Source organism: Mesocricetus auratus, unplaced genomic scaffold (genome assembly GCF_017639785.1).
Source record: "Mesocricetus auratus isolate SY011 unplaced genomic scaffold, BCM_Maur_2.0 Super-Scaffold_100010, whole genome shotgun sequence".
Taxonomy (NCBI): domain Eukaryota; kingdom Metazoa; phylum Chordata; class Mammalia; order Rodentia; family Cricetidae; genus Mesocricetus; species Mesocricetus auratus.
This window is the reverse complement of record NW_024429194.1, coordinates 68,194,507-68,482,864: the sequence shown is the minus strand read 5'-3', so window position 1 is coordinate 68,482,864 and position 288,358 is coordinate 68,194,507. Positions and strand designations below refer to the sequence as shown.

At 44.4% G+C, this 288,358-nt stretch overlaps 2 protein-coding genes and 1 long non-coding RNA gene across 6 annotated transcripts; 2 read left to right on the top strand and 1 right to left on the bottom strand.

Moving 5' to 3' along the window:
• Nucleotides 1-124,016: 124,016 nt before the first annotated feature.
• Amigo2 (adhesion molecule with Ig like domain 2) lies at nucleotides 124,017-126,964 on the bottom strand. Of its 3 annotated transcripts, none has more exons than XM_040753900.1 (2): nucleotides 126,529-126,964; nucleotides 124,017-126,320 (listed from the first exon to the last, which is right to left on the bottom strand). In XM_040753900.1, the coding sequence occupies exon 2, from the start codon at nucleotides 126,261-126,263 to the stop codon at nucleotides 124,704-124,706; it is 1,560 nt and encodes a 519-aa protein (XP_040609834.1). In that variant the 5' UTR covers nucleotides 126,264-126,320; nucleotides 126,529-126,964; the 3' UTR covers nucleotides 124,017-124,703. The 3 variants fall into 3 exon arrangements, with proteins under 3 accessions (XP_040609834.1, XP_005067206.1, XP_012966755.1); XM_005067149.4 differs by having other exon boundaries at nucleotides 126,658-126,964; XM_013111301.3 differs by having other exon boundaries at nucleotides 126,690-126,964.
• An 11,031-nt stretch (nucleotides 126,965-137,995) lies between these two features.
• Nucleotides 137,996-264,921, top strand: LOC121142894. 2 transcript variants are annotated; one of them, XR_005880022.1, is made up of 6 exons: nucleotides 137,999-138,572; nucleotides 139,078-139,164; nucleotides 156,549-156,622; nucleotides 159,627-159,694; nucleotides 236,339-236,486; nucleotides 263,945-264,921. It is a non-coding gene; the product is annotated as an uncharacterized LOC121142894 (long non-coding RNA). The 2 variants fall into 2 exon arrangements; XR_005880023.1 differs by lacking the exons at nucleotides 236,339-236,486; nucleotides 263,945-264,921 and adding an exon at nucleotides 160,714-162,905 and having other exon boundaries at nucleotides 137,996-138,572.
• Nucleotides 237,909-259,619, top strand: Pced1b (PC-esterase domain containing 1B). Its single transcript, XM_040753901.1, is given in 4 exon segments — nucleotides 237,909-237,933; nucleotides 257,971-258,613; nucleotides 258,615-258,932; nucleotides 258,934-259,619. Coding segments are annotated over 3 exon segments (1,299 nt in total). The 5' UTR covers nucleotides 237,909-237,933; nucleotides 257,971-258,028; the 3' UTR covers nucleotides 259,330-259,619.
• Nucleotides 264,922-288,358: the final 23,437 nt, after the last annotated feature.

The following is a 288,358-nucleotide window of genomic DNA, read 5'->3' as shown; positions in this document are numbered from 1 at the left end:
CTGACTGAAAGGAGTCCTTAGCTTTTTCGCAAGAAAGAATGAGGGCATGTTCACTTTTTGCCTGGCCTTCTCTCTGCAACAAAGATGTAATAGGAGAATATTGTCAGGAGGTGAGAGTAGGGGGGAAATCCAGAGATAGCATGGTTCTCAGTGAGAGGGAAGACACTCAGCCACAGGCCTGAGCAGTGCTAGATGAAGGCAACCTGAGGCTGGGTGGGAGGAAAGGAATGCCAGATTCCAAATGGAATGCTCGTGTCAGGTTACCCAGGTACAGGAGTGGACTCTGAGTCCAGGTGTCAGCCTTTTGAAGACCAAGGTGGTCGGCTCCAACTCAGACAATTCCTGAAACAGACTAGAGTTTAGAGGAGTCATGTTATTAAAACTTAATATGTTTATATAAGAAAATGTAATTCACAAATTCTTATTTCTTAAATTTTTTTCCTTGGGGGAACTATTATGCCATTTAAAAATTTTGTCACAGATCATTTTAATTTCTTTTTTATGGTATGTTACTTTTTTGAGAGGAAGGACTTTTTAAAATGCATAGCAGTAAAACTTACTTGCTATACATCATGATAATTGCATGATTTGCTTTAGTTTTAAACAGAAGAGAAAAAATTCTGGTTATATAAACCCTTTACCCTGGAAATGAAAAAGTCACTAAAATTTTCTAAGTGGTTCAGTTTAACAAGCATATTTAGTGGCTAGTGTGTTTAGTCCTATTGTACTAAGGGGTCAATAGAGTTAAAAAGAGTAGGCAATTTTCACAATTCTTCAAAGGAATAACACATGGCTTCTTTGGCAATGCAAATGTGATTCTTGCTACTTTAATACACACAAAATTGAATTTACATATCTGTAACAAAAACTAGAAGAAAACCAGCTTCATATGTTTGTTCATTCATTACTCAGGCATCCTTTGCCTACACATTGGTGAATGGAACCTTGCCTTCAGGGTATCTCTCCTCCTGTACCAGGGAAAAGAGTGGCGTTTATCTTTAGTAATTACAAAGACTTTGTCTTCTGCCTTCTCTTTGTGCAGAATATTGTTTTTATTTCTGATTGTGATTTATAATTATATTTGTATTTATTATACTTATAATTCTAATTATGGTTTCTCCTCCCTCATCTCCTCCCCACCTCTCTACACAAGCAACTCCACTCCTGCTTTCTCTCTCTCTTTAGAAAATCAACAGGCAAAAAATTAATTAATTAACTAAAAGAAAAAAAGCAGGAAAAAACATAATACAGACAAAACAAAACCCATAAAAACACAAAATTAGAAGCCATAATATACAAGGAAAAGACCAATAATTTTAAAATACCCAAAGAAAGTATTATAAGACAAAAAAAATTCTCCAAAACTACCATTAAGTTGGTCTTGTGTTGGCCATCTGCTTACTGGGCATGGGGACTGCCCTTAAGTGGGTTTGTATGCCCAGTGAGACTCCACTAAAGAAAACCAATTTTTACTTTTTGTAAGTAGATGTCAGTTTGAGATAGCGTCTTGATTAGTGATAGGAATTCATGTCACCTTTCCACTCTCACCACAAGGACCCTGTCTGGCTTGAACCTGTACAGTGTCAGTCCTGTTGTGTTTCTTCTGCAGTTTCCTGAGCCCTGAGGGGGGCAGGTTGTTGATTAAGACATCATATTTAGGACCGAGTGTTCCAAGGTGTCTCATTCTCTGTACATTGTTCATTTGTAAGTCTCTGTTTAGTTCCCATCTACTGCAGGAGGAATCTTCTCTGGTAATGGCCAAGTGACATAAGACACGGTTTTATGGGTATAGTAGAATATCATTAGGAGTCATTTTATTGCTATATCTGGGTTCCCCTAGGTCTATGGCCTATCTAGTTTCAGGTTCTTGGCCTCTAGAGTAATGTCAAACATGGGTTCCTTAAGTCCAGTCAAATACTTGCTCTAGAATAGCATGAAGGCAGGCCACCAATGTAAATTGCAGGGTTTATAGCAGGGTTGGTGGTTACCTTTTTCTCCTCTGGAAGTGTGCATGGTACCTTCCAGTACCATGAACACTAGGCAAAAGGGTGAAGGCTTTTAGATCAGTGGTTCTCAACCTTCCTAATACTGCAGTCCTTTAATATAGTTCCTCATATTGTGGTGACCCCCAACCATAAAATTATTTTTGTTGCTACATCATAACTATAATTTTGCTACTGTTATGAATCATAATGTAAATATCTAATATGCATGATATCTGATATGTGACCCTTGTAAAAAGGTAGCTCGACCCTCAAAAGGGTCTCAACCTACAGGTTGAGAATTGCTGCTTTATTCACCAGCTAGAATTCTCCGTGTTTAATGAGATATATAAGCGTTGTCTTCAGTAACAGGGTGTCACCATCAGATTGTAGAGAGCAACCAATAGCCTTGTCAATTATCTGAGTTGTTTGGGAACTTCCATTGGGTCCCTTTGGCCAACAACTCGATTAGATGTAACCCATTCCTGGCACTGGAGGTTTTGCTTTGTAACAAAAGATATCTAGTTGGAGCTTTGTCTCACTGTTTATCTGATGACTCCACTTATATTTTTCATATTTTAAATAGTTTCTACTGTATTAGATCTTCATATGACCCCTCAAATAGCCCTTAGTGTTAGCTGGTCCTCCTTGTATTTCCTCCTGTTCTCTATTTAATCATCCTATTCCAGTCCTGCCCTGTCTCTTCATAACTACAGATTCTATTTCTCCTTCCTTTCTTTCTCCACTCCCTGCAGTCACTTACTTTATACCTAATCTCTGTGGTTATATAGATCATAGCATGACTATTGAAGACTTGAAAGTTAATGTCCATGTAATAAGCAACTATATATCTTATTTGTCTTTTTGGGTCAGGATGATATTTTTCTAGCTCCAATAATAAATATACTATGATTTTGGATTTTAATTTTAATTTCATAATTTTGGTTGTTTAAACAACTGAACAATATTCCATTGGGTAAGTGTAATACATTTTCATTATTCATCCTTCTGTTGAGAGACATCCAGGCTGTTTCCAAGTTCTGACTACTCTGAATAGACCAGCAATGAACATGGTTGGGCAAGTATCACTGTAATAGGATATAGAGCCCTTTGGGTATATGCCCATGAGTGGTATAGCTCAATATTGAGGTAAATATATTCCCAGATTCCTGAGAAACCACCACACTGGTTTCCATAGTGGATGTACAAATTTACACTTCCACCACCAACTGATATGAGTGTTTCCCTTACTTCACATCCTTGTCAGCATGAACAGTCATTTGTGTTATTGATCCTGGTTGTTCTGACTGGTGTAAGATGACATCTCAAAGTAATTTTGATTAGAATTTCCCTGATGACAAAGGATGTTGAACATTTCTTTAAGTGTTTCTCAGTCATTTGTGTTTCATCTTTTGAGAACTCTGTTTAGTTCTGTGCCCATTTTTTAACTGGATTGTTCCTTCATTTCCAATTCTTTAAGTTTTTTATGTATTTTAGACATTAACCTTCTATTAGATATGTAATTGGTAAAGATATTTTCCCATTCTGTAGCTTGCTGGTTTCAGTTTCAAGAGGTCCTATATATTAATTGTTGCTCTTAGTACCTGTGCTATCGGTATTTTAAGCAGAAAGTCTTTTCCTGTGCTGATGAGTTCAAGGTTATTCTCTAATTTCTCTTCTGTTAGGTCCAGTGTATCTGGTTTTATGTTGAGGTCCTTGACCCATGTGGAGTTGAGTTTTGTTCAGGGTAAACAAAAATGGATCTATTAGAATTTTTCTATATTCTGACATCCACTGTGATGACCAGAACCATTTTTTTCAAGATGCTGTCTTTTTTTCCAGTGTGTATTTCTGGCTTCTTTATTTTTTTAAAAAAACAATCAGGTGTCCATAGGTGCTTGGATTTGCATGCTGTTTTTATTACTATAGTTCTGCAGTATAACCTAAAATTGGGGATGGTGAGACCTCCAGCAGTTCTTTTATTATTCAGGATTGTCTTAGATATCCTGGGGTTTTGTGTTTCCATATGAAGCTGAAAATAATTCTTTTAATCTCTGTAAAGAATTATGCTGCACTTGTGATGGGGATGGCATTGAATCTGTAGATTGCTTTTGGTAAGATGGCAATTTTCACTATATTAATCCTACTGACCCAAGAGCTTGGGAAATCATTCCATCTTCTGATGTTTCTTCAACTTCTTTCTTCAATGTCTTAATGTTTTTATATACAGTATTCCATGTGCTTGGTAAGAGTTGCCATATAATATTTTATTCTTTGAGACTATTTTGAAAGGAGTTCTTTACCTGATTTGTTTCTCTGTTTGTGTCATTTGTATATAAGGCTTCTGATTTTTGGGTGTTAATTTTGTATCTTGCTAATTTGCTGAAACTTTTTATCAGCTGTGGAAAGTTTCTTGGTGGAGTTTTAAGGGTTTATTGTATATAAAAGTCATATTGTATATAAAAGTCATATCATATTCAAATAAAGATATGAATAAGCTGGGCAGTGGTGGTGCACACCTTTAATCCCAGCACTCAGGAGGCAGAAAGCAGGCAGATCTCTGATTTTGAGGTCAGCCTGGTCTACAGAGTGGTTCAGGACAGCCAGGGATACATAGAGAAACCCTGTCTCAAAAACAGTAACAACAACAAAAAGATATTTATATCTCCTGATCTCCTTCAGATATCTTATTGTTGTAGCTAAGACTTCAAGTACTATTTTGAATAGGTATTATCTTGTTACTGATTTTAGTGGGAATGCTTTGAGTTTCTCTCCATTTAGACTGATGCTGTACATTGCCTTATTATGTTGAGGTATGTCCCTTATATCCCTAATCTTTCCAAGACTTTTATCATGAAGATATGTTGGATTTTGTCAAAGGCCTTTTCTATATCTAATGAGATGATCATGTGGTATTTTTCTTTCAGTCTGTTTATATGGTGGGTTACCTTTACTGATTTATGCATATTGAATCATACCTGTATCTCTGGAAAAAAAGCAAATGATCATAGTGGATAATAGTTGATGTGTTTTGTGTTTGGTTTGTAAGTATTTTATTGAGAATTTTTGCCTCAATGTTCATAAAAGATATCGGTCTGTAATTTCCTTTATTCATTGAATCTTTGTGTGGGTTAGGTACCAAGATAAATATGGCCTTGTAAAAAGAATAAAGCAATGTTCTTTCCATTTTCATTTTGTGGAATAATTTGAGGAGTAATGGTGTTAGTTCTTCTTTGAAGGTCTGGTAGAATTCTGAGCTGAATCCATCTGGCCCTAGACTATTTAGTTGGGACACATTTAATTGCAGCTTTTATTTTACTAAAGTTTGTATGCCTGTTTAGGTTGCTTATCTGATCTTGATTTAATGTTTGGTAGTATGTATGTATGTATCAAGAAGTATATTCATTTCTTTTAGGTTTTTCAGTTTTGTGGAGTATGGATTTTTAGAGTATGTCCTATGATTCTTTGGTGTCTGTTGATGTCTCCTTTACACCTCTAATTTTATTAATTTAGGTCTTCTCTCTCAATTTTTTAGTAATATTGACTAAAAGTTCATCAGTCTTATTTATTTTCTCAAAAAGAACCAATGAATTTTCTAAATGAAGAACCAACTCTTCATTTCATTGATTCTTTGAAATTTTTTGTTTGTCTCCTTCCATTTCATTGACTTCAGTTTTGAGTTGTATTTTTTTTTGCCGTTTATTCATTTTGAGTGTCATTTCTTCCTTTTATCCTAGAGCTTTGAATTTTGAGTTGATGCTGGAATGAGTTGTTTTGAGGCTACTGGGTCAAAAGCAAAAGTTGAGGGGATCACAAGAATACGGCAGACTGAATGTTTGTACACTCTGAAATTCATATGTCAAAATCCTAATCCTCATGGTGTGGACATTAGACAATTCGAAAGTTGAAAGGTCATGAGAGCAATGCCCTCTAGATGGGACAAATGGTCTATTTGAGATGCCTGGGAGCTAGCGTACCCTTTCCACCAACGCAGGGCAGTGAAAGCATATTTATCTAAGAAGTAAGCCCTCACCAGACACTGAATATGTCTGCATCCTGACCTTGAACTTTATAGCCTCTAGAACTTTGAGAAATAAATGTCTCTTGTTCATAATTCACATAGTTATGGATTATTTTGTTATAGCAGACCAAATTAATGAACTATCCAAATAACTTCTTCAGAAGTCACAGAACACACAGACAGGGTTTCTCTATTTCCCTGGCTGTCTTAAAACTCTCTATTTAGACTGGGCCTCACAGAGATCTACCTACACCCAAGTACTGGGATAAAAGGTGTGCACTTCCTCACCAAGTGGATGGAGGGTTTTTATGTGTATGGATATAAATCCATGCTCAGATAGGCAATCAGGAATCACACACACACACACACACCATTTTCTTCTTTATTGATATTTTCATAGATTATTTTCCAAAATAACATTTGGTCTCCTCAAGGACCTATGATAAAAGAATAAACTTAAACAACAAGCCAGGCGGTGGTGGCATACACCTTTAATTCCAGCACTTGGGAGGCAGAGGCAAATGGATATCTGAGTTTGGGGCCACCCTGGTCTACAAATCAAGTTTCAGGACAGAGGAACCCTATCTCAAAAACAAAAGCTTAAGAGAGGACCAACATTGACAAGAAGTTTTAAAATATATCTGAAATGTTTAAAAGGCTGGAAGCTGAATGATATTAAAAAAATGAGGAAGAGAGAATTACTCCACCTATGGACAGAACCAGAGACCTGCCTTGTGTATGTTGCATAACTAGTCTAGGAAGTAGTCCATATTCCCTGTTCATGTCTCTGCCTCCATGGACAAATATATGGAAATGCAACTGTGGTGGTTTGAGTAGGAATGGTCCCCATGGACTCATGTGTTTGAATGTTTGGCCTATATGGAGTAGTACTATTAGGAGGTATGGACTTGGAGTTGATGTGCTGTTGAAGGAAGTGTGTCATTGTGGAGGCAGGCTTTGAAGTCTCATATGCTCAAGCTACACCCAGTGTAGGACACAGTCTACTTCCTATTGCCTGTGGATCAAGATGCAGAACTCTCAGTTACCTCTCCAGCGCTATGTCTGCCTGCATGCTGCCATGCTTCCCACCATGATGATAATGGACTAAACCTCTGAAACTGTAAACCACCCAATTAAATATTTTCCTTTATAAGAGTTGCCATGGTCATGGTGTCTCTTCACAGCAATAGAAACCCTAACCAAGACAGCAACTCATTGTAGGTTGAAGTAAAGAGTAAGACCTTGCAAAGCTGACTCGAAAGGAATAATGAGAAGGTGTCTCTGAGAGGTAGCATTTCAAAATGTTCAGCTGTGTGAAGAAGAGAATATGGATGATGGGTTTCTATTGTGGTGCTAAGAAGGGCTCTACCGACAAGATGGGCTGGAAGGTCTTTAAATGACAAGGAAGCAAGCCGTGTCAGGGAGCTTCCTCCTCAAGGTTCCTACTTCTAGATTTCCCTTCCTTGAGTGCTTTGACTAACTAATCATGCTATTTTTTTCTAAATTTCAGATCAAAATACACTGTATTCCGGTTATACCTCTAACTGGGTACTTATTGAAAAAATTTCTCTTTACATTTCTACCTCTGAAAATCTCAGCAGCCTTCGGTTCACATTAGTACCATCTTCTTATGCTCTCAGTGAGATCAAGACTTGAGATCTCACTAGTTTCTCTTTCACTCCTGTGACATAATAGGTCTGTGGGAATGTCATGGCTTTCCCTGACACCATGGGTCCTCGCCATCCACTTCCTCACTTCCGGCTCACCACATTCTGGCTGCATGAGCATGCCAGTGGGAACACTGTTTGGAAGTATGACCACTTCATTGCTCCTCATTGCTAATTTAGAAAATACTTCTCATATCTTCCCCTATGTCAGACCTCAGGATAGACTCTTGAGACCATGGACTTGGCCTTCAGCATTCCCTACTGTTGACCTTCACAGCAAGTCAAGTTCTCAGCTTTTCTCTGATCACATGGTGTCTTCTCAGGCTGTGATTTAGGGATTCCTCCACTTTTCTGACCAGAAATGTATGATTTCTTCCCGTAAATGTTCAGCCTTTCTTATTCCCCCACTCTGCCTGCCCCATGTGGGTGAGATCATCCACACCCACATGTCTAGTCTCTCTCTCTGTGTCTCTCTCTCTCTCTGTGTCTCTCTCTGTCTTTGTCTCTGTCTCTCTCTCTCTCTCAAGTGCACATATCTCTCCTGAGTGTCCCAGACCTCCTCCTAAAGACATCACCACCACAATCTAAATGTATCACCACACTGAGTCTCAATTTATTAGAGAATAGCAGACAATAGTTCTTAGATTCATTTCTACCCTGTGTGATTCATGTCCATTTTTCTCCAAGGGGGACATAGTTCATATTTAAATCAAGAAAGAAAATGCTGTAGAAAATAATATCTAAATAAAACTAAGGAGTTCTTCTACCAAGTATTACATACCTGTATGCAGATAGTATCATGAATACCATTACTTTGTCTGATCGGTTAACATTAATGAAAATAAATAAAAACAATTCAGAGTCCATCTAAAAGCAGTTTTTTTGCAGTAGGGGATCTCTATAGACTTTTATTAAAGACTTTTAGGATGTCTTTATGTAACCTTTTACCTTGTGTCATAGTCTAACAATGTGTGTTTGGGGCTCCCTTACAGAGAATGCATTAGAATTTGTAGAGAGCGTGAGTCTGCTATTGGCAAAAGATGTTAGAATTGTCTGTACTTAAGAAAGAATCTCCACATTTTCTATGACTAAAATCTGTAGACAAATTTGGACAAGTTGGATTGATTATTACCAGAGACAGGATTGTCTGGTTTCACTCCCTAATGTTAACAATAGTCTTTAGCTGGTTCACATCCAACTCCAGCTGATGACAGAGTTGGGGTGGGGATGGGGACATGAGGGGATGACAACAACTGTTGTGCCAGAAGAAGATCCACTTGATCTAGCATCCTTGTTATGTTTCTCAAAAGCCTAAAATGGTACAGCATACAGTAGCTGCTCAATGTTTGCTTTGTGTGCTATTGTTTGAGTGTCATATAATTTTTAAATGTCACAAAATACTATTCTTCTTTAGAAAAATTCAACCACTTAAAATGTAGACACTATTCATTCCTCATAGCAGGGCTTTATCTGGCCATAGCTAATGTCCTTGCCTGTGGTGACAACCTGATAACCATCCTTGTAAGCAGTACCACACAAGAAGTTTCTGTGAGAACCACACTGACAATAGCATCCCCGCACAGAAGGTCCCTGTATCTTCATACAGACTAGAGCATCAAGTGCAGGCTGGTTGGCATGAACACAATGTGTGCTCATGACAGAAGCCAAGCAGCAGGCTTGGTCATTTTCCCCCATAGTGTCCAATACCTCGCTGAGCCAGGTTCCCTGAGAAGGAGTCTACTTTTCCCCACCCCACTCCTTAGCCAACGTTTGTTCTGACTACCTAAAATGCCTTCTGTACCCCATGCTTATCTCTTTCTGTGAGAAGTCTTCCCTTTCTTCTGCCTTCCTCCCCAAACCTAATCCACCCCACACACACTCCAGCCCATTGTAACAGCCCCTCAGCATTGCATCCTCTGCAGTAGATGCTACATTTTAAATGCATTAAATAGATCCTGTTCCCTGTAATAACTGTGTAAATGATCTGCTTCACCTATTAATCAACTCAATGTCAGAGACTACAGGCTCTATTTTTAGCAAGGTCCCTGCTAGGATTCTACAGTGGGATTCAGTGAATATTTGTGAAATGCAAATGAACAGCCTAGAATGGCTCAGAAGAGAATCACATAAAGAATGTGAAAAGTCCTCCGCAACTTCATAAAACAGGAAAATAAGTAGTTTTCATATTCCAGAGTCTCTTCTAAAATGAAGCTGTAGATAATAGGAGAGAAAGAAGACATTGTTTCTTTTATTAAATTGAGTTCCTATTCATCTTATGAAAAAAGATATTGAAAAATCAAATTATTGAAGCTTAATTAACTGTTATAATTGGCATTAAATAAAAGGTTCCCAATTAGCTGTAAACTGAGTGATGGCAGAGGAATCTTGTCGAGACAGACTCCCTGGACCCTAATAATAGCTAGAGGCAATTAGCAACACGTGTTCATGAAGCACCGCAGAGAGAGAGAGGACTTAAGCTTAGCTGGGCAGGTTGGAGAGCAAATCTCTATGCTGAGAAATGGAAACTAGTAGATCAGAGTCGCTAGTTACTCTGAGAGGGACTGGCCATTCACAGGGACTGTTAGAATGCTCTGGCTTTCTTTGAATTCATCTTACCTTCATTTACCCAGTATCATGTGGTGTTTGCCTCACTCCTCCTGGAACCATCAAGACATCAAGTAATAAGAAGAATAGCTCATTGTTTAAGCCCAAACTGATAGCTAGAAGCCAATTATTTGTAGTAGCAGGAAAAAATTAACTTGTTCTTGTCTCACACAGGCACCTTGACACTTCTCACTTCCCTTCTGAGGCCTTCTGTGCATGGGGGGGTGTCCCTACACACTAGGCAATTCTTTGGATCACCTCCAGCAGGGTATCATCTAATTATATTCTACCTGGAGTTAGAGTCAGACCCCACAGTTTAAGGGCTCAAGGCTGTTCCATATTTCAAATGTTAATTGCTAGTTTAGGAGTTCAGAACCTCTGACCAACCATTCATATGTTAGAACTTCTCATGACCCCTGCCTTGGGTTCAGACATTTTCTAGAATGTCCCACAGAACTTAAAAGTTTACTTCATTTACCCATTTATTATAAAGGGATGCAGCATTCAGATGGAAGACATGCCAATGGTAAGATATGAAGAAATGGGCACAAGTCTCCGTGTTCTCTTGGGGTACACTCCCTTCCGTGCACTCAGCAACCCCAGAAGCTTCCTAAATCCCATCCCTTGGGGGTATTTGTAGAGGCATCAGTGCACAGTCATATTTAACCAAATCACAGATGATGATAGATTAGTTATTCATTCAACCCTCAGCTCCCTCAAGTCTGAAAACCTCTATCCAACAGTTGGTCCCCCTGGTGTCTTAGTTACTTTTCCATTGCTGTGATAAAACTCCACCACCAAGGCAGCTTCGCAGAAGGAAGTGTTACTCTGGACTGATGGTTCCAGAGGGACATGAGTCCATTGCCCTCATGGCGGTGAAACATGGCAGCAGGCAGACGTGGCATCTGAAGCAGAGGCTGGGAGGTCTCATCCTCAACAGCAAACATGGAGCCTTTAAACTCCCAGGGCCTGTGTCCAGTGAAATATGTCCTCCAACAAGGCCACCACCTCCTATGCCTCCCTCAAACAGCACCACCAAATGGGGATCAAGTAGCCTGAAGGGGACATTCCCAATCACACCACTTGTTAACCAGCTGCTACACTGAAACCGTCCAGGACCTCCGCTATCACCAACTTCTTTATCGTCTATAAAGACACTTCTCATTTCCAAAACTTCATGTTTGGGGAGCTATGCCCCAGAAAAGTGACAAAGGGAGCACACGGGGACAAAGACCCAAATTTATTTCTTGTTATATCACAGTAGCTAAGACGTGAAATTTGTACCGGGGTGAGGCATTTCTGACCCAGTTTGCTGGGTGTGTGCTTATGTCTCCTTTTACTTTTGATTTGACAGGCGTGTTGCTGTTTCAGTGGGTGGGGTTACAAAGCAAGGGATAAAATGCCAATGACAAACAGAGTGAGAAGACTAAAGGACTCTGAAAGCTAGCTGAACAACATGACTGGGTAGACTGAGACCAGGTTGGTGAACACTTTACCAGCCTAGTTCATCACAGGAAAGCATTTGCTGTGAAGGACATTTCAGGTGAAATTTCCATGCCATGTATGTAAGTAGTTGTCTTAGCCATGGTTTCTATTACTGTGAAGAGACATCATGACCATGGCAACTCTTACAAAGGAAAACATTTAATTGAGTAACTTACAGTTTCAGAGGTTTTGTCCATGATCATCATGGCATGACATGGTGGCATGCAGGCAGACACAGTGCTGGAGAGGGAGCTGAGATTCTACATCTAGATCCACGGGCAACAGGAAATGAACTGTGTCCTTGAGCATGGCTTGAACATAGAACTCAAAGCCAGCACCCACAGTGATGCATTTCCTCCAATAAGGCCACACCTACTACAACAAGGCCACACCTCCCATTAATGCTACTTCCTTTGGGGGACACTCTCTTTTAAACCACCACAGTATTCAAGAGTAAGTCAGCCTATGCAGGTCCCCCAGCTGTCAGTCCAGAGTCATTGAGCTCCCACTATCTCGGGTCAGCTGTTACTGTGGATTTTCCCCCAGCATGGTCTTGATGTCTTTGCTCATGTTATTGATCCTTCCTCCCTTGGACTGGATTTCAGGAGCTCGGCCCAGTGGTCAGTTGTGTATCTGTACAGGAGATAAAATTTTTAACTCTACACCTCTGTATTAATGTCAGACAAGGCAGGTTCTGAGTAAGGAAAGTTAGGTGTGAAGACAGCATTGAACAATGACAAGGGGGTCAGTTCATGAGGAATATGTAACAATTCGTTCACAGTTGCTCAGCGATAGGGCGTTCAACTAGATGAGGGAACTTCGGCAGAGTTACACAGAAGCGGGCGAGTCCACTATGACAGTTGGAGACTTGGTGCTCGGCACCACTGTGTCTAAGGCAGGGGAGGAGTGACAGCAGCTGGGAGTGCAGTGACTATGCAGTTTAGAAACACGCAATGTGACGGAGTAGTGGCTTGGTGGCAGGAATGGTGGGCCACCAGGTGGGGTTGTTTCCATGGTGACAAACTCTCAGAGGTGGAGGTATGCCATGGCTCCTATCTCCAGAAGAGGGCTCATTAACAGGGGTTCTGGTTCCAAGGTGCCACCTCATTGTCACCACACTGTCCATGGGATGCAGGGCACACCCACCAACTCCTCCTTTGGAGACAGTGGACCTGCTAGATTCTAGGCAGCTTTCTCTGTTGGGTTGACTGCCTATGAGGACAAATGTAGGCAAAGACTTTAACAGTTTACCCAAGAAGATATTTACATGGAACATGAGCACAAGGAGAAACATTCTATGTGATTTTTCACCAAGGAAATGCAAGTCTCATCAACAATGCAATCCTATCGCACTTCTGTCAGAATGGCCATATACAAAGCCCGGCACTCAATACAAGAGACAAGGGCAAGCAGCAGTTTTCATCCGTTGTGGGGGGGACTTAAAAATGCTATAACTACGGAGACAATTTGGCAGCTTTCAGAAAAACTAAACACACCCCCACTTTACAGCAATCATGCTTTTGTGTTTACTCAAATGACTTGGAAATGTGTGCCCACATGTGGATGTGGACAGCATTCATGACCCAGAGCGTGGAAGCACCCAAAGGAAAAGGAGCAAGAAGGTTGCAGCCTGTCAAGACAATGGGATTTCATTCAGCAAGTGGTTCTCTGACCTCCACACGCGTCCTCTCACCGTGTGCGCGCGCGGTGACACACACACGCACACACACGCGCACACACACACAAATAAACCAACGTAATAAAGAAAATGCTAAGCTGTCAGGGCTTGAGACGCACATTTCATTTAACGAAACAAGAGTTTTCATGTCTAACTCCATGCACTTCTTTTCTTCGGAAATGCAGTACTAACTGGGGTCTGCATGAGACAGGCAGTGAGGTAGGGAAATTACTGCAAGTGAGCAAGGTTTCCACTTCGCATTTCACAATGTCTAAACGTGGGCAGCTTCTCCGATCTCTTAATTGCCAAGAGATTCTTTGGATTTCTAAGTTACTCGCCTAACTGCTTATACTCTTTAGAAATAGCATTTTAGGTACGGTTTGTCCTTGATCTGTCACCCTTGCTCTCTCTGCCGCGCCAATGAATGAGCAAGGTTAGTGCTGACACCTACTGTTGGGAGAGGGTATGAGTTACCACTCACAATCTTTTGGAAGACCCCGGGAAAGCCCTTGCTTGTCATTCTGAAAATGGGAGTGACATCCTTAAACTTTTGAGACGGGCGTGGAGGGTTCTGGGAATGGAGGATAATGAATGTCAAGAGAGCTGTCCAATTTTTCACCCACGATCTTTCCTGTGGGCTCTGGTGTCTTTAGCAAACCCTTTTAGTCTTGTTTCTGTTCTGTGGCACCTTACAAAACACCGAAGGGCCTCACAACTGTTGCATGGGGCTGGGGGTGGGTGGTAGGAGTACAGAAAGATTCCTTCTTGCGCAGGCACGTGGGTCTAGATTGTAAAACCGGCTATCTTTTTGTTTTTTTTTTTTAAACTGGCCATCTTTGAGTCATCTTTAGTTTTCCTCTCAAGGTATTTTTCCACCACAACTTGGGTCATGGCTGTTGCATTATATCACGCTGCTTATTTTAGAAGCTGTGTATCATCATCACCTCACAGTTACTCAGGTGTCCCGTGAATAGCTGTGACCTAGAATGGTGGGAAGCGACCCAGAATGCAATTGCAATCAGGTGGAGACTCAGACAGCCTAGTTAAGGGCTCAGTGGGATGTAATTGTTAGGCGGGAATTTCTACAGAAACCTTAAAAAATGTCAGTATCTGACATTATTCATCCTGGTCAACTCAAAGGAGGTTTGGGCAGATCTGGAAGGATAGACTAGAAAACTCAGCATCTTTGATATACATAATCACTTACCCCCAACTCCAACATCACCCCTCCCCCAACACCCCAGGTAATGACCCTACCTAGTTTTACAGTCATCTTCTTGCATTCCTGCTCCTCACCCCCTATTCCTCCTTTACCTGATTGATCATGTATCAGAAAACAATATATTTTTTCTAAGAACTGTTAGTGACTTTCCTGTGGTGATATTTTGTTTATGCTATAACAAATAAAGCCTGCCTGAAGATCAGAGTGCAGAATTAGCCACACTAGTTAGCACCAGGTAGTTATGGTACACACTTTAATCCCAGCACCCGGGAGACAGAGGCAGGTGGATCTCTGTGAGTTCAAGGCTACCCTTGGCTACACGAAATTGATCCAGTCTAAAAAAGAAACAGAGTTCACACAAAGGGGATCCCAGCACTTGGGATCCCACACCTTTAATTCCAGAACTGGGGAGGTGGAGACAGGAGTGATATGGCTGGGCAGAGAGAGGAACATAAGGCAGGAGACAAGAAAGAGATGCAGTCTGAGGAACAGTGCAGTCTGAGGAGCAGTGCAGTCTAAGCAAGGCAGTCAGAGGTGGTCTGAGGTCAGGATCACCCTTGTGGCCTGAGCATTGGGAGAGGTAAGAACTCTCTAGTGGCCGGTCACTTTGCTTCTCTGATCTTCCAGCTCCCCTTCCTCAATATCTGACTCTGGGTTTTTTGTTTGTTTGTTTGTTTTGGTACCTGTTCCACTGAATAGAGAGAATTATATGTCTGCATGTGAACAATGATGCAATTTTGTTTTTTTTCTATTATTAATACTAATTAGAATTCGTGTCACACTTTCCCTTCTTCCAAAATAAAGAACTTCCTAAGCTGGTGTGCTGGCTCATGCCTCTAATCTTAGAACTTGGGAGACTGAGGCAGATGGATAGCCATGGGTTCAAGGCCAACCTTGGCAACACAGTGAGCTCTTGACTAGCCTAGGCTACACAGAAGGAGACCCTATAGTTAAAAAAAGGAGACAGGGATATAGGAAAAGAGAAATTAAAAAAAAAAACAAAACGAAACTCAAAATTGGTCACAGACTTAAGCGTAAAATGCAAAGCATAAAAAATTGCATACTCTCTTCCTTTTATTTGTTTTCAAATCAACTCAAACAAATTGCTTCATCACATTTTACGTTTCTGAATTTCTTAAAGAAATTAGAATATTTATAGTGGGAGTCATTTTTGAACAGAAGGTTATAGTGTTGTGCCCAAATTCAGAACCCCAAAATCACCAAGAGACCCATTCCAATGCAAAAGCAAAGAGTCTTTAATAAGTGAACGAGTTAACTGTATTAACTCAGTTCTTCCATCTGTCTGATATAGCAGGTGGAGCGAGAAGGAGGGAATTTATTGGGTAGAACAAGAGGAGTATCTAGGGGTCTGCAACAGTCTCAGGATTGGTGCACTTCCAGGCTTGGGTGACCAGTCCTGTGTTGATTGGTCAACTGATTGCTATGACCTGTAGTCCCTCCCAGGGCGGTTGCTATGCTCAGTATGCCACTGTTACTGTAAAGCACATCCAGAGCCTGCCAGCTGACTTCTGATTGGTTCCTTGCCCACAGGACGCTGTCGCTGTCTGACCTCCTAGTGACTAGGAGGTCGGGCAAGGTCAGGAAGCTCAGCACATTTTGCTGAGTCAGAGGCCTACATCTTGCTGGGTCTTCTCTGCAGCCTGTCATGGCTGCCCAAACAGGGCTGGATGAGGGTCTGGTCCCTTCACTGAAGGGTTATCCTCTAGCAGGCCCTGACAGTGTGTTTTTAACGTGTTCACTCCCCTCCCCCAACTACCTTTCCACCCTATCTGTAGAGTTTGGGTTGATACTGTTTATCAAGATGAGGAAGTTCCTGCTGTTATTGACAGTATTTTTAATATTTTTGTTTTTTTAATTATTCGTATTTTATATTAATTATGTGAATGAGGGTTTTGCCTGCTTGTTATATCTTTCTATTATATGTGTGTCTGGTACCCATAAAGCCAGAAGAGGGAGTAGGATCTGCTAGGACTGGTTATGAGCCACCATGTGGGTGCTAGGAATCAAATTCAGGTCTTCTGGAAGAGCGATCAATACTAACTGCGGAACCATCTCTCAAGTTTACTGCCAATTTTCTTGCAGATGTGAGTCTGTCAAATACGTTTCTTGGGTTTATGGCCATGTGATCATTTTTCTCTTTAGTCTAGGATTAGCCTGCTGCTTGTAGGGACAGTGGTCCCTCCTTGTGCAGCTGAGGCACCTCCCCTCTGCTGTGTTACAGAACTCTTCACACATCATCTTATTTGCTTTTGCTAATATTTTAAGGATTGTTACACCTATGTTCCTGAGAAATATTAGCCTGTAGTTTTCATTCTTGTGGCATCCTTTTGTAAATTGGGAATAATTCTCCCCACTTTCAATTATTCAGAAATGAATATAGCTGCTCACACTCTCCCGGAAGTGCTAGCTAGCATGGCATACGGTTTCCTATTCATTTACTTTTAATCTGCGTATGATTTTGGTATGGAGAGTGAGTTTCTTGTAGACAACATATAGTGTGATAGGCTGCCCTGTTTTATTTGAGAATCCTGTTCCATGCATTCTGTTAGGATAGAGTGGGGGACCATGGTGGATTCCATGGCAGGCGAGGGTGAACGAGGCAGGGGACAAACACACCAGGCAGACAGAGTTTAAGTGAGAAGTTTTATTAGAAAGGGGAGGGAGCAGGAAGGAAAGAGAAGAGAGGTAAAGAGACACAGAGACACAGGGAGAGGGCAGAAGAGAAGAGGGAGACAGGAAAAGTCCTGTCTGCCCCAGGAGAACTGCAGGAAAGAGAGAGGGAAAGAGAACTGGAAGAGAGCAGAAAGAGAGGAGGGAGGAGAAAGAGAGAAGCCAGAAAGAGAGCATAACTGGGCAGAGGTCTGTCTTTTAAAGGGGTCCTTTGCACCTGTAAGCAAACTAGTACTCATGGAATCCCAGGCTGACCAGAGTACTGCCTGAGTGCATTCTACCAGGTGACAGGGGCAGACCAGCATAATGCCTGAACCCATACAATGTGTTTTTGCTCAAGCCCACCCCTTTTTATTCCACTGCAGTTTCTCCCACATCCTCTCCACCACCATTTCCTTACAAATTCATGTGTTCTTTTTTTTTTAACCCTCTACTTATCAGAACACTGACATATCAAATCATTGTTGACAAAGCTGGGTGCTGATTTTCCATGTTTGTTACTGTTTTTGGCGGGTTGCCCATATTTTTTTTTCTACTTTTAACTTTACTTGATTTTATTTAGTGTGGATTTCAGATGTTCTTATTACTATTGTTGCTTGTTTTTAAAAACAGAACCTTAAAGTGACCTAGAACTCGCCATATAGATCGCATTAGCCAGAACCTGACACAATCCCCCTGCCTCTTTCTCCCAAGAGCTGGAATTACCGGTGTGCACCACCATATCCAGTATTGTGCTTCAATATTTTACATACATGTATTTTCTCTCTCTTCTTAGCATATCATTTTATGCGTGCCTCCTTAGAATCTTTAGATGAGATGAGATCGAGCGTGTTCAGGGTGGTATGGCCGTAGATAGACCTTAGAGCCTTTAGATTCATGCTCTGGAGTACACAATATACATTTCCAAGTAAGGAAGTCCATTTTCAAATGAGACTGTACCACATCATGATATTCGATTACTTCATAATAACAAGAGTGTACTAATCCCTCCCTGTAAATGGAATTCTTAATTGGTCTAAGTAATAAAAGCCCAGAGTCAGATATAGAGGAAAATGCTGAGAGACTGGAGAGAAGGAACAAGCCACCACCACACCTTACCTCCTTAGTGTCTCAGCAGACAACAGTGAGTTTCTGTTTCTCCCTGCTTAAAACCTGTTTCCGCCCAGCTGCCTCACTTCCCATCTGTCTGTACAGACCTCCAGACCTCTATGGTTAGCTAGCGGCAAGCTCCATTCCCTGACCTTCAGACAGGCTTTAATTGCACAAGCAAGACATCACCACACCTCCCTCTGCTGTTAAATCATTTTTGAGCTCATTTTATTTATGCATAAGCATTCTACAACCATAATAAGCACATATACACACGCACACATATATGATATGTATATAATCAAATTCATACGTGTTACAATTTCAAATGGCTATCTGTTATAACAATTAAAAATATTGAAATCATTTTTTAAAAGGTAAAATAATAAACTAGTTTTGGGCTTCCTTCACTTAATCCTTATTCGTGCTCTTCCTTTACATATCTATACATTTCTAATATTCCATTTCATTTTCTTCTATCCCAGTACCTCCTCCAACATGGGAGATGGGTTCTTTGTAACCCAGGCTAGACTCCAACTTGCTAACAAAGCTGAGAATGACCTTGAGTTTCTGACCCCTCTGCCTTTACTTCCCAAGTGTGATTATAGACATATGCCACCATACACACATGTGACGTGGGGGCTGAACATAGGGCCTCCTGCCTACGAGGCAAGCATTTGACCAGCTGAGCTGTGTCCCCGGCTCCCAGAGAACTTCATTTAATATTTCTTGAATCAGGTCTGCAGGCAACATATGTTTGATTTTTGTTTGTTTATGAGGCCTTAAGACATAATTTTGAGTGATGCAGAATTTAGTTTAATGCTGTTTTTCCACTCTCAACACTTTAAATACTTCCGGATCCTCTGGCAGGTATGGCTGGGGAAGGGACGGTCCAGCCGGTCTCTTCCTGGGGCTGAGTGGGATGGTGAGTGTTGGTGACTCAGACCCTCCTAGTTACCAGAGAGAACCACACTGAGTCTGGAGACTTGTCGAAGCAGAGTCTCCCTTTATTGTAACAGGCGTGCGCTTATATAGGGTTTAGAAAGAGGGTGGGGAACTCAGGATGGGGTGAGGTATAAGGGCCAATAACATTCCACCACTTTAGCAGTAGCTGGGCAGAGGCAGTTTTGCTGAGACAGGTTGTCAAACTCTAGTCAGGCTCAGAAGTTCCACTAGGCCTTGCGCCCAGGCCTTCTTAGGCCCAATGCTCCCCTTCTTGGGTACATGGAAACGTTGATGTATTCCTGCCTTCCTTTACTTATAGGTAAGATGTTAGTGCTTTCCTCTTTCTCATTATGGGAATATGGCATGTCTCTGTGCTTGGTTAGGTTTGGGTGGGGTTGGATTCATTTTATTTTATGTTTTCCAAGTTTACAAGACTCATATCCTGGAGCTTGACACAATGTACCTGTCCAAGGAAGTGGGTCCATTTCCACGTGGCACTGTATGTGAGGTAAAATCTGGTCATATTTGGTGTATGATCTGGTAAATCTGATGTGTAACCTGACAATCTCAGTCATCACTGCCTCAAATATTTCGTGTAGTCCATTGTCTCCTTTTCTTTGGTACTGCAATTATGTATATATTGTACCATTCAGAGTCTTCCCACATTTCTTAGATATCCTGCTAAGTTTTTTTAGTCTTTGTTTTCTTTGTCTTTTAGCACTGGAATTTCTAGTGATGTGTCCCTCAAATTCAGAGACTTTGCTCAGCTTTGTCCAGTTGACTAAGGGCCATCAACAGTACTATTAATTTCTGTCCATGTGGTTTTTTTCTTTTTTTCTTTCTTTTTTTTATTCTGTGGAATCTGTGCCTGGCTTTTTCCTGAGATTTCCATTTCACTGTCTGCATTACCCAGCTATGACTGCATGCTGTCTGCTTTGTCCGTTATAGCCCTCAGCACATTAATTTTAGTTGTTTTACATTCCTGGTCTAATAGGTCCACTCTCCCTGCTCTGTCTGGTTCTGATACTTGCTGTCTCTTCAAATCATGCTTTACAGTTTGGTGTGCCTTATGGTTTTTATTCTTTATAGCTGAACATGATGTACCGGGTTATCGGAACTGCTGTACACAGGCACTTTAGGTCTTAATTAGGAGTGTGGCCGTAAGAGGAGCTCAATAGTTCTGAGAATAAGCCTGCCTTTTAGAGAGCCTGAGCCTCTGGGCTGAGATCTTGACAAATGGTTCTGAGTCCCCAGCCTCCAAATGAGGCAGGCTGGCTATAAATCTGGGTTAGATGTTTCTCTTTTCCCAAGCAGAAGTCTGGAGAAGGCTGAAACTGTGTGCCTCTTCCTCCTACTTGGATGCTAGAGCATCATGACCTGAGGGTTCTCTTCACACAGGTCCATTGGCCTCCACTTTGGTGGTCTCCTCTGAGGGAGCGGGGAGGGGGGAGCTTGCTAAAACACAGCCCTTAGGTACATCCAGAATGGTTCCTTTTCCTGTGCGTAAGATTTCCTCTTGATATTTAATGCGGAACTAGGCTGTGCTCCTGCAGGTACAACCCACAAGCCCTTTACCCCTACCGAGTCTCCAGATAGCCTCAAACCTGTGCACCCTGAGTCTCGAGCCATGCATCAGTCACAGCGGTGATTTTTTTCTACGATGGTGGTGGTTTCCATGGAGATCTCTGTTTCAGCAAGTTGAGATTCTGTCCGATCCCAGGGCAGGAGTTTGTCCCGTGGGCTCACTCCTCTTACTGATTCTGGAAGACTTGAGTTTTCAGGTTGTACAGCTCTCCACATGGGTAAGCTCATCACGTGCAGAACTGGAGATCAGAGCACGCCTCTATTTCTTCACTTCTCCCTGGAGCTCTATTAGGTTGCCTGCATTTTTGCAGTGCTGAGTACCGTGTGTGTGTGTGTGTGTGTGTGTGTGTGTGTGTGTGTGTGTGTGTGTGTGTGTTCAATTGAGTTTACTCAGCTTGTGAGAGTTTGTCCAGGTTTGAGTTATCTCAATCTTAAACAACTTGTAATCATGAAGGAGAAAGAAAGATGAACTGGGAAGAGGCTCACTGTTGGGATCCCAAGGGGTAGGATTCCTCACGCCTGGGTGACTCAGGACACTGTCATTGCAGACTCACTTACCTCAAAACCAAATAGTCCTATGGATGTCTCATTGCCCGCAAGACAACCTCAACATCTTTTTTTGGTCATACTTTTTCCCCAAAATCTCAGATGTCTTTCCTAGCAAGGGATCTCCTTAGATAGCATTCCTACCTCTCCATTTCAAAGTCATTTTCAAAACATGTACATCCTTCAATCAGTATCAATGTTTTATGTCTGGTAATTTACCATAAAGCAACTGTTAATCCTAAATAGAGAAATATGTAGATGATGATGTTTATGGCCATGTTATTTATAACTCTGGGTTATTGAAAACAGCTTGGTCAATGTAGAAGATGCTTAGATATTGTATGACACCTCTGTACCTACCACACTGTTCTTTATTCCATGACTAAAAAGCAATATTGTGAAAGAATATTCATTGATATGGAAGATAAACAAAAATATAAGATTTTGTTATAGGTACCTTTATTGTTATTATATATTATAAAATATATATTCAATATTAGGAAGCATATTGATGTGTATATTTAAAAATTACATATATTTAAAAATGGATCAAGTGTGAGGTCTTCAATCCCAATCTCCAGCACCCACACAAAAGCTGGGCTGCTGTTGTGGCTTCCTGTAATCTCAGCATTCAGGAGACAGAGACAGGCTCCTTGAGTCAAGCAACCTAGCTTAAATTGAAAGACCATGCATTAATAAATACAGTGGAGTACAAACAAAAAAGATACCCACCATCAACTTCGGATCACACACATGTGTGCACCTACATGTACACCTGCCTACACATGTGCAAATGCAAATAGACACATCAAAGCTGATTAATTCTTGGGTGATGCAATTATGAGTCTTAACATTCTCCTCTTTTGTCTTTGTATTTGTGTTTACTATAAATCAATAGTAATTAAGCATTTTCTAAAGACCATAGATTTTAGTTTCTGATGGAATATATATATATATATATATATCACAATAATTTCTATCAAAAAGTCACTTAAAAGCACCCATAAAGCTTAAGTGGCAAATGGAGCACTGAGGGAAGAGCTAAAAGTCACTTACGAGGTTGGAATGAACCCAAGATAGGAGATGGAAAAACTCAAGATTCCATAGATGTTTCCCAGAATTTTTAGAGTCCAGGATCATCTTAACTCCTAAACCAGCAATTCCTGGTAGCATGGGATCCCTGCAACACGAAGAGGAAGTGATTCAGACTGAAAGGGAATAAATCATCCAATGAATAACCGGAATAACATCTCAAGTCAGGGTGTGTCCTCATTAGCTCATGAGCACTCACCAGGCGCAAAGCCAAATAGAGATAAGCATGACAGGCAGCCATGAGAAAGGTGCAGCAAAGTATAAGTGTGTGGGAGTGTATGTGATGGACAAGAAGCACCAGCAAAAGTTAGCCTTCCTTTATTTCCAAGTCTCTGACTCAGGAGCAGGGTCAATGTTCTGGTCCCCTTCCATTTCGCTTCCAGTGCCTTCACCCTTCCTACATGAACTCTGAGTCTTAGAATGACTTCTTTAGTGAGGTCTTGTCAGGACAGCCACTGGACCAGACAAGTGAGCACACTGGGAAAGTGGCTTGCTGCTGCTGTGGCTTCCTGATAACTGATGCAATGCTCAGAGGCATGGAGATCTGGTCTCTAAGACGTACTACTCTCCATATTGTGTTGGGCATAGCCAAGTCCCTAGTTACTTGACTCTCTCTTACTAGGAGTTAACCAAACACCAGAATTCTATTTCCTCTTGTTATATTCTTATGTATATTATTTTGTTTTCATGGTGTCTTCCACTTCTTCTGCACCTTGTGTGCATGTGGCTTTTAAAACACCCCATCCATTTGGTCAATATGAATAAAGAAGTCCATGTGTGAGCCAGGCATTGGTGGAGCACGCCTTTAATCCCAGCACTTGGGAGGCAGAAGCAGGCGGATCACTGAGTTGGAGGCCAGTCTAGTCTACAGAGTAAGCTCCAGGACAGCTAGGACTACATAGAGAGACCCTGTCTACACGCATGCGCACACACACATACTTCTCAAATCTTCTCTATGTAACTTTGACTGGCAAGCCGAGAGAACTCGGGGGACTCCTGAAATTGCCATTCAAGCGGTGTAACAATGGTAGGCAATGCAGCTTGTTTCTGCCATCTTCATTTCTGAGAGCTGTGGAAACGCCTTTCTCAGGATATCTGTTCTCATGAAAGACAGGTGCTTTTTAAATGTGATCGATGATACAAGGTGCAAGGTATACGGCCTATCATTTATTTGCCTTGAGACACAATTATGAATGTGGGTTTTGTGTGGTGTCTAATAACATAGATCTTTCCATTTAAAAGGTACTCACTGTAGGCTTGGAAAAGTTGTATATCTCATGTATATCTCAACGTCAATGGCTTCCATTCTTCTTTTTTTTTTAAAAGAGAATCAGTATATTCCAACAAGTATGAGGGGGCAGGAAGAAAGAAAGAGAAGCAGGGATGAGGAGGAGAGGGAGAGAGAGAGCACCACCAGGACAGCTATAGTGTTTGGAGGTCACACCACGTGCTATTTTTTCCAATACATGCAAAATAAAATTGCCTTCCGGCAGCTAAATTTTCAATCAATACATTACCAAGACATGTGATCGCTCCCCTCGAGAAAAGATCTGCTGCTAGTTATCGTTCATGTATGAGGGTGTCTATGAGCGCGCTCATAAAGGCCAGAAGAGGGCGTTAGACCCCACCCCTGGAGCTGGAGTTGTAGGCAGTTATGAGCTGCTCAATGTGAGCGCTAGGAGTCAAACTTGGGTCCTTTGGAAGAGCAGCAAGCATCCTTAGCTATTTTCCCATCTCTCCAGACCCAGGGGCTGGCTTTAACTTGAAGCCAGAGGTCCTTCCAATCCCGCACACTGCTCCCTCCCCTCCTTTCCTCCATTTTCTTCTTTCTTTAGGGTCAGGTTTGTGTTGTAGCCTAATGTCTCCCCTAGCCTCCCCTGGTCCCCTCCTTTAATTCAATCCCTGGGAGCTTCATTTCATGTTTACGTGTACTTCCTGAACTAACCCACGGACCAAACCATGACTTGTGTGAACAGTTATTAGATTAGTAAGCTAAGGAAACAGTGTAGGAAAGAGGTAATAAGTTGGTCCACCCGAAGAGCTCTGCACAGGAGCAGCACAGGCAAACAGGGACATCCGAGAACAGATGCCAGCATTCCATCCGATAGGCTGTCCTTGATGTAAAATGGTTAGCGGCTATTAAACATTTGTCTATGTCAGCCCGAGTTGAGTTCCTGCTCCTCAGCTGATAAGCAGTTACCTTTCCGACTTCTTAGGAGGCCGATCTCCATGAGTCAGGTGCACTCTTCCATGAGGTAGTGCACGAAGGTCATCTTGGAGATGTGTGGAACTCTGTCTTAGAGGCTCAGAAGTCTGTTTTAACATGCTGTCTCCCGTCAGGCACCTGCTGACTGAATGCTTGAAGCTGGATGACAGCTCTGGAGAAGAAACCTTTGCGGAGTCTGGCGGATACTCGGCCAGAAATAAATGTTAGCACAAACCTGCTGTTTGACCATGAGTCTGTTCACCTGTCATGATACCTGTGTATAAGTAAGGATTCTTTAACTGATGTGTGTGTGTGTGTGTGTGTGTGTGATATCCACAGGTGTGTGCAGGTGTGTGTGCATGACCATCTTGTACATCAAGGCCAGAGGAAGATGACAAGTTCCTTGCTCTATCACTTTCTACCTTATTCCCCTGAGACAGGGTCTCTCACTGAATGTGGAGCCAGGCTGGCAGCCAGAGAACCCCAGCAACCCTGCTGTCTCTATCCCCAATAGCACTGCGGTTGCAGGTACACAGTCACACTCAGCTTTTTGGATGAGAGTTCTTGGTATTTGAACTCAGGTCCTCATGCTGTACAGCAGGCACAAGCCATCTCATTGAGCCATCTCCAATCTCTTGTCAATCCTTTCTTCTCTACCAGCATTCCCTTCCCTACCCACAAGCCTACATGATGTACCCAGTAAGTCTCTTTAAGGACAAAGTTATGTGACTAAGAAAAGTAAGTGTACAAGCACATACTTACTCTAGTATCTAATTGTGTATTGGGTACCTTCAAAGCCCCTGATATCTCTCTCTCTCTCTCTCTCTCTCTCTCTCTCTCTCTCTCTCTCTCTCTCTCTCTCTCTCTCTCTCTCACACACACACACACACACACACACACACACCCTCTACTGTTGGACACTTAGGTTCTGTTCTTTCCTCTCCTATCATTAGCAATTGACTCTCTCCAAGAAAGTTCCTTTTTCCTGCTTTGTGTCTCTGCCTCACCTTGAAATTCCTCAAGGTGCCATGTGTCACGTTTCCAGCTGCACTTGAGTCAAAACCATTTTGAGTCAAATCCAAGTTGCACAGACAACAATGGCAAGGTGCGTTCTCCTCTGCTGATGACAACCTTAGCTAGTTAACAGTGGCCCTATTACCAAGAGAGACCATATTCGGGGTGACACAAACTTCAACTCCAATCCGTTAGATTTGATGATTCTATAAAATTCCCCAAGGATATGCAGCTTCATAATGTATCATAAATAGAATGTAGGATGCAATTAGGGACCATATTTGTTAGCTTTCAGTTGCGGTGATAAATGTCAGGACCAAGGTCAGCTTATGGAATAGAACATTTATTTTGGCTTACGTTTCCAGAAGGATAAGAGTCTGTGGTGGCAGAGTACAGGCATGGTGGCGGGAACGGGGAGTTGAGAGCTGAATCAAAAACAGTAAGGACAAACCTGAGAGCAAACTGGAAATAGGTGAAGATTTTTACTCTCAAAGCCTGCTCCCAGTGACACACTTCCTCCAGCAAGGCCATACCTCCTAACCCTCCCCAAACACTAAAGACCGAGCATTCAAAAAATGCCCTAGATTATGAGGGGGCATTTTTCATTCAGACTATGACTGGGGCATTACTAATAAAATGTTCATTTAAACTGACTTGATTATACAGTGGATTATATAGAGATTGGGAGTGAGCATGTTTGCAGGAATGAAGCCAAAGAAGGAAGGAGAGCAAGGTAATGATGAACTCTGCCGCCTAGAGACTCTTTAAATATTTTAAAGATTTATTTGTTTTAATTTTATATGCATGACTGTTTTGCCCCCTCATGCAGGCAGTACCTGAAGAAGCCAGAAGAGGGCATCAGATGCCCTGGAGCTAGAGTTACAGGCAGTTGTGCTGCTCTTATGAGTGCAGGGAACAGAAACCAGGTCTATTGCAAGAGCTGCAAGTGCTCTTAACTGCTGAGCTAGCTGCCTCTCCAGGCCCATGTCTGCAAGTTCTCCACAGCTGTGCTTTACAGTGACTTTCTAAGCCATCCTAGAGTCCTGAGCAGCAGCCTAACTGGACACATTGTCTCCCCCAGCACTCTGGGAAATCTCCTCTTTTCTCCTTGCCCTCTGTCCGGTAAGTCCTGCTGGGAGGTGAGAGGTCAGCTGGAATACCCTTCCTGTCTGTACATTCTGATGGTGGACAGCCTCTGAGTCACTACATTCAAAAGGTCTTTGCAGTACTGGATTGTGAGCTCCGGTTTATCCTATTAAGGACTGTTTTACTTGGCTACTTTGTGACATGAGCGTTTGACATTCAGTTACCAGTTTCAGTGTGAGCTGTTGGAAAATGCAGTTTCATAATTACTTCAGTATTTACATTCTTCAGGGAAGACTCATAGCGATCAATCGAATGATGCTGTTTAAGAATCAATGTAGGTAGGAGGAAATGACAGAGAACTATGCAGAGGCCCAGTGATTTGGAAAACAATTTCCAGCAATTCCTCCTGCTTGATGACTGGAGCATCGGGGAGGGGGGGTTGGGTGGAGGATGGGATGACGCAAACAAGCTAAGCAACTGTAGGGTACTCTGGGCTGCTCTGCACTCCTGGAATTTTCCACTAGGTAGTATGTATTCAGGTCACATACACAGTGAGATTTCCTGCAGCGCTGGTACAGATAAAAGGGCTGTGCAGCTTGGTAATAATTGGGCTGCATTTAGGCAAACCACAGACGGGTGCATTTTCCAGCAATTGTCTCTGAAGTGAGAGAGAGATGCAGGCTTTAAATATGGATTCGTTAGTGAACAGAGAACAATAGGAGGCATTCTGAAATGTATCTTAATCAGAAACAAGTACCGACAACTCATTTTCATACCATTTTAGAGCTGTTGCATGGTGGTTATTTCTGGGTTGAATTTAGAAATAAATAAAGCCTTCTCTCCCTGCGGTTTTTTTTTTTTCATTTTCTAGGAGTGGCTCTTTCAGAGGCTCATGACATACATTAAATATCCATCACTTTACCACTGACTCTCATGACATACATTAAATATCCATCACTTTACCACTGACTCTTGGGCCCGTGCAGCCCTTCCTCCCATAGAAGGAAGAGCTGAGGAGGCTGACTGGTGTTATCTAAGTCCAACATGTGGCCTGGAGCCCAGATGAATGACTATGTCCTGTCCATGGAATCTCGGTCGTTCTTAGCTTCCTGAGCACTCATGCTGTCTGGCCATTTGTAGTTGATCTGTTGGACTTTTAAGCCTTTTAAGAGATAATCTCCTTGCTGTGGAATGCTGGGTTTGTGGAAGCATTGCATTTTGAGTAGCTGCGTATCAGGGAAACTGCCTCTGGGCTATGCAGACATATTGGGACGGGCACGGAAAGGGCTGGCTGGTACAGCAAGGGGCCAGTCGCTGCAAGGGAAGCACATTACCAATCGCTGAAGCTGTTAAGAAATTGCAGTATCTCTTGTGATAAACAAGATCAATTGAATCCAGAGGAATCCCGATAAGCCGCACTGCTTCCTGGAAAATGTCTTGGGGGGGGAGCACCGTTATTAAAATTGTATGTAAATTTTAGAAAGCATGAATTAAAACTGAAGCAAATCTAAAAGCATTTTTTCTTGATTTTACTCTGTTTTTTGCTGTTGTTTTCATGTATTTCTCTTTGTAACAGAAACATGGGATGTGACATTACTAGAAGAGGCCCTAAGAACAGGACAGGTGGGCTTTGACACAAGACCTTCATTCAACTCCCGTCCTTCAAGAAAGGGGAGAGGAAGCCGGGCGGTGGTGGTGCACTCCTTTAATCCCAGCACTCGGGAGGCAGAGGCAGGCGGATCTCTGTGAGTTCCATGCCAGGCTGGACCGACAGCCTCCAAAACAATACAGAGAAACCCTGTCTCGTAAAACCAAAAAAAAAAAAAAAAAAAAAGAAAGAAAGAAAGGGGAGGGGAGGAGACGAGAGGGGAGGGGAGGAGAGGAGAGGAGGGGAGAAAAATGCCAAACAGAACTACCTGGTTCTGTGAATGAATCTTTCTCCACGTGCCTCTATCAGGAAATAGATTTTGGCTTAGATTAGTAGAGCCTTGGCCATCCAAGATCAGAATGCCTGGGAGCCCAGGCAGAAAACTATTATAAGGCAGAGCTATGTGGAGTCCCTACCAAAGCAAAGCCTACTGGGGCTGTGGCTATGGGAGGTGGAGTGTTCACCCAGTCCTCACACTGTCAAGATGGATCCCTTGAAATCTAGGTGGAGGTCTTCACGGCCTGTGGCTTGAGGGTACAGTCTACAGACTAATACGGCGCTAGGCATCCAGGTGCACCTGGGGTTTCTCAATGACAGCTGCCTGGCTTCCTGTCTATGCCAGTCTTCGTAGTGACCTGTGGATTGATGACGTCCTTCAGTGATTTAGCTTCTGCTTCCCCTCAGGCATACATTTCACCTTCAGGTGATTAATTGCTTTGCACTTACTTTTTTTTTTTGAGACAGGATTTCTCTATGTAACAGCTCTGGCTGTCCGGGAATTTGCTCTGTAGATCACCAGGCTGCCCTCAAACTCACAGAGATCCACCTGGCTCCACCTCCAGAATATTAGCACAAGTAGTGAAGAGTAACCACACAGCCTCTAGGGCAGTGGGTGTCAACCTTCCCAATGCCATGCCCCTTTAATACAGTTCCTCGGGTATTAAATTATTTTTGTTGCTACTTCATGACTGTAATTTTACTACTACTGCTATGAATTGTAACATATGTAAATATGTTTTCTGATGGTCTTAGGTGACCCCTGGGAACAGATTGAGAACCACTGCTCTAGAATGTTTGCTGCTTGGGTAGTCTTTCACAAGACGTCCTTGATTGCCATCATTAAGGTTCACTTTCCATAGAGCCCTGGGCATAAATCCAAGGCCTTCACTATATCACAACAATGACCTTTCATCAAATTCCCAGTAAGGCATTCTGCTTGCTACCTGAGAACCTCATCAGAATTCCCTTTACTGTCCCAAGTTCTAGCTGCATCTTTTTTAAAGTCAGTTAAGTCATCTCCAAGAAGTTCCAGGTTTCCCTGGCCTCTCTGCTTTCTGAGATCTCATTGGAGCTGCCCTTGATGCTCCATTTCCAGGATAAGCTTTTAATAGCTTGCTCTCATCTCTCCCAACATCTTTTCATCATCCAGTTTCAAAGCCTTCCTACCATCTCAGCTAATGCTTCTGCAGCACACCAGACATTGGTTCCAACAGTGGGTCATGGTCCATTTTCTATTGTAATAAGACAACACCCAAGACTGGGTTAATTAATAACAAGAGGACATTTTGGACTCGTGGTTCTGGAAGTTGAAAAGGCCAAGATCTAGAAGCTACGGGGTGTGTCCTGGTGATACAGCTAGTCCTGGGAAAGTGAGAAGGCAAGAGGGAAAGGCACAAAGGCTCTCGGGAGAGTTCCACCTGTAACCCAGGTAACCCCACTAAGTCCTGCCTCCCAACACTGCCACGCTGAGGACTAAACCTCAGCAGAAGTCTTGGTGAGTACAAACCATATTCAAGCCACAGCACCCTGCTTTCCCAGGCACTTTCAACAATCCTGGGTGACAGAAGGGGAATTGTTGTCTTCACTTTCATGAATGGAAAATGAAAGCCCAGAGACACAAAGCTCACACACTTAGCATGCAGAAGAACACACAGCCTCACCCCAATTGTTTCCAAATCCATTCTGTCTTTTATTACTGTATCACATTTACTCTGAATGAACAGTTAAAATAGCACAATTTAAAATAAAAGATCCCCAAATTAGGCTTAAACGCTTGGTTTCCCCAAGCGAATCAGAGAAAACTGTGCCAACAATCAAGCAGTCAGTGTGTTGGCAATCTCGTAGTAGTCGAAACCACAACAGCCTGTTCAGCTTGGGCCTTGCCTTTGACCTGATGGCCAAAGATGGATTTATTATTTTCATTTCTCCTTGAACACAGAGATGAGAGCAGAGGGAAAGTGGGAGCGAGCTATAGTGCAAGCTCGGGAACCATGGGCAATTCATTAGCATATTAAGTCTTTGTGTAACTTATCAGCAGAGCCAACCTGCACTCACAGTGGAGGGGAGCGATGTGCACTGATGCTTGGATGCACACAGGAGGCAGCCTTGCAAACAAAATGCATAATAACCTTATGACTCCTGACACCCAGAGATGCTGGCTGTGGGTTGAGGGGAGCTCCGGGAGACCCACATTTCTCCAGGCATTAGCCTTTCAGGTTTTACATCACGGGGTGATGCGAGGACCCTAGACAATATGTTGGGGTTTCTAGAGAAGGAGTGCTACATGCCAAGCAGTTTGGGACTACATATTAAACGTCCTAGGCCAAAAAGCCCAATTCAAAAATGCCATAAACACCCCAAGCCATTGAAGTGTTGTCATTATGCTTGAGGTGCCTGTTTTCATGCCATGAAACTTTGCTTCATTAATAAAATAACAAACATGTTGTATAAAGTTACCTTCAGGCTCTGTGCATAAGGTATGTGTAAAACATAAAAAGGCCAGGTTCAGGGGCACACACATACGACCCCAGAAGACTTACTGACAGAAAGACTGTCCCAAGCTCAAGGCCAGCCTGGGGTTATATAGTGACTACCAGGCCAGGCAGCACTATATAGCAAGATCTGCCTCATCACTCAAATAAGAACAATAACACTAAAACACTGAACAAACAATAAATAAATTTCATGTTTATACTTGAATCCTTCAAAGATATCTTATCACATTTTTACAAATATTTCAAAATCTGAAAAAAAAGAAGTCTAAAACATTCTGGTCACAAGTATTTTGAATGAATTTTAAAATAATTTAATTATTAATAATTTTTATAATCATCATGGCCATACTAGGACATGGAGCACTCAGGCCTGAGCCTAGAAACTTTGCTAGGTCATTTTTTGACAGCCAGAAAGACTGTCAACCTTCCTAATGCTGTGATCCTTTACTACAGCTCCTTAAGTTGTGGTGACCCCAGCCATAAAATTATTTCATTGCTAGTTCATAACTGTAATTTTGCTACTGTTATGAATCATAGGGCTTGAGACCCTCGGGTTGAGAGACACCTACCTTGTCCTAAATGGTGCCTGGTGAAACAGTTGCTTAGCCTGAACTTGCACATTGACTCCCCCCCCATCCACGGCTTTCATATCTATGTTCTAAGTAAACCCTCCCCCCAGAGAAACAGGAACCCTCAGCTGTTGAGCAGAAGTAGTGTTAGAAACACGCTCATGCCAGGCATTGGTGGCGTACTCCCAGCACTCGGGAGGCAGAGGCAGGTGGATCTTTGTGAGTCGAGGCCAGCCTGGTCTATAGAGTGAGTTCTAGGACAGCCTCCAAAACAATACAGAAAAACCTGTCTCAAAAATCCAAAAAAGAAAAAGAAAAAAGAGAGAGAGAAAGAAACACACTCATTCAGAAGGTAAGTTGGGGACATAAGAATGTGGATTAAATATAATCTGCATGGTTTCTTCCTTTCCATCCTTATAGAAATTGAACCTTAGCATTAGCAGGGCAGTGTGAAGTGATAAAGATATTTAAATAACCAGCCAATGTACACGTCTTTTGAAAATTAGTGGTGGCTGGAATTTTATGAATAAATTCTTGGGTTTCCTCTGCTTCTGTGTCTGCAATTGTCATGGGCCCCAAGAGGAAATTAATTTAGCATGGCTGATACCCTTGGCTGATCCGCCAGCTTTCCTCTTGGTAACTGGTGACTATAGCAGCTCTCGGTACCACATCTCTATAAGGCAATGTGCGTATAGAACAGGCATGTCCAGAAGTACATCACATGTCCAGTTTGGAGTCTTTCCTAAGTTAGCCATTGGAAAGGAAATGAGACTGGCCTAGTAGGCTAAGATGAGGCAAGATGTACACAGTGGGTCTCAGGCACTGAAAACCCGTGCTGAGCTATTAGCTTTATGGAAAAGTTCGTTTTGTTGAAGAAAAAAGAAGAAAGTAGAAGGACAAGGTGGAAGAGGAAGAGACAAAGAGGAGGATGAAAAGAAGGGAAAGAAAAAGGCAATTATTAGCACCTGCTACAAAGAGCAGTCCTGCAGGACCAGTATTGTTGTTTTCCCTAATAGTTTAGTCAACTGTGGTTTTTACACAGTAAACAAGGTGGCCAAGGATGAGAGGTGTCCTGTAGTGGAACTATGATTTGCAGTGGAGTCTGCCTAGCATTCTTCGGCTGCAACTCACCCACTGTGCTCTGTGTCGTATGTGACATCCATGGAAGCCATCAGCCGGCAGCTGTCTCCCTCTCACCAGTGCTGTGGAACAATCCTTTTGCACACTATAAAGATGTGTCTTTGCCGGTGAACCTTTTGATCGGTTTAATAACAGAACCGACTGGCCAGTAGCTAGGCAGGAAGAGGTTAGGTGGGAGAGCCAAACTGAGAGGATGCGGGGAAGAAGAAGGTTGGAGTTACAGAGAGATGCTGGGAGATGCCAGTAGACACAGAGAGGAAACAGGAGGTTCAAGATACAAGAAAGGTAATGCCACATGTAGATTAATATACATGGGTTAACTTAAGTTATAAGAGCTAGTACAGTGATATATCCACCCTGCCCGCACATGTTACATCAACCACGCCTATTTAGTTGTGGTCATAGGTGTGGATGTGACAGGGGAAGGCTAAGTCTGCGGTCCCAGACCCCAGCTTGCTCTCTCTTGGTTCCTGTCAGGTCACGGAGTGCAACCTGGGTATGGATCCTTGGAGTTGGAACTTGCAGATCTTGATCAACTTTGGTGGAATCCAGAGCTTTTCTTCTCCTGTAGAAACAAAAGTGAAACCACTACCCCAGTGTAACAAATATCCTGGTTTCCATACTGAGGTCAATGCATCCTTGAATTACACTGGCTGATTCACAAGTTTTTTCTATTGTCCAGTGTCTTTCTGCGGCTGTTTTTCTTTCTCATTAGCATTGAGAAAGTTTAATGCTAATAAAGCATTATGTAATCTGTGTTTGGGGGTCTTTGTCCCCCCTGCCTGTTTATATAGCATTTCTTTTAAAGTGCAATTAGATCTCTCAACTACTGCTTTTCCTGTAGGATTGTGTGGTATACCAGTTACATGCTTTATGTTATACTACTAAAAAAAACTGTTTGAATTTGCTGGAGACATATGCTGGAGCATTGTTGGTTTTTATTTGTTCATTACCTCTAATGGGTGTGTGATAACAAAATCATCCTTTTCAGAGCTCAGAGCAGTGGCCCATTGAAACCCCAAAAATGTGTCTGTTGTATAGTGCACATATCTTATTTTTCCAAATTCTGCAAAGTTAAAACACATCCATTTGCCAGATTTCATTCCTATGTACACTTTTAGGCTTACTACCTGCTGGTAGAGAAGTTTGGTTACAAGGTAGTTGGGAACAAGCCTAAGCTATAGGTCAAGCTTTCATAATAGTATGTCTCTCTGTGATTATTTGGGAGCTGGTTGGTAGGACAGAGAAAGTTCACCTATACACCAGGTTCTCCCTTATCATCTGGAGGTTTTTCCATACCTCCTAGAGTCATCCAGCTAGTCTTAGGTCTAACCTCTAATTGTCACATTCATTTCTGTTCCCATAGCCTCTTACTGCCCAGGCTGTGCCTCCAACACCATCTCTACTGACTGTGGTCTAAAATCAATTGCTGGGGATGCAGGCGTGTCCTCCCTTCTTTACTTATTGTTTGGTGACTTTCCTAGGGACATGTGAACAGTTACACAACCCAAATAAGACACAGTGGACACACCAAAGAAAAGACACCACCCCAGTCTAGGCTGATGTAGAATGAGTTTCCTGGGTTACTTAAAGGAGCCTGAGCAGCTCTCCCACAGCTGTATTATCAAATGCCCTGCCCCTGCATGTGTGAAGATTCACTTCCATTCCTGTATCACTGACAGCCACATTCCAGCATGGGTGAGAACTCACTTCCATTCTTTCCTCACTGGAAAGCTGCAGCCCAACTTGCAGGCAGCTCCCTGAAGGGCCCAGACCCTCACCCAGTCCCCCCACTCCCGCTTTGGTAGCCATGACAGGATGCAGAAAAGACCCAGCAAGGGTCAGTAGTCCCCTGATTAGGTAGGATGTGCTGAGCCTCCTGACCTTGCCCGACCTTGCCCTAATTACTGGAAAGAAACTGCCAGATACCCTCCATGTAGTAAGGAACCAATCAGAAGTTAGCTGGCAGGCTCTGGATGTACTCTACTGATAATAGTGGAATGCAGTAGGTAGCAATGGCCCTTGGATGACCTCCCGGCACAGCAACTCAGGACAGGATCCCCCAGCCCGGAGGTGCACCAATCCTGAGATCGTTACTATGCAACTAGCAGACCCCCAGACTCCCCACCTTGCTCTACTTCCAATAAATGCCCTGCCTCACTGTGGCTCAGGGTCCCTCCTACTCTACCGGCTGTGTTGGACAGAAGAAGGACCTGAGTTAACTTATCATTAAAAAGATTGCTTTGGCATTGGATATGGTCTCCTGGAAGTTTTTTTTTGGGGGGGGTCCTGACTCTGGGCACAACACTCACAAAGACCCTTCCCAGCATTGTTTACTGCTTACTGCATTATATAGCCCAGGGCAGAGCCTCCTGGGTCTTGTAGCTCTCATTCCTTTTGTGTTTTGAGCTTGTACCTATCTTTAGCTAGAAGCCTCCTTCCGCCCTTTGGGTGGGAATGTTTCCGCTTATAAAAAGTAGCTAGACAATATGATGCCAACTCTAGGTGTTCTTTAAGCTTCAGAGATTCCAACTTCACTTTCACCAGGAAAGTTTTAGAATTCATGGACTGAACTGTGGCTGAAACACAGGTCAAGACTCCTCCTTTGGAAGAAAACTGAAGGCCTAGCACAAGATCACCAGTGATCTTAAAATCTCCTGACTTCAGATGAACAGGGCCATTGTGAAGGAAACAGACCCTCACCAAGCTCCCTGCTTTAGCAGCCATGACAGACTGCAGAAAACACCCAGCAAGATGTAGATCTCTGACTCAGCACATGTTGCTAAGTTTCTGGCCTTCTGACCTTGTCAGACCTGCCTCAGTCACTAGGAGGTCAGATACCCTCCGTGTGGGAAGGAACCAGACAGAAGTTAGCTGGCGAGCTCTGAATGTGCTTTATGTAACAATGGCATAACAGTGGTATACAGAGCATAGCAACCTCCCTGGGAGGGCCTGTAGGCCATAGCAACCAGTTGACCAATCAACACAGGACAGGTTGCCCAATCCCAGAAGTGCACCAATCCCGAGACTGTTGCGGACCCCTAGACACTCCCCTTGCTCTACCCAATAAATTCCCCCCCTTGTGGTTCCTTCAGGTCCTTCCCACTCCACCTGCCATGTCAGACAGATGGAGGAACCAAGTTAAAACAGTTAACTTGTTAATTAATAAAAGTCTCTTTACTTTTGCATCTGAACAGGTAGGTCTCTTGGTATTTTGGGGACTCAGAATTTGGACACAACAATCACAGTCCCTCTGTTGGTTTCCAAAGCAACCAAGGTTTTTCTTACATTTTCCTATGATGTTTCTTTAGTTTGAATCTTCTCCCAATAAAGATTTTTTTGTAAATACATGGGTTGCAACAGTATTGTAGGATATTAATTAAATGCTGTACAGTTTACATTTTTAAATTATATAACACAGTTGGCTGTCACCAGGAGAAGCATACTGTCAAAAAGAATCCATCAGGTAAAAAAACAAACCAACCAACTTTTATAGATGTTCATGCTGATAGGAAGTAATGAATGACTAGAGATAGTTAGGAGCTTGCACTTGGAAAAGTTGCAGGACAAATAATTAAAAGATAGCAGAAGTTGTAGTCGTGCAGTGGTGGCGCACGCCTTTAATCCCAGCACTTGGGAGGCAGAGGCAGGCAGATCACAGTGCGTTCGAGGCCAGCCTGGTCTACAGAGAGAGTTCCCGGACAGCCAGAACTGTTACACAGGGAAACAAAACTCACTCTCTCTCTCTCTCTCTCTCTCTCTCTCTCTCTCTCTCTCTCTCTCTCTCTCTCTCTCTCTCTCTCCCTCTCTCTCACACACACACACACACATACACACACAGAAGTTCTAGAAAGTTCTCTTCAAATCAAATGTTAAAAGTAAGTTTAAAAGCACAGACAAAGGTATGGGTATAAGGTAGATTGTGTTTTCCTTGGTGGCTGATGTCTGGAAGGCAGGACTTCAAAACTGCTGACTGCTCCTTTTAAACAGCCAGCGGGTGCTGCCAGAAAAAGCCTGCCATGTAGTCTCGAAAAGCTGAAGTTCCTAAGGCCTGACTGCTTACTTTCTGTAACCTGAGGCTGGAGACTAGATGAAGACGAGGCCTCAGTGTTTCCCAACACACGCTGCCATGGCTCACCCTTAGGCATCAAGTGGCTCATCTCGGTTATGCCTTCTGGTTGAACTGGAGTCACGTGCCCTCAAGCAGAGAGAAGCACAGGCACTGCCGTAATACCAAGAAACCCTGAAACTGTTAGCAGGAGAGTGGCAGCGTATTTAAGGGAAATAAACGTCCTCCTTGGATTTAATTTATGTTGGCTGGAATATCTCTTGTACAGCAGCTAATCAACCATCTTCCAGTTTAGTGTAAGGTAGTGTGCTATTAGGCTCCGGCCCCTCAACAAATTAGATGTGGGCAGCTTGTCCACAATACAACAGTTATAAAGCAAGGGCCTGGGTAGACGGCTCAAAGATACATTGTATGCTGAGCAAGCATGAGGACCTGCGTCCAATTCCAGGACCCATATAAAGAACAGGAGGCGGTTTGGGAGGCAGAGGCAGGTGGATCTCTGTGAGTTACATAATCTACGCAGGAAGTTCTGGACCACAGGGCCGCATAGTCTCAATAATAAATGGTAATGCACAGATCTGTTGAGGAAAATGCCCAAAGTTGACTTCTGGGTGGTACACACATGTTTGTACGTTTGTGTGTGTGTGTGTGTGTGTGTGTGTGTGTGTGTGTGTGTGTGCATGCATACATACTCTAACAAGGACACACATACACACAAATCAAAACAGTGAATAGAAAGCAAAGACATTTATTCTGTGTAGCCACATGGAGAGGAGGAAAAAACTAAGCCCCCTTCAGGAGACTGATGTGAGGTCTGGGTCAAATGGAGGGCAGGAGGGGTGCAGGACAAAGAGATGACTGTACCCAGCTCCAGCCAGATTCAGTGAGGGAACCAGCTTCAAGGGAATGAGGCAGATGGCATGCGTCCCCCTCAGCCTCCACACAGGCACACAATTGCATGTACCAACACCCAGCACGCACACACACCAGACCCCAAGGCCAGGCGTTGTGGCACATGACTATAATCCCAGCACTTAGCTGAGGCAGGAGGCTAGTTAGTTCAAAGCCAGCCTGAACTAAATAGTAAGAATCTGTCTCAAAAAGGAGGGGAGGGAGGAAGAATGGGAGAGAACAAAGGAGGTGCCGGAGAAGTGGGTTATGGGCAAGAAGACTCAGAGGCCTAGTTAGCCTTCCACCAAATGGACAAGGGCACCACTGTGAACCACAAAATCAGCCCCTGTCACCCACTCTCTGCTGGGTGTATCTTCTTCTGTGAGGCAAGATTCCAATATTTCACTCCATTCCTTGTCCACTAAAGTGGTGGGCTCAACTCTATGAATGGATGACAGACAGCTCCGACTACTACAACTGCAGCAATTTTATATTTAAATAAATGCATAGAGAAAGGGGAGAGGGGAAGGGAAGGAGCCAGCTATAGACCAATGGGAGTCTTCTTTCTCTGGCGCTATTCTGGGCAGTTTCATGAGTGGATAATAAGTAGACCTGCATGCTTTTGCTGCTTTATCTCAAAGAGCCCACCAAGCTCAAGCCCCCCCCCAACCCCTAGGCTTTCTTGGCTAACGCAATTCCATACCTGTCACACCAAATTCATCTCCAGAACTGAGAAAGTAGACTCTGGAGGACCCTTTTTCTCAAGAAAAAATGTATTTTTTTTGGACAGGGACTCTTGTGAATTGTGTTTATTTCATTCGAAATTGCTGTCCTACTTTTCAACTTGTTTCATGTGACCAGGAAACAATTCAAAGTATTAAATGTTCAAATTAGTGTCAAATTTTCACCTGTAAAGTCAATGACATAAACTTCACATGACTTGGGTAGTTTATATTAAGGTAGCTTAGTGATGTTAGAATTTAATAGAGGGGCATGTTTGTCTAAGATAAATGCATATTTTTAAAATGAAGAGTCCTAGGTGTGTAGATCATCCACGAGGTGTATAGATAGATCACCCACTGGGTGTGTAGGTCACCCACTAGGTATATAGGTCACCCACCAGACGTGTAGGTCACCTGCAGCAGAATTCCCTTACAGAACATACTCCAACCTCAAAATCTCAGAGCTGTTCCTGGCTAATCGATCATTAACTGTGTTCGTTTAGCTGATGAGAACCAGGTTGACCTTGGTTATGGAAATGATTAATTATGGGGGGGAAAGTGGGGAATGTTTGAAGACAAAAAAAGTTAACTCTCTGAAGTCCAAAAAATATTAGTTTGTAACATTTTAAGGCCTCCTATGCTAGACAAAGTTTACCTACAGAAAGTCATCAACCAATCAAAGGAGGATCTATTGTTTGGCCAGAGGGAAGCACGCTGCATTCCTGACCATCTGTCCTGGCCAGCATGGTGATGTCTGCTGTATTTTGCAGAAAATAATGTTCACAGAACAATGGGACACACGAAGCTTCTGGTGCAGTAGAGGTCTACCCACCATGGAAGTTCCTATTTCATTCTTCTATAGAGGGTTGGAATTGCAGAGAGAATGGGACATACATTCAGCACTGCATCTGTCACCCCAGTTCTCCCTGAGCGCCCCATAGTTGGCATGGATCAATGAAGACACGAAGGAAAAAGCAATGTGTGAAGACTTTAGTGCTCACTTTTCTTGCGATAGAACAAATGTCAGAAGTAAATATCCCCTATTTTTTTTCCACTGTTTTGTCAAAGGAACGGCTTGGTGATCAATGGTTCAATTTCTTAGGAGTCACAGACCAGTGGCCCCTCCCTAGCCCAACATAGGCTAGCCTTCTCCCTTTCCTCTGAGCCACTCATTTGTTCCCCTGTACGTGTGTGGAATAGCCAGGTCAGTGCCTGTGACTCAGTGAACTGATTGGCCTTATAAAAATAGCCACCCAGAGAAGTCTGCAGAAGCCACATTTCAAGGAAGGTCAGCAGTGACCTGAGTCAGCCACTCGTGAAATTTGAGCAGGCAGACAGGTGGCAGTAAGGAAGGAGTTGATGGGAACTGAAATGTCCCTATGTAACACTGAGGAAGTGAGATAGAAATAAACAACCAAGCAGGAAAAAAATGTGCCAGAGGGCTGTAGCCAAAATAATTACTGCTGGCCTTCTGTTTTCAAAAGCATATATGCTCTAACATTTATGGAAACATAAATAGATGAATTAGTTTAATGACTTCAAATATGAGGAGTAATGTGGTGATCCGAACAGGGTAAGTCATCCTAGAAAATTCTTACTGTTCAGATAACTTGATTTTTAAAAACCCAGTAAACTCACAGGTTTTGGAAGCATCTACATTTGTATCAACATATAAATTCAGTTTTAAAGCTCTAAGAAAGAGATTTCTTTCCCATTGGGGGTCTCTGTCTAGCCAGTAGAGTTTAATCAGGTGTGAGAAACAGTTAACTGTGGTGATATATTATTTACGGTTTATTAAAGTTTGCCTGAGCATTCGGAAAGTTAAGCCAGCCTCAAGCTATATAGATCAGGCAGTGATGATACACACCCTTAATCCCAGGACTCAGGATTAAGAGGTAGACTGATTGCTGTTAGTTCAAGGCCACACTGACCACATGAAATTGACCCAGTCCTAAAAGAAACAGCTCATACAAAGATGATCTCAGCACCTGGTGTAAGGATTCGGGCATTATGCTGGCCTGCCCCTGTCACCTGGCAGAATGAACTCAGGCGGTACTCTGGTCAGCCCAGGGCTCCATGAAGACTAGACTGCAACGCTGGTGCAAAGGACCCCTTTAAAAGACAGACCCCGCCCACTTATGCTCTCTTTCTGACTCTTCTCTCCGCTGCTCTCCTTTCTTTCTGCTCTTTTCCAGCTCTCTCTCCACTCTCTTCCCGCTGTTCTCCTGGGCAGATAGGACTTTTCCTGTCTTCCTCTTCTCTTCCATACTCTCTGTGTCTCTGTGTCTCTTCGCCTCTTTTCTCTTTCCTTCCCGCCCCCCACTTTCTAATATAACTTCTCACTTAAACTCTGTCTGCCTGGCATGTTTGTTTCTCTGCCTTGGTCGCCCTCACCCGCCTTGGAATCCGCCAAGATCCCCCACGCAAGACCCCCTTCAAGCTTTATCCTGACACCTGGGATTGCACGCCTTTAATCCCAGCATTATGGAAGTATATAAGGCAGGGGCAGGGTCACAGAGCTGGCATTCAGTCTGAGAATCAGTCTCTAGTCATGTTGCAGACAGCGTAAAAGTCTGAGTGAATCTGAGGACAGTGAAGTCGGGGAGCAGTTTAAGGATTGCTCCTTTGGTCTGAGCTGAGGTAGAGGTCAGATCTACCTGCTTGGCTGCTTTGCTTTTCTGATCTTCAGCTTGAAGCTTGAACCCCAATATCAGTCTCTGGGTTTTTTTATTTATTGTGCTACAGTTAACTGTCTTTCACATAATACTCATTTAGTAGAGTTTGTTGTTGGTTGGAAAGGGGTGTGTCTATCCCAGGCTAGCCTTTAACTCCAGATTGTCCTCCTGCCTTAACCTCCTGAGTGCCTGGAGCTCTGTCTTTAAGAAATAAGGAGTCAGTTTTGTTGACTCCGTGCTGCTTGCTGTTTTCACATTCCAGTGTGTCCTTGTGCACACCTGCAGCTGCTTGGTGGCTGCAGAGGGACACACCCCTTATTAGTCCCCAGCGGAAAAGTGTGGTGAGAGGACAGAAATGAAACTCATACTTGGGAAGTAGCACGTGACCAAAAGAGGCTAGAAGACCCTTCTCATGTTGATGCTAAGAGATACTTGGGCTTTCCAATTGACTTTCCCTAGTAATCCGTCAAAGAGCAATGCTATGCTTTTTGGAAGCATGCTTTTCACCTGTATCATGAGTAGTTGTGGCAGTAATACTGGTAGAGAAGGTTAGAGAAGAGGCCCATTATCTCGCTGGGCAGGAAGAAGCAGACAAGGAAGGAACTGGCCTGCTTGGAGCCCCTGGAAATGTAGTTTCAGACTGTCCTGGTTAGCATTTCTATGCTATGAGAAGACTCCATGACCACAGCAACTCTTATAAAGGAAAACATTTAATTGGGGCTTAGTTTAGTCCATTACATCATGGCGAGAAGCAAGGCAGCAGGCAGACAAGGTGCTGGAGAAGGAGCTGAGAGTTCTTACATCTTGATGCACAGGCAACAGGAAGTGGTCTGTCTCAGTGGGCATGGCTTGAGCATATAGGAGTCATCAAAGCCCACCCCCACAGTGACATACTTCCTCCAAACAATGCCACACCTACTCCAACAAGGCCACACTTTCTGATATAGCCACTCCCTTTGGGGACCATTTTTTTCAAGCCCTTGGGAGACACCCAGCATGGGTGCTGGGAACCCCTTGTTAGCCACTGCCCCCCACCTCAACTTCTTTAACTTTCCTGTTGCTGCAAGGCAGCTCTGCTCCCAGTACTGACAGAATGCCTCACTGTTCAACGAACAGATTCACAGGACTGACCAATTATGAGGACTTCCAGAGGAGGGGACTGAAGCACCTAGATCCAGAGTGCATCCCACCGGCAGCAAGAGTGAGCTGGAGTTTAAACTGATGTCATCTCTAGACCCCAGACGCTTTCTCAGGGTCACTTGACCTACGCCAATTGGATGGTACAAGAGTCTCAAAAACAGAAACAAGACAAGGCATATCTTGGAATAAAAGTGAAGTCTTTCTCCTGCAGCTTCGGGACATCTTAACTGAAAGAATCTTCTAGGACTTCAAAAAGAACATCCTAAGACTACAGGTCCCTAAGAACATCCTAAGACTCCAGGCACACAGGAAAGGAGCCTTTGATAGAGTTACATGGGAAAGTAACGTGTATGCAGAATAGCACTAAATCTTCACAAGTAATAAATATATGTGACTGTACACTACACACAACACATGAATGTGCACATACACACAAACATATATGAAAACATTCTCAATCTAATTTAGGGATCAGAAAGGTAGAAAGATATGAATTAAAGTTTGGAAAGGGCAAGGAATCTAGGAGGATAGAAATGATTAGAGCCTTTGAAATGACATTAGCCGGGAGGGGGTGGATGGTGATGATTCCAGGATGGTTGGGAATGGTGGCCCAAGCTTCTGTTCACCAGAGGGCACAGCAAATGAGAGCCAGAGTACTGTTCTGATTAGCACAAGCTGTTGCTGGGATAGTTTTCAACATGGTTTGAAAAATGTTTTTCTTCGAGGAACAAAGCTAATTAATGCCCGCTTTTCACCTAGAGGAGACGTGTGTCATATACTGCATGCCTACTCAGCCGATCCCACTGGGAAATAATTTGTGAACCATGTGCTTCATCTATGAACCTCTGTGGGTGTGTTCAAAAGTTCACAAATCACGCTGAGCACTGGCTGCTTGCTTGACTCCTCAGTAGATGACGATGGAGAATGGATTGAAGAGAGGCAAGAGAAGAGACGGGAAGCCAGGGAGCTGGCCGTCAGTGCATGCCAGCAGCCTTGGTGTGAACAGTGTTGGTGTGAAGACCCAGTGAGGATGGGGGGAAGAATAGGACATACAGCACACCGTGGCACAGGTAGAGACGACATCCCCGCAGGAGAGCAGCTACCTAAGACTTTCTCCAGCTGCTGCTCTGAGTCCTCAGTTGCTCTCTATACAAAGGGCAGGAAACTAAAAGTGAGAGAAACCAGACTTGGTCATCATCACACAGAAGCTGATTGCTGTACTCCTCACACGGTGTATTTTCCAAGTGAAATATTCACCGAGTGTAGTTAGCTTTGCGCACACTGATTCTTACTTTAGAAAGACTTTTATGTCCAAAAACAAGATGAGAGGGAGTGATGAGGAGGAGAGAAGGAAGGAAGAAAGGAGGGAGGACAAAGAGGTAGAGGGGGCAGAGGGGGCAGAGGGAAGAGAAGAAAGAACAACCAGACTGTCTCCTACATGCATCCTGAAGTTTGGTATCTTTGTCCATTACCACTGTCTAGTTTAAGGCCTTAGAGAGAAAGATTCCTAAGAAGGCCAAGTCTTGAATGAGCCAAATCTCGTCTCTCAGAAATAGAAGTTCCTTCTGTATCTGTGTCAGCCTCTTTCGAAATCAGGGATAAATGTGAAACTACTATTCCTTTCCTCTGTAGACTTACTCCTGTATACAGAATTCATGACTGTCTGCTAGAATTTGCCCTCAAAAATTGCATTTGCTTTACCTGTTGGTACAATAGACTCATTTTCATGGAAAAGGTAGTAAATGATAAAAAAAAAAACAATAATCACCCACAATCCTAGTGTAGATTCTAAAGAATTCAGAAGGAATTTAAGCAATTAGAATATGTAGGGACTGGAGAGATGACTTGGGGGTTGAGAGCACTTACTACTCTTACAGAGAACCCAAGTTCAGTTCCAGCACTGACATCAGGCCAGTACCTCATAACCACCTGTAACTCCAGCTCCAGAGGATCTAGTGCCTCTTTTGACTTCCAAGGACACCTGCATGCATATGCATTCATGTACACACACACACACACACACACACACACACACACACACACACACACACCTAAAAATAGCATATAAGTTACTTCAGTTAGATGGTTGTGGCTATGTTCCTGCTGGGTGATCATTAATAGAGCTTTAAACATCCCTTACATTACATTGTTGCCATAAATTTTCTGCTCTGGGCATTTGACTGGTTCAGTAAACACTCCTTCTCTAGATGTATCCTGGGTAGAGATTGGATGTGTTGCCCACTCTCTCATAGCAGTTAGCAGGAGGAACCACCATGCAGTTTCCTGTTACCTATTACATGTGACTTCTTAGGAACTCTCAGGAGGATGCCAGCCCAGAGTCAGGACTTGCTATCAGGCCGTGGTATCTAGCAGAGGACCAGTCGCATGTGCAGAGTGTGAGAAAAGAATGGAGGAGAGTTACAGCTGCATGAGGATACATTAAAAATGTATCCCAAGACGCTGGAGAGATGGCTCAGTGGTTAAGAGCATTTACTGCCCTTCCAGAGAATCCAAATCTCAGCAGCCACATGGAGGTTCCCAAGCACCTGTAACTCCAGTTCCAAGGGACCTAACACCTTCTGCTGGCCTCCTCAGACACTGCACACGTGTGGTACACAAATACACATGCAGACAAAACACATATACGCATGAAGTTAAACTAAATAGAAGTAAAATATCTCGAGCATTAGCTGAAAATATGCCACTGTTCTTTCATTCCAATTCCTGAGCTGTTCACACTTCAAGATTGACAATGACCTTGAACGTATTCTGATTTTGCTTATTTTTCCTTTGAAGCCTTGGTCACGGACAGAGGGTAAAGTGGAGGTGAAGATAACTCTCCGCATGTACAGTGAAACTATTGGGGATGTGCAGGAATGTGCACCTGCCCAGGTCATGTGAGGTCAAAGATTACAAACGGTTACTCCGAGGGCACGGAGAACCAGCCAGCGTGACTCCCTGGTGCCATCCAGGTCCCTATGCATTCCAAGTTCTAGAAATAGAGTTTCAACAAGTTCTGCCAGATGACTTATCTTGGCAGATTTTCCTTTTATTATCCCTTTCAGCTGCCCAAGAGAAACTTCCCTGTTGCCTTGTAAGGGTCAGTGACTGGTACAATCAACAAATCAATCGGTCAGTAATTGGCTTTTAGGAACTGTCTCCAAGGGGAAAGCTTCTGTGGGGATTTTGTCCCATCGAATCTGCCAAGGGCACAATGAAAGGGGTTTGTACTAAGACATATTATCGTCCCCAGCTTCCATCCCTCTATGAAACCTGCATTAGTTACATTTGCCAAGGACGAGTGCGAACTCTTGTCTTTGCTTTCCCCGAGGTTGAAATGACTTAGTTCCACTTGAAGTGAGCTCCCTTATTTCCACTGCGAAGCCTTGTGGGCAAGGATAACTTCCAGCATCCAAGCCATTGTTTGCCCCATTTGTGTCCATGGTGGCTATGTATCACTCCACATGAAGTTACAGCTAATCCCTCCCCCACCCCCATAAAAGCCTTTCACAATCCAGTGACCCAGCAGCTCTGATGGGCAGCCTAGGAGGGTGAACTACAGTTCAGAGATGCCTCAGGAAGGCTGTCCCAAGAAAGCGGTAAGACAGGATTCCCTAGTCTTGCTAGGACCCCTGGCTTGCTCTGGGGAGGAACCAAACCTTAGAGTGATTTAAACATTAACCCAAGCTTTCAGAACATGTCAGGGGAAGCAAGTCTGAAAGACTTGCTCTCATTTTAGCTTTTATCGCCCATAAATATGGATCTATTTCCAGCAAAGAAAAATACCACCTAGCCTTTATTCAAATTTCACTGTCTCATTTTTAGCCTGTGCAATAATTGAGTCCAGAATTTTTCTTTTAGTGATGAAGATTAGTCTTTGTGAGTAATGCCACTCGGCAATAATGAAAAGTCACACAAGGTCATTTCTCCTCTCCCAAAAGTACTTGAGTTTGTATGTGCAGAAGTGATGAGAGGAACTTGATACATGCAGAATATTTCTGTGGAGGTAACAACAGTCATTCACCACCTACTGAAGTGACAGACACTTCTAGCTGAAGGTCATCAAGTAGAGCAGCATGTGGGGTCATGCCTTTATAGGAATAGTGGGTGACCCATTTTTGGCAGGTGCGCCCCTGTGCAACTCCCAGCATGCACAATAAGCAATATGCACGTTAACATGCAAGCCTCATGCTCTGGAACTCAGAGAAGTAAACACCTAATATCTAGAAAGAAGCTTCTCATCAGAACTGTTTCATATGCATCATTGCCTGAGACATGCCCTGAAGACTTCCCCGTACAACCCATGCAGAACAAATCTGGAGGCCTTTGAAGTTTACCATTCGCTTCCACCAAAGTTTACAGCGGAGGACAGTGACTCTCTCACTGCACATTCTAACTCTGGTTTAGTCCTCTCCCAGACCCTCTCCACCTCTGGATTGTTTGTTCTGCTGTTTGGGTTTTGGTGGTTAGCATGTGCCGGCCATATGCTCTCTATCCCCCTTCACCTCTAACATACTCAGGTCATGCGATGGCCTGGTTCAAATAGGAGGGGGTGCCTGGAACTGTAAAGGACCGAAGCCTAACAGGGACTCTGAGCTAAGCCCTGTGTCAGTTGGCCTTTGTCTTGGAGCAGCCAAGCTAACTCAGCTCTTCGGGAAGCCTCTGGCAGTGGGGTCTGACAGGCCTCAGGAGCCGTCAAGATGACCCTTGCAGATTTTCCAGTGGCACAGCCAGGATCCTAAATCAGATCTCTCTATTTTGTGAGGACACCAGGCCCTTAAAGTATCCAGTGTGGCAAGAGTCAGTTTGTGTGAGGTGCAGAGCCTGGCTACTCAGGGAGGGATACCACCAAGCAGCCAGGGCTGTCCTCTGCCATGGGCTACTGGCCAACTATAACAACAAGGTTTTTCATGACGGCAAGTTTGCAATCTACTTAGTTTCCCCTACTTAACATAAAATGTGTAAGACCTAGGGTCTTTTGATCATTGCAAAGTCTGGAGAACACTCTGTTAACCGTTTTTATCTGGGAATTGCTCTTTGCTCAGAGCTACCTCTGTCTGCAGGTAGCTCTTCTGATCTTCACTCCATGGCGACAGGAGCCTGCTGTGTATTGGGAAGAAGGATGTGACAGAGCGTGAAGACCTCAGCTCATCCAGCGGTTCTCAACCTTCCCAATGCTGCAACCCTTTAATACAGTTCCCCGTGCTGGGGTAACCCCCCTCAACTATAAAGTTGTTTCCTTACTACTTCATAACTGTACTTTTGCAACTGTTATGATCATAATACAAATACCTGATATGAAGGATGTCTGATATGAGCCCAGGGGTCAGGACCCACAGGTTGAGAACCACTGATATAATCCTCAAGTTCATTGGGGTAACAGCTGTCTGTCTTTGGGCAAGTGATTTGATGTGTTTGAAACTTACTTTCCTCATCTACAGAAACGATGCTGGACGTAGAGAACAGACGAGGTATATTGGTTATTGTTCCAACAGGAAGTGGTTTTAGCAGAGGACTCCCCGCTATTTAGTTAAGATCTTGAGATACAGGTGTTCTCAGCCCTGGCTGTTACATTCTTGAGATGTTCCCCAACTGTCATTGCTTTTCCAACAGATATACAAAAGCTTACCTCTTTCAAGACCATGTTGCAACCTTTTTTTCCCCTAGAGGACTTGGGAGAAAACTGTGCTGTAATATGCTCTAACTCAGCAGCCTGCTCTCAAGTGATTTCTCTGGCCACTGTCTTGCGGACATAGGCACAGGACGCCACAGCTTTCAGTGAGCACATACTCACTCATACTTACAAACCACAGATCTGTAAGACTCATGTTCATGTGAGCTGCAGCCAGGAAAGACAAACCTGGGTTGTAAACAACTTGTCCTCAGAAAATTGTCCTCCTATTAAATAATAATAATAGTAATCATTCGAGTTTAATCATCAAGTCCACCAGAGCATCTAAAGCACTGAGGACTGAAGCAAAGGTCTGGGTACCAGCAATGAACCAACACATTCAAAAGGCAAAAGAACTCTCTGCAGGACGAAACACCTCAATTCTTCAACCCCAGCAGTACAGGGTTAGTAAGGAAGACGGGCGGGCGGGGCATCCGTAGCAGCTAAGAAAGTTATTCCACCTTCAACTGTGTAGATTCTTGCTTAGACAAAGTTACAAATAGTATTATAAAGTTGAATAAGTACAAGCAGTAACATGAGGGTTGTTAGTATCGATTTATGGGTGCACTTTTGACACAAGTAATGTGGCTTTGTTTCCTTTGGCATTTGTTTGATTTTGATTTTTGAGACAAAGACTTGAATCCCTCATCCTCCTGCCTCAGTGCCACCAGTGCCGGAGTTACAGGTGTGAGCACTACAGCTGGCAGGGTCTTTGCTTCAGAGAGGGATCCTTGTCAGACGGAAGTGCACACTGAAAACTGTGCAGACAGAAACACATTTAAAGTGATCCTGGGATAGAGGGGAGAGTGGTGAAGTGCACACTGAAAACTGTGCAGACAGAAACACATTTAAAGTGATCCTGGGATAGAGGGGAGAGTGGTGAAGTGCACACTGAAAACTGTGCAGACAGAAACACATTTAAAGTGATCCTGGGATAGAGGGGAGAGTGGTGAAGAGCTGGGAATAAAATTGCCTGGGACTTGATGAATTATTACTGAAGGTGGGTGTAAGGCATAGGGGGGCTATTGTGTTTCTCGCCCTGTTTTTACGTATGGCTTTAAGTTTTCACACTCCCCTGTGTTCCTTTCTCCCACAGTCTCACAATGGCTGAAATGAGGAGAGCCCACAAGCTGAAAGGAGATAGACTAGGGTGGTATCTGTCACTTCTCTGCTCAAGTTCCCTGTTTGGGAGAGGACGGAGTGACTCTGTGACGCTGAGGCCCTATTACCACTGCTGTCTCCTCAGCCACCACTCCTGTCCCTCCAATTCACTGCTGCTGTCACAGTGGGAGGGGGCGCGGTTCTCAGTTCCCACCCGCTTAGGTCTGAGATGGTTGATTTTCAAATGACTGGTTGGGATAGAACCCTTGAGAAATAAATTTTGTGCGGGGTTGGGGAGACGCTCACTTATGCAGCAAACGGACAGGAGAGCAATGTCTTTGGAATTTTGGAGAGAGCCAGGAGGTGAGGCATTAAGTCAGAACCATGCTCTGTGTGGCTTCATGAACAAGAAGAGTTGTGGTAACAAAGGAGAGAAGGGAAAAGAAGCATCGAGAATCAAAGTGATGAGACAGCTGTGTTAGCTGCTTTGCTGTTGCTGTGATGCAAACACCACAGCCAAGGTCACTGAGAGCGGAAGGGGTTCATTCTTGGTTTACAGTTCCAAGTCCATGATAGTGGAGCAGAGGCAGCAGGCAGCAATCAAGGCATCTGGAGCAAAAGCTAAGAGCTCCCACCCGAAACTACAAGCATGAGGCAGAGATCACATTGGGAACAGCAGACAGCTTTAAACTCTCAAAGCCCACCTCCAGCGACATATTTCCTCTAACAAAGCTACACCTCCTAACCTTCCCGATAGCACTGTCAAGTTCAGGTGTTTGAGACGATGGGGAACATCTCGCTCAGGCCACCACCACAGCTAAGCTAAGAGACAGGAAGAAACAGAACGTGATTCAGAGTGCAGTAGGAAAAAGCCCACAAGGCCGAAGCCACAACCACATGGTAAGCCAGGTAGCCCTGCTGACAATAGACTGGCTGTTCTGGCCACCAGAGAAATTCACAATTCTCAAAAGCCTTAAACTTAGAGTGTGTCGCACCTGCTGTGCGGCCTGCATCCGAGAATGTAGCGAGGTGGTCGGGATAGATGACACAGAGACCGGTCGGTTGCTTTAAGAAAACTTTATGCTTCCCAAGTCAGCTTAGGAGGAGACCCCAGTCCACTTAGGAGAGCTCTCAGGAGGAGTCTCAGGAGAAGTCTCGCTAAGAAAAAGGAGCTTCCCTTTTTAAGGACTTCTGCCATTCATCTACATACCATTCTTTCCTCCTGGCTGGTGGTCTAATCTCCGGCCCCAGAATCGGGGAGACACCACAGGAAAACAGGAAGAGGCATCTAGCCGTAGGAGGTGTGAAAGGCATGGTATTTCAGTGAGCAAGCCCTTATCTCAGCCCTATGAAGAGCTTTAAAGCACTGAATTGTTTTCAGTAAACATTACACAGATGCCTGCTCCCAGGCCGAAGGGGAAGTGGGTTTCTGCTCAAGGTCTGGTGTCCCCACAAGAGTGGAAATCTGTTCTGACAGGCCAACACTGGAGAGGAATACGCCAATCTCCCCTAGCATCCCAGAATGCAAGGCAGTGTCATGAGAGGGTGACTGAGCTACTGCTGGGGTGCCCTAGAAACAGAACAATGACAGGTTAACAAGCCTGGTGATGACCACCACAGCGTCTGAACAGGAGGTAAACATGCAGAGCAACCGTAGAGAGAAAGAGGGTTGGGCAGAGGCCTACTGACTTATACTGTCCTATCGCTGTGAAGAGACAGCATGACCAAGTCAACTAATAGGAGAGAATGTGTTTAACCGGGGTTGGGGGGGTTGCTTACACTTTCAGGGTTAGCCCATGGTCATCATGGTAAGGAGCAGGGTGGGAGGCAGGCAGGTATGGTACTGGAGCAGTAGCTGAGAGCTGTATCCTGATTTGCAGAGGGCGGGGAGGGAGAAGGAGAGAGAGAGAGATGTGGGCCTAGTGTGGGCTTTTGAATGCTCAAAACCTAATGACACGCCTATTCCAACAAGGCCCCACCTCCCAATCCTTCTTAAATGGCCCACCCATTTAAGAACCAAGCATTCAAAACATTAGCCTACGGGGACAATTCTGGTTCAAACCACCACACCTGCTAGAAAACGGAGAGCAGGGAGCTAAGGAGGACAGGGTGTCCAGTGGCCCTGGGGCAGATTGCTCAGTCTCCTGAGTGTCTCTCTAGCATGTGTGAGTCACTGCCTGGTGGGAGTGAGAGCTTGGAGCCCAGGTCCAGGGAGTGTATTGCTTCTCTTTCCCAGCCTGTCCCTCCTACTGGATGCTTTCATTACTGGTGGGCCAGGCCTGACATGGGTAAGACTTGCAGGAAGGTTGCCCGGTTCCCTCGATCCTGTCCTCTCTAGCACAGAACTCGGTGCTGTCTCTCTTTATTCTCCTACTCTCTGGAACCTTAGGGGTGTTCCTAGAGTGGGGATCTGCCCAGCCCAATGGCTGTAACTCTTACTGGGGCCAGCAGCAGCTCCCAACAGGAGAAGAAGGGAAGCTTCTAAAGTGAATACAGCATGGGAGCTGACAACCTACCCTCAACGGGTCTCAGCTAAACTGAACACATTTAAAAACTCATAGACCACAATCAAGAGGCTTCGTTCCAGCAATGCAAGAGTGGTTTGAAGTGTGAAAATGAAACAATAAACACAAATGGACAGCACCCAGTCATCTCCATGCCTTCATGAGAAAAGCCTGCACTAACTAGAAACGGAGTTACCATAAAGGTTATACATGACAAACCAATAGCCATCTATGGTGTTTGAAAGAAAATGGCTCCTCAGGAAATGGCTCTATTAGGAGGCGTGGCTTGGTTGGAGTAGGTGTGGCTTTGTTAGAGGAAGCGTGTCACTTTGGAGGCAGGCTTTGCGGTCTCATATATGCTCAAGCAACACCCAGTGTTTCAAACCATTTCCTATTGCCTATGGGTCAAGATGTAGGATCTCAGCTCCTTCTCCAACACATGTCTGCCTGCACGCCACCATGCTGCACCAATATAATAATGGACTAAACCCCAATTAAATGTTTTCCTTTATAAGCATTGCTGGGGCCACGCTGTCTCTTCACAGCAATAGAAATCCCAACTAAGAAACCATCATTATAAGAAATGAGGAAAAACAGAAAGCAATTCCTCAAAACCCTGCAACAAGAATGACATCCGCATTTACTTAATGCAGTGCTTGAATTCTCACAGAAATAAGAGGAATAAATTAAAGGGATATAAATAGGAAAGGAAGAAGTCAGGAAACAAAATTATTCTCATAGCAGATGATATGACTGAGGAAACAGAAAAACAACAAATGTTATCGAGCCTGGGGATGGAAAAGCAATACTTCTATACCATTGCTGGAAAGGTAAATTTGCTCAGCTACTAAGGAAATAGTGTGGAGGTTCCTCACAAATCTAAAAACAGAGCTACCATATGATCCAGCTACATAATTCCTGGATATGTCTGTGCTGGTTGGTTTTGGTCAACTTAACACAAGCTAGAGTCATTTGGGAAGAGGAAATCTCAATTGAGGAATGGCCTCCATCAGACTGGCCTGTGGGCAAGTTTGCAGGGGAATTTTCTTGGTTGGTGATTGGTGTAGGAGGGCTCAGCCCACTGTGGACAGCAGCAGGATCCCTGGACAAGTGGTCCTCGCATGCATAAGACAATAAAGCAACATTCTTCCATGGTCTCTGCCTTAGCTCCTACCTCCAGGTCCCTGCCCTAAGCTCCTGCCTTGGCTTCCCTAACTATAAGAAAAGATAAACCCTCTCATCCAAGTTGGTTTGGTCATGATAAATACCAATAGAACAGCTATAGAAGCAAACTGGGATAATTCAAACAAATCAAAATCAGCACATCATAGAGAAATATGCATATTGTGCTTACTGCAGCCCTAGTCACAGCAGACAAATAGTCAGTCTAGTTACTCATCAACTAATGGATGAATAGAGAAAATGTGGTTGAGTACACACTGGAGTGTTATTGAGCTATAAAGAAAAACAAAATCATATTGTCTATAAGAAAATGTGTGGAACCAGAGACTGTCAGAACATGGTCAGGAATGGAGTCATGTGAGCAGAGTTTGGAGTGCTTGTGAGGATACGCCGAGAAAGCCAGATGAGAGTCTTGTGACCTCAGTTTTTTCCAAACACGGAATTGTTCTCAGAATGTATGTTCATGTCCCTCCCAGGTGCAGTGGATAGGAGTGAGTCGACTTCAGATTACTCATTACTGCTTGCTGTAGTTATTCAATTAGACGTTTAAATTCTCCTTTATAACCCTCTATGGAAACACATGTTTTTGCCACATGCTACTTGTCCTTGTGATTGTACACAGTTTGAACCCATGAGAATTACTCGTGGGATCTTTCTTAATACTCAGAATACAAACTGTCCAGGGTTCTGAATTAAGCTGTCTATTACATGAAACTTTAGTCTGCCTCATTTATTAGCTCCATTCTCCTAGGTCCTTTCACTGTTTAAATAAGCTGGACTCAGACAAATAATATGTAAAAAATCTACATTTTTAAGACACACACAAAAGTAGAGGGGTATGCTAAGGAAGAATGGGACTGGAGCAGAAAGGGAAGAAAGGGCATCAGGAGAGTGAATGTTATTAAAGTACATCACGCACGTATATGAAAATGCCACCAAACCTACTGTTTTGTATGGTTAGCATATCTAATTTAAAACATGCTCCAATTATAACAATGTCTTAAAGTTTGATATAAAATAAGAAGTGAAGGCAAAAATCTGTTTCAGACACACAAAAGCTGAAATAGCTTTTCAAGAGACTTGCTGTATACAAAATGTTAACATAAATCCTTTAGACAAAAGAAAAATTCAAAAATTTCGAGATATATTAAAGAAGCAAAAAGTCCTAAAAGTATTATGTCAGTAACACCATTTCTCTTAGTAAGCAAGCCTCTTTGAAATAGTGACTGTTTAATAAAATAACAATATACTTGGTGATTATAAAGCACATGAGAACAACTGTATGAAGAAAGGAGAGAGGCGGAAATGCATACTTATGTTGGTTCTGTATTCTCCATGAGGTAGTACAATATCACCTAAATCTAGTCTGCTAAAGTGAAGTTGTGTACTGTAAACCCTAATGCAGCCATTATAAACACAAATTTAGGTACAGCTAATGAGTAGCAAAAAAAGATCACATGTGTCGCACCTGCTGTGCGGCCTGCATCCGAGAATGTAGCGAGGTGGTCGGGATAGATGACACAGAGACCGGTCGGTTGCTTTAAGAAAACTTTATCTTCCCAAGTCAGCTTAGGAGGGAGACCCCAGTCTGCTTAGGAGAGCTCTCAGGCGAAATCTCAGGAGAAGTCCCTCTAAGAAAAAGGAGCTTCCCTTTTTTTAAGGACTTTTGCCATCCATTTACATACCATTCTTTCCACTTCTCACCCTCCTGGCTGGTGGTTTAATCTCCGGCCCCAGAATCGGGGAGACACCACAGGGGGCAGGAAGAGGCATCTAGCCATAGAAGGTGTGGAAGGCATGGTATTTCAGTGAGCCAGCCCTATCTGAGCCCTATCAAGCTTTAAAGCACTGAATTGTTTTCAGTAAACAATACATAGATGCCTGCTCCCAGGCCAAAGGGGAAGTGGGTTTCTGCTCAAGGTCTGGTGTCCCCACAATTCACCCCTTTTTATTTTTAAATGAGGCACTCCTGTCTTAGGTCAAGTAGGGTCACCCTCCCTGGCCCGTCTTTGGGGGACCTTGAACCCCTGTTAGGTGGGAGTGGGTCTTCCCCACAAGTTGCCCGTCATTGAAGTAGCCCCACCCTTAAAATCATTTGTAATAAGGCTTTATGGCTATCGGGATTGCCATGGGCTAAGGCACTTTGAACTCAGCATGAAGCCAGAGCGCCTACTGCCACTGTTACCATTCCTAGGACCCCCACTGACATAGAGCCTCTCTGTCACCTGCCCATCCCCCGATCTGGGCCTTAGCATTCTACCACCAGCCTTTCTTTGCTACAAGGGTGATTTATAGTTACAATTTGACGGTCAAAACAGTGATAAAGTTTACAATTATTTTAAGATCTACTTAGGAAAGCATTAGAGAGTGCCCTTGCACAGATACATTAGGTACAATCATTGATGTTACACATGTAGCATTATAAAAAATATGAACAAGAGGCTTGTTGCACTATTTACAGGGTACCAATTTGTTCCTGTGGTGATGTAGTCTGTTGATTTAATGTCAGTAGTATCAGCCGAACATGCAACCCGAGTCAAAGTCTTTTTGTCGCACCAGGACAAACCACATTTCTCCAGAAAAACACACTGTGATTCCAGAAACAGGAACTACCGAGTCTGATATTTCAAGTGACCATGTCCTGTTCAAATACTGAAAAAAGGCTTTTGCCATTCATCACAGTCCATACCAATGTCTAAATGTTAAATGGGTCCTTTTTCCCCCAAAGGGAAAAGCTGGCAAAATGAATTCTGTTGTTTTAAGGTGTATCAAAGGCTAGCTGCTAATCTTCCAGTTTTGTTGGCTTTGGGATGAAAACTCACGGGTCCAGGAGGTTGATGTAGCAAGCCTGATGAGAAACTGGAAATCTCGAACTGACTGTTTTATTTCTTTCTCGGGCTGTAGATTTGATGACATCAAGGGTCAGGAACACTGATTTAGGAGATCTCGAACTGGCTTGAGCAGGCTCCCATGGTCTCAGGTCCAGTTTTTTCTGTTCCATGCATCTCACCAGATGTTGTGACCGCTACTGAAGCTTTATTCTTTTCCTGTAAGAAAACACAAACATGCCCTCGACCCCAAATTAGGGTCTTCTCTACTGTCTAGTGTATGGATGTTTCCATTTGGCCTGAGTAATAGTTATTTAACTTTCATTATGTTAGAATCTGTCTGAAGCAGATTCCTCACTGGCATTTATATTTTATAAATATTTAAATGAGGAGTGGATTATTTAATGAATCATGTGGAGACTGGGGACATTACTCCCTTTTATTTTTAAGTTTTGTTTGAACTGTTGAAGTTGGACCATAACAGTAGAAGGATTTGTCTACCCTCCTTAGTCAACTATCTAGGTGAATTGGGATCACTATTTAAAGTATAGTAGATGTCCTTTAAAAGGGACATAACCATTAAGTACCTTTGAGAATCATTTAAGGATTGTAAACTATACTATGTCCCAAATAGTCCTTTTTTTTTTTTTTTTTTAACCTGTAGCTCTCACTAGCTGACAAGGCCTCATTTGCATCTGAACTGACAAGGCCTAATTTGCATCTACACAGACACCTTTGGGGGTGGGGGCCTGCCAAAGCGGCAGGACAGTTCCCTGAAAAAACCTCTCTTTCTCTCTCTCTCTCTCTCTCTGACTGGCTCTGAGGGCTTAACTTGAATTTTTTGTTAAAATATTAACCGACTGACTGGATGTTTCTTTTGGCTATATCTAAATCGATTTAGGTAGTTTTTAACTGTTTGAAGGGATTTAAGTATCCCTTTAATCATATCCAAGGCAATTAGAACAGTTGCTTTTGTCAACATTCACGCATTTACATTTCACACTTATACATACTGACGTGGCCACATCCATACACACAGACCATGCATACATATCTCTCCTTGCCTAGGTTATGATTAGTTTGTTGAACTGAAATTTCTTTAACAGAACAACTACAGTCAATCTTTGAATTAAAACAAAAGGTTGAAAAAGTCCTGTATGTCCCTCGTCATTTCTTCATAGAGAAGTTTTGAGCTACACTCAGGGGCTATAGCCATACCCACTCCTTGTAATTCTGTAGATGCAAAGTGGAAAGGCCAGGCTTTTGCCAAAAGTTTTTAGAGATGACTCACAAAATTCAATAACCTACTCTATATAAATGTAACCAAACATTTTTATTTTATATACCTTTGTCTTTTTCTTTACTGAATACTAATACCTCATTTATTAACTGTTACCAAATTTTTTTAATTTACCCATCTTTAATCTATCCTCCCATTGAGGATGATCCTCCAATCCACCCTCCAACTGAGGGCAACTTTTTATCTTAGGTTCCCTTTCTTTTTTGACCTTTGTTAGGTGAGGGCCTAGACATTTAATCTAATCCACCCTTCAACTGAGGGTGATCTCTTAGGTTCCCTTTTTTTCCTGACCTTTTTCAGGCAAGGGCCTAGAGATTTAATCCAATACCCCCTCCAACTGAGGGCAATCTCTCAGGGTCCCCTTACTTTCCTGACCTTTGTCAGGCGAAGGCCTGGAGATTTAATCCAATCCACCCCCCAACTGAGGGCAATCTCTCAGGGTCCCCTTACTTTCCTGACCTTTGTCAGGCGAAGGCCTGGAGATTTCATCCGGTACCCCTAGCTTGGTACCCCTTTTTAACACATCCACATAGCCTTACTGGCTAGCCTTTTAGATCTCTCAGTTCCCCTTTACTTTCCTGACCTCAGTGGATCAGGCGAAAGACTGGAGATTTTTTATTTTATTTCTTATTTTACACTTTTTTTTCATTTCTTTTTTTTTTCTTTTTCTTTTTCTTTTTTCTTTTTTTTTTTTTTTTTGAGACTGGGTTTCTCTCTATCCTTTTGGAGGCTTTCCTGGAACTCGCTCTATATACAAGGATGGCCTCCATCCTACCTACCTCTGTCTCTCGAGTGTTGGGATTAAAGGCATATGCCATCAACACCCGACTCTAAAGATCATAGCGAACATCCTTCCAATCTGGGACATTTAAGTCTCCCCCAGTAATGAACCATGGACTGGCATGTTCAATCCATTTTAAAAAGCCTTCCAAGGTTTTAGGCTTTACTGTAGTCCCATGTCCTTCAAGTAACTTTTTAACTTGATACTGTAATTCAAGCTTCCCAGAACTATTCCCCATGGTTTCTTTTCTTTTTTCCCCAATCTGTCCCTGGCCAGAAAAAGAGATGAACCGGCTTACTTACCTCGCTTTCATGATCTCGGTGGGACCTCCAATTGTCGCACCTGCTGTGCGGCCTGCATCCGAGAATGTAGCGAGGTGGTCGGGATAGATGACACAGAGACCGGTCGGTTGCTTTAAGAAAACTTTATCTTCCCAAGTCAGCTTAGGAGGGAGACCCCAGTCTGCTTAGGAGAGCTCTCAGGCGAAATCTCAGGAGAAGTCCCTCTAAGAAAAAGGAGCTTCCCTTTTTTTAAGGACTTTTGCCATCCATTTACATACCATTCTTTCCACTTCTCACCCTCCTGGCTGGTGGTTTAATCTCCGGCCCCAGAATCGGGGAGACACCACAGGGGGCAGGAAGAGGCATCTAGCCATAGAAGGTGTGGAAGGCATGGTATTTCAGTGAGCCAGCCCTATCTGAGCCCTATCAAGCTTTAAAGCACTGAATTGTTTTCAGTAAACAATACATAGATGCCTGCTCCCAGGCCAAAGGGGAAGTGGGTTTCTGCTCAAGGTCTGGTGTCCCCACACACATGGAATTATTAATAAAAAATTACTAACCAAAAATAAACAGATGGTATGAATGAAGACGGAGCTTCTGTCTTGTCTGGTCTCTCAGCCTTTTAGTCCCAAATAAAGACACAGAGGCTTATTATATTAACTATAAACTCTTTGGCGGATGGCTCAGGCTTCTTATTGGCTAGCTTTCTCTTAATTATTAACCCATTTCTCTTAAACTATGGATTGCCACGAGGCTGTGGCTTACCTGTAATGCTCCAGCATATTACTCCTTCAGCAGCTACATAGCGTCTCTCTCGAGACTCACTCTCCATTCCTCTTCCCAGAATTCTCCTAGTCTGCTAGCCCTACCTATACTTCCTGCCTGTCCATTGGTCGAAACAACTTTATTCATCAACCAATAAGAGAAACATATAGTCACAGCATACGGGAGGACATCCCCAATCATCATGAATAATTAAAGAAACATGATGGATTTATACATAATCAGATCTACAACCATATTAAATGTAAATGGCATATAAATCTCAAAGGTAGAGGCTGTTCAATTGAATTGAACAGTAAAGTCTAGCTGTGTGCTACCTTCTAGACATATTACACATAGGCAAATAGGATAACAGAAAGGATGCAGAAATATAAACTGTGTCATGCTGCTACAGACAAAAGAAAACTGAAGTGTTTAATTCTGGGTATGGTAGAGAACGAGAGGCTGCTTCTGTGAGAAGTGGTGAAGAAGTGACTCGAGATATGGGGGGGGAAAGCACACCTTATTTAGAAATCCATCCAGGAAGCAAAAAGATAGAGGAAGAACAGACTAAAATGCATGGCAAGAAGCAAGCCAAGCACCAGCTGGCCTCAGGTTTGCAGTCCCTTGGCAGGAAGAGGGACATGGGTATTTTAAATGTAAACACAGGAAAGTCAGGCAGTCCTCTCTGCAGGACAGGCCCACATCCCTCAGGAGCCACAAATCTACTTGATGATTCTAGTGAGATGGTGGTTCCTCTAGCAGAGAGGTCCAACTCCATTTTCTCACACTGTGGGAGTCTGAGTATCCCGATCAGACATATCAGCCACATATCATCTTGGCTTGAGAATCTGTTCTTGAAATTGAACTACCCCAGGGACCTGAGATTGGGGAACGCCCACAGGTCTGTCATGCCCCTGGGTGAGGGAAGGCTGGGATTTGGTACTTGTGAGGATACAGGAAGTCTGGACACGGGTAGGGCAGAGTGCAGGTGGAGTAGTCTGGCTCAGCCTGGTAAGAGCACAAGGAGAAATAGCTTGGTCCTTGACAGCAATTCATCAGTGGAGAATTACCCTGGAGTCCGGTAAGTCTGTGTCTGAGACCAGTAGGTAGATCAAGTTCTGGAGTCACCCATCTGTCATGCATTGCTGTAGAGCTCAGGAACACTGAAGTTCTGGGTCCTACATGGTACTCACAGTAGCTGGTTCTAGCAGCGTGGCTACTACTCAGGAAGCCCATGACAGTACAAAGGCAGGTTCTCCACCCATACCGATCTCCGTGGTATGATTGCTCCCCAAACTCCCAGTTTACTTGAGAGACACTCCTTAGGTAACACAGCCACTTCAGGTGGTGCAATCTGGGGAGCCTTGGGACAATAAAAGAAGTGGTCTGGCTCACAGTAAACCTAACTGAGTGTAGCCAGCAGGGCCCCTGGTATGCAAAGGAGGAAAAAGCTACTGTAAACACAGCTAAGGCAGACATCAGACTGGTCAAGTAGAGACTGAGCAGTGGGTAAACCAAAGGAAACACAGGTCCATAGCTCACCCGGCCACTTCCTACCACAGGCAGGCTCCAAAGTTAAGGAAATGGAAAACTAGTCCTCAAATATCATCTTTTTAATTGTTTTTTTTCAGTACATTTAACAGGGGTTCTTAATGTATTATATTTTTAAGTCTAGTATGTATCTTATTAATGTGTTTATTTGTGTGTGCATGTGTGTGTGTGCATGCGTGTGTGTGCACAGCTGTACATGTGTGTGTAGGTCCTGTATGTATGTGTTCATGGGGAAACCCATTGTATGTAAGCAACCTCAGGAGTTGTCTATCTTGTTTTATGAAACAGTCTCTCAAGTGTCCAGGAAACCTCAGACTAGGCTGCCTGGCCAGCAAGACCCAGGGAGTCACCTATGTCTGGTTCCCCAGTTCTGAGGTTACAAGCACATGCCACGACATGTGACCTCTTTTCTACATTTATTCTAGAGACTGAATTCGGGTCCTTGCTTTGCAAGCCTTTCCCTGACTGAGCATTCTCCTTAACCCTGTAATGTTTTTTAAAATTGATTTTATTTACTATACCCTTCATACTTTCCTTTGATTTTTTAAGTGAATTTTTCCATCTGTGGACAGTTTTTTCTCCTTAGTTTCTTTTTCTTCTCTGCTCCCCATATTGTCGTACCTGCTGTGCAGCCTGCATCCGAGAATGTAGCGAGGTGGTCAGGATAGATGACACAGAGACCGGTAGGTTGCTTTAAGAAAACTTTATGCTTCCCAAGTCAGCTTAGGAGGAGACCCCCAAGAAAAAATGCTTCCCTTTTTTAAGGACTTCTGCCATCCATCTACATACAATTCTTCCCAGACTTCTCACCCTCCTGGCTGGTGGTTTAATCTCCAGCCCCAGAATCAGGGAGACACAGCAGGGAGCAGGAAGAGGCATCTAGCCGTAGGGGGTGTCAAAGTCATGGTGTTTCAGTGAGCCCTTATCTGAGCCCTATCAAGAGCTTTATAGCACTGAATTGTTTTCAGTAAACATTATCTCGCAGCTGCCTGCTCCCAGGCCTAAGGGGAAGTGGGTTTCTGCTCAAGGTCTGGTGTCCCCACACCATATATCACTATTTCCCCTCTCTCTGCATTTTTAGTAGTATTTTATTTAACTTTACCTTATTGCCATATTGTATTCCTCACCTTTAAGTTATTGAATTTTGATTTTGAACCTTTTCGTTGTTGGTAAATCACTTTCCTTTTCATTAAAAACTCTTTTTCTCATCCTTTCCTCTTTCCCTCTCTGACATTCTTCCTCATTTCCCTTCTTCCTTCTCTCTTTTCTATTCTTTCTCCTCTTTTTCTCCCATCTCATTGTGTCTTTATCTCATTAAGCACTTAATACTTACCTCATGTAAAACTTAAAATAACATCATTTAGTACTTTCACATGGCATCTTAACTCTCTGTCCCAGAGAGGGGGTGGGAAGAGAGGGAGAGGGGAAGGGAGAGAGAGGGGAAGGGAGAGAGAGCTGCAGGAGGAAGTGTGTCCAAATGTCTTCAGGCTGTGGGATCTGGCTGCCTAGGGTGACCAGCAGGTCTAGGATCTAACATAAGCAGATGACAAATAAGCAGGGAGTAGAGAGGAGTGAGCAGGTTGTTCTTGCAGATTGTGGATAACTGCCCACAAATCTCAACCTGGGTCGCTGCTGAGGTCGAGGCAAAAGGGAAAGGAAGAGGGGGTGCCCTCCCTGCATCCACGCCTGCTCAGCTTCTCTGCACTTGAGCTCATCCCTTCTATCCTCAGTCTGAATTCACCAGCCACACCATCCGAGCTTCAGCTATTGTCTATCTGCCTGTCTTTGGTCTCAGTGCCCACATACTCTTTCTACAAACCCGGGACATTTTTCTTCCCCTGAGCATCTCTCCAAGAAAAACAAAACAAAAAGCTATTGAAAAAAAAGTTAAATGTGGAAGGTTGTGTTCAAACGTGAATTAATAGATATTCCTCTGTAAAATTGTCAGCTGAGGTGAATCCCAGAACAATGTCTGTGTGACGCTTCTAATCTCATCGATGAAGAAACACATTCTTGATCCAAGCCGGAGATTCTTTGACACCCACTCAACCCTAAGCAAGAAGTATTCTGGGTGTGATATTCTCCCAAGCTCTATTCCAGAGTGGCACCTCTGTGATACTCATGGACAGAGTGAAGGAAACTCACCCCACCATTTGATTACAACATCACAGCTAGTATTTGGGAGTAGCAGATAAACTTTAACGCATGCTTTAATGTTGGGAGGAGACTAAGACAATCTGTCCTCAGAAGGGGAAATGAGAGGAACTGGTCATCACAGAGATCACCCTTGCAGAGATTTGACACCAAACAGAACTGCAAGTCCATGGTATGGTCCTTGGAGCCAGGACCCCAGTGAGAAAGGGTGGGGGATTAGTCAGTTTTATTTACCCATCTGGATGCAGACTTCATGGACCAAACTGATTAGTCAGCGTGAACCACAGAAAGAGGAGGCCCAGCAGTAATAGGGAGTGTTATTTAATCTACATCCTGTGAAGAATCTGACTGAACACAGTCAAAGTATTTCCATGTGTGTGCTCTGTAGGGAGGAATAATTCACAGAAGTCACATCTCCATACCCCTTTATCCACTGTCTTTTCTCTCACTTTAGAATTCCTAAAGTGACCCCACCTGTGGGGACACCAGACCTTGAGCAGAAACCCACTTCCCCTTTGGCCTGGGAGCAGGCATCTATGTATTGTTTACTGAAAACAATTCAGTGCTTTAAAGCTTGATAGGGCTCAGATAGGGCTGGCTCACTGAAATACCATGCCTTCCACACCTCCTATGGCTAGATGCCTCTTCCTGCCCCCTGTGGTGTCTCCCCGATTCTGGGGCCGGAGATTAAACCACCAGCCAGGAGGGTGAGAAGTGGAAAGAATGGTATGTAAATGGATGGCAAAAGTCCTTAAAAAGGGAAGCTCCTTTTTCTTAGAGAGACTTCTCCTGAGATTTCTCCTGAGAGCTCTCCTAAACTGACTTGGGAAGATAAAGTTTTCTTAAAGCAACCGACCGGTCTCTGTGTCATCTATCCCGACCACCTCGCTACATTCTCGGATGCAGGCCGCACAGCAGGTGCGACACCCACCCCCAGCTACCCCAAAGTTCCCAGGAGTTATCCCAGACAGAAACCCATTCTGGTCACTAGAAATAAAAACCCCTGGCTTGATAAAAGCAACATTCTTGACTGCTTGTGTCAATAATGAAGCAGGCATTCAGTAGGCTGTGATGAGGACAGATGTACTCAATATGTTTGTTATGAGAATAACCCCTAAGAAGTACTTGGTATTTCCCCAATGCTTCCCCCTCTCCTTGCCTTCAAATAAGAGATGCAGATGAATATTAACAGGTGGGTAGGAGGACCTGCCCGGCTCTCCAAATCTCTTGATTTGTCTTTTGGTGAATCATGTAGTCTATAAGGACCCAGATCCTTAAACGAAAGGAGGGTTTAGACTGGATACTAACTAACTTCCTTTCTCACTCATGGTCAGAGAGAATGTACTTGACATTAGTTCCTGTGTCACTGTTTTGGTTCATTCATCCAGGTTCCACATATTCTGCTGAATAGGTCCATTCACAGGAACAATCATCGAGCAGGTAAACTTCCAAGCTCAACAAGGCAGCAGTCCTAACAAATGCCCTTCCGTTTTCTTCATTGCTTTTGTTTTACTGGCCTGCGTGTTTTGCCTAGATGTATGTCTGCATGTCCTGGATGCCTCGTGCCGCTGGAGGTCAGAAGAGGGTGTCAGATTCCTTGGAACTGAAGTTTAGGATGATTGTGTGTCACTATGTGCATGCTGAGAACCAAACCAGGGGTCCTCTGCAAGAGCAGGAAGGGCTCTTAACTGCTGAGCCATCTCTCCAGTCCCTCCTACATTCTGATTAAAATGTTCATGAGAATATTAAAAAAGATGGACATTGGCCCAGATGCAGTAAGCTAAAGAGGATAAGTCAAAGTTCAGATGGATTTTTCCACGGCCAGTCACGAATGGAGAATGACTATGAAACAGATTCTGGGAAGGCATAAGCACGATCCTTTGAACCAAATGAACATTACTAAGAATAACTCCAAGCCAAGAATCAGAGTGATTCCCCCACCACTCTTAACTCCAGAACTCCAGCGGTGCTGAGCAGAGAGTAGCTTCCCACCCCTCTGAAGTGTGGTTAGCATCTAAAGCAGCCAACATACTAACCTCTACTTTTCTTCTTGGTCAGCAGTTCTATTTCTATGGCCATTTAGAGACTTCCAATCCCAGTTAACAGTCAGACAGAGGCTGCCGGGGGTTGGCCGTCAGTTTAATTAACATCGAGGAGGAGTTGGCTCAAAGGAAGGCCTGAGAACTCTGTGTGCTAAGTGGAGGGGGACACAGTGATGATGTGTTGTCCTCCATGTATACAATGTCACAGAGCTTTGCTTCCACGGTTGTCAGGAATCTCAGCTCCTTGCTGCAAATGCCATGTCTGAGGTAGCATGCTTGGAGCTTTTAACCTCCTGTGGCTAGGTCAGGGAGGAAATATGACCAGTCCCTGAGTGGTCAGTGAAGAAGTCTGAGGACATATCACTTGCCTCGCCTGTGGGTAACTCAATTCTCCACCTATGAAATTAGTTTACAACATTCCAGAGCAAGCTATTTATACTGAAGACTCAAGGGAGGGTTTATTTTTCAAATCGCTACCACGAATGCAAATAGAATAAGCCTTTATTTATGAAGCGATTGCTTCAACATCTTCCCTAACGGAAAATTCCAAGGCTGTGTAGGTATCCTACCAAGGCTGTGTAGGTATCCTAGAGACACGGTTGATTCTGCTCACAGGGCTGTTTTGATCATGGCTTTTCACAATAGGTCTCCAATATACTAGATTAACCAGCTTAAGTACGTCACCTTCGATAGGCCTGTCAACTGGAGAGAGCAACAGAGGTAATTTGTCAACTGTGTGATTGAATGCATTCTTAATTTGAAAGTAAAAACCAAGTGGAAATCCCTGTCGTATTCCATAATGCATTAGACACAGCACAAGCTATTACCAGGAGGGCTTTGTTCCCTGTTCTTCTCAATACGTCATGTCGGAAAAATGGCAGTAATTTTCTAAGCTGTTACATTATAGCAATCAAACTAGTGTTGCTGAGGCCCCGGCTCAGGATATCTTCTTATAAAATAACAATCTGAGTAAATGGAAAGCAGTTCAGAACTTGGCCATTCTTACTTTACTGCTATGGTAAAGATATCTCAGCTATAGTCTACAATTTACACACACACAGAGAGACAGAGACAGAGAGAGACAGAGACAGAGACAAAGGCAGAGAAAGAGATCTTAACTTTAAACTTTAAACTTAACTTAAAACTCAAAAAAATTGCCAGGCAGTGGTGGCGCACGCCTTTAATCCCAGCACTCGGGAGGCAGAGGCAGACGGATCTCTGTGAGTTCGAGGCTGGGCTGGACCGACAGCCTCCAAAACAATACAGAGAAACCCTGTCTCGTAAAAACCAAAAAAAAAAAAAAAAAAAAAAACCTCAAAAAAATTGTTTCAAGGCTATGTTAATGATGGAAGGACTCCTCTTTTTGCACTTTTTATTAGTTCCTAATCAGTAGTGAGGGGTGGCAGAATGGGTAGGGTGTGCCCCAGCACCAGCTCACATATGTTAGGAGCATGAAAAGTTACACCACCTTACACAATCCTAATGACCATTCTAGGAAATAGTCACAAAATTACCCCTAGTCTGCAAGTCAGGGAGGCAAACATAAGGCATCTGGGAGATATTCTTCCAGAAACAGAATCTGTAAGAAACCAAGACAGTTTCTACCCTGGGAAGTAAATTAAGCCCAGCAGGTACTTACTGTATGTCTCCTGTGACAACTTTTCTAGGCAAGTAGGGTAACTGTATGGTTTTCTTTCTCCAAAGAATAGACTGGCAAACAGGACATGGTGATTTGAAAGAAAATGGCCTCCAAACGGAGTGGCACTATTAGGTTTGGCTTTGGTGGATTAGATGTGGTCCTGTTGGAGGAAGTGTGTCACTATGGAGGCAGCTTTGGGGTCTCATATATGCTCAAGTCACCCAGTGAGGTAGATTACTTCCTGTTGCCTGTGAGTCAAGATGTAGGACTCTCAGCTACATCCCCAGCACCATATCTGCCTATGTCATCTCAATGTTGATAATGAGCTAAACTGCTGAAACTGTAAACCACCCCAATTAAACGTTTTCCTTTGTAAGAGCTGCGGTGGTCACGGTGTCTCTTCACAGCAACAGAATCCCTAACTAAAACAAAAGTTGGTACCAGGAATGCGGTGTTGCTGTGATAGGCTTGATGATGCTTTTTGTGGAGGAATTTGGACTTTGGTACTTTGGGTTAGGAAAGCATAGAATGCTTTAAGCACTGCATAATGGACCACACTAGTTGGAGCATGGGAGACAGTGGTGCTGAGTGTGATTTAATCAACTTTGGGGGGGGTTACCTCAAGAGGTTTCAGAGAATAATTTTAGTATGTTGCTTAGAGATTGTTGTTGGGATATTTTGTTGAAGAAAGTGACTGTTTTTTGTCCTTGTCCGAAGAGTCTGCCTGAAGCTAAAGTAAATAGTTTTGGATTAATTCCATTGGCAGAGGAAATTTCAAAGAAGCCTAGTATAGACTCTGTCCTGTGGTTATTAATGGTAACCTAATGAGACTTATAATGAAGAGGAGCAAGCTAAGTAGGGGAAGTGTCAAAATGTAAAATTTGAGGAGCAAAGAAACACCAGGAAGTGGAATGGAGCTAAATCCTGTGTCCAAGGAGATAAATAGATTTAAAAATGAAATAAAGGGAGTGGTGACCTCAGGGTGATGTCCCACCCAGCTAAGTTTCCAATCTGTGAAAAGGAATTAAAGGAAACTTTAGAGCTGGTGTGGTGGTGCATGCCTTTAATCCTAACACTAGGAAGGCAGGGGCTGGTGGGTCCCTGAGTTTGAGGCCAGCCTGGTCTACAGAGCAAGTTACAGAACAGCCAAGCATAAAGAACAAAGGAAACCATGGAAAACAGAAAGCTGGTGAAGATGTAATTGAAAGATTTCTGAGCTCAAGGTTAGCCTGGTCTACAGAGCATGTTCCGGGAAAACCAAGCTTAGGCAGTGAAGGAAACCATAGAAAACAGAAAGTTGGTGAAAATGTAATTGAATGAAGGACCCATATTCCAGTCCCAGGAAACAGCAGAACTTGGCAGCTTTGGCCACATGGTTCTGGCTTTAAGGATAGAAAAAAGGGGCTACGGAATTTGCCTCCAAGACTAAGGAAAGCCACTGGGGACAAGCATATGTCGGGGGTGTCCCTGAATGGAAGCCTAGGAAGGCCATTGTGTGAAGCTGTGAAGCTGAACCCTGGATTGCCTTGGAGACCCCAAGATGTTGGAGATGCCAGAGCATGGGATGCCTGCCCAGGCAAGCTGATAACAGCGAGTGGACCAGCCCAGGAGAAAGAAGTGTGCTGTAGTCAACAAAGCTGAAAGGAGTTGGAGATCTGAAGAGTGTTTTGACATCAGACATGGAGATGCAGAGTTTGAAGTTTGCCCAGCTGAGTTTTGGTCTTGCTTTGGTCCAGTATTTCCTCACCATGCTCCCTTCCCTACATTTTGGAATGGCAATGTAGATCCTGTGCCATTACATGTTGGAAGTATGTGATTTGCTCTTTGATTGTAATTTTACAAGGAATTACAGTTAAGTGGTTACATGAATCAGAAGAGACTTTGAACTTCTGACTTTTAAATAAATTTGAGACAGTTACAGACTATGGGGACTTTTGAAGTTGGGCTGAATGCATTTTTGCATTATGATATGGCTACAAGGCTTTGGGTGCCAGGGAACTCTGTGGTTTGAACAAAAAAGTGGCCCCCAAAGGGCGTGGCACTAATGAAACGTATGACCTTATTGGAGTAGCTATGTTTCTGTTACAGGAAGTGTGTCACTGTGGAAGTGGGTTTTGAGGTCTCGTATATTCTCAAGCCATATCAGTGTGATAGACCATTTCCTGTTGCCTTCGAGTCAAGATGCAGGACTCTCTGCTACTTCTCCAGCACCATATCTGCCCGCATACCACACTAGCACACCATGATGATAATGGACTAAACTGCTGAAACTGTAAGCCAGCCCCATTAAACATTTTCCTCTATAAGAGTTGCTATGGTCATGGTGTCTCTTTCCAGTGATAGAAACCCTAACTAAGACACAGGAGATGGTTCTTAGAAGAAAATGAAACAGAAGAGATATTCTAGTGGTCAGGAATGACCAAGAGCCATATGGAAGTTGTGGACACAGTGCTGTAGATATTTCTTCTGAAGAAATAGTTTAGTGCAGAGTTTAGGGAAGTGAGGGAGTGAGACCCAAGCCAGTCAGAAGAAAAACAGGAGTTGCAAAGGGCCTGGGGTAAAAACGAAGTTGGATTGTTCAGGGGAGGGAAAAAGTCGTGGGGCAGAAGCTGAGTCAGCAAAGGGAAGGTGAAGGGAGCTTAGAGATGTCCATGGATTGACACAGACAAGCTTCGGATTCACTGTGTGTGGTGGGAATTCATGGCTCTGCTCTGAGCATGTGACCAAATTTCACAGCATCGTATGCTGTGAGATGGCTGAGAATCTGCTAATGGAAGGGGATCCCATCTGTTTCTGGGCCTGGACAATAAGATCATCCCCTCCCCATCCATCTCTGTGTTGTTATTCCTTTCCTCTCTTAGGAATAGAAGTATCAATGAAAATTTTGCAATTGCCTCTGTCACCGCAGTGCCCATGACCACACCGAAGAGAGTCTGGACAAAAATGGGTTCTTCCACCCTCAAGTTCAATTCCATTTTATTGAACCATAACATATTTGGTTCTAGGTACCATGGCATAATCTATCATAAGTTTCCCTGTTTTGCTACTACAACAGAATCTTAACTTCTGTTAAGATTAACATCAGCACATGATTATTCAGAATAAACACTGTATTTCTAACCCTCCCTTAAAATTAGATGTGATAACATAACTAATGTCTTTCCATTAGGATGTGAGCAGAAATGGACTGTACATTTTCAGGAGTGAAGTCTTATTAGGAGGAATATGCCTTCTTTCTCTTCTCATTGTATGAAAACATGCACGGTGGGTCGAACCATCTGGGGCCATATAGATGAGAGCTTTGCATCGTATATAGTGGGTGCATATATGGTGTATATTGGCTAGGAGTAGTCTGGTTCACTGACTCATACAGGCATCTTTTGTAGTCCCTTCTTTGTTAAATGGGCAGTTGCTTAAGGATTTGATCCCAACACTTAACTATATGCTATACTATAATCCTGGTCTTACACAAAGGAACACACAAGCAAAGTGAAAGTAGCTTAGCAAGACAATTCCTTTTTCCAAAAAGGGTGTACCAGAACTCAAACCAGGCCAGCAAGCACAGGGGACAGGAAGTTCACTTGGGTTTTGTTCTAATGCAGGTGGTGACTGTGTCTTTTCCCCAGTGGCAGGGTTTGAAGCTTTCTCCATTGGAATGTTTTTAAAGAAATTGGGGCAAAGGAAAAAAAGAAAAGGGGCAAGAGGCTGGTTGCTCAGCATAATTAAGTTCTAGGAATGCAAGAGGAAGGCTCTGTACAGACAAAATTTTACCAGGTAAGGAGGATGAAAGAATTTGCATAGAAAATTTACAAGATGAGAAAGATTAAAGGTATAGAGATTTATGGAATACTAGCTCTTGATGGGCAAGCCCTTTGGTGGGGGGGAGGGGAAGCCCACATCTTTCATATGTATAATCTAGAACCATCGGGAGGTTGATATGCTAGAACTCCAGGTCTTGAGTAGAGAATAAATGGGCGGAAGCAGAGGTGGTGAGGCCAGTGATGTCATGTAATATAGATGGTAAATGACAGGGCAGGCTGAGCAGGACCAAGCTGGTAGGATCTGTAAAAGAAATCCTGGAAAGAAGCTGTGTTTGCAAAAGGCTGGCAAGCTGATTAAAACCCCTACGAATGTGGAGAGGTTGGAATGTGGCAATTTCAGAGCCAAATTACAATTTCTCTCAGTGATCTTTAGCTACCAAATAGCCATTTCTTGCCCACCTCTGTGTCAGATCTTGTAAAGTAGCAGATAAAACTGAGCCTACCATGCTGCCAAGCACATAAAAACCTTTAGAACGTAGTGATTTAACAAAACCCAGTTCTCGGCCAATCAGAGAGTTAAACGCATTATGGGACAGCATGGGAAGTCCTTCTGACCTGCTGCAGGCTGCCACCTCTGGGGCATCCACTAATTCATTTTAAAGTTGCCTTGGTTTCTGACTTTCTTCATTTTGCTACTATAAAATATCATAAAACTGCTTCCACGATGGTTCCCAGGGTCTGGGATGACCTAGCTGGTTTTGTGCTGACCGATCCAAGGCTGTCTCAGGATGTGCCAGTGATTTTAGTTAAGATGGTTGGTTACATGAACCAAAGAATGAAGGTCCCTTGTTCCTGACTTGACAAATGGACAAGTAGAAGTTCTGCTAACAGAGGCTGGAGAGGAGGCAAGTTTAGGGAAAGAAAGCTAAGGTCCCCTATCTTATACCGCAGAGGTGGCAAGTGACATTCTACAGAATTTAAGGGTTTGCACTCTGGAATTTAGAAGTGTTGTTGTGATTAGAAATATAAATTTGAAAAAAATTGAACTCATAAATTTATAAGGCAATGTGCAAGGATGATCCCCAAAGGCCTTGTTTATAGTGAGAATTGAATTGGTTTGACATGACATTAATATTTTCCTAGCTGGCAATAAACTAGGACTTAAGTCTAACATTTTTGTTTAATTAACTTAGCTTGTAGGACAAGTCATAATCCTCTGTGGGCCTTCTATAAAAATGACACAATATTAAAAAACAGTGAGGAGAAAAGATTAATTGGTACAATGTTCAGAAAGACCATAGTAAAGTTGCTTCTGCCCATGTACTGTAGAAGCGTTCCTTTTTGCCTAGTTATTTGTCTCCCAGGAGAATGAGAAAATGGGGTCGTACAACTGTTGCTTATGCTTCCACCATATTCAACACTCCTCTTAGTGGAAGGTCCTTCTCTCTCTCTCTCTCTCTCTCTCTCTCTCTCTCTCTCTCTCTCTCTCTCTCTCTCTCTCTCTCTCTCCCTCCCTCCCTCCCTCCTTCCCTCTCCACCCCACCACCTCCAGATGTCAGTCACTCCTCCATCCCTCTCTGTCTTTCATTTTGAGACAGAGTTCACTGAACCCAGAACTCATCAATTCAGCCAGTCTATCTTGCCAGGGAGCTCCGGAGCCCTTCCTGTCTCTGCCTCCAAGGCATTGGGACTGCAAGTGCATCTATCCACACGTTCGTATGCCGGGTCCAAGAATCCAAGCTCAGGTCCATGTGTTACAGGCTTTCCAGTCCAAAAAACAGGACCCAACAGCTCTTTTACCAGGAAGCAGTTTATTACTCTGGTAGGCTTCTAGAGGATTGTTATCTAAAGGGTAGAGCCAGGGATGTTACAGGTTGAGTTTTTATTGTTGTTTGTTGTTGTTGTTTTTCTATACTTTTGACCTTTTGTGTCCTGTGGGTGCTGCATACATTTTGATTGGATGCTTTTGACTACTATTAAGTAAGACTAGATGAGAAAATATTGGTGGAAGGGGGCTGCAGGAGAGATGTGGTCAGTTGTCTTGACTACCCAAGGTACTCACCAGCACAACCGTGCACACACTTGGACACTGGCCAGCTCACATGGATGTTTCTTGTGTGTATTTTCCCCTCGTAGGCCCCCAGGGTTCCCTCGCCCCCTACCATCCTCATGTAAAGATGTCACTCACGGAGCCATCTCCTAGCCATGTGTTCTGTGTCTTTTATAAGTACACTTGTCACTGATGTGTGGCCCAGGATGAGCTGATCTTGACATGGTTAACATACCTGCAAAGACTTCTTTTCCAGAGGAAGTCAGGTTCACAGTTTCAATAGATTAGATGTGAATTATCCTTGGGAGTCTATTAATCAACCCCATTCATTCCCAAACTGCATCATTAGGTACTTGCATCACCTGACCCAGTTTATATGAATATTTGTTGTTTCAATTTTTCTAATTGATTCTGACAATTCTATCTTTCAAGGTCTTGCGTTTTGTAAATGGCATTTTAATCTTTCACACCACCAATGAAGTACAGGACAATAAGATCCCAAGAATAGCAAGGTCGAAGGCAGTGGTAGCACACACTTTTAATTCCATCACTCAGAAGGCAGAGGCAGTAGAATCTCTGAGTTGTAGGCCAGTCTGGTCTACAGTGTTCCAGGACAGCCAGGGCTATACAGAGAAACCCTGTCTTAAACCAGCAATAGAAGACCAGCAAGGTCATGAGCTAGAGGTGAGGGCATATGCACTCCAGGAGGCAGGGGCATGAGGAGTGCTATAGTGAGACCTGTTTTGGGGGGAAAAAAGAGCACCCAAGATGAGAATTTCTCAGGTTAGGAATTGGCCAAGTTGGGTTTGAAATCTGTCCGTTTCTTGTACTTTCAGCTAATTCCCATGGCTTCAGTTTTCTCCTGTGGAATGGAAGTTCTTAACGAATGACATATGTAAACTCCTAGTACATGCTCAATGATCAATCCATCCAATAGAAACTACTGTTGGGAGGATGTTGATCTGACAGCCTATTTCTTCATTCCATACAGCTATAATGCACTGATCGGAAAGAACTCAGTAATCATGTTGTGATTTGCATGATTTCAATATGGAAAAAGAATAATTTTTATCGGTTTGTAGTTTGAGGAAAGTTTTACAAATATAGAGGGAAGAGGACAGAAACTGTCACCTGCTGTGGTTTTCCAAAGTTTACGGTTAATGAAACAATTCGTTTGATTGATTCAGTGGCCACAATCAAACCCTTGCTTGCTATGATGGAGCCCAAACCCCTAGTGTGGCTGTATTGGCAGGTAGAACATGTATATGGTGGCTAGGCCAATCCAGGTCACAGGGTGGAGGCTAGTCAGATTAGGACGATGGTCCAAGGAGAAGAGGAAGGAAGAGATGATGATGATGATGATGACACTGTTTTCTCTTTAACATTTGAAGACCAGAAAGAAAGAATCCATGTATCCCCTTGCTAAAAATCAAATCTGATTTAATTTTGAACATTCTAACCTCCAAATTATGAAAAACAAATTCTGTTGCACAAGCCAACCAATCTGTGGCATTTTATAACAACAGCCCAGCGAATAAAGACAGCCTCTGTCCCATCTATCACCCATTTTAGCACCATCCTGAAAGAATATGCCCTTGGCATTGGATGAATTTGCCCTTGGCTTGCCGGCTTCTATTTCTGACACATGGGATAACAATGGTGAGGACTAAGTGATAGGCAACAGGTATGCTTCCCAGAAATGAGTCTACGATGCTCAGTTGACCAAACAAATTAGTCACCATTGAGACAGACTTCTTATAGGACTGTTAGCAGTCATAATTTCTCCAAGGTCACAATCTACATTTTTCCTGAAGTATCACATTCCCTTTTCCTATGAGTAAATTCCTCAGACACCAAGGGAAGGAAAGCAGCTCAGCACCAAGATTCACCAGGCATGGGATTCACAGCTGTGGGGTTCACAGCCGTGGGGTTCACCAGATGTGGGGTTCACAGCCATGGGATTCACCAGCTGTGGGGTTCACAGCTGTGGGGTTCACCAGCCATGGGGTTCACAGCTGTGGGGTTCACAGCCATGGGGTTGACCAGCTGCGGGGTTGACCAGCTGTGGGTTCACAGTTGTGGGGTCCACCAGCTGCGGGGTTCACAAGTGTCTCAGAGCCGTGGGAAGCTTGGCAGTTCATAGCCATACAGCTATGCCTTAGCTCCTACTCTTTATGAGGCTTCCCTCCAGGTCACATGTGTGCAGTGATGTCCCACTGACTGGCATTGTTCTGCCACCTCTGTGTCTCATTCTCTGGAACTCACATGCCCTGGGCGCAACTCAGATACACTCCCCCCTTCCCCTCCCACCGGGTATGAAAAGGCCTTGTTAACTATTGCAGACAGTGACTCCGCACACAATGTCATGATTCCATATACTCGGAAAACCTAGCAAGAGTAAATCCTTAAACGTACTTATTGATCGAAATGTATTTGTACACTCTAGTCAGGTGTGGTGGACTCACCCATGTAATCCTAGCTTTGGATGGCTGAGGAAGGAGAACTACACAGTGAGTTCCAGGCCTGCCTGGGCTACATAGAGAAATCCTGTCTCAAGAAATAAATACTTAAATGGGAAATACGGCAGGTTCTTTAGAGGGCACTGAATTTCTCTATGTCAGTGGTTTTCACCCTTCCTAATGCTGTGACCCTTTAATACAGCTCCTCATTTGCAGTGACCCCAACCATAATATTATTTTCATTGCCACTTCATAACTGTAATTTTTGCTTCTGTTATGAATTATAATGTAAACATTTTTGGAGATAGAGATTTATTGGAGGGGCCATGACCCACAGGTTGAGAAACACTGCTCTACGTGAGGAAATAAGCCATGCACCTTCTGAGGATAGCTCATTAAGGCTTTCCGTGTGTGTGTGTGTGTGTGTGTGTGTGTGTGTGTGTGTGTGTGTGTGTGTGTGTGACCTATATTCATATTTTCTGTTGTTTTACTATTCTCTCTCAAGTGAACTCAAAAGAAAGGGTCTTGAAGACCACGCTGGTGGATAAGCTACAGATACAGAAACAAACACAGGCTCTACCCACTGAGAAAGTCACATACTTCATAGGAAGGTTCATCTGTAAGTGAGAATCATGACTCCTACCTCTCTGGTAGGAATGGTAGACTGTTAGCCTCCTGGTAAATTCCCAACATGGAAACTTTATTCTGTGTCTTACTATACCTTGCAGAGGTAAATACTTTTAATTCTCCAATGAATCTCCCTGGACAGAGATGGAGAAGAAAAACAATTGCAGTTGAGGTAATGTGACCTCCCCTCCTGAGCCTGAGATGACCTGCTGTCATGAATTTTCAAGCGTGTCAACACTGAACAGAAGGCTGCTCAGGGTTGAACAACGATGCTCTCTGTAGGACGGCCCCTGCGTTTCCCACATTTCTCTCATTGTTCAGAAAATGGCTTGATAAGCCCACAAAATGACTGGGAATTCTTCCAGGCCTTGTAAGCCCACTGCTTGCAATTTTCTAATCGGCATTTTACAGTCATGTGAGACCCAAAGGAGACAGCCGGAAAGAATACTGGAAATGATGGAATTTTCCACCGCTGGAGAAGGAGAGTTATTCAAAGACAGCCCTTTCCAGCTCACAGACTCTTACTAGTTACCTTCCCTGTCTTTTTCTTTCTCTTTATTTTGGGGGGGGATGGGGGTAAGATGGAAGTTAGGGTCTCACTATGTACCTTCAACTGTTCTAGAACTTTTTTTTGTATACCAGCCAAGCCTTGAACTCATAGCGCTCTACCTGCCTCTCTCTCCCCAGTCCTAAGGTTAAAGGCATGTGTCACAATGCCCAGCACTAGTTATGCTTTCTTAAAGATAGTAAAAGACAGTTGTGTGTAGACTCAATTTTAACTTAGATGATGTTTACTCCCAAATTAGAGCCCTAAAGAATCTGATCTCTTGATTTGAACAGGACAATGCCCTGGTTTCTCCCTTGCCTGTGTTAATCCTGAGACAGGGTAAATAGCTTCTCAGAATAGACGAGCATCCATGTTGTATGCACAGAGAGACTGGAAGACACTGGGACTTCAGAAATACCCAAATCCAAATCTTTCCAATATAATCTCTCCTGAGTCGGAAGCTTCTACTTTTAGAATCATATTTATAGAAGGAAATGTGTTTTAAGCAGATGTACACTGGGAAACAATGCAAAACCTAAAACAGATCTGGAGGTACAAAGAGCTGAGAATAGGAAGGAAGGAAAAATAAATGCTGTTGAATATTTCATCTGGTGTAGGTCTGTGTACAAACCCAAATTTGGGGGCTGGAGAGATGGCTCCGGAGGTTACAAGAGCTTGATGTTCCGCCAGATGACACAAGTTTGGTTCCCAGCACCTACAACTCCAGAGGACCTAACATCCTTCTGCCCCCCCCCAAGGGCACCCAAATCATATAAACACATATACACATGAAAATAGAAAGTCTTTAAGAAATCTTTTGTGTCAAACATCCTTTTATGAAACCTAACAGGTCCTGTGTCTCTGTCAGAATGTTCAGAAACATTTTCTCTCTAATCTCGCAGCCCATCTCCTTCTATGTCCCTTCCAAGGCCAGTGAGCACTGAAGACAGACAATGAACCCTGCCTAGCCATGCCCAGTGCCCTGATGCTCAGAATCCCCTCAGCATCCTCGTCAATAATAAGAGGTTTGTTGCTCTCCTACATCATAATTTACTGCATCTCCTTCACCAGTGTTCACTATATTTAAGATGGGAAAAAAAATCTTTGACTTTATAACAAAAGTCAATAGGAAAAGGAAATTTACTTCACAGAAATTTGCATCTACAGACAACTTTAATCTTTAATTCTGTTTATTTACTGAGTGTATGAGAACTTACTAGAGCACACGTGTGGAAGTCGGAGGACAACTTTCAGGAGTTGTTTCCATCTTTCCTTGTGGGTTCCAAGCATTTGAGTTCAGGTTGTCAGTCTGCGAGGCCAGCACCTTCACCTTCTGAGCCATTGTCAACTTTTCGATGCTTACATTTGTTCAGTAACAGAGATGTAGGGACTGAGGCTCGGTCATTGAAGTGTTTTTGAGGCAAGCAGGAAGCCCTGAATTTGAAACACACACACACACACACACACACACACACACACACACACACACACACACACACACACACACACACACCACATAAAAAAATAATGAAAATAAAATAAAACACAACAGAGAAGTACACCAATGCTCCCTACTGTTTTAATTTTTTGTAGATTTCAAATATGTGATTTTTGGTCCCCCATACTGGAGAATCGCTGTTGTTAGTGCGCCATCTAGTGGCCGTGTCACATGATTTAATAAAAAAAAATTTCCCCTTGGGCAGTCAAGAGCAGGGTAGCCTAGCAGGCTTTTCTATGTGCTTTAATCGAGTCAACAGGAAAACAGAACACCAACAATACTCAATGTGGACTATCACCGGGGTGGCTGATGGCTAGCCTGCCGTCTCGGCAGAAGCCAGTCGCTGGGGTACATGATCTTTGGTAAATGCTTTGCCAGGGTTTTTAGAGGATGGGAGGGCATATTTACTCCTTCAGGTTTCCTCCAAATGACCAACATTAGAATTCCATTCAGAACATAGTAAAGCCTGTATTATCTTATAGCACTATTTTTATCAACAATTCATTAGGCCAAGATTGGTAATTTTACCCTACCTGAGAGTTGTGTCATACAGTGACCAAAGTATGAAGGCTGAGAGCTCAAGAATAAATCTCTTTGTGGAGGGCATGTATATTGTATAAAATGCCTTCATATATAATGCTTTTCTGAGCTACATGCTAACTTGTCCCAGTGCTAAGCCACCGGCGTAAAGGATTATAAACAACTCATTGTGCATTTATACAGCACAGCCAGAGAAGAGCTGGGGAGAGTTTGTTGAAAGTATTCTGAAGATCCTCAGATCCCTGAAGGTAGCTAGCTGCCCAGGCCTCTTCTCTCCCTGAGCAAGTAGATACCGCCCCTGGGGCCAAGGATGGATGGATCATCACTGATGTAAACCCACCTAGCATTCTTGTTTATTTCAGTCTGGGAGCAACCATAAGAGACGGAAGCTATCAGGTGAAAATAATAGTTGTCTTCTTGGTTAACATAAATAAACCCACGGAACACATCCTCCATCCTGCCCTACTCGTTTGCCTGGACCATAAAGCCCTGTCTCCAGAGGCACAATGGACATCTATGACCCTGACTTGGAGAGTATGAGAGCAAAGGTCAGTCTGGGAAGGACAGAGGTCTCTCAGAGGATGCTGCAGAAGTAGCTGGCTGTAGGTTTTTCTGCTACTTGGACACTGTATATTAGATTGGACTATATACTACATATATGGCATGGCCATTTTTGTAAAGCAAAAAAAATGGTAAAGATTAGCAGGTTTATATGATCATGCCAATTTTTTTGTATTGATGCAGCATTCAAAACCATTTTACTTCTCCAGAAGTCAAAACCTTGTTGTCCTATCCTGCCACTGAAAACACTTAAGACTGAAAAAAAACAGAGCCAAAGTGTTCCTGAGGTTTAATCAATAGTGTGCTGGTAAGTAAAATCATCTGGGGACAGGCAACTCAGCCCGGCCAATGAATGTATTACACTACCTCCTCCTGTGGCTCATTTCGAGATGTCCTCTCAAGGTCACTGGACAGAGAGTTGGGCACACATGTCCACTGTCATGACCGGCTCTGTGGCCAGCTCGGGCACATCACGGCATGTGTCTGTGCTTCCTTCCAGCGTGCGGCAGTCCGAGCCTTGAGATTGATTGCACCTTTCACCATTTACCTTTGGGGGTATGAGAAAAGACAGGAGGAAGGGAGTCTAATTAGGAGTTAGAGAAACTGCCAATAGAAAGATACGTCTGTCTTTTTGATCTGTGTAGATCTCAGAAGAAAGAGAAATCTGTGACTACAGCCAGGGGAGCCACGCCAGAATTAAAGTGAGTTTTTCAAGTCAGCTTTTCCGTCACCTAACTCTGTCAGTTGTCTCTAAGAGAGAGAGAAAAACTATTTTCCACTGGTTTTTGGCTTTTTAAAAAGTGGTGACAGTACTGTTTCAGCCAAAGAAGATGAAGTATCCGTCTTCCTTTTGGAGCTGGTGACCTTCATAAATTACAAATCACCCTGTACACACACACACACACACACACACACACACACACACACACACACACACTCACTCACATCCCCCTGCCTCCTCCCTTACCCCACGGTACCCTTTTATCCGCCCTTCCACTTTACCTAGTTTTTTTCTATGTTTATCTAGTTTTTAAACATTCATTCAGGCTGTGCCCTGCTGTACGTTACTCCATACTGTGTAACACAGTAGTTTTCTGCCCTGTCTTGCCCTGAGAGATGCCGTTTTATAAAATGGCATCCTGCTCCCTTTTGAGTACAAACGCAGAGGCAGGATGGCTCTGAACCCCGTCATGCACCTCCCTCGATGCCACCCTGTGTCTGGCATCACTCTCGAGGCACAGAATGATGAGTAGCTTATTCCTAGTGAAATGTTATCATACATACGACATCAAAGCACACTGGGAACATGTGAGCACATGAGCGTACTAAAAACACATTAGAACAACAACAAAAACCAGGCCCAAGAACTAAGGGAACACACGGACCAACAAAGGCCACAATGTAGGCGGAGTTTTCCCATCCCAGCAACCACTTCCAAGTTACCACGCGGAGGCTTATATTAATGGCAAATGCTTGACCAATAGCTCAGGGTTGTTACTAGCTAACTTTTACATTTACATTAACCCATGTTCCTTATTTATGCTCTGCCACATGGCGGTACCTTTCCTCAGTGGGCCAAGCCCATCTTGCTCTCTCTGTGTCTGGCTGGCAACCCTTCTGACTCTACCCTTCCTCCTCCCAGAGTCCTCTGTGCCTTGCTGTCCCACCTGTACTTCCTGCCTGGCTACCAGCCTGTCAGCTTTTTATTAACAATGAGGGTAGTGCACGCTCACAGTGTACAGAAAAGTCATCCCACAGCACAGGTGAAGAACTCCCCAGCCCAGCCCAGGCCCCGCTGCCGCAAGCAGTCCACTCAAGCCGCCATCTGTCCATCTGTCCATCCATCCAGACCTGGTGACTTTGCCTCCACATTCTGCATGCCACACCCATCCAGATCGTCTCAACCCCTGGTTCCACCCTGAGGTTGACCCTGATCAAGAGGTGGCTCTCCACCTGAGTTATTATTTTATCTACCCAGCTGCAGTGACTGTCAGCTTAGCTATCAGCCCTTCTCTCTGCCTCCCCAAGGACTCTTTGACTTGCCTTGAACTCTGCTATGGCCTCTTTCACACTTCTGTAGCTGTATTCGTTACTGGATAAAACTCCAGGACCAAGGCAACTAGCAAAAGACCATTTGGGCCTGTGTTTCCACAGGGGTAAGAATCCATCATGGCGGGGAGGCGTGTCACCAAGCTGCAGGCATGGGAGCAGGGTGCTGCTGACTCTCCCCTGTGCTGCACAAGCTCAGGGGACACCTGTCTCGCCATGCTTAACCAGTGCGTGGTGCAACTTCTCTTCGACATTTTGCACTCTTCCTTTCTCGAAAGCACAAGCATGCTTAAGACTAGAAGGAAACAGGAGCTTCCACAAAGGGACCAAGGAGACCAGAGTGAGGCCATCCCACCAGAGGTCAGGACAGCCAGCCCCACCATGGCTTCACCATACACTTTAGGGTAAAACTGCACAGTGCTGAGAGTAAAGATTAACGCTGAGGAAACTGGAGTCGGCATTTTATCTTCTCACCGCCTCTTTCCCCTCATCTTCAGCACAGAAGGCTCCTTTTGGGAATCAGTTGTAATCCAGCCCACAGTTCCAGAATCCTGAACTGCAGCCCTCTGTTCGTCTGACAACTTTGGGCACTTACTCTCTACTGTGTGTGTGTGTGTGTGTGTGTGTGTGTGTGTGTGTGTGGTGTGTGTTTGTGTGTGTGTGCATGTGTGTGTATGTGCACATGGAGGCTGAATACCTTATTGTATGTGGCAGGGTGCATGTGTGTGTGTGGTGTGTGTTTGTGTGTGTGTGCATGTGTGTGTATGTGCACATGGAGGCTGAATACCTTATTGTATGTGGCAGGGTGCATGTGTGTGTGGAGGGGGGTGTGCATGTGAAGTCAGGGGTCGACATGGGTTCTCCAGTTGTTTTCCACTCTATTTTGTTAAGGTTTCTCTTATTTTTAATGGTGTGTGTGTGTTTGCACATGTATGTGGGCCTACATGAGTGCATGAGCTCTTAGAAGCCAGAACTATTGGGTCCCCTGGAGCTGAAGTCACAGGGAATTGTAAACTGTCCAACATGGGTACTGAGAATCAAACTTGGGTCCTCTGCAAGAAAAGCCTATGCTTTGCATTGCTGAAGCATCTTTCCAGCCACCCTGTGTAGTGAGATATCCCGAATGGGCGTGGTCACAGGTGAGGACCACTGGAAGACAGGACTAGATCTGGGGTGGCAAACACCAGAGCTCTCTCTCTCTCTCTCTTGCTGCTGGTCGGGTCAGAGGGAACAGCTGGGAGGATCCTTGGAGCTGAAACCTGGGGCAGCCACCCACCTCTTGTGTAAGTGCACTTCCTCCGAATATCTGGATTCCCACTCGACAACCATGTGCTTTTTTTTTTTTTTTTTTTTTTTTTTGAGAAAGGTCTCTTCACTGTACGTAAAGCTCTAGTTTGGCCAGACTGACTGGCCAGCAAGCTCTGGGGAACCCTCATTTCCATTTGTCCTGAACTGGGATTATAGCCAGAAGATACTACATCTGGCTTTCTCACAGGTGCTGGGAATCCGAACTCAAGTCTTTAGGCTTGTGTGGAAGGGTTTTACAGACTGAGTGCTTCTTTTTACCTTGGACCATCAGCAAAGCTCACCAAATTATCTATTCTACTCTTGGTGAAAATGAAGATTAGTACAGTCAGTACAGAATATACAGCGAAGGCTCCTCAAAACAAAACAAAACACTGAAAATGAAACTACCATGGGATCCGGCTCTCCTACTACTACTGGTCTACCTCCAAAGGAAGTGAGACCAAGTTATCACAGAAATACCTGCATTCCTGTAGTTTGTGCAGCACTATTCACAACAACCAAGATCTGGAGTCAACCAGGGTCCATGAACAGACGAAGAGATGAAGAAGATGTAGTGTGCATAAATAGGATAGTGTTCTCCATAGGGAGAATGGAGTCCAGGCATTGTGGCCATGGGAGGGTGTTCTGTTAAGTGAAACAAGTCGGACACAGAAAGACAAACACCGCATGTTCTCGTTTGTATACAGAGACTTTAAAAAATGATCTCGTGGGAGAAGAAACCAAAACAGTGGTCTCTGGATGCTAAAAAGAGGAGGGAGGAGGGGAGAGAAGGGCCTGGATAACAGATATCCAAACACACTCAGATGGGAATACATGCTAGTTTTCTACAGCTCGGTAAAGTGACTAGGAACAAGTACGTTTTTTAGACAACTAGAAGAGATAAATTCAAGTTTCCCAACACATGAAAGTGATACATGTTGAAGGAGACAGATATGCTAACTGTCCTCATTCAGTTATTCTAGGTTGCTCATGTGTGGCATGTTATCCCACTGTCTCCGTAACTATGTACCTCACTATTTATCACTTCAAAATCATGTCTGTTCAGCAGCAGTGTTTGCACCTACACTTCCTAACACAACTGCCCTATCTTGGTTTTGAGTCTAACCTTTAATGGCTGAGCCTCCTCTCCAGCCCCTGATACAATTAAAGCACTTGTTTTTCTTTTGCAGTGTTAGGGATTGAACCCTAAGCCTCACACATGCTAAGCAAGTGCCCTGCTACTGAGCTGTGTCCCCAGACAGTTCAGGGTGCAGTTTTCCATGTTTAACACTGCTTGATGCTCTGAAGGTATGTATTTGTGGAAGGCCACAAAGAACTGAAATGACCATCCCTGATACTCAGTCTGGACAGTAAGAGCTGCAGCCATTCCTTGTCTGTATTAACAGGACTTACTGACACTGCCTTGTCAGCGTCGCTTTGGGGTTCCGGGCATCTTCTGTCTGGGCAAATGGCTAGGTTGTTTATTCCAGGAGGCTTCCCAACAGCCCACCACTTCTAAAGAAAGTGTCTCCTGACAGTTTGGACCTCAAATCCTTGACATCCTGTGCCTTGATATTTTCACCAACCTTGGACTCTGATTCTTACTCAATCCTGAGACTTCTTTTTGAAAACTCCAGATGAGCTCTTACATCCAATTCTCAACATACCCAGTTTGTCTTACCCTTCATGGAGAGGATTCCAAAGCTCTGAGGTGAACAGCAAACTCAGGCTTGTCTGTCAGCAGGCTGTGATGCTGATCTCAGGGAGGCAGCTTTTGCTAGCTCAGGAGGCTTGCACTGAGAGACAGCCACAAGTACACCTTTAAGTCATTGGGTACCACTGCCTTGTGAGGCTAGCCATAGGCCAATGTCTTTCAGATTGGACAGCACAGAAAAGTACACTGTTGGGAAGACTGTCTTGGATGTCAGGATTCCAAACTCCATTAAAGAGTGGCTTTGAATCGAATTTGAAAATAGAATTTATTTTCCCTCTTTGGATTAAAAGCAACTTTTAATATCGTATACACAAGAAACCACAAGGAAAAATTACCACTAGATGGTGCTAAAGCCCACATTTACACCACACCCCCCTACAGTGTGTGTGCATGCTCGAGTGTGTGTGTGTGTGTGTGTGTGTGCACAGACCAGTAGCATAAAAAATTTAATCATTTGCTAATATTTAAAGTGTAGGGGAAAATTTATGGAGTACTTCACAACCTTCACACAGTGGCATTTTCCTTTAGGGATCACATGGGTTCTATCATCAATTTCTCTTCAGCCTAAGTGGTTTTTCCAAGTACAAATACACAAGAGGCTTGTTTCCAGTGTGCATGGAAATAGGGGAACTTCTGGCAGGGTCTCCACAAGAGAGGAAGGTCTTGTAAGGGAAGTAATGCATGTATGTGGGGCTGTGACTCCACTCATCGGCAAAAGAAACAATGCCACACAGAACCTTTCAGAACCATGTGCCTGCATAGTATATAGTGTGGCCCTTGACACAACACCACAGCACCTGCTCAGTTTTCTATAGAGATATTTGCCATGGCTCTCAGTTCCAAGCACTGTCTCCATCACTGCTATAGTAAGTCACTTACGTGTCCTTGGCCTGACAAAGACCAGCACAGAACAGACGCTTGTGCACTACGAACATGTTTATGATCGTGTTAACCTGTTATTTATATTCCGTGATATACACTGTCTTGCTGAACAAGAGATACAGATGAAATGAGGCCGTGCAGTGTCTCGCTCCTGTGAATGTGGAAGAGTCAGCACACAAATGCCCACGCCTAGAGTCTTCTGTGGAAGGAAGGAGAAGCTGGCGTGTCCCCCAGGCTGGGGAGAAGTCTGCTGAGACTCAGAAGACATCTTAGAGAAGGTATCGGGCTTTCTACAGGGCATGAGCTGAGTCTTCAAGCCAGTATCACTGCCGTCTTCTGAGGTCCAAAGACCCCAAAAGACCTAAGGGTGCTGCATAAGCTTTTTAGAAACAGAAGCCGTGGAGGAGCAAAGGCAGCTGAAGCAAGTGACAGAGAGACTCTGGGTAATTGGCTCAGTAGCCGACCAAGCTGAAGGAAACGGGAACTGCCACAGGCAATGGCGAAGGCAGATGAGGAAAGACAGTCTGAGGAGTCTCCTTCCACCAGCCTCAATAAAGCCAGAAAGGTCACTAGCTGCATTTCTTAACCAGCCACTGCTGCAGACACTTTCAAACAGCAAATGTCTGGAACTTTCTGGTGCATTCCAAGATTGAGTCCCCAGTCTAGAAAGGGAGAAAACTGCTGCCTTGTCCTTCCCATCCCTCCACTCTCTTCTGATTGCAGCTAATTCCATGTCTCAGAAAAGCCCACATGGTTGTTATCTGGAGAAAAGCCCGAGTTTCTCCATTTACTGGAAGACTTTACTTCTCTTTATTGTGCGTGCAGAAACGAAAGGACCTGGGGAGTCTGCTGGTGGATCATGGCTTTGAGCACAAGCTCCTGATGAGAAGCATATCGCCACCACCACTCTCTGACTAGACCCGACATTACCAGACTGTTAGGGTCTCATCCTGGGCCCTGGCAGCCCTAACAAACTGGGTTAGGCTATCTGCCCACAAGTAACAGTGAAATGCCAAAAAATGTGTGCATGAATAAGCAATCTTGGCCAAGGAGGTATACACAATTAAGCAGCTCTGGTCAAGACATGGTCCTGCCCATCACCATTGATTTAGCTCCAGTCGTTCAAACAAGAGTCTGGTCTGACAAGTTGTCAGAACTGTGAAATCTCTTCTGGAAGACAAGCTCCTGCTCTGGCTAGTGTGGCCATCGGCCTTTTCCTATAGCAGCTAGCACCAGTCACAGGTCACCAGTCACAAGATCACCATTGCAAATGAAATGGATACTCACTCATCAAACATCTAAAGGATGCTATGGAGATAAGCAAACCCAGAGCCATGACCACAAGGAGCAGAGACCCAGCAGAGCAGAAAGAGAACTAGTGTTCATGAGACACTGGTGTAAAGCTGTGGGCTGTGTGCAAGCTCATTAGTCAGAAGTCCGCATGGAAAACTCTACCAACAGGCACCCCAACAGACAGGAGTCTGTCTCCCATCTTTGTGTCCCTAATGCCAAGAGCAGGTGGGTAACCCAAGATAGGTCCATCGGCTCCATGATGACATCCAGCCTGGGCTCTTCTCTTCCTGCTCACATTCTCTATCATGGAACCATTTTTTGTCACACCTGTTTCCCTATGGTTGTAAGATGGATGTCATGCAAGACGGCAGGAAGGAGGATGAAGACAGACGAAAGTGAGCTATGCTAGGCATGGCCTCCCTCCTTCCTCTCTACTCCACCCCTCCCTCTCTCCCCACCTCCCCCATCCCTCCCTCTCTCTTATTTTTTTTAATTCAGGAAAGCAAAACTTTCCCAGAGACCACAGCAAATGGTTTTCTTACATCTAACCTGTCAGAGTTTTGTCACAGGGCCACCTTGGCTGGAAGATGGCTAGTAAGAGGGGCTTTGGGCTAGGGACCAAGCTAGTGTTCCCCTCTTCCCCACAGTATGGGCCATGCTAATACATCTCCAATGCTTTCTTCCACCCACTCAAGGAACCCTTGATGGCCTAGGTCTTGTGAGCCTCAGAGGGAAGACTTGGACAGGGCTCCTGATACATCTGTCAACTGCTCTTTCAGTGTAGTTGGCTGGAGCAAGATGAAGAGCAAGGAGTTCATCTTTCAAAAGACATCCCCAATTCAGTCAGTCTGTTCGTGTCAGACCAGAAATTCACAGAGGAGGATTCACCATGTCTCTTTAAATGCATCCATCCCTTCACCCTCGGGAAGTGGTGTCACTTTTAGGCTGTTAACCCCCCCCCCCCGTAATGGAGGCTGGTGAGATGGCTCAGAGATCAAGAGCAGAGCTCTTCCAGAGGTCCTGAGTTCGGTTCCAGCAACCACATGGTGGCTCACAACCATCTGTAATGGGGTCTGATGGCTCTCTTCTCTTTTGCAGGCAGAACACTGCAGGCAGAGCCAAGTGGTGGTAGAGCACACCTTTAATCCCAGCACTTTGATCCCAGCAGAGGCAGGTGGATCTCTGTAATTTCAAGGCCAGCCTGATCGATAGAGAGAGTTCTAGGACAGCCAGGACTGTTACAAAGAGAAATCCTGTCTGGAAAAAACAAATAAAAAAAAAAGAACCCAATAACCCCAACTGGGTTCAGTGACTAGAATCCCACCTCTTCAGCTGATGTTCCCACTACCAGATTACTAGAGGACTGAACAGTCCCTCACCAAAGCCACCTGCCACAGAGACCAGTATTCCCTAACTTACTATCCCTTGAGCAGAGAGTGTCCAACAGTCATTCATCACCTGCCAGGCACAGGTACTGTACTAAACTCCTCGGATGTTTCATTAGCAACCATATGACAAGTACTAGGGTCGTCAGTTTATCAACAGAGTAGCCAAGGCACAGGAAAATTATGTCACCCGTCCCAGCCCACATAGCTAGCAGCAAAGCAAAGTCAAGCCCAGACTGTCTGCTTTGTGTTGGGAACTGAGCAGAGACTCTTAGTCCTAAATCATCCCTCCTCATCTTAGAGAAGATTCCATTTCCCTGCAGCTCTTGGGGACCCTGACAGCAGGAACCTTGTGGCCGGGGAAGGTCAGAGCTCGTGATGCAGGAATAAAAGAATTTGGGATTTTAACTGTTTATTCTTTCATTCGGTATCTGCTTTGCCTCTGCTGTGTCCTAGGTACTGCTCCAAGGATCTTGTGACTCAACAACAGACAGTCTGGTTCTTCTCAGATCTCTTTAGTCTCCGGAGAAGATAGCTATATAAAATTTGATGGAACAATGGAACAAAAATTCAAGGTACTGTAAAAATGAGTCATAAAGGAACTGGAGTGATAGATAGCTCAGGGGTTAAGAGAATTTACTGCACTTGCAGAGGACCAGGATTCGGTTCCCAGTGCCCACATGGAAGCTCACAACCATGTATAACTCCAGTTCCAAAGGATCAAACCCCTTCTTCTAGCCTTCATATACACAGGCATAAATGTAGGCAAATCACCCATACACACAAAACAGTACCAAGTAAATCTTTGAGAAACAAACCAGTACATTGGGTACTTCCAATTGGAGAAGGGGAATGGGGCAGCAGGTCAGAAAATGTTTCTTGGAAAGATGGTGTTTAAGCCCTCTGCGGGGTTGCTGCTAGCTTGACCAAGAAGCAGGTAGGAATCCTGGCTTAGTGGAGAATTAGAGGCAAAATTTTTACAGCAGAAGTTGAAGGAGCCAAAAGATGTGGGCAGGAGAGTTTCAAAGAGCGCTGGCCTTCTAAGACAACTGAAGGCCAAGTGTTTTGTTTACCGATTTAGCTTTTTTTGCAAGGAGAATCACTAGTAAATAAGACCATGGCATCATTCTTGCCATTTTGTTCCTAAGTAGCTTGTTAACTCCACGGTACACTGAGCATTTAAAAATGAGGAGGATTTTTTTTTCTCTCATTAACTTCAAAATGTTTGGGAATAAAGTCCTTGATACTTGAAGGCATTTCTCATGCTTTGGATGGAGAAAACAAGATAAATAACTGTCATCTAACGAATGCTTTTTGGTCTAGGTTCTTATTTTACGGGTACAGATGAACGGCACCGACCACAACGTGTCTATTCAGGGAATATATTACAGTTCTTGCCAGCATGTGAGACTCTAGACATTGGCTTCTGGGTCGAGGAAAGCCTGCTGCCCAGTCTCACGGCTTCGCCCCGTGCTTCGGGCACTTGTGCCCATTTCATGGGTTCAAGTGATCATTGCAAAATCTTGGATTTCTCGGTACCTGGTTACAGGATAGCTGGGAAGGCGCAGAGACGCCTGCAGGAGGAGTCAGACAGGAGGCGGGCTAGCCCAGACTCTGGGCATGCGGTCTGGGAAGCGGCTGAGTGGGGAGGATGAAGAGCTCTGTGCAGACAGGAGAAGTAGAAATCCAGGTAGCCAGAGCTCATTGCTCAATATTCGAAGGCAGAACAAAGAAATTGCCGACATGACCCTGAGGGAGCCATCCATTCACTCGACGGTATGTCATGAGATGCGGTGGCAACAGAACCTTAATTTTTTCAACTTTAGTTCTATTACTGCAGATTGAATCTAGCGGCAGTTAACAAAAATAAAAACAAGAATATTTCATGTCACATTTGATTCAGTCTGAGAACGCCGGTTTGAACTAAGTGAACAGATTCATCATATTAACAGAATAAAAAGCAAAACCATGTCTCAACATTTGGGGGAAATTTTTGACAAAATTCAATATGCAATTGTAAGTTTTCAAAAACATGGCTTCCACAAGGAATTTTCTTAACTTAATAAGCAATATTTATAAAACAAGACAGCCTTTGGTTAACACTATACTTAATGACAAAATGCAAATTTTCTTTTTGAGATTACAATACAAGCATTGTCTTTTATTACACAGGCACACACACACACACATACAGAGAGAGAGAGAGAGAGAGAGAGAGAGAGAGAGAGAGAGAGAGAGAGAAAGAGAGAGAGAGTTGAGATGGGCAGCACTTGGGATCAAAGAAGCAGGAGAATCTCTGTGCATTCAATGCCATCTGGTCTACACAGTAAGTTTCAGGCCAGTCAAGGCTCTGTCTCAAAAATGTATGTGGGGAGGGGATCCTGAGAGAGCTAGTCAGAGAAAAATTAAAAGAAAAATGAATCAATGGCATAATTACTGTAAAGAAAAATACTATTTGCAGATGTAATGGAAAAGAACTTATGGCCAACCATATCAGAAGAATTAGTAATTAGATTTAAAGGAGGTATGAGAAACAATTTTTAAAATTTTATTTGAATTTTTATATAGTTGTAAAAAATATCAAAAAAACAATACTTACAAATCTCTTAAAGACATGCAAGACAGTTGAGCTGAACAGAGGATACAGGCACTGAGGACACTGGCTGCTCTTGCAGAGGACCCGAATTTGATTCTCACCCCCCCACAATCTTCTGTAACTCAGTTCCAACTCCTTGGGCACCAGGCACCTACATGGTATACAGACATACATGCAGACAAAACACCCATGCACACTGTCATTCCTAAGGATTCTGTTGCTGTGATAAAACACCACGACCAAGAACAACCCTGGGGAGAAAAAAGTTTATTTCTTCTTACACATCTAAGTAATAGTCCATTATTGAAGGAAGTCGGGGCAGGAACCTGGAGGCAGGAACTGAGGCAGAGTCCGTGGAGGGATGATGCTTACTGACTTGCTCCTCATGAGTTACTCAGCTTCTTTCTTACGTACCTCAGACCACCTGTCCAGGGTTGGTGCTACCCACCAAAGGCCGATCCCATCCACACCAATCAAAAACACTGTGTTGTAGACTTGTCTTTAGGCCAGTCTTATGAAGAGATTTTTTTTTTAGTAAGATTCTTCTTTGATATGTCTCTATCATGCGTCAAGTTGACATAAAGCTAGCTAACACATACATAAAATAATAATCCTTAAAAGGATCTATAAAATTATACCAGACTGCCATGTAGAAACTAGGAAGGCATTGTTAACCTGAATACAGTAAGGCCTAAAAGCTGATGAGAAATATATTCATGGATTGAAGATATCAAAAAGTAAAGAATAATTCTTTCCAAGTGTATCTAAATATTCAATAAAAGCAATACTCATTACATTGTTTGTTTTTTGTATATAACTTGACAGACTATTTCTAAATATACTTAGAAATTTTAAGAACCAGCAAGGTGCAGACAGTGTTTTAAATCAGGACTTCTGATGACCAAAGCCATGGAACTACAGGAGGGCACTGGTAATGGTTGATGTCCTTCTGAATATGTGTTTCTCTTATTGTTCAATGAATAAAACACTGATTGATCAGTAGCCAGGCAGGAAGTATCGGCAGGGCTAGCAGATGAGGAAAATTCTGGCGAGAGGAGGCAGAAACAAGCCAGGGAGATGCCATGTAGCAGTCGAAAGAAGTAACATACTGAGCATTACAGGTAAGCCGTAGCCTCATGGCAATACACAGATGAATAGCTATGGGTTAATAATTAAGAGAGAGCTAGCCAGTAAGAAGCCTGAGTCATCAGCCAAACAGTTTATAATTAATATAAGTCTCTGTGTGTTTATTTGAGGCAAAGCAGCTGTGGACCAGGTGGAATAGAAACTCTGTTCGCACACTGGTACAAGGAAATGGACGTACAGGGAGGGGCTGAAAGAGAGGGGAGTCATACAGACAGTCACACAGACATTTGATTCATTAGAAGGTAGTGTTACAGAGTAGCGGAGGGAAGGAGAGCCTCTTCAATAAATAATACTGGGGTAATTATACAAAATTATTACAAAAATAAACCTGACCCAGCCCTAATGCCCCCCAACGACTTTAATTCCATTTTCTTAAAAAATGAGGTGCTGTAGGAATGGCTCAGCAGTTAAGAGCACAGGCTAGCCTTCCAGAGGACCTGGGTTCAATTCCCAGCATGTGCATGGCAGTTCACAACTGTCTGTAACTCCAGTTAAGGGTACCTTATGTCCCCTTCTTGCCCGCACACAGGCACGAAGCATGTACACAATGTACGGTCAGGCAAAACACTCATATGTACAAAATAAAACAAACAAATCTAATAAGAAATAAATTAATTAAACCACATTAAATATTTTAAAAAGTATAAATGTGAAAAGAGAAATGAAAGAATTTTAAGAAAATATGACAGGAAGATATCCTCATGATTTTAAATTTTCACAAAAGACTTAAAATAGAATATAAGAAACACCAACTCTAAAGCAGCCATGAAAACACTGCTTGCCCTTTCAACCACAGGGAGATGGACATGTCTGCCTGTAAGCACTCACTTTAAGAATGAAAGAAGGGCTGGAGAGATGGCTCAACAGCAAAGAGCATCAGCTGCTCTTCCAGAGGTCCTGAGTTCGATGCCTACCTAGCAACCACATGGTGGCTCACAACCAGCTCTTCCCTTCAGCCATCAGCTGGGTCCCCTGCTGGTGATCAAGTGTCAGAGTGATGATGGAAGCCTCACACAGTGGTGGTGCAGTCCTTCAGTCCCAGCAGAGGCAGGCAGATCTCTGAGAGTTCAAGGTCAGCCTGGTCTACAGAGCAAGTTCCAGGACAGGCTCCAAAACTACACAAAGAAACCCTGTTTTGTGTTGTTTTGTTTTTTAAGAAAAGAAAAAAAGAGCAAAGAATAGTGATAGAAACTTAAGGAAGCTCCTCCCCTCCCCCCACCTGACCCCCAACTACCACTGGTAGCTGAGCGGAGATCTATAGCTGATTTACTAGCTGTGGTATTGCACTGTGGAAAATGGAAAATAGAAATTACAAATTGACTTTTTCCTGAGGGAACAGCTATTGATTCACATCTTCAGGAAACCTGTTACGAGACTGTCAAATAAAATCACCCACAATAATGTGCACCTAAAATTGTTTAGCTGGGCCCAGATGGCAAAGGCCTGAAATCCCAGCTACCCAGGAAGCCAGGGCAGGAGAAGCTCAGGGCCTGCCGTGCTGCGACTGCACTGGTTCAAGGCCAGCTTGCCTAGCGAAGCAAGGCCCCGTCTCAGAACTAAAACAGAAAGGAGGGCTGGGGACAAAGCTCAGCGAACTCTCCCCTCGTATTGTGTAACTCATAGACAGACAGACATGCAGGCAGACAGACAGACATGCAGAAAGGCAATAAAAGTAGCAAACACAGGCTATTCCACAAACTCCTTTAACTCTTTCAGCTACCATCTGCAGCTTCAAGCATAGGAACTCCAGTGAGAAATCAGGCAAAAATCATTTGTTCAGAAACCTATGACATTTCCTCTGTTTAAAAAAAAAGGTAATTATAGTTTATAGTCATTTATAGAGTGATGTCTCTGAGGATAACTGTGCTTGCGAATTCTTTGGAGGGGAGTGAATCTGCCTGGATATTTTACTATGCAATGGATTTTATGCCAAGTAGCCTCAGAGGCACTATGTCTAGAAGTAAAACTCACACACCCACATCCAGCGTGGGTCAAACACTGATGCAACGCAGAAAGCCTGCTGACGTAGAAGCGCTGAGCGTGTCATAGTATGAAACAAAAGGCAGTCACTCTTTCCAAAACCCAAAATAATGTTGTGAAAGCTTGTGTTCATTTCTATGTTCCAAAATACCTTTCCTGGAGCAGAGACGGCTTTTTAAATATTCATCAGGGCCAGTTCTAAGTGAGGTTCTGCAGGACTCCATTAGAGCAAATCAATTTTATGTATTCTATCAAAGATCACATTAATGTACCATAGGAACCCTGTCTTTGAATATTGGTTTAGTCATTGTATTTGACAGTTAAAACAAACAAAACACCAACAAAATCTAAAATAAAATCAGCATTACCTTGTAAAGTATTTTATTCATCTTCCAGTTTGGTGAATGGATGCCTATGAGAACAGCAAACTAGAAACTTATTTGAGCAATGGAAGAAACACTCACCTGAGTTCTCAGAACTGGGCTCAATGCTACGGCTTTCTTTGGGGAAAAGTTCAAACTGTGTATTAGGACAGCATGTCTGAACAAACAGATGGGGAAATGGAGAGAGTTATTTGTCCTGGATATACACTCTAAAGCCTAGAGAGCTCCACATCTGGGTCAGCTGTCACTGTCTCAAAATCCTTTTGGTTTTAACTTATTGGGATTTTGTTTGTTTGGGGATTTGTTGCTATTTATTTATATTTATTTTTGGTTTTGTTTAAATAGGCTCCTACTCCATAGCCCATACTGGCCTGGAACTCTCTACATAGCCCAGGTTGACTTCAAATCATGGCAGTCCGCCTGGGGGCCAGCATTACAGACATGAGCTACACTTGGCTTCCACTTCTCTATTTTTAAATTCTTGACATTTTTTTAACAAGACATCCCATGGCTCCCACAGATTGTACACCTACCTTCTCCTTCCTTCTCCTTCTTTTGCTCTCCCCTCCTTCTCCTCACAAGACCACTTTCGCTTCTGGTTGCAAGTGCAAGCTGAGGGTCTTCCCACATCCAACATGGGGCTTAGTAATTTGTGAAGAGGACTCACAGAAGTTGTTAGGCTCACTTAGAGATTACTACAGGGGAAGACACAGGGTCAAATCAAGGAAGCACATAGGACAGAGGCCAAGAAAACAAAGGCGGAGTCGCTGTCGCGTGTTCCCCACAGACCCAGTGGCAAATTCCTCTCTCAGAATCAATGTGTGATGATCAACCCAGAGTACAGTAAGGGTCTCCCTTGAGCCTGGTGAGCTGACCTTATCCTGCATGAGGCCCCATGATGTGGGAATAACTGACTGCTCTGTGGCTGATTTTGGTGTCTGGTCTCCAACCCCTCCAGGAAGGACTCAGGGACCCCACACACACACACACACACTAAATTTTATTCTTGGAACTTTGGGTTGTAGGTACATTCCACCTAAAATCATGCTATTAGATCCAGGTTTCCCAGGTAGGTACACTCCTATTCAGCCTGATGCTCCAAGAACTGGATTATTTCTCAGAGTTGAGGACAAAAGGCAGACTTCTGGGACACAAGGTTAAATTATCTGCTATATATTTAATAAATTTATGCACTATATAGTGTTGCCTATTCTGTCTCATTCTGCTGTCAGTACTTGTGCTAAACATATTGAACAGCCTTGGGAATGCTCCTTGTTTTTCTGTGATCTAAGAGTTTTCATAAAATTGGCATTACTTATTAAATATTCATTAGAACTTGTTCTTTAATCATTGGCAGACTTTACGGTTTTCTTAAAACTCAACAGTGCTGAATTGAATATTTGTTTCTCTATAAGTTAAGATTAACACATCAAGTTTCTCCTTACAGTGTTGTTAGGAATTCTACATCAATGCATTTCTAGTGCTGAACAATTTACTAATTTTATATATTGCCCAATTTGATTTGTACATATTTATGGGTATATGTTTGTGTGTGTGTGTGTGTGTGTGTGTGGTCATGTAATATGTGTGAATATATGTGTGTATGCATGCATGTGGTGTCCAGGCCTCCCCAATTGCTCTCCATCTTCATTTTTGCATGTGTATGAGATGGGGGTTGTCCTTCTGTGTATCTGTTTCTCTTATTGGTTGATGAATAAAACACTGTGGCCAATAGAGGCAGGGAGATAGGTGGGAGTAGGAGATGAGGAGAATTCTGGGGAACATAGGCAGACATGGTTGACATGCAGCCTGTCAAGTCAAAGGAGTAGCAGGTCCGGACCCTTCTCTGGTAAACCAAGACCATGTGGAAATACATAGATTAAAAGAAATGGGATAATAATTAAGACAGAGCTAGCCAGCAAGAAGCCCAAACCACAGGCCAACAGTTTTATAACTAATATAGACTCTGCATGTTTATTTGTGGCTCAAGGGACACAGGACCAGTCAGGACAGAAAGCTCACGCTACACATATGTAATGTACATGGGTGTGTGTCTGTAGTTGTGTATGCACACATGTGCATGCTTGATGCTGACACCCGGTCTCTTCCTCCATTGATCTTTATATATTCAGACCGTTTCTTTCTGAAGCCAGAGTTTGCTAGCTCTGCTAATCTTAGTTTGACCACTTGCTCCAGGGTTTCCAGTTTCCAGTCTCCACCTACCACACGATGGGATTAAAGGGGGACTGTGACACCCACCCAGCTTTTCCATGGGTTCTAAGTATCTGGAATCCAGCCCTCACATTTAAAGAGCAAGTACTTTACCTGTTGAGTCATCTACCAAGCCCTTCGCCGTGTTTTTAGAGATAGAGTCTCTAATGGGACTTGGAGCTTGCCAATTTATCTAGGTTGTGGCCAACACAACCCAGAGATCCTTCTGTCTCTGCACACTGGGATTATAGTATGCTACCATGGCCTGCTTTTGTTGTTGTTGTTGTTCTTTTTTTAATTAACTTTTTTACATTCCAATTCCAGTTCCCCCTCCCTCCCAAACCCTCCACTTGCCCCTTCCTCCCATCTGCTCCAAGGAGAGGGTAAGGCCTCCCCTAGGAAGTCTACTAAGTCTGTCTCATCATCTAGTTGAGGCAGGACCAAGGCACCTCTCCACCCCCACAACCCTGTGTCTAGTTTGGGCAAGTATCTCTCCATATAGAATGGGCTCCACTAAGTCAGTTTGTGCATTAGTGTTAGATCTTGGACCCACTGCCAGTGGTCTCACATATTGTTCCAGTCACACTATTGTCACCTATATTAAGAGAGTGTAGTTTGGTCCTAATGCAGATTCCCCATTTGTCAAACCTGAGTCAGTGATCTCTCACTAGCTTGGGTCAGCTGATTTTGTGGGTTTCCCCATCATGGTCTTGACTCCTTTGTTCATACTATTAGCTCCTCCCTCACTTTGATTGTATTCCAGGAGCTTGGCCCATTGGTTACTTGTGGATTTCTGCATCTACTTCCATGTGTTTCTGGAGGAGGGTTCAAGTTTCTCTGGGGTTATGGATTGTAGGCTGAGTATCTTTTGCTTTATTCTGGTTATCCACTTATAAGTGAGTACATTACTGTATTTGTCTTTCTGGTTCTGGGTAACCTCACTTAGGATGGTCTTTTTGTAGTTCTGTCCATTTGCCTGTGAATTTTAGGATGTCATTATATCTTATCACGAGTAGTATTTATCCATTCTTCAGTTGAGGGGCATCTACACTGTTTCCAAGAACTGGCTATTACAAATAATGTTGCTATGAACATCGTTGAGCAAATGTCCTTGCGGTATGAATGGGCCTCCTTTGGGTGTATCCCCAACAGTGGTATTGCAGGGTACTGAGGTAAGTTGATCCCTAATTTTCCAAGAAATCATCACGACCTGCTTTTAAACACAGGGGCTAGGGATCAAACTCAAGTCCTCATGCTTGCACAGCGATCACTGAGAGCCATCATCCTAGCCCCAAGATCTGCACACATTCTAGAAAATAGTCTTCTGAAGTGCAATAAATCTGCTAGTTTATCTCATTGGGTTATCAAAATTATACTATATGTAAAAACAAATTAAATTTCCTTTTTTAAAAGCAATTTTTGAAAAATAAGGGTGCTCTTTTATTCACTAGTAAAGGTCTCTGCATTTGATGCCTGTGTAGGAGGGAAAGTTTTGAGTATCATCTATCAGTGGCAGATATTGGCGTTTTCACATTTTAAAGTATCTTTCTTGGTACAGTATTGGTTACTTATATTTTTTCTTAAAATATCTATTTCACCCATGTTTTTAAAAATTGCTGTTATCATCTTTATTATTCTATTGTTTTTACAGAGTTTTATGGTAGTTGTGCCTTTTATGTGTTCTTGTTTGCTGATACCTTTGTCTTTTCTGTTGAACAAAATTGTTGGAATTTTCCTTTCCTCCAAATAGCAGGGTGTGGTCTGTAATCCCAGTATCTGGGAAGTGGGGGCAGCAGGATCAGAGTTCAAGGGCAGCCTCTGCTACATAGTGAATTCAAGGACAGCCTCTGCTACATACTGAGTTCAAGGGCGGCGTGGGCTGCATGAGACTCTATTTAAAAAATAATAATAAAGCATAATACTAACTACTAGAAAAGCAAAAAAATGATCACATTATATAAATCATATCCACAGGTTATCAAAGTTTGATTCTTAGAATAAATAAATAAATAAAGCAAACATACCAGAAATTTATCTCTTTTGCCCTAGAAGTCCAAGACAGGTAAGGAAGGGGGTTGCATCTGATTCTGGGACATAGAGTGACTTGAAGTCAGCATGCTCTGGGGGTGTGGCACATTGTTCTTCATACAGCAGAAGACAGAAGAGAGCCTGTTCCTATGGGTCCTTTTTTATAGAAGCATTAACCTGTTCATGGAGGCAGAACCCTCCAGATCCAAACAGTACCCATCAGGCCACACCTCCCAGGACCATCACACATAAAATTAAGCATCCAACAGATGGAGATGAAGTAAACACACTCAAACTCTAGAGTTAGGCTTCTGCTTTGACTGTTAGCATTAATAGCTTTCTTTTTTTTAAGACTTATTTATTTATTATGTATACAGTGTTCTGCCTGCACTTATCCCTGCACACCAGAAGAGGGCACCGGATCTCATTTTAGATGGTTGTGAGCCACCATGTGGTTGCTGGGAATTGAACTCAGGACCTCTGTAAGAGCAGCCAGTGCTCTTAACCTCTGAACCATCTCTCCAGCCCTAAAAAATTTTATTTTTATATCATTATATGGGTGTCTTGCCTGCATGCATGTCTATGTACCACTTGCATGCCTGGTGCCTGCCTGTGGAGTGCCCTGGCCAGCAGGGCACACGGGTTCGAGCCCAGGGGAACCTGGAATGAATGAGACAAGAGACAAGGGGGAGATGGACAGCAAGACAACATGGCTGATCAAGCTTCCGTTTAATGGAAGTTCTGTACAGGCTTAAATAGGGGAATGTGGCTTTGGTCATGGGGCGGAGGTTGTTAGACCAGAGACGCTGGAAGTGAGGCAGGGGGCTGTTAGGAGCAGGGAGCGTTTGATATGCGAGAGCAGGAGATCTCACCAGGGAGTGCAGGTGTTAGCAAGGCTTTGTTAAGCTATAGGTTATCTCTGGCGCCGGGTCATTTATGGGAAGGTGCCTGAGTTTTGAGATGTGCCCTGGGTTAAGAAGTAGATTCAGGCCAGAAGACAGTATTGGATCGCCTGAATCTGGAGTGACAGGTGGCTGTGAATCACCATATGAGTGGTGAGAATTGAACCCAGGTACGCTGGAAGAACAATGTTCTTAACCTTAACCGCTGAGCCATCTCTCCAGCCCAATTTTAACCTCTCTGAAAGCACTTTGCTGTCGGCTTCAAACCATTTCTGTTGCAGATCATTTAGTGTTTCATAACATGATTTTATTTCACTGGAACTTGAGACAGCAGTCTTATATTCTAATCTTAATAGTGTTTTAAAATATAAAGATAACCTCATAGATTACTGTCCTTTGCTCAGTGGTGTTTCTTTGGAAACATTTCTTTTCCAGATAGATTTCATGAGTGGGTCCTGTAGAAGAGGGAAGACACTAGAAGGAGGCAGACTTAGGACAATGTGTGCACAATACAATGAGACACAGGGACAGCATTCCAGAACCTTCTACAGGAGAAACAGGGACGCGGTAGAAAATACAAGCATCTACAGGATGCTGCAGAATAGAGGCTGTCATTCATCTGTGTTAGAAGCAGGCAGACCCAACTGCTTGGGCTCCAGCTGGGTGTCTCTGCTCCTCACATGCCTCTGTAAAATTCAAATGCGATGAAGTCACAAAGTGCCTACCGGTTACTTTTCTCACCACGACGGTCAAACACCCGACAAGAAACAATGTGAGGGGGGAAGCACGCATCCTTACAGTATGGGAGGGCACAGTCCATCGCGGCAGAGAAGGCGGCGGACAACCTCATGGCGGTGGCAGCACGGAGCAACTGCTAGCTCACGTCTCCGCACACCAGAAGCAGAGAGCTCAGAACTGGGATGGACTATAATCCTCAGAGCCTGCCCCTTTGCGCCCCACTTCTGCCAGACAGTCACCCTCTCCCCGCAAACCTTCCTCAACCTCCCCACAAAATGCCACCAGCTGGAACCAGGTATTTGAAGATAAGAGCCTGTAGGGGACATTTTAGCTCAAACCATGACAGTGCCTGCGCTTGGGGCACATGGCAAATCATGCCTAATATTTTTGATGACTGGGGAAAGAAATTGCTACCTACATGACAAAACAGTCTAACCATTAAACATGTTTCCAGAGGATGCACATAGGCTGAAGATTCCTAATGATTTTTTCCTCTTACCATAAAGAGGCAAAAATCCTGTCGTGTTAATGATTTGCACGTATCTACTTGGAAGAACCTCCAGGCATGTGCTACACACACACACACACACACACACACACACACACACACACACACACACCAGAGAGGGGAAGAAGGGAGAGAGAGATGCACGTATACATGTACTAAGTTAGGCAGTCACTGCCCAACTCTTCCACTTTACCTCCCAAAAAAGAAAATAGTTCACGTGCATTTGTATACTTTTAAAAAATCTTATTTTCTAGAAGAATGAAATACTTGGGAAATGCCTATTTCAGTTGTTTTTAGCATTGTAATGTTCTCTTCAGTTTTGAGTTATCTTGCTAGAGTAGATTTTTAAAAAAAACCTCGGCTTTCTTGCTGGATGCCTTGCTGAAACACTTCAAAACTGGTGTCTGAATTTTCAAGAAGCTCATTTACCTTAGGTTCTCTGAAAATATAAAAATCATTGGTGACTTCAAGAGAGCTGTTTTCACAGAATCATGCTGATGGGAGAAAAATTTCCATGAGTCTCTCCATATTTGGGCTAATTGCAGAAGCACTAATCGCCTGTTGAGAGGGGCTATCTTCCAAGGATGTTTGCGTGTGCAAAACAATCTTAGTAAACAGAGATAGCTTACTAAGGAGCAGGGGACAGGCATGTCTGCTGGCACACAAAATATAATGACGTAAATGCAGCTCTTTCTCTCAGAAGTGCAAAGAACAGAACAAATATGATCACAGCCTGCCCTGGAAGATTCAGATCAAACTTCTCTTAAGCCAACCCTCTGCCTGTACAAGAATCGCCTGTCAATTTTCCTATAATGCCCACTGGATATTGAGACTTGGAGAACTTATTTAAAAATTGATATCCTGACTGTTATTGCTGCACAATAAACTGCCCTTCATCTCTTTGCAAGAGTCTCATGTCTCCCACAGCATCCAGGGGTCATGGCTGCCTTGCAAGTGAGTTTGAAGATAAAACGAAATGTGAACGTCTGCAGGGTTTTGAACTTTCGTTTGATCAATGGCAAAGGGAACTCAAGAAAGACTCACAGCCCTAACAGAGTGCGTGGGGACCTTGGGAAGCTCTTTAATCCATTTTTGCTAAGTTCCCCTGAGAGCAATGTCTGGATGATTTGGATCTCTACCACGTAAGACCCCAGGAAAGGACCAAGAAGAATGAGGCGTGCATGAGTACTGGGTGGGGGTGATGAGCGGAGTGTGAGTATAAAGATCTCTGCTCTAGGAACTGGGGGTTTCAGACTCTGGGACACAAACTCCAGTTCTGCTACTGAAGCCTTGGATGGGTCACTTAGTGTCACTGAAGTTGAGTGCTAGAACTTTGACAGTGGCTTTCAGGTTGTAAGGTGTGCGATGCTCTCCAGTCCTTACTGTCACAGCTCTAAGCACACACGTCCCTTGTCTGTAGCCCTGTTAAGTCTCCACCGCTGCATACCCTCTTCATATCTTCGTGGCTCACCTTTCCCAACTGGGTGGTAAGGACTGGAATGAGAAACCGTGGCAATGCCTTAAACTCCTTGTCCTGAACACTTCCAGCACGGGAGGTGGTGGATGGGGACTGTTGGCCCAGAAATTCCTCACTCCCACAATGAGCATTTCGATTTACAGAATGTCATTGAGATTTATCTCATTGTTGGTTGTTGAGGTGTAAGGCCAGCATTTCTGACTCTGTGATATACAGATGTTTGGGTTAGCTGCACAACGTTGAGTAAAGCAAGTGTTTCCATTCCGTCCAGTCGGCCAGGCTCACAGAGGCATACCCTTTCTCTTTCCCTCCGAAAGTAAACACAACTGGGTCATGCTGTATTTTTTTTTCTTTTTATTACTGCCGGTGTTTTATTTAAACGTTTGCGTCCATATCCTGAGATGGTATTTTCCTTTGCTAAGTCTTTGTTTTAGGATAACCTTTGAAACAAATATGATGATAGAGTTCTGTAAAGAAGGAGCCTCAGGTTCTGAGTGTTGACTGCCTGGAACCCAGCAGCCAACCCAAGGAGGACAGTGACATGCGTGAGAAACAAGTACGTCAGCAACAGTAAAGCCATTTAACTGGGGGCTCTCGTTACAGCACCAAGTGTTGCTTTTCCTACTGTCATTTTGAGGTCCTATCATGATGCCGAGTGTCTTCTGTATCCACGTGGATGTGAGTTCAATGCCCAGGCCCTCATCTCCCCCCAGCTTCACCAAGCCTCTAGCTTCCTTTCTTCACAATGTTTATCCCAGAGTTTGCCATTCCCTAGACCCCCTCCCAGCTGCTCTCACTCCTCACCCCGACGAAGTTTCCGTGGCCACTTCTCTGGCCTTCCTGGCCTTCACAGGAGTCCACGGGAATATCCTGAACCCTCTTGACAACTTGTCCTTTTACCACACTGCTCTGGAGAAACCAAATCTCGGTCCTGGCCTGGGGCCACTTTCTCTGCTCCTGCACCTCGGAGGCTGAAGGGTCCCCAGTAAAATCATGTTACACTTCCTTATCCTCTTTCCTTTGTTTCTTAACCACAGCTACATCACAGCCACTTCCTCTAGGCCAGGGGTTCTCAACCTTCCTAAGGCTGCGATCCTTTGACACAGTTCATCATGTTGTGGTGACACCCCGCCACCCTCCCCCCGCCTGCCGCCATGAAATTATTTTCGTTGCTACGTCATGAGTGTAATTTTGCTACTGTTATGAATTGTAATGTAATTATCGGTGTCTTCCGATGGTCTCTGGGGGGTTGTGACCCACAGGCAGGCCTTCCTTTCCTCCTCTTCTGGCTTCCAACCATTTCTTTTCTTACAGACAGATTCAATGGCTGCGTGCCTACAGGCCTGAATGTCACTCCCTCCCCCAAAGTCCCTTTCGTTAATCCTTTGTCAGGTGAACTTGTTTGACCAGGTCTGTGGAATTACTGAATTACTGAATTACTGAAATGTTTACACATCTAATCGTAGCAAACTCTGCATTCTCCCTGGATTCTCTCCCTCTTCTAAATTAGTGGGCCTGGGACAAACTCTGAGACTGAACCTCAGCAGGGAGGAAAAGTCAACCCCTCCTTGGGTTAGAGATAAAGGACAGGGGCCATCTTGGCCACCCATGCTTCTGCCTGCTGACTCCCAATGACCCTAATGTTGTGCCCAAATTCTGAACCTCCAAACCAACAAGAGGACCGTTTTGATACCAAAGCAAAGAGTCTTTTATTGTAGTTGTTTAACGAGCTAACCCCATTAGCTCAGGTCTTTCACCCATTAACCATGACGGATGGCTGGAGAAAAAGACCTTGAGAAATCATGAGGCAGGGATCTTATAGGGCAGCGTAATGGGAGTGTCTAGGGGTATACAACAGTCTCAGGATTGGTGCGCTTCCAGGCTTGGATGACCTGCCCTGTGCTGATTGGTCAACTGGTTGTTATGGCCCCCAGGCCCTCCCAGGGTGGTTGCTATGGTCTGCATGTCACTATTGTGCACTTGTCAGAAAAGCACACTCAGAGCCATAAAGCACAGCCCCACCAGCTAACTTCTGAGTGGTTCCTTGCTGCATTTGACCTCCTAGTGACCAGGACAGGAGCAGCAAGGTCACAAGAGCACATGTTAGCCTTCATGGCTGCTAAAACGGGGATGGGAGGGCTGATCCCTTCACCTAACATTAACTACGCCCAACCGTCAGTGGGTGTCCCACGCTCTGTGTCTTCAGGTGGGACTCCGTCCTGTTTTCCTTCCCGCTGAAATTCCAAAGGACACTTCCTTCTCCCAGGAGCATTCTTCAGCCCACTGCCACCCGGCTTCCTACTCCACTGAATTGCTCTGCCAAGGTCACCTGCTCTACATCTAGGGAAGATTCCAGGCTGCTGAATTTCCCCTTCCTCTCCTTTGTCTTTAAGGGTTCTAGTCTCCAGCTCTGTGATTAGTATTTTTGAATCCCTGGTAGCGGGTTTCTCTGCCCACCCAGTAAGTAAACCAAATCGAGCCTAATTAAAAGTAAAGGCCCAGGTTTAATCTAAGCAATGCACTTTGGGGTGATCTGGGGGGGGGGGGGGAAATCACATGGCAGGGCTATGGCCCTGAGTTTAAATACCCTGCAGGTGTGGTCTTGAACAGCTGGGGGGAGGGAGCTGCCGCTTGGTGGGCTTTTTGAGAAGGGGCAGGATTTGGAGGAGGGGGCCTTTAACTGAACACTGTTTTTTCCCCTTACCCATTTTGTCCATCCTTTTTCTTTCCTTTTTTTTTTTTTTTTTTTTTTACTTTCCAGCTGCTTAAATACGGATGTCTCCACTATTTTCCTATTTTCCTTTTCTCTTCTGTTACATATGCTCTGTCTAGTTCATTGTACCATCTCCTGGGGCTTAGACCTAACTGAATGCCGAGGGCAGACATCTACATCTCTAGTGCAGCCTTTGCTTATGAGCTCTACACTTCTTCCTCTGCCTCTGGGCTGGGTATCTCCTCGATGATGCCTCACAGGCTGTTCAAGTGCAAGGCATCTAGCACAGAACTCACTTTCTTCTCTCTCAAACATATTCTCATTTGGGAAAATAACACCAGGCTTTCCTGTGGGGCTCACACAAGAAGCCCGAAGGCTGGTCTTATTGTCTTCCAGGTTCTTCCGTATACTCAGACACGGATCTGGTCAATCCTGGCATCTCAGGGCTTCTCTGATACATATCCAAGTACCCTCCCTTGTTACCACACCCAGTTCAAGCCTTCATCGTTTCTTCCGAGATGACTCAGAATTCCCTGAATATTCTGTTTGTTTTATAGCAACCAGAAACCTCTTTGTAGATTGCTGATTTCTTTGTAGATCCCCCCAGCTGCTGACATCCTCCACATAACTCCATGGCTTTCAGATTAAGTCTAAGACGATGTGGGTGTGTTGTGCTGCCCAGTTTTATGTTAACCTGACACATACTAGAGTCTTTTGGGAAGGGGAACAATCAATTGAGAAAATGGCCCTCCCAGATGGGCCTATAGACAAGGTGCCTTTTCTTGGTTGAGGAAATTATGTGGGAGAGCCCAGCTCACTGTGGGCAGTGCTATCCCTGCGCTGGTAGTCCTGGGTGCTGTAAGAAAGTCGGGGTGAATGAGTCACGAAGAGAAAGCCAGTAATCAGTATACTCCACAGCTTCTGAATCAGTCCCCCGCACCCCAAGTCTCAGCCCTGACTTCCCTGGATGATGGACTACAAGCTGCATGATGAAATAAGCCTTCCTTCTCCACGTTGCTTTTGTTCAGGGTGTTTTATCACAGCAATAGAAACCCACACTAAGATAGGTATTACATGGTGTCCTTTATGATCCGTCTTCAGCCTACTTTTCTGGACTCCCCTCTGTGGATAACCATGTACCCAGCCACATTCAGCAGCGGCTCTGGTAAATGCTCACTCTAACAGCTGAGCAGATGCCCTGTGTTCCCTCCAGCCTCTCACCCATGCTACCATCGGAACCCCAACCCTCCCTTGCCGTGATACTTTGCTTCTAGTCTTATCCTTCAAGCTCATCTTGGATGCTACATCCTTATAGAGCCTTTTCTGGATGCCCAGCATTCTTCATTCTAGGTACCGCCCTTCTTCATCCTCCTAGACTGCCTTTGCATACATTAATGATTGCTTCTATGTGAGTCTAAATGATCTGCCTGATTCAGTAACTAAATCCTAAAAACTAAGAACTCTTCCCAAGTTGAGCTCTCTCTGCCCCTGGGCAATTGTCGGGCTCACTAATCGGATATCTTATTTTTTTCTCCCTGCCAGAGGGACCATCTTCAAATGCAAATTGGATTTATATTCTTGCCCTGCTTAGAAAGGGCTTCAAAGGAGGACCTGAATCAGACTGCGAGATATTTTCAAAATATTGCTTTCATGTCAAAATCTGTGAATGAGTTCAAAGATGGCTTCACGCAAATGGGGCTTTTGCTAGGTTTCCTTGGACTAATGGACTATTTGTTGCCTACTGTAAAATATTTGAGAGAGTTTTTTTCTGGTTTTTCGAGACAGGGTTTCTCTGTATTGTTTTGGAGGCTGTCCTGGAACTCGCTCTGTAGACCAGGCTGGCCTCGAACTCACAGAGATCCTCCTGCCTCTGCCTCCTGAGTGCTGGGATTAAAGGCATGCACCACCAGCACCCGGCTATTTGAGAGTTTTTGTTTTGGTTTTGAGACAGGGCCTCACTGTGAATTCCAGGCTAGTCTCGAACTCACTATAGCTAAGCTAACCTGGAACTCATCATCTTCCTCTCCAGCTCCCACATGCTGGGGTTGTACATAAACATCACCGGTCCCCTCTTAAGAAGATTATCCAGTATCACAGAGGGGACCTTCTTCAAGGGCCTTGTGTAGGTAAGATTGAAATGCGCTTTTGAAAAAGTAAGGAGCTGTTGGAATGAATACCGGAGAAGTTGTCTGCAAACCAATATAGAGACCATCCAATGGGATACTAAAGAGTTGCACCGTTCAATGTGGGTTTCGCAGGATGAAATCTAACTCTGCATCTAATTTCCCTACTTGAGACTAACACACGGGAGGGAGTTAAGTAGGAAAGAAAGCTTTACAAAGTGGCAGATCACAGACAGTGTTTCAAAGGCCTACAACAGCAAAGATAGCAATGTCAAAAGCATTCAGGGGAGACACTGGGGGCAAGGAGCTAAATGGCTCAGACAGGCATCATTTTAAGACCCATCTTTTAGCTTTTTTGTTTGTTTTTGAGATTATAATTTAATTGCATTTCCCTTCCCTTTCCTCCCTCCATACCCTGCCACCTACCCCTCCCCACTCTCCTTCAAATTCACAGCCTCTTTTCATCCATTGTTATTGTATGCATATATGCGTTTGAATAGACATATATATTCCTAATATAACCTATTGCACCCATATAATGTGACTTGCGTTCATTTTTTCAAGGCTGACCGTTAACCATTTGGTGTGCTCTTCCCTGGGGAGCAACAGCTCTCTTGTTTCCATTGCCCATAGCTCTTTGTGTAGGGTTGAGGCCTCGTGGGCTTTCCCCATCCAGTTTGGCGTGTTCATTGATGTCGTCCTTGTTCAGCTCATGCTCGGGCAGTCATAATGATGAGACTTTATGGGTGCGATTCTTCTGTATCACTAGTAGACGCATTCTCACAGCAGACATCATTTTAACATCCTGACATAAAAATAACTGGAACATAGATTGACCTAGAAATTTTTCTTCAAAGAAAATCATTAGTTATTGTAGTATCTAACCAAAGTAACTACTTCCTATTTAAGTGTATACTCATGTTATTTAGCAAAAAAAGAAAAACTTCAGATAAAATATAAACTTAACACTTTGTGCAAAGAGCCATTTATTTACAAACCAGGCAGCCCTGGGGACCAGGGAAGGATTGAAAGATTACCATAGACAGAAGACTAAAGCAGCCAGAAGGGGGGAAATAGGGGATTGCTTCAAAGTTGCTTTCTTCTAGGGTTAAGTGTCTGTGCAAGAAATTTAATTTTTACAAATTGAATTAAAACAAAATGTTACAAGGTAGCTTTGTCTCCAGAGAAAGTGATAGGCTGTTTGAAATACGGCCTGATGTGTAGATAGATGCTCAGTGTGGAATTCAAACACTGCAGGAAATGGTGTTTATTTCTACCCCAGAATAAATAGCTCTGTGTTAGAAAATTTGCTTCAGGAAATGGTTGGTATGAATCACTTTGATTGGCTAATAACTAACATGGATTTTTAACTTTCTATTCTTCTTGGAAACTGGGACAGGGCCAATTAGCATCAGTTGTGCTATTATTTTTAACGACCTTTTAGAGTCGTGGATAGAAAGCAGTAACATCTGGGTTAAATTCCCAGACCTACAGTGATTGTAACATTTCATGATAAGGCACCATTACATCAATCAACAAATATGCATGTGTTGTTGCTACAGGTTGGGTTTAAAACCCCCAAAGGTCCACCTGTTAAAGTTGTTTCCCAGGTTACTGCTGGGATATGGTGGGATTTTTGAAGAATGTGGCCCAGTGGGAGATCTTTTAAGATACTGGAGGCATGCATGCTCTTGAAGACAACCATTAAATCTAGGGGAGGGACATTTTTGCTCTATCAAAATACTCTTCTCATTGTATGCTGCCTTGATACAGGCCCAAAGTAATAGTAATAACCTTCCACAGGGTGGGACTTTTGAAACAATAAGGCCAAAGGAACCCTTTTCTCTTAACGATTCGATTATATCAGGTATTCTATTACAATGATAGGAAGTGCATAAGATAAGAACATTTTAAAAAGTCTTGAGTACTAATGAGATTCTCCTTTTGAAGAAGACCTAGATGAAAACTACATAATTATTTTTGATAGAGATATGAACTATTACCTATCATGACTTTGAGTGTAAGTTGTAGCAATGTTTTGTACTATTTTATGACAAAATATAACATTTAGGATTAAGTACGTGAAGTTTTGGTGGTTGGGTGGGATTATCTCCCTCCAACAGACTTTTATTGAAACTGGAGCAGCCCAAGGACAGAGAGAGGTAATTACTGCTGGCTCAGCACCATGGAGGAATGACTGATGGTAACAGTTTGAATGAATGTTAGAAATTGAGCCGAATGGTAAAAGGGAACTTGTTATTAGACTATGAATGAAATGTATTAGAAGATTCCAAACTTGGATGACATAGAATATACCATCTTATGAGGGAGCACTAAAGCTTGTGTGGGCAGAAATCAAAATTTTCGAGTTTTCTAGCACCAAAAGTATTATAGAATAGCCAGTAATCATTGAAAAGAGAGAGACAATAAAAGCAGAAGTAAAGGAATGGGAACAAGGGAGGGAAGGGTGGAGGGAGGGCGATGAGTTCATGAGAAGATATAAAATTAAAAAGAAAAAGGAACAGATTCAGTACTTGTTGCCAAATTTAATGGCACAGGGAATCATGGAGTTGGCCTGATCTAGCTGCCTTGAGAGGCTTGTGTCGTGGTTTTTTAAGGTCCACGACTCCCAGGGCACTATGTTTGCCTTTCAGTCCTTGAGAAATCAAGGCACTCCCTCAGGTAGTGAAGCATACAGGTTTTATGTGTGAATCTGCATTCCATAGAAGCTGGCAAAGCACGCAGAATCTTGGCAGGACAATTAGTCTTGGACATTAATCTTATATGCCCTGTCTAGCTTGCAACCGCCATTATATCCTGGCAACCGCCACTGTATTCTATTTTGATAAGTGTATAAAGAATCTGATTGCTTGAAATAAATTTGTCTCAGTCTCACTCACCCTTCCAAATGGCCTGCTTTGCCCCCACAGACCATATCAGGGGACGCTGGATGGGGAAGTAAGTGCTGGCACTTACACGATGGTATATTTTTCCATGAGCCCTTAAACAATATAAGAACGTACAGGTGAGTATTAGGAATGAACATAAATTCTGTGACGGCTGGGTAGAAGATAACACAGCTCCTGACTTCAAACACATTTTGTTGGGGGCTGGAGAAAGATCTCTTGGGTACAAGAGTGAGACCTTGGGTTTTCTTCCCAGCACTGCAAAAATGAAACACACACATGCACACGTACACACTTTGTACACATGCATATATTTTTATTAAAAAACACTCAATGGCATTTATTGGCAACTGGCCAATAAATATTTCTGGAAGTCTCTAGAAGTTAAATGAATGTAAGCACTGAGAACAAGGGAGAAGCTAATCTTACTGTAACAATGGGCATAAACAAGAACAGGTGGGTAAAATGGCTTAGTGTCTCCCTTTGCACCCCAGGTGCTGCCAGACCTAGTATATATAGGACATGTTCTAGAAATGTCAGATTTGTACTGAGGCCCAACATGCTAGGTTATCATCTTCCGGCCATGTTATGCCCACTTTGGTGCATGATAAATAAATAAAGCCTGCTGGAGAGATGGCTCAGCAGTTTAGAGCACTTGCTGCTCTTCCAGAGGACCACAGTTTAGTTCCTAGCACCCTTATCAGTCGGTTCACAGCTGCCTCTGACGCCACCTCCAGATGAGCCAACTCCTTCTTTTGCCTTTTTCAGATACCAACCTGCCCACAAATCCACATGCATATACCTAAATAAATAATAAAGTGAGTCTTAAAAAAGATATAAAAAAAACAACCAAACCGAAATATCAGATTTGTGATGTGTATCTTCAATTTCAGAGGTCTTCTTAGTGGCTGGTATGAGCATCCCTGAGAGGGCTAATGAGGAAGGCAGATAATCACTTTGCCATCTGTGGTACTGATGCAAACATATTTGGGCAAACGTTTCCCAAAAGGAATGTCAAGCATTTATAGTACTTCTATTGCAATTAATAAAGTGTGCCACTAAGTTGTGTAGAAGCCCATGGTAAGTGGCCTTATACTGGCCCCTGGAGGACTGAGTGACAGAGCAAGAAGCACAAGCTTTAGTGTGAGGGACAGGATATCAGGTCCTATCATGATTACTATATAATCCCCAGTAAGTTTCCCCATCTGGAAATGGGTTGTTAAAGTCCAACACACAGGGATGACATAAGTCTTGGCAATAATGAAAGTAGAGACCCTGACTCTGTGCAGTTACCTGGGGCTAACAGAGGTCATTCTTGGCAGCCCTTTATTGCTCTGTTACTCAAATCCTGGATGTTGGGTATTGGAGTGTGTGTGTGTGTGTGTGTGTGTGTAGGTTGATCCCAAGGTGTTGTATAGCTATTTCCTCCAGACCTCATAGAGGAGGCATGTAAGACTAAAATATTGTACGTCTCAGAGAAGTTATGAACTTAATAAGGCTCAGAAAATGATAAGACTTGCAAGGCCCTTGCATGCTACAATACCAACTCGCCAGGCAAGATGTGCCTACTGGTGCAATAGTGGTTATATTGTCACGGATGTAACCAACTGATGTCTGGTTGGCTCTGAGTCTACTCTCTATAGGACAAGATATGCCTACTAACACAATGGATACACTGTTATGGGTATGACCACTATTATGGGTACGGCTCACTCTCTGCAGGAGGGTGCTCACGTCCAGTACTGTAGACCTGGTCAAAGGCCAATGATTGGAGAGTCCAGGGACATAAATACAAAATACTTGTATTTTGCTAAATTGGCATGCTATCAAATTGCTTCCTAATTATTTGTGTTTATGTGCATATATTAGTGCTGCCATCAGCCTTGATCAAAGAAACTTGTCTTTGCAACAAACAACAGTGTTAACACAGACATTCGTGGCTCACGAAGATGCTGAGAACGAGTGACTGTTGAGAGCTCAATCTCAAATGGAGCATCCATATCACCCCCTCCAAGGCTCAAGGGGCACTGCAGGAAAGGGGATGAGAAGAATGTAAGAGCTGGATGATGAGTATGGGGCCATGGAATACTGGACATAACATGGTCACGACACACAAGAACTCACAGTAGCTACTGCAGCCTACGTAGGGTTTGTACTAGACGGAACCTGTAAACATTCAGTCACAGATGGGGTAGGTGTTCATGAGGGATGAGAGTCATCCATGACCCAAGGAGCTGCGGGCGGCCAAAGTCTTCTGGACGACAGGAGCCATTGTCTTCAGTGATGTAGCCCCTGATGAGTTCTAGTGAACAGCGCCACTCCCAAGGTCCACTCAGGCACCTTATTTAAACCGAGCAGGTCACAGAGCAAAAACAAAAAGACATTAAAGTGGCTTAGGCTCTTGCTGGGAAAAGTATAGCAGCCAGGAGCTGGGTGGAGTGGGGTGTATTGTGCATGTAACATACATAGGAATAAAATTTTTGAAGAAAAAATAAGCCAAATATAAAGGATTTTTGAGGTGTTTCTCCAACGCTTTAAAAAAACAGCAAGCAATTTCTGGGAGGAGAGGAGACTCTCCAGTGGACAGTGGAGCTGCCTGCAAGCTGGGAAGGGGGCTTCCTGAGCCATCACCATGCTAGAGTGCGCTTGACCCGTGCGGCTGCCTTTGAGTCACCCACCTTCTAGTAAGTAACCTTGCACCCGGAGTCCTTTATGTAACTCCAAATATCTCATTGCTTCTCTAAGCTCTGCTTGGCTGGCATCGTTTGTTTAGTCAGTCATCAGCACCCTATCTGGGACGAACAGACATTTGCTCACAACCCTCAGGAAGGGACGAAACACAAGACCATATGCATGCTAGACACTCTACCTCTGAGCAGCAGCCCTGGTCTTAGTTTTTCAAATAACACTAAACTGATGGGATCATCCACCCCAGTGGGTAATATCAGGATGCCTGTTTCCAACAATATTTGTATTAATTCTAAATGTAGGCTATTAATAATAAACCAAGAAGAGTATGTCTTAAAGAGCACTCACAGCCTAGCCTTTGAAGCCAAACAAATTTGGATTCTGATTTTAACTTCCTACTTAACAGCCACAGGCTTTGAGTCATTAATTTCCTTCAATCTTCTAGATGTAAGCGGGGCAACAGTGCTTACTTCAATGTGTTGGTGAAATTAAATGAAGCATCAGCTGCCATTTCTCAGTGGTGTGACCCAGGGCACACGTCTCCATATCTCTGCTTGGCATTCCTGTCATGGAAGGTGTTTAAACTGATTTTAACCCAGGGTTGTTGTGAGAATTACAGCTGTTAGCTCACGGAGCACAATGGTTGACATGTGGAAAATGCTCAGTGTTATCTGTTCCTTTTTGTTTTTAGGTTGTCTTCTTTGGTTTAATTAGTAGCCAGAAATTGACAACGACACAAGTATCAAAAAAATGCATATCTAATTCTCCAAGAAGGCTGACCTCCTAAAAGTGGCATGCTGTCCCTTGTCCTCTTGGGTTTGGCACCACACAGCAAAGGGGCAGAGATGGGGAGAGGAACAGCTTGGGCTCTGGGGAACATTGTGTATGGGCTGACAAATAGCAACAGTAATTCACTTCTTCCCACCCAAACTGCCCAGCAGCCATCCTTGAAGGTCGTCCATGCCTTGCCCCTTGGCCATGCACAAGCGCACCTTCACTCCCTCCAGGTTCCCTTTTGGATGGGGCAAATATTCTGAGGGTTCAGCCCTATGCTACACACCACGCCCTACTCGGTCCTTTCTTCGACATACTTTTTTTTTTTGTCTGTGATAATGTAATTTATCCTCATACCAGGAACTAATTCAGAAAATACGTTGCCATGGAAGTTGCTGGAAGTTTCCACATATTGACAGAAGGACAGTTAATTGGCCTGTCAGGCCACACAGCCCCCACAGAGGTCACTCCTGACAGCTGGCTTTCCATGACTAAGTAAACATGCCAGTTGGTATACTCAAGCCTCAGCATCCCCCCTGACAGGACTAGACGCAGAAAAAACCTGCTGGGAAGGTAGGAGACAGCTTATTAAATGTGTGTCAGGCCTACTGCCTGCTACCTCTGAAGCCCAGTCGGATTCCTTTCAGGCCCATGACATGTGCTAATTGGCATTATTCCGTTAGCAGATGCCAGAGTGGAGACAGAGCCAGCTTCCTGCTTCTCCTGTACTTGGTGTGACATCGGCTCATAAACACCAAATGGGGCTCTCCTTAAACAAGTGGGATATGCTAAATGGGTACTTAGATGTATTTAGACAGCTTATTCATCCATGAATATGGCAAAACTCACCGTGTGCTCTTTTGAAGGGTAAGGGAAAATGTCACTAACTATGGTGCACGGGAGAAATTGAGTCAAATGGAAGTCAACCGGACTGTAAACAGTATGTGCCTATGTGACTTGGCCATCCCTGACAGTTCGCGTCAGTGGGCAGTCACATAGCTCCTTCTAGAAGTTTATGCACTCACTCACTTGCTGATAAGTATTTATAATTTGCTTGGCCAGACTCTGTTCTCAGTGGAAGAAAATATGGCAACAAACAAACAAGCAAACAGATAAGCGCCTCTCACCATTGTGGAGCATCCCATGGTAAGTAAAATGTGTTGCATATGTGCGTGTCTGACTGTGATGAGTGTGATGCAGATGAGACGAAGGATACATAGGGAGTCTGGTCTGATGGAAGCCTCCCCGAGAGTACTGAGGAAGAGGGGAGGGAAGCAGAAAGGTAGTGAATGGGATTGCATTTAGAGGACACAGAAGCCAGTGCATGGCTGCAGTTTGAGTCTGGCTCCCAGGGGGCTGACTGGGGCATGGCAGCAAGTGAGGACCAGCAGGCCTCGGGAAGGGCTTGAGTTTAGCTGCATTTGACAATTCCTTGCAGGGTTTTCAGCCAAGTGAGTCTCCAGTGTGGACCCTAGCCCTTGAATGCTGCTGGAATCCTGGTATGTGTTTCCCTGTACAAAGCCAGAGAGTAAGAGACACTGAATCACGGGGATCTAAGCCACGCTTGAAATGAGCTGTCACACACCACAGATAAGCCCTGTGGTGTCTAGTGTTAGAAGGACAAAGATGGAAGCCATGGGGCCAGTCAGGGAATTGATGACTGGATGAAGGATGAGATGGAGATAGCAAAAAGTGATCAAATACCAAGTATAATTTGCAGATACAGCCTTGGGAATGTCCCCAAAGGTCAGGTATAGTATGAAAGGGCGAGGGACTAGTCCAAGATGGTTTGGGACCAAGTATATTTTGCGTATAGATCTCTCAGAATGTCCCCAAAGGTCAGTTCAAGATGGTTTGAGGCCTGAGTAATCGAACTGATAGAGCTTCCATTTGACTGAGATGAGAAAGGCCAAGGGAGGAACTGAGAAAGATGTTTTCAAATCAACATAACCCTTGCATGGGAATGCCCCACCCCCCACCCCTCCTCGCAACAGCATGTGAATGCTGCCATTGCCATCCCCCTGGCCCATCCCCAGTGAGTGCTCACTCAATGCTCCTGAGCTGGGGAGGAGATAGGGAGGAGCTGGGGGAAGCTGGGGAGGAGATAGGAAGAAAATGGGGAGAAGCATGGAAGGAGCTGGGAGGGAGGAGCTGGGAGGGAGGAGCTGGGGAGGAGCTGGGAGGGAGGAGCTGGGAGGGAGGAGCTGGGGAGGAGCTGGGAGGGAGGAGCTGGGGAGGAGCTGGGGAGGGAGGAGCTGGAAGGGAGGAGCTGGGGAGATGCTGGGGAGGGAGGAGCTGGGAGGGAGGAGCTGGGGGGAGCTGGGGAGATGCTGGGCATGTATAGTTGAGCATCTTTAAAGTGCTTTGATAGCAGCTGAGGTCTTAGTTCTTCAGTTCTAAACACGGTCTGGAATGAGGGGAGATGAAGATGTCAGCCGGGAAACCTTCCTGGAAATGCCTCTGCCCATGTCTTTCCACCACACCCTGTAGAAGAGGCTTCACCCTCTGCCTCGAAGGAAACCTGTCATCATCTCTAAACTTCAGAGAAGTACAGGATGCCTGCCTTTTAAGTGACGTTCCTACCTCCCCCAGTGTGTGGTACTCAACACTGAACAGCTGAGTGACAAACAGCAAGGTCTTAGCCAGCCGCCACATCATCAGTAGAAAACCCCTGTAAAGTAAGGCTTGGCTTGGTTCTTTATGAAAATCTGAGACCCTGTATGGGGCTATGTATGATTCCATCTTCAGGGTCCCTGTCAAATTCTTAAGCTGCTTATTATTGATCATTTACACAAGAAACAAAAACAAATGAAACAAACAAAAAACTTTGTCCTTCCAATCGCTATATAGGTAATTATGGTCCTTATTACAAATGGTGCATAGTGATCAATGGAATGCTTTCCAGATTGGATCATAAGATGGCCGAGATTTACAGCACAAATAGCTCCTGACAAACCCGGCCCAGGATCAAGCAATGTGCTTCCTCTGGGTTTTGGAGGGAATGTCAAATTTATCATAAATCGTTACTAAGGGGAAGTGTGAGCATTTTCTCCACTGATTTGAAGTAGGTCAGATTGAAAACGGTAGGCTTCCCTAAGGTTGTAATTAAGTATGAATATTAAAGGTTCGAGAGCAAATAAAAAAACAATCAACTCCTTTTAAACTCCCGCATCATAGATATTTCATTTCATTTTTTCCCCTTGGGCAAGACACGTTCTTTGGAGAAAAGGAATGAAGATGAAAAGCTGATTCTTTGAAGTATGCGGCAGTTCTTTCAGAAAAGACTTTGAGGAAGTGTGCTCAAGCGCGGATACTTTGAGAAATGTTTAGGTAGGTGGATGTAGGGAGAGATCTTACTAGGTACCTGTGGTGCTGACCACGCCTGTTTGGGCGTGGCCACAGGTGTGTATGGGGTGTGTGGGATTCGGGCCTGAGGGGAGTGCAGGCTTGCTGTCTCAGGTCTCGGAGGACAGCTGAGATTGGACGCTCAGAGCACTGACTCTGGGTAATTGGTTTCTCATGTAAGTGATTTCTCCCCCAGTAAAATTAACCTGCGTCATCCCCATCCCCTGTATGCTAATTTTACTTCAACAGGCGGAAGTGGGACAGAGCTCACACACACATGCTCCTCATGCAGCCCGAACCGCTGGGAGAAAGTTCTTCAATTAGTCTGATGTCAGTCATACCTTTTCTGTGTTTTTCCACCTGAATCATTCACTCCTATAAAATTGGCTTAGTCAAGTCAGTATGTGGGCTAGCAATGTCAATGTAATTACAAGGAGGTTGGACTAAACATTGGCTCTGAGATGGTCTTGGACTATGGAATGATAACTGAATTAAGTAGGATTATTTCATCACGATCCAGTTAAGCCCACGTAGTTACACACCAGAAGCTAATAAGCTAAAAGCTAGAAATTTGTTTTTGTTTTTGTTTTTTGGTTTTACGAGACAGGGTTTCTCTGTATTGTTTTGGAGGCTGTCGGTCCAGCCCGGCCTCGAACTCACAGAGATCCACCTGCCTCTGCCTCCCGAGTGCTGGGATTAAAGGTGTGTGTCACCACCGCCTGGCTAGAAAGTTCTTTTTGAACCTAGTCAGACATACAGTTGAATGTATGTGAGCTACTTTAGCAGGCTTCCTTGAAGAGCTATGAGGCAGCTGATAGGGCCGTGTCTCCAGAGTAGAGGGACAGAGCACTGTGAAGTGTCTAGTGACACCCCCCCCCCCAGTGATGGGTTCACTATAAGATAGATCCATATTTCCAGTCTTTTTACTGAGCCGGATGTCCATGGACCATGCTGTGGGAAAGACACAGGACCTCTCTAAGCAGGTCCCTCCTTCAAGCCTCTCCCCAGGCATTATTTCTTCCAGGAACTCTTTGACCTCCCAGTGAGAGCGTTTCAACCTTGAGATATTTACTTCACGGCAAAACTCTGCACTTCTTCCAAACCTGGGAGTGCTTTGCTCGTTGTTGATCTTCAGGTTGAGGACAGAGGAGGGGTACATATTAGGTGCTCAATAATGTGGGTGAGTGAAATCAAAATGCAAATATCTACCATGTGCTAAGTTTGGGCTAAAGAGATGGATGGTGTTCTGTACAGAGTGAGGCTCTGAGTCAGGAAGATGGGGACATAAAGATCAGAATAAAGAATAGTATTGGTGGAAGGGGTGTGGGCTGCAAGGCTGGGCAACAGCCAACCACCGAAGGGAAGACTGCCTCCAGCCCGGAAACGCAGCAAGAGCAGAGCCCTCTTGTGGAGATGATAGATACTGCAGTCTAACATACTTCAGTATCTGAGGCCCGACTGGATCCAGGCCAAAGTCCAGACCCTGATATTCAAGGTGAGACTAGAGCAACACTTCCAAGCTCACCCTCTGTAGAAGGTACAATTAAAACAATAGCCTCACAGGCATGAGACAGATGTACAAAGTCTTTAGCATGGAGTCTACACGCAGGGAATAATTATTACTGTTCTATTTCTTATGATGTGGCTAGGTGGCTAGCACACACTCGGAGAGCGTCGCTCTAAGGTGGTGGAGGCGAGACTCGGGACTGTGAGTGTGGATTTGGGGCTAGCATGGCCTCCCCTCTAGATTGGATCAAGAAAGGTAATATGCCACAGGCAGTCCAGCTTGAAGTAGAATCTCTGACATTCATTTCAGGACACATTAACTAGCTTGTACAACCTCTGTTAAGGCATCAGCGGATCCCAGGGAAGCTGGCACTCACAGCATCTAGACCTGTGGTTCTCCACCTTCCTAATGCTGTGACCCTTTAATACAGTTCCTCATGTTATGGGGATCCCCAAGCATAAATTTATTTTGTTGCTACTTCATAACTGTCATTTTGCTACTGTTATGAATTATAATGTAAATATCTGATATGTGACTACAACTGGGTCTCCATCTACAGGTTGAGAACTACTGGTTTAGGTGCTATTTAACTAGTGTTCAAGTCTTCGCCATGTCTTGGAGGAAGATACCACAATTACTATGCATGCCTCGTGGCCCCTTAGCACTGGGAATGCTCAGTAATCTTGGTTATTTGTTACCAACATGATACCCTTTTGTCCTGTCATCCTATGACACTAGGATTCTATGGACACTACAAAATTTTCTGAAAATATATTTGGTGCTCATCTAGAAGATTGCCTGGTAGAAAATTTTAATAAAGTAAGCTAGCAGCAGTACCTTGTTAAATAATTTTTAAATTACCTTGAGAAACCTAATTTTAAAATTAGTTTGGGAAGTCCCCCAAAAGATCTTAATTGCCCATACTATTTTTCTGGAAATTTAAAACAAATATTCTGCTCTCCCTCAAATAAAGTTTCTGCTCTAGAAATCATGAATAATTTTAAAGTTTCAGAATACAGAGATTAATCACATTCACTTAAATATATTGATATATAGTTCACAGTGATAAAGATTTTTCATATTAAGTGATTGCATGGAGAAGCAGAAACAGGATAATGGAGCCAAGAAACTGAGGAAGCCTGGGCTACCATGGTGGTTTAAAAGAGAACAGTCCGTATGGGCTCATACAGCTGAATGTTTGGTCTCCCGTTGGTTAAGGTATTTGGGAAGGATTAGGACTTGTGGCTTTGTTGGGGACACGTCACTGGGTGTGGGTTCGGAAGCTTCAAAAGCCCAAGCCATTCCCACTTAGCTCTCTCCCTCTACCTGGAGCCTGTGGGTCAGATGCGAGCTCTCAGCTACTGCCCCAGCGCAAAGCCTGCCTGTTGCCATGCTCCCCACCGTGATGGTCATGGTCTCTAGACCTGTGAACCCCCAAATTAAATGCTTTCTTTCACAAGTCGCCTTAGTCATGGCTTTCCAGGCAATAGAAAAGTAACCAAAACAGCTACCTAATCTACATCTCCCTGGATGGATTTCCATTTTTGCTATTTGTACCGCATTTGTTTTCAAAAGCGTATCCATACCCGTTGTAACTTATGCTCTCCTATTCATCTTCTCCAGACACTTTCCCTGAAAATTAATTACTCCACACCCTTTGCATGTTTGTATGTTCATGTTTGGGCACATGCATGTGGCAGCTTGAGGTCTATGCTTGGCTTCCTCAGTAGCTCTTCAACTTTTGTCTGAAATGGGTGCGCACTAAACCTGGAACTCAACAACTGGTTAGACTGGTTGCCAGGGAAACTCCAGGTATCCACATGTTTACACCACCCCAACTCTCCTACCTGTAGCACTCAGTTAGGTGCATGCCACCAAGCTTTTTTTGGGGGGGGTGGGGAGGTGTTCAAGACAGGGTTTCTCTAGTCTCAGCAGTCCTGGAACCCACTCCGTAGACCAGGCTGGCCTTGAACTCACTGGGATCCACCTGCCTCTGCCTCCGGAGTGCTGGTAAAAAGGCGTGCGATACCACTGCCCGGCTCACGATAAGCTTTTTATGTGAAGCTGTGTATCACAACTCATGCGTGCGCAGCAATCGCTCTTCTGCCTGAGACAACTTCCTTACTTTACTTTAAAAGTTTACTGATGACTCATGCCTTACAAAGTAATTTTACCAGTAAACCGTCTACGTGAGAATATGGAGAGGTAGGTGTGTGTGTGTGTGTGTGTGTGTGTGTGTGTGTGTGTGTGTGTGTGCGCGCGCGCGCGCGCGTGCGTGCATGATTTCACCTGAGAAAATTCCCTTTTCTGTTTTGAGTTTCTTTTCCCCCCCTTACTAGCCTTCCCATCTTTCAAGCTTGCTTCAGGGAGGAACGACAGCAAATCAATAAATACTACTTCTCATTGTGTGCCTGGTACTCAGTATGTGCTCAATACGTGAGCCCAGTATACATGCTATTCTTGCATTTTACAATGTCTAGTTTGTTTACCCTTGTCCTTATTATAAAAGGTGTGCCTTCCCTGAAATCCATCTGCAAGTCTCAATGGCCCCTAGGTAATATTCTAAATTATTCAAGAGGTATACCTTTTTTTTTTTTTTAATCATCTTGACATCCCTGAGAAGAGGGAATCTCGAAGGAGGAATTGCTTCCATCAGACTGGCCTGTGGGCATGTCTGTGAGGCATTTCCTTGATCGATGATTAATGATTGATGATTGATGCAGGAGGGCCCAGGTCACTGCGGGCAGTGTCACTCCTTGGGATATATAAGAAAGCAGGCTGAGCGAGCCAGGGAGAGAAAGCCAGTGGGAAGCACTGCTCTACAGTCCCGCCCTGACTTCCATCAGTGATGGACTGTATCAGAACGGGCAAGGCAAATAAGCCCTTCCTTCCCCAAGATGCTTTTGGTCACCTCTGTTATCACAGTAACAGACAGCAGACTAGGACCCAGAGAAAGCTTATCTGTAACCCATGTCTCACAAAGACACTCTGGGAAAACACCCGTGTGAATACTTTAAAAGTTTTCATGATTATTGTGATTTTAAAAAAAACAACTGAATAACTGACATGGAAAACCGCTAACTACCTCCCCACACAGACTACGACGAGGAGAAACAAGAAACATGGTCCTGGAGCTGCCCTTGGGAAGGGGAGGAAGGAGGGAACCAGAAAAAGATCTCATGGGTTTTTTTTTTTTAAAGAATAGCCTAGTATGTTGGAAAACAATGGCATTTTGGTTCTCTGTAAATGGAACCAGCACTCAAAATCCTTGGGATATAAGCTAATGGTGCTATGAGCTAAGCAAATTTGAAAGCTTCAGTGCTCATTGCTACAAACCCGATCTGTTGTAGCTGCTTTCAGACTAAAAATAGCTTTAAAAAATGAAAGAATCGGGGATGGTGTCATGTCAAAGTAATTTCAGATTTCGTCATTTAGAAAAACATAAGTAAGCTCCAGCCAGTGCTTTCTTAGGGGTCCATTTAGAGTCAGCATACCAAAATCTTGGTTTAAAAAAAAAGTCTATTTTTTAGGGGACTAAGGTCTTTCTTTTTATTATTAAATCCATTAACAAGTAATACTGCATTTTGACAAGGCCTCAACACATGAAGTCTGCTATGGTCCCACTTAGCATATGCTTGAACAATTCAGGTAGAATGAGAATCATATGGTAAGAAAAAACTGTAAGAATGATTGGCAGGCTCCATCCTAAACTTCCCGAGTTGGAGGCTCTGGTTAGAAGAGTGGGAAACCCATATTTATCTTACTTTCCCCTAAGGTTGTGTGGAGAAGCCTGGCTTTGGACTTACTGCTTGGCCTCTAGGCAAGTCAATGACACCAGAAGGTGGCAGGAATCGGCAGCAGCTGTGGCAAAGGAAACGACGGTTCAACAGTACCTAACAGGCTTCACCAACCGCCCATCTTCTTAGGTCTTGACGGAGAGTGCCTGTTCTTCTCGTGTGCAACCCTCACGCATTCGCTCATCCCTTTTCCTAATTCATGTTTTATTGGGGGAGGGGCAAAGTTTATTTGGAAAAACAAAATACATTCTTATATGCTTAATCAAGCAACGCTAAAAATTAAAACTTGGGCTGTGCCTGGGGCGGTGGTGAGGAGTAATGCAGAGGGTATCATTTCAGGGTGTTAGTCTTGAAAGTGCTGTTAAAATATTCTGCGTGTGTTCTATGTGTGCTTGTATATGTGTATGTGTTTGTGTGTGCATACTTGTGTGTGTTCCTGTGTACTGGTGTGTCCTGCACACTTGTGTTTGCATGTGCTTGTGTGTATATGTGCTCATGTGTGCTTGTGTAGATGCTCATGTGTGCTTTTGTGTTGTATACTTGTTTGTGTGTGCGCCTGTATGTATACTTGTGTTTGTGTGTGATTGTGTGTGTACTTACGTGTGTGCGCAGACAGGAACACAGATGCCACAGTGGGTGAGCAGAAGTCAGAGGACAACCTTCCCACGCTGGCCTTCGCCTGCCCTGCCCTGTGTGGGAGTCTCTTCACCACTGTGTGAGCCAGGCTCACTGCCCTCCAGCTTCTGGAGGTCCTCCTGTCTCTCCCTCATCTTTCTTAAGGTGTTCTGGGGTTACTGATGCTTGGCTACCAGATACAGTTTTTGAGCTTGGGTCTGGGGACCCCAACTCATCAGGCTGGTTTTTATCCACTGAATCCTCTGTACCTTTAAAGTTCTTAACTCAAAATTACAATTATATACACATATAAAAGAGTGAACCTGGAACCTCCAATTCAGTGAAAATACTCTAAACCCAAGGAAATTTCATCAAGGCAAGAGATGGTTCAATGGTTAAAAGCTTTTACAGAGGACCAGAGTTCAGTTTCCAGCATGAGTCAGGCAGCTTAAAACTCCTGTACATCCAACTCCAGGAGATCAGGCACCTCTGGGCTGCACAGGTACCTGCATGCACATGTGTGCACACGTGCACAGACACAGACACAGACACAGACACAGACACACACACACACACACACACACACACACACACACACACACACACTGAAATAATAAGTCTTTGAGAAAGAAACTGTGACATCCAAGACTGGTACTTGATTTCCCAATGATCCCACTATGTGCCTCCCCCCACTGGCTTAAAAAGTCACCCAGCTTCAGAAGTTGAGGTTATTTGCTCAGAAGAAAAACTATAAAAAGTTTTGAGTGAGGCAAATTTATAAACATTAATTTTGTTTCTATATTTAAAATACATGAGATCAGGCTCCTACTTAAAAATTGATATGCCTGGGCACTTAGAATTCCACACCACAACATTCAGTTTCAGGATTTACGGCCATCTTTTTGCTTCCTATGTTTGGTCGAAAACAAGAGTTTTGGAAACTCGGGATGGTTTTTCGTTTGTTTGTTTTATTATGGTTTCCACTGATGTGTACCCCACCCCTAACCTGACATCTGGGCATTAGAAGCTACGACTGAATGCCCCCACTGACTCACTCCCAGCACTGCCTCTATTTCCCTGCCAAGCCCAACACTTCATTTCCTAGAATCAGCAGCTGGAAGGCCTTGCAGGTCTCATCTAGACGAAATGCAATTTAGGGACCCTCTTCAATTTTTGTTGCCAGAGTGGCGCCAGCCCCATCATACCCCAGAGGCAGCACCTCCGCGCCCTCAGTGGATACTGTGTTCTAAATATGGAGGGAGAAGATGGCCCCGTGCTCACACCAGCTCCACATATCTCCTAAAACTTAAACAGCTGCAGCCACAGTAAAATGCTTGCTGGTAACACGGCTCTGAAGGGTCCTGCCTACAGGGTGAGGGATCTGAGGTGCACTGATTAACACTGTGTAATAATGCTCACAATACTGAGCCCCCATTCTGCATCCTATTCCCTAGGGGCCTCCTGACCACTCGCTCCTTAACTCCCTGCCAACCAGTCTGCTACAGAGAATGCCAGACAGCACTCAGAGAGCTGTCATGTGTCCACTATTACAAACCGTGTCCCCAGTGAGTCACCACTGTCAGTCAACCTTACAGCCTCATCTGTGTCTCTATAATGTCCTACTGGTGACCACGCCCAGTGGTCCCTAGGAAGATGTATACTGGCTTCTCCTTTGCCTCGGATCACTCTTCTGATTTTATTTCTTCCCCAAGCCCATAGGTATTTAAGGTGACCATTCTTTAGACCCTTATTTAGAGCATGCTGGGCCTGGGTTTTCTTCTGTTCCTATCACTCACTCACTCAATGTATGGTCATACACAGCCCATGATTCTCTCTGAGCCTCCTTCACTCAAACCCTTGTGAGTTACAGTGCTATGCTAGTCCTTCCTAACCTGTTAGTGCTCTGCTAGTATGTTCTAACCCATCCCTAAACTCCCTCGGTATATGGTACAGGGTTAGACGGCCAGTGTACTCTGGGGCTGGCAGCTGGGGCTGCCAGGAAACCAGATTCTAATATGGGAAGGAACTTGAAGCATCAATTGGTCCAGAGCCTCCATTTTAGCGCCAGAGAGGCACATGATTATCTCTTGGCAGATGCGGGAATAATCAGGTCTCCCAGGTACTCGCTTGTCCTAGAGCTAGAATTTAAATGCCTTCCAAACCTGGCTGGAATGCATGAGACCAGAGTAAACTGTGATACAGAGAGTAAAAATCTGGTTAGAACATATTAAAGCTATTTTCTCCCTCTTAACAAAACAAAACACCTCCCTATGGTAATAACATGAATTTTGAAGAGACACTTTGCTGTAATGTGTGCGCCATGTGACGGTGGGTGTTCTACACACGCAGTACTATCTAGTCACATAAAACATCTCAGACTGCATTTGTAAATAGGCAGCTGAAACACCAAGTCACAGAGCACATGTATTTACACTGATTTAGGTGTCTCAAACCCCAGCACATTTGGGCCCACTTAGTAGTGTATGTAACGTAAGATTTTGCAGATACACAAGCAGAGGGACAAACAAGCATGTCAGAACGAGGCTTTAGAGAACTGCTCAGACATTTGGGTATCTGACACATATTCTTGGCAACAAATGATGACACCTTTAATTGGTCAGTGGGAGCTTTTGTACCGGGATACAGCATGTAGAATACGGAGAAGGGGGACGGCTCAGCAACTACACCTTTGACACCACTTACTCCACACGACGGAGGATGTGGCGTAACCCCGTGGGAGTTACCAGAGTTTGTCCATTCTGGTCTGAAATGATGATTCTTGACTGAAAAAACCCAAACTAACTCTATGCTTTATAAATAACCAATTCTTCCTTCTACATCTTTTAAAGATGAAAAAAGTCACTAATGTTTTTCTTAAAAAAGAAAGAAAAGCTCAACTTTGGTTCTAGTAAGTTAACAGTCTATTTTTAAAGAATGCTAATACATAGATTCGATTTTTTTTCCTTTGAAAGCCGATAAAGGGATAAATGCCGGTCACAGTGCTGTGTTCAGACCAGCTTTGAAATCGTCAAGGATGCTGAAGGCTAAGACGCTGTTATCCAGAACTTAAACTCTCAAAAGCAACCTCCTCTTTTCCCAGCACAGTGAGCAACCAATGTGCCTGGCTTCATTTCCTAGCAACCATCTTAAGACACCATTTGGTTTTATCTCAGAAGACAAAAACAATTTCTGCCCTGCTATGGATATTGTGGACCACAGAAAGTTAAATTAGGGAGAGATTAAATCATGACACCAGACAGACACAGGCACACAATTAAGCGGATGCCACGAAGGGTGTGTCTGAGAACACGGAGTTGACTGAATCCGAGTCAGATTTCACCCTGGTAGACTTTAAGATGCCCTCGGCTATCACAGTCTCACTGGGGAAAAGCTTGACTTTCCCATTCTGCCCGGCTGCTGTGTCCTTCAGGGGTTCCAAAAACACCACTCTTTTCCCTCCCCTCCGTTCGTCAGCAGAGGCATCACCCGAGGGGCCAGGACTGAGAATGGAGGAATGGGCACTGCCTTGGTTCAGCACATCGTTCTGTCTCTTGGACTTACATTTGCATGGGCACGGCGTCAGGTACAGATACAGTAGTACCAGGACTATACTGGCCACGCAGGCAGCGAGAGTGGTAAAAGCTGTGTTAAATGCTTCATGAGCGTGGGATCTGTTTATGGTGAAGTTGTTCACATTTATCATGATATCCACAGTTTCATTTAACAGACGTTGCCTGTTCATTGCGATACAGGAATAAACTCCGGCATCCTCGAAGCCAGGGCTCTCTATAACCAGACTGCCATTGTAAAACACACGAAAGTTTCCCATGTCTTTATCGGGCTCCAGCAGTCTGTTATCCGGACCAACCCAGACGAAATCAGTATTTCCGTTACCAGTCTTGCTGTCACAGTGGACAACCAGCCTCTCCCCGACCTGGGCCTCATGAATAAAGCCAAGAGCGTGGAAGGAACTATTGATGACACTCTCAGAACAGTTCAGAAAGCTGTCCTGGAGCAGGGACAGCTGATGGGAGTGTCTGGAGTCCGACCGTAGGCGACAGGTATAGTCATTCTTAAAATCCATCACCGAGCTGAAGTGCCTACGGTACCAGAAGATCAGCAACGAGTACAGGGAGCAGTCACAGACGAACGGGTTTCCATGAAGGTAGATACCCCTCAGCTGTTTTCCCGGCACTAAATTTATATGGTGCATTGGTATGGAAGGGATTCGATTATAAGAAACATCTAAAAATGTCAGATCAGCCAGCCTGAACCTCCCAACATACAAATCCATAGGAAAGTGTGTGAGGAGGTTCCCACTCAAGTAGAGTTTCTGCAAGTGGGAGAGCCCTCCGAACGCTGCCGGGTCCAGATGGGAAATTTGATTGTTGTAGAGCAGGAGCACCTCCAGAACCTTCAGCTCTTGGAACACGGCACTTTTCACTGACTTCAGCCTATTGGACGATAGGTCAAGACATTTGAGATTTGGGGTCGTGGAGAAACTGCCCGTGGAGATACTGGTGATGTTGTTGTGACGGATAATTAGAGTGCTCAGCTTGACGAACGACACAGGAATCCAGTCGGCATCTAGAAGTCCAATTCTGTTATGGCTCAGATCCAGTCTTTTCACCAGTCTGAAAAGGTTCCCAGGCACCTTAGACAGGTTCTTGTTGGTGCAGCTGACAATGTCAGTGGCGCAGATGCAAGCCGTGGGGCACATTCCTGAGGCTCCTGGGTTCACCATCACGGTGATGACCAACACACACAGCAGCTCTCTGCAACCGGGTTTGACAGCTCCAGGCAGGGTGGGCAGTGTGTGGAACCTTAACGACATTATGGTCGCCTCTGAGTCTCTTCCAGTGGCTTCTTACCAGCTCAGCCTCCCACCAATCTGGTAACAATATTTAAAAAGGGAGGAAAGTACAAGTTAACTGCCACTAGTTAACCCCTCAGTTATTCCGTGTTCACTTTCGTTCCAATTAACTTTGGAAATGGCTTTCATTTCCAACAAGGGAGCAAAACAGAATAGGAAAAGGGGAAAACCTGTTAAATACACCCCCCCTCCCAGGTTCCTCCAACTCAGTAAGATTTCCAGGTACCTTCTCTGTCAATGCAACCGTCTCACTCTGAGGAACTCAGTTTCTAAAAGGGACGCATTCTGCCTTAACTCCCCTCCACCGACACAAAATACACACAATCGCATCCCGTAAACAATTGAACGGAAATACTTAGCCTGCCGTCGGTCTAGCCGACCACTCACAGCGCTGGGAAGCCGCAACGGCTCGGGAGAGGCCGCCGACGGCCGTGCGCTCGCTCGGCAGCTCTGCGCGTCGCCGGCTCGCTTCGGGCCCCGCGCGCTCGCTCGCACCTTCCCTCCTGCTCCCTCCCGGTGGGCGGCAGCCTCTCAACTTTGGCGACTTTGGAGGCGGCGGCGCGGTGTCCTCCGGCTCTCGCTCGGCTGCAGGTACCGCACCGGGAGCGGGATTGGGGCGCGGGGGGGCTGGGGGGGGCGGCTGGTGAAGCCAGCCCGCCGGAGGCGCTCGCAGGCTGCAGGGCCCGGGCTCTCGAGCCCGCCGCCCGCCTTTTATCCCGCGCGCCCCGGGTCGGGAGCGGGCGGGAGGCGGGTCCCCGCGTCCTCGCTCCTCGGGCGGGCGCCGCGGCGGGCGGAGCGGGGGAGGAGGGGGGCGCAGCCAATCGCAGAGGCGGCCCCGTGCGGGCTCCGCGCCGCCTCTCGGCCGGGTGGGACCGCAGCGCGGCCTGCGACTCTGCCACCCCCAGGCCCCGCGCCCCTCGCCCCGCACGCGCGGGGGAAGCCGCCCAGCCCGGTAGGGAGCCGCCCAGTCTGCCGGGGAGCCGCGCACCGGAGCCCGCGCGTGGTGGCCCGCAGGTGGCACCCCAACCCGACCTCAGAGCCTGGCTTGGGGGCTAGGGCGAACGAGGGGCCTGGCGGGCGCTGGGCACCGGGTGCTTGCTGGGGTTCCCGCCCGGGTTTGGAGGAGGAGGAGGACAGGAGCGAGGGCCGCAGCGCGTCCCCTCCGGCGCCATGGGGGCTTGGCAGGGAGGGACGGGGAGGGGGGGATGCTAAGGCGCCGCGGGGACGCCCCTCGGTTCCCTGGGAAAGTTCGAGCCCTTTCCTAACTCGGAGAAGGCGGCCCGAGGCACCGGGCCCAATTCTAGAAGCAAAGGGGCAGGAAAGAAGGCTCAACGGACCTTCCGGCTGGAGTGCAAAGATAAGGGCATTAGCCTTAGAAAAAAATAAACAAACAAAAATCCAGAGTCCTGCTGGCGGCTGCGGGACTAGGATTAATCCAGTAGGGTGGCTACGCAGAAGGACTTGTCCCTTAGAGGCCATGCAGCCACCAGGCTCCAGTAGATTGAGCTAGCATGCTGGGGAGGCATATGCTGGACAAGGCCATGTGAAAATGAGGTAGAGCTTGAGGCTGGTGAGCTTTTCGATTAGAAATCCATTTTTTGTTTAAGGCTTAAACGACGGGATGTGACTGAGCCAAATGATCCATTTGGCCGCTGTATACGAATTAGAAGAAATAAATTACTGTCCCTACAAAGCATGCTAAGTACTGTAGAAGGGATAGAGAGCCAATGACAGACTGACAAGATTGGGGAGACAGAGGGGGCGGAGCATATGACTGGTAATAGTACTTACAAACTAAAATGATTACCTCACGCTCCCCTCAACCTTAACATTAGTGAGTTTTTGGCATGGATCTGGTGGACCTGTACGAATGTGTTGTGTTAACCTGCTTGTGGACTGGTTTCGGAATTATCCAAGTGTTTTCAAGAGAGAGCAACTTGATTCATGTTATTTTCATTTTCACTGAAGATTGGCTTTTACCATAAGCACCCAGCCTAGCCTGCTCCAAGAGTGTATTCCTCACTTCCCCCAGAGAAATAGGTTACGGATTTCTGTTAGACCTTACCCCCTGGCTTCTCAGACAACTTGGGTTTGAAGCCTTCATGGTCACAAAGTTGAATATAACTTAGAGTGGAGTCAGGTCATCAAAGGACTGTGATCCATAAGTGACCCGGTTTTGCAGCATTTCACTAACATCCTATTGGAAGGAAACCAGGAAGGCTGTTAGCCTGCGCTTAGCACAAAACGATCTAAAATGGGTGTTTTTCAGAAATGGAGACTGGATTATGGTATAGCTGGAGGCAGCTAACAGAAGTATCGTGCCATCTCTCCACAGCATAAACTAGCTGTACCCAAACTCACAGGCAAATCTATTTGAGACCTGGTCTTTGGGCCTTCCACATGTGTCAAAGGCAAGAGAAATGTGAAAAGGGCATTTTTACTAGCTTGGAGATGAGAAAGCTGACTTTAATAATGGCAAAAAAGTATGGCCTTATTTTGTGGAAGAGGACTTTTTTTTCCAGGCATTGGTTATCCTTTATCTTCTAATGGACCCCGACCATATCAGCCCATTTTCTGTTGCTATAACAGAATACCAAAACAAGGTAGGTTTTTTCCCCCAAAGAAATATATTTGAGTCCAGTTACAGAGGCTGATGACCTAGGTCCTGTCACGCCCTCAGTTCTGCCTCAGTGTGGACCCCCATGGTACCCACAGCATGGTAGATGGGCTGGCAGCAAGGGAGAGAGGGAGTGGGGCAGCATCCAGAGAGGTTCAGGAGCCAAGTTTGTTCTCTTTTATAATACTTTTAGCACCTGTGGTCCCTTGAAACTTGCTGTACTCCCTTCCAAGGGTGAGCCTCCATGAATTAATGACTTGGCGTATTAGGCCCTGTTTCCCGAAAGTCCCAACACTCTCACGCTGCCACGCATTGTCAAGCTTCTGTTGCATGAATTTTGGGGGGATGCACTCAAGTCATACTCAAACCATAGCACCTCCGCTATAAGGACAATTCTATGAAGGTCACAGTTTCCTCCGTCATGGTCACTGCTGTCTGACACTTGGTTGGCATTTAGTAAAATTTGGATGAGTGAACTGACAGACAGGGAGCCCCTTCAAGGTGATGGTGGTCTCAGTCTCCCGGTGTCTGAAAGCAGAGGGATAAACGGAGATGCGCCTGACAGATGTGAGCCCGGGACCCAGCCACACCTGAAAGCCGCCAAATGCTTTTTCATTTAACTGTTCTCTACTGGCCCCTCTTTGTTTAGTGCGTGCTGTTCTGCGTTGTGCGTGTACCCCTTGTGACCGACCTAGTCCTGATGCACCCAGTGAAGGTTATGAGTGCTCTTATGTGCCAGGCCGAGCTGTGTTTGCATACATTAATTCACTCACTGTTCACCTCAACCCCATAGTTACTGTCCTGTAACCCAGATGATAAATAGCTGTACTCCAGACTGTTTGAAAATGGAATATGTTGAAATGGTCTTGAGGCTCCACTTGAAGAGTTTAAATTGAACAGAACAGAGAAGTTTCTTCCTCCAACTTGTAATGAGTACCAAGACAGATGGCTAAGTGCGGTCTCGGGGCTTTAAAACAGGACAGTTGGATTTTCCTCTGGTCTCCTCCTTGCGGTGTTACCTATCATACGCAGTAGGTGTTTTTGACCTTTTGATAATGACTCCAGTGGATAGAAGGAAGTGCCTCTGACACATGACTTGATTTTGAATCTAGTGTGCTGAGATGGGTGTGATCATGGAGCATCTTCCTGGCTTTGGAAGCCGCTCCTGGCTGGAGATGCTGATTGAGAGGAGGTCTTGGGTTCTTCTAGCTCTGTGGCTTCCAATTTCTCAGGTTATACTTAATAACTTAAAAGAATTAGAGATGGAAGGCAAGAAATTAGTATAGTAGGAATATATTAGTAAGACTTCTCTGGGGGACCAGAACTGATACAATGAGTATAATATTAAAAGGGGATTTACTACCTTGCCTTATACTGCTGTCTGGGTAGTCTGCCATTGGCAGTCTTCACACTGAGGTGTCTGAGAACCTGGCAGCTGGGTAGTCTGTGAGTCTGGATCCCTCAGCAGTCCCAGCCTGGGACTGAAGGCTTAGGGAATTCCCTGTTCCCCTATTGGAAGGATTATCAGCCCGTGTTGGAAGCCTGAAGAAGCCGCGTTCTGGTATTAGCAACAGAACACAACAGTAGTGGTGGCGGTCGTGGGGCAGATGCCCTTGCCAGCAAGAGCAAGGGTCAGCAGGCAAAAAGCAAAGCCTTCTGGCCTCCAGGCCGCCTTCCTCTGAGCCGCCGTGACGAGGTGCTGCCCACATTTAGGCTGGTCTTCTCATCTTAGAAACCTGAGTGAGAAAATCCCTCACAGGTTTGCCCAGCAAGCTTGCCTTTTAGTTGATTCCAGAGCCAGTTAAGTTGACAAACAAGATTAACTATCACAATGTCATTTTCGCTAATAACTAACATTCAGTAGGGCTTTGTCTCTTGGATGGGGTTTTTTATGTCCGGTCCTTTATTTCCTTTGATTCTAGTAAGTTTTCTGTGATCCGGTGACATCTCTCTTTCTCTCCCTCTCTCCCCCCTCTCTCCTTGTCTCTGTATCTCTCGCATTCTCCTGTATGTGTGTGTGTGTATGTGTGTGTGTGTGTGTGTGTGTGTGTGTGTGGTGTGTACACTCGTGTACTCCTCCTGAACCTGTGCCGCTCTACTCTTTAGAAAGTTTGCCCATGGAGTCCTCACTACCGGGTAGCACTCATAATAGTGGCATGGGAAAGGGAGTGTTGAGTAGGGTTCTCGTTAGGTGAGAGCTCCGGACACTAAGAGCCACACAGAACTTCTCACTTGAGTCAGCAGCTCATAAACTCAGGGAAGAAATTCACAGACAAGGAGGGTGTGCAAAGAAGGGAGCTTTTTTTTTTTAACTATAGAGATACAGTTTAAAGAAGAAGATGAAAGATCTATTGCAGAAAGCAGAGCTCGGGAGAGGATCCAAGAGAGGGAGAAGCCCACTGAACCATTTCTCTAGGGGCTTTATATAGGATGGCAGAAACTAAAGGAAGACGGAAGACATTTCTGTTATGATTGGCTTTTCTCGGTACACATCACAAGTTGAGCCAATGGAGGCTGACACTCTGTGCATGTCCCCTGACCCAATGAGGGAGATGACCACACGCTGCTCACCTGATGCTCTCTCAGGGGGAGCGCTCAAGCATTGAAGCCCCCCACTCATCTTTGGCTTGTTTGTTCTCTGTTGACCGAGACTGTTGGCAGCTCTCCCTGACAGCTGTTGCTGCTGCGGATCTTGCAGGTGTTGCTGGCCTTGGACCCTGGTGGGGTCTTCTCTCCATTACTTAGTCTGTGTTGTCTTTGTTCTCATGCTTACACGGTCGGCTTGCGGTTTTGCCACGGTGAGAGCTAACTACTCTCATCGCTACACAGATAAAACGGCTGTTTTCCTTGGTTACTTCATTATCTAGTGCCCTGTCTGTGGGTGGGCCCCTTTCTGGAACAGGTAGAGGTCTTTTTAGGAATAATTTTTCACCGCAGTGAAGCCTGTTATAATTGGCTACATTAGGACTGAGAGTGTGTGAAAGCGACAGTGCCTTTCACCCATCCCCCAGGGAAAGGGTCTTCGGGAGCAGCTGGCCTGCCAGGACTGGCTCAGAGCCCTGCCCTTCCTCTCATCTGGCCCGCTTGCTTCTCTGCCACCCCTGATGTCCCTTTTATCCCTAACCTCCGTTTCACTGCTACAACAGGGGTTTTGCTCACCCTGTTGGACCCATGGGAGAGGCATGGTTTTGCCCACCAACCCCAGAAGTGCACACACCTTTCGTAGCCTTTGCCGGACCCCTGCTGCTTTGTATAAGTTACCCAGCATCTCTCTGCAAGGGAGTCAGCATTCTGCCCCATGTCCCTCACTATTGGAGACTCAGACTCCAGCTCCAGTGCTGTGTGGATTCCTGGAGGCATGTGTCAACCTGCAGCTCCATTTTCTGGAAGCACCCTCTGGTTGACTGGAAATGGTTCAGGGACCACATCCTCTCCCCAGGGAGAGCCCAGGGTGGACAGCCCTGAAGCAGCATCTGGGCTTTGTCTTCATTCCACGCTGCTGTTGTTACAATCAATGGAGAGAAAAGCCAGCATTTTAAACATTTTAACTGTACAGTTTAGCTTGCCCTAAATTGTAAGTTCGCATTTCAGTGTGCTTACAGTCCTATGCCCTGGCATCACTGTGTAAGCCAATACCCATTAAGCAGTCCTCCCTGGTCCTGTCTGTTGAAGTTTAAATATGAGTGTCCTCCAAAGGCTCATGTGTTTGAGGAAGTGGTTTACTGGAGGCTGGCCTGGTGATTTCACAGCCTGGCCCCCTCCCTGCCTGCTGTCTGCTTCCTGTCTGTGGCTGTAGTATGGCACTCCTGCCATCGTGCCTCCCCAACACGATGGACTGTGCAGCCTTGAACTGTAAGCCAAGGAGCCCTCCCTTAAGTACTTCCTGGCAGGGATTTTTTTTTTTACCACAATCAGAAAAGTAGCTGCTAGTCCCTTCCCAGTCCTTTCAAGTCCTGTCCCACTTTCCATCTCTGGGGGTTTGCCTTTTCTGGCTAGGTGCATCAATGGGATCTTGCAGTAGCTAGCCTTACGTGTAGGACATCACTCACTTACCCTTTTCAAGGTTTGAGTGGCATTGGAATCAACCTGTTGAACATAGTTGGCTTAGCAGTACTTGAACATAAAAAGGGGAGGGAGCACGGTCCCATTTGTTCAGAGTCTTGAACTCTGTATTAGGCCACTGCATGATGATAGAACTCTACTAGTACTATGAGGTTGATCTGAAGACTCTAAGATCGAGTCTTCAGCAAAATTCCTGTAATTTACCCTAAATCCCCAAGGATTAGTTGAGGATATGACACATACTGTTTGTCTAAGGTTCCTTCCAAACTTCCAAACTTTATTCGGAGTTGTGGGCAACAGTACGGCCTCCGTTGCTCAAGCCAATACACTGATGGGTAAACAGCAGCTACTACCTAACTGGGACAAGTTCAGGCATAATTTTTCATGTGGGTCAGTGAGTATTGTACAGAGCCCACCCAGCCTTCTCAGGCCCTGAAGTGGATGGTGTCTGTCTCTTGCTTCTTTCACAAAAGCCATATAAAGGATGGCCCTTTACAGATGACAACTTTCTTTTTTATCAAGTATTCAATTTTTTAATTATTTATTTGATAAGTTAATTGAATGCGCTCTCTCTCTCTCTCTCTCTCTCTCTCTCTCTCTCTCTCTCTCTCTCTCTCTCTCTCTTGGTTTTTCAAGACAGGGTTTCTCTGTGTAGCCCTGGCTGTCCTGGAACTCATTTTGTAGACCAGGCTAGCCTCGAACTCACTGAGATCCACCTGCTTCTGCCTCCTGAGTGCTGGGATTAAAGGTGTGTGCCACCACACAAGGTCTAGGTTGGTAGTTCATGTTGGTGGGAATCCCACTCTGTAACCCACACAGGCCTCAAACTCCAGATCCTCCTGCCTCAGCCTTCTAAGTGTAGGGGTTACAGGTGTGTCATCAGACTTGGCTTAGGTTTTCATCTCTGGTTGCATATCACATGCTCATTACAGCATCTTTCATAACAGAAAAAAAGGGGGGAGCACATTCTTAATGTGGCAGGCATGTGGGTCAGATTAGTATGCATACATCTGATGTCACCTATATTTATTGCCTCTTCAACTGTGGGTTGTGACTGAGGGTGAGCAACTGCATGTCAGGATTGGGGGGGAATTGGCAACAGTAAGAGTTTCAGAACATTGAACAATCAAAATTTAATTCAGAATTAAATACATAGTGAGTCTGAGAGATAACCGACAATGCTTATCTGTGTTGCATCATATGACATCACTTGGTTCTGAACATACAACACGTACACTTTGTGCTGTTGGGACACGCCAGCTCAGACTCAGTACTATAGTATGCTATGAATCGCAGTGGTTTTTACTGTGCATACAAGGTTTTCTGCTCCTATAGAAACATAACGGTCTCATTATGGAAAATGAAAACATCTGATATTCTATCGTTTCCTCAGCTTACAGATACTGACAATATGTTTGGATGATGTTGTGTTAGTTTGTCTTTAAATATTATTGTTTGAATTGCTGGCTAGTGTTTCATTAAAAAATTGTTAAGCAAAAATTGACTTAGGGTTAGGATAGAATTTCTGGAATAGCCTAAACATACTTCTGCCATTTTATGTTATATATTTATGCGAAGCTGTTATCATCATTGGTGATTATAAAATCAAAATATCAATCAAACTCAGAAAAAATACATTGACAGTGCTATGTCCTTCAGCATCAAATACTTGCCATGATTTGAAGATTCAATTATTTCTTAAAGTGTGTGTGTGTGTGTGTGTGTGCTTGAGTACAAGCACATGTATGTGTGAGAACAAATACCCCTGGAGGCCAGAAGAGGGCAATGGATGCCCTGGCGATAGAGGTACAGGCAGTTGTGAGCCACCCCACCTGGGTACTGGGAACTGATCACTGATCTGTTCTTCTGCAAGAATATTGCATTCTCTCTCTCAGTGAGCCATCCCTCTAGCCCCAAGATTTAATGTTGTCTGTAAAAATATACCACATTTATTTTATTGCAATGAAAGTTTGCTTTCATCTCCAATAAATAGTAAAATTACATACCAAAAGTTGTTTTAAAATAAAATTTTGATTCCAGCATGTTTTTGATTTGTATACCTATCTTGCATGCTCACAAACATACCCATATCTGTCATCTTGTAAAAATGTATAGGTCAGAATGGATCAGCGATGCAAAACTTCAAGAAGTCCTACTTTATTGCTATTTAAGATACTGTGGAAGGGTAATATTTGATGACATCAAAATTACAATTCTTATTCTTGTTAGAAGAAACATATGTAGGTCTATGTATGAATTGTAGATTGTGTGAAGATATTCCCACATCACTAGAGGTTCTTAAAATACACCTTTTCTTTCATTATCTGTATGTTCTATTGTTCTATAATACTTTTATGAGGAGGAAAATGCAATGTTCTAGCTGGCTAGAGTTTCTGGTGAGTGGTGATTCATGGTTAATAATCACAGCTTCGGTTTCTGAGATCCAGACCCTCCCATACTTCTCAAGCAGGCAATGAAGCAGCCTCTGTCTTCAGGGAGGGGGGCAGCTGCCACCTATGTTGGCACTACAGTTGTTTATTTGGAAAATATACACTAAGCACCTACAGTGTGCCGGGCACCGTTAGTGTGAGAACTGCAGGGAAATATAACCGCCCCTGACAGCCACATCCATGTGATGGAAGCGAGGCCCACAGTGGAAACAGATTCCTTGATGATCATCAGTCGGCATTCCCAGGTCCAGGTCAGGACTCAGTATCCTTTGTTGAATATCACTGCAGAGAGCTGTGAGTCCTCTCCCGTGGCAGGTCTGTCACCCAGCCTTTGGGAAGGTCACATGCTCCCCTGCTTGACATGGCCATTTGTTTTTCAATGGAAAACGAAAATAACAATAATTAAGGACCTCTTCCCTAATCATAAAGACACTGTGTGCTTACTGTACATTAGGAGGTAGAGAAGAAGTAGAATCAGAAAATGCCATTCATAATCATCTTGCTGGTAAATTAAAGTTTCTACTCAAAGAATAAATCTGCTGGAGTGAGAAACCTGAAGTCTGTAAAATGATTTTCTTCTTTGTCACAATTATTCATTGATAGAAATAGACCTCCTGCTCATCCTTCCCCCTTTCCTCCTCCTGCTCCTCCCCTTCCTGCTCCTCCTGCTCCTCCCCTTCCTGCTCCTCCTGCTCCTCCCCTTCATCCTCCTGCTCCTCCCCTTCATCCTCCTGCTCCTCCCCTTCCTCCTCCTCCTGCTCCTCCCCTTCCTGCTCCTCCTGCTCCTCCCCTTCCTCCTCCTTCTGCTTCCCTTCTTCCTCCTCCTGCTCCTCCCCTTCCTCCTGCTCCTCCCCTTCCTCCTCTTCCTGCTCCTCCCCTTCCTCCTCCTTTTTGTTGCTGACTTTGTAGGAGTACATCACTGTGCCCTTTTTCTTTAATTTTCCAAAGTCAGCCTTAGGGATGAAATACACAAGTAAGAATTTGCTTCTAGAAACTTGTGGGGCTTGGGAGATGGCCCAGTGGATAAAGTGTCCACTGTTCAGACATGAGGACATGAATTCAAATGTTCATAACCTACATACAAAACTAGAGCCACGTGCCTGCCACCCAGCACTCCCCAGACACAGGTGGGTCCCCAGGGGCTCACTGACCAGTCAGTGAGGGTGAAACTGTAAGCTCTGGGCTCAGCTGGAGAGAGCCACTCTCCAAAAATAAGGTGGGAGCTTCTGAGAAGGCAGTATCTGTCCCCAGAGATGCATGCCTAGTAAGCGCATTGCAAGCACTTCACACACACAGAGACACAGCATGCACACACACACACACATTTACATTTTTGAAAATCTCAGTGTGCTAAAACATTGTTCTGAAGCATAATGGTTATCTAGGGTTTGGGGCATAAATGGCAGGGGCCTAATTTTCCTTTTGCTCATCACTAGCCTGAAGGGATCATCTCACTGAATTCCTACATGCTATCCTATCCTCAGAACTGGGGCCATTGTTGTCATTCTGACACATATGATAACATTTACAGCTCCCAGCTGTGAGGGTTTCCTGTAGCATTGATTATCATAGCCTTACACAAGCAGGTGTGATTATTCAGAGTCACATCTGATTCGAAGCAAGCATCATTCACCGACTCACATTACCACAAATGAAATAAGATAGCATTGAGAGAAAAGAGAGACCTCTGTTCCACAGCCAGCAGGACCACAGCGCTCTGTCAGTTTATCTTCAGCAAACCGGCTTTTGTGGTCCCTGTTCCGTGGATAATTGGCTGTGGAACTCTGACCTTTCCATTTGTAGTAGTGAAATGTAACATCCCATTCCCTAGGATGAAGGCTTCTGGAGAGGCCACAGGAAGTGGTCATAGTGAGTGTGGAGAGGCCACAGGAAGTGGCCATAGCAAGTGCAAGTGGTCTAGACAACACTCCATTCATGCTCTGTATTATGCTTCTCACTGAACTGCTACAAGGACCTTAGGAAGTGGCTATTAAAACCCCCATTTTCTAACAAGAGCTATGGGGCTTCATTGGTGAACAAACCCAAGATCAGCACTCTTACCCTGGTCTTTCTTACTCTAGTTTCAAACTTAACCATTAGTGCTAATGTTTCCCATTTAGGGAGTAGCAGGGCCAACTATGATTTAAATTCCATTCAGCAAATATTGTTAGTCTTGGCCACACTCCCAGAACTGTAATGTGGTTGCTCTCTTCTAGGAATCTGTAGTGTGATTAGAAATAAATATCGGCAATGACGAGGTATAGAGAATGCAACTCTAAGCTGAAGGTGACAGCCAAATGCTTGCTCTGGAAAAATGCAGAAAGTTAGACCTTAGTTCTTACTCATTTTGGTGACAAACTATCTGATTCAACAAAGGGAAGTATATGTAAGTAAAAATATTTGAGAGCCAGGTGGTGGTGGTGTTGGTGGCAGTGGCGCACGCCTTTAATCTCAGTACTTGGGAGGCAGAGGCAGGTGGATCTCTGAGTTTGAGGCCAGCCTGGTCTACAGGGCGAGTTCCAGGATTGGCTACTGAGAAACTCTATCTCAAAGAAACACACACACACACACACACACACACACACACACAAATAAATAAAAGGCATAGAGAGGAAGAAAAAGAAAAATCAAAAAACAAAAAAAAATATAATTTGGGAGAAACTTAAGTAATCGGGTAAAAAAGTATTTTGGAATTAAGCAATGATGCAGGGCATAGTGACACATGCTTGTAATCCCAGTTCTTGGGAGGTGGACACAAGAGGATCTGTTGTTCAAGACTAGCCTCAGCTGTGTGGCAAGTTTGAAGTTAGCCTGGGCTACATGAGATCCTGTCTCAGAAACAAATAACAACAAAAGGAATTAAACAACCTCAAGATTCCTTTTCTTCATGATATTAACAAAGAATTATAAGCAAAGCATGTAGCATGGGTCAGAAAAACACCCTGTAGTCAATGCCAAATAGCAGTGTGTAAAATAGGGTGACATGGTAAAATGGACAGTTAAATAATCAAATCCCTGGATTTTGGTCCCCATTGCTCTTTTTCTTGACTGTGTGATCTTCAGTAACTTCTCCTTTCAGGCTCCAACCTTCCAGGTGTGTGATATAATGGAGATGCAGTGTGATTCTGCAAGTTGCCTCAGGTGAGACAGGTGAATAGGGCTTTGGGAATTCTAAAGCTGCAGAAGAGCATTCTTTCTTACTGCCCTTGGCCTCAGCTGTGGTTTGGTATAGCACAGATGCTTAATAAACGTTTGTTGAACCTAATGGCCAGGCTTGTGTACAAAATAAACAGAACCGGAGAGGTGGTTCACTGCAGTACGCTTATGCCAATGCTGTGCCTCCCTCAGCCCTGCTCTGCCAGAGTGCAGCAGGTCCTTGACGGCTCAGCCGGCCTTGCTTTCTCTCTGCAGCTGCAGGTGACAGCTGGTGTAGCCACCTGGGCTTCTCAGAGCGCCTGGGGACTGATGAAGGGGCTTCTTAGGTGGAGGCCTTCAGTTAGGAGTGAAGATGGGCTGTCTCGTTGTTCAGTGGAAAATCCCCAAAGGGTACTATAGAAAAAGCAAAACAAAAGCAAACAAAAAAAATGAGAATCACTTCGGAGAACAATTTTGACATGCTGCTCTTTGCCTCCTCCATTGTGGAAAGGGAAGGTGTGGCTTTCCTGGCATCTGCTGCCCAGAATCCGACAGGCTGTCAGAGCGTGCTCGATGACGTTGTGGAAACAGGAGTGTGGTGAGTGCGCACTTTCTGTGGCAGTTGTCCACATTTGCCTCAGAATAAAATTCTCCATTTCCTCAGTCATATGTGTTAGAATGACTGGGTAGCTGTTCACAGAGAACTTGGCTTCTTGGTTGTTGAATCAGTAAAGTGTCAAAATGTCAGCTTGTCAGGGTGGTCCAGGTAGGGACACAGCAGGCACAGCCTGCTCGATATTTTTGGCATCCTTCATACACGGAGAATCATGTAAAATAGAAACCAAAAGAATAGCTGCCTATCAATTTAAAATAAGAGTTTGGTAGATCAGAACTCAATGTTGGCCTCTCTATGCCTGAAAGAAAGCCGGGAGAAGCCAAAGTTGTACATGAGTATGTTTGGTGAGTATGAAATGATAGTAAACAGTCGTGCTTGAGAAGCTCAGTGTTTAGTGGTATCAAGCTATTATAATCTGATGACACAGGAGAGATCCCAAGTCATCGTTGAAATCTTTTGTGTGTGTTATTGAGACAGAATCTGGCTTTAACCTTGCCATCCTTCGGCCCCATCTCCCATATGCTAGGGATTACAAGCACACACCAACTCCTGTTTCTCAGCGAATTAGGTTGGTTGGTAGGTCTGTCTGTCTGTCTGAGGCAGGGCCTTGTGTATGTTGAACTTTTGGTACCACTGCTTATACTTCTCAAGTGCAGAGATTACAGGGGTAAGTCACCGTGCCCCGTTTATGTGTGACTTCATGCACGCCAGGCAAGGACTCTACCCACTGAGCTACACCCTCACTCCAGTGAACCTTGTTACACCAGAAATACAATGGCCTCTGACTGCCCCAGTGGGGGGAAATGGCTGCTGCTGTTTAGACTGATCTTCCCTCTTTCCCTTTATCTGAAGCTTAGCAGAGAATGAGACAGCCCATCGCTGTAAATAAAGTAGAATGGTGATGAGGAGAGAGACACATGGATAGAATTTGTGCCAGAAAACCTGTCAGAAAGCTGGGGGGTTACCTGGAGAGCTAAAGGCTCAGAAATAAGCAGCAGAGGCAGGTATTTGCAGAGGCACAATAAAATACAGTTGTAAATATGCGTATTGAAAGGAAAGCAAACAATGGCATAGGCAGAAATTGCATTCTGTCTGGCCAATTTGATGGGGGAGAATGCTAGCGAGGATGGGCGGGGACGGGACTCCAGAGGGGGCGTGAGCAGAGCTGCACGCCCCGTGTAGGAAAGTGTGTTTACTTCTGTTGCTTGTCAGCCTGCATTGTCTTCCCTTCCTAGCCATGCCTATAGTTGTTAGCTGTTTGTGGGTTGGTCGAATACTGGTTTCTTCATCTGTGAAATATAAATGTTTTAGTAAGGACCCAGCATCTAGCTCAGTGCCTTGCAATGTCATCTTCATGATGTCACCCTCATAGTGTCATTCCTGCGCAACTCATATGAATGCATGGAAAATGGATCATAGAGAAAAATGATTTGGTGCCTACTAGTGCTGATAAGAAAGACCAATATCAGTGAAGGGGCCGCCAATTAAATTTTGTTCTAAAAAAAAAAATCAAGAACTGCATGCCCTGGCAGGCAACTGGCACACAGGACAACTTCCACAAGCACAGACGTCTGCCGTGTTTCCTTCAGCCACCAGCCTCCCTTGACTCGTGACAACACAGATTGCTCTTATACTTTATATTAATAGAGTCTGTTCACTTTTTTGTCTGGTTTGATGCTAAACTTATTTGAGAGATTCATCTGTAGTTTTGGCTTTGGGGCTAGCTGTAGATCTATATAATATTCCTGTGTGTCAATATTGAAATTTTTTAACCATTTCATTAACAGTGGCATTTGGGTAGCTTCTAATCCATCCCCCCCCCCGTGTGTGTGTGTGTGTGTGTGTGTGTGTGTGTGTGTGTGTGTGTATGTGTGTATGTGTGTGTGTTTGTGCGTGTGAAGCCTAGGGGGCAATGTCAGGTGTCTTTTCTTACTTTAGTTTTGGGGACAGAATTGCTTTCAGAACCTGGAGCTAGCCAGTCTGGCAGCCTCCCCCTCTCCAATGCTGGGATGACAGACTCTCACCATAGTGCCCAGATTTTTGGAGGTGCTGAGGGTAGAGCTCAGTCTTCATGTTTACATGGCACATGCTTTATCAACAACTATATCCCAAGCCCGCTGTCAGCTTTTGTCTATGGCAAGTACTACTGTTCCAGTGTATAACACTTGAGTTTGGTAGACATGCAAGTTTCTTTTGTTTGGTGGGGTGTTTGTACATTTGTTTGAGACAGTCACTTATAGCCCAGGCTGGACATAATATGTAGCAGAGGATGACCTTGAAGTCATGGCACTACAGACATGCACCATAACACCAGATAACCATAGTTTTTTGTTGTTGTTGTTTTGTTTGTTTGTGTTTTTTAATATAGTCCTGAGATGGATTTGCTGGGTAAGAGGTTTTATATCCATGGTCAGGACTGGTAGTAACTACCAGCTTCTCAAAGTGATTCTATCAATTTATCCTCCCACAAGGAATGTGTGGAAACCCATGTTCTCAACAATCTTTGCCAACAGTAGCATTTGTCATCATTTTATCTTAGTATGGTTCCACAGCGGCTTTAATGCGTTTGCCTTACAGATTAATGGCTCCCATGGACTCACTCACTTTTGTGGGGAAGACGTTCTGAGATTTGATAGTTGATTTTATTCCATTGTTTCTCTTGTGGTTAGTTTGTTTTTCTATTTTGTATTGTAAGGATAATTTGCTCCATGGTCCTGGAGGGGTTTGCTTCTAAAGGCAAACCACCAGGAGTTGGCTTTTGCGTGTAGCATCAAGAAGTGCTGTTTTTCTCCATCTGCTTTTCCTACGGAGTCACGGGGTCGTGTTCTTGTAAGTCACGTGATGCTAGATATGCAGGGCTACTTTTGGACTCCTCCTCCCTCTCCCATTGGACACACTGTCCTGGAACCCACAGCACTCATTTTTGATGATCAATAGCTTTAGAATAATCGCTTTTCCACTCATGCTATCCTTCTAGAACATAGTTCCATGCTAACTTTAGAAAGTTTTGTCAGTTTCTGGAAACAAATTATTGTGTTTTCTTTTACTTTTTTGGACTTTTGGAGGTCTACCACCCAGTACCCAAATAAATCACGTGTGAATGCCTGGCCTTAGCTTGGCTTGTTGCTAGTCAGCTTTTCTTAATTTAAATCAACCTGTCTACCTTTTTCCTCCGGGCTTTTATCTTTTCTGCAAATCTTACTTTCCTCTTCCTCCATGGCTGGCCCCCGACCTCCTTCCTTGTTCTCTTGCTCTCTACTTTTCCTTGTTTCTCCTATTTATCCTCTCTGTCTGCCAGCCCCGCCTATCCTTGCTCCTGCCTTGCTATTGGCCATTCAGCGCTTTATTAGACCATCAGTGTTTTAGACAGGCAAGGAATCACAGCTTCACAGAGTTGAACAAATGCAGCATACACAAAAGTCACACACCTTAAAATAATATTCTACTACAGTAAGTCAACAGGCATCTTGGATTTTGATCAGGGCTTCCTGGAAGCCTGCATTCATATGGAAGCGCTAACAACACACTTCTCGAATAACAATGTGTGTACTTCTGTTTATTTGACTCTATAGTGTTCTTTCAGTAATATCATATACTTTTCTAATTTTTTGTTGTTGTTGTTGTTGTTTTCATTTGAGACAGGGTTTTCCTATGTAGCCCTTGCTACACAAAACTCTATTTGTAGACCAGGCTGACCTCAAACTCACAGAGATCCACCTGCCTCTGCCTCCTGAGTGCTGGGATCAAAGGTGTGCACCACCACTGCCCAGCTCTAATACATTTCTAAGTATTTGAGTTTTAATTCCATTGTAAATATGTTTTGTTATTTATGTATCTCTTGCCAGTTCATACAAATATGCCAAACTTGTGGAAATTTTGTGCAAGGATGATCTTATTGTCTCTAAATGACAATTTTATTTCTTGCTTTCCATTAACCATTCCCCACCCCCCACCCTCCACTCCCCATAGACCTCAAAGTTAGTGTTGTATAAAAGTGGTAACAGGCTAATTTAGACTCTGTCCCCCAAGCTGGAGGGAGGGTTTCTGTGCTATACCTATGATATCGTGTGTATTTTTTTTTTTTTTTTTGGTTTTTTGAGACAAGGTTTCTCTGTGGCTTTGGAGGCTGTCCTGGAACTCTGTAGACCAGGCTGGCCTCTGTAGATCCGCCTGCCTCTGCCTCCCGAGTGCTGGGATTAAAGGCATGCGCCACCAACTCCCGGCTCTTATCGTGTGTATTTTATAGATATTGTTTTACTAAATTAAGAGTGTGGTGGCTGTGCCACAAGCAAGTCTAATGTATGGGGCGAAAGCCTGGAGATTTAAATGAAAGACAAGACGGACGGCCAGCCAGTTTGTGCTAAGAGAGTGTGAGTGTGAGTGTGAGTGTGTGTGTGTGTGTGTGTGTGTATTATAAGGAGGGAGCAGCCTTATATACAAACTTACAGCACAGTGGAAAAATCCCAGAAACCCCAGGTGTAAGAGTTCGTGTTTTCATAATTAGAGGTTGATGCCAGTGGGGCAAGGCCAAGGTTGTAAGCCAGTAGAAAATAGGATGCACCTGACAAGTGACTCACAGAGACCCCGTGGGGTCTGGGGCCCAACAAAGTGTCTGGTCTGGGAGCTAACAAGAAAGTGTGCTCATCAGAAGCCAAAGTTGGATTTCTCACGTCCTTCTCAGCACTGGGGATGCCTGCAAGGTTTCCTCCCCTTTTTGTTCTCAAGGTGAACGGTTTGATTTCTGAATTGCAGGCCATTTCCACGGACACAGGCTGGCCTGAACTCACTTTGGTTTCCTAACACTTTGTTAAGACATTTTAGAAATGTCTCTGAGAGAAAAGTGGGATTTTTTTCTCATAATGCTTATCTCAGTTCTTAAATCACATTGGGTTATTTTAATATTTTGAAAATGTCTAAGAGGCTTTAATCTTCTTGAAGTATTCTAGAATACAGGAACTAATTCTTTTCAAAATGTTTGGAAGAACTCACTGGTGAGCTACTTGGGCCCAGATTTCCCCTAGAGTAACAAAAATTCTCTTCAATCATAGGTCATATTTAATTTATTTATTGTTACTAATTGTACACATGTGTGTACACAGCACATGGGTAGGGTCTGAGGACAACTTGGGAGAGTTTGTTCTCTCCTTCTACCATGTCCCAGCCATTGAACTCTCGGGTCTTCAGGATGGGTGGCCAGAGCTATTGCACTGGCCCTAGGATTCATTTATAATACATTACTGAAATAGTCGTAGTTTCCATCTGCTTCTGTCAGCCTTGGTAAATCTTAGTTTTTGAATGGGCCATTTTGTCCACAATCAAATTCCTTCTTATCCTTTCATTATCCTTTTTGTATTTGTGTGATCCACAGTGAGACCCTTTTCATTGCTCTTTACCTGCAATAGAATTGATAGAATATATATGTATGTGAATATACATATGAATGAACATATATGGAATTTATTGGAGTGTCGTACAAGCTGTGGTCTGCATAGCCTAACAGTGACTGTCTCCCAACAAAAAAAAAAGTCAAGAATCTAGTAGTTGTTTAGTCTGAATGTGTCAGCAGATCTGGCACTGGAGTCCCAGGAATTCCTAGAGAGTTGCTTGTCCTCAGTGTATATCGTGAAGAATTAGGTTCAAATACCAGCAAAGGAATGCATTAGCAATCGGCTGAATGAACTTGCCAGTGACAGTGAGGGCACGTAGGTTAAAAAACAAAAGCTCCCTTCTTCCAAGCCCTTTTATGTGAGCTGCTACTTGAAGGTGTGGGGCCCAGATTTAGGGTGGGCCTTCCCACTTCGAATGATCCAATAAACAGAGTCCCTCACGGACATGCCCAGCTGCTTGGGTTTTACTCTGTTCTAGATGTAGTCATATTGATAGCCAAGGTTAGCCACCACTAGTCTATCCTTTGTCAACTTGACACACATGGCATCTCCTTAATAACAGGCTTAATTTCCAGATGAAAACAAAAACCAGGTCATAATTGCCTAACATAACTATCCACATAGCTTTTGCAAACACATTATATATTGTAGAATAGGTGGCTGCCAAGTCCCTCGCAGACAGGGCTTCCAGGTATTCGGCCTGGGTAGAAGCTGTGATGGAATGAAAAGACAGACAGACAGACACACACACAAAATAATCTGGGGTCAGATAGGCGTCTCCATCAGAGAGCCCATTCTCAGCACCTGGAAGCCCATGTGCTTATTGCATACAGCTGAACAGGGAGTCAGGGTTATTGCATACAGCTGAACAAGGAGGTGGGGTTGTTCAGTACTGATAAAGAAGGAGACGGGGTTATTACATATAGATAAACAAAGGGGCGGGGTTTGTGGCATACAGCTGGTCAAGGAGCCAGGTTTCTGTAATCTCGATAGGACCGGTACAAGACGGTTCTCAACCTTATAATATTTTGAAATTGTTGAGACTTTGTTATAAGGATTTTGATACATTCATACACACATGCAATGACTGTGAACTGGTCACTAAAAGTTACAACCTTAGGTAAGACTAGGTGTTTTAATTGTGCTGTTCATGTCTTCTGTATACTTGCTGCTTCTTTGTTTTGGCTCTGTCTACCAGCTACTGAAGATGTGCTCATTCTTCTCGATGTGATTGTTATTTTAAAGATTCTTTCCCTTATGCTACTAGGTGCACAGATATTTAGGTCTGTAATATCAACCTGCTTATGGCTCACACTGCTAATAGTGTAGTTCCCACATTATTTTCTTTTTGATTAGTTTTGGCAGGGTATGTTTCTCTTTCCTTTTACATCAAACATTTATTATATTTATAGCATATAATTGGATTTTTAAAAATGGTCATCTTTTATTTCAAATTGGGTCTATTATATTCTGTGTAATAGCTTATATATTGGGTTTGTGGCAAACCTCTTTTCATTTTCTTCCTTTCATTTTTGGTTTCTTTTGTCATCTTTTCTTGCCTTGATTGGAATACTACAAATATTATTCTTCGTTTTCATTCTAGTAACCTGCAGGTTGTATATGCTTTTGTTATTCCGAAGTAATTATTCTAGAAGCTGTAGTGTACATCCTTGACTTGTCACGGAATGTCTCAGTCTGTTGAGGGTGCTATAACAAAATGCCCTAAACTGCATAGCTTAGAAAGAACAGAAACTGTTTCTCACAGTTAAGAGGTTGGGGAGTTCCTGGTCACAGGGTGGCAGATCCAGCCCCTTCCTCACAGTGGTACCTGCTAGCTGTTTCCTCATCCAGCAAAAAGATGCTTCTCTGGTCGCTTTTCCAAAGGCCCTACTGCCATTCGTGAGAGGTCTAGTATCATAACCTAATGTCCTAGTTTTATTTCCCCTGGCTGTGATAACTTAACATAGTCTGACATAAGTGACTTGGAGCAGAAAGTGTTATCATCCCTATACCTGGAGCAGAAAGTGCTTATGTTAGCCCACAGACCCAGGTTATCATGTGTACCAGGGAAGCCACAGATGAATCAGCTAATCACAGCCACAGTCACAATTGAGAGAATGAATGCATGCTTGTCCGTGCTCAGCTTACCCACCACTCTTCATTCTGTCCAGCCCATGAAATGAGCCACCTGCATTCTGGATTGTTCTACCACCTCAGTTAACCCAATTAAGAAAATCTCTCACAGGCATGAGCATGGGCCAACCCAACCTAGATAATTCCTCATTGAGTCTCTCATTCCAGGTGATTCTAGATTTTGTCACATTGATGATGTAAACGATCACACCATCACCTATGAAAGACTCCAGCTCTTATTACCATCACCCCAACGGGTCAGAATTTCTACAGATGAATTTGGGGAAAGCATAGGCATTCGGACCATACCACAGAACTATGCAATTCATTTGTACCACTGATCTAATAATACAAGACCTTTTAAACCATTTACTCCAGGAGCACTGTCTTCTTGGAATGCTGCTTGTTTCCACATATACTGTATACTTCCAAGTACATTACAATTACCATTTTAGATAACAGTAAGTTATCAATATCTATTTATTTATCTATGTGCTTTCCAAGGGTTTTCTACTTCTTCTTGCATTTCCCTTTGAGGCTATTTTTTTCTTCTACCTTGAAGAACATCTTTCAGTTTCTCCAAAAATATTTTTATTCCTTTCATTTAGGAAAGATGGTTCTTCAACATACAATCTAGGTCAGCAACTACTTTCTTTGAGCCACTAAAGTTGATAACATTGTCTTCTGGAATTCATTATTTCTGTCCATAACTGTAAATCCTCATGTCGCTTCTTTGAAGATAATGTCTTCTTTTATTCTTTTGGCTAACTTTAGGACTTTTACAGATCTTTGGCTTGTATTATTTTGACTGTAATGTTTGACTTGTGTTTTTCTGAGTGTTTATCTTACTTTTTGAATCTGTGCGCTTACGTCCTTGTCTAGTTTATTAGCTCTGGTGTTTGGAACTCCAGTCATGTATGGATGTGAAATGTTCCACGTGGGTTGTCTCTGGCTTCCATGTGGATTGTTTCTGTTCTTTTCATTGCTTTTTGTTTCCACGTTCTCTCTGCTGATGGACTCCCAGCTTTCCGATGCAGCGGTATCGGTATCCACTAGACATTCTGTGTCCCACCTACTGCATATTCATTTCAGAGATTTTTTTTCAAATGTGTAAAGCCCTTGGATGGCCATTTAATTTTTCAAAACACACTCCCTATAGAAAGTCCCCGTTTTGTTAACTGTCTATATCCTTTATCATATATACCATAAGAAGCTTAGTTTGTTGTTGTTTTTAATTTAACTTAGTGTGTGTGTGTGTGTGTGTGTGAGAGAGAGAGAGAGAGAGAGAGAGAGAGAGAGAGAGAGAGAGAGAGAGAGAGAGAGAGAGAGAGAGAGAGAGAGAGAGAGAGAATGTGTTCAGGCATGCACATACCAGGGCAGTCGTGTGGGGAATCAGAAGATAGCTTTGTGGAGTTAGTTCTCCGTCTTTATGTGAGTTCCAGGAATCAAACTCAGTGCTTTACCTGATAAGCCATTTCGCCAACCCCAAAATATTCCAGTTCTTCCTTTCTTGCAGAAGCCTTCTTTAAATTTATTTATTTATTTATGTGTATCTGGTTTTGCCCACTTGTCTGTATATGCAGTGTGTGTATAGGTGCCTGAGGAGGCCTGAAGCTGGAGTTGTAGGTGGTTTTGAACCAGGTGATGTGGGGGCTGGGAAATGAACTCAGGTCCTCTGCAAGAGGAGACCTTGCTGCGCCATCTCTCTGGCCTCTCAGAGCTTCGTTCCTTGCTGTGTCCTGCAGTCTTACACTTGACCATGGCATCCTCAGTCAGGGATGACTGTGCGCTGCCTGTATTTAACCTGGCTGTGAGTGGATGCGCACGGAAGCAGACTCTCCTTCTGTGCTGGTTATTATTTCAGCGAGACCACACCTTGTGTTGGAGAAGAGAAGCCAAGAGAGTCACAGCAGAGGCATCCCTGAGCAGTTGACCCATGCTCTCGCGCCAGCCCACTGAAAACCCCATTTCTGTGTGGCTTCATATCCCATCACTAGCAGGGCTTTAGAAATACCTCACTGTTGTTGTGAATTAGAGACTGTATCCTATACTGGGCACTGGATGAGCATGACATGGAAATATAAATGAATATTACTTAATTAGGCTAATTTACTTCAATAATCTGCCTATCTTTAAAGCTGCTGTTTTATCTTTACAAAGAGAGGATTATCTTCTGCTATTACATGTCTGTAGTAATAGATCAGAGCTTAAAGTATATAGCTATACAGGGAAATTAATTCACCTATATTTACTTAGCTTGCCCTTTGTCTTGTTCTCCTCTCCGCCACTGAAAATAGAGCCAGTCTTCTGTCATTCCCAGAAGCTCTTTGCCCTACATCTGACACACTCTGGGCTTAGTCTGTTGAATTGCAAAACCTTTTCTTGCTTTAAAACAATGAATATTTTAAATCAGACTTTTGGGGCTGATGTTATGACTTGGGTATAGATCATTTGCCCAGCATGTATGAGGCCCTGGATTTAATCCCCAAAATCAAACAACAACAACATCAAATAGATTTTTATAGATGGATATTATAACTATTTCTAGTTTTATTGAATAGTCATCTGCTTTGGATGTATTTGCTTCTTAATGCCTACTTGAGTTTCATCCTATTATGTGTTGAAGAAAATAAACTTTGAGTCTACCTGTTATATAACTGAGCTTGTTTAAAATTTGAGATGGGGCCGGAGAGGCAGCTCATCAGTTCAAAGCATGGACTGCACTTGCCCTGGACCCCAAGCTCAGTTCCCAGCACCCACATCAGATAGCTCACAACCACCTGGAACTCCAGCTCCAGTGGATCTCACACCTCTGGTCTCCAAGGGCACCTGAACACTGATACACACCCATACCCAGGACTTAAAATAAAACTTAAAGGTTCTTTGAGGTGGAATTTGGTTACATACTACAAAAAGTAGATGTGTAAACTTGTACAAAGTAGTTCTTGTAGTAAGGATAGGAGACACTAGTCATTCTTTGATAAAGTAGTGTCACCACAACACTTGCTAAGTGGCTGTCATCCTGTCCTTCTATTGCTATGACAAAGGTACCATGACTTGGTGAGGAAAGGGTTCATTTGGCTTACACGTTACAGTCCATCATTGAAGAAAGCCAAGAAAGGAACTCAAACAGGGCAGGAACCCATAGACAGGAACTGAGGTAATGGTTGTGAAGGAGAGCTGCTTACTGGCTTGTTCCCCATGGCTTGCTTAGCTTAGCTGCTTTCTTAGACACCCAAAGACTACCTGCCCAGGGAGTGGCACCTCCCACAGTAAGCTGGGCTTTCTTATATCAATCAGTCATCAAGAAAATGGCTCATAGACTTGCCCACAGGCCATTCTGTTGGTATTTTCTCAGCTGAAAGTTCCCTAGCTATAGTGTCAAGTTGAAAAAAAGAAAAATCTAACCAGGACAGTGGTATTTTGCAGTTTCTAAAGAAATGTTAATATTCACTCTTTTGCTTAATTCACTTAATAACTTGATGGGAGGGTAAAAAGAACACAGAGCAATAGAGGATCGTGAGAGTCAAGGAGCCAGCTCACATTTGCACATCTTTGGTTGTCAAAGTCAAGACTTGAACTCAAGTCCTCTGCTGCTTGGTCCAATGGCCTATTTATAACCACTAAAAATACCTAAAATAACTTGTATCTGTCTCAAGATGGATGTATGTCTCAAAAAACACATCCTTCAAAGGGCACAGCTTAATTACAACCCCCTAAATAACTGCTCTCTTCCTTTTCCTGTCCAATTTCAAATCTCTAAATTGTAAAGAACCGAGCAGGTGAACATCTGTCATTGGCAAACAGTGGGCTTCCTGCGAGCTTGCCTGCAGGTGGCTCTGTGTGGGGAAGAGAAGACAAGGCTGGTATTACTGTTTATTTTAGCCTTCGTGTTTGCTGTTTGTGTCTAGGTGCTGAACTGAACTCAATGTCTAGACCCAGGAGTTATCTTTGCTTATCTAAATTAAGAATCTGCTTTTAGGAATTTTTAGGTGCACTAGATTTCAGGAATATTTGGGGAACTTCTAAGTAGTGGCCTTTAAAATGTGCTTCGGTGGAAAGCTACGGAACACCATACCAAATCACGATTAGTGGAGGAGACTTTGGGGGGTGCAGCACTGTTCTTGCACAAGGTTGTGATGTAGGTGATGGCATAGTGCTCTCTCTACATTAATTAATGAATGGATGCAGACAACCTCAGTGTGTCCATAGCTTCTCTTAACCCCATTGTAGAGGTAGCTATTGCCCTTGTGATAGCAGCAGCAGCAGCAGCAGCAACGTGTGTGTGTGTGTGTGTGTGTGTGTGCGTGCGTGCGTGCGTGCGTGTGTGTGTGTGTGTGTGTGTGTGAGAGAGAGAGAGAGAGAGAGAGAGAGAGAGAGAGAGAGATTTGTCTGGGAAAGTGGTTGATGTGTACTGAGACATTTATGTCACCTTCTCAGCTTCCTTCTATGAGAATTCCTGCCTTTCATAGTCTCTGCTAGAAGGGACAGATTTGGCAGCCTGACCCACTGTATTACATTGGGAGTGACCCATGGACACCAGCTCTCAGATTTTATCATGCTTTGGGAGGGCTGAGGCAAGCATCAGAGCAAGCCAGAATCGGCTACAACCAGCATCCCTTTGTAGAATTTCTTAGTTATGACTAGAGGAAGTCAGTGTTTTTGGAGAGAAGAATTAGATATGACTTTAATCCCAGCACTCGGCAGGCAGATCTCTGTGAGTTCAAGGCCGAGCAAGTTCCAGGACAGGCTCCAAAGCAATACAGAGAAACCCTGTCTCAAAACAAACAAACAAACAAACAACAACAAAAACAAAACAAAAAAATCAAAGATGAAAGTGAATGACTTAGAATGCAGTTGTAGAGACCTTTCTCTCCCTAGTCTAGTGGCTGGGAAGCCCAGCTGGACTTTGCCTCTTCTTGTAGAGGTCTGTGAACTTGCTGGCTTTGTCTTTACAGTCAGTTCATCATTTTAATTTCAGTTACTTAGAACCGGGGTTGATTCCTAGCAACCAACTGCCTTTGGTTAAGGGGTAGTCCCTTCTCTTGGCCACCAGCTCTCTCCGGTCAGGAAAGAGACATCCTGCTCTCATGGGTCGTTTCCTGGCCTTCCGGGATCACTGTGGAGGAGCAGAATGGCACTCAGGCCACAAGCTGCACTAGGAACTGACGAGTCCCTGGACGCTTTTGACGCGCAGGGTAAGGGGCTCACTACTTACTGTTTCAGCCCCCACCCCCCACCGCACACGCACATTGCCAGAAAGAGCTGCTGTGGTCCCGTCAGAACCCTCCCGTTCTCCACTCTGCACACTCTGCATACCATACAAAGTCCTCTAGTGATGTGAGTGCCATGGAAACGCTGATGAGGGCCATCGTCTGTCATGGACTTTGCACCTTCATATGAGGACTACTCGTCCAAGTATTCTTCTGTTGGTGCCTGCCATACACACACCTGGACACTTGTGGGCACCTCTGAGCCTAATGTTCAGAAACACGTCTGTCCCCTTTGCCATACTTCCTGTACTCTGATCTGCCCTTGGGTTCTGCTAGAGGGACAGCAAATCATTAGTTTTTCCTTGAACAAAAGAAAGAAATGAAGGAACGGGATGAGGAAGGAAAAGAAAGGGAAAAAAATCCAAAGTTGGCTCACCCTCATTCACAAAGTGGTGACTAAAGGAGTCAGCGTCAGCTATCGGAAAGGGCTTCCTGAGCTAGCATGGCCTGCCATCTGGTTACTCCTAACTGCTGTGCCTCGGGCCAGAATCCACTCCCTAAAAGGCTTTGCAATGAAAACCCAGCAGCACACAGCACGTTGGAATTGGTGCAGATTTAAGCGTATTAACACAGTGGTCCTAAAGACCCATCCTGTGCAGGGTGTGAGGGTCACTGGGAAAGGGCCAGTCTAACAAATTCCATCTGAGACCAACAAGGGGAAGTGCTGTAATTTTAAAAGGTGGTGCAAGGGAGAAAGACTCCATGCGATAGGGCTTGGGTGGAGGGGTTTTTTTTTTCCCATTGGGGGGAAGTGGATAGGAAAAGGGGGAGGGGAGAGAAGAGACTGACCTCTGGGGACTGGAGTGGCAGAAGAGGAGAGGCAGGCAGACGAGAGAGAGAGAGAGAGAGAGAGAGAGAGAGAGAGAGAGAGAGAGAGAGAGAGAGAGAGGGAGGGAGGGAGGGAGGGAGGGAGGGAGGGAGGGAGGGAGGGAGGGAGGGAGGGAGGGAGGGAGGGGGAGGGAGAAATGGGAGGTGGGCAGGACCCTTTTAAAAGGGAATGTAGCACAGGTGGTGCTCTTAGTGGCTGTAGCTGAGGGCATATCTTGTCAGAACCCCAAGGGCAGGCCAGTGCAGATGCCTGAATAATAACAGGAAGTAAAATTTAAAAGGCCCATGCAGAGAACATCAGTAGAAACTGAGGACTATCCAAATACACTGTTTTAAGGGCCAGATGGCTCAATGGGCAAGTCACTTGCCTCCAAGCCTGACAACCTGATTGCTAACCCTAAATAGACATGGTGGGAGAAGAGAACTGACTTTGGGAGATTTCCCTCTGAATTCCATATGCGTGCTATGCCATGGACACATGTGCACACATATAAATAAATATAATAAAAATGTTTAAAATACCGTTTAGAAATATTTTCATTCATAAAAAACTGCTTCTCCTGACAGACCTATCATTGCCGTTTTATTCCTCTTTTCTGTATTATTAGAAGCAAGAATAATATTCTGAACACTGGGAAGTCACGCAGAAGTAAAAGAAAATGATGTTTTTGGCATGCTTTGTTCTCTACCATATTATGTCCTTGTCTTTTCTGGTACAATAGTAGGATTTATTTTCTAAACATCCCTGCTTTGCAGAATGAATCACTGTGGATGTTGGGGACCGGATGAATCATCCATCCATCATCCTTCCTTCCTTCAACCATTGTCCTTGTTTTCATTTTTCTTTCCTACCCCAATCATTCTATTAAAAGAGACACCAGGTGTTCTTCTATTTAAAGCTCCTCCACTTCAGTTGTATTACTTGGATCATAAGTAATAAGGTGCAGTTGCTATTAACCTTGTCATGGCTCAGAGCCTATGAAAAATATTTCTCTGCAGACTTGAGTTACGTGCAGTCTACCGCAGCATCAGCCAGGTGCCTTCCAAATGGGAGGTCAGTTTAGGAAAGAAGGGTTGGAGAGAACATGTGATGGTTGTGTTGATGAATCTGTTTCCTCTTTGCTTGGTATTGAAGTAAGCATCAACTTCAAAAGTTGTTTGGCCATCTTGTCTCAAATATGGAGACTCAAATATATCTAAGATATGTTATTTATTATATTAATTTGGGGACACAGTTGTTTATTTTTTGTATTCTTTTCAAAGGGAATACATATAGGTAGTTGAGAAAAAATACTACTTGGAACTGAACTAGGTACCTCGGCAGGGGCACTGGTTACCATGGTGGTGCTAGTGTGTTGAGTGGCTGTCACTGATGTGGTCATCTTGTGATTCAGCTTCCCTTTCAGTAGAAGATTCCTCCAGGGCCTCATGGCTCACTTTAATTCTCATTGACTGACCCTATAACTTATTATTTGATGCAAGACACGCAACACAAAACCTCCCAATCATGGGTTTAACAGCCCATTGCTCAGAAGCAATTGGGTATCCAATGCAATCATCATGAATCCCCTTAATTTCTCCCATCCTGACTCTGTCACTAGAGGAAACTATGGGTTGAGTCAAAATTTGAGTTTATTACTCATTATTCCCAAAAGGAGAACTCACAGAAATAACTTGTCTCCTCCATCTAAGGTACCCTAGTCTTGACTCCCACATAGTTTCTGGGGAGTTAAATCTAAGTTATCATTTGACCACACCCCTGCTCATACACCACTAACTCAGAGGCCTAACACAATATTTGTGCATCATTGGCTTTGAAGTACTTGATGTCAGTCCACTGCTTGGAAAACTCTAATGAGCATGATGCCAAGTGGAGGTTTTCAGATAGTATATCAAAAAGAGTTTTCATTATGCTTTGCCATTTTTTTTTGGTGCAGAGATGGTGGATTTCATTACCATTCCCACCACCCCCACCCCAATACTGTATTAAATGGTTCTTCAGTCAGCACACAGCCAGTATGGAAAGACTGTGATGTCAAGAGATTCTGTGTTTTATTTTAAGGTCAACAAAGTACAACAAATTAGAGCCATAATAGTGTCGGTTTTGGTAAGAAATGATTGATTCCTGGCAGTTTCCCATTGCTTAAGCTGAAGAGCACTGGGGTTGAATTCCAGCCTAAATTCCACACACATGTATTGTTGAGTGACAGGCAGGTTCCTTAACATCCGAGTCTTGGTTTTTGAAATCAGAATAACACATGCTATGTGGAATTGATGTGATGATTAGCAATTACATATAGAAATACTGGGTCTGGCCTGACAGTAGTGGCACACACCTTTAATCTCAGAACTTGGGAAGCAGAGGCAGGAGAATCCCTGAGTTCAAGGTCAGCCTGGTCTACAGAGGGAGTTCCAGGATAGCCAGGGCTACACAGAGAAACCATGTCTCAAAACAAGAAAGAAATACTGGGTTTGAAAGTATTAAACATTCAAGAAACAGTTAATAATAGAATACTGTTACAAACCTAAAATAACGTAGAGTTCCTTTGCTTTTCCCTGGCAATTTCTGCATATATGGCAAAGATGACGGTTGCTATGGTAGAGAGAAATGGAAAATGTTTGTTTGGCAAGCATGACTTTAAAAACCCAAAGCTTTAAAGAGCTGTCCATCCTGTATGCTCTGGTATGCCCTAGTAAGGCCACAAATACAGTTTGATATGCTCAGTAGAGGGTCTAAATAGGAAATGTACTGAAGCAAACCAGGAACAGAGTTTTTTTTTTAACTCAAAGCACTGAGCAAACTTTCTGAACTTTGGCAGAGGAATTGGACTGACTGGATCTCCACGGTTCTTTGAGTTATTAATAGTGACTCATTTTGCCATTTTTCGAGTAGATATATATTTGTATGTTGCCAAGCAGTGTTGGTGTGTGGAGACTTCCAAGGCTTGATGGTCTTTGGAAAACTGTTTTGTCCTGGGAGAGAACAGGGTGAGGAGGTGTCTGTCATCTATGGCATACCCAGTAAATGTTTCTGGGTACTGCTGCTGTGCCTAGAACATGGCTCCATCTGCTTGGCCAGAAGCCATGATGAAGTCACGAGTTGAGCAACAGTAGTAATTGGAAGCTATTTATGACCATTGTAATGGTGAAGGTCTCTATTAGAAGGCTGTGTTTACATGCCGAGCAGCAGAATATGTCCATGAATCATTCCCACAGTAATGTTTGGTCAAACTTATCAACCAAGTCAAGGAAATCCAAGCAGTTAGCATCAATGTTGTGATTAACATATCCCCAGGCTAGCTCTCCCTTACTGGTGTTCCGCTTCTGAGAGCAAACTAACTCCCATACTCTGCCATGCAGCCTCCCTTCCCTGCCCACCATGCAAGCTACTCTATAGCCCCTCCAGACAAAGCATCAGGTAAGCAAAAAATAAAATAAAATAAAAAGTCTGGGGACAGAGCACCTCTGTGCATAATTAAGAAAGTGTATTTTTAGCACACGTTTATTGTCTCATTGTCATTGCTCCATTATGTGGCTTCAATTAGTGACCCTGATGATTCATTTGTATCGTGATCAGTAAAACCCTTTCATTTGTCCATTTAGAGGGACTTGAGGTTTTAGTTAATTATCACTTCCTGAGAGCCTGAAGGTCAGACTATTTCCTTTTGTTTCATTCAGAAGTTAATCCCCTCATTAAGGGTGATAGAAAATGAATAATTAAATATGTGCCATTTTCATATTTCAGGTAATGAGAGGCCCTCAGATCCCAGAGGACACCACAAGAGAAGTCAGCAAAGAGCTGAAGACTCCAGCAACCATGTGAGTGTTCAGTACAGCCTTCTGGTGGGAAAGCTTCCATTAATGTACTTCCCCTAAACTGAAGCCAGATGAAAATACTACTTACAGGACTGGGTCCTGACTCTCGTAGACTACTCTGACCAAAACACCTAACAAAACCAACTGGGACAGGAAGGTTTATTTGCACTCAGAGTTTCTGAGAGACCACAGTCTGTCTTGGTGGCAGGAGTGTGAGAGATGAGGAAGCAGAGGCAACTAGGCTAGAACTGGAGGTGAATGTAGCCTGCAGAGGCCTGCCCTGGAGGACCTCCTCTTGCCTTCTAGGCACCATCTCCTAAAGCAGTGGTTCTCAGCTGATGTGTCATGATACATCATCTCCTAAAGCAGTGGTTCTCAGCTGATGTGTCATGATACACCATCTCCTAAAGCAGTGGTTCTCAGCTGATGTGTCATGATACACCATCTCCTAAAGCAGTGGTTCTCAGCTGATGTGTCATGATACATAGTCTCCTAAAGCAGTGGTTCTCAGCTGATGTGTCATGATACATCGTCTCCTAAAGCAGTGGTTCTCAGCTGATGTGTCATGATGCACCATCATCTCCTAAAGCAGTGGTTCTCAGCTGATGTGTCATGATACATCGTCTCCTAAAGCAGTGGTTCTCAGCTGATGTGTCATGATGCACCATCATCTCCTAAAGCAGTGGTTCTCAGCTGATGTGTCATGATGCACCGTCATCTCCTAAAGCAGTGGTTCTCAGCTGATGTGTCATGATACACCGTCATCTCCTAAAGCAGTGGTTCTCAGCTGATGTGTCATGATACACCGTCATCTCCTAAAGCAGTGGTTCTCAGCTGATGTGTCATGATACACCGTCATCTCCTAAAGCAGTGGTTCTCAGCTGATGTGTCATGATGCACCGTCATCTCCTAAAGCAGTGGTTCTCAGCTGATGTGTCATGATGCACCGTCATCTCCTAAAGCAGTGGTTCTCAGCTGATGTGTCATGATACACCGTCATCTCCTAAAGCAGTGGTTCTCAGCTGATGTGTCATGATACACCGTCATCTCCTAAAGCAGTGGTTCTCAGCTGATGTGTCATGATACACCGTCATCTCCTAAAGCAGTGGTTCTCAGCTGATGTGTCATGATACATCGTCTCAGCAGTGGTTCTCAGCTGATGTGTCATGATCCCCCTTGGGCATCAAACGACCTTTTCACAGGTATCACATATCAGATATCTTGCATAGCAGATATTTGCACTATGATTCATAACAGTAGCAACATTCAGGCAGTTATGTGACCCATTCACACAGTTATGAAGTAGCAATGAAATAATGTTTATGGTTGGCAGTCACAACATGAGGAACTATATTCAAGGGTTGCCTCGTTAGAAAGGTTGAGAACCACTGTCCTAAAGGCTCAAATAATACCGAAATCTGGGTGCTGAGTACTGCAACTATGAGCCTAGGGTGGGGGGCATTCTGCATTCAAACCATAGTTGCAGTGAACCCTTGCCATTACAGGCTCTCTCAGGGGGTATGATCATGGTAACTACAGACAGAGGCGGCTCAAGCATTAAGTGCAAAATGAATGAACAGTGCCCAGTGCAGTCAGCCATCAGCACGTGCTGTGTAGCCACAAAGAGCTTCATGATGACCCAGACAAAATGAGCTGAGTGATGTCGGTTGCTGGCCTCAGCCAAGCATCCACTTGTAGAGTGGTGAGTTGGCTTTGATTCACTGGGCTGAAGATTAAGGGTAAATTGTATTAGGCCCTGGATAAAACCCACATCTTTAGGGTGTGAGGGAATCCAACTTCAACCAAATCTTTCAATGATGATCAAAGGATCTTTTGGAAAGTGGAAGCTACAGAAAATAGAGGATAGATGTGGCCCACACGGCCACAGCTGTGGAGGGGAGGCACAGCCCCCCACAACAGCCTCCAAGGTACAGTCTGAATTCCTACCACACTGACGGACACCATCCGTCACCACAGCCCTCCCTTTACATGTCGTTGTTACAGGAAGCCCACTGAGCCTAGACCACCCCAGTGCTGTTCTGCGGGGACCAGTTGGGTCAGGCCCTCCTCTGTCTCCTGTCACATCTCACTGTTTTTCTTTAAGGGATCATAAGCTCATCCCAACTAAGAGTGTACTCGATCCTGCTGAGGAAGCCCTGGTCCTATTAGGAAATGTCAAGGTGTCTTGTTGGTTCCTTTGATTTGTTTATTCAAGATGCAGAAAGTCCCCTAAAGGAAGGACAAGCCTGGGCTGAGTCTAAAAGATTCAAGAGTTGACTGACAATGGCAAGCCGGGGGTGCTTTAAGTGAGGAAGCCATATGGAGTCTGGGAATGACACAGACGTTAGCTCCAGAGGGGAGAGATGGTGGCTAGGAGGGCTCAGATTGGCCGGTGGGAAAAGGGTCTAGGAGTTGGACCAAGATGTCAGTAAAGATGGTGGAGGGCAAAGAAGAAACTAAGTGCACACTTGGTTAGGTATTTTCATAGGAAGAAGAAGAGGGGGACAAGGTCTGTGGTAATGCAGCCCTGGAATGAAAAGGAAAATAAGATGTATTCAAATAGATCATTGATTATTTGGAAAAGGGGTGGCAATTACTGCTCAGAAATGGATCTTAAAATTTGCCGTGTCATTCATTATTTCACTCAAAGTAGTCAACCTTAGACTTTTGTAGGGAAAATATGCTGCTCCTTTGCAAGAGGGTCTAGGAAGCAGCATCTCTAAACAGCTCCTGCAAAATGAGTGTCAGAGGGCAAGAGTGTGGGAGCCTCAGAAAGAGAGGCCAAAGGGCTGCCGCCTTTCAGAGGAGCAGGCACGCGGATGGGTGCTGAGTGACACAAGCAGTCATGTGGCAATCTCATTTCATCCACAGATGGAAATACTTTCTAGTCTTTGGAAAGCACTGGCTGGTGGAGTTGGGAAGTAGTGTGACATTTTAATTGAACAATGTATATCACTGTTAGAGAACTAAACCTGGACAACTTCTGTTTCACTGTGTCATGTTCCAGAGGAATGAACAGGACAGAAGAATAAAGCTTCCACCCAGACCCAAACGTGTTTGACTCACTGCTACAAGGTAAGAGCTTGGACTCACAAGAGTCCTGGATAACTGTTCATTGGCTACAATAATAGAGGCAATGTCAGGAACTGCTTCATTGCATTTCTCCTTATGCTAAGCATTACTTTTCTCTGTAGAATTAACTAGCTGTGAAGTTAGCCTTGTTGACATCTTCACTCAGAGGTGTGAGTTGCCCAGTGGGAAGGAAGGAGGTAGCTATGGCAAAGTATAGACTTCACACAGCCCCAGCCCCCTCTTAGTGGTGTTAAGGTTGGGTGAATCCCAGGCAGAAGTATCAGCAAATGTTGTTCTCTGGTCCATCATGTGAGATAGTGGGCCTATATCCAGAGAGTCCAACACCCCTCCCCCCAGGAATCCCTTCTCCATCTTTGAGGGAGGCCTGCCCCCAGCACTCCTACTCAATTCTGTTCTCCCTGTTACCATAGTTTTGTGTGTTGAAGGCCTGGCTCCCTGGCTAGGGATACTGTTTGGACAGGTTCTGGAAGCTTAAGAGATGGGGCCTAGCTGTAGGAAATAGGTCACTGGATTTCTGTCTTGCTTTTCTGCCTTGCCTGTCTCTCTGTCAGTCTCTAACTCTCTGTCTGTCTCTTCTCCCCCCACCCCACCCTCTTGGCCACTCTTGGGTGAGAAACTCTGATTTATCATACGTTTCTGCTGTGACTTCCTGCCCTGGACTGAGACCATGCACCCAAACAAGTATTTTCTCCTTCAGATAGTTTCTCGGGTATTTGCACAGCAACAGAAGGCTACAGAACACACCCTTCCTTCCAGTTCTCCATCTCTGTCCACGTAAAGCCTAAGAGAAGAGGATCCTGTCAAGACACGGGGTCCGTTCCTTCTCTCTCGGCTCCTGTCCTTTCTCAGTCACCGCCTTTCACCCGCTTGTCCTCACTTCAGGCAGACACTGCTAGGCCCTGTTTCATGGTCCCCAGGTTGCAGCCTTCTCTCCCTCAGACATGTGCCGTTTCCCTCATACTGAGAAGGGATGACCCCCAAACCCACCCGTTCTCCTTCAGATTCTTCTCCCCTGGCTCCAGGAGCCCTTCCCAGTGAGGATACAGGAAGACATCAGGAGACGGTATGGAGCTTAATTTGGAGACCGCTGACAGAGGCCCTGTAAAATGTGCATAAAGCAAGCGCGTGTGCCACTGAGAGTCTCTGGAAGGCTGTGAAGATTTAGCACAAGCCAGTAAAGTGCTCACACAGTGTGGTTTTCACTGGCCTCTTGTTTCGTGAAGCACAGACCACTTAAGAGATCCGCCTGCATGCCTGGCTTGATGATAGGATTTCCAATCTGAAATTGTACCAAACAAATAACGGCGCTAGGTAATCAGTTTCCCATGCTTGGTTCTGCTCTTCATGTAATATTCATATCAAGACTTCCTGAAAACTTTTAGCGTTTTAGAATTCCTTAGACCCAGCTCACTTTATGACAGTCTTTAGTGCTCTGGCCATCAGCGCCATCCTTTGAAATCACCGTGTCTCTGCCGTGTATTCCCTGGATGGCCGTTAGCGACGGGGCCAGTCGGATCGTCTGATTCTTTTGTTTGTCTGTTTCATTGCTCTTTCTCACAGTGTTCCTTAATTTATGATTCTAACCTCACAATATTCTAGGGCTGACTTTTATTGAATTTTGCATCAGGACTAAAGGTGGCTTTTTTTTGTTGTTGTTTTGTTTTCAGCTACTTGTGCCAACACAGATGCTGAACAAATCACAGGAAATTAAATCATGTTTTTTAATTTTCTGCTCATAGTCTACTCCCTACTGCCGCCGCCCCCGCCCCCACACCCCCAGCACCTTCTTTTGAGACTGGTCTGGTGTATATAGTTGAGTATGGCCTTGAACTTCCGATCCTCCTGTCTGTACTTCTTGAGTGCCAGGATTGCAGGCATGAGCCAGCCACCTGTTTTATGCAGTGCTGAGGATAGAAATCACAGCTTTGTACATGCCAGGCAAGCCCTCTGACAGTGAGCTAGAACCCTAGCTAGCCCCAGGCCTCCCTGGTCTCCATGGTAACAAAGCCCACTTCCGTTATCAGACAAGGTCATAAGGTCCAAAGGAGGCCAGTTCGAATCCTTCTCCAGATTGTTCCTACAGGTGTGCTGAGAGGTTGTTGACTGTGGAACAGAGGAGTTAGAGGCAGAGATGAGAGACCAATAAAGAGAAGCCCAAAGCAGGCGCGCCATCCTCAGGCATCCCCTGGACCAGTCCTCTGTGGCTTTTCCTGTGGATGCGGTATAGGAGACTTATACCCACTTAAGTGACCTTGAGCCAGTAATTACTGTTATTTGCTAATAACAACTCCACATTGACACAGAAATAAAGCACGTAAGTATAAATGTACTTAACCTGTGGTAGGGCCGCCTGGAAAATTCTTAAACTGAGGTTTTTGTTTCCCTGGTTAATTTCCATGAAGCAATTCTTAGTTATACCTCGTACTCTGATTTCTTGTTTGGAGTTAGGGACAGGGAGTGACTGCCAGTCTTCATATTCTTTGTATTAATTCGTGTTAATGAAAGCTCTAGAGTTCTGATTGGTGAATGCTCAGGTCCAATGTTACCTGTCAAGACGCAACTGTGATTGCATCAAGAGGCTGGGATGTTGGTTGGGGTCGGTGTTAGCATTCAGACATTATTCCTGCCCTCCCCCTGTCACGGGGCAGGATGCACTTGTCAAGCATTCAGGCAAATACTTAGTCAGGGTCCTATAAGCTGTACGTCACTACATACTTAAGTTCATGTGCTGTGTGGCTAAGTAAGGCTCTGTAGGCATGCCCAGAGGCCCCAGTTTTTTTAAGTAAGCTCTGCCCACTCCTCTGTCTCTTCATCTCTTCCCTTTCCCAATTGACCTTCACGACCTCCTCTTAAGGCCCCTTCCCATCAATAAACTTCTTCTTAGATTTGTTGTCTATCATGATTTGTTGGCTTCTGCTAAACTACAGCAGTCAGTCTTACGTACATCTCTGTGGACAACTGTGTCTCCAGGACAGGGCCACCTGATGCTCTGCCAGAAGCAAGGGGAGGAGGCTCTTCTGTCCCATTCTCTGGGTCCTCTGAAAGAAGGCAACCCGAAGTGCCAAAATTTAAGAGGGCAAACTGAGGTGAACTTGTTCTGCATTTTCTCAATTTCTCAGAAGAATGAAAAGACCCTGAGCCCAATTTAGAGCATGAGGGAAGATAGCAAAAGTACCTGACAAAAAACAACCTAAAAAAGGAGAGAGTTCATTTCCGTCCACAGCTGGAGGGTGCATCCATCATGGCGGGAAGGTCATGAGAGGAGCTTTGAGGCAGCTGGCTACATCTCCTCCACACTCAGGAGGGGGGTTGCTCAGCTAGTCACATGGCATCCACATTCAGGAAGGTGGGGTGGGTGTTCTGGGGTGTAGTGGCATCTTGTTCCTCCAGTAGACTTGAGGTAATGGCCTTAGGGTGTGGCTTCAGTGTGTAGATGTGACCCCTTATAAGGAAGAGGAGGGGCTCACTTGAGCTCTCTTGGTTATGGGCAGAGCATCCTGCAGGGCAGACATTATACCTCCAGGAGCAGAAGACCTCGGTAATTTACAGTCATTGTGTGAGTGCTCCCCACACACTGGGGGGGGGAGGGAGCTGGTGCTCAGCTGACTTTCCCCTTGTTATTCAGTGTAAGACCACAGCCCATGAATGGTACTGCCCATATTTAGTATGCATCTTCCCACCTCAATTAACCTAGCCAATCAGTTCTTCCATTGGCATGGTCAGATCTCTTATGTGATTCTAGAGCCTGTCAATTTGAACTATTATGGAGGACTGGGACGGGGCCCCTGACACAAGCCCAAGATCTGCAGGATCCTAGTAGAAGGTATAGTAGTTTGTAATAAGCTCATAGTGAGTGGTACTGTTAGGTGTGGCTTTGTTGCAGTAGGTATGGCCTTGTTGGAGGAAGTGTGTCACTTTGGAGGGTTATGTCTCATATGCTCAAGCCACGCCCAGTGTCTCAGACTACTTCCTGTTGCTTGCTAAAGATGTAGAACTCTCCAGCATCATGTCTGCCTGCATGCCACCATGTTGCTCCAATTAAATGTTTTCCTTTATAAGAGAGGTTATGGTCATGGTGTCTCTTCACAGCAATAGAAACCCTAACTAAGACAGAAGGTGTCAGTGTGAGCAGGGCCTTCTCCCTCCACTCATGTTCACCAGGGGCGGCACAGGTCCCAACATGCAGACAGGCCAACAGTGACCTTGGCAGGGCAGGGTGCAATGTCTCAATGAGGAAAGGGACAAGGCCTTGAGATTCAGCCCAGGTGCTGAGGTCCCCTCACCTGGTCTAGCCTCCAGCTCTTTACCAGTTCCACAGACATCTCTTTAGGGTCAGCCTTCTGGGAGAGGAAGCTGTTGGAAAGCAGTTTTCACTCCAAAGGCTTCTCTTTTAAAAACTCCCAAACCAGAAAAATCGGGACCATTTCTGCCAATTGCAAGCCGAGTGTCCTCAGGAAAGCCATTTAACCTTCCCAAGTCTTAGTTGCTCTTATGTAAAATTAAAACAACACAGTTACCTTCTAGGGTTGCTTGAGGACAAGATCATTATGAGAAAGTGAGACGCTGTTCAGACAGTGAGCACTCAGAATGTAGCAATGTCTAGCAACCAAGCTGGCCAGGCCCTTGCTACCAGGGGTGAAGCTTGCATGGTGGTGGTGGTGGGTAGGGTCGAAGCTTGTGTTCTGTTGTTGGAGTGGGCCCTGGGGAAGGGCAAGGACAAGGACAGATAGCAGGGAGAGCAGCTTGAGCACCGCTGCCCTTCCCAGAGCTGGTACGCAAGCAAACTGCGCATGCACTAAACGAGGACCCACCTCTGCTGATTCAGCAGACTCAAGGGAAAATCCATTATAGGGACCATGAAGGAGAGGAGTGTTTTCTATCAACTTCCTCTCCCACAATCCATCGTACCTACACATTCCTGACGCTCAGATCTGAAAATGACACACTTTCCAAATACGCACCAGATCACCCACATCCTCGCATCTTCGTTCATTTGATGATCTGTATTTTGCTTCCTGTTAATCCAATAAAGGAAATTGAAGTTTCCTTAATCAGATGAGATTAAGTCTCTTTCCATGACTTCCCATTTCCTGTCAGGCCCTTCTCTGTTGAGTCAAAAACAGGCACGGGTAGAGGTTGGTCCATTGTGAAGTTTGATTTCCCAGGCCACAGGTACAGGAAAATATAAGGTAACAGCACCAAAGATTTGAGCTCTTCAGTTCAAAAGCCACACACAGCATAAAGGAATGTGCTAGGATTCTTTGAAGTTTGATCTATATAACTTCAAATTTCAAAGAGAAATACATTCCACCTCCCACGGACTTTGGGCTTTAGAAGGCTGTTTTGTTTGTTTGTTTGTTTGTTGTTGTTGTTTGTTTTTGTTTTTTTAGAAAATTGAGTTTTGGTAGAACTGAAAAGTCCACTTAACATTTTGGTTGTGTTAATAATAGAGGTCCATGCCCTGCCATGAGCCTCCTGTTTCAAAGACTTTTCAAAGACACAAAGATGGTGTCTCCTTGACTGCTGGAGAGTCTGTATCCTCATGAAAGACGATTGTAGAGGACCATCTCTGGAACAGTAGCAGTGTGGCCATAGACTTCTCTCACCTCAGAGAAAATAAATGCCTGTTGAAATTTTCTATGTATTGTTTTTCATTGGTGTATTTTAAAATTGTAATCCAATAACAAAGGCAAAATATATACTGTGTGTTTGAGACAGGGTCTTATAGGGTCCAGGGTGGGCCTGAACTCCCCTAACCCATGTACCTCTGACCTCAGCATGAATCTTAATCTCGAGTGTAGGAGTCTTAGTTGCCTTCCCATCGTCACATTGCCATTGCCACCATCCATCTACGGGACTCATCTCATTTTGCAAAACTGAGACTCTACACACACTGAATAAAAACTTTATGTTCCCCTCCCCCCAACTCCTGACAACACCATTCCACTTCCTGCCTCTGAATTGGCCTCTTCAGGAAAATTGAACCATTTGGTGTTTATCTGTCCCTAACTGGCTTCCTTCCCTCAGCGACCCAGCCCCTAAGGAGAGGGCTAATACTTCCAAGTCTTCTATGTGGCCAGCCGAGCCTGTTCAACCCCCAGATGTCTCACTGTGTTTGCACAGCTTCTTAGTTCTGACTGGATGGAATTTCGCATGTAGTGGTGAGGAAACTTCACTCACAAATGCTCTGAACCCATCCATGGGCACCGTGGGCCTTCAAGAGCACCTGTAACATCACTCCAGGCTAAATTAGGAGACTAAAACAAGGGATTGTTAATCTAAGAATAGCCTGTCCTACACAGTGAGACCCTATTCAAAAAAAAAGGAAGGGAGAACATGAGTGCACCCATCCCATCCACAGGGCCCAAAAAACCATTTGTGGAGGTGGATCAGCTCCTCCTCCACAGAGGCCAGCCGAGAAGGAGCCAGCCTGACTCAGCTTTGGCCAACCCCCAGCCCACGGGGGCTCTGTGCTTGATTATGGGTGTGTGTTGCCATCTGGTATGTGGGTAATAGTGGTAAGAATGGAGACTCAGACTCCCTGTGTCACGTTTTGCTATTATTTTATTGAACACTTGTCACGCAGCCAGTACTGCACCAGTACAACACCAAACCTGGCATTATTTGATCTGCTCCCTGTCTGTTATTCAAGTGACATCTCCGGCAGGCTGGCTTCATGGCATCCCTCCCTGGTCACTGGAGAGTAACTTCCTTCTAAGGACTTTCAGAGATGTATCAGTTGGTCAAGAAGCTGTTCAATGGAATTCTCTTTCCCTAGGACTCTTCAGGCAAATTTCTGTGTATTTCATTACATTTTTAATCTGGAAGAAAAAAATGCATGTCCAGAAAAATCTGGAAGAATATGCATGTCACCATATTCCATTCATTACCCTGGCTGTCTCTGTTTGTGAGACAATAATTTCAGCTGAAGGTTTGCTTGTGATTTCTGTCCCAGTCTATGTATTGGATCTTAATACACCGAAATTTGGGTGTTTTTCACAGGAAGCCTCCAAGATACAGTGTTTCGCCAGAATGCTTGTTTCTTAGGTTAGTTTCTTTTACTGTGGTAAGACATCAGGACCAGAAGCAACTTGAACAGGAAATGGTTCATTTGGCTGATGCTTCCTAGGTCACAGTCCATTGAGAGGAACCTGGGAAGAAAGTCAGGGCAGGAACCTGGAGGCAGAAATGGAAGCAGAGACCCTGGAGGAGCACTGCTTACTGGCTTGCTCCCCATGGCTTGTCCAGTTTTGTTTTGTTTTGTTCTAAGACAGGGTTTCTCTGTATAGCTTTGGAGCCTATCCTGGCACTCGCTCTGTAGATCAGGCTGGCCTTTGAACTCATGGAGGTCCGCCTGCCTCTGCCTCCTGAGTGCTTGGATTAAAGGTGTACACCACCACTGCCTGGCTTAAATTTTATTTATTTATGTATTTTATAGGTATAAGCCACCATGTGGTTGCTGGGAATTGAACTCAGAACCTTGGAAAGGGCAGCCAGTGCTCTTAACCACTGAGCCATCTCTCCAGCCACCCAGTTTGTTTCTTATAAACCCCAGTACCACCTACCCAGGGCTGACACCTCTCACAGTTGTCTGAACCCTCAGACATCAAACATTGATCAAGAAAATGCCCTACAGACATACCTACAGGCCAGTCTTACGGAGGCACTTTCTCAGTTAAGATCCCCTCTTCCCGGATTGTCTAGGTTTGTGTCCAGTTGACTAACACCACCTCCTAATACTATGGTGCTATAGTAGAAATGTGTGAAATCATATCAGTTGTCATTGTAACGCGTGATTTATTCTTGTGACCTTTGAAGGGCTCCTCCCTTCTCTGCTGGGCTCTGGGAAGTACTGGTATTGTTTAGGTTCCTCTCTCTTCAGCTAGAGACCAAGATGTCCTTCAACAGCAAAGCTACTCAGCCTGTCATGCAAGAGAAGAGCTTTGTGAGAGAGAGGCTGTTGGCAGGTCTCTCACAGAGGCCACTGCCCTGCTGCATGCAGAAGCAATTGTGATAATATGTTAGCTGGTGTGCCTTCACTCTTTGTCATCGAAAACTGGGTGCTGATTTTAAGAACACACGCTCTCCTCCCAGTTACTTGGACTGTCTCATTCATCCCATAAAGGAGTGTAGGGTACTTGGTTAGGACTCACAGATGTGCCAAGGCACACCAGAGGATCCCTGTGAAGGAGCAGGAGGGAGTTTCACACTCCAGGATATAAATACGTGGTTGAGAGACAGCTGTGGGAAGTCGCAGGGTGGACAGAACTCTGGATTTAGAAATCACAGATGAATCCAAGTGTCCAGCCCTTCTTGCACACACAGACACATGGCCTGGGCACTGTGTTAGCAGCTCACAGACAGGGTCTAATTCAGCATTCAGACGCATCATTAGGTGTTTTTCCTCCTCATGTGGAAATGAGAAAAGGGGGCTTTTCTAGGTCTCTTTGCTCAACGTTCATACTTTTTATTACTCCATACTTCTGATCTTCTGCTTTCTATCTCATTCCCTTGTCCTACCCCACACCCACTTCCCCAAAGACAGACAGATGGGAAGGTTCCAAGCAGCCCAGTTTTACCGGATGTGAGCTGCCTCTAAGTATATACTCCAAGTTTATGGGACATGTGTATAGAGAAATATTCTCAGTGTATATTTTTAAAGACTGTAGTTTTGAGAATCACGTAATATATACAGAGGTGTACACTGGGAAAACCTTTTGTATGTTTTCATGATTCTTTTTCCCTTCTGAGATTCCCCTGGGGAAAGAAAAAATAAACACTGGAGTTTGAATCTTTGGAGATGTGTTAAAGATTTTTCTGGGGCTAGGGAGAGATATAGAGCGCCATACTGAGAGAACATTTGTGCACAGAGAGAGAGAGAGAGAGAGAGAGAGAGAGAGAGAGAGAGAGAGAGGAGGATACTGAGAGGCACATGCGTGCAGAGAGAGCGGCTGTCAGAACTCAGGCCCTGCACACTGTACACACCACAGCTGAAACCTACCTTCTGCGATCCAGCCTGCCCAGAAAGAGCTGGGTGCTGACATTTCCCATTGGATGAGAAAGCTGAGGCCCAGAAAGATTGTAAGTGCAGGAGTCCGGATTTAAGCCCAGGCCCTCTGCCTCCAAGTCTAGCTCATTTGGCACCTGAGAAAAGGCATTTCGGTTTATTAAAATGTGGCTTTCCATTCTGGAAGCCCTGCTTTCTCACGCTCTGGTCTGTCACCCTGGCACCCTCCGAAGGAAGCAGAAACCCCTGCCCTGGGCACAGGCCTGTGACTGCCCCGTGAGCTTGTCGCAGCACACTTCAGTTCTAGCTGGCAAGTTCACTGCCCTGGCTCATTCAAGGCCACCTCTCTGCCTGCCGTTCTTGCTGCTGCTTGCCCTGTGTGTAGCCCTTTCTTTAGCATAAGCATGTGCCCCTATCCCAGAAGCTGCAGGCTGCTGACACCACACCATCCAGCTGCAGAGGGAGTGGAGATCTCTGCCACCTACACTGCCACCAGCACACAGACCTTGCGATGAGCCTCACAGAGTGAGCCAGTGCCAGCCAGCATCTGGCTTTCATCACGCCGCCTTTCTCCTGAACGCAGCACATTTTTAGGAAACTCTGCCTTCATGCTTCTTGCTGGGCAAGGCTAATTGATGGACATAGAGGTGGGAAGATGGACTGGGAAGTGAAACTGTGTGCAGGTCAGTTGAGCTTCTACAAAAATAACAATGAGAAAGTACAGCACTGTAATAAAACTCCAGTCTACTTCACTATGGTCTGATTAAACACAGTGTTACTTATCTAAATGCATTGGAAGGTTTTTATCAAAGCATGACACATAGGTTACGAGCAAATGCTTCTAATGGGTAAATAAATGGTCTTGAGGCCTTGCTTAAACCAAGAGTTGCCTGCTTCTCTATTTCTTTGCCCTGATTTCAGACCATCACAACAGTGATGGGGAGTTTCAGGCATAAGAACACAGTTGTCACAGTCTTCTTTGCTTGATTCCTCCAGGTGGATACTTTCCTGTCTTCCTGCCATCTCACCGTCTTTCCAGACTCTCCTAGCCTTCCTCTTTTATGTTTTCAAAGACAAGCCTAGGATGTTTTGGCATAAATCTGAAAGCACACTCATGGGAACATAAAGTTACAGCCATGCTCATGGGGACAACTAGAAAACTGCAGTTGTTCTGAGGACAAAAAGCTATTTCCCCAGTTGTCCTTCCTCTCCCTCTAGAAACATTCTAAGTTAAAAATATGGCACAGATTGGCTCTCCTTATTCCATCATAGAGACCAAGCCTCATTTGCCTGATTGCCAGCCATGCATTTCCTACATGATGTTACGATACAGTGATTGCTAGAATCAGCCTTTGGATTTTCTCTCTTAGATCTCCATGGGGTCCTTTCATATGCAGGTCCTCTAGTGTGCCCGTGCAAAGCACTGTGTACAGCAGTGCGAGGCTCTGTAAAAGTCTCTGACCCTGTGAAGTCATGTGGATTGACTTCTGGCCTCTGACAACAGAAGAGTTTTTGACTTCATATCTGTTAGCCTGCAGATCAGTTTAATAAAGTCCACATTCATAAGAATGATAGGAAAACAAAATATACAACGAATGTACAAAAAAAAGAAAATATCCCAGAATCAATCATTATAATGTTTTTGAGAAAGGGTCTCATATAGCGAAGTCTGGCCTCAATCTCATTATGTGGCCAAGGATGACCTTGAACTTCTGATCTTCCTGCACCTTCCAAGAACTGGGATTATATATTTGGCTACCAAACCCAGTCTCTGGGGCTTAGGTTTGGGGCTACATGCATGCTAGACAGGCTCTCCAGCAACTGTGGAACACCCCCAAATGTCATGATTTCTGTACTTAGTTTCTATAGTATTTTGTTTCAAAATATCAGTTATTTTCTCATGTTTCTCTTTAAAATGGCCTGTATTACTAAGTTACTCTGTTGCCTCCAGCCAGTGCCAAGTGCTGGGAACACAAGCCCTGAATCTCAGGATGTAAATATTGACAGACACACCGTCATGTGATGACTGCAGAGGAGACGTTGATAGCCTCTGTCCACACCAATAATCATTTGTCCCATCAAGTAGCACAAAGCCTGTCAAAACACATGAATCTTTTCTCGCCTCCAAATATCAATCTAGTGGTGCTAAAGCTTTGTGGGTCACAGCTTGGCAAAAAGGGACATCTTTAGTATTGGAAGAGTAAAATGCTGTTTTTGATTTGTGTAAAAAAGAATAGATTGGTTTATATTAAGTATTTTTCCAGTTCCTAAATTGTAAGTTCTATACTTCACATAGGCAGTTGCCCACCCCTTCATAATAATTTGCTACTGGGATAGCGAAAGCTATTAATGGGAAACTAGATCATTTGAGTCAAATTGTTTGAACATCTAAACCCTAATACTCATTTGCTGGCAACATCAGAGAAGGGAGATCTTGGACCATATCTTGTACCATATCAAAGAGACTTTGGCTTTCTTCCTGGCTGTCAAGATAAGCAAGGTGCTGGTTCCCTTCCTTCACCGGTCAAATGGACACACTTAGGAAGCCGTACAAAAACATTAGCAGGGATAGCAAGAGGGACTAAACATTTAGTGAGCAATCACTCTCAAGTACTTAGCATGGTCATTGCCTTCGCATTCATCACATGGCCAAGTAAGTGCACTCTCGCAATGCTGCAGCGCCGAGTCAGGGACTTACTCTGGTGTCTCGTTTTCAGTTAAGTGCTATGAGAGATTTGCTGTTGACTTAAGTGTTCACACTACAGAAAGGTCACTTTAGTCTTAAGTGCACACAGCATCATATTTCTTAGCTGGGTAGAAACCAATGGATCCACACATGCCTTACACTTCAAAGTTTGGCGTTTTACATTGTCTTGATGTTTCTGATGACATAATTTTTATGCATGAGATGTTATTTTAAAAAATCAAACATTTTACAGTGGCTTCATCTTTTAGCCAAAAGACATATCAGCCCATCTCTCAATAACCTATACTCTTGGCACCTACCATTCCATAGCATTGAGAAACTTCTCGGCAGAGTCCTTCAGATCTGGAATATAGGGACCTAGAGAGGGACGTAATGTTAGCACCTTGAATAAGTGGCTTACAGACTTTCAGTTCTGTGCTACCCTTGTAGAGCATTGACAGACAGAGGTAAGAGGACCATAGTTCAGGCTAGCCAGGCTACATAGCAAGACCTTTTCTCAAAAGTATAGTTATAAGTCATAATCCATTTTATGTTAATAGTTTTAGCAATTTTTTTGAAGTCTGGATTAGTTCCTCTTCGAACTTTTTCCTTGCACATGAGTGAGATTGTGCTAGCACTATTTACAAGAGGAAGTTCTTGTTAGTGGATTGCCTTTCTACCAGTTAACATTGTAGACACACACACACACACACACATCTACCAGTTAATATTGTAGACACACACACACACACACACACACACAGATCTGGACTTGGGGAATTTGCTATTTTGATCACTGATCTACTTTTTTCTCTCTTGACGGCAATTCCATCATGTTTTGATTACTCCAGACTTTTGCTGTCTCTCTTTCTGTTTTCCTTTTATTGAAATAGAATTTTTCTCATATAATATATCCTGATTGTGGCTTTCCCTCCCTCTATTCCTTCAAGTATCTCCCCACCTCCCCTCCTATTGTGATATACCTCCTTTCTGTCTCTCATTAGGAAAAGAAAAGGCTTCTAAGGGATAATAATATAATATAATACAATACAATATAATATAATAAAAACTAACATATAAGATTAGAACAAAACAAACAGAAGGAAAGAATCCCCCAAAAGACACAGTTAACAGATATACATGCAGGAATCTCATTAAACATGAAACTGAAAGCCATCATATGTTCACAAAGGACCTGTAGGGTAAAAAGAGAATATAATAATATATAATGTTAACACAATAAATCAATGTGTATAGTTTATATTATGCAAATATATAATGTATTATAATGCATAACAAAATAAAAATATAATAAAATAGTATATAATAAAATGTAAAAATAATATATAATAAAATAAGTATAGGTTAAAATATGCTATAATGAATAATATACAATTATATATAATTAATATAAATGATATAATACAAAATAAGATATATAATAAAATAAAATAAAAATAGACTAAATAAATAAAAAAGAAAAGCCCTGACAAATTATTATGAGACAAGGAATGTCTAAAGATGCCATTGAGTTCATTTTCTGTTGACCATTGACTTCTGGTCATGCAGCCTAACTTTAAAGTAGTTTGTTTCCAGGTGAGTCTCCCTTGGAGAAGAACTAATTTTCATTGCAAGTGATCAATTAGAGATAGCTTCTGGGTTAGGAGTGGGGGCTGTGCCCACCTTTCACCGCTAGGGTCCCATGTGGTGTGGACACATGCAGGCCCTGTGCATGCTGCCTCAGTCTCTGAGTTCAGATGAGCTTGGAGCATGTTGATTTAGAGGGCCTTGTTTTCTTGGTGTCCTGGAAGTTTGGGGGACATTTACATATACACTATCCTGTCACCTGCAAATAAAGACACTTTGACTTCTTCCTTTCTAATTTGTGTCCCCTTGAGCTCCCTCAGTTGTCTCATTGCTCTAGCTAAGAAGTCAAATGCTGTGTTGAATAGGTATGGGCAAAATGGGCAACCTTGTCTTGTTCCTGATTTTAGTGGAATTGCTTTGAGTTTCTCTCCATTTAAGTTGGACTGACTACTATGAGCTTGCTGTAAACTTGTTGAGATATGTACCTTGTATCCCTAATATCTCCAGGACTTTTATCATGAAGGGATGCTGGGTTTTTGTCAAGGGGCTTTTCTGCATCTAATAAGATGATGATGTGGTTTTTGTCTTTCAGTTGTTTGCATCATAGATTGCATTTATCAATTTATGTATATTGAACTATTCCTGCATCTCTGGGATGAGGTCTGCTTGATCATGGTGGATGATTTTATTTATTTTGATGTGTTCTTGGATTTGATTTGCAAATATTTTGTTGAGAGTTTTTGCAACTATGTTTATAAGGGAAATTGATCTGTAATTCTCTTTGATGAGTTTTTATGTGGTTTGGGTATCAGGGTAACTGTGGCTTTGTAAAATGAATTGGGCAATGTTCCTTCTATTTCTACTTCATGAAATAATTGAGGAGTATTGGCATTAACCTTTCTTTGAAAGTCTGGTAGAATTCTGTGCTAAGACCATCTGGCTCTGGGCTTTTTTGGTTGGTAGACATTTAATGACTGCTTCTATTTCACCAAGGTTTACAGGTCTGTTTAAATTGCTTATCTAATCTTGATTTTAGTTTGGTAAGTAGTATATTGAAAAAAGTATTCATTTCTTTTAGATTTTCCAGTTTAGTGGAGTACAGGTTTTTAAAGTATGTCCTTATGATTCTCTGTATTTCCCCAGCGTCTGTTGTTACATCCTCTTTTTCATCTCTTTTGTTTTTATTTGGATATTCTCTCTCTGCCTTTTAGTTGATTTGGATAAGGGTTTGTCAATCTTACTGTTTTTTCTCAAAGAACCAAATTTTTGTCTCATTGATTCTTTGTATTTTTTGTTGTTGTATGTTTGTTTGTATTTTATTGATTTGAGCCCTGAGTTTGATTATTTTTTCCTGTCTATTCCTTTTGGGTGTGATTTCTTCTTTTTGTTCTAGAGCTTTCAGGTGTGCTGCTAAGTTACTAGTATGAGAAATCTTTAATTTTTTTCTTTTTTTATGTAGGCACTTAGTGCTATGAACTTGCCTCTTAGGCCTGCCTTCTTTGTGTCCCATAGGTTTTAGTATGTTGTGTATTCATTTTCATTAAATTCTAGAAAGTGTTTAATTTTTTCTTTATTTCTGTCTTGACCCAATTTTCATTTAGTGTTTAGTTGTTTAGTTTCCTTGAGTTTGTATGCTTTCCATTGTTTCTGATGACACGCAGCTTTAGCCCATCATGGTCAGATAGGATGCAGGAGGTTATTTCTATTTTCTTGTATTTGTTGAGACTTGCTTCCTGTACAAGTATGTGGTTGATTTTGGGGAAAGTTCCATGAGGTCATCTTCTTTTGTGTTTGGGTGAACTGTTCCATAAATATCTGTTAGATCCATATAGTTTATAATGTCATTCCTCTCCAGCATTTCTGTTTAGTTTTTGTCTGGATGACCTGTCTATTAGTGTGAGTCACGTATAGAAGTCTCCCATTATCAGCATGTGAGAGTCAGTATGTGATTTGAGCTGTAATAATGTTCCTTTTATGAACTTGGGTGTCCTTGTGTTTGGTGTTTGGTGCACAGATGTTAAGAACTGAACGATCTGTCCTCTAGGTGAACCTTCCCTTTGATGAGTGTGTAGTGTCCAACCCTATCTCTTCTGATTAGTTCTGGGTTGAAATCTATTTTGTTAGATATTAAAATAGCTACACCAGCTTGCTTCTTAGGTCCATTTGCTTGGAAGATCTTTTTCTATCCTTCTACCCTGAGGTGATGTCTATCCTTAATGTTAAGGTGTTTCTTAGATGCGGCAGAAGGATGGATCCTGTTGGCACATCTATTTTGTTAGTCTGTGTCTTTTTATTAGGTGATTAAGACCATTGAAGTAGAGAGATATAAACGAGCAGTGTTTGTTGATTCCTCTTAGTTTGTTGTTGTTGGTGGTGGTGGTGATGGTGGTGGCGTTTGTGGTTTTGTGTGTGTGTGTGTTTTCCATCTTTTGATTTGTTGGCCTGGAACTATTTATTCCTTTTCATATCTTGGGTGTGCTTAACCTCTTTAGGCTGGAGTTTTCCTTCTGGCACATTTTGTAAGGCTGGATTTGTAGATAAATACTGCTTAAAATTGGTTTTATCATGGAATATCTTATTTTCTTCATTTGTTGTAATTGAAAGTTTTGCTGGGTATAGTAGTCTGGGCTGGCTCCTGTGGTGCTTTAGAGTTGTAGAAATCTGTCAAGGCCCTTTTGTCTTTTAGTATCTCCATTGAGAAGTCATGTGTTATTCTAGTAGGTCTGCATTTATTTGTCCTTTGATCTTTTTCCCTTGCAGCATTTAATCTTTCTTTGTTCCTTATGTTATTATTATAGCCTAGGGAAATTTCTTTTCTGTTCCAGTCTACTTGGTGTTCTTTATGTTTTTTGCACCTTGATAGGCATCTCCTTTAGATTAGGGAAATTTTCCTCTATGATTTTGTTGAATGTATTCTCTCTGCCTTTGATACGGGTTTCTTCTCCTTCCTGTACTTCTATTATTCATAGATTTGGTATTTTCATAGTGTCCCAGATTTCCTGGATGTTTTGTGCCAGAAGTTTTTTAGATTTAGCATTTTATTTGACAGAGATGCCCATTTCTTCTATGGTGTATTCAGTGAGGTCCTCTCTTCTATCTCTTGCATTCTGTTGGTGAAGCTTGCCTCTCAGGCTCCTGTTGAAGTTCCTATAGTTTTCATTCCCAGATTTCCCTCAGTTTGGGTTTTCTTTATTAATTCTGTCTCTACTTTCAAGTCTTGAACTATTGTATTCATTTCTTCCGACTGTGTTTTATTCTTTTCCTCTTTAAGGAACTCTATCATATTCATAACGCCTATCTTAAGGTCTTTTTCTTGTGCTTCAGCTATGTTGCAGTACTAAGAGCCTGCTGTGATGGGCTCTAGTGGGGACATATTGTCCTGGCTATTATTATGTTTTTCTGGAACCTAGGCATTTGGTTAGGGGAAGATTGCAATTTTAGGTGCTGATATCTGCTCTTGTCTTTGTTGAGTGTGTGTTTTGTTCCTTGGTTTCTGTTGTCCTCTCTGGTTCTTAGGACAGTGTGGCCCCATTTTATTTTTTTTGATGCTGTTATAAATGGTGCTTCTCTTTCATTTTCTGATAACTCATTGCTGACTAGTGTGCAGAAATGTAATTGGTCTTTGCATGCTGGTGTTACACTCCACTTTTCTATAATCATTTGCTAGGTATAATAACTTTTAAAAGTAAATCCCCTAGGCTGTTCTATATAGACAGTGATTTCATCTTTGAGTAGATTCTTTTTTCTTTCCCAGTCTTTTCAGACAGTCTTTCAGAAAAGTGACCTCTTGTTGTCTTCTCTTATTGCATAGTTGAAGCTCTAGTATGATGTTTAATAGAACTGGTGAAAGTTGGCATTCTTGCCTTGATTTCAGTCTTATGAGGATAATATAGTGTGTGTTTATCATTGGAGGTGATGGGAACTGTAACATTTTCTTTAAAACTTCCTTTTCTATTTTTAATTTACTGTGAATTTTTATCAGGAAGGTGTTTTGACTTTGCCTTCTCCGTCCATTAGGATGATGGCAAAATTTTAGTTTTAGTCTGATGACATGGTGAGTTAATACTGATTAGTTTTCTTATGTTAAGACAGCCCGAGTTCATGGAATAAATCCTATTTGTTATGAAATATGATTCGATTTATGTGTGTTAGATCCCATCTACATGAGGTTGTATTAGTATGTAGATTTTCTTTTCTTTTAATACCTTTGTTGTCGTTATTGGGATAATGCTGGCATGAGTGGGCTCCTATTTCCACCTCTGTAATTTCCTTGGAGGAAATTTTTGGAATACATATTCAGTGAGATTCACCAGAGAAGTCATCTGAGCTTGGACTTCTGTGTACAGATTTTCACTTTTAATTCAATTTCTTCAATACATGGAGGAGTATTTTAAGAACCACATCAGTTACTATGTTTTGCTTGTATATAGTTTAGGATACTTTACAATTTAATTTCTCCGTTACTTCTTTGATTACCAGATATAAATTCAAACTATTTAGTTTTTAAGTATTTGGGAACTTGGTATTTCTTGTTATGGAATTGTAGTTGACTTCAGTGACGGTTAAGGAACTTGTTTTAAGTCCTAAGAATTTGATACATGTTTTGGTTTAGAACATTGTGTACCTGGTTTGGTGCCTGAAAATAATGCATGTTTTGCTGGTGTTAGGTAAGTAACATGAGTCAATTTAGCTGAGAGTGCTGCTCAAGACCTCCATATTGCTGATTTTTTGCCTATCTGGCTCAGTTATTAGGGGGAAGTACACATAGTTTTGTACTATGATGCCTTTTCGTGCTTCATTAACACATGGGAGGAGGAAGATACTGGGAATGTCATCGGGGGATGTATTATTGGTACCAAACACATCCTCCATCAGTGCTAATAATGTAAAATGGTGCTTGGAAGCATGGCCCTATGGATTTGGATCTGAAATGAGAAGTCAGAACCATCTTGAAATGGCCAAGAGTTCTGAGTGCAGTGCTGTGAATGCTATGGTAATACTGGTGACTCCTACTAACCTGTGTAGTTTTAGAAATATTTGCTAAATTAAATTTGACCAGATTTACTCTAGTACATGTCACCAATAAGGGTGATTTAAATGTCTAAAGGTGTTTAAAACACAAAGATTGAGGCAGAGCTGACTTTCCCTGGGCTCTGCCTGTTCAGCCACAGTTTGAGCCTCCTTTTCCTCCCAAAGAAAATGTCTGTCACATCTCAGCCAAAGGTTTAATATGTCCTGCAGGGCACTGAAAACCCTAGATTTATCCAAGTAGTCTGCTAAGTGCGAGGAGAAAGATGACCCAGTTCCAAATACTTATTGAAGTATACTAGTGAATTGATTTCAACCCTGTGTCAACAGTATGGATCAACAAACCACCTAGAGAGCAGTTTGGTACTCTTCCTGAAGTTGATTCTTGTCTCATTAACAGAAAGAGGATGTTCAGTTACTGATGTCTGTCTGGTCTTAAGATAATACCATACTCCAATACCCAAACCATGGTTTCATGTGGTAACTGTTGAGTTGAGCTGCATGTTTGAAAAATCAGGCAAACTATGCCTTGGAGTTAGTGGGGCTTGTCTGGAAGGAAATGGACTGAGAAGGCTGGGTTAACTGTTAGTAGAGAGACTTGTGTAAGGATATGAGGAAGCACAGGGCGCCATCTTGGAACTTTCTTCAAGGCTTGTGTGTAGTCTGTAGTCTAGGCAGGGAACGCTGGGGCAGCCTGTCACTGTTCCTTTCTCAGGTACCCCACTGTCAGTTTGACTCTGTTGCTTTCTGCTTTGCCACAACAAACTGTAAGCTCTTTCCCCCACGGCGTCTGCGCTCTGCCTTCTTTCCACCCATCTCCCCATTTATTTTCTCTCCGGGGATTTCAAGTCCACATTTCCCACAGAGGAACCCAGCCTTCCAGAATGTGCCCCTCTGGAAGAGATTTGCAGGCCTTATTTCCAGAGAACTACTTGATCATTTATAGAAAGCTCCAGAAGAGCAGATGCCCATTCTGGTCTGGTCAATCTGCAGCACGCCTGGCAGGCATGGAACATGATTCATCTCCGCAGCGATCGTCAATGGTATAGCAGTGTCCGGGTTAGGGTTTCCATTTCTGTGAATGGAAAGCACCATGACCAAAGCAAATTGGTGAAGAAAGGCTTTATTTGGCTTATACTTCCACATCACTACTCACAACTAGAAGAAGTCAGGACAGGAACACAAGCAGGATAGGATCTTGAAGTCAGGAGCAGATGAGAGGCCATGGAGGGGTGCTGGTTACTGGCTTGTCCACCATGGCTTGCTCAGCCTCCTTTCTTTCTAGAACACAGCCCAGAAATAGCACTGCCTATAATCACTAATTAAGAAAATGCCCCATCCTGAGTGAGGCAATCCAGTCACAAAAAGAGAAACATGGCATGTACTCTCTCATATATGGATTTTAGACATAGATCTGGGGAGTGCCAGCCTACAATCCCATGGCCAGAGAGTCTGGGAAACAGAACCTTCAGTCTTGTCTCTCTTTTTGTCTGTCTGTCTGTCTCTCTCTCCTCTCTCACATTAACATACTTCAGTGTTGAGAGACATGGAACAAGCCAGGCAGTGGTGGCGTACACCTTTAATCCCAGCACTCTGGAGGCAGAGGCAGACTCCCACAGCTAAACACTGAGCTGAACTCAAAGAATCCAGTGACAGAGAGGGAGGACTGATGAGCAAAGAGGTTAAGAACTGGGCTGGTTTAACCCCCAGAAACAGCTGACCTGACAAGGGTTAGCTCTTGAATCCCAGACATATGCCTGGGAATCCAGCATGGGACTGATCAAGACCCCCCTGAACGTGGGTGTCAGTGAGGAGGCGTAGGTAATCTATTGAGCCTTGGGTAGTAGATCAGTATTTATCCCCAGTATACAAATGGACTTTGGGCGCCCATCCAACAATGAGAGATGCACTCTCACCCTGGACTCCCAGGGGAGGGTCTAGGCCCTGCCCTGGATGAAATGACAGACTATGGACACCCCCATGGAGGGCCTCACCCTCCCTGGGGAAATGAGGGGATATTGGAGGGGTTGGTGGGAAGGCACGGGAGGAGGGGAGGGAAAGGGAGAGGGACCTGGAACTGACATGTGAAGCAACCTTGTTTCTAATTTAATTTCAAATTTAAAAAGAAAAAGAAAAGAAAAAGAAAATGCCCTATGTGGCTTGCCTTCATAAGGAGGCATTTTCTCAATGAAGCTTCCTCCTCTCAGATGACTGTAGCTTATGTCAAGTGGACGTAGAACTAGCCAGCACCAGTGGTCAATCCCACATTTGTGTACTTGCCTAGTGTCACAATGAAAGCCAGTTTGTTGTGTGCTACACCGTGCCTAGCACAGCGAAGAGACCTGTAGGCAGACTCTGCACTCTGTGTGCCCTTTCCCAGCCAAAGCAATTTCATATCATTCACTTTTGTGTATTAGATTTTCAAATGAAATTTCCCTTGAAGATACCATTATACTACTCACTAGGAAGGAGTCTGCAAGTCACTGAGCTAAAAGGAACAGAAGATCTTTTGCTTGGAAAGCGTTTTAAAGTAGGGCGGCTGTTGGGCCTGGTTCAGAAGTCCTATACTTGCCTGTTCCGTGTAGAGCCCTGGGTTCCATGTCCAGCACCGAAAACAAAAGCACATTGCTTGTTTCTTAAAAGAGTAGTTCTGTTTATTCTCAGATGTAAAGAGAAGTTTTTTTCCTTGAGAGAAGCCTTCCCGCCAGCCTGGTTCTAGAGCCGCATCAGTCCCAATTAAACACACAGGAGGCTATATTAATTATGAAGCTGTTGGCCTTGCTTGTTTCTTACTGGCTAGCTCTGACTTAAGTAATTACTCCATAATTGTTAATCTGAGTATTTCTCTTACCGGAGAAGTTTCCAGGCTTCCTACCCCATGGCGTTACATCTCTACTCCCTTGTGTTTCTTCTTCCCAGAATCCTCCTGGACTCCTAATCCCACCTATCTAGATTCCTATTGGTTCAACAGTGCTTTATTGACATAAGACTTCCCCAACATTCAGATACTGAGTTAATGAAACATATGTCACTGAAATACATTTTACTCATTTTCCTATTTAAAAAAAAAGCCCCAGGGAAAGGTAAACAGGGAAATTAGTAGACGCTTCTGTATGAGCATCTTTATCACAATCGTTCTGATGCCTGAAATGTTATGGCAGGCTATGTGGCTGGTTGCTGATATATGCCTGACTTATGGTATGATCAATAATTTTAAAATGATGATTCTATTGTGAATTCATTAAAGTTAAAATAACATCAGGACAGTTGTGGAATACTGCCACATCAGGGTGGCATAATGCCATAGAAGCACACTTATAAACATAGTATATTAGGGGCTGGAGAGATGTCTCACATGTTAAGGGCACTGACTACTCTTACAAAAGACCCAGGCTCAGGTCTCAGCACCCACATAGCAGCTCACAGCTGGGATCGCTGTAACTCCAATCTCAGGAACCCGATGCCTTCCTTCCAGCCTCCATGGACACATGGACACATGTGGTGCCCAGACATACATGCAGGCAAAACACTCATACACACAATATAAAAATAAATCTTTAAAAACTAACCTGCTGCCAGGTATTGGTGGCGCAAGCCTTTAATCCCAGCATTCAGGAGGCAGAGGCAGGCAGATCTCTGTGAGTTCGAGGCCAGCCTGGTCTACAGAATGAGTTCCAGGACAGCCTCCAAAGCAATACGGAGAAACCCTGTCTCGAAAAATAAACAAACAAGCAAGCAAAAAAAAAACTAACCTGCCATATTAACTAGCTCTTTATAGGTAGCTGTGATAAACTGAGATATATCACAGAAACTGCTCATTAAGTCAATGCCATAATTGTCCTTCATGATAAGAATTGTATTCCATTTGTGCAGTCAGCTGCCAAGAACAGTTTTTGTTGTTGTTGTTGTTTTAACTGACACAGTCTGCTAGTACTTAAAAACCTGAGCTCCTTTTCCAAAGGTGCAGGATACAAGCAGCCACAGCCCTATGCTCTGAATTGAAACATCCCAGTGTCTACCACTTACTTAAAAGCCGATTCATGTGATTAACCTGCCAGGCCCTGCCACTTGCTAGCAAATAAGACTCTGGAACTCCCATTAGGCATGCTGCTCCTCAGGCTGAGGGGCCTGTCCTCCCCTCAGAATGCCACCAAATGGCACCCTCACCAGTGCAGGAGCATTTGCAACTTCTCAGAATCTCAGTGTCCCTATACTATAAGCCAGAAGTTATCATCAGTGAATCTTCTAGGAATTGTCTATGATGAAAGACATAAAAACTTGCCGTTTCTGGTCTGGCAGGACACCCAAATGTGCGGCCCGTTGGCCTTCATAAGTCTGAGATTGTTCTCACTGTCAGCACTGCTGAGCCCAAAAGGAAAAGGAAAGGAAGGCTACAGGGAGCAATGTGGGCGTGGCAGAATTTCTCCAAGGGCCCTTTCCACAATCGCCATGTCTAAGTTTGTACTTAAATGGTGACACATGCCTGTGACCCAGAAACTGGTGTGCGTGCATGCGTGCGTGCGTGCGTGCGTGCGTGCGTGCGTGCGTGCGTGTGTGTGTGTGTGTGTGTGTGTGTGTGTGTGTGTCTTGGGGGAAAGATGATAGTGACTGGGTTGAGTGAAAGTAGATGACCTAGGAAGCAATGCACTTTACCGAGAAAATCCTCAGCATCCAATCAGACAACAGTGGAGAGACACTACACTTTTACCATTGCCTTTCAAAATACACCTGGAACGCAGCTCCCTGATAGGTTACCCAGTCCCAAGTGGTCAGTCCTAAACATGTGTACATACAGGCAACACTAAGTGAACTCAGTAGGTCACACACACACACACACACACACACACACACACACAGAGGTCATGACTCTGAGAGGGAGTGGGGTGTCATGGGAAAAGTTGAATAGGGAAGGGAGATATAGAAATAATGTAAGCACAGCACCTGTGCCTTAAATTCTAAAAAAATATGAAACAAAATAAAATATGCCTGGCTATGGGGACTCATACTAATAGGTGATAAATGCCCTCTTCCCTTTGTGTGAACTCTCTGATTCGCATGTGAACTTCTAAACATGTTGCTTGAGATGGGCCTTGGTTTATTAATGTAGATGTACATAAGCATTATTATGGGGGAAATAGCCCCCACAAAACATTAATTTTTATTCATATTCACCTAATGGTCTGGAGCTTTGATCTTACTTATTCAAACTAAAACTGAGGTCCTAATAATAGCATCTTACTAGGAATTGTTCCTCTAAAGTAAATACGTATGCCAAGGTGGGGAAGAATAAAAGAGCTTGAGGAGAGACTTAAAATTCAGAACTTAGTCTTTTTTTCGTCAGGAAGGCAATTTGCCACCCCCAGCATGGGCTCTGTGAAGTCACGAAGCTCCATCAGATAGCAAAGCTGGGTCAGTTGTTGTACTGGGCATAAGTTAAGGTCTGTGGGTCAAAAGACCCTGACTCTTACCTTCCCCAGCTGCTCTAGGAACCATGTTTTGGGTTATAAGGGAGACAGAAGAGGCTCAGCCTAGATCTTTGTGATTTGCTCTAAAGCAAACCATGGGTTTCTGAGGCTGGAGAGTCGCCTTTTCTTTTCTTTTTCTTTTTCTTGTCTTTTTTTTGTTTGTTTGTTTGTTTGTTTTTGTTTTTTTGTTTTTCGAGGCAAGTTTTCTCTGTATTGTTTTGGAGGCCGTCCTGGAACTCACTCTGTAGACCAGGCTGACCTTGAACTCACAGAGATCCACCTGCCTCTGCCTCCCAAGTGCTGGGATTAAAGGCGTGAGCCACCAACACCTGGCTGCCGTCTCTTAATACGGATCAGCAGCGGCCTCGCTATCAAGGAGAAATCGCTGCTGCTTTATTCCCCTTATCCTCCTTATTTTAGCTTGCCAGTTCCCACAGTAGGAATTGGTCGATTACAAACAATAGAGTTGTTAGTGAATTTGGTGACCATACCCATAGACCTGGGTGATCTTTACTTAACATGCCACATGGTGAGTTCCATACAGTAAGCCTGGGTCTTCAAGGGCTACACACGATTATGATTTTTGTAGGCAGTGACGGATTGGTCCCCATGTCCACCTACAGTAGGGTGTGCGAGCACACCCTCTCATTCCTACACCAGTATACCAGCCAACCACATCATCTCCCCGTCCGTGTTCCTCCTCCCTCATTCCTACACCAGTACCACCACCCAACCACATCATCTCCCCGTCTGTGCTCCTCCTCCTCCTCTTCCTCATTCTTCTTGCCCTGCTGACCGATACTGCATGCTTTCCTATCCACTTTTTTCTGCTACAGACATCTTCCACCTATTTATTTCCTATTTCTACTTTGTACAATAAGCCATTGGTCGTATCTCTTGTCCATTTTTCTACTGATTTGCTCACTTTTAAGGGATTTGAACGAGCTCTTTGTAAATTAAAAAGAAATGAGGTGTCCATCTGTCAAAGGTTTGTGATGGTTGAGATCAATTATTTCCTTCCCTTCATCTCAACAGATGGAGTTCTTAAGACCTTTTGTACAAAGAATTTCAGACTGGTTCTATTTAAAAATGAGATGTGGGAGATAGTAAGAGCCAAACTATCCCCTACTGTAGACAGCAAGTGAATAGATGGAAGACAACATGATGTACCAAAGCAAAACGAGAGTGAGCACAGTTGGGGACATCTATGGCTTCATAATGTGCATGACCGTGACAACAGATCTCAAAAACCTGGCTTTTCTTTGTAACTCATTCACATCTTTCAAAAATTAGGAACCTTCCAAATTTGAAGTGATACTGCTGACAGGTGTTTAGTTCATTTTGAGTTTAAAGGATACCAGCATATGCAAGAAATTTGTGGCCAGCAAGAAAAGCATTCTACAAAAAAGCCATTGCAATTAGGGCTACAGGATTACATATAGGGCTACTGGAGTGTAGGTGTGTCTATGACATTTTCTTAACACCTAACCTTGGGTAACTCCTTCAAATTCTGTGTAATTCAATTTTTTGTCAATAAAATGAAAACATGATAACTTTCTAGCCACTAAATAGATTGCTTTTCTCATTAGAAGTCACCGTAAGGCATTTTGCAAAACTGTGGCGCTCTCTCACTTACTTTAGTAGCTGAGAACCAAGATGTCTGTCTATTACTCTCAGCGATGGTTTGATGGCTCTGTGTTCTGTTCTCCAGCATGTGAAAAGATTTTAGTGATGATAACAAAATTGAATGTAAAACTTTCCATGAGGTGGGTACTGTTTTGAGTTCACTCTATTTCTTGAATATTTAAATAATTAATAACCTGTTTTGATTAAATATGCACATTTGTCCTTTTTGATCGTGTTCAGTGTGTATTTTCAAATGTAAAAGTGAACAAAATTGGAGTCATTCACAGATCCAAAGCAATCCTTGACAAAATGATTCATGTTATGGGAGTTAAAATACGAAAATACTATAAAGTAAGATCTTTGGACTGAGGAGATGGCTGAGTGGGTAAGAGAGCTTGCTGTGAGAAAAGGGTATGAGAATTCAAATCCCCATCACCCACAGGCATGGCCGCAGGTACCTATAACCCCACATTGTGGAAGGGTGCATTGACAGAGGGGTCCTTGGAGCTCACTGATCAACCAGCCTAGCGAAATGATGAGCCCCAGGTTTAGTGAGAGATCACGCCTCAACCAACAAGGTAACGAGTGATGGAGGTCTCCAAATGCTTGTGCACCTGAACACACATGGAAAACTGCATTTAAAAATTTTTAAGTAAGATCTATAAGATCCATTAGATTCCTTACATGAGTGTTTGTAATGTGTCCCTAAACATTTAGGAACAGCTTTTTTTTTTTTTTTTTTTTTTGTCTTTCCCCCAACAGAACGAATAGTTTGAAGGCTTACAATATATAGAGGCTGTGGGATCTCCAAACCCAGTGCCTCCAGAGGTATTTACCTTGCCTCTGGAGCAGTCTGAAGCACTTAAGTGCTTTGAAACTTGATTGAAAGACATTCGACTTTTACACAGAAGAAGCCATTATGATTTCAGTGTGGATGGTCCCTTTTGTTGGATTGCCTGTGAATTAGTTCAGTGATTTAAGAAAGTGCCCTCATTCTGGGGTTTTATATAATGTAGAAGCCCAAGACTCTCCAAAATGCCTGTTAAAAGAGTAAGGGACAGATAGACTTCAGTTTGGTGCCTGCTTCCTGGAGAGAACATCAAATGAAAAGCTTCTGTGGCCTTTTCCCAAAGGCCCGGTGGGCTATTTCCCTCAGAAATGTTGGTCTATGGCATCTCTTTTTCTTCAGATCATGTCTGCTTCTCGTGACCATTACTGTTTACCTTCATCTCACCATGTGTCCATAGAACAACTTTCAGTAGCCTGGTCCCAGTTTTAGACTGCTTATTAGTTTCTCAGAGAACTTGGTGTTCCAAGATTTTAAGATCTCTCTAGATGGCATCAGGGGCTAACTTTTAAGAAGGGACTCTAAACTCTAAGCTGGTTCCTTGTGCACAGTGCTCTCAGTGGATTCAGCGAGTGAGTGATCAAAAATTCTAGCTTGGGGGAAAAGAGAAAAGAAAAAGAAATACTCAATTTGTGACACTTTTCTTCCCAAATTTAAAGACCGCCTTGTGTGTGTTGCAGCATTCTAACAAGGGATTTTGCTATTGGCTGATCTATGTTTTTTAATAATGGATTGATAGTTGCTGAAAAAAAACATTGCTTCATTTCTGCTACTCATTGTTGCCATGGAACCCAGTGTGTTTCATTATTGTTAAATATAATGCAGCAAAGTGTAGATGCTGAAACAAATCTAAAACACATTTTTAAAGAAGTACAGTTCAAAATCCATGTGGTTTTGGAAGCCTGAGGATTCTTGACCTATTTTTTTTAAGTCTCTTATGCCCCTGGCATGTGAAGCTGCCAAGAAATGTATATCAAAGTGTCAGGAACAAAAAAAAATATGTTGTCACTTTCACCCTTATTTCATGCATTAATATCTGTACAGTCAGTGACGTGAGATGACACACCATCTCCACGATGACCCACATAGAAAAGTAACCAAGGTTGAAATATTTAGCTTTGCTTTACAATTGAGGTTTCATTATCTCAGAAGGAAGGAAAGGACATGGCAAATTTTTCTCTAGATACACTGTGTGTGTTGAAACAGAAAAAGAAAATCTATAAAATGCAGAAACAGAGGAAACCAGCAAGGGAGGGAAACCCCTCGTTTTAGTATTGTTGACTGGTTTGCCCCTAAATATCCTGAGCAAAACCAAAATAGACCCTTAGGTGAGATGTACGCTTCCTGAAGGGCCTCAAGCAGAGGTCAGTTGTTGAAGTGTCCTTGGTGCTTTCAGATGGCAGAACACACTTCTCAGAGGCGTCACACTTAAGATAACCAAATTCACAAAAGCACATAAAAAAATGGTAGTGGCTGGTCATTCTGACATCGGAAGACCGAGGCCTCACTTTACTCCGTAGCAGCTGTTGGAGCTTACCGAATGTTGCTTAATTTCCTCCTCACTGAGTGTCCTTTTAAGATATGGAAAACTGGACGGTAAAGGCAGAAGTTCCCACTCGTGGCATCCTGCAACTTCCAAGAATTTGTACGACAGGCACAGTGATACATACCTTTAAGCGCAGTGCTCACAACGCAGAGGTGACCTCTATAGTTCAAGGCCAACCTTGACAACAGAGTTCCAGGCTGGCCAAGGCTATTTAGAAAAAACTTATCTTAAGAAGAAGCAGTACAACAGTAATTGCAAGCATATTTTCACATTGTACAACCTAAATAGATGAAGGAAATATTAGCAGAATCGAAGAAAATAAATAAAGATTTGCAGATAAAGCAGCAGCATGTCCCCATTCCAATGATGAAAGAACTAGGATCAAAACAATCAACTCTATTCTTGTGAGAGGAGGAACTGAAGAGAAAGGAAATAAATTAGGAAGGCTCTCTACAAAGAAGAAGCCAAGATAACTGGTATTGGTGTGGCACCTGTAGTTTACCAGCACTTTACCAGCACTCTGGAGGTAAAGGCAGGAGGTTAGGAGTCCATGGTTTGAATTTGAGGCCACATGAGACCTGGGAAGAGAAAGGGGAGGAGGAGCCAACACTGTCAGAAGGGTTGCCAACAGGCACCCAGCTGTTCCAGAACTGAGATCCACACCAGGACTGGAATCTACACCAGTACCAGAGTCTGCATCAGGACCAGGATCCAAACCAGGACTGGGTCTGCACCAGGAGCAGGGCCCGCACCAGGACCAAGTCTGCATCAGGACCAGGGTCCACACCAGAATCAGGTCTGCATCAGGACCAGGGTCCACACCAGGACTAGGTCTGCACCAGGAGCAGGACCCACACCAGGACCAAGTCTGTATCAGGACCAGGGTCCAGGGTCTGCAGTAGTGTCAAAGTGGTGCTTCCCCCTCCTGGAAATGGGCTCTGCAGGAATGGTGAGTTAGAGAAAGACTAGTTGGTCTGCAGTGATGCAACCTGGAATCTGGAAATGATGGAGCAACATAGAAGGAGTACAGGCTGTAGAGACCCAGGAAGATGTGTGACCAAGGTGCCGGAAGCTGAGATGAAGTAACCATTCCTGTCATTGCCATCTCTGTCATTACCATGTGACTGACGACATCAAAATTAGCATTTATTAGCTATGTAATAATTTATGATTTAGCCAGGCGTTGGTGGCGCACACCTTTAATCCCAGCACTCGGGAGGCAGAGGCAGGCGGATCTCTGTGAGTTCGAGACCAGCCTGGACTACCAAGCGAGTTCCAGGACAGCCTCCAAAGCCACAGAGAAACCCTGTCTCGAAAAACCAAAAAAAAAAAATTATGATTTATTAAAACTTGCCTGAGGATTCAGAAAGCAAAGTCAGCCACAAGCTATAGAAGCCAGGCACACAGCTTTAATCCCAGCTGCCAGAAGCTAGGAGAAGGTGGTGCACACCTTTAATCCCAGGACTTGGGAGAAAGGCAGATGGATCTCTGGGTCTAAGACCACCCTGGGTTAACTAAGAGTGAATCAGAGCTCATGCCTTTAATCCCAGGACTCATGAGAGGTATTTAGTACAGGAACAGGGTCTCAGTAGGAGGCATTGATTCTCCAGTCACACTGAAGATAGGAAGGCTTAGTATCAAGAAAGATAGGAAGACATTGGAAGTCTCAGGATTCTGTAGCCATGCTGAGGAGAGGTTACAGTCTGAGCCTTGGTGAGAGCTCATAGAGACAGGATCAGCCCATTCAACCTGAGGTAGAGGTAAGAAGCTAGTGGGCGGCTGCTTTGCTTATTTGATCTTCAGCTTGAAGTTTGAGCTCCAATATCAGTCTTTGGGTCTTTTATTTTATTGTGTTATTTATTTATTTATTTATTTATTTATTTATTTATTTATTTATTTATTTATTTATTTGAGACAGTGTCTCACTATGTAGACCAGGCTGGCCTCAGACTCACAAAGATCTGCCTGACTCTTTTTCCTGAGAGCTGGGATTAAAGCTACCTGGATGCTACTATTCTTGGTGCAGTCTCCCTCCTGGGACAGTTTAGAGAAGAGCATTCCACAAATAAAGGAAAGAAACCACAGAGCAAGCAGACCCTCCTCGTCCTCTCAGGGTCGCAGTCAAATCATGCAGGGAAAGAATGTCCTCCAGGGACCAGAGACAAAGATAATGATACTGAGGGGTCCTGCCAGGAAGTGGAGCTCCCACTTGGAAATCCCTCAGTGGAGGCCAGAAGAGGGCTTCAGATCTCCTGGAACTAGAGTTGCATACTTGTGAGCCACTATGTGGGTGCTGGGAATTGAACCCCAATCTTCTGCAAGAGCAGCTGATGCTGTTAATCCCTAAGCCTTCTCTCCCGCCCCTTGTAATGTCTTTTTAATATACAGAATTTAAAGCCCAGACAACAAAGCAAAAATAGACAGAACTAGTATCTTCTGTACATCAAAGAAAACACAAAATGAGAATAAGACAAACTACATATATGATAAAGGGGCTAGTATCCAAACATGGATGAAACTCAACAGGCTTCCATGTAGGAGCCACGTTGGGGCCAAGAACACAGCCACTCTGTGATTCCAGAAGGACTCACCAAATGCAGAAAACCTAAAATACATGGTTATGCTTATTACTGTAGTGGGTATCAGGTTCAGATTGGTGAAGGCAGAGGTGCATGGAACAGTGTCTAGGCGAATCCAGCCAGGCATGAGGTTCCAGCTGTCCACCAGGGAGGGATTAGCAGCAAATGTGATAACACATCCAAGGTATTGTCACCAATGAGGGCGCTTTGTTGTCTAGAGCCATTTCTGAGGGTCAGTCGCTACAGCTGACCAGCTGGCTAACTGCTCACTCTCTTGGCCTCTGTAGAACAAAACACTATGGCCTCACTCAGGGTGTAGGCGATTGAATAGTACCCACCGTGAGTCACGTTGTTAGCTACTTTACCTGCTGTGACCTGAGGTGTCAGTGCATTCAGAGGTCTCCTGGGACCCATGCAAGTGCCACAACTTTCTTTGGAATATGCAAGGTTTAAGCACCCAACCCTTTACTGTACAAGCAAGCATAGTCCTTTGGCATCCTCGAGAGTTCTAGACACATCTATCTGAGTCCAAGGACTAAATTCTAGATTTGGTTCCTGTGTTACTCCTCTGAGACCATGAACCTTTTCAGTGATGGCACTGTTTGGAGGGCCCTCCCTCTGCCCTGGACCTTGAGAGCTTATTTGGGGGTTCTAGCCAGAAAACACATGTACTCTTACATCTTTTACCCCAAGATTGGTACACTTCTATTTGGGGAAGGTTGTACATGCAGCTTCAGGAGGAACACACTTGAAACAATGAGGAAGAGGATGCCTGTCTAGCCAGCCAGGTCAGCCAAATCAATCCTAGCCATTGGTGAGGTGACAGATAACACAGCCAGATCCCCCCTTCCCCCTTCCCAGCCTTGCCTCCATTTTGAATGTGTTGGTATTCTGAGAGTGTTACATGCAGTCTGTCCACTCTGAAAGATCGCTGCAGACTAACAGGCAGAGAGTCTTTATTATCATCATTAATCCACACAGAAGTGTTTCACCGCTGTTGTGTTGAAACTGTCGTTTTAAGTGCAAGAAGACGAAGAAGGTAGGATTCAAGCAACAGACAGACCCAGAAGGCTGAAAGCAAGACTTAAATTCATTCTCTTGACTTAAAAGAAGTTCCAAGGTAGAGTGGCCACAGGCTTGTTCAGCTGGGCACTCTGGCACTAAAAACTAAAATCTGTTCCTTTATTCTTCCCTGCTGAGTGTCTTAGTATATTACGGCCACTGTAACAAAAGACTTACATGTGAATAGTAGAAATTGATTTCTCACAGTTCCGGAAGCTGGGAGGTTCAGGGCAGGGCACTGACTGATTCAGCCACTGTCTGCTTTGCAGGCAAGATGGGCCCTTCATGCTACGTTCTCACATGGTTGACATGGTGAAGATCTCTGTGACATTAATCCCATCCAGGAGAGCCGTGACCTCATGACCTGAGCACACTCCAGATGACCCACCTGTTATCTTAGAGGATGATGAGGTCCTTGGTGGAGAGGCAGGGACACAACCATTCTGATCAAGGCCCTGAGGATGGCAGCTTTCCCAGTGATTAAAAAAATGACTGCAGCAAACCCAGAAATCTTCACTGCCTTCTATACAGAGAACAAAGACATTAAAAAAAAAGAAAGGAAAAAGATTTCCCTCAGCTTCTTCTGTTTCAAGTAGCAAGAACATCTTTCCCAGAAGTTCTCCCCTGGGAGTTTCCCTCATTTGTCCTGCTGGCTGGAACTGTTCTTGTCAAGATGGTCACTAGGAAGGAAAGTTCACCACGGGGTCATAGAGTCACAGATCAACACCAGAAATGACTGTGGGATAGGCTTCTTAAAGGTCTGTGGTTTCTTAGAAAACCTTGGGATGGTTACTAAAAACAGTGTCCAGTTCTTCACAAGAGGCTAAGTGGGAACCAGGATGCCAACAGCTTTGCATCCATGTGAATTCATCACCATTCTGGGGAACTTCCAGTCCCCAGGGGGTGCCCAAGGCTGTTATCGCCTGGGTGTCCTGGAGTAAGTGATTCCCAGGACACAAAGCAAAGGCCTGCAGACTGGTGTTTGATGTTCACAGAAGTTTGATTCCTCCATATTCCATCTAGATGTTCTTCACACACGAAAGCCCTCTGTTCTGAGACAGAAGCACACCTTTTACTTCACAGATACATCCATCTTGAGTGCGGAGGTGTCAGTTCCTTGGTCCAGATTTTGATGCTCCTAAACTGAGTGAGTTCCTTTAATCTCAGACAAACCTCTGTTTGCAGAAGATGCAGCTGTTTCCAACATGTCACCCTTACGTCTGTCCTGTATTCTATGGGACTTCACAGAGTCCCACCTGCTCCACACCCTCCTTATCCCTGCCCAGATCCGTTTCCTCCTCCCTTGCGACGTGCTGTGGGTCCTGCCCAGGCTTCTCCCCTGCTGACTCAGTGGTTGTTCCATTAATCAAAAAAAAAAAAAAAAAAACCTTTGACTATTCTGTCTTTTCAATTTGCAGAAATAAGTCTGCTGCACTCTGACAGAAACAACTTTCCAGCTATTACCTTTCAGTTTAGACATCACTCAGTGCTCTCACGGTGCCGTCTTCTGCATCCGCCCTCCATTTCTAGCCCATGGCCAATGCGTTTCACGTATTTCAAGTGCTTCCTTCCTGTGCTTCACCCCCTCCTCCTGTTTAAATGCAGGATGAGCTTTGCCGTCCTCACCGCTGTTGGAATGGCTTCCTGGTCTCCTCTTTTCTTTCTCTCTGTCAAAATCTATCAGGAACCAGCAGTTTTTGCTATTGTCATTTCCATCATCTGCCTTTCCCCGTTAAGTGACTTGGAATCACTACCTTTTTAGACTGGCTTACATAATAACACATGGCTTTTTTGTGGGTACAAATGTGCTTTGAATTATTTTTCAAGTGGATGCTTTAAAAGCTGATTCTGGAGCCCGTTGGTGTGGAAGCTCCCTCAAGAGGGCAAGGCGTGGGGTCAGTATCCTAGTAACTCACAGTGGGCGCTAGGTTTTACTGTAACATATGAACTTGTTGCTTAGCAGTTTTGCTTCTCCTCTGATTATAAAAATGATGCTCATTGTAGAAGATTCAGGAGGAATGAGACATGTGTCCTATATACATAAGGGCTTGCAGCCATTAGGAAGGGCGTGGGGGAGTCTGTTGAAGGCAAACACTCTAATGAATAGACTGAGTCACATTCTGTACTTGCAGTCACTGTTTCACGGAAGCGAGGCACGGTCCAGATTGTCGGTCCACATGCCTGCAATGTGTTATCAGCCGACACTTCACATTGACGTCTAAAACATCTAAGATATTTCTTAAAGAAATATGAGGCAGGTTAATTCAACAGATGCTCAGTATTAATCACAAGAAAATAACAAACAAACCCACATAAAAGGGTTTCTAAAAAAAATTAAGGTTGTTCTGATGGAAGGATCTGAGTCATGTAATTGCAGGTTATGTGAGACCTTGGACTGAACCAGATAGAGGACACGTTGTGAAATATGAATGACATCTACCCACCAGTTAGTAGGGTTGTGTTAATGTTACTTTCCAAAATAAAATAACATTGTAAAGAGCAAAAAAGGAAACTATTTTGAATGAAGAGAGTGAGAGATTCAAGTTAGCTGAATTACACACTTTAAAATCATGCAAAAATTTCAATCGGTCTAAATTCAAAACGACTCAAGTTCCATTCATATGAACTCTGGTAACTTCGCCGATGTCTTGGATGTATAAAGAGAGGGAAGTGTGAGCTATTGAATAGTAGCCAAAAGAAAGCAGAGGGTCTCCGTGCAGGAGCAGGAGTGGGAGGACTCCGGGATAGTGCTCAATAACTACATGTTGAACTCTTGGAATGCCTTCAGGGAAAGATTTTTTCCAACTCCATTTAAACATCCGATTTTATTCTCGACTCTGAATTACAAAATACCTAATATTTATTTCACTGAACAAAGGACAAACAGCTATTCCTTGTTTCTTTACCCAGTCTCCTTCTCCAGAATTGAGCTTTCCACTCAAGCCATGCCCGGGAGAGGAATAAGCACACAGTGCTCTGGGTTGGCGCAAGACCATATGTTCCTTCTGTATGTTTCCAATGTGTGCTGCTCTACTAGAGTGGAGACTCCAACCACTTTAACTCTTAGCATAGGACTGCATTGTTGGGAGACAGTCCTCCAAGCCCTCGTATGTTTCTACAGATCGTGTAACAAAAATGCTGCTGGTGTATTGTTCCAAACCATTTAGCAAGGACTTGTGTCTTCTACTGGTATCCATGCTTCAGCCAGATACCCTGTTAGCTTGACTTCAAGGCAAAGCTTAGGTCCTGTGCTGATGCTGGCAGCCCCTTTCAGACCATGACTGGCAGTTTCAGGTACAGGCTTTTAGGACCTGTGGTGTGTCCCCTAAGTGCACTATGAGATGCTTACAAGCACCACAGAAAAATCACTTGAAATAGGCTTCGGGAATTGGGGGTTTATTTTGTTTAGTTTTTAAGTATTTTTCAAAAAGGTCAATGTCGCCTTTAATGGGAACAAAACCAACCTGTGTCTCAGCCACCACAGAGAAGTACTTCCAGAAATCCGTTGGCTGGCATCTATTTCTGATTTATGGATTTGATATTTTAGTGTTCTTATAGATTGAGTCCCTGGGCAAGTGCCTCCTCGCCTGCTTTATAATCAGATTCTTCTGTCTGTGCAATTAAATGTGTTTGTGGATGTGTGTGTGCCTCTTGTTCCCATACAACAGGTACCAGCAACTCTGGGGTCACAACTCCCTCCATCCCCTCAGCATCTCCCTCCTCCTTCCTGCAGTAAGACTGCTGCAGTCAGCATGTTTCTACAGGCCTGAAGAATCACATTCATTACATTTCCTGTTTCTGTTTTAGAAATAATGTGGAGAATCTTAAGTGATTTTTTTATTTTACTTTGTTTGAAGGAACCCATGGGGCAAGGAGAAGTTGAGGGACCCTCAAGTTGAGGGAATGATGGGGCCAGGTAGTGTGAATGGCACAGTTCTGAGTCCATGGATGATTGGAACCTGCTGGCTCTTAGGAGCAGTTGTGCTGAGTCCATGGATGATTGGAACCTGCTGGCTCTTAGGAGCAGTTGTGTTGCTAGGTTGTGACAGTTCAGAAAGATGAGATGGGAACCTGCCATGAGCCTTATCTTTTCTGGCAAAGATTTATTGACTAAGGAATAGAATTTTGGCTCATTCATTTATATGTCAGCCTGGAGCCAAAGCCCAATGATCTGTGTGATGGGAGGGCTACTTCAGGTCTTCTGCTCAGTGAGTCCCTCCGGTGTAAGATGTTCTGCTAGCTTAGGATTGATGAAGAAAGAAAAGATGCTGTCTATTCAATGATGGAAAAGCCATATCCAGGTTTCAGAGACATTAAAACATGGCATCTGTCTTAGAATTGATGAAAGATGATGTGTTTATTAGTTGCTTTTCTGTTGCTATGACAAAATACCATGACAGAGGCAACTATGGACAAAAGAGTTTATTTGGGCTCGTGGTTGCAAAGGGTTAGAGTCTATGATGATGGGGACAGCATGGCAGCAGGCTGTATGCATGGCAGCTGGAGCAGCATTGAGAGCTCATGTCTTGAACCACAGCACAAAGAAGAAAGAACAAACTTGTAGTGGCAGGAGTCTTTAAACTCTCAAAGCTTGCTCCCAGTGACATACTTCCTTCAGCAAAGCCACTTTCCCTCAGCCTCTCCAAACTGTGCCGCCACCTGGGGTCCCAGTGTTCAAATGCCCCACTATGGGTATGTTTCTCCATCAAACCACCGCATTACCTGAACCATTCAATAGCTGTGTGGTCATAGTTATCGTCCTCTGGGTCTGTGACCGTGAGTAAACAATGGCAGTTGTTGCCAGCTGTTGAATACATAATGGGTGCCTGGCATATTTGCCTTCATTACCTCCAGTCTTGCCTGGTAGGCTGTAAGAAGTAGCTATAAATCCCACTTACAAAGCAGAGCAGAGCAGGGCTCCTGAAGGTTGGAAGGGAGGGGAAGATGCAAAGCTGAGGTGAGGGGGGGGGCTGGAGCTGAGATCTGAACCCAGCTGCATCTCCCTTCAAAGCTACTCTAGGAATCAATTTCTTTAAAGGGGTTGCCCGGGTTGCGTGGTTTTGAGAGTGGTACTAAATCTAAATATTTGTGGATTGTTTTAGAAAAGAGTTCCCACCCATCACACAGCTGTCACACAGCAATAGTTGGGAGACTCTGCTCATCTCTTCCAGCTAACATGCAGAAAGAGAGCCATGAGGGGGTGGCTGCTCTCTCCACTGAAATCATTGCAGCCACAGCCGCGGGGCTAATGCTGTGTGGGGCTGAGAGGTGCAGAATCATCGCTTCCTTTTGCCAGCCCTTACCCTTCTGAGAGAAGAAGCACTTTGCTTTTTCTTTTAAGTCTTCACCAGAGCTAAGTACAGAATTCTAACTGATGGCAAAAATATAAAGCCCCGAGGTAATGTTTTGTCACTGTTTATTACTGGGCTCAAAGGAGAGGCCTTGATGAGTGAAGCTGCTGCTGGGTTACCATGGCAGTAATCAGTCAAACCCGAAGGGGCTGTTTAAAGCCGGCTTAACCCTTTTCTCCCCTCACAGTGGCAAAGAGATGGGAAGGTTTCGTTTGCCCAATACAGCTGGTTAAGGCGAATGTCTTTTGGATGAGAACCAGCTTTGCTCCCGGCTCTTTGGGTCACCCAGCCTCCAACCATACTGGCGTGTGTCCCCAGTCCCATGACTCTCTAGACACAGGCACACACAGTTGCTTGTGCCTCGGTACCCTTTAGCGACTACCCATGTTCCATTCTGTGGAGATTCCATCTTCTCCAGGGAGCCTTCCACAGAGCTAGTCAGGCGTGTGTTGAAGCATGTTTCAGCACCCCGTGTTCACCTCTGTCTTGGCAAATGTCACTTGGATTAGAGTTGTCCGAGGCATTCTTTGTGAAGGATGGAAAGGACCTGCCTGCTTGCGTGTTCTGTTAGGCTATGTTTCTGATGAAGTGTCATCTTAGAGATGTCCCGGAATTCTGTTGTCATCAACCTCTCCTGTGTGGAATGAACAGTAGTTGTCGGGTTAAAGGCATAGCTCCGGTTAAAATGGGCCCCAGTGTGTGTCAGCAAACACTACAGAAAACTTACTTCCTTGTAGAACTAAAGCTCCCTCAGGACAAGGACCTCGTCTTTTATTTTTGGATATTCAGATCCTGCTGAACCTCTGGATCTACTGAGAAGCAGTTTTCTATAGACAAGTGAATTCTCTAATAGGTAATGCTTATCCTTAGCACAAACACAGAGCAAACCCTTTCCAGTTTTCACGAAAAATTAATTCATAGCCTTTGATAAAAATTTCACAAATTATAAACACAAAAACTACTTGTGCTATCATTGTCGTATCCCCTCATCCGTACCTATGTTTATGTATATATTTATATCATATCAAGATATTTTAATTTAACTCTTCAAATTTTTCACTGTAATACAATGTACCTAACATCAGATTGACCACATCAGCCATTTGGAGGTTTGCAACTCAGTGGCACTAGATAAATCCACAGTGTGTAACCACCACCATCCATCTCCACAACTATTTTCATCTCTATGAGTGGGATAATAGGATGTCTATCTTTTGATGGTGGGCCTATTTTATGTAATACAGTGTCCTCACTTAAAAGCTGAACAGTTTTGCACTGTATGTGTGTCTTTCCATAGACACTTGAGTGATTTCCCTATTGTAGCTGTTGGAAATAACACTGCTGCAAGTCTGGGTATACAGACATGTTTCTTTTTTACCACGTTGATTATGTTGATTTTTTGATTTTGTGTTCTGCTACTTGGCTTCACATGCTTCTTTGATCTAAGAGTGTTCTTTTTGTATAGTTTCTATAGTTTTTCTTGGTTTTGAGTTTTAGTTTCATTCTATTATGATCTTATATGATACAAAATATGTGTTTTTTTATTTGTTAAGACTTTAGGATGGTTCTGTGGGCATAACTCAGCTGGTAGAGTGATTGTCCAGCACATATGAAATCCTGGACTTATCCCCAGCACTGCAGAAAAAAACAAAATCAAATGTTGTAGAATATGTCTGTAATTCCACATAAGAGGAAGCAAGAAGATTAGAAGTTCAAAGGCATTCTCAGCTATGGAAAAGGTTCAAAACAAGTCTAAGATATGTAAGATTCCGTCTCAACTAGGTAAAATAATAGGCCTGGTTGGGCCGTGATGGTGTGTGCCTTTAATCCTAACACTCAAGAGGCAAAAGCAGGAGGACCTCTGTGAGTTCAAGTCCAGCCTGGTCTACAGAGAGAGTTCCAGGACAGCCAAAGATGTTATACAGAGAAATCTTGTCTCGAAAACAAACCAAAACAAAACAACAAAATAAAAGGCCTGGAGTTTGAGGCCAGCATAGTCTAGGGAGCAAGTTCCAAGACAGCCTCCAAAACAATACAGAGAAACCATGTCTCGAAAAACCAAAAATAAATAAATAGATAAATAAATAAATAAAATTTTTAAAAGGCCTGTATTATGTCTTAAAATGTAAGGGTTTGGAGGAAGTTTCATGGCCTACAAAGGGAACAAGAATTCCACGGTTGTCTGGAGTATTCTGTTGTTTGTTAAGTGCTTTTGATTTATGGTAGAGTTTAACTATGAAGTTTCTTTGTTAATTTTGCATGTTTGTATATGGACAATACATCTTTTGATGAGTATGGAGCATTAACATCTCCCATTGATAAAGTGTCTGTACCTTTATCGCTTGTCTGTTTTATGACGTTGGACCTTACTTAACTTTTCCAGTGTTTGACGAACATATAGTTATGACCGTCTTAGGTTTCTATCCCTCTGAAGAGACGCCATGACCACAGCAACTCTTATGAAGGAAAACATTTAATTGGGGTAGCTTGCCTACAGGTCAGAGATTCAGTTCATGGTCATCACGGTGGGACATGGTGGCATGCAGGCAGATGTAGTAGTGGAGAAAGAACCGATAGTTCTACATCCTGTAGGCGACAGGAAAGTGGTCTGTGTCACTGGGGGGCATCAGGAACATCTACCTCAAAGCCCACCCCCACAGTGACACACTTCCTCCAACAAGACCACACCTCCTAATACTGCCATTTTCTTTCAAACCTCCAGGAGGATCATGACTTCCTGAGGGATTGCTCTCTTTGCTAGTACACAGAAGGCTTCTTTTTCCCTGTGACTAATCCTGGCTTGGATCTCCATCAGAGACAAGTACAACTTCTGCAGCTTGCTACTGGATTCCATTTGTCCAGAGGGCCCACTTTACTGGCCAGATGTTTCTGTTGCTGACACTAAACAGCTGGGTCTTATATTTTAATTCAACCTGCCGATCTGTGTCTTTTAATTCCCTTGCATTTAGAGTTACTATGTGTCTCTTCAATTGTTTTTCTGTTGAATCATACTCTGTTCTAACCCTCCTTCCTTAGTCTTTTGAAAGATTAGTTGAGTTGAATGGTTTCTTTCCTAATCATCACTTGTTCATCTGTTCCTCTTAGGAGGTTTTTCCTTTCCCTGGCTATCATGATTTCAGTTGTCTTTTTCCCCATCTATGCATAGCATTCCTTCTAAGTACCGTTCTGTGATGCTAGGTTGGTAGAAATGAGTTACTTTAATTTGTCCTGATCTCATTTTTTCCGTTATTTAAAAAGACAGCTTCGTCGAATATAGTAGCCCTGGTATTTACTCATAAGGCTTGAAGCATGTCAGTCCCTGTCCTGGTCCTGGGGACTTCTACCGAAAGGCCTGGTATAATGAGTCCTTTACAAGAAATAGCTCAGAACTTCCCTCTCAAAGCTTTCTGCAATGCAAGGCTTTGCACTGATATATATGAAAACTATTGTCCTTCAGTTTTCTTGTAGTACTTTTATCTGCTTCTTGGTATTCAGGTAATATTAACCTTATACAGTGAATTTGGAAATGTTTCTTCCTGACCCAATTCAAAAACTGGGGTGGGGGGCATTGGAAAAGTTTAAGAGTTCACACACACTTGCATAGCTAGTTAATTAATTTAAATGTGAAAAAGAAAGAAAGATAAGTCCAAAGAGTTTGTTAAACTTTTGTTGTTGTTTATTGATTTTGTCCCCTTACAAATTTTAAATTTATTCAGGTAGCCTGTTCTTTCATGATTTAGTATTCATGGGTGTATGTATTTAGAAGTTCATTCACTGTGCCCAAGTTGGCCAAATTGTCTGCATTAGTCTTCCCTGGTCTTTCTAGTACTTTCTATTCCTGCAAAATCTGTATTGCCCCACTTTCATTTTTTTATCTCATTTGTATACTTTTTGTTTGTTGAGACAGTATGTCATGTATCCCAGGCTGGCCTTGAACTCACTGTGTAACTGAGTATGAGCTTGAACTCCTGGCCCTCCACCTCCCATTCCATGGAACTACAGGTGTGATTCACCACACATGGGTCATAGGTGATTCTTCTCTCTCTCTTTTTCCATCTAACTGAAAATACATTTGAATTTTTAGAAATATTTTCAAATAAATAATTTCTTTTAATTCATTTTCAATATTGTTTTTTGGGGGGTTGTTTTGTTTTTTCAAGACAGGATTTCTTTGTGTAACAGCCCTGGCTATCCTGGAACTCACTCTGTAGACCTAGGCTGGCCTCAAACTCACAGAGACCTGCCTGCCTCTGCCCCTTGAGTACTGGGATTAAAGGCGTGCTCCACCACTGCTGGACTCCAATGTTGTTTTTTCTAATCTACACTTACTACTACTCTTCTACTAGCATTGGACCTGTCTTACTCCTTTTATGTTTTCTTACGTTGTGTCTGTGGTGAGGAAAACAGAGACCTAGTTCTGCACCCTCAGCAACCTGAGGCATTTCCCTAGACTTTTAGGAGCTATTAGCTCAGGCCAAATGGGGGTTCATGGCTTTGGCACTGAGAGTGTTTGGGGACCAGCCAGTTCAGCGAAGCCAAGTTAGTGGTTTTATTAAAAGATTTTTTTAAAAGATGAATTTATTTATTTTGTGGACAAGTGTTCTGCTTGCGTGTATGCCTGCATGCCAGAAGCTCCCTGCTTTTTTATTTTAAACCATTCTGCTAATCTCTGTGTTTTGGTTGAATAGTTTAATTCACTTGCATTTAAGGTAATTGTCAATAAAAAGAGACTTGCTCTTGGCATTCTTCCCTATGTTTTCTACGTGTTTGTCTGCTCTTTGGTCCTATTTCCTGCATAGCTATCTGTTGTGTGGTTGGTTGATATTGGGTAATAGACCACTTACATTTTACATAGTTACATTTCTCATTGCTGTGAGGAAAAAATTGCCCAAAGAAGGCAAATTAAAAGGGTCTGGTCCATCGTGGGGGCAGGGGCATGCAACAGCAGATACATTGCAGAACAAGTGGGTCAGGACTACATTTCAACTCCAATGGCATAGCACTTTATTGACACCAAACAAATTTAGCATACAAACCTCTGTTTTTATTATAAAAACAGATTTCATTCCACCTCTTTATGTTGGTGAAAGAGAATGACATCTTTACAACTGTATATCATAAATATAAACTGTAATTGTTTGATGCTTTAGTCACTTAAACTATGATTTTGTAAAAAGTGTAGAAGGCTGAAGAAATGGTTCAGCAGTTATGAGCACTTGACCTGGGTTCAATTCCCAGCACCTGTATGGCAGCTCACAACGGTCTATAACTCCAGTTCCAGGACCTCTGACGCTCTCTTCTGGCCTCCTTGGGCACCAGGCAGGCAGATGATGCACAGACATACATGCAGGGAAAACATAAAGTGTAGAATTATATATCAAAGTTATAATGTTAGCTTTTGAACTAAAGGATTAAGTGTTAATTTCTTAATTCATGTAGAAAATGAGCTATGATCCATTGTTCTATTAGTAGGAGTTTTAATGTTCGTTCATATTTACCTTTATTGAGGTCTTTATTTCTCTTACCGTTTTAAGTCTCTCTGTGTGTCTCTCTGTCTCTGTCCCTGTCTCTCCCTCTTACACGCACGCGCACACACACACACACACACAGAGGTGTGTGTTCTCATGTGCTTTGTTGTATTTATCGTTGTCTTGTTGAAACAGGGTCGTATGTAGCTCACACTTGTTGTGTAGCAGAGGCTGACCTGGAACTCTCGGTCCCCCGCTTTCCCCTCTCGCCTGCTCCACCTGCTCCACTATCCACAGCCTCCCATACTTTTGAATCAAATAATGCTTTTGGCTTGTACTTGCTCTCACAAATTATGCTTTAGCTGTTCCAGAAACAGTGTTCATCTACCTGGCATGGGGTGGAGGAGGAGGATGGGAGCTGCTTGTGTAGTAAGACCTGAAATTGCTGGGTGTTCATCTCTTTTTACTTTCCAATTCTTCCTCCTGGGAGTTGCAAGCTCCACACTTCATCACAGGTTCTGCCAGTGACCTTGGTATCCAGGCAAAGGGTGACATTTCTGGTGCTTCCTGCTCTGCCTTCTTTCCAGAAGCTTCTCTCCACTTTTAATTTTTAAAAATATTTGCTGGGGGACTGGAGAGACAGCTCATCAGTTAAGAGCATATATTGTTGTTGCAAAGGGTAAGAGTTCAATACCCTAGAACCTCTGTCAAGAGACTCACAACCGCCAGTAACTCCAGCTCCTGGGGGACCTGATGTCCTCTTCTGGTCACCATTGGCACCTGCACTCAAGTGTTAATACCCACACACAGATCCATGTGCATACACATAATCAAAAAATTAATATTCTAAAAATATATTTGTTGGAGCCAGATGTAATGCCAAAAGCCTGTAATTGCAGCACTTGGGAAACTGAAGCAAGAGTATTTCCAATTGATTGGCATTTTCATAATGTATAATTAACACTAAGGTGGCCGTCTTTTCGTCGTACATCTTTGTATCTCTTTTTTTAGCCAGTCAGCTTTGGTTGAACGTTACTTCTGAGTCAGGTCTGGCCATAGTGGGAACTGGGCAAGGTGGCCATAGCCAGGAGCTCAGCATGCTTACCATGCTGCCATTGCTATAATGACACTTGTGTCACTTCTCCACTTTGAGTTCCTTGCAAGACAGTAGTAAGTGGAAGGCATGCGTGATGCCATTCCTGCATTAGCCTGGAGGACGCCTCCTTTCTTCATGTTGATGTATTTATTGTAAAATGGGCCAGTAACCTCCCGAAAGCACTCCAGCCATGCCTTCAAAGGTAAAGCCCTGCATTGGTTCCCACCTGGCTACTTCTGAAGTTTGGCATCTGGGAGGTTCTTCTTTTCCAGAGTGACTGATGCCATCTTAGAGTCTTGGTCCTAAGTGTCTTGCATAGTTCACATGGCTCCCATAGCTTATGAGCACACCCATTTGAAAAAATCTTTGTCCATCTATACATTAATCTCTTCCCCCTCCCTCTGTAAGTCAATCATGCAGCTCCTCGTTTAAACCTTTCTGGTGGTTCAGTGTGGTCCTTCTTTGGGGGACCTCTTTGTCCTAGCACTGAATGGCCCCAAGTGATCAGGGTTTTCTCTGTACTGAGCCCTCCATGTATGTCCGTCTCCTCCCACACTCTCAGCTTCTACATTGCCTCCACGAACATCAACTCTTTGGAATCCCTTATTTTTAATGCGTTGTGCTTAACAAACATTACTCTATGCCAAGATATCAAAGCTTTTGGAAAGATTTTGAAGTAAGGAGAAATACAGATATTCATAAGATGTTGTGAGCACTTCCCCGTGAAAATAAAGAGAGATGTAAACAACCATACAGATGTGTCCACCCGCGAGCCAGGGAGAAACACAGAGATAGGACTGGGGTGAAAAGGACTCAGCCCCAGAGTTCCAACATAGGATCTAGCATTTCTAAAAGCCTGGTTGTTTCAAGATTCTACCCCAGGGAATTAGTGTGCTATAGAGTCCTGCTAGCTGATTGGCATAGAAACCAAATAAACAAAATTAAGTCCTGTGCTAAATGAGATTTAAATAAGCTTTGACTTTGAGGGCTGTGAACCCAGTGCCGCTGGCGTAGGAGTTATTCTACTGATCTTCTCGCTTCTGCCTTAAACTCAGCTACATTTTTACAGGGGAGATTTGGTGTTGGAAGCATCTTATTCAATTAAGTGCTTCTGTCTGAGAGTAAGAGAGACAGGCATTATCATGACTCCTTTGTAACTGAGTCATCTAAATACCCTTCGTTTTGACAAGGAAAGAATACTCATACAAGGGCAGCCTGACCAGTTGAAAGATATGTACTGCTCAATATCCCAAACATTTTATTTGCATATGACTAGAATATAAATCTTAAAACTCCAACTGCATACATTACCCAAATGCATCCTGTGTGCCGGGGACCAAATAATTTGGTTGTGAATCTGCAAATCTCCAACTAGGATTGTTTTTTATCATGATCTACTGACATCTTCCAAGCACAAATGTGATTTATAAAAAGATGAGCTTTTTTTTTCTCTTGGTCCTTCAAAACACAGTACTGAATCAACCTCACCAGAGGAGTACCTGATGCAGAAAACCATCCTGTTTCCCCACAGAGTGTTGTTCCATGTGTTATTGCTCATGATCGCAGGGATGAGACTATTGTGGTCAGTAATTTGTGAACGATGGGCACTTTTACAAAAATTGCTTTTCATCTTTGTCAGCTTCATGGAGGTTCCTTACATGTTCGTGCACATATTTCTATGGAGTGTGCGTGCATCAAGAAGACATTCTATGACTAACTTGACTTCAGTAGGTGCAGAGGGAACAGAGTTCATCTATTGGCAAGTGTTTTGATACTTTTCCTAAAATGAAAGAAACTCGTAAGGCTGAACAGTCTTTGCATCTCTAAGGGTTGATTTACATAGCCCTTTATGACAAACTTCTTGTTTTTTTTTTAATCAACACAGGAAGTTGGACAGAAGTTAATTATTTGAGTTACACACCCACTAAACTTTGCTTCTTTGTGTTAAAAAATAAAAATTACTCCAGATAGTTCACTAAGAGTCACCCAGAGCAGGTATGTGCATGTGTACAAGTGCTGTGACTTAGAAGCACTTTTGGTGCCACCACTCAGGAGGCAGAAACCAGATCTCTGTGAGTTCCAGACCAGCCTGATCTACTGAGCCAGTTCCAGGACAACCTCCAAAGCTACACAGAAACCCTATCTCAAAAAACAAAACAAAAAAAGTGTCTTTGGGGTGAGAGTGGGGTTGCTCAGTTGTAGGATACATGCTTTTCTAGCTTGCATGAGGCCCTGGGTTCAATCCTCAGTACAGCAAAAGAGAAAGGAAGGAGGAAAAAAGGAAACAAGGGAAGGGAAAGGGGAGGAGACAGGAGAGGAAGGGAGGAGAGGGAAGTCTTTAGAGGCTCCCAAGGCATGGTGTTCAAACTGGGCCTCTAATCATTTAAAAAGGTCAATGTGTGGTGTTAATTCGGCAGTATGGTAGCAAAAGGAATTATATGATTATCAGTGTAGCAGAAGGGAGGGCACCAGATACACCCATTGAAATCAGTGTTGTGTTGCTGTCCTAACCGGTTACACGTAGGACTTGCCCCGCCCCTCTCATGGCACAGCATGGTTTCTAACGGTGATCTGTGATGAGCAGAGATGGCTGGGACTCCTGAAGGTGGCAGCAGTTCAGCTCAGATGATAGCCCTGTCCAGCACTGTCTAAGTGGCTCCTGCTGCAAAATTAATGAGCCAAACAAGCAACCAGCCAGCTGTGCTCAAAATAAAAGCATCCTTTATGGAAAGAAGTAATTGTTCTCCTGGTCTATGGAAGGAAAGGTAATTGCTGTCCCACCTACCCATCATCAACACAAACCCAGCTGTCACTTCAAAGGACGAAGACATGGTTTATTCTGGAGCCAAATGTGAGTGACTGTGCCCCGGAAATGCAGGTGCAGTTTACCCGAATACTGTGTTCCAATGTCACAACAAAGCAAAGAAAGCCATAAATCAAGGCATTTTTCAAATATGGGATGGAAACATCTGATAAATGGATTACAGGGAATCTCTGCTAATGGCCTCATATGCTGTCTAGCAACACTTTTTAGCCTTTGGGATGGTGCAAGCTAGGTTTACCAAGTAGTCACAAGGATGTTGGATCACACACAGAGGAGCATAAATGGCTATTTAGAAGCCAAGGCAACCCAAGATAATTTGGCTCTAGACCAGGAACATTCCTGTCTCCTCTTTAAAAAGCCAAACAAAAACCTTTTCTTAAAAGATGTATTTATTTAATTTTATGTATGCATATTTTGCCTATGTATATGTCTGTGTGCCATGTGCATATCTGGTACCCTCAGAGGCCAGAAGAGGGCATTATGAGCCACTGTGTTGTGCTAAGACCAAATATGTATGTACTGCAAGGGCAATACATACTCTTAAACATCAAGCCATGTCTCCAGGACCAATCACTGACATTTGAGTCAACCGACCTTGTAGGATGTCTAAGGGAGGTGTGGATTTTTCTGGAAACTCCAGCTCACACCACCTTAACTTTATTCCTGGAGCCCACAGATCAAATACATAAAAGATTAACAAAAGGACAAGATGGTTTAAATTATACATACACCCACGTGCTAACATATAAATTCAAGAAGAAAATGTGGCCCACGAATTTAGCCACCTGTTTGAGCCCAGGGTGCCATCTTAGGCTAAACAAAGAAGAGTGGCTTCTAAGCAGGGAAGGCAAGTCCTAGGATGGTAAGAAAGAAATGGGGGTATAAGGGTTATCAGCTGCCTTCTTCACTGATAAGATTAATAAGAGTCCTCCTGTAAGGGACCATTAGACACCAGAGAGATGGCTGGGTGTTTAGGAGCACTGGTTCAATTCCCCCGCACTCACAAGGTAGCTCATAACTGTCTGTAACTCCAGTTCCAGAGAATCTGGTACTCTCACACAGACACACATACAGGCAAAACACCAACGCAGAGGGGGGGGGGGAATCTCTTCCTTTATAAGATGTTAGCTTGTCTTGTTGGGAGAGATTTTCCTACCGCACGTGGAATGAGGGGCTGTAGCATGTTATGGTCACTTTCCTCTTCTGTGAGCATCCTCGGAAGATTCCAGTTTTCCACACTGATCAACTAAAGAAGGGAGATGGGGATTGAGATGTAGACAGGTAGGCTGCTGGTTGACATTATGCTTGAATTGTCAACACCCACTGTGCCTCACCTGGCACAGGACTGATGACCTGTGCTCTGTCTATGGTTGCTGGGGTTCTCTGAGGAAGAAGCTAATGACATTTTTATCTGAGGACACAAGTGTCCTAGCCGTGCTGGTGTCCTTGTGAGAACAGTAGGGTGAGCCAGCACAAGGATGAGATTGAAGTCATAACAGCAGTGTGAAGAAAGGGAGGGTGGCCCAGAATCATTCACCCCAGCAGTCTGCCCCCACGGGGAGCACGTAGGGAGTAGACTCCTTTCTTTTCTTATACTGTGTCTAGTATTACTTTTTCGTAGGGACCACCAACCTGGAAATAATGACACAGAGACTTCATTATTATGAGAGTTTGACCTTTAGCTTAGGCTTGTCTCAACTAGCTTTATAACTTAGATTAACCACTTACGTTCATCTACATTCTGCCACATTTCCTCTCTTCTGTCTTGCAACTCCTGTTTCCTCTCCAGGTCTGACTGACAACTCTGCATTTCTTCTTCCCAGAGTGGGCTTGACTCCAAAAAGAGGGACCTCACAGCTCAAGAAAGTCCTGGGGGGTGGGGAGGAATACTGGCAGAGGGGAAAAGGTGGTTGGACAGAGGGTAAAGAGAAGCCATCTTGAAGCCAGGAGCCAGAATTTGGTGGTGGTGGTGGTGGTGGTGGTGGTGGTGGTGGTGGTGGTGGTGGTGGTGGTGGTGGTGTATGTGTGTGTGTGTTAGAGAGTGTGTGTTGGGATGGGGTGGGGGGCTGTGGTGGCAATCCAGATGAAAGGCAGTCAATCTGGAGATGTTCTGGAAAGGTCTATATTTGAATGGCCTGGTTGTTTGGCTTTCTGTATTAGCCTGAACTCCCTCCCAGTTCCTTCTGTTGCATTTTATCTGTTGAAGTTTTGTTCTTCTGTGGTGGTTTGATTGAGAATGGCCTTCATAGACTTATATGTTTGAATGCTTGGTCCCTCATTGGAGGGTCAGGAGGTGTGTCGTGGGTATGGACTTCGAGGTTTCAAAATGCCCAACCAGGCCCAGCCTCCCTCCCTCTCTGCCTTCTGCTTGTGGATGCGATGTGAGCTCTCAGCTTCTGCTTCAGCACCATGCCTGTCTGCTCATTGCCAGACTCTGTGGACTCACCTTCTGAAACTGCATCAAGCCCCCAACTGAATACTCTAGAAATAAAGTGCCTTAGTCATGTGTCTCTTCACAGCAATTAGAACAGTGACCAAACATCTTTGGTTGGTTTTGTTAGTTTGTCACAGGGAAATAGTAAGGTCTTCTGGGTCTCACAGGCATTGCCATTAATTCCACTGAGCAATGAGCAAGCTTCCGGTACCTTGCTCATTCGTCATTTCCTGTGGTTTCATCAGCAGAGACCTGGGGACTTACCTTGTTGGCCTCGCTTTACCTTTCACTGAACCTTTCTACTATTTGATTACCTCTCTGCCTTTCTGTTCACAAGTTTTGTATTTCATAACTTCAGTTTTGGTTTTCTTTTTATTCTGAAAAACTTGAGTGGTGTTATTGAATAGTTAGCACCATAAGCCCATGACCTTAATTTTGCTCTATTTTAAAGGAAATTGCAAAACAAAAATGGATTATAGTTTGACCAAATTTTTGCTCAAATTTGGTTTTACTTTTATTTCATACACATGAGTATTTTGCTAACACCTGTGTGTGTGTGTGTGTGTGTGTGTGTGTGTGTGTGTGTGTATCACACACAGGCATGTATCTACATATACCTGTGTGTGTACCATGCACGTCCCTGGGCCCCACAGAGGTCAGAGAGAGCTTTAGATCCCCTGGAACTGGAGTTACAAATGACTGTGAGCTGCCCTGTGGATATTGGGAACTGAACCTGAGTCCTCTGCAAGAGCTGTAGGTGCTTTTAACCATTGAGCCATCTCTCTAAACCCTGAACTTACTCTTAACATAACTAGACATTTTGTCATCATTCTCATTTCTATCAGCAAACATGGCCCACAAAATGTGACTTTTTTAAAAAAATCTTTTTTGTAATGGGGAATATGATCAAATGTCATAATGTTGCCTGGGTGCACAAAAATATGGCTATTTTCTCCTAGGTCCTTTCTAAGGGCTTTCAGTTTTAAATGAGAGAAGAAAATATCTTTCCCTCCTACAGTTCTAAGTTGTTGGCTGAGGTCCTCAGAACAAAAGACAGTTGTACAAAAGAGAGCCCACACAGTTATTAATACTATTGTACTGTCACAGAAGCCTTCATGAAGAAATGGTCTTGAGATAGAGGAAATAGCTAAACTTCATTATTTTCCTTCTACATTTAATACAGAAGGAAATGTCATGGAGTGTGATAATCTCGGGCCAGGGGCAGTGAGCAAGAGGAGACAAGGTCTGTTTTCACCCACCCCACAATGCCTACCCTGCCCTTTCACCCCACCATTGCCCACCCCACCCTTTTGCCCCACCAGTGCCTACCCCGCCCTTTCGCCCCACCAATGCCTACCCCGCCCTTTCACCCTACTAAAGCCTGCCCTGCCCTTTCACCCCACCAGTGCCTACCCCGCCCTTTCGCCCCACCAATGCCTACCCCGCCCTTTCACCCTACCAAAGCCTGCCCTGCCATACATGTTGGGAGAGAGGGTTTCTTTCCCCTGGGCAGGGAAGATGACACTCATACCAGTGTCTTTTGTACTGTTTCCTGTAAGGGCCCTCCTGCAGCTACCATTTCTCAGATTTCTTCAGTTTAAAATACTCACCATGCCATGTATTGGGGACAGTGTGTCCCAACCCACACTGCTTCAGCCTCACTAGAATCCAATGTCTGTTTACCTCTACTGTTAGCTTTTCATCCACTGTTCTAGATGGTTCCAAATAGACTAAAATATCAATTTTGAATTGTATTTCTATGGTATTCTCTTTATATTTCATAGTACTTTATACATTCAGCTTCTATAGTTTCTAATGCACACAAAGTGTTGACTAGTGTAGGTTTCACTTTTTTTTTTTTTGAGACAGAGTATATAGCTTGCTGTGTAGCTCAAGCTGGTCTTAAATGTGTGATTCTCCTGCTTCTGCCTCCTGAGTGCTGGGTTTACAGGAGCGTCGGCATACTTACCTTAGATTATACTTACTATTGTACCATGCTCATCATCAGCTACACCACTATTTTAAAATTAAATTATGCTTTATCTGGCATGAGTATTCATTGCTGCTTTCTTTTTTTGTGATATCCCTTCAGTTCTTAGCCTTTTAAAAATGGCTTTGATGTATTAAGAAAAATAGGAGCAACCCACTTATTGATGACTTTTGCTACTTGACATAGTATGTCACTCTCTATTTTCCAACAGGAAGATTTAGTCTGCTCATAACAGCTGTTTTATTCTATCTCATCAGCCACTTTTGGTCTTCCTTCATGTTTTGGTTTGTTTTAGTTTTCCCAGTTTGTTGAGCCCTTCTGCATCCTCCTTTTCTTGTTAACTGGGGGTCCTAGCAAACCCTTCACTTCCCTGGCAAATGCCTGATGCTTTTCATTCCACACTACCTTCTTCTGGACCACCATGTTGGCCAATTTTCTCTTGCTGTAACAAAAAACCTAAAGCTTTATAAAGTCTTATAAAAAAAAAATAAGTTTCCGGGACTGGAAAAAATAGTTCAGTGGTTAAGAGGCTCTGTGATGCCCTCTTCTGTCCTCCATGAGCACTGTACACATGACCACATCTCTTCTCTCTCTCTGTCTCTCTCTCTCTATCTCTCTCTCTGTCTCTCTCTCTCACACACACACACAAATAATGAAAGAAAGCAAGTTGGTTTATTTAGCTTGCCATTTTGGAGGCTGAATTCAATGACTGGGCACTCATGTGAAGACCTTTAACGACCTCTATTTCACAGCATGGCAGATGGCATTACAGTAGAGGTGTCTGAGAGGGTGAGAGATCCCATGTCAACACAAGAATCCAGAGAGCAGTCTTGCTCTTTATATGACAACCTCCCATACAAAAACTCGATTACTCTGCACAAACAGCAGAAACTCCCCAACAATCTTTCACAAGCCACCACGTGTCACATGACTTCACGGGGCTGAACTTCCAATACAGAACTCTTGAGGGCAAACTGCACCCAAATGTTGACAGCTACTAAATAGCCATATAACCACACACTATTTCCACCTGACCAGATCATTCCTCTCCCACAATTCATGCTGAGAAACGAAGCCTCTGGAAGACTTTGCTGCACCCTGTTTGCTGTGTTCCTTTAAGGTCACTTGACTCTAGAGTAAGCTATCTCTTACTCGCAGATGTTTCGGTTTTGCTGGTGCAGTTTCATCTCTGTATATTGGTTTTGGACTCTGATGGGGTTTCCTAGTGATAAACTTTTCCTGGCTGAAGTACTGCCTAATTAGCTATGTTACACTCTGGCCCATTAGCGTTTACTCACACTGAACAGCTCTTCCAGTTTGCTTTTCCTAAGATAGAATGGAAGAGGATTTAATAATTTCCAGCCAGTCTTGGTGAGGCATGCCTGGGCCGTGAGTCCTGGCAGCCGCAACAAGCTAGGCTGGGCCACCCGCTCTCAATAGTCCAACTGAAGAGACAGTGGCAGTGAAAGCAGATAGCAGAGACTTAATCAATGCGGCCACACTGGGAAGAACGGACAGTCCTGCTGTCCCCACTCCAAGCCCATCTTCAGGGTACTGAGAGGTTTAGCTTTCAATCAAAATGAAGAGATATGCAAAATAGATAGTCCTGGTCAAAGTGTGGTCTTGCTCCTAACTGACCCATTATCATCCCAGCTCCAGTTCCTCTGGCAATGTAGTCTGACAAGTTAACAAAATCATGTGAGATCCCTTCCTGACACACAAGCTTCCCGACTGGCCCACACCAGCACCCTGGTCTTTTCTCTCTCCCAGCATGAGATTCTGGGGGAAAATTCTAGTTTCTTGGGAACCATTGTCTCAGTAGTCTGAGAGCCAAAGGGAGGGGCATAAATGTCTCTTTAGATCAGTGGTTCTCAACCTTCCTAATGCTGTGACCCTTTAATACAGTCACTCATGTTATGGTGACCCCCTGCTGTGACCCTTTAATACAGTCCCTCATGTTATGGTGACCCCCAACCATAAAATCATTTTCATTGCTACTCCATACTGTAATTTTGCTATTACGAATTATAATATGAATATCTGATATGCTAGATATCATATATATGACCCCTATGAAAGGGTCATTCTACCTCAAAGGTGTTGTTGCACCTACAGGTTGAGAACAGGTGCCTTAGACAGAGACACTAGCCAACACGGCCACAGTTGGCTCTGTCAGGTAGGTGGATAGTGTTCAATAACATCAGCAAATTGCAGGCTCCTCATAGCGACCATAGAAAGATTCTTCCTGTCCTGATTGTCCTCTTGGCCACAAAGGCCAAGGCCAACCTGGCCAGTCTTCTGTAAAAAGGAGAGCAAGATGCCCTCCTAGGACACCCACATATGTGGATGCCATTGGTTTCCCCCAGAAACCTGCAAATCTAATGGTCAGCCATGATTCAGATGAGAGGGCCAAAGCCCCATACCAGTTGCCAGATTTCTGGGTCCAACCAACTAAATCTTAGGCCATGCATACTCCAGGCCTCCAGGCTGGCCTTCCAGGGAGTACCTAGCTTAGGAGAAGAAGGCACAGAAGGCTTACTTGAAGAGGGTCAAGGAACACTCTTCCAAATTCAGTGGGAACTGGCCTCAGCAAGGCCCTTTGGAAAGAAGATAAAAGGGTGAGCTTTGAAGAATGGTCAGACCTGGATGGCTCAGTAGGTAAAGCCACGTGCCACCAACCCTGATGACTTGATTCAGTCCCTCTTACCTACCTCTGACCTCCACAGGAACCCCCACACACACACACACATGCATACAAATTAATTAATTTAAAAAAGAATGGGAAAAGGTTAGGGTATCCCCAGCAGATAGGTGTAACTCTCCTAAAGGCATGCATGTGTATGCATGCACGCAGGCAGGCACAAATGCACACACACACACACACACACACACACACACACACACACACACACAGAGGAGAGCTGTGAACAACCATCCTGGAAAGGGGTCCGTGGAGTCGAGGTACCTCAAACTAGCTGAACACAATTTATAGGGATGGAGGAAATCTATAAGCACTAGTCACAGAAATGCTGACACAACCCTGTTTATGCTCTACAGCATAATACCACAGTGAACCAGCTGGGGCAGGTTGCTTAATGTCATTGACCATTAGCTTTACCTATGGCTATTAAATCACTAGCTTCATATTTAATCAACATAATTTAAGTAATGATTTGTCAAAGTGTCTGATGCAGAATAGACCCCCAAAATAACAGTTATTGTTGCTTCTAGCACTCATAGCTATAACCGTGTACAGCACACATCCCATTAGGTACTATGGCTCTTATATTTTTGTTTGTCAGTTTTGTATGCATGTTTGATTGTATGGTGTGCAGACATGAGTAGTAAGTGTGTTCATATGTGTACAGCACACATGTGTACCGATATGTGTATGCATGTATGTGTGAGGACCAAAGGTTGACATTTAGTGTCTTCCTTGATCTCTGTCCATTTTATTTACCAAGACAAGATCTCTCACGGAACTGATACCTTGCCAGTTCAGAAGTTCAGATAATCCAGCTAGCCAGCTTGCTGTCACCAGGGATCCCCTGTTTCTGCCTCTTGAACACTGGATTTACAGGTGGGACACAACATGGGTTCCAGGCATGTTAACTTTTTTTTTTTTTTTTTTGAGACAGGGTTTCTCCGTGGCTTTGGAGGCTGTCCTGGAACTCCTTCTGTAGACCAGGCTGGCCTTGAACTCACCCACAGAGATCCTCCTGTCTGCTTACCCAGTGCGCCACCAACACCTGGCCCATGTCAATTCTTAACCCTCATGCTTGTCAACTGTCAATGTTTTATCAATTGAGACATCTCTCTAATCCATTATAGTCATTTTAAATGCCCTTGTAGAAGCCAAGCATGTCCAACATACTCACAGGGTGAAAGCAGGAGACTCAGTGTAAGGTCTTCTAGACAGGGTTTCTCTGTGGCTTTGGAGGCTGTCCTGGAACTCACTCTTGTAGACCAAGCTCACAGAGATCTGCCTGCCTCTGCCTCCCTAGTACTGGGATTAAAGGCATGCACCACCACCGCCCAGCTTGTGTAAGGTCTTCTTTAGCTGCTTAGTAAATTCAAGGGCAACCTGGGCTATTCAAGACCCTGTCTCAAAAAAAAAAAAAAAGACATAATTTTAATGTCCATTCTACTTTGAAATCCATCCTAAAATTTCTGTAATTCTACTTCTACACTTTTGGTATTTAGTATATGGAAATTGAATTGTAGAAAACTGAATTTCTGGCTGAGTAGAATATTTGCAGTTATATGGTATGAGTTTTATATTAGATATACAGATGGAATGTTTTTAATATCATATTATCCTAGACACAAAGTGCCCAAGTGTCATTATATCCAGGCAATAAAAACAAGTTCTTTCTCAGACTCTCATTTTTATTCAGGTTGGAAAATCAGTATCAATTTGCATATTCATGAGTTAAATTTATTCAAGGAGCCATACCTCATCATTAATTTTATTAATGCTCCTACCTAGGTGTATGCTTCATATGTGTTGAAATGTCACAGTGAACTCTATAAGTATGACACAAATATTTTAGAAATTTTTGTGATATGATTTTTAAAAAAATAACCTAGGATGACTAGTTCTGGGGATGCGGGCTGTTGGAAGAGAACTTGCCTTGCTCTGAGGGTATAACCGTAAGCACTACCAAAAATAATAAACAAAAAAAGTCAGCATGCTTTTGCATTAATTTCTTTATCATTGTTTTCTGTTTGGTGCCCTTCTAATTTTTCCTAAAATATGTAGTGTTTAGTTGTGACAACTGTACTGGGAAACTAGAATGTGTTCTTTCTTTTTTGTTGTTATTGTTGTTGTTTTGTTTCTGTTTTTAGAGATAGAGTTTCTCTGTGTAGCTTTGGAGCCTGTCCTGGAACTCGCTGTGTAGACCAGGCTGGCCTCAAACTCACAGAGATCCACCTGCTGATATTAAAGGTGTGTACCACCTCCACCGGGCTGAATGTGTTCTTTCTACTGAAAAGAATGCCATGCTGCAGTTCAGAAACTTACCTGCTTGTTCCTCTCAATATTGTTATACATCCCTACCAATATCTCAATACTACTAATTTAGTTCCTTCATTAAGAAGAGTGACTTGGGACTGTAGCGATAGCCCAGTGGTTAAGAGCACTTGCAGAGAACCCCAAGTTCAGTTTCTAGCACCCATGCCAGGTGGATCTGGTTTGCATGGGCACCGGCACTCTCATGCAGGTCGTATAATCGGGTTTGATGACTCTGGGAAGCAAGCAACAGCTAGCTGCAGCTTCTGCGACTGGCCTCCATGAGTATAAAGAGCGAGAGCACACATGGTGCCGTAGACTGTGTGCTGGATAGGTGTGGTAGGCTGGTGGGTTGGTGCACTAGGCCTCTGAGCTAGGTGTGGTAGCTGGTGTGTAGGTTGCACTAGGCCAGCGCTGTGCTAGGTGTGGTAGGCTGGTGTGTTGATGCACTAAACCACCATGCTAGGTGCCTTTTTTAACTTGACCGAATTTCAGTTCACTGTAACTCACCTAGATATAACCCCTTTTGTAAGTTGATGACCATCCAGGCTTTGTGTGGGGACCGGGATGGGAGGTGGATGGGTTCCATCACTGGAGAAAATATGAGGATGAATGTCTGAACTGAGCTCACTCCTGTTTCCCTCACGTCAAACCTTATATGCCTACAAATGTACATGTAGCTTTCTGCTTCCTGATGGAGACAGAAGATGGAGTGGGAGAGAGGACAAGCAAAGATTATTGGTACTGCGCCCCACTGATGTCTTAGCCCAGCCCAAGGTGGGGTTGGAGGGAGAAAGACCAAGGGAATGTTTTCAGTAATGGTGGAAGCTCTAGTCAGGAAGCAATTCTGGCAAGTACTGACAGGTTTAGTTGTGTGACTTCAAGATCCTAGGATAGAGTAAAGGCCGGCTGGAAAAGAAGGGGCTCCAGAAAAGATCCCTGTTGCTTGACGGCCCGAATGACCAGGGATTGGAGAAAGGGCCTTGCTGTGCTCAGAATGTGTAGTGCCTCAACTGGCCTCAGCATAAAAGTTTAAGGGGTGGCAAGTCCCTAAAATCCTACTTAAGAAGACCAGGTGCTGCCACAAGAAACTCACCAGATACCATCAGGCTTACATTATCAAACTAGAATGGCCACAGTTCTATGGTTTAGAGATCCCCTTGCCACTGTCTCAGGTACTAAAGGAGCAAAGAACAAACAATAGTGAAACCACCTCCAATACACAGTAAACTAAATATCGCCATCACAGAAAGATGATGCATCCACACGGTGTGCAAGAACCCGGAGGTGGCTGTGATATTAATTCTGGAAAGTAAAGAGTTATTTGTAATTTGTACTTAGACAATATGACAGAAATGGAAGCACTGCTATAATTGCCTCACAGAGCAGCATTCAGTAATCTGCTAAGATATTGTAACCACAGTTATCCCTGCTCCCCTCTATAATGCATACATACATGTTATAGACATGAGAGACTAAACGTGTGTATATATGTGTGTTATATACAGTATATAGAGGCATGTCTTTCTAGAATTAGCAATGTTTCCAGGGAGCTGGAGCCCATCAGTGAGGTAGTTTCCACTGGGTTTTCTTGACTGAATACAATGATATAGACCTCATGTTTTGGAAAAAAGGCCTGATCTTTTCATTTTTGCACATACAGATCTTTGTGTTTTCCTCAGTCTAATCTACTGCTTCTCCTGAAGAAAAAAAACTAGTAAAAATCCCTCAGTTCTGACAACTCTAAGCAAGGACAGCACGTCATCACTGCAACTCTCATGTCCCAGGAAACATCTTGTAATTTATCCCTTCTGAATCGGAACCAAACTCAACAAGATGGGTGCAGAACCAGACCGTTAACGCAGTCCTCTCCCACTATTGGAAGATTACTGAATGCTGCTCTGTGGGGTAATTATAGCAGTGCTTCCATTTCTGTCATATCGTCTAAGTACAAATTACAAATTATTCTTTACTTTTCAGAATTAATATCATAGCCACCTCCAGGTTCTTGACAACAGAAAACTTGAAGGCTTCACCAACCTTTTCAAAGGACAGATTGGTGTAATTCTGAAGTCACAAATAGTTCCGCTCCTCCAGGCAGGAATTTTTAGAAGATTGAGCCCAGTTAAAAATCCACAAATGAAGTCGGGCGGTGGTGGCTCACGCCTTTAATCCCAGCACTCGGGAGGCAGAGGCTGGTGGATCTCTGTGAGTTTGAGGCCAGCCTGGTCTACTGAGTGAGTTCCAGGACAGGCTCCAAAGCTACAGAGAAACCCTGTCTCAAAAAACAAAATTCATAAATGAAGAGAGAAACATGAAGACACTTGGAAAAGACCAGCTGAAGTGACACCTTAGTGTCCCTTTGTGTTCCTCAGTTTCTCTGCTGCTGTGGAGAGCGCAAGAAGGAAGGATTCATGCGGTTCACAGTTTCAGAGGCTTCAGTCTGTCAGAGTGGGGAGGGTAGTTCACACTGCGGGAGTTAGGAAGGGGAGAGGGGAGGAGAGGGAGAGAGAAAAAGGGGGTCAGGGGAGGATAGGAAGAGAAAGACAGTGAAAGGACCAGAGTCTGCACAAGACACCCCAAGACCAAGTTCTCAGCACAAAGGAGATTTCTTCTCCCCAGAGGGAGAGGGGGCAGGGAATAGGAGACAAAGACAGGAGGCAGAGGATGAGGGAGAAGGGAAAAGCAAGAAGGGAGAGGGAGAGAGGACAAGCAAAGATTATTGGTACTGTGCCCAGGAGGGCAGAAGAGCTGCTGGGATAGAGAAGACAGGCGTGGCCCATCGGCAAATGGTGGTTTATAAGGTAAAAGGGGAATACCTGTGTTAGGAGGAGCTGTTTCATTTTCATTGGGCATGTAAATTAGGTGAGCCAAAGAGGACTTTTGATTGTTAGACATCAATACTTGAATAGTTGGACCTTGGTAGTCAGCCTCAGGAGGAGGAAGTGGCCAGTTAAGGGAATGGACTTGGTGGCAGCTTTAGGAATGTAATCTAATGGTTTTTAGCAAGACAGAGGGAATGGGGGAGAAGAGTAAAGGCAAAACCTGCTGTCCGTCATCGCCGTGTTTGCGTGCTCGCACCCTTCAGACAGAACTGCCAGAGCTAGCTCTCTCCTCCTTTTGTGCTTTTATTCCCTCCAAGTGTCACAGCGCCATGGGGCCACCTGCTCGGGCCACCATTCTTTATCCAGTCCTCTCTGGAAAATGCCTTCATGGGCAAACCCAGAAGTGTGCCTTAGTGCAATACACACTTCTCAACTGACCAAACAGAAAAACCAACACCAACCATCACACCCTCCCTGCAAGGACGTGTTTCGGGGACCTGATTTCTTCCTCTGAATTAGTGGGGAAGAAGGCTCTTAGCAGAATCTAAGTGTGCAAGACACTATGTGTGCAAGGTAGTAAGTATACAAGGCAGTGGCTCTCCAGCAGCAACAGCCCCACAGCACTGAGAGACCAAAGCAGTAATAACACGACACAATAGGCTGGGGTGGGGGTGCACATGCGCACACACTCACCCATACTGGGATCTGAATCTAGTGTCTCATACATCCTAGTCAGGCCTGCTACCACTACTCCAGCTCCAGATCTACAATTTTTTTTTTAATATTTGTGTTTGTCCACTTGGCGGGGGGGCTGTATGTGTTTGTGAATTTTGTTTGTTTGTTTTTGCTTTTGTTATGTTTTGATAGGATCTCACTATGTAGGCCAGGCTAGCCTGGAGCTCAGTATGTAGACCATGCTAGCCTGGACATCACAGAAATCTACGTGCACCTGCCTCTGCAATGCTGATATTAAAGTGCACCGCCACACTGGACTCTCGATATATTTGGGAAACAGATGCTACTGTATTGTTCCCATTGCATTGTCCCTTGTCCAGGTCACTTGTCTAGCAAAGGCAGGCCTGCAGCTTGAGCCCAGTTGGCTGGAGAGCCCCTCACCCAGTCACCACACACACTGCCTTGAGAGCAAAACACCAGCTGCTGTGGAGGTTTCTATAAAATGAAGACATGAAAAAACAAGATTCTGATACTCACTGCTACAGAGATGGAAAATTCAAATGAGTACTGGGACCGCTAAAGCTAATTTCAAATGACTTTGGGCTCCCTTTCTTTCTGGAAACGATTGAAAGGATGTTTGTTTTGTTTTGTTTTGTTGGTGTTTTGAGACAGGGTTTCTCTGAGTAGCTTTGGAGTCTGTCCTGGAACTCACTCTGTAGACCAGGCTGGCCATGAACTCACAGAGAGATCCGCTTGCCTCTGCCTCCCAGGTGCTGGGATTAAAAGCGTGCACCACCAATGCCCAGCCAGAAAGAATAAATTTTATTCTTGGAAAACAGGTGACACAGAGGAAACTAGCAACACAAGCAAATTAACATATTAGATAACTCAGAAGTGCTGACTACCAATTAGGATGTGAACTTGTGCCAATTAGGGACACATAACTACAATTCAACTTCTCCAAACATAAGTTAAGTATGCTTGTCAGTTGTGGCCACAGATACCCGAGGGGAACAACTGAGGAGAATGGTTTGCTTTGACTCGGGGTTTCAGAAGTTTTAGTCTGTGGTTGACTGGTGTGAGGGCTGATCTTGGTTGTTAGCTGGGAGGAGGAGACCTTCACTGAGGACTTGTCTCTGTCTGATTGGTCTGTAGGCATATCTATGGGGTGGTTTTTTACTTTTAGTTTTTATTACCAATTAATGTAGGAGGGCCCAGCCCCACTGGGTGTGAAGGGTCCAGCATACCGTGGGACATGCCAGTCTGGCAGGTAGGCCTGGGCTGCATAGAAAGGTATCTCAGAATGAGCTGTAGAGCAAGTCTTCCTCCATGGTTTCTGCCTCTGCTCCAGCTTGAGTTCCTCCTCATTGTGACTCCCCTCAAGGACGGATAATGATCAGGCTGTTGTAAGCCAATGAAGCACTCTCCTACCCAAGTTGCTCTTGGTTATGGTGTTTACCATAGCAACCACAAGCAAATTAGAACATGCGGTTCCATGGCCTTGAGCCTGAAGTGAGGCAGGATGTGACAGTGGAGAGATGATGGACCAGGGCTTCCCACCTCATTGAAGCTGGAGGCAGAGACAGGGGAAGGAACCTGGGGCAAGATACAGCCTTCAGAGGGGTTACTGGTAGTCGGCGTCTGGACCACGCACATGTGCCCAGGTTCCTGGCATCTTTTTTAAGGAGTTTGAAAAGATGCACACGCAAGAAGCAAGGCAATCTTGCCGAGATCAAAGAGAAAGCACAAATTTTGGATGCACAGCTCAAAGAAGCAGAGTGAGGAAGCACTCGGGGGTCATGGTTATTGTTTGGGTCTTCCTTTAATGAGGCTCAAAAGAAGGAGAAGTTTGGTAGCTAAGGGGTGTAGTGAGCTAAGGGGTGGTCTTCCACTTTGATGTATAGGTGAGTCATATGACCTTTTCCCTCTCCCTTGTAGTCTCTTTACTTATTAATCACGGATAAACGTAATGCCCCCATGGTCCAATTACCTCTCGATAATGCCACCAGCTGGGACCAAACCTTTCACACATGAATTTGGAAGGGAGGACATGTCATATTCAGACTCTCATATCTAGTAAGATTCATGTCATGGGCCCAGCAAGAGGCTCAGCATGTAAAGCTGTTCACTGAGTTTGATAACCTGCGTTTAATCCTGGAACCCACATGGTGGAAAGAAGAAAACTGAATCCTTCAAAACAGCTCCCCCCCTGGTGCTTTTTACTTCTGAAATTACAGGGTTTTTGTTGCTCAACTTTGGGGTTTTATTTGTGTTTGGTTTTGGTTTGTTTGTTTCTTTGAAACAAGATCTCATGTAGCCCAGGCTAGCTTCAAACTTGCTATGTAGAAGATGACCTTGAACATTTAACTTCCGAAGTCTGCCTCCCAAGTGCTGGGATTACATACACAAGCCACCAAAGCCCACTATGTATACATACTCTTGCCCAGGCACCTTAGAACACTAGGAGTATTTGACCTCAGCTCTCTAGTGGCTTACTTCCATGAGGAGTGATTTCATACGCTTACAGCTTTCTCTTCCCTGAGTATGATGACTGAAATCTCTGGCAGTGACTTCTAGGAGAATAAAGAGACCCTGTGCCCACTCAGTGCTACGCGATAGTCGTGAGTCATTAGGCAGGCACGGTTCTTGTTATACAGAGCAGACATTTTCCTGAGGGAAATGGACCATGCAATAGTTAACCAGCAGTGAAAGAATGCTTTTAGAATATACTTATAAGTCGGTGAATGAAGTCCACTGTCGTCTCGTGTGGGCTCTGAGTGGTGGGAGCTGCCTGAGCGCCTCCCCAGGGAACACGCAGGTACAGGTTCTAGGCTGCTGAGCAAGCAGCTGGAGGAGGGGATATTTTTAACATTTGTGGGTTTTGTGATGCAAATACCCCCGCCACATCAGATGTCAAGCCACCACAGCCACTTCCTGGAAACTGACCCATCTGTTCTTGTGAGCAAGTGGCCGCCCGCAGCCCAAGCGCGCCATTGCTGTAGGCCTTCGAGGTGAGTCCAGCCGGCATTCTTCTTAATGTAGAATTCAGAATGGCAAAAGCGGAGAAAAAGAACATTTCAAAATTAGAGCACAGCGAATTTCTAGGATTTTCCTCCTTTCCCCCTTCCCTCCCTCTATAAAACAAAATACGGTCTACAACCAGCATCATTTTATAAAAGATAGTTTAGTTGGTAGGGCAGTGTAGACCTGTAATCCTAACAGTCCAGAAACCAACACAGGAGGACTCAGAGGTGGTGGCCAACTTCAGCAATACTGTGTTTAGTTTTTTGTCACATTGACACTAGCCAGAGTCATCTGAGAAGAGGGAACCTCGAATGAAAATGTCCCTCCTTCAGACTGGCCTGAAGGCAAGTCCATGGGGGCATTTTCTTGACTGATGATTGCCGTGGGAGGCCCCAAAGCTGGTGGATGTTGCCACCCTGGGCTGAATAAGAGAGCCATGGACTGAGCGAAGAAGTACCAGAAAAGGGGACTGGAACTTTAGTCCCTCATCCTAACAAGGACAGCTTCCTGCTCCTGAGTAGAATAGTGTATATCTAGTGACATTTCCATAGTATAACAGAAAAGTATATATCTAGTGACATTTCCATAGTATAATAGAATAGTATATATCTAGTGACATTTCCATAGTATAATAGAAAAGTCTATATTTAGTGACATTTGTATAGTATGAAGTGGAGGTTTTGACTTCCTAGGGTCAAAAGGTCATCCCTTTGGGTACCTTCCCATGCCCAACAAAAGAGTTTGCTTTAAGAAAAATGGCTTTCGCCGGGCAGTGGTGGTGCATGCCTTTAATCCCAGCACTCGGGAGGCAGAGGCAGGCGGATCTCTGTGAGTTCGAGGCTGGGCTAGACCGATAGCCTCCAAAACAATACAGAGAAACCCTGTCTTGTAAAAACCAAAAAAAGAAAAAAAAAGAAAAATGGCTTTCAACACCCTGAGCCATGCAACTGTTGTTACTGTGACCTCCGTTGCTATCTACAGCAAAGCCAGCAGGGAACTGATGACCGCTCAGCTTGTCCTCCAAAGTCACTGAAAACAGGGACTCCAGGATGTGAGTCTTGGGGGGCTTCTTCAGACTCTCAGTATCAGCATCACAAAATCTTGCCTTTTCTGGGGCCTTACTGACTTCCCTTGATGTTCCATCGGCAAGAACTGGGTCAGTAACCTGAGAACAGCCAGTGGCAGAGAGGTCAAGAACTCCACAGCTGCTTAGATCGGTCCCTGGTCATCGGTCCCTGTGATTAAGGATCTCAGTGGCCACCCAACACCGGGGCAGGAACACTTGAGGCGCAGGGGATGGGCGGGGGATACCGTCTCACACTGCAGCTTAGGCTGGTTTTGAACTCACAAGCTTCTGTCTCAGCCTCCTGCCACACCAGTTTACATTAATGTTTTTAAATATGTTTTATTTCACAGCTGAGATGAAGACTAAACATGATAATGAACTCAGCATGGAGGGCCATAGACAATGGTGAAAGCATTCAATATTCACTTCTGAATTTTTGTTTGTTTTCTGAGACAAGATTTATGTAGTCCAGGCTAGCCTCAAATTCAAGGCAGCAGTCCTCCTGAGGAGCTGAAATATGAGCCTGGGCTCTTTTAGGACTAAGATGCTTGCTGGAGTTGAGGCCATCTATCTCTGAGATGCTTCTGGAAGCAGAAAGGTAAAAATAGGAGTGGAGGCGGAGTCTGCCAGATGCAGACAAATGGAGGCAGCTCTCATCCAGCCGGTGGGATTGTAAAGCAATCCATGTCTCTGTTCCATGGAGGCACTGGAGCAGGCAGAGGACCAAGGGGGCTCGGATGGCCAGGAAAAGAAATTCAGAGGTCCACCCTCTGCTGCTTGACTTGCTCTGCCAAAGAACAGCTGTGTTGCTTGTGATACACTAAGCCCCTGGTTATGTGACAGTTGTGTGTAAGTGTTTCCCACCCTGGTTATGTGACAGTTTAAGTGTCTCCCACCCTGGTTATGTGATAGTGTCAGTGCCTGAATCCTGATGCCCTTTATCACAAGACACCTTTCTAGACTGCATTTTCTCCCTTTTCATTTCTGCTGCAGATTAGGTCACTGTCTGCTTCTCTCCAAATGTACTGGGAGAGGGAGATAGAGACAGAGAAATTTGTTTTTTATTTTTTATTTTATTATTTGTTTGCTTACTTATCTATTTATTTTGGTTTTTTGAGACAAGTTTTCTCTGTACCTTTGGCACCTGTCCTGAAACTCTCTCAGTACACCAAGCTGGCCTCAGACTTAGAGATCTGCCTGTCTCTGCCTCCCAAGTGCTGGGATTAAAGGCATTGGTCACCACTGCCCAACAAGGTTTATTTTTAATTATGTTATATGTACACATGAGTGTGGGAGCCCAAAGAGGCCTGAGGAGAGCTTAGATCCCCTGCAGCTGGAGTTGCAGGTGACTGAGAGCCACCCGCAGAGGGTGCTGGGAACCCACTCTGGGTCCCCTGACAGAAGCAGCGCTCTGCACTCTCTGCAGCCCCAGAGATGGGAGGCAACTTCCGCTTCTCTCAGCCTCCTCCATGACCTGTGTCGTTCCAGTGCCTCTGTTTACTTCTTCCATTGATTGGTTTCCCACCCCAGGGTATGGAAAACTCCCTGAACAAAAAGAGCAGTTAGTAGAGCTTCAGAAATGGGGCTGCCGCTGACCTGCCCAGGGGCTGGTTTGCAGGGGCTCCATGGAGCACATCCCACCAGACAGGTCCAGCCCCACGCCAGCACACCAGGCAATGTCACTCTCTTGTGCCCTCTTGTCATGAAGAACCCATCAGGCCAGAAGGTGCCTTTTAGATAATAGCCTATAGCCTTGCTTAAACAAATCCTTATCACAAGCATTATTCTCACAATCAAAAAAAAGTTCTTTTTAGGAGTCTGAGTGATCTTGAACACACATTTATTTCCTCAATTCTCAATGGTTTATAGGTCCTTAAAGACCACATAATGCTACACAGCGGTTTTCTGCTGCCAAGAGCTTCAAACCCAACACACCACGGATCTATCTTCAAAGCCTTTCCTTGTTATGCTCCGTCATCTCGCATTTGTATTTCAGGAAACAATTATTGAAAAATGGATTAGGAGACAAACTTTTGTTTGTTTGGTTGGTTGTTGGAGACAGGGTTTCTCTGTATTGTTTTGGAGGCTGTCCTGGAGCTTGCTCTATAGACCAGGCTGGTCTTGAACTCACAGAGATCCACCTGCCTCTGCCTCCCGAGTGCTGGGACTAAAGGCGTGCGCCACCACCGCCCTGGAGCCAAACTCTTGAACCCTGTCTTGTTTCTCTCCAGCCAGGCATTTTCACTTAATCTTCAGTGCGTACTTGATAGAGACAAGCAAAATGCTGCAGGGATGCTCTGCCATCCCCTAGGGGCTGAGCTGCTGCAGGGATGCTCTGCCATCCCCTAGGGGGTGAGCTGCTACAGGGGCAGGGATGCTCTGCCATCCCCTAGGGGTGAGCTGCTGCAGGGGCAGGGATGCTCTGCCATCCCCTAGGGGCTGAGCTGCTGCAGGGATGCTCTGCCATCTCCTAGGGGCTGAGCTGCTGCAGGGATGCTCTGCCATCTCCTAGGGGCTGAGCTGCTGCAGGGATGCTCTGCCATCTCCTAGGGGCTGAGCTGCTGCAGGGATGCTCTGCCATCTCCTAGGGGCTGAGCTGCTGCAGGGATGCTCTGCCATCTCCTAGGGGCAAAGCTGCTAGCAGCTCTCGGCTGAGCTCAGCTGTAGTCAGTTCCCATAGCCTGCCCAGCACTTCCCTGGACCACCATCACCCTCCTTCTCAGCAGGCCCCGCGCTCACATCAACTCACAGTGCACCATGTAGGGAAATGAGTCCAGTGTCATTGCAGGAAATGGCTGTTTTATTTTTTAAAAAGCAGTATTTTTTTCCATACACTCCTACAGTTTAGAAAATGCTTCTGAATGTATTAGCTCATGTAACTCTGAGTCGGAACTTCCATCTAAAAAACAAAAGCTAGGGGGTGTAATTCAGCGATAGAGTTCTTGACGAACACGCACATGGCCTTGAGTTCACTCCCCGGTGGCAGAAAAAAAATGAATATATAGCAAAAGGGAATTAATTTAAATTAGTAAAACTCAATTATCCTTGAGGCTGCCAACCCTACTGTGTTCTTTACCAGAGTAATGATTGGTTTGTAAAAGGAAACAAGTTATAGGGCTGGAGAGATGGCCCAGTGGTTGAAGGTGGTCACTGCTCCCCCAGAGGGCAGTTCCCGTGAGGTGGGATCTGGAGAGGGCTTTTAGCAACATCTCCAAGGATCTAGTGCTCTTTTCTGGTCCCTGAGGGCACCTGAACATACGTGGTGCATGCATGCTTTCTCACAGACATACATGTATGCACACACACGCACACACAATTATTTCTCAGGGGAACAAGGAAAAGACACCCCTCTCTGTACCTCAGTCTCCAGACTAGTCCCTGGCCCATCCCAGCTCTGTCCATTCCCACCCTCTTCCTCCTCATCTGGGCTCCAGCCTTTGGCTTCCACGCTCTAACTCCTGTCCCCTATGAGGCAGTTCCTCCTTTCGGCTCCCTGCACACTAAGGATGAAATGAATGTTCTAGACTCTTTGTGTACCAGATGCACAGGCCCACTGTGCCTGTGTTGGTTTCTGGAAGAATCCCCCCTTGATAGGCAGCCACCCAAACCCTTTTCTGAGATACCTGTGCTCTGGTCGTGCAGACCATTACCTTCCCCAGCGTGGGGAGTGATGTAAACTCATGCCTGCTGCTCTTCGTGTGGCAGGGCTGGCATCCCCACGGCAGAGAGGGGGCAGGAGGAGTGTGCCCCCTCATGCAGCCAAAGCTAAACAGCCTCACCAGATGCAGCCCACTGACCCCAAAGCCCAGAGCTTTTGACTTTCAGATCCTTCTGCCCTGTCATCTTCTGCCAGCTCCTCGGTGCCCTAAATTAAACTCCTCAGACCCAGTTTTTACCAAAATCTTTTGATCGCTTTTTAGTTGCATTCAGCAACTCTGCTATGGGATCTTAGAGGACTTTCTCAAGCCTTATCTTGACCTTCCCCAGGCATGTCACACGCCCACAACTCACACTCCTACTGTCGCATTCTGTTTGCCAATTCCCACTGTTGCAGTTTGCGTCCCTGCCATTTCCTGGAGCTGACTCTCAAGGTATTGTATGGAACACCTTGCAAAAGCTTAACAGAAAAATGTCTGCCCCTCATCCTCCTTAGACCATCCCTGGAGAACTCAGTTTAACCTTGTGACAAAGGTTCCCATCGCTCCAGCTCACTGCGAATGGCTGCCATCTCATTTCATGTAGATCAGTTCACTTTATGTCTACCCGGTGTCTAGTCTGCTGTAGGCAGTAATGATTTGTTGATTACAAAAAGAACTTAGATTTTTGTTTTTTAAGATTTTTCAAATATTTCTGTGTGTTTTTTAATATTTATTATTTATATGTATATGAGTGCTATATCTGCATATATGCCTATATGGCAGAACAGGACATCATGTGGTTTCTGGGAATTGAACTCAGGACCTCTGGAAGAGCAGCCAGTGCTATTAACCTCTGAGCCATCTCTCCAGTCAATTTTTCAAATGTGTGTATCTATGTATATGTGTCTGTGTATATATTTGTGTATGTGTCTGTGTGTGTCTGTGTGGTGTGTATACCTGTTGTTTATGTGTGGGTGTGTGTGTGTGTGTGTGTGTGTGTGTGTGTGTGTGTGTGTGTGTTTGTGTGCATGCAGACAAGTATAGTACCTTAGGAAGCCAGAGGTGTTGGATCAGCTGGAGCTGGAGTTACAGGCAGTTGTGAGCTGTGTCGTGGGTTCAGGGAATTGAATTGGGTTCTCTGGAAGAGCAATGCAGTGTTCTTAAGTGCTGAGCCATCTCTTCTGTCCCAGAACTTGGATTTTTTTTCCTTTGCTTTCATTTTTCTTTGATATGAAACTTAATTAAATACACTGTTAGAAACAGAGTACTTGCTGGGAGAAATACTCACTTAGGTGGCTGGGGAGAGCTACCCGGTGAGTAATACTGACGCTACTTTCTATGCAGACTGCTTGACTCTGTGGATCCGGGTCTCTTAGGCCTGAACTCATTTCCACTCAAAACTTCTTGTGGGGAAAAATCACCGTAGTCTCCCACACAGAAAGCACTCAGTGGGAATTCCAGCGGGAAAGCAGGGTTGAATGAACACAAAGTTCAATTTTGATTTTACAGCACAGGATTGTCACCCTCGACCTGTCTAGACTCCGATACTACCTGGCTGTGACCTTGTCATTGAGTCCTGCATTGCTGCCTGACCCCAGGCTTCTCCACATTTAATCCTTGATCCATTCCTTGAGAGGGGGACTGCCCTCATCCCCAGCTGAGAAAGCTGAGCCTTAGAGAGATGAGTGCTCACAGCAAAGCCAGATGCGGTCCAGGTCAGCTAGTTCTAGCGTCCATCCCTCTTCTCCATGGCTACGTCACACCTCTCCAAGGCTCCACCTTTGCAAGTAACGTACATGCTTTGGGGCTGCCCTGGCACCCGAGATGTACAGACCCTTCAGTGTTTCTTCCTTCATCTCTTGGTTTTACGTGCCTCTCCTGGCTTGCAGACTGCCCCCAGAGCTCTTTGATTTACTGTATTACTTTCAGCACTTACTCTAGGGATTGGCAATCAGTAGATAATATGTCTGTGTCGAAGTATGACCCCCTTAAACTTGTCCTCATTTAGTCTTCATAACAACTTTGTAAAGTAGAACTCTTCTCGGTTTTACAGATAAAAGCTCAGAAAGGTTAAGCAATTGGCTCAGTTCCCAGAGAAAATAAAGAGGGAGCCATATTTCATACCTAGGCGTCCACCTCTACCCAGCCCTGTTTCGGTGTCTGTAACATAGGACACTAGGGAACTCGTGTATTTCCCTGCTTGCAGTTCTTGCCTGGGCCTCTGTCCCCTGTCACCCCCATTCTGTAACTTTTCCCACCCCACAATCACCAGCCCAGAACAGAGGACTGCCTCCATTCAGGTGTGTTACTATTACAATAGAGAGAAAATTGGCAGCCCCTCCAAACCACAGATTAAAAATAAGGATGGCTTTTAGGTATAAGTATTTCTACCCCCACCCCTTAAAGATGCAAGCTTCAGACACCTGGCCCACAGTGGCTTAATGCATTGCTCTTTAGGAAGTTAGATTTCTGTCCTTTATCATAAGTTACCATGTGAGGAGCATCCACTACTACAGCCCCGTCAACCTCATGAGGCAGCCAGAGACTCTCCTGGTGTCTGGCCTTGTTTGTGTTCGGTTTGTTTGTTTTGTTTTTTCGTTTTACCTTCTTATTTCTGAATGCCTACCAGGCTGGCCCCAGTTCTGGTAACTCTTTTGCCTGTGTTGTCACTGTTTCGATCCTGCCCATTGCTCAGTCTTCCTCTTTTGACTTTGAGTAAGTGCCTTGTGCTCTTGGCACACATGGCTGTGCCCAGCCTCTTGTAGGGACACACAGTCATGCTGTGTTAAAACTAACCTATAAGCCAGACCTAGTGTAAGGGAAGCCACGGCAGGAGAATACCAAGTTCAAAGTCAGCTTTAGGGAGACCTTTCCTCAAAAATCAGATGTAAAGGGGGGAGGGGCAGAGAATGCAGCTCCGTGGTGGAGGACTTGCCTTGGCAGGTGTGTGAATTCGGGTTCAGCCTCCAGTCAGGGAGCTGAGGGTCCTCCAGGCAGACCAAGCTGCTTGCATTAGGCTGCCACCATCCTTCCTAAAACCTCCTGCCCCTTACTCTAACATAGGGGTGTCTCCACAGGGCCTGTGAAGCTGTGTAGGGGTCTCTCCATGAGTCTTAGAACTAGTGTAGAGCCACACGTGGCTGTAGCATACCTACTACCACAAGACAAACATCTTCAAAGCAAATAAAAGCAATTATTTTTGGCAGACTGCTTAGACCCAACAATGGAGCTTCTCAGAATATTAAGATTTCCTGCTCTTCTGGGAACCCTGGAACAAAAGTACTCAGCTGAAGGTCTTCAGATGCAATGCCAAGAAGAAGGTCTCCCTGGTGGAGGGGTTCTGTGTACTATTTAAAGAACGGGCCTTACACAAGAGAAGCAGGGCTATATGACCAGGGATTTCGTTGAGGAAAGGAAGGTGTCCCTGTGGCAAAAATCAGACAAGAAACAAAGCCGTGTTCAGAAACAACACTGGCCATTTGCCCTGTTTGAAACTCTGTTTAAAGTTACTGAATTCATTTTGAGTGCTGTGAATTATTTATTAATGCTCTATATTTAACTTGTTAAATGAAGAATGTGTTCCTGTAAGAGAAAAGCCTGTTTCAGTGTCTTGCAGATAGTGTTGAGAAATATTTCTAAAAGTTAGAGCTTTGTCCCAAGGGACCCAGTGAGGATCATAAGACACTGAAATGTATCTACTCGTATTATCACTGAAATCATTTGATCTCTTGGTGGCTGCGCCTTTGTTTCTCTTACCTGCTATCCCTCTCCCCTCTTCTGGTCATCTTTCTAAATTCATACAGAGGCAGTGACTCCCTCTGTGCCTGCTAGTGTGGTAGAGGCAGGACCGTGTTGGAAGTGTAGTTACCGAGGGTGACAGACGGCTACTTGAGAGCCCAGGGCACCGTTTGTGGCAGTCGGCTGTCATCTGGGATCAGATATGGAGACAAAGCAGGAAGCTCTAATGAAATAAACCTTGGTCCTCTGGAACCAACTGGGATGTTTTATTCATTTTGAGACAGGATCTTGTGTAGCCCGGGTTGGCCTCAAACCTACTGTGTAGCTGAAAATGGCCTTGAAGGTCTAATTCCTCTGTCTCTACCTCCCAAGTGCTGGAATTATAGATGTGCATCACCACATCAGGTTATCTGTTTTTATTTTTTCCATTCAGCTTTTCTTTCATCTTTCCCCCAAAGCAGAAGCCTACAGGACACATCCTAACTTCCACTGAGACTAGCATTGCTCTGTTACCAGAAACATGACGTGGAAAGAAAAAGAACTCACACTAGCATTGCTTCTGTGCATAGACACCAAAATCTTCAGTGAAATAGTTATAAATTTGTTCCAACAACTTATAAAATAATTATATAACCATGGTCAAACAGGTTTGATTCCAGACACAGGAGGCAGGTTCAGTTTGCTCAAAAGTCAAGTAATGGGCCAGCCATTAATTATATTATTATAAGTGCACTCCTATAATCCAAGTACTTGAAAGGTAGAGGCAGGGAAACCAGAAGCTCAAGATCATTCTCAGCTATATTGTGAGTTCAAGACCAGCCTGGATTACATGAGACACACCCCCAATTTACACAGTGCCTAGCATCAATTCCAGCACTTTGCTCATGTGAGGCAAGCTCTCTACTGACTGACCTACATCTGCCTTTCTGATCTCTCTTTTATTTTAAAGATGTATGTATGTATGTATGTATGTATGTATGTATGTATGTATGTATACCGTGTTCTGCCTGCATGTATACCTGCATGCCAGAAGAGGGCATCAGATCTCATTATAGATGGCTGTGAGCCACCATGTAGTTGCTGGGAATTGAACTCAGGACCTTTGGAAGAGCAACCAGTGCTCTTATTCTCTGAGCCATCTTTCTAGCCCCTGGCTTTCTAATTTCTAAACCAGAAAAAGATCAGAGTTGACATCTCATGAAAACCAGGTCTACAGATGGCAACCATGCACATGAAAAGAGGCCCTGCATCATAGTTATTGGGAAATTGCAAACCAGAATAATGATAGGCCATTATGTTCCCATTAAAATGGTTCAGATACAAAACCAAATGCTGGTAAGGATACAGAGCAGCAAGAACTCACCTTTCTTGCCAGTTATTAGAAGCGAAAGAGTACACCGAGGAGACAGACCGGGCTTTCCCCTGGAAGCCAAGCAGTCTTACCCTACGACTAGGCAATTGTGCTTGTTGATCCTCCCCCAGAAAGGGGGGCTGGAGTGAGTGAAAGGAATGGCTGTCCGGATTCCTCAGGGAGAAAGGTGGGTATCAAGGTGGAACGCAAGGGATTTCTGGAGATGAAACCCTGCTCTACAGTGCTGTGGCAGGAGGCTTTAAACATTTGCCACAACCCACAGAACCTAAACTGTTTTAATCCGTGTATTTGTTTATCGAGTGTGGAGGTCAGCTTGCAGGGTCAGTTCTCCCCTTCTACTACTAGTGGGTCCCAAGGACCGAACTCGGGTTGTCAGGCTTGGCAGCAAGCACATGACTGCAAATGCATAGAACTTCCTGGCACAGAGCCTAAATCCCAACGTAAACCCAGAACTTCAGCTCATAAAATATCAATAGCAGTTTGCCCTACAAGCTTGGGGAGGTCAGGGTCACCCTCGTGGCAAAATGACAGTCGTGTCGAACACAGCTGTAGCAATAGACAGTGTGGGTTGTTGATACCGTCCTAACAGTGCTCTGTTGTTATCTATTCCTTAACAAAGGAATAAACCTTGTTGTTTTGCTTTATTGAGACAGGGTCACAATACATTATCCAGCCTAGCCAGGAAGTCTTTTTGGTTGTTTAATTTTTATTTGCTTTTGGGAGCTGGGGAGATGGTTCAGTTGTTATGAGCACTGGCTGTCCTGAGTTCAATTCCCAGCAACCACATGGTGGCTCACAATCATCTATAATGAGATCTGGTGCCGTCTTCTGCCATGCAGGCATACACGCAGGCAGACAACTGTATACATAATAAATAAATCTTTTTTTTTTTAAAAAGGAGTCACCAAAATCACCACACATGAAATCAATTAACACATAGTAAACTATGCTTGGGAGGTCATTGCTTTTGGTGTGTTACAAAGACAGGTGAGAATTTATCCTGGAAGGGGGGGTAGACTGATAGATTTTGCCACGGTTCTGGAGGTGACACCATGTCAACATCCATCCCTGCACTGGTAAGACCCTGAGAAACCATGCCTATCAAAGTGATGCTGCCTTGCATTCTCACGTGGATTCCGGTCTGGACCACTGTGCATGTTACCTAGGAAACCATTATTTGTTTTTGCTCTAGCTGGAAGCGAAGCGGTGAGTGGAGAGCTGCCTCAGAATCCTCTGTCGCTGGCTGTTGTGTCGCTCCACAGGCCTCCCTGCTAGGGCCTGTCTTCTATCCCCTACTCCGGTCTGATCTGGATCTGCACTGGCTGATCACTGCCCAGACACACACAAGGCAGTGTCAGCAAAGCCTCAACCTGTTTGGTTTTCATCTGCGCTTGCTGCTTTGTGTTGGTGCATGTATGTTTCAAGCCAATGTTTAAAAATCAGGTTCTAGCTCATAAGGCCTTTATCTGCTGCCTTTCCCTCTGAAAACCTGAAGTCCCTGGTGGTACTGAAGCTCTAGCTCCTCGTGAGGCAATCTGCCAGAGCAGAGAGGCCGTACACTTACTGGGGCACAAGGTTCCATTTTGAGACTGCCCGCTACCTAGCATACCAAGGCCAGGGACCATTCCCCGCACTGAGCGTTAATTTCCAGTCACCAGCAGGGCACTTCCATCCCTGTGTTGTCCTATTACAAGGGAAGTGTTCTCTTTCCCCATGTCTGGATGAGAAATGGGGAAACAAGACAGACGACGCCAAGGTTAAGGAAAGCCAGGTTCGGTAGCACAGGACTATAATCTCCACCACTCAGAGGATGGAGTTCAAGGCCAGCTTGGATAACTTCTTGAGAACCTGTCTCAAAAAGTAGAAAAGCAGGTTCTGGACACAGCTCAGTGGTAGAATGTTTGCCTGGCACCTGCAAAACCGTGGGTTCAATCTATAGCACTAAAACAAACAAACAAACTGATAGATAATAGATAGATGAATGTCATATTAAGCCAGACATGCAAATCTCAGGATTTAGGAGGCCAAGGAAAGACAATTATAATGAGTTCGAGGCTAACCTGACCTACTTAGTGAATACCAGGTCAGCCAGGGCTACATAGTGAGACCTCGTTTAAAGAGTAAAGAGATAATTCTTGGAATGAGTACGCAACAGGAAGTGACCTGCTGAGAAGTGACCCGGCTCATTCCCTCCTTTATGGTTCCTCATTTATTTCTGCTCCCGACAGCTTTGCAATTCCGAGTCTGGCCTCTAGGTGTCTGTATTCTTGGAGTGTGTGCTGCACTCTGGCTTCACCCCCAACTCTAGCTTGCTGCCTCCTCTGAAAGTTAAGGTTCTGAGTGGCTCTTAATTGCTTCTCCAAACTGGCCTGCCTCGTTCTCCCCGTCCGTCCTGATTTCTGATGTGGGCCATCATGTTTGTTTCTAATTCAATAGTAAGTGCTGTCTGTACATCTGTGATTCTTCATATAAAGGCACTGGAACACGCTGGCTCAGTTACTCCCTAATCATTCCATATTCCTTAGAGCTGGTAGAACCATGAACTGATTTAGCCAGTTACCTTTAAGGAAAAAAAGAAGAAACTCCATGGTCATCAGCTGGTGATCTTGAAGCCTGTTCATTCAGTGCCTAGCGCCAGGCTCCCTGCAGTTTGCTCACCTCTCTGCTGCAATTTCTTTGCCTTATTGGGACAAGGCAAAAAAAAAAAAAAAAAAAAACCGCTCTTCCACTGTCTCCAGCCTCCTCTACCTCCTCTATCAGAATTGATCACTTACCAATAATAGATTTGGACTGGGTGAGCTGATACATAACTATAATCCCAATGCATGGAAGCAAGGGGATCAGGAGTTCTAGGCCAACATCAGCTACCTGAGCCCTTGTCTCTCAAAAGAGCAGAAGCAGGAGGATTGAGAGTTCAAGATTTGACCATGGAGGGACTTCTGTATGGAACCCTACGATACTGTCTGAAGGGGGAAAAATTAGGTTTTGGTTTGTTGATGTTTTGAGACAGCAGTTGATGGGTGGTGGCTCACGTCTTTAATCCCAGCACTCAGGAGACAGAGGCATGAGGATCTCTGTGAGTTCAAGGCCAGCCTGATTTACAGACTGAGTTCCAATACATCCAGAGCTACACAGAGAAACCCTGTCTTGAAAAACAAAAAACAAAAACAAAAAGGAGGAGTAGACAACTGCTCATCATATGTATCCCAGGCTAGCCTTGAACTCATGGTCCTATTGTCTTCCTCTGCACAGTGCTTGGAAATAGGTGTGAACCAAGTGTGCCCCAGTAGAATAAATATTGTAAGGTTTAGGGGCCACCGAGATAGCTCAGTGGGTAAGGGCACTTGCTGCCAAGCCTAATCTGACCTGGTTTTGATCCTCAGAACGTGCAGGATAGAAAGAGAAAATTAACTCCAACAAGTTTTCCTCTGACCTCCACGCGTGCACTGTCACACACACACACACACACACACACACACACACACACACACAGAGTGGCGGGTAGAAGGAGAGAGAGAGAGAACAAATAGATCTTTCGCCCTTTGCGAAGTTTACTTTGTGTACGTGAGTGTTTTGTTCACCTGTGTGCCTGTGTACATGTGTGTGAGTGTTTTGTTCACCTGTATGCTTCCTTGTGTGTATATCACATGTGTGCGTGAGTGTTGTGTTCACCTGTATACCTGTGTGTGCCTGGTACCCGTAGAGGGGAGGAGAGGACGTTAGATCCCCTAGAACTGGAGTTATGGAGGGCTGAGAGCTGTCAAGTGGGTGCTGGGGATGGAACCGGGTCCTCTACAGTAACAAAAGATGTTCTCAACCACTGAGCCATCTCACCAGCGCCTGCACACCTCCCCTCTTTTTTTTTTTTTTAACAAAGAGAAAGAGATTAGGCACAGTGGCATAAGCCTTTAACCTTCAGGAGGCAGAGGCAGGAGGCTCTGTGAGTTTGTGGCCAGTCTGGTCTACATAGAGAGCTCCAGGCAAACCAGAGCTACACAGTGAGACCCTGTCTCAAAAGTCAAACAAAAGGAAGAGAGGGAAAAAGTAGATGTTGAGAGCACTGGCTTGGTGCACTGGGAAAGAAATGAAGGAAGCAGACCTGAGGTAGACGGGGTGCTTGTTCCGCTTCCCCTTCCACTCTGGGCCTCCACACTCGTGTCCCCAAACTACAGAAAGGGACGCTAATGGTTTACCCAGAGTCTGCTCACACCAGAAGTAGCTTGGCTCATAATGACCAGGGACTCCACAGACTTATCCTGAAGACAGGGAGCCAACTTTGCTGGCATCGGTGTCAGAGGTCTCTGCCAGGCTTTGGAGCTGCTGTCAACAGACAGACTGACAGCTCTGGCCTCTCATTAGTGGAGAGGCCATGGTGGTCAGCAGGAGCCCAACAAATCCCATGGTCAAGGCCCCTAGAAAAGAAAGAGGCCTTGGCCGGGAGGTGATAGGCGGGGCTGATTTAGTTTAGGTCTCTAGCCCAGATGTGTGGAACAGTCCGGGTCCTGACCTGTGTTGGCATGGTTTGCCTGGCTTGACCGGGGTGAACTGGGGAGCTGGCCCAGAGAAGAAGAGCCAAATTTGCACCTTATGAACTCCACCGAAGAGGAAGCCCCAACCACTGCCCTGGAGCAGCCCCAGAGGCTGCACCACCCACTGAAGGAAGTGCTGACTCTCTCTACAGGGCAAGGATGACTCGGCAATGAGGACGAAGCAGCAGCGAGGTGGAGCTCCTCATCATCTCCTTCTCCTCTCGTCCTCTTCCTTCCTTTCTCCTTCTCCGCTCCCAGCGATGGAGGGGCTGGACAACAGGATCTTCCTAGTGCAGACACGTAAGTATGCACCCATCCCCCAACACGCAGCACACACCAGGCACAGCCCCCACCGGCAAAACGTGGCTCGGGCCTGTGATAGCCACTATGAAACTCACACAAAAAAAAACCACGCTTGCCATTCAGAGCGATAATCAGCGCCTGCTCTCATTTTCGTTAACAGACTTCGTAGCGGGCCAGGGTTGCAGGGTTTTCTGAGCCTGCTTCCTCCGACAATACCAGTCTGTGGTCAATCAAACTCCTTCAGACTTTGCTGGCTAACACAGCTCTCCCGGCCCCCGGGGTTTGGTAGGGTTCCCCCAGCAATGTAATCATAAAAAAAGCCTTAAATAAGGAGGTTTAAGTTTCCCCAATATCCCGAGTCTGTGAGTCCACTACTCTTTCACGGATGTCTAGACCCACTGCCCCTAGACGTGCTGGTGGTGACATACCAGAAACCGGGGCAGTAACTGGTGGCAGCCTCTGTCCCCCCCCCCCCAAATCAAAAGTCAAAACCACCTCTTGTCTTGGCCGCAGCGTTCTAGTTTTTGTAGAGGTCACCCTCTGGGCATGGGATAGGTGTGGGTTCAGTTTCCTGCTAAGTGCCAGGGTAGGCCAGGGGGGAGGTGGACTCATCTGGCCTTGCAATGTGAGGCAAACAGCAACCCTCTTCGAGGTATTTTCCTCCACGGACCCCCCCTTCCTAGTCTGTAGGTGGCACTAAAGGTAACAATGGATGTAAGATGTCTGTGTGCAAAAGAGGTTCTCAGGAAATGGCAGCTGCCAGTTGTTGATTCTGTGAATGAGGTACTGGACCCAGAATATTGAGAGTTACTATTGAGGCCGAAATAGGGAGGTCCTGTGCCCGGGCTGAGACCCGTAGGCTCCTCGGAGGGGCGGCTCCCTGGTTGCTAGCAGCCTGACGAAGGCAGGAAGGTCGATGCCTTCAGATACAGGCTCAGTCTATGAAGGGCTGTGGAATGGAAAGATGTGCATCTCAGAACTCGGACTGGAGCTTAAGAGCTGAGGAGGGGGGAAGTCAGGTGCAAAGCGATCCCTGGTGTGAACTGAGGTAGGGACTGTGGCCAGCAGAGTGGACTGGCCAGGGGAGACCCTGCTGGTGACAGCTGGGAGGAGCTGGAGATTTCTGACGGGGAGCTGTGGACCTCACAACCGGGAAAATAAGATCACTCACTCAGAATGTATTTTAAATCAGATCCTGGTAGACTCACAGAGGTTACAAGAAACCTTTCTTTGCCCTTCGCTGTTTTTGTCATGTGTTTTAAAACACTGTTGCCTAGCACTGTGCCAGAGAGAGGCCCCGGAGGGTGTTTACCTAGTAGAAGAAAGGAAGAATGACACGCACCAAAGAACACCAAGCTGTCTCCTTCCTGAACAAACTAGCTTCAAGTCCCAGGTCTTCGCTGGGAATAGCATTGGAAAATGCTGGAGCCCACTCTACAGAAAGGTAGAGTTACCAGACTCCAGTGATTTTGAAAATGAGTTTTCCAGTGATCCCGCTGTGTGGGATCGGTAAATTAAGGCTTAGCATTTTGGTTTTGGGAGAAACATTGCCACTATGAGAGTTAATTAATGGTGCCACTTAAGTTTTTTTTTTTTTTTTTACTATCCAGACTTTTTTTTTTTTTCCGAGACAGGGTTTCTCTGTGGCTTTGGAGGCTGTCCTGGAACTAGCTCTTGTAGACCAGGCTGGTCTCGAACTCACAGAGATCCGCCTGCCTCTGCCTCCCGAGTGCTGGGATTAAAGGCGTGCGCCACCAACGCCCGGCTACTATCCAGACTTTTTATTGTTTGTTTTTGTTTTTGTTGGTGGTGGTGGTTTTTTATTTGGAGTTGTTTGTTTGGTTGGTTTGGTTTTTTGAGACGGGGTTTCTCCATGTCAGTCTTGTCTGTCCTGGAACTTACAGACATCTGCCAATCTCTGCCTCCCAAGTGGTAGGATAAAAGGCATGCGCCACCACCACCCAGCAAAGTGTCTTTGTTTTTGAGTTTTTTGTTTTGTTTTTGTTTGGTTTAGTTTTTCGAGACAGGGTTCCTCTGTATTGTCTTGGAGCCTGTCCTGGAACTTGCTTGGTAGACCAGTCTGGCCTCGAACTCACAGAGATCCTCCTGCCTCTGCCTCCCAATTGCTGGGATTAAAGGCGTGGCCACCAACACCTGGCTTGTTTTTGAGTTTTTGACATAGGGTTTCAATATGTAGCTCTAGATTACCTGGGACCAGGCTGGCCTTGATCTCCTGCCTGCCTGTATCTCCTGGGTGCTGGGATCAAAGGTGTGCACCACCACCCCTGACTAGGATAAAGCTTTGAAGTTTGTGTTAGTGTGGACTGAGGAAGGGAGATAACCAAGGAACCAAGTTCCTCAGGAACCAAAAGCTTGTCACAGGTAGTGTGTGAAGTGTACTGAGAAGGCCCTGCGGCTGCACAGTGAGGGTATGGGAGAAGAAGCAATGGGGTGTGTAGATTCAGACTCGCAGAATGGAAGGATTGTGTGACACCAGATAGGAACAGACCTCTCAACTGTGTATCTAAAAATGGTCAAATCGGTGAAGGAGTGTTGGTGAGCACAGAAACGGGAATCAGAGCACACTATGTCGGTAGCTTGGAGTCTCCTGGCATTATTTACAAGTGAGGGACACATTTCTAATATAATATAAGGCCTCTGTTCTCATGCAGCGCTTAATTATCCTTTGTGAAAAGGCTATAAGCTTAAAAAAAATGACCTGTGATTGTGGAACCATGCAGCCAGCCCCAGGAAGCCTACTGCATGGTCCAAGCTCACTGTGATGGGAAAGGCTGTTCAGTCTCCCAAGACTCAAGACAGCCTGTGTCATCCTTGTCTACCTGCAAGTCTGTTCCTACAGGATGTTCTCATGACAGCCAGAGCTATGTTCATCATACAGGCTGCATGCCAACATTTCATTTTACCTGTGGCTAAATATCATCATCATCATCATCATTATTATTACTATTTTGGTTTTATGAGACAAGGTTTCTCTGTGTAGCTTTGAGCCTCTGTAGACAAGGCTGGACTTGAACTCACAGAGATCTGCTTGCCTCTGCCTCCTGAGTGCTGGGATTAAAGGTGTACACCACCAATGCCCAGTGCGGCTAAGTATTTAAAGCATTATTTTATATATGATTAAGGCATGAATATACATACATTGTTTGGAAGTCCCACTCCCAGTGTACTAGAGCCAGAGGACAGAGGCGGAAGGGTTCTGAGCCTCCAAGGAAAGAGACTGTTAGGTCCAGATTGCACGAGTCACATTTTACTGAAGAGTTAAGGGCAGAGGATGGTTTGTACAGTACCAAGGCAAGAGAATCCTATGCTCTAAAACAAGAGGAAGGTACCTTGATGCTGAGCTAGACAAAGGTGGGTCATGGCCAACAGAAATGGCTTGCCCTTTCTCAAAACATCAGTTAAAAAACAATCTGGGCATCAGTGGCTGGCACACCATGCTTGACTGACTGTCCTAATAACTTTGTTTACTATAGAGCTTGGGATATCTGCCAGGACTGCCCACTAGGCAAACTGAGCCAAGCTTGCTGTAGTCATGGTGAGCTGCACCTGACCTCACACAACACACACACACACACACACACACACACACACACACACACACACACACCACTTCCTAGAGTACATTGAAAACTGTGTTGCTCAATCTATACATCTAATATTTGACTCTGGAAATGGGTCCACAGGAGTCAAGCATCTGGAGTTACATGACTCACCAGATAAAAACTTGAGACCTTTCTCACTTTCCAAGCCTATAAAGCTCTGAACCAGGAAGTCAGCTGGAGCCGAATGCAGACTTTGCATATAACAAAGATTCCAAGAAAGACCCAGGGCAGTTCCTAAGAGTAGGATCTTGGGTCTCTCATTTCATCCATTGCCAAACTTCCTAAACCCCTACTTAGCAACAACAAAAGAGAAATTGACATACACTGGTTTAGCACAAAATTTAGTTGTTACTAACTTGAACTCATGAAAAGTTTAATTCAGATCTCAAACTCTAACTTGTATAGACAAGGTTCTTACTTACTGTGTAGCCAGACTGGGTTAGAACTCATGGTCTCATTCTCCAAGTACTAGGATTACAAACATTGAACACCACACCTGGCTTCCGAAGTCGTCTGTTTTCCAAGAAAGATTTATTTGCTGGGCGGTAGTGGTACACCGAGGAGGCAGAGACAGGCAGATCTCTGTGAGTTCAAGGCCAGCCTGGTCTATAGAGTGAGTTCCAGGACAGTCAGGGCTACACAGAGAAACCCTGTCTCGAAAAGCCAAAAATCATAAAAAGTATATTATTATTATTATTATTATTACTCTGTGTGTGTGTGTGTGCGCGCGCGTGCATGCGTGCACATGAGGTAGTTGGAGCTGGAGATGTGAGCAGCCTGCCAAGAACCAGACTCTGATCCTAAGAGCAGTACACACACCTAACCACTGAGCCATCATCACCTTTTCAGTCCCCTCAACATTCTTCCGTTACTGTTTTGGTTTTCTAGGACAGGGTCTCACTATGTAGCCCAGGCTAGCCTCAAACTCCTAGTGATCCTTCTTCCTAGGCCCTCCAAGTTCTGGAATTGCAGACCTAGTGTACTGCCAGGTTAGGTTTAAATTTAAAGGAAGGTGGTGTTTGTTTTGCAATACCAAGGATAGAGCCCAGGGCCTCAGATATGCTAGGCAAACATTCCAAGGCTGAGCTACATCCCTTTACAATTCTTCATATACTGCTAGAGAAGACAAATTATTCATTATCCAGATGTACTTTTTGTTTTGTGAGGCAGAGTCTAAGCATGCAGGTTTGGCTGGCCTGAAACTCATTATATAGATCCGCTGGCCTCAAACTTTCAGTAATCCTTCTGCCTCAGCTTCTCAGTACTGAGGTTACAGATGTTTGATTATTCGTATATGCTTAAAAGTACTAATTTCAAATTCTTTGAAGAGAAATGACCAAAACCATATAGGTTATCATACAAGCAAAGAACAAACAAGGTTTCTGATTTGTTAAATTTGGCAATCATTAAAGGTAGCCAAGCATAGGTTTGAATGCAAACAGTTGTTAACTGAAGTAAGTCCATCTATAAGTAAATATCAAATGGACTGATTTCTGGCCACTCCATTCCTAGAAAAGAAAATGACTGCTCCTTCGAGTAGAGGAGGAGGAAGGTGAAATAGATAAGTTTAAAATATTCCCTGGCTGGGACAAAAGGAAGGGTTGTTGATATTGAAGAAACACTAATGGGTTGGGTATGGAATGATTACCAAACATCTGTGAGACTATAGGCTTAATATCAAACACCACCAAAAAGGATGGAGAGAAGCACATTATTTTTCCCCTCACATTAAAATATGTCCCACTATGTAATTAATTAATTAGTTTTTCTGTGCTTGGATTCAAGTTATCCGTGACTCTAAGTAACGATGTGTGACATCAGTCTGCATTAATGAAACCACACAGAGCCAGCTGCAGAGGGCTGAAACTCAGGAGTTGAGTGTGCACTGCTGTGGCAGAAGCCTGAGCTGTGTTCCCAGCAACCTTGCCATGCAGCTCGCAGCCACTGGAACTCCAGGGGATCTGGAAGCCTCCTTTAGACTCTGGAGGTACCTGCACTCATGTGCAAAAACCCATATACATACACATAAAATAATAATAACCCTTAGAAATTCCGGCAGAGGCAGGTCAGTCTCCAAAAGTCTAATGCCAGCCTGACCTACATATGGATGAGTATGGCAAAGCAGAGCTTCATAGTGAGACTGTGTCTCAAAAGAAACAAAATTAAAAAAAAAAACTCACAAATGGCTGGATGTAGGGACTTGCTCCTTTAATCCCAACACTCAGGAGGCAGAGGCAGGTGGATACAGTGAGTTCAAGACCAGCCTGGTCTACATATGGGATTCCAGGTCAGCCAGGGATACATATTGAGACCCTGTCTCAGAAAGAAAAGAGAGCCCCAATCTTGATTAAATCTGACTTTTTGCCTACTCTATGCCCGCACCTACCTTGCTGAGACAGACCAGAGAGAAACCGAAGAACTCATCCAGCAGCCTTAGTGAGTGGTCCCTTCTAGCTGCTTAGCAGGTACAGCCAGTCTCTCCCCATCCAGGCGTGTTCCACCCCCTGTCTCTTGCAGCTTCTAATACCACCTTCCAGTCCTCTTACTTGTGGTGGCCCAGATGTGTTCCTATCCTAGGCCAATCCCTGACACACGTGCGATATTCTGCTCCTTTACCAAGGCAAGGACTTGGCTCTAGCCAATTTCCCCAACTTCTCTGTACCATCTCCCGTTTCCTGGGTCGTTCCCACAAGCATATAAGCCTGTGGTAGTAACTTACTGACTCGAAGGAAGGGAGAATGAAGAAGTGAGCCCTTGTGAGCAGCATAGAGATCTTTTATTATATACCTCTATGGACACACTGTCCAGATTTCTTTTTCATTCACATAGCGGTTATTTGCCACCCTTTTACAAATGAAAAAATAGACTCAGAGGGATTCATTGACCACCAAGGCCATGGAACCATATGTGACTCCATCAGGTTTAACAGTCTGTTGGCCCCATAGCCAAACGATCTCAAGTTCACTTATTGCATGACATCATAGCCTTGCCCTCCATCCATACCACCAGAGGATTTGAAGTCAGATAGCTGTGAGCATTAAGTTTTGGTGCTAAGCCGGGTGTTGGTGGCGCACGCCTTTAATCCCAGCACTTGGGAGGCAGAGACAGGTGGATCTCTGTGAGTTCGAGGCCAGCCTGGTCTACAAAGTGAGTTCCAGGACAGCCTCCAAAGCCACAGAGAAACCCTGTCTCAAAAAACCAAAAAAAAAAAAAAAAAAAAAAAAAAAATTTCGGTGCTGTCCACACAGAAGAACACAGACCCTTGACCAAGGTCAGTCACAGGGTGGCATCTCCACCGGAGAGCTTTGCCTGCGTCTTGCTCCAGGCTGTCACTTGTCTGAATGGCTCTAACACTGAACAACATTGTCATCCCAGGAATAGGTTGGGGTTTTTGTTTGCTTGGCTGGTTTTTAATATCATTTCAAGTATTTGAACATTTGGAACTATCTGAAGAATTAGTTTTTTCTGTTTTTTTTTTTTTTTTTTTTTTTTGGATGGTTGGTTGGTTGGTTGGTTGGTTGGTTTCTCGAGCCGAGACAGGGTTTCCCTGTGTAACCCTGGCTGTCTTGGAACTGACTCTGTAGACCAGGCTGGTCTAGGAACTCATAGAGACCCTTGCCTTCTGAGTGCTGGGATTAAACACATTCACCATCACTGCCCTACCTGAATGATTAGTTTTACCAAAGTAATTTTGCAGTTTAGCATCTGTTCAGTTTGACCCTCATCTATCACCCAATTAGTAAACAGTGCTTGTAGATCTTTAGGAAGGAGAGGGTGAACAGTGGAGGCAGGACAGCCATGTGCTACGCCCTGCCGAGTGCCTGTGACCCTTAGGGGCCTACACTTAGGCAAACCTGGGATTTTTCACTTTGCCACAGAAAAGACTTTCAAGACAAGAAGGCATGAAGTAGAGTTGAAATCTATTAAAAGAAGTTTTGTTTGTTTTCCGAGACAGGGTTGCTCTATGTAGCTTTGGAACCTGGAACTCTCTCTGTAGACCAGGCTGTCCTCGAAATCACAGAGATTCGCCTGCCTCTGCCTCCTGAGTGTAGGGATTAAAGACAGCCACCATCACCACCTGGCAAAAGACATTTTTAACGTGGATCTTTAGCACAGGGGTAACTCAAAGATGCTCAGGGGAAGAAGGTACACCCAAGTGTGGATACAGGCTTCTCAAAGGAGTCACTCTATGGATTTGTTAGTTTTATTTCACTGCTTTATTTATGTATATGAGCAGTTTGCTTGCATACACACACACACACATACACACACATATGTATGTGTATGTGTGCCAGCCACGTGCATGCCTGGTGCCCTTGAAGGTCAAAAGAGTGTCAGATCCTCTGGAACTGGAGTTTACAGGGTATTGCCAGCCAACACGTGGGTGCTTGGAATCAAACCCAGTTCTCTGGAAGAGTAACAAGTGCCCTCAACCACTGAGCCAACTCTCCAGCCCACCCTTCTTGTTTCATTGTAGTCGTCTGTATGTGTGTTCATATCTGAATGTGTGTGTGCAAGTGTGGAATCTAAGCATCTGTGGTGGGCATTTTGGTTTCCTGGGTCTGTGTTCTGCTGGCTGGCCAGAGTGATCCCTGGGTCTCTGCCTCCCTGCACCACCAGGCCTAGTACTGGGAGCTGAACCCAGGGCCTCCTGTTTGCAGAGCAGGCGCTTTCCAGGCACACCTCCAGTACCTTTACTGCCTTTACGGTAACAATGTATACAATCTGTGGCTTTCTATGTAGCATTGCTCTGACAGAATAATTTAAAAGAAGGCTTAAAGGGCAGAGAATTTCCTTTCCTAAACAAAATTGTGAAGTATATGTCATTGTTCAGATTTAGGGATGAGAGCAAAGTTTTACATATACAACTCAAGGTAATAGATCATTTTTAGCTGTGTAAGCACAGTTTATCATCTTTGACATAACTATCTGAGACATCTCAGGAAAACACACATTGTCTCTGCATGTAACTTTGGTTTTGTTGGTGGCCCAGAGTTTCCTGACTGTTCGCACAATAATTGTCGCTATATGGAATCCCTTTCAGCTATGAAATCTCTGTAGAGAATGTTTCTGGTAGAATAAGTAGCCTTGCTTCTTTGGGATTTGGGGACACAGAGACTCACTACAGAGTCTTATGTTGCTTGGGCACACTTCAAACTCCCTACGTAGTCAAGGATGACCTGGATTCCCTTATTGCTGCAATTCCAAGCACACAGTACCATGCCCAGTCATGCCCAGTCAGTTTATGTGGGAAACAGAACCTAGGGCTTCATGCACAGTAGGTGAGCTCTCCACCAGTGAGCAACACCGTCAGCCCTCTTGTACCCTTTCTAAAACTAAACAACATAATTTAAATATGATTAACATTGACAGTGCCCCCCCAACCTGGCAGCAAAGACAGCCACTGTGCAGTTAGTGGAAGGACTGACTCTAAAATGCCTGTCCTACTCCATCAAGGTGACAAGGCATTTAAGTTTTTGCAGTCTCAGTTTCACCATCTGCAAAGCGAAGATGACAAGAGCCTGCTTTAGTCATGAATGGAGAGCCATGGGAGGAAGTGTGTTTTAGGGTGGTAAGGAAAAAGGTTCACTGGGCTCTGAAGCATTTCATGGAGCCAGATCTGCAATGGAGGCTGTTGACGTGGGTCAATAGAGGCTGGAAGCAAGAAAATCAGTCGCTGCTCTCCAGCAACCTTATTTCAAATATAAATCGTATAAACGCAACTGCCATGTCATTTACTGCTGCTCTTCTGTTCTCTGGGCTCCTGGCGATTACAGAAAACCTGGAAGCCTCCCCAGCTTCTTCTCACAGTGCACAGAGCTGCTGAAACTCAGCAGGTTGGAAAGGTTTTAAACTCATGTGCAGAACCCAGGTCAGGGCAGAGGCCCTCAAGTTACATAATACACTCTTCTCAATTTTAAAACAGCCAGGTTATCAGTTGGGTTCTAGACCAAAGACCCGCATGGAGACACTGTAATGATTATATTAAGATTCATTAATGTTAGGATAATGCATGTGGGGGACCTTGGCGGATCCCATGGCAGGCAAGGTTGACCAGAGGGGGACACACATGCCAGGCAGACAGAGCTTAAGTGAGAAGTTTTATTAGAAAGGGGAGGGAAGGGGGAAGGAAGGAGAAAAGAGGTGAAAAGACAGAGGAAAGACGAGGGAAACAAGAAAAGTCCTGTCTGTCCAAGGGGAACAGCAGGAAGGAGAGAGGGAGAGAGATCATAAGTGGACAGGGGTCTTTCTTTTAAAGGGGTCCTCTGCACCTTCATGGAGACTAGTAGTCATGGAACCCTGGGCTGACCAGAGTACTGCCTGAATGCATTCTGCCAGGTGACAGGGGCAAGCCAGCATAATGCCTGAAACCTAGAAAACAACTTGGCCAAGATGAAAAAATAATTCAGGTAAGATGAGAGCAATGCAGAATGTAGGTGATTAAATTTTAAGGCATATGTGGGGTAGTGAACATAAAATATTTTTCAGGAAACAACAATGAAGTCACTTTGTAGACCAGCTTACCTATAACAGTGAGAAAACAAAACCCAAAATAGCCAGGTGTTGGTGGTGCACGCCTTTAATCCCAGCACTGGGGAGGCAGAGGCAGGTGGATCTCTGTGAGTTCGAGACCAGCCTGGTCTACAAGAGCTAGTTCCAGGACAGCCTCTAAAGCCACAGAGAAACCCTGTCTTGAAAAACCAAAAAACAAACAAACAAAAAAAGAAACAAAAGCATATAGGTGTGGACTTCAGGACTGTCCTGGGATCTCTTGTTGTTTGTGCTTGAGACAGGTTCTACATAGCCCAAGCTGGCCTGGGCTTTTGTAATCTAATGCTCCACTCTGAAGTGTTAAAAGCACCTTCTAAAAGGTCACTATTTTCAGAAAAAAAAAAGATTTTTTTGTTTTAAGTTTCTCCTCCTAGTCTTTTCTGATTCATTTCCTCCTTTCATCTTGGTATTTGTACTTGTATTGAGTAGGTGAGAGTCCCTCCCCCAAATGAGATCATTCCAACCAGAACCCAAGGCCAGTGCTTATCAGTTGAATCACAGGTTCTTTTCTCTCTAGCCAGTTGACAGTTTCCAGTAGGAGTCTGGGAGAGGGAGCAGAAGAGACTGGTGCTGGCTCTGACCTTTACCTCATTCCTGGTGCGCAGTCACAGGGCTGTCTATTTCTGGGCAGCCTTGGGCCCATATTCCAGCTCCTAACTGTGGAGGGTCTGTCCTTCCACATTCAAGATGGAAGCTGGGAGGCTGGGTTGTAAACACATACACACAGAGAGAGAAAGAGGGAGGGAGGGAAGATTATGGCTACTAAATAAGAGAAAGGAAAGGAAGAAATCTCTTACCTCTTACTGCCCCCCCAATCTTTCTCCAGTTCCTCCTTCCCATTTCTAATGCTTTCTGCACTGTATTCACCACGTCTGAATAATAAAAGCCAAGGACCCAAAGCATTAAAAACAGGAAGGGTCAGGATATAGTTGCATTCAAATTTCTGAGAAAGGCAAAGTGAAAACAAATTCAGAGCCAAATTCCCACTTCATGTTTCATCTACATTAATGACACCCAGTCTTAAGTTTCTGTCATTATTCTTCCTAAAGCAAGATAGCACAAGCTGTATCCGGTCCTTTGCCCCAGAGGCCACCGGAAATGGCATCACCTCCCCAGACACTGGCTTGTGAAAATTCCAGCACCCAGAGTTGAACTCATTAGCCATGAAGACAGAGTCTGGCCTGTTCTGATCTAGAGCCAGGAAAGGATTCTATCTAGGGAAGAGATCTAAAAGTCAACCGAGACACACACACACACACACACACACACACACACACACACACACACACACTCACCAGGGGTTTCAATGAGTAAGTATCTCCCAGCTTGCTTTTTTTCTTTCTTTCTTTTTTTTTGTTTTGTTTTGCTAATGGGTCTCTTGTAGCCCAGGCTGTCCTCCTACTCCCTATGTAGTGAAGAATGATCTTAAAGAGATTACAGGGCTCTGCTTCCCATTTTCTTTTAAATATAAATTAAATAAATTTAAATTTTCTGATCATCTTCTCTCAGATTCCTTACTGTTAGAAGTCACTGGACAGGTGGGGGGATGGGGGACTCCAGCCACCGGACTTGGTGGCACCAAAGGACACTATGTGGTCTAGACTGGTAAACAACTAAATTTCTTTTTAAACAACAACAACAACAACAAAGGTGCAAGGAAACAGCCAATTCAGTGCTGAGGGAAAGAGGATGTACAGCGCCTACTTATTGTCTGTGCAATCTTGTCTGCTGTGGTTGACCACAAAGGCTTGGCATCCCAGCCTGCTCTTCATAAACATGAGATGTCGGCAGGGAGCTCATTCAATCTTGATTTTTGAATGTGTAAATGAGTGAATGAAAAATACCTATCTTGTAAGTTTCTTAAGAGGAACACACGGATAAGCAAGTGAAATGCTTAAATATCACCAGATGAGTCTAAATAATGTCACCCAATTGGTGATGTGAAACAATTGGTTAAGTACGTCAATTCACTGTTAATAATAAGACAATAATTAGGAATAAAGCTAGCTAACATCCTGAGTGGTGGAAATGGAACCACATAAACCCCGTACCTGGTTTGTTTCCTTGTGGGAATGTAACGCTGTATACAAAATAGCTTATTCCAGCGAGGAATAGCAAAGGGGGCACAGTGTGCAAGGCTTCCTTTCTAGATAATTTTACTTCCTTTTCATTTCAGCAAGTATTTATAGCTGGATTTGAAAGCTTGGGTTCTGAAACCATATTTCTACCCAAAGAAAGGAAACCTACACTCCAAGCTTATCTAATCCATCAGAAATTGCTATCAATACCAACCCAAGTCTGGCTTTGGCTAGCTGAGCAGCCTTGGGCGATTTTGTGTAACCTCTTCTGCCTGCCTCTCTGGATTTCTCTGTAAGCAGAGTAACTAAAGACGGGACTGTGACGATTGACAGGCCAGCCTGCAGTCAGTGCTCCTTGAATGTCCACCGTAAGGAGGCACAAGTGGATGGGCCAGTGAGGCCACACCAGGGAAGACACTGAGAGCAGAGGGCTCCGGGGACGATTGGGATGTGGAGGCAGGAGCTTGTGTTCGAGTTGAGCCTGCAGGACAGGGCCAGCATTTAAGGAGCAGTGCTCTTGGAGGAAGGCCAGGCCTGTCTGAAGGCCAAGGGAAGACTCTGAGGAAATTGACTTCCAATCTATGGGTAGATCTTAAGGAACATCCCGTGTTAGCCGGGTGGAGGTGGCACACGCCTTTAATCCCAGCACTCAAGAGGCAGAGGCAGAGGCTGGCGGATTGCTGTATGAGGCCAACCTGGTCTACAGAGTGAGTTCTAGGACAGCCAGGGCAGTTATAACAAAGAAACCCTGTCTAGAATATCCCATGTTTGTGCCTGATCACTCACACACACACACATGCACACACACACACACACACACACAAATGAGGGGCAGGGGATGGAAAATGAAAAAAAAAATAACCATGCAAACTAAGCTAAAAAACAGAGGTAAAAGTGAACACTGCTCAACTTGTGAAAACGCTGCGAAATCCTAAGGTATATTTTCAATATACATGTATCTATCTCTCTGCCTTACATATATAGCAATGGAATGTATAATCCATATACTCCATATGATATGTGATTAATATTCAAATACTATTTGCTTTATAAATATAATGCAAATGCACACATCAGACCTTGGGTTGGATCCCCAGCAGTCCCCACCCAAGTAGAAATACATAGTAATGGTGGAGCTGAGTTACATCAGGTTATCATATTTAAGGATTGTTATGTTTCAAGAAGAGTGGGAACAGCCATTTGTGAAAAATAAAAATGACTTGACCCAGCTTTTTGGATGGAATTTATTTCCACCCAGTTATATATTTCCTTCAGAATTGAAGTTCTGAACACACATAAAACAAGCTGCCCTCATTCCAGGAGGTAACCAATATTTACCTTGAGGAAGACTGTCCAAAGGTCAGAAGGGAATTGTCTTGGGAGTTGTCACCATTTGGCGAGGGGATAAAGAACCCTAGAGAATTTGGAAGTCTATTGTTATGCCTCCCTTCCCCCACTAAAGAACTTTATCCACTTGAATGCCTGGAGCTGAGGAGGCCTTTGGGGGTGGAGTAGGGGTTTGTGTGGCCGCGTCTTGCAGGCCTTCAACTGTTAAGAAATTGCTAGTAACTTACGAGGCTCGGGTCCCCTCCAGTCCACAATGCCTGAAGCTGGGAGAAGGAGCAGATCTAGCTGGATCTCCTGCTGGATCTTACCCCGGAGCCGAATCCTGGGCCCTCCCACCCGGCCTGGTGGCTTTATTGCCTCAATTCTGAGTCATCTGCATACAAATAGTATTGATAAGGTGATGGGTGGTCCTTTGTCTTTCTCCTCCCTGGTCTAGGGAAGGGAAGCCATTCACAACCTGGCTGGGAGAACGGGCGAAAGCCAGAGCTATCTAGGGCAAAATAGGGACTGCTCGGAAGCTTGAGGGTGACAGAAAGCAAGGTGGAAGGAAGCTGGAGAACTGGCGAGAGGGTTTTGAGAAGGACCAACTTTGAGGGAACCCCTGGGAGACAACGAGAAACAAGCACCGCCAAGGACCTAGGGCAAGACAGGACCCCGCAGGGCCAGGGTCTCCGGAGGGCGCTGCAGAAGTGCCGTCACCGCTGCTGGGAGGTCAAGAACCGGCCTTTGAAAGGACGCCAAGCAGCCAGTGGTGATTTACTGACAAATGTCTTCGGGTTTGATGCCATTGGAAGCCAAGTTAAAGTCAGAGGAGGAGTAAGTGGGAGGAGAGGACCGGACACAGGCTGTGCAAACAACGCTTTAAAGATGTGGCCTTGAAGGCCAGGCAGTGGAACAGGCCTGGAGGTGGAGCCAACAAAGTTACCTTTTCTCTTTCTGTTTTTCTTTTCTTTTTTTAAGCAGCGAGAAAGTAGGAGGGTGGGAGCTAACCTTAGGACTAGTAACTGAAATGCAGACTGCAGAGTTAGTTCACTCTGGGGAGATACCTTGAGGATGTAGAACGCTCCCAGCGCGACTTGGCTGTTGGTCTGCCCCAGAAGGAGGTACGTGTCGGCCTTTGCACTCGGTGGGAAGGGGGACCTCGGGGTCGGGGAGGCTTAGGGACTTGGGGTCCTCGGCCTGTTTTCTCTAGAACCCGAGCGGGGTCGGTTTGCTGTACTGGACCTTAAAGGTGGGCCCGGTGTCCTGCAGGCGTGACTTTTGAGACACCAGGTCTCATCCTGGCTGGGGGGAACTGAGGCTCAGAGAGATGGGTCTCCAGCCTGAGACCAGAATGGCACTGTTTCTTGGAGATGAAAGCCAGGTGGTCAACTCAGGACATTTTCCTTACCCTATTAAACTATAGAGACAGTCAGTTGAAATGACGAATGGAGATGGTAATGCTAAAGATTTGCCAAGCTACATTCGATTGAAATCAGACTTCTGTGAATTGTTTAAAAGATCCAAGTGGGAATTTGGCGGTGGTGGTGCACGACTTGGGAAACAGGCAGACAGATCTCTGAGTTCGAGGCCAGCTTGATCCAGTGAGTTCCAGGATAGCCAGGGCTACGCAGAGAAAGCTCCCCCCCCCCCCAAAAATGGTCCGCAGGTTATCTTTTTCTCCAAAAGTACCTGCATAGCAAGTATTACTTACTTCCATTTCATTCTTAAATTCATTCCTTGCATTTCTTTCCATGACCCTTAAGCTTTATATTAGACTGTTAACGTTGGAAATCATGATGCTTTAAGAGTTTTTAAGCTTGTAGCTTTTCAGACTCACAGTGTTTGGAATTGTTCTGCTGATACTTGTGCCATAGCGAAGCATTCACAGTTGGTGGGGAGGGGCGGTGGTACATCCACGTTCCCAGTTCTTAACTCCTGCCTGAGCAGGACTTGTACTCACTGGGAACCCGCTTGGAAGGCCAGGTGTCACTGTAGTTCAGGCTTCATTTATGTGGCTGGTGTCAACCAAGTTAAATATACAGAGTGGCCGTTGTCAAGACCCTGATATACACTGGAAGCTACATTTTTACTAATTAGACTGCAGGGCTGAGGCATATTAAGCAGGTGATGCCCCCTGGCCTGGGAGATGAGACTCGGGTTTCCCAGTGGCTACCTGGCAGTGTTACTTTGCTGTCACACTTAACCACAGTCTTTCACGATACTTTTGTCTATTTGATGTGACCCTAAAGCCATTTTAGAAATATTACTTCTCCCACCTTTGTAGCGTAGTGTAGATATTAGCTTACTTGCCCCAAATTAAGTGTCTATGGTGAGTTCCCAGTCCAGAGTTCAGAATCCAGTGACTGTCCCTCCAGAATCTATGAGTAGCCAGTGGTTAGCAGGTAAGCCCTGTGGGACACTCTAGGATCTATAAGTGAATGTTGGTAGGCCCAGTCCAATCTAGTATAGGCCCATTGCAGGCCTATAATTTCTTTTTGACAAATTTAGTTCAACGTAGAAAATTAAAAAATTACCAAAACATAAACATCAAAAGGGGGAACTCCCGAAAAATAATTGTTTTCCTGTCTGTGCTTGCATTACCTTAAAATCGAAGGGGATCTTGGAAAAGTCAAAAACAATTATTTGAACTGGGCATGTTTAATCTTGGCACTCAGGATGTAGAGGCAGGCAGGTCTTTATGTTCAAGGCCAGCCTCACCTATATACCAACTGCCAGGTCAACCCTTGTCTCAAAAAAAAAAAAAAAAAGCGGGGGAAGGGGGCTGGAGAAATGGCTCAGCCTTTAAGTGCACTGGCTACTCTTGCCGAGGACCCTGGTTCAATTCTCAGCACCCACATGACAGTTCACAACTGTCTGTAACTCTAGTTCAGGGGATCTGACACCCTCACACCAATGCAATAAAGTTAAAATAATTTTTAAAAAACTAGATAGATGATAGATAAGATTCCCAAAAATCACCTTTAAAGGAGCTATTTATAGTTCGAGTGTAATGTTACAGTGGGTATTTAATCAGGTGCGTGAAACTAATATTAGGCTATTTACATGTTTTTCCTCCTAGAGACCCAAGCATCATCCTAACTGTCAGAGTGCTTTAAGACATCTCTGTCCCATCTCCAGAGATTCTTCCAAAAACTAACCTAATTACTACAAAACATTGATTAATGAAAAATACATGCTCTGGGTTTGGTTGGGGATAGCTATAAAGAAAGAGTCAGATTTATAATTCATGCCTTGTGAAGCTACTGAAATATTAATTATTCCCAAATGGAGAAATACAAGCAAATTGCTTGAAAGTAGGTTTTGGGGTTTTGTGTTTTAATAGTGGTAGCCATTACTAGTGCATGTTTCCCCCACGACTTTAGAGGCCCAGATCTTGCAGGGAAACAGATTGGGAACCCATGAAACTTTTTAAGAGTGGCATTGTAGGCCTTGTACCCCACTGCCTCTGCCCTGACTCCTTAGACAGCCTTGACTGCTTCTGCACGCATCCCTCCTGCTGGGTCAGCCTCTTATCTGTCCTTGGCAGCCTTTTCTTATCTCTTCCCTGGAGGGAAGAGAGCATCTCATTTGAAGTTTTCTTTTTGAGCAATTCAGCCTTGGCGCCCTGTGCAAGGACTATAGGTGTTTACCACCACACCAGCTGAGGCTGCTCTTTTGTACCTAGTTTTGGAGAACAACGGCTGACCCACTGCATTCCCTCCTAATTAAATGAGTTCAGAAAACAGCTTCCAAAACTAATAAGGGAGTTTAGCAAATTGCCCTAACCTAGCTATATTCAAATCCCTTTTTGTTTTGTTTTTTTTATAAATAAAAAGAGCCCAACACTGGAAGTTACTGGCCTTTGTTAAGTGTCTGATTCAGTTTTCTAACTTATTCTCTGGGTTCACTAAAAGTGTCATTTAGGTTTTGTCCTGTGTTGAGTGGCATCCGAGCACAGCCCATTCTTTCCTTTACCAATGGAGACCTGGCAGAGGGTGTCTGACTTTGTCCATCTGGTTGTTATCCACCACCACCACCCCTCTTGTTTGGTTTCAGTTGCTTACTGGAATGTTCTTTCCCTCCCTTTCTCCTCGGTGCTATCTGCACCTTCCCCTGAAGGACAATGGAGAATTCTTGAAGACAGTTTTGCTTGACTTGGGGGAGGGGGGGAGCATGTGGTCCAAGGTTCCCTGGTTAAGATACTGAGAACCACACCTTCCCACGGAGAAATCAGTCTGCAGCATTTTGTGTTACTGAATTATGCTAATGCCTGAATTAATATTTGTGTCTCTCACTTGAGATTGAACGATGAAATGCGATAAATTCATTCTCTCCACCCCGACCCCAAGTACAGAAAACCATCCACTCTGGGTAGCATAGTAGATTGTTGCCTATGAATAAAACAAGTAGATCTTAGCTTCATCACCTTTTCTGTAAAATAGGAATGGGGAGATGAATCTCTTCAGTAGGTCACCTTAAAGTGGCATCCAAGAGTTGTTTGTATACATCAGTGTTATCCTTGTCTCCTTTGGTTTTGTGGCACCCCAATGACAGGGGAACAGTTTTCTCCCCCTTTTGCAGATGGTTAAACTGGTTTCTGTGCTTGCTCACTGAGAATCACCAACTCTCATATTAGTACTTAGGAGCTTGGCAGGTGTTCTAAGTGCTTTACATGTGGCCTGGGGGGTTGGCTCTTAACCCCACATTGGGCTGCTCACAACTGCCCTGAGCTCCAGCAGCAGGGAATATGACCCTCTACTGGCCCCTGTGAGTGTCTGCCCACATATGAGAATAAACAGAATAGCTAATAGCTCTACATTCAATCCCCACATCAAACTAAGTGAGTACTATAGTCCTGTTTCACAGAGAGGCGAAGTAACTTTGCTGAAGAGCTGAGTGCAGAGCCTGTGTCCAGCCCCAGTATTGTGTTCTCTAGTACATTTTTCTGGGTTTTGTCCCAGACTGATCTTGAACTCCTGATCCTCCTTTTCCATCCATCATGCTGTATTACAGGCTTGCACCACCACACCTGACTTATATTATGACAGTTATCGGTGAGGTTCTCCCTTCCCCCTCCTTTTACTTATTTATCTATCTATTTATTTGTGATATTTTGAGACAGGGTCTTACTATGTAGACCAGATTGGCCTAGAACTTGTGGCAGTTCTCCTGCTTCTGCCTCCCAAGTGCTAGCATTATAGTAGTGTACTACCAAGCCTAGTTTATTGTTTCTAAGCTCAGAGGACAAATAATGTTTAGCTCACATTTTCTCTCTCTCTCTCTCTCTCTCTCTCTCTCTCTCTCTCTCTCTCTCTCTCTCTCTCTCTCTCTCTCTCTCTCTCCCCCTTTTTTTCTTTTTGAGACAGTGTCCGATGCATACCAGGCTGGCCTCAAACTCACTAAGAAACCATAGATGACCTTGATCTCCCTACCTCTACGTCCCAAGTGCTGAGAGTACGGTTTGTACCACCACTCCTCGGTTATGTGGTGATGTGAGTGCAACTCCTGGTTCTCTCTGTGTGTGCTCTTAGCAACTGAGACACGACTCCAGCCCTGTGCATGCTTTACTTAATGCACTATTTTGTTGCTCCACGATGACGAGCTATTTTTGTTAAACCTTTCTCATTTTCCCTTTTGGTTTTGTTGAGATAGGGTCTCACTGTGTAGTCTTGGCTGGCCTCTAACTCATAGACATCCACCTGCCTCTCTCTCCCAAGTGATGGGTTAAAGGTGTACTACCAACTCCCTGTAAAACTTCTATTCTGAGAGCAATAGTAAAAATGGGGGAGATAAGTCAATCTTTTTACCTGTTCTGTGAAAACCCAGTATTCTCCCTATTTTCATAATTTATGCGTGTGACCACTTTTAAAAACCACATGTAAAACCTTAACATTTTAATTTGTTAGCTGGGCCTACTGGTACATTCCTTTTTAATTCCAGCACTCGGGGAAGCAGAGGCAGACAGATCTCTGAGTTCTTCAAGGCAGCTTGGTCTACATAGTGAATTCTAGGACAGTTTCTACATAGTGTAACCCTGTTTTCAAAAAAAAAGTTTCCAATGTAGTAGTACATGCTTGTAAACCAGCATTCAGAGGCTAAGATGGGATGATCAGGAGTTTGAGGCCAGCATCAAATACACAGCAAAACCTTTTCTCAAAAAATAATGATTTACTTGGTAGTGGTGGACACCTTTAATCCCAGCACATGGGAAGCAGAGGCAGGTGGATCTCTAAGAGTCTACAGAGTGAGTTCCAGGACAGCCTGAGCTATGCAGAGAAACCCTGTCTTAAAAAAGAAAAAGGAAAAATGTGATAGAATTTAAGGCCAGTTAGCCACCCATCCATGCCTATTAAAATGTTAACAGTGTGTATTACCTTACAGCTCTCACATCATGGTGGATTTCAAGGGCTTTCAAAAACTAAAGTGACTTCTATGTCCCTTGCCTGGTTGTAGTTTGGTGGCATTATTGAAATGTGATTCTAACTTTTGTGTATTTTGAGAGGAGGGTCCCACGACAAGGCCATGGCTGACCTGGAACTCACTCTGGAGACCAGGCTTTCATTTAAGGAGCTCTGTATCTGTAGCCATTTCATCTAAAGTGTTTGGAAAGGCAAAGCCTTTTCTCTACTTCTTAGCTGTGCCCCTGGGGGCATGCAAATTAACCAAGAGACAGCCCCACAGGAAAATAGAAAAACAGCTTTGGTATTTACTTGCAAAGAGTGGCCTGGAAGAAAAGTGAAACAATGTTAGTCATTGGTGGTTGTAGATGCTAAAGAGAGCTGTGTTGATTGAGGCCTTTCTCCCCAGAGCCCTTTTTATTTCTTCTCTTTTTTTTTTTAACGTGTGGGGGTGGGGTATATGCACACACACATGTGCACCCCCCCACTCAAGGGTGGAGACCGAGATCAGTAAAGTGTGCCTTCCTCTTTTTTTTTTTTTTAAAGACAACGTGTAATATTTATTTGTCTTTCTGGATCTGAGGCATATCTTCCTCTTGTCATTCTCAACCCCTTCCCCAACACACATTTATTTATTTATTCATTTATTTATTAATTTATTTTTATTTGTTGGTTGGCTGGTGAGGTGAGGCAAACTTTCCCTATGTAGCATTGGCTGGTCTGGAACTCACGACACAGCGTTTTGAACTCCCAGAGTTCTGCAGGTCTCTGCCTCCCAAATGCTGGGACTAAAGGCAGCCATCATCAGGCACAATTGCCCACCTGTTTTTTTTTTTTTTTCTTTTAGTTTTTCAAGACAGGTTTCTCTGTATTGTTTTAGAGGCTGTCCTGGAACTCGATCTGTAGACCAAGCTGACCTCGAACTCACAGAGATCTGCCTTCCAAGTGCTGGAATTAAAGGAATGCACCACCAACGCCCGACCTCCACTTTTTTTTTTTTTTTTTTTTTTTTTTTTTTTTTTGAGATACATTCTCTGACTGAACCTGAGGCCAGCTGTTTTGACTACCCTAGCTGCCAGGCAAGCCTCTGGGGTCTGCTTGTCTTTCTGGGGATTTAAGCTTAGGTCCTCTGTAAATGCCTTGACCCACTCACCCATCTCCCCAGCCCACTGATTGGGCTTTTAACATATTAAAGATGCATCAAGAAACGGTAATTGTTGGAAGTAACAGAGAAAAAGATGTACAGAGTAAACGGAAGATAATTTCAAATTTCAGGCCTAAACTTCAGCCAACTCAAGGAGGGTTTGTGTCCCCCCTTCCCTCTTCCCTACCCATCCCCTCCCCCAGCCCTCAGGCCCAGTCTACTGGAGCCAGGAATGTTGAGTTTTTCGGGTCTCATACCCTCAGGCTGCAACTCCCCAAATTGCACTTCCCTATCTTTCTTAGGCTTGCTGTCCTGCCTAGGGGTGAGTCCCTCCCAGCTCTCTCTCTTCTGTTCTAGCAATTCCCAGACCGAGCTTGTGCAAGAGAGGGAGCTAAGAGGCGCCACGTGGGGCATCATGGTTCGCCTGTTGGCCTCGGAAGTTCAGCAGCTTCTCCACAACAAGTATGTGGTCGTCCTTGGGGATTCTGTGCATAGGGCGGTGTACAAGGACCTGGTGCTCCTGCTGCAGAAGGATTGCCTGCTCACTCACAAGCAGCTCAGAACCAAGGGGGAGTTGACATTTGAAAAAGACCAGCTCATGAAGGGAGGCGAGCTGGATACCTTACACAACCGCACCGACTACCGCGAGGTGCGCGAGTTCTGCTCCGATCATCATCTGGTGCGCTTCTATTTCCTCACACGTGTCTATTCAGAGTACATGGAGACAGTCCTAGAGGAGCTGCAGTCTGGCACGCATGCCCCAGATGTCATCATAATGAACTCTTGCCTCTGGGACGTCTCCAGGTATGGGCGGAATTCCTTGAGTAGCTACAGGCAGAACCTGGAGAACCTGTTCGGGCGCATGGACCAGGTACTGCCCAAGTCATGCCTGCTGGTGTGGAACACAGCCATGCCTTTGGGTGACAAGATCAAGGCAGCCTTCCTCCCGCAGAAGTGTAAGGGTCAGTACCGGATCTCGGTAGCCACCCTGAAAAAAAAGAGTTAGCCAAGCCAACTTCTACAGCCATGCCGAAGCAACAAAGCGCTGCTTCGATGTGCTGGACTTAAATTTCCACTTCCGTCAAGCCAAGAAGCACCTGCAGGGAGATGGGGTGCACTGGAATGAGCACGCACACCGTAGACTCTCCTACCTGCTGCTGGCCCACATGGCCGATGCCTGGGGGGTGGAGTTGCCCCACCGAGACCCGTGGGAGCCTGATCCTGTGACATGGGAAAGGCCAGGCCTGGTAGAGGAATGGCAGCCCCAGGCCAATAGAGGCCCTCAGGCCTTCGCCCCCCCCTCCACCCATGCTTCTACCCAGGCCACGCCCTCTGTTCCCACCTCCCGGCTTGCCCTTAAGGCCCCCACCCCTACTAGCTTGCCCCGTACCCCCGCCACAGGCAACACCCCCATTACCACTATATCCACAAGATACCTATTTTTCCTCAGACCATGTTTTCCAGTCAGATGAATTCTATATTCATCCCGATGGCCCCTCACCCACCCACACAGGATATACTTTCGAGGGTGACTTTAGTTTTTATCCCCAGCCACCCGTCCCCAACTTCCGCCCACCCTGCCACCAGCGCCAGGCCCCTGTAGTACATAGGGGTTTCCCAAGGCGTTTTGCTCATGGCCCCTATACACCCTGGAGAGAGAGGCCCAGGCGACCACAAAGACATGCCCCACCCTGCCTAGAGTCAAGGCCTCAATAGTCCACTTAAACCCCGTTGCCTCTGGATGTGGCCACGTGATGTCTGACTGCCCTTCATTGTCACTGTCTGTACACACTGACCTTGCTAACTTAAGCCCAGCTAGTCCTGTCTTGAACTCCTCTTTGTTGACTGCTGTTTTAGAAACAGAGAACAAACTGGCCCACTCCTGCTGCCTGAGGAGGTCTCTTCCCCCTGAGTGACCAAGCAAGCCTTCTTACTACCTCCCCCCTTCGCTATTCTTGTTGCCTTTTTGTAAAAATAAAGTTGAAATTCAGAAATTGTTTCCAAAAGTGGTTCTACCTGTTTTGCGTGTGTGCACACGCATGTGTTTGTGTGTGTTTAATGGCAGCCTCTCCTTGCAGTTACACCATTAGCACTTCAGGATAAGACTGTATATGCTAATGAGTGGTTTTGATGGCTGCATAGTAAACTATTCAAAACAGAGTCCTCACAAGGAAGTGGCAGAAAATGGAACTTTCTGTGATCCAATTTTCTCAAAGAACTGTTGAATTTTGGGACTAGAAACACTAAAGATATTAAAGGTTGACATTTGCAAATGAGAAAATGGAGTCCAAACAAATGCCTTCACTAGTCTTCCCTAGTCCTGCTTGTTAACATTTTACGTGGGGGGGGGGGGGGCGGTGGTCTCAGGCATCCCAGACCAACCTCAACTATGAACATGACTTTGAACTTCCTGAGTGCTGGGATTAAAGATACACACTACTGTGGGGTACTGGGAATCTAACTCCATGGTATCATGTATGCTAAGCAAGCACTATACCAAATAATCTGTCCTCAGCCCCCATTAACTTTCCAAGCTCAGGACTGAGGTTACAGCAGCTGTGTCATCCCCAGAAGGGAAGAGCAGAGGCAGGATACTCACTGGAAGTTTGGTGAACAAAAACCCATGTATATTAGAGGCTTACCTGTGATTTGTTGGTCCCATGACCCATCCTGGTTTGTGAATGTGAAGAAACCCGAGAAAGGTAAGCCACACTTGATGGCAATGTAAGTTGCCATTGTAGAATAAAGCTGCAAATTGGAAGGAACCACCCAGCCACACCCCTTTTGGGGTCAACTCTGAGAAATGGCCACAGCCGGTATTCTATCAGAATATTCTGTGAATCACTAGATGTGTTTAAATGCTAGGCCCCTTCCCAGATAAAATAACAAAGATGTCAGTAAAACCTCCCGAGTGGTGGGAACTTTGGATTGGTTTGTAGGTTCCTAGTCCCACCATCTCTAAAGGTGATAATGTTATTCTACAAGAGTGACATTCATGAAATCGCAAGAAATCGAGACCAGATGGTTCCAGAAGAAATAGACAGCACTTAGTCATCACCCCCACAACACAGAACATACTCCTGGAGAAATGGGTCTTTACTCCAGAGACCCCAGTATCTGAGGTCCCTGCCTAGTGTTGAGCTTTATAAAGGCTGCACCCCGAGTTTCCAAAGAGATCGTGTAAACTGGCATGGCACCTGTGTGGCCATCTGGTGGCATACAGTTGAAGCAGCATGGTGATAACCTTTGAGGACCCTAGAAAATGTGGTTAAAAACAAAAATAGGAATGTATCAACAAAATCAGGAGAGGGGGAGTGACTGGCCGTGCATGGCGCCATGTGTCCTCAGTGTCCGGTTACCTGAATTCTGGGTTGGCTTTCCAAACAGCATGTCACTTCTGGGTAGGGTCATGTTGATTTTATATTTTCAGGAGTAAGCCAATAAATGGGTATTCTGTTATCTCTCCCTGCAGAACTAGACTGGTAAGCATTAGTCCTCGTTCATCTATTTCGTTGTACCTGATGAGCCAAGTTCTTTGATGTAGTACAGAGGGTCAGATGGTGAATTGGTGATGAATTTCCTGGGTTATGGATTAGTGATAGCCATTCACTAACAGGTGTTTTGAAGTGGGTAGAGCAGAAGGATTTGGTCAGGGCTGGTGTTTTAATATGTAGATGTGTTCTCTTACACGTTGGAGAGTCACAAATCTGAGATCCATGTGTGATGCTGTTCTTAGATGTAAGCTTGACATGTCTGGAGTTAACTAAAACCCAGTCAAGTGGGTAGATAGTCATTGTTGGACTAGCTGGATTACAGGCTGTAAACTATCCTAATGAACCCCCTTTTTTCATTGATAGATGGATGATAAATAATGATAGATGGGAAATATATACATATATGAAAATATCATATGTGTGTGTGTATAAATATACATTTTATCAGTTCTGTTACTCTAGAGAACATTAACGCAGGTTTTGGTACCAGAGGTAATTCTAGAGCAACACAAGCATAAGTATCTGGCATAGGCTTTCCAATTTGCCAACACCTGCAGTTACCGAAGCCTCTCCAGTTGCCGAAGCTTGGAGCATACTGAAAGCCATGGGGTGAACTGTTACAAGCTGATTCACCAGTTTTGAGAGGCAGTGGATCTGATCACTCTATGTAAAACTTTTGACAGTCTGGAAAATAAGGAGAATGATGATGTTCGTTAGTTGCTCTTAGCATCTCTGGGTAGATTGACAAAGGAAAAGAGGGCTCTGTGATAAAATTAACGAACTTCTTGCATCTCAGAATAGGGTGAAGGACAATGAATGCTTTCAGTTGGCAAGGCCAGCAGTATACCTTTACAGATTTGCCTCAGGGATATATTAACTCTCCAGCCCTGTGTCTTAACTTAGTCAGAAGGGATCTCTATTGTCTGTTTCTTATGTAAAATATGATATCGGTGCACTATATTGACAACATTATGCTGATTGGACCAAACAAGCAGGAGGTAGCAACCACTTTGGACTTGTTGGTAACACATACACACACCAGAGAATGGGAACTAGATCCAGTCAAAATTCAAGGGTCTTCTACCTCAGTGAAATTCTTCGGAGGCCAGTGATGTGGGGCATGCAGTGATATTTCTAAGGAAGGGATAGGTCATTGCACCTAGCTCCTCCCACCACCAAAAAAAGAAGCACAATGTTCAGTGGGCCTGTTGGATTCTGGAGACAGTGCATTTCTCACTCGGGTGTTACTCCCACCCATATACCAAGTGACTCAGAAAGCTGCTTGGCTTGCGCAGGGCCTGGAGCAGAGACAAAGCTCTTCAACAGGTCCAGGCTTCTGTACAAGCAACCACTTCAACCATATGATCCAGCAAACCTGATGGTACTTGAGATGCCAATGCCTGATAGGGATGCTGCTTGGAGCCTTTGACAGGCCACTGTAGGTGAATCCCTGGGTGGCCTTGAGCTCAGAGAAATCTGTCTACTTAGTCCTGAGTTCTAGGATTAAAGGTGTGTACCACCTCCTAGCCCAGCTTCTATGGCTTGTGGCTGACTGCTTTCTGAATCCTCAGACAAGCTTTAATAAATCATAGTATGTCACTACAGTGCATAGCAGCAAGCATTATCAAATGTAAGTGGTATATATGACATTGGGCCCAAGCAGGTCCTGAAGGTACAAGCAAGTTACATGAAGAAGTTGCCCAAATGCTTATGGTTTCCTCTCCCATTATACTGCCTTCTGCTGCCAAGCATGCAACTAGAGCCTCATGAGGTTCCTGTGATCAGCTGGGAGACAGTGAGGCCTGGTTTACTGGTGGCTCTGCACATCATGCAGGCACCACCCAGAAGTAGACAACTGAAGCATTACAACCCCTTTCTGGGACAACCCTGAAGGACACAGGCAAAAGGAAATCTTCACAGTGGGCAGCACTTTGGGCAGTACACATGGTCATACATTTTGTTTGGAGGGGAAAATGGCCAGGTGTTTGATTATTCGCTGTGTCATGTGATTGGCTGTAGCCAATGGATTGGCTGGATGGTCTGGGACATAGAAAGAGCGTTGATTAGAAAATTGGTGACAAAGAAGCATGTGGATAGGCCGGGCGTTGGTGGCGGACGCCTTTAATCCCAGCACTTGGGAGGCAGAGGCAGGCGGATCTCTGTGAGTTGGAGGCCAGCCTGGTCTACAGATCGAGTTCCAGGACAGCCTCCACAACAATACAGAGAAACCCTGTCTCGAAAAACCAAAAAAAAAAAAAAAAAGTATGTGGATAGATCTCTCCAAATGGGCAAAGGATGTGAAGATATTTGTGTCCTATGTAAATGCTCATAAAAAGGTGACCTCAGCTGAGAAGGAATTTAGTAATCAAATAGATAAGATGACCCATTCCGTGGACAGTCAGCCTCTTTTCCCAGCCAATCTTGTCATGGCCCAATGCGCCCATGAACAAAATGGCCATGGTGGTAAGATACGTATATGCATGGTCTTGACCACATGAACTCACCAATGCTGACCTGGCTACAGCTGCTGCTGAGTGCCAGACCTGCCAACGGCAGAGATCAATCCTGAACTCCAGTTATGGTACAGCACAGCGATATCCACTATAAACACCGAGACTCATGAAGCTAGCACAGCCGTTTGCCACAGATCCAGCAAAACTGAGCCGAATGCTGCAATCGTTGTCCCGGTGTCTCTCACTTTCTGTTTTGTTCTCTGTGTGTCAAATTCTGGGGGGGGGGGCTTTCCAAATTATGATTCATTTTATGACTTTTCCCAAGAAAATTATGACTAAGTACCTTTAGGAAAGTCCTGAACATACTACCCCTTCTACTTGCAGGGAAACAACCTTATCTGGCCCTGGGACTCTTCCTCAGCCCCTGGAGATGGTGACAGGCACAAAGACACTAGAGATTTCTTTATGAGGCCATGGACCCAGGATCATCTTGGCACATCCATCCCTAAGCAAACTCAGAAACAGAATAATCAGAACAGTATAAACTTAGAAGAAGCTGACAGGCTCCGACTGGCCAGGAGAACTGACAACAGACTCCAGTCCTCCTCTTACATTGTGCTCAGAGTTTCCTGAAAGTGTAGCTACAAGATAGGGAGTCATACAGGGTAAGCCTTTAGAGGAAAAGAACTCAGTAACCAAGTTAGATTGGCTAAAATAACCTTTTCCCTACATAATAGCATGATGTAAGGATATAAGAAAAAAAGTTGTCAGGATTAGCCATTCATAAAAAAGACTGGCTCACACCAGGCTGTGGTGATGTCATTAAACTGGGAACAAAAGTATTTTCGTAAACGTCTAGGTTTTTATAGAGATTATAAAAGCAAATACTGTGTTTGCACCAGAGATTGAACAGCAGCTGCAGCAGCTTTTATGCCTGAGAAGGTTCTCGGGCTCATGCTGACTTGTAAGTAGCTCTTTGACCACCAAGGGTTAATAATACACTGCTTAAAGCCTGGTGACTCACTGGCACTGACTCGGGTATTTCCTATTTGTCTAGCACTTTGAAACCAAAAACGCTGCCAGCCTGAGACCAGGCTGCCATATATTAAGGATGCTGGCTTTGGCAGAAATATTCTGTAGATTCTTTGAAGTGGGGTTATGGGGCTGATTATGGAAGCAAAATCTCCTCTATCTGTACTTGATAACTGTAACTGAAACTGCAACCCTGGACATGTAATAGAAAGTCAAACACATGTCTGGGGACAAAATGATATGATCTGTATCTCTTGAAAAATCTTGAGTTTGTCGATGTTTTATGAAATCTGTATAAATAAATAAGCAACCTGATTGCTAGTCAGAAAGAGATTTGATGTTCTTCCAGCTTCACTGCCTGACTCAATCTTCCCTCACCAACTCCTTACCTACTCTCTGGGACCTGGCCACTGCTGGGGCTGGTCTCCAGCATGGCAGCATTCCTAGGGTGACCAGACAGCAACCTGGTAGCAGGCTGACTACATTGGACCACTTCTTCATGGAAAGGACATTTTGGCATTACTGAGTAGATATTTATTATGGTTATGCATTTGTCTTTCCTGCATGTGATGCTTCTGCCAAAACCAGTGTATGTGAACTTACAGAATTCCTGATGCAGCATCATAGTCTTCCACACGGTATTGCTTCTGACCAAGGATCTCACTTCACAGCAGAGAAGTGCATCAGTGGGCCCATGATCATGGAATCCACTGGTCGTACCTTGTTCTCACCATCCTGAAGCAGCTGGCCTGAGAAAAAGATGGAATGGCCATTTGAAGACACAGTAATAGCACCCATGTAGCAGCAACTGGGGAAGGGGACGATGACTCGGGCAGTGTCCTTCAGAAGGCATATAAGTTTGAATCAATATCTAATATATGGTACAGTTTCTTCCATAGCCAGGATCTGTGGGTCCAGGCATCGAGGGATGTCAGAGTGAGTTCTACTCACAATCACCCTAGTGACCCACTAGGAAAATTTTTGTCTCCTGTTCTTGCAACCTTAAAGTCTTGCTCGTTTAGAAGTCTTGGTTCCAGAGTGGCGAGTGCCCCTGCTAGGAATCACAATACATTTTAGAAGCTCAGATTTCCCTCTGGCCAGTTTGGTGCCCTTAAACTAACAAACTCAGTAAGAAATAACAGTGTTACCAGGGGCAATTGATCCAGATTATCAAGGGAAAATTGGATCTCCAATTGGAGGTAAGAAACGTGATTCAGGGTGTCTCTTGGTGCTACCATTGCAAAGGAGCCATGATTCCACCATCTTGTTCCTGCTGCATCCATCTAAGGTCTGACCTGGAGCCAACACACACACCCCCATCCCCACTTACACCCCCTTCTATAGGGAAGTATTTTAGAAAATTACCCAACCCTGTCTCAAGGACTTGAGGTCAAGATGGTCCAACTAACTGCTGCCTTTTTGCTTCTGTTAACCTGCCTACTTGCTCTACTTCCCTCTGCAGCTGCCAACCAAGATATGGTTTTTGCCTTTAAAAGCTTCACTACTCTGTGACATTTGTTTCCAGTCACTGGCCAGCTTCATAAGGACTCTCAAACTCAGACTCTGGTTTTGTTGGGTGGTCCTGGGATCTTTGCCTCACAACACTATGTTCTGTGATTATAAATACCAGCTAACGTTACATGACCAGTGCATAAATAAGGATTATAACTAACTTGAGTGTTTCTGTCATATTTGTTAAGATTGTGTTTGTACAGGTATTTGTGTTTTCTTTCCTCATTTACTTTATCATGAAATGTAACATCAATTAAAAGAATGTACGTCAAGGTACATTACCACCTATTCTAAGATATGTATTTGTGTTTGTACATGGGATAGTTACATCATGTTGGGTATAATTATGAGCTGGTTATTGCTTTTAACTCAAGAGGCTGGATATACCTGTGAGGGATTTTTTTTTTTTCTTAATGAAATCATTTGACATGGGGAAACCCATCTTTAGTCTAGATGTTTTGAGATGGGAGGAGCCACCTTCACTCTGGGCCACACCTTCTGCTGGCAGCCTAGATAAGAAGAAGGGACCTTGCTCTCTTTGCCTGCTTGCACTTGCTCTCACTAGCAAATCTATTCCTCCACTCACATTAGAGCCAATTTCATCAGGATCTGATATATACTGAAGACCAGCAGAGATAGCCTCGTGGACTGAACAACTACTGGATTCTTGGATCTTCTGTTGGTTGGTGGACAGCCGTTGTTGTATTAGCTGGATCACAGCCTGTAAGCCATTCTAATAAATCCCCTTTCTATAAATATAGATTCAATCAGTTCTGTTCCTCTAGAGAATCCTGACTAAAGCACCATGATTCCAAGACGAAGTCCTTACTGTATACTACACTATCCAGACATGACCAAAGGTGCTGGCCCCTGTGAGAACAGCCTGCAGAGTGTGGTGTGCAGTGGAAAAATTCCAGTCCAGGCATTTGATGCTGGTGTCAGGGTCACAGTGGAGCATGGTAATTGGGGAGTGACAAGGATCAGTACTTTGATGCTGAGCAGTTGCCAGTATCAGCACCCTCTTTAAACATAGGACACCATGTTTAGGAGCAGGACTCCAGTCCCAAGGCAAGACCCATCTTAAAAAGTCAAGAACACCCCAGAGCATCTCTGGCAAGCTCATGTAGTTTGGGTGCCAGACCCAGGCTCTGGCACCATCATGCTACTGTTATAAACATGTACCTTGGCTGACATAAGACTTCTTTAACATGGCATATTATCTTTACATCTTACTCCCATGTCTAGATAGAATGGGCTAGTTTTTGGCAAGTGGGTTTTATGGGGAGGTGCTTGTTTTTAGATTTAATTATTTTACTAATATGAGTATTTGAGTATTTTTCCTGCCTGTGTTTATGGGCACCTCTACAGAGGTCAGAGAACACTGGACTCCCTGGAAGAGAATTATGAATAGTTGTGAACCACCATATGGGTTCTGGGAATGGAACCTAAGTCCTCTGCAAGAGCATGCTCTTAGCCACTGAGTCATCTCTCCAGCCCCTTGCCAGCAAATTTTGATAATGTAGTTTGGTACTATGTCTTAACAGCATTGTTGCCAATAGTATCTGATATTTAATTCACCCTCCACCCCAATGGTTTCTGCTGCTTTTCAAAGTAGGAGTCACCACAGAATCACATGATTGACTGGTATCATGTCTGTTGAAATCTTTTGTTTTAGAAGAAAACACAATGCGATGTATTCTTTTCAAAGCTTGGATGTGTTGAGGCTTTGCCCTCCAGGAGATCCCACTTTTAAGATTTGTCTAGTGACTTCTTTATTGTGTTATTTCACTTTCACTTTTGCCTGTGTTTCCTAGAAAGCCAAGTTAGACCCAGAGAGGCTGGAGTAGATTGAAGTGACATATTTTTCGTTGTCATCGTTGAGGCAACACAGCTTACATCATATGGCAGGGCCATTCCCCCAGCATTAGGTCTGATCATCACATAGTCCAGGCTAGCTGGAAGCCTTCCTTTAATTTGTGATTTGGAGCTTACAGCCTGGAAGGGTCCAGTGGGGTAGTACTCTGGGACCCTGTACCTATTCCAATGCTTTTAGCCACTGGTGATTCAGGCATCAAACAACGATTTCATTATGGTTAGAGAAGTGGTGATTTTTATTTTCCCTCCATTACCCAGAGCTATCAAGTTACCTGGAATTGCCAGTCAGGTTGGCTACCAGTGAGTTATGACAATGAGTGAGGCCAGATGCCTCATTCCAATTAGCTTGACCTCTACCAACAAGAGCCAAGTACAGAGGAAAGTCCTGATCCTGGTCATATGAAATGGCGCTCTCCATAAAATCTAGGGCTTTGAAAAAAAAACCCCAGGAGCCCCAGTGTTAACAGACATTGTTGAAGTAATCTAAGCACTGGACGAGCAGCAAAGATAGAGGTCCCACAGAAACGAACATACTGATAGAGGTGAATACTTTTGGTTTTGAGGTCAGAAGGAGCCCATGGATGACCATAAGGCTTTATAAAACCAGCCCTCACTATGGATTTTGACAGTGTGAAAAATATTCCTTGGCATGAGACATCATCTTCCTCGTGGGACTGCATCTTTCCTAACCAGCCAGCAAATAACCTGCTTAGTCAACTGAAGGTATTAGCATGTCTCTGTGAGTTAACACTGATATCCTGGTGTGCCTAGTTTACTGGCAAATGCATATTTGTTTCCGAGATCAGACGAGATCAGGAACATTCAGGGTGGTATGGCCGTAGACTAAATGCATATTTGTTAACTTAGTTTTTAGAAGACATTCTTTGTACCAAGAAAAACATTAAATTATCATAGCTACAGATATAAAGTCTAGATAAGAAATCCACATTATATAGGAGTATTTAAGGAATGACTAGTAGGGAAATGAATGTAATACCTACTAAGAAATGTCTTCTTTTTTCTTTTGATTTCTTTTGGATTGGTTTGGGTTTGGATAGTATTTGAGACAGAGGTTCATGTAGTCAGACAAGCCTCACGCTCAATGTGTAGCTGAGGATGGATTTGAACTGTTCCTCCTGCCTCTACCTCCACCAAAAGGGATCCACCAGACCCTGCTACTAAGTAATTACTTAATACTGGAGTCTCAAACCTTCTCACAGAAATTATGAGAAGTGCTGGGCAGTGGTAGTGCACACTTTTAATCCCAGCACTCAGGAGGTAGAGGCAGATGGATCTCTGAGTTCAAGGCCAACCTGGTCTCCAGAGAAAGTTCCAGACAGGTTCCAAGGCTATACAGAGAAACTCTGTCTCAAAAAAAAAAGAAAGAAAGAAAGAAAGAAAGAAAGGAAGGAAGGAAGGAAGGAAGGAAGGAATAAATCACAGCACTCAAGAGATGGAAGATAGAATCAGGAGCACAAGCTTGCCTGCACCCTGATTTTATGAGGACATTTTCTCAATTAGGCTTCCCTCCCCTCAGATGGCTCTAGCTTGGGTCAGGCTAGCATAAAATTATCCAGCACAGACATATAAGCTTTAAAATAACAGTACCAGGCCTAGAGAGGTGGCTCAACCATTAAGAGCAAGTACTGCTCGTGCCGAAGACTCAAGTTTGGTTGCCACACCCACATCAAGAGCCGCACAACTGCCTCTAACTCCACCTCCAGGGAGCCTGTGCCTGCTTCTGGATTCTTCAGAGACCTGCACTCATGGGTACATACTGAGACAAAGACACACACAATATAAAAACTAATAAAAGAGCTCTAACTGAACAGTTACTACAGCCTTGTAAATGGCATAATAGCTGGAAATCAGTGTAATGTCTGAGCACATAGTAACTAGTCCATTCGATTAAAATATAGTCGATTTGAAATGTATCCTTGGTTTGTCTTTTTCTAGATTCTATAAAGAAAAGGCCAACCAAAAAGTGTGGTAGGTTAGGAAGACTCTTTATGGGTTGTTCATTTTAAGGTCAAACGTTGACTTTTCAAAGACCGAAGCCAGAAGACAGATAGAGCAATTGCCTTAGCAAGCTGCAATAATTTACATTTTTTTAAATCTCCATAGCCTAGAAAGGACAGTGTTACAAAGATAGTTCCTCACCCTAAAGACAAAACAATCCATCATGTTTTTAAAAATATGGCCTTGTATAGCTGGGCAGTGATGGCACTCACCTTTAATCCCAGCACTCCGGAGCCAGAGGCAGGCAGATCTCTGTGAGTTTGAGGTCAGCCTGGTCTACAAGAGCTGGTTCCAGAACAGCCTCCAATGCCACAGAGGAACCCTGTCTTGAAAAAAAACAAAAAACAAAGCAAAGAAACAAAAAAGTATGGCCTTATATTGAAATACTCAAGCCAAGAATACATAGAGACCTATAGATACAAGCCAGGTATACAGACATTTGGATGTTGTGGCTTGCTTCATTCAGTTTCTAGAAAGAGTTTGTCTAACTTCAGCCTAGAAAAAAGAGCATATTGCATCTATGTTTGGTGACTATAACACAAACAAAATGGCAATGGGAATGCAGGTCAGCCATTATATGGCTCATATTGCACAGTTCTTGCTCAGACCCAAGAGATGTGCCTGTGGTCCACAGTTCAGATAGACGTCCCAATCATCTCACCCATTGCTCCAGTGCTCAGGCTGTTCCTAGAGAATGACAGGACATGGACAAACCAACTCCAAGTTCTTTCTATGTTTTATCCCTTCCTACAAAGGCATATGGTTATTCTAGTGTGTTATCAGCATATCTCTGTTACTTGTATCTACAATGCACATATCTACATGTATATGTGCACAGGTATAAAAAAAAGACTTTTTGTTATGTTCATAGGACAAATGTGTTGTCTCAGCTTGAGATCAGTCAAAGATGATCCTTGTCAGAGCTTTAAAATATGATAGAAGTCTTGGGACATGTCTCCATGGTAGAGCACTTGACCAGTTCCTGAATTCAGTTTCCAGCATCATAGATACACAGACAGACAGACAGAGAGACACACATACACAGAGAGAGAGAGAGAGAGAGAGAGAGAGAGAGAGAGAGAGAGAGAGAGAGAGAGAGAGAGAGAGAGAAAGAGAGAGAGAGAAGAGCAGATTCAGAATACTCACAACTACCTTTGATCCAGAAGACAGTGACTACTCCTGGGAGAGAGAAGCAGCTATGGCAGTGCAGGGATGTAAGGGCGGAAAAGCTAACTGAAAGGACAGGAGTGAGGACGACACACAAGACGGCCCTGCCTTGTAAGAGACAGACAGGGTTAGCTTCTGCTGCCGGGAGGTAGCCTCATCCTGATATAGGGCCACATAGACAAGAATTCAGATGTAGGATAGGAAAGAAAAGCATGTTACAGAATGACCAAGGACTTTAAAACAGACAAGGGCAACTGGCTTGTTCTGGCTCCTGATTCTAGCTTAACAACAAGGGACCACATGTAGTGATAGCCTTCTTGCTATCAGTGTCCTTAGCTAACACAAGGCTTCACATGGCAAGTTAAATCATGCGTGTGCTCATCGTGTTTTACAGAATTAAATCATGCGTATCACCCTGATGACCTCATGTAATCCTGAATACCCTCTGCTTCTAAGGGTGATTCATGAATTATCGTCCTTACCCTTCTCTGAGATAGCGTCTCACTGTGTCACCCTGGTTGGCCTGGAACTCAGTGTACAGATAGACCATTCAGTCTTTGAACTTAGAGGAGATGCACCTGCCTCTGGCTCTCAAATGTTGGCATTAAAGGTGTGTGCTACCACTCCCAGAAAGTTCCTACCCTCTTAAATGCCTCACAGGGAAGATCACATTTAAAGGTGAGTTTTCCTGAAGGAACATTTAAGCACAGCCCTCATGGACCAAGGGATAGCTCCCTCATGCCAAAGCACAGACCCCAGAAGGGACATGGAGGTCAAGAACTTTGGGGCAAGAAGTTCTCTATTCTGGGGAGCTCCTGTCACACACTGTCACAGACTGGAGGGATCAAAACAACTCATGGCGGGTGTTCTACTCTCAGAGCCCCAGTAACTACCAGTTGCCTGGTTTGCTTGCTTGCTTCCGGTCTCTTCCTTCCTTCCTTCCTCCCTCCCTCCCCCTCCCTCTTTCTCTCCGCCTCCCTTCACATCAATAGAAATCCTAAGACACAGTATTAGAAAGATCTGGAACCACTGCCTAAAATACAAGGTTCTTGGCCATTCCTATTGAACCTACCAGTGTTTTCCTATATATACTTTTTTCTACTGTTGACAGCTCTCTGGAGTTGGAGGTGGGAGATATTTTTAAAAGGGTTTGGTAATCGTATTTCATCTTCTAATTTGCTTATGGTTTTTGATCAATAATTCATCCCATAGCATCTGTCTCTTAAAGACTATCTTGCCTGCTGTTTTTATAGATGACAAATCAGGGTGCCTGGAAAACAAAATAACTGCCTCTTTGACACACACAACATATTGGATTAAATGTCCCCGATTTATAATGTGTAGATAAGAAAAGCAAAAGCTTCACTGTCATCGAACAGAAGAAACCACCCAAGGTCGCTTCAAACACACAAGCAAGAGGCCAGAAAATCCATCTCAATGCTGGCACAGGTCTTCAGATGGTCTTCATTTATTTGATCTCAAAATATCATTTAAAATGTATCGGGAACTACTGGAGCATGCCTCTGCACAGCTGTTTATCACTCTGAACACACACAGATACCTCTTTTCTTTTTACAGATGTTTGTGTGGAATACAGTTTTCTCAGATTTCTGTGTTTGTGGTTCTGGTTATACAGACAGCAAATATTATCAGTTGGGCACATGAGACTCTGACCTGTGCTGTACTTTTCAATACAACTAAAATTTGAGCACCTACTATGTGCCAGACATTGTGCTGTACTGCAATCTGACTAGCAGCTCTCAGTGTGAGCTGCAGTCAGTCTTAGCTGATGGAGAAACTGGACACTTTGGCGAGGTTGGTGTCCTTGCAGAAGCTCACGGTGGTGATGAGGAAAGGAAAGGGCTCAGGCCTGGGTCATCTTCTTTCTTTCTCTTGAGATAGGGTTCCATATAGCCCAGGCTGGCCTCCAGCTCCCTGTGCAGCTGTAGATAACCCTGAGCTTGTGATCATCTGGCCTTCGCTTTGCACTGCTGGGGTTGCAGACTCGCTCCACCATGCCCGGTTTATGTAGTGCTGTGGCCAGAACCCAGGGCTTCCTGCAAGCTAGCATGCGCCACACCAACTAAGTTGCATCCTCAGCCCATCTGGTGGCAGTGTAATTCAGTCACAAGCATTGCCTCTTCATAACCGTGTCCCTCACCCAGGCCCACACTAGAATTCCTTGAAAGTTTTTTTTTTAACGTTATGCCATTATCTACAACCCGCTCAAGTCAACTTTTCAAAAGCAGCATTACTAATGATGGCAAACACATTGAGCTTATTGTCAGCCTTGGCAATGCCTGTTTGTAAAGCTCCTCCAGTTTGGTTACACCACCACAGTTCCAAGAACTAAAGTATCTGGATTCTAACTTGTGGCTATTCCCATGCCCACCTCCTATCAAACCCCCAGTAACTACCTATTGCCTGGCTGGCTTGCTTCTTTTTCCTTCCTTCCTCTCTCCGTTCCTTCCTGCCTTCCTCCTGCCTTCCTCCCTCCCTCTCCCCCTTTCTCTCTCCCTTCCTTCCTTCCTTCCTCCCTCTCTCCCTTCCTTCCTTTCTCTATCCCTCCCTCCCTCTTTTCCTTCCTTCCTTCCTCCTCTCTTTCCTTTTTTTTTCTTTCCTTGAGACAGAACCTCACTATTCAACTCTGACTGGCATAGAACTTACCATGCAGACCAGGCCGGCCTTGAACTCACAGAGATACACTGCCTGTACCTCCTGAATAGCATGCACTACCACACCCAGCTATTCTTTTATTACACCCTACTTCCCTAGTTACCCCCATCCATGGCTGCCTTACAGGCCAAAACAACAAAAACTCAGTCCTCTTTTCTCTTCCCCCTTTCTGCCCCATAACTATTCCGTCCTATAGTCAGGCAATGGTCTCTGGTTCTTATAATACAGATCCCCTCCACAGGGTTGGTCCTGAACAAAGCCCATGCTGTCCTCCAGTCACTCTCCCCTTTGTCCTGTCTCCTCACCAGCCTTACACTTACTGGGTACTAAGCACTACACACACACACACACACACACACACAGAGTTTAGAGCTGCTGGATGAAGGAACCATTAAAAGTACTGACTTCCAGATGAGAACCGTGAGACTCAGAAATGTTAAGGCCTCATTGGAAGGCACTCAGCCACTTGTTGATGTGACCAGAAATCTGGTCTCAGTCGAGCTGGTTTCAGCATCTTCACTGAAATCAAATGACTGGGCAAGTGGAGGACCACCACAACTGACACCGACTACTAGAATCCCTGGAGGATGCCCGCATACTGCCCCATTCCTGTCCAGTGGCAAGCAGCACTCATCTGTCTTTCTCTCTGTGCACTGCATCGAAGAGAGGAAGAGGAGCCTGTTTGGAGGATTCCAGCTAAAGAGTGAGGAGATGATAGAATATTGTCCTGTACAACCTCTGAAAGAATGCACCTAGACCATGATCCTCAACTGAAGTCAAACTTCTCAACAAGAGGCATTTAAACTCACCTGGGAGAAGTGCACAATAACTCTCACAAAGTATTCTTGCTAAAAAAAATCCAATGTCTTCACGTTTCTAGAATCAAATACCCTTCTCAGATGAAATAAGAGCCCATGAAACATTTGAGATGTGACTGGTAAAAATCCAGAGGGGGGCAGGGGCACGGATGGGGACTGGAGAAATGGCTCAGAGGTTAAGAGCTCAGACTGCTCTTCCAGGGTTCCTGAGATCAATGCCCAGCAACCATAAGGTAGCTCACAACCATCTACAATTCAATCCGGTGCCCTCTTCTGGCATTTAGGCAGAACACTGTATATGTGATAAATAAATAAATCTTTGAAATAAAAAATCCAGACCAGGACTCAACCAACTAAAAACTGTATTTCTTTATTTCTCTGGGGACGGGGGTAAGGATGGCGACAGGAGAGAATAAGATATCAAAATATTCTTATAAATTAATTGCAGCCTATAAAATGGGGACCATCTTTGCTGACCACACACCAGGCATGAGATTAATATCTAAAATATATAAATAACTATAGAAGTTAAATACACAAATCAATAATGAACTGAGCAGACAGTTCTTGAGTCAGCAATAAACCTGCCAATAAAACTTAGGAAAGTGTTCACTATCTCTAGCAATAAGGGGAGGGCAAGTGAAAGCTTTGGAGATTCCATCTGATCCCAGTCAGAATGACTGTCATCTAGAAAACCAACAACAGAAGTTGGTAAAGATGTAGGGATATAGGAACACCTGCACACTGCTTGGTGGGGATGTAAACTTACATCGCCATCATGGACATCAGGAGGGGTTCCTAAACAACACTGAAGTAGCACTGCAGTGTGGCCCAGCCATACAACACTGAGGCGTGGTTGGAGGACTCTTAGAGGTCACACACCACACAGAGATGCTTTCACATCCCCATCTACTGCTGCACCATTCACAATAGCCAGGAAACAGAACCAGCTTACACGTCTATCGACGGGTGGATGGATAAAGATGTGGTGCAATGGAACTGTGTTAGCCATAGAGGGAAATGAAATTATAACATTTGCAGGAAAATGGATGGAACTGGAAATACTTATTTCATCAAAATAAGCGGTACTCCGAAAGACAAAGACTGCAGAGGACACGAGGTTCATGTGCTTACAGAGAGCACTAGAGAATCCAGAACTGTGAAACACAGGCTTTTTCTTCAATGGAAGGGACTGACAACAGCTTACCCGGAAGGCTGGAGTGGATGCTGTTTAGTAACCTGGTGATCTTTTGCTCTTCTGTGGAGCCAGCCCTTTCCTGAATCCCCTTTATCCTGAGCGTTGTTTCTCAGTCAATAGGACCCATCCTTCTGGAAGAGGCCACATGTCCTTTGCAAAAGAGTTTGCTGTTGTGCTTATTGCAAACACTTCCTCCCTCTACCCTTATTCTGAGCATTGTTTCTCAGTCAATAGGATCCATCCTAATGCTTGTAACAAGCCCTTCCTCCCTGGGCCCTTGTCTTCAGCTTTGTTTCTGTCAACAGAGCCCATATTCTTCTGGAAAAAGTCGTAGGTACTTGGCAAAAGACATGTGTTTTGTAAAGGAGTTTCAATGTAGCCATGTACTAAGCTTTATTGTGAGAACTGTCACAAAGAAACCTTTCCCCAAGTTTCATTGTGTGTAAATGTGTCAACAATAAACCCTTGGGGTCAGACTCCAGGAGTTTGAACCAGCCTGGCTAACTAAGTTGTGCTGAACCAGGCTTTCTTCTTACCTGTCCCAGTTCATTTCACTGCCACTGCCGACAATAGAACTTACAGGGACCCCCTCAAAAGACCAAGTTTTCTCTCAGATGCAGGACTTAGAGGTGTGTGTGTGTGTGTGTGTGTGTGTGTGTGTGTGCAATGAAGCTAGGAAGCAGACCATGAAAGGGAAGGAAGACAGCATAAAGGAGGCTGGAAAGAGTAATGTGATGTGTGACACGAAATCAGAAGTTGGGGGGCCAACAAGAGAGTCTGGAGAGATAATGAAGGGTCCAGACCCTCACCCAGCCCCCTGTTTGGCAGCCATAACAGGCTGCAGAAAAGACCCAGCAAGGCGTAGGCCCCTGAGTCAGCAGCATGTGCTGAACCTCTGACCTTGCCCGACCTTGCCCTAATCACTAGGAAGAAACTGCCAGATACCCTCCATGTGGCAAGGAACCAATCAGAAGTTAGCTGGTGGGCTCTGGATGTGCTTTACTGATAATAGTGGAATGCAGGGCATAGCAATTGCCCTGGGGTGGCCTCTAGGCATAGCAACCTTTTTGCAGCTGACCAATCAACTCAAGACAGGTTCTTCCAGCCCAGAGGTGCACCAAGTCTGAGACTGTTGCTATGCAACTAGTGGACCCCCAGACACTCACCTTGCTCTGTCTCCAATATATGCCCTGCCCCACTGCTGTTCAGGGTCCCTCCTACTCCACCTGCTGTGTTGGACAGACGGAGAACCGGAGCTAACTTATAAATTAAAAACTCTTTGCTTTTGCATTGGATCTGGTCTCTTGGTAGTGTTAGGGGGTTCAGAGTCTGGGCACAACAATGGGAGAAGCAATGGGGGTGGCAGATAAACTAGAACGAAGTGTAGTGACACACATGTATGAAAATGTCACAGTGATATTTTATGTTAACTTAAAAATTTAAAAAACCGAGGCAGGTGGTGGTGGTGCACGTTTTTATTCCCAGCATCTTGGAGGCAGAGGCAGGTGGATCTCTGTGAGTTCAAGGCCAGCCTGGTATATACAAAGCTACACAGAGAAACCCTGTCTCGAGAAAAAAAAACAGCAACAACTATATATATATACATCTTATTGAGACTGATATGATCAAGTATCTTTAAAAAAATTGGAGAGGCCGGGCGTTGGTGGCGCACGCCTTTAATCCCAGCACTTGGGAGGCAGAGGCAGGCGGATCTCTGTGAGTTCAAGGCCAGCCTGGTCTACAAGAGCTAGTTCCAGGACAGCCTCCAAAGCCACAGAGAAACCCTGTCTCGAAAAAAAAAAAAATTGGAGAAATTTGAATACTCATTAGGTATTTGATGCCATTGGTATAATTTTAAATCTATTCTTGGTCTGGTAATTATAGTTACAGCAACCGAGTAAATACGGACTACGTGTCAGTAGTCCCAGAGGATTGTGAATTCCAGGCCATCTTTGGCTCCATAATGAGACCCTGTCCCAAAACAAAAATAGCCCCTATAGACTCAGGGAATGGCACAATTAGGAGGTGTGGCCTTGTTGGAGTAAGTGTGGCCTTGTTGAAGGAGGTGTGTCGCTGGAGGTGGGCTTTGAGATTTCAGATGCTCAAGTCAGGCCCAGCGTCAGTCTCTCTTCCTGTTGCCTTCAGATCCGGATGTAGAACTCTCAGCTACTTCTCTGGCACTGTGTCTACCTGCACAACACCATGCTTCCCACCATGATCATAATAGACTAAACCTCTGAACTGTAAACCAGCCCCAATTAAATGCTTTCCTTTATAAGAGTTGCATGGTCATGATTTGTCTTCACAGCAATAGGAACCCTCTTGGAGCCTCTGCAGTGGAAGACAGGAGACAGATGTCACAAGTGTCATGCCCAGCCAAGCAAACCACTTGGTTAGTTGTTAAGCCCTTAATCAAAAAGCAGATATCACAGCCATTTACAGCAGCCACCTCCCCAACTCTCACAGAGATACATATCTGTCTTTCTCAGATGTCCCTTCTCTGTCCATCTTAAAGCCATGACTACACCACACAAGTCATCTCAGAAGACCCAAGACCACTCAGGAGCTTCTTCCCATAGCTATCTGCCATAGCTGACAGCTGCCCCCTTCCAGAGATGTCCCGAGCATCAGAAGTATTGTCTGGGCACTGGTGGGTAGTGGTCCTTGCCCACGCTCTAAGTATGGAATGCTGATGTGAAAGTGTGCCCAGAACTGAGGCCTGTGGACCTCGGTGAGCAAAGCCTGTGCTAGGCTATCATATGGCTCTTTGTAGTCATATGCAGAACAATGATTGCTTCTGACACACAGGCTTTAAGACTGGGCAGGTGGCACAGGCCTGTGGCCCTACCTACTATAGAGGCTGAAACAGAAGGACAACAAGTTCAAGGCCATCCTGGGCAGCTTAGTGAACCTTTATCTCAAGATTAAAAGTTTAATCAGAGCTGGTGTCATAGCTCAGTGGTAAAAGCATCAACCCAACATGCACTGGACACTGGGTTCAATCCCCAACACCACCAAAAAGAGAAATAAAAAAATTAAGTTTTAGTTTTCAAGGTTATGTTTTCAGCCATTCCTTTATCTCTTTATACAAGCCTGTAGAACTCCTTTTGCTGAAAACTTTGCGGTGAGAAATTTGAGTCTAGGAGTTAGACAGTTCACCCAATGTGGACAGGTAGTTTAGACAAGCATCTAGAACAGTGGTTCTCAACCTGGGGGTCAAAGGATCCTTTCACAAGGGTCACATAGCAGATATCCTACATATCATATATTTACATTGTGATTAATAACAGTCTTAAAAATACAGTTATGAAGAAGCACTGAAATAATTTTATGGTTGGGGGTCACCACAGCATGAGAAACTGTATTAAAGGGTCACAGCATTAGGAAGGTTGAGAACCACTGATCTAGAGGGAGAATTAAGTAAAATAAGAAGACAAAAAGATTAAAGAGGAGGGTATCAAAATCAGAGTCTGTGAAGAAAGAGGAAATCAGCATTTTCAGATGAACAGTCATGTGTTCCTACAAGGCTGGGTCTTTTGTCTACCAGAGCATCTAGATGTTCCAGGAGATTCTTACAGTGTTACTCATGGACTGGGAAGATGGTGTGGAGGTTAAGGACACTGGTTGCTCTTGCGGAGGACCCAGGGTCCCGGTAGCCAGATAGCAGTCCACAACCATTTATAAATTCACTTCCAGGGCATCTTGTGCCCTCTTCTGAGCTCCACTGCACACATGTGGCCCACAGACATACAGTCAGGCAAAACAATCATACACATAGAATAACTTCTAAAAATTATCCATTCAGAGCCTGCATGGGCCTGTGCTAGGTCCTCTGCATATATGATATGGCTGTTGGCTTGGTGTTTTGGGGGGACCCCTGACAGTGGGAGAGGGGGTGCCTGTGTCTCTTATGTCTGTTTTTTAGGACCCTTTCCTTTCTACCAGGTTGTCTCGCCCAGTCTCGACGTGAGGATTTGTGCCTGGCCTTTGGTTGATGTCCCTAGGAGGCCTGCTCTTTTCGGGGGGGGGGACCGGGAAGCGGGGAGTGGATGTGGGAGAAAAGGGAGGTGTGGGGGACTGGGGAGTGGCAGGAAGGTAAGCTGCAGTCGGGATGTACTGCCTGAGAGAAAAATAAATGACAATAGCTCATCTATCCACTCATTCTCCACCGGTTCATCACCGACTGCCCCTCTGCTGGGCTCTAGGCCCTAGCGCTGCGCATAGGACGCGGCTGGAAGAGAACTTACATAGTTGACGTTTTCTGTCACTGAAATCTTGCTAGGAACACATAGAATTTCAGGACACTTACACAGTACCGAGGGGGAATTATTACCAACCTTATTTGACCGCCAAAGCTGTCAAGCTGGAGGTCAGTACAAGCCCTCCTCTACAACAGAGCCCAAACTATTTCTCGGCTTAGCTACCTATTATCCAGAATCTTGGCCCCTTGGGGGAATTCCGATAGCCACGGAGAGGGAGAGATGTGCTTTTTTGTAAGGTTTTCATTCCCAAGAGACAGGACTTTGTCCCTAGATTCACAGCAACTGATAAAAGCGCACAGAGCCTGAAGGGAGAGCTAGTGGTGCTCAGAAGGCAGGACTCTGTCCCAGGCACAGCTTTGAAACAGGTCGTGCCTAAGACCAGCTGCCTCTGGAGCACCGGTTTAGGGAAACCTTTTGGCACACATATTGAATCCTCCATTTGCTTAGGGGCTCCTACAGAAAAGATTTAAACTATGTACACTCAAATGGATTAGGCATCATCCATGTGGTCCAGGTGTCAACCTGGGGGAAGTTCTGCGGAGGGTAACAAGAACAGTCCTTAGGAACCTGGAGGGGTGGTGTCGTTCAGGCAGGCATTAATTTTGGTCACAGGGGCTTCTGGAATTAGGACTAAGACAGCACTCCACACCTATCAGCTGGGAAGGAAACAAAACAATGGCAGGGTTGATCCAAGGACACACAGGAGCCCTGCCTGGGGACAAGGGTGTCCTCGAAGTTGCCAAAGAGGAGACTGTAGGCTAAGCAATGAGTCCAGTTCCTCCGGTCTTTCTCTGCTACTTCCGTCTGTAGAAGCAGCCATGTGTCCAGCTCCACGAGAACTGATGAGCAGTGCTAAAGTCTCAAAAGGGGGAGCTTCAGGGAAATGTGCCTCTTCCCTGCCAGGTGCCCAAGATGCTGAAGAGAGAAACGAAGGCAGAGCAAAAGGGGCTACCTCTGGAGAACAGGCTGGAGACCCCTGTAGGCTAAAAACTGACAAACCTGTCTCAAATCAGGCACCCACTGGTTTGCTGCAGGCATGCACAAGGAATCCAGTAACCACTTGAAGAAGGGTTAGGGGGACATAGACAAAGAAAGGGAAGCCGGGAGGTGGTGACGCACGCCTTTAATCCCAGCACTTGGGAGGCAGAGGCAGGCCCATCTCTGTGAGTTTGAGACCAGCCTGGTCTATAAGAGCTAGTTCCAGGACAGCCTCCAAAGCCACAGAGAAACCCTGTCTCGAATGAAAGGGAAAGCTGGGTGATGGTGGCTGCTTGTTCCCAGAAGAAAATGTGTGGAGGGATGGAGGGAAGGCACAGGTGGGTGTCCAAACAGGACCTATACGGGGGAAAGCTGAGGACCCAGGGATCCTATAAAATGCCTCAGCCAGAGTCAATTTGGCAGACTTGCAGTCTTAGGCCCCTCCCATCCTGAGGATAAAGCTGTTTCTTTGTAGCTTGCTCTCCTGTATTTCCTGAATGGTCAGTTCTTTGTTCACTTCAGGGAACAAACTTGGCAACCCCTTAAGTGAGCACCAGCACCCCATTACACACTCACCCCTTTGCAAGTCCACCTTGGGGTAGTGGTACGAGGGTTAATTTTAAACAGAGCACAAAAGGTAAAATTACTAAGCACAGGGTGTGGTCCCACCCACCACTGACCTATCATATTCTAAGCTCCAGTTTCTCCTGCAATGTGGTTTGACCAATTGTTAATACTGAAGTCTTCCCTGGAGACAAGCCCACACCTTTGGCTGGCAACAAGGTCCCACCTTTTTCCTCCCCCAGAGTGGGACTTCTGGGAGATTTCCAATTTCTTGGGCATCTATTGTCCAATAGTCTAATAGCTGAAGGGAGGGCCACAAATACCTTGTTTGAATAGCTCCTTTATGCTCAGACAGTTACAGTTCCTCCAGGACAACTAAATGCATGCTAACATTAAAACAGGCAGCAATAGGAAGTTAGTTACAAAGGCTTTAAAGGAGCTAGGATAGTAAGTAGGAGTGATGAGACATTGTGGTATTCGAGGACGGCCCCCACAGGCTCGTATGTTTGAATACTTGGTCCCCATTGGTAGAACTGTTTGGGAAGGAGTAGGGGGTGTGGCCTTGTTGGATAAGGTGTATCAATAGGGACAGGCTTTGAGGTTTCAAAAGACTCATGCCATTCCCAGTGTTCCCTCTCTGCCTCCAACTTGTGGATCAAGATGTGAGCTCTTAACTGCTGTCCAAGTCACCTGTTGCCATACCTTCATTCCACTCCCATAAACTCTATCCTGGAACTGTATACCCTTTCTTTTATACATTGCCTTGGTCATGGTATTCTGTCTCAGCAATAGAAAAGTCACTAATAAAGGCATCTCAAAGATTAGCAATTGGCAAACTACCACCCAGCCTCAGGGCCTTAGAGATGAAGGAGCTGGTGTTCCCCAGCCTCAGACATTGGCATCTCAAGGGACTCATTTGGGTAAGAACTGGCTTGTATCACAAAGAACTTGTGACTGACAGGCAAAAAGGCAAGAAATACCCTAGCAAACAGCGGCCAGTGTGGTAGTCAAGAGTCTGACTGTCACTCACAAGTAGACACAGAGCAGAGGCGGAGTAGATCCACACAGAGAGGCTTGCTCCATCCTCCTGTCCTGTCAGCTGTCTCCATGGCTTTTCTGGTTTCTCCCTTCCTGCATCCACTCTCTGAGTCCCAGTAAGCAAAAGCCTCAGAGACTTCAGTTCCTTCCCTTCTGACTGTCCCCAACAATGGCTCTCTTTGGGGCCCCCTTGGTGACCAATGCAAGCTCTGAGAATGAGTGCATAATATTTGTATGAGCAACTGGAGAGTTGTAGCTTCATCAAGTGATCCACCCCCCAGGAAATATTCAGTATTCCACTGCTTAAAATATCATCATGTGCCGGGCAGTGGGGGTGCATCCCTTTAATCCCAGCACTCGGGAGGCAGAGGCAGGCGGAACTCTGTGAGTTTGAGGTCAGCCTGGTCTACAGTGTAAATTCAAGGACAGGCTCCAAAAGCTAGAGAGAAACCATGACTTGAAAAACCAAAAAATAGCTGGGCGTTGGTGGCACACGCCTTCAATCCCAGCACTCGGGAGGCAGAGGCAGGCAGATCTCTGTGAGTTTGAGGCCAGCTTGGTCTACAGAGCAAGTTGCAAGACAGCCTCCAAAACAATACAGAGAAACCCTGTAAGGTAGCAAGGGATCCCTGAGCTACCTACCCTGCTTAGTGTCCAGATCTCAGTTACAGCCCCTACATTGCCCAGATGACCTGCATAGGGTTTTATTTTTCACTTAACAGAAATCAAAGAATGACTTTCTGTTTCATTTCTTTGAGGACCAGCAGCATTTGTGGGTTCACTAAAGAGGATGCTGGTCATTTTTATTGAAAATAGATGAAAGATAAAAATTGTGATCTTCAAATTAAAACAGGGCTTGGGAAGCAGTGGCAGACGGCTCTCTGTGAGTTCGAGAGCCTGGTTTATAGAGTGAGTTCCAGGACAGCCAGGGTTACATAGAGAAACCCTTCTCCAAAAAAAGTAAATAAATAAACAAACACACAAGCAAACAAAAAACAGGGCTTTGGTTGGAGATGTGGCTCAGTTGGTACAGTACTTACCTAGCATGCACGAAGCCCTCAATTTGCTTCCCAGTGCTGCATAAACCGGACAGGATGACGCACATCTGTAACCTCTGTAATTCCAGCACACGGAAGGGATAGGCAGGAAGAATAGAAGCTCACGGTCAGCCTGGAATACATGAGACCTTGTCTCAAAAGAAGAAGAAGAAAGGCCTGGGACATTGCAGAAAGACACAAAATAGGTTGTATGGTTTTTCTCCAATTATCTAATTATCTGAACTACATGGAGAGCATCTACATATTGGCTTTACTGCTGATAGCAGCAATGCTGGACTAGAGTATTTGTTTGTTGGCATGTTGATGCTCACAAAATGTTGTATTTTCCCTCAATGTGTCAGAATTACAGCACAGTTGTTAGATATTTAGGCTGCATGGCCCTGAAGGCATGGGTCTGAATCCCAGCTGTGCTTTGTGATCTTGAATCAGTTTCTTAGCATCTCTCAGTTTAGTCTCTGCATCCAAAGTGTGGAGAAACAGCAGGAACATCTATCCTAAGCCAGACGAGTCTTCTGAGAGAGATGATGCATTTAGAGGAAGAAAAACAATTCCCTTACCCTCTTCAGTTTAGTTCCCAGGAGCTGCAAATGAAAAGAACAAAAGACAGGCTACACCAGGAAAAGATAACTTTTAATAATATTTACATGTAGAAAGGGAGCTCCCAGCTTGATAGAGTGGTAGGGAGGGGCTCATGTCATACGTTCAGACAGGAAAGATGATGGAGCATCAAGGAACCAAATACACGGGGGTGGGTGGGGGTGAGGTGGGGGTGGTGGCCAGGAACTAAGGGAAGGAATGAGAACATCCCCATCGGCTTGTGTATTTGAACACTTGGTCTCCAGTTGCAGGTGCTGTTTGGGGAGGCTTAGGAGGTGTGGCCTGTCAGAGGAAGTGTGTCACCGGATGTGGACTGTGAGAGTTAAAAGACTAAAGCCATTTCCAGTTTTCTCTTTGTGCTTCAAGTTCAGGATGTGAGCTCCCAGATTCCCCATCCCTCCGCCATGCCTGCCCCTTAACTCCAGGTTACCCTGCCACGATGGACGTGTGTACCTTTGGCACCATAAGCCAAAATAAACTCTTTCCTCTTTAAGTTGATTTGGTCCTGCTGGTTACCACGGCCACAGAACAGTGATTAATAAAGACGGTAAGCATGGTTCTAATAGCTCTTTTTATACCAACTTTGTGAATGATTCCTTGTCTATTCTGTTCTCACCTTCTTGGCCCCAGGAAAACAGCTCCACCAAAGAAAATGTGTGCCTACCTTTTAAAGTAGATGAAAGGAAAGCAGAAACCCGCTGGGCAGTGGTGGCGCACACCTTTAATCCCAGCACTTGGGAAGCAGAGAGAGGCAGGTGGATCTCTGTGAGTTCGAGGCCAGCCTGGTCTACAGAGTGAGGTCCAGGGCAGCCTCCAAAGCTACACAGAGAAACCCTGTCTAGAAAAACAAAGAAGATAGAGGCATTGCTAAATGAAGCTTCAGCCCCCTTTCCACAGCCTCTTGCCAATGTTTCTTCTTAAGCTTCCTGCTTACTTTTCCCCTCTTCCTGGCTGGGGTGTGATAGCCCCAAGTGCCCCTTATCGAAAAGTATGAATCTTGGTTTTGTTTTGTTGTTGTTTTTTCTTTTTCTTTTTGCCTTTAATAGATCATGAACTCTTTGATAACAGAAGCACAGCAGGTCTGTCATAAAGCAGGCCCCTTAAGGACCGGCTGAATGAAGGGAGTCATTTAGTCTGCCTTTGTGGCCTTTTACCTGAAGCTTTGGGCTTCTGTAATGCATATGTAAGAGACAGAGGAGGGGACAGCTGTGACCCTGCAGAGCTAAGTAGTGAAAGGATGTGACTTGAAGTGACCTTTGCAGCTTTATTTATGGAAGGTATATGTTAATTCCCCAAAGTATGAACATCTGTGATTTTTTTTGTGAGCAATACAGTATCTTTTCTAACACACCAATGCTTCAAGTGGAGTTATTTCCCTTCCAAGTGAAAGCCAATTAAATAAATTCTATTTTCTCCCCTTGATGCTTACAAAGTGTGGGAGTTGTCACCAAACACTACTGAATATTCTAATTTAGTCATAAATGGGCTGGAAGAATGGAGCGTAATTACGAGTCCAGAGTAAAATGTGCTAAATATTTTATCATGTTCAGCATATGCTGGGGGAAAAAAAAACACACCGAGAAACTCCTTCCACTGAAACTGTCTGTCAACAGCAGCTGAGTATACAGAGACGGCAAAGAAGAAAGTCTTAAAAGTCAGCACACTCGAGAAGGGTTTCCCTTAGGAGGAGGGGGTCTTAGTAAGTCAGCACACTCGAGAAGGGTTTCCCTTAGGAGGAGGGGGTCTTAAAAGTCAGCACACTCGAGAAGGGTTTCCCTTAGGAGGAGGGGGTCTTAAAAGTCAGCACACTCGAGAAGGGGTTCCCTTAAGAGGAGGGGGTCTTAAAAGTCAGCACACTCGAGAAGGGTTTCCCTTAGGAGGAGGGGGTCTTAAAAGTCAGCACACTCGAGAAGGGGTTCCCTTAGGAGGAGGGGGTCTTAAAAGTCAGCACACTCGAGAAGGGGTTCCCTTAGGAGGAGGGGGTCACGTTTACCCACAGAGCCATTGGTAGTTGTTCAAAAAAAGACCCTGGGAAAATGAAGGGGCATTTTCTAGAAGCAAACCAGAAAGAAAGCATGTGTGCAGCAGTTAGGTTTCAGCAGGACAAATTGGGAATTAAAAACAAACAAACAAACAAACAACTGGAAGGGGCGGAGGAGAGGCAGCCAGAGAGCAGAAACAGCCTCTCCAGTGCTCTCCTCCCAGTGCCTAGTGGGGATGGCGGAGGGATGGGGGAGGGACTGCTTTGAGCTCAAATGTCAGAAACCTAGACAGCTTGTATCTTTTCACAACGGCAGAATTTTGAATAATAAATTCATAAGCTGTGTCAGTTTCATAGTCTGCAATTTGACAGGCAGTGTCAAGTTCCCTTTTTATCAGCCTTAGTTACTAGTATTTTCTCCATTTTTATTAATTAATTTTCTCAGCCTGATCACAGTTTCCCCTCCCTCCTCTCCTCCCAGCCTCTCCCCCAACCCCCCCCTTCAGATATTAACTCTGGGATCACACATTACAGAAGGGCTACACAGGGTTAAAAAGAGGCTACAACATGAGGGGGCGTGGTGCATACCACTAGTCCCAGTACTTGGGAAGCAGAGGCAGACAGATCTCTGAGAGTTCAAGGACAGCCTGGTCTACATAGTGAGTTCCCGGACAGCAATAGAAACCCTGTCTCACCCCACACACACACATACCCTAACCCCCACCCCCACACAAAAAGGGGCTACAACAGAGTTGAAGGAGTTTGCAGAGGTCTCACTAGAGGCAGATATAGATGGTTAGATAGTAAAGAACCCCAGATAGAGAGCCCCTGGAGGTGCAGAGCCTCGCTGCAGGGTCCCTGAAGTGGGCTGGGCCTCAGAATCAGCAGTGGGGGCCAAGCCGAACTGAAGCCCAGGAATAATTGGGGATTTTCTGTTTTCTGCCTGTTGGACCCTTAACATACGCATAGGGGGTGGGGATGGGTGTCGGGTGACAGGTTGGTTGGTGCTGTCACCATTGTAGTGTTGGGCGGCCCCCTCTGTGTGTGGGGGTCCAGTGAGGTTAGAGTACCCTTCCTCGGTTTGATGTGCTGGCTGAGTTCTTGCTCATTATGGTCCCGACTTGCTTTGGTGAATTCCTAGGGGGTACCCATCTACTTTTAGGAGCAGGTTATTTATCAGCGTGAGCCCCACCCCCACCCTCTTTAGTTTCACACGAAATGCAGCCAAGTGCTGCTTGGAGAATGGAGTCACACAGGGCAAGGTCCAGCCTGAAAGACACTGTTACATTATACAGGTGACAGCCACTGCCCCCTCTCCCCCAGACCTTAGAACAACTGAGGCCATGTTAGAAGCGCCTTCTGATTTTTCAAATCCAGCACGTAGGCCCCCCAGCACCTGCCAAAATGAGAAGGAAGACCTAGTCCATCAAAGACCCTACCCATAGTTTCAGGAAAAGTCCTTACGCATAATAACCTCGCTTTTTAGCTTCTGCTAACTGAAGGGTGATAACCAGGATGTAGTGCTTGCGCATTAAAGACAGAGTTGTAAGGCTAGGGCTGCATGATTCGAGTCTATTCCCTATTCAGATGGGGGCTAGCGGTTTCTGTAAACAAATCTGACGGGGGGGGGGGCAACCGGAGGTGGGGGTGGCGGAGGGGAGTCTGTTGAGTAAGCATCATTAGAAACTCAAACTCTGCTTTGTAGGACAGGCCCCTGGGAACAACTGAGATTTCTATTCCTTTATTAGCTGTTGTGCATAGGTGGATTTTTAAGATCAAAAGAGTTAGGTATTCCCAAACTGTATGGTTCTGTAAGGAAGCTGGGCGGGGATGCTGCAGGTTAGGGTGCTTCAGCAGGCTGGGATATGACCAGACACCTCCAAGTTACCGAGGAAGAGGGGCAAGACCGGGACATAACCAGATGCCTGCAAGCAATTGTGAAAGAGAGGCAAGGGTCAGAGAGCTAAGCAGGCACTCTGTCTCCACAGGGTCAGCCTCGCTTTTTGGCTGGAGAGATAAGGAG

Excerpts from the sequence above, each read along its gene's own strand:
- Amigo2 (XM_040753900.1), bottom strand. The coding sequence starts at position 126,263 with ATGTCGTTAAGGTTCCACACACTGCCCACCCTGCCTGGAGCTGTCAAA.